The sequence below is a fragment of the Giraffa tippelskirchi genome, chromosome 8 (assembly GCF_054371585.1).
Source record: "Giraffa tippelskirchi isolate mGirTip1 chromosome 8, T2T-mGirTip1v1.2.pri, whole genome shotgun sequence".
Taxonomy (NCBI): Eukaryota; Metazoa; Chordata; class Mammalia; order Artiodactyla; family Giraffidae; genus Giraffa; species Giraffa tippelskirchi.
This window is the reverse complement of record NC_137282.1, coordinates 101554233-101842590: the sequence shown is the minus strand read 5'-3', so window position 1 is coordinate 101842590 and position 288358 is coordinate 101554233. Positions and strand designations below refer to the sequence as shown.

At 38.6% G+C, this 288358-nt stretch overlaps 1 protein-coding gene and 4 long non-coding RNA genes across 17 annotated transcripts; 3 read left to right on the top strand and 2 right to left on the bottom strand.

Moving 5' to 3' along the window:
• Positions 1-76039: 76039 nt before the first annotated feature.
• Positions 76040-277471, bottom strand: IPO11 (importin 11). Of its 13 annotated transcripts, none has more exons than XM_081519785.1 (30): positions 277262-277471; positions 252621-252787; positions 248174-248274; positions 240231-240303; positions 238360-238563; positions 231157-231289; positions 226391-226449; positions 222406-222454; positions 220932-221002; positions 217963-218155; positions 216887-217039; positions 214212-214252; positions 212474-212564; positions 210549-210596; positions 209620-209725; positions 207343-207469; positions 194682-194715; positions 194432-194472; positions 193077-193193; positions 188255-188368; positions 181546-181661; positions 174971-175047; positions 171157-171236; positions 170648-170728; positions 144816-144911; positions 144016-144129; positions 134780-134901; positions 109307-109402; positions 103739-103823; positions 76040-77432 (listed from the first exon to the last, which is right to left on the bottom strand). In XM_081519785.1, exons 2-30 carry the CDS (start codon positions 252756-252758, stop codon positions 77268-77270), a joined length of 2925 nt encoding a protein of 974 aa, XP_081375911.1. In that variant the 5' UTR covers positions 252759-252787; positions 277262-277471; the 3' UTR covers positions 76040-77267. The 13 variants fall into 13 exon arrangements, with proteins under 13 accessions (XP_081375911.1, XP_081375909.1, XP_081375910.1 ...); XM_081519783.1 differs by having other exon boundaries at positions 214212-214255; positions 252621-252764; positions 277312-277471; XM_081519784.1 differs by having other exon boundaries at positions 252621-252764; positions 277312-277471.
• Positions 106727-121702, top strand: LOC145517416 (uncharacterized). Its single transcript, XR_014062024.1, has 2 exons — positions 106727-107338; positions 120464-121702. It is a non-coding gene; the product is annotated as an uncharacterized LOC145517416 (long non-coding RNA).
• On the top strand, positions 185940-233727 carry LOC145517415 (uncharacterized). The gene is made up of 4 exons (XR_014062023.1): positions 185940-186105; positions 221517-221709; positions 226525-226650; positions 233569-233727. It is a non-coding gene; the product is annotated as an uncharacterized LOC145517415 (long non-coding RNA).
• On the bottom strand, positions 202517-204040 carry LOC145517417 (uncharacterized). The gene is made up of 2 exons (XR_014062025.1): positions 203829-204040; positions 202517-203714 (listed from the first exon to the last, which is right to left on the bottom strand). It is a non-coding gene; the product is annotated as an uncharacterized LOC145517417 (long non-coding RNA).
• Positions 277472-277518: 47 nt separating the features above from the next.
• On the top strand, positions 277519-283240 carry LOC145517414 (uncharacterized). Its single transcript, XR_014062022.1, has 3 exons — positions 277519-277992; positions 280343-280419; positions 282250-283240. It is a non-coding gene; the product is annotated as an uncharacterized LOC145517414 (long non-coding RNA).
• Positions 283241-288358: the final 5118 nt, after the last annotated feature.

Here is a 288358-nt window from a genome sequence, read left to right as displayed (position 1 = left end):
TTACAAAGCAATTTGTTACAGCAGCAAGAAGAAGCTTAATACCCAGGGGTACTATGGAAAACCTCCAGGGTTACAGGAATACTTCAAAGTAACAAGTCAGGCCTGTGCTATGAGGGAACACACACTCAGCTTTCCTTCTTAGGGCTTCAGCCCCTCTCCCCCTGCCCCTTGTGGAGACAGCCTGATGAAGGAGAATCATCAGCCAGGCCTGGGTTCAATGTTGCTCTAACAATTGATGCCTCTGGAAGAAAGCAACCTGCTCAGAGACAGGAGTGAGCCAGATCTGTTCAGAAAAACAGATACTTTAGGTGCTCCCAGAGTTAATTGACTTATCACATATCTCTAACTATTGGGGACCCCATAAGGACCTGGAAAGGGTATGTTAGGGAAAAAAATGTCTATATAGGTCTGTTATAGGCTGGCTTGTGTTCTCCTCAAATTTATATGCTGAAGTCCTAACGCCCAGGCCCTCAAAACATAACCTTATTTGGAAATAGCGTCATTGCAGATGTCATCAGTTATGATGAGATCTTACTGAAATATGGTGAACCCCTACTGCAATAAGACCAGTGTCCTCGTAAAACGGGGAAATCTGGCCACAAAGACATACAAGAGAACATCACACGAAGACTGGACTTCACTGCCATATGCAGAACAACTACCAGAAGCAGAGAGGGAGGCCTGGAGGGGTCCTTCCGGGCACCTCCAGAGGAAGCTTGGCCCTGCTGACACCAGACCTCAGACTCTGGCCACCAGAACTGTGAGAAAATAAACCCTGTTGTCTGAGCCACTCAGTCTGCAGTGCACTGTTACGGCAGCCCTGACACCCTAACACAAACTCCCAAAGGGAAGAAAAAAGAGAAGGAAGGAGTGCTCCCTGGTTTAACAGACGGCGCTGGCCTGACGCAGGGTAAAGAACAAACAGGACGGCGCTGGTTCAACCATTAAAACTCAGTTGGACCTGCTTCCAAGGGAGGCGGCAAGGAGAGAGGCCAAGGCGGGAGAAAAATGCTCCTTCCATGCTGCAGACAGAGGGGGTGTTTCTGCTACCTGAGGAGGCCAGGCCCCAAGCCTGGAAAGAATCAGAAGCTAGTAAAGGGAAGTTTGGGGGTCAGTGGGGTGTTCACGAGCCCCTGGGGTGCAAATTGCAGAAATACTAACCTTGGATTTCATCCAGGAACATGAGGGTGGTCCTCTGGCTCAGGCGACTGTGGGCGCCAAGCAGCTCCTGTGGCCCGTGCGTCCCGGGAACAAAGGAGTGGCCCCAGAGCCCTGGAGCTGTGTGTGGCTCTCCTTCCATCTCTCTGGGCAACGGGGCCACAACTAAGAAGGCGCTGGAATCTGTCCAGGATGAAGACGTTCAGGAGAGCTGGCACGGTGGAGACTGTAGGAAATCATCCACGTCCAACTTTACTAAGAAGTTCCTTGTAGAACACCTCACTTCCCATCATGGTACATCCATGGTAAAAAATGCCACCTCTGCTGAGAAACCACCCTTACAAATTGCAGGGAGCTTGCTCCTGCAAGGTAATCACAGGTTTACAACCACAGCTCTCAGAGGAGAAAAGAGCAGTTCATGTTGAGAATTAGAAAAGAACTTCATCTGAGTGGAAGAAAGCCGACTTTGCAACCACATTAGAGGCTGGTTGAAGGAGGGCGAGACCTTGATCCAATGGAACCCCTACTGTGACCCTGGGCTTTCTCCCGGATTCCTTCAGAGGTTGTGGGTGGAAGCCTGGGGGGTTGTTGAGTTGCTACCAACCCCTGTCTCCAGTTATGGCCACTCCCTCCCTCAGCTCACGGGCTCACGGGGCTAGAAGCTTCTTCTCTTGCATTTAGAACCGTTTCCAGGTGTTCCGTGTTACTTACTACCAGAAAGAGAAGCCTGGAGCCACACCAGCTGTAATCATTAACCAACAGGACCATCCTTTAGAGCATCAAATACAAGGAACAACACTTGATTGCAGTCCACTCAGGTCAGGGCTGAGGCTTTTTAACCAAAGCTTCATTAGCCCCATCCTTGATGAACTGCAGGTGAGGGAAATCAAGAACTTAGGTTTTTGCTCCAGAGAATATTCTAATATTCCGGCTTTGTTTTATGCACTGTATAATTCACATGCCAGAGATATTATCTTGTCCTTTGGTATTTAAAACACCTAATCCAGGTCTCCTCTCCCACACCACCCCCTAACAGAGGGCTGCTACCAGGTCACTACCAGCCCTCAAGTTCTGTTCCCTTCAGACTCGCCACCTCTTATGAGTCATTTTCATGGCTGTTTTCTTGGAAATTAATCATTTTCTCTTGAATTCTCCAGCAACTTTGACATTGCCTCCACCAAACCGAAATAAAACCAAAATGCCACTCACCTATCTTAAGCACGTGTACCCTGAGGTTGCAAGAGTTTAGAAGTGTTAGCAATGTGGTGAAGCTAACACATGTGAGAATCACTAACACATGTGAAAAATCAGCTAACACATGATTTTAAAGTGAATACTAAAAATCCTTGTTCTTAAAAAGGCTTGCTCACTTCTCCACTGGGAAAACCTTGGGGTTCACCTCTTCCACACGCTTCAAGCCCCCCTGCATACCAATACCAAGCTGGGTGTCCTGTGAAGGTCCTGTGAAGGTACTTCTTCCAGTCCATGCCTCCAGGCCAACCTTCCTTAAGCTACTTAACAAAGGTTTTCCTAAGACAACACCCTCCCTGAGATATTTTCTGATGCCAGTTACTAAGATGACAAGTTTTCCACCCCAATACTATTCAAATATAGTTTACACTGGCTCATTAGATTTTTTTTTTAATTCTGTCTGTTTTTCCTTATTTTAAAAAACCAATAAATGTAATTTGTTCAATATTTTAGTTTACTGCTGCATTTGGCTCAAGTTTCTGTTTATAAATAAACCTCTTCTGGTTCAACTACATCGTGCATCTTTGCCTTATATCATGTTTTGACAGATTTTCACAAAGTTTAAAGGGAATATGAAGCCACCAGCTGCCTCCACTTCAAACTTATCTTAAGGAGTTACATTTTATTCTTGCAATAACAACCCACAAAAGGGGTACTTATGAAAATCTTTCATTTGTACATAAGATTAAAATTTTTTTCACTCCCATTTGAAAGTAATTGTATTAACAGTGTGAGTACTCAGTTGCTAGGTCATGTCTGACTCTTTGTGACCTAAGGACTGTAGCCTGCCAGGTTTCTCTGTCTGTGGGATTTCCCAGGCAACAATACTGGCATAGATTGAATTTAAGAAGAATTTATATTGAGTTTTTAAATTAGTATCAAATTTATTTACTTCCAATCCAGAGTAACATCAGAGCCTATAAATGATTTTGTATATACCTGGACCCACATGGTACCCTTAAATGCATTTCATTTAGTGGTAATTTCAAAAAGCAGAGAAGAGAGGAAATATATTTTTGCTAATGGTGGACAAATTGTCCACTCTGTGTGTCCTGGGAATTCTGAACTTTTGTTCCTTTTTAAACTCTTCCCTGCTCCCACTAACCTCAGAGAAGACCAGGAATTCCTTATATAGAGCACTCTAGCCATCTCCTTCAAGAAAGAATGGTGTTTGAGGGGAGGTAACAGATATAATGAAAAGAACATGGACTATGTATATTTGAATGCTTGCTCTGCTATTTCTAGCTGTATAACTGTACATAATTTATTTAGCCTCTTTGAGATATGATTTCCCTATTCATGGCTTGGAGTTATTAGAAAATTTATCCAAAATTTCAAAATAGGCAAAGGGGATTATGGGTGTACTTCCAGTGCAGTTCTGTGTTGGCCTTCCCATTGTTGAGGGTGTTTTTCTACTCTAAAGGGGCAGACTTTGTCCAGTAGGAACTGATGGGGTTCAGCATACACTGCCCCAAATATGGCACCTTAGCATAATGAATATCTCAAGTTGAACAAGTCTGAGAAAACAGCAGAAACAGGAAGTTCACTCTGACCTTCCCTTTCTTCACTTAAACAGGTCATAAAACTCCCAGGTGAAGGTACCTCCCTGAACCAGGAGGAAGGAAGCCATTCTTATCACCAGAGGCAAAGTTCAGTCAGTTCAGTCGCTCAGTCGTGTCCGACTCTTTGCTACTCCATGAATCGCAGCACGCCAGGCCTCCCTGTCCATCACCAACTCCTGGAGTTTACCCAAACCCATATCCATCAAGTCAGTGATGCCATCCAACCATCTCATCCTCTGTTGTCCCCTTCTCCTCCTGCCCCCAATCCTTCCCAGCATTAGGGTCTTTTCCAATGAGTCAACTCTTCACATGAGGTGGCCAAAGTATTGGAGTTTCAGCTTCAACATCAGTCCTTCCAATGAACACCCATGACTGATCTCCTTTAGGATGGACTGGTTGGATCTCCTTGTGGTCCAAGGGACTCTGAAGAGGCTTCTCCAACACCACAGTTCAAAAGCATCAATTCTTTGGCACTCAGCTTTCTTTATAGTCCAACTCTCACATCCATACATGACTACTGGAAAAACCATAGCCTTGACTAGACAGATCTTTGTTGGCAAAGTAATGTCTCTGCTTTTTAATATGCTATCTAGGTTGGTCATAACCTTTCTTCCAAGGAGTAAGCATCTTTTAATTTCATGGCTGCCGTCACCATCAGCAGTGATTCTGGAGCCCAAAAAAATAAAGTCTGACACTGTTTGCACTGTTTCCCCATCTATTTCCCATGAGGTGATGGGACCAGATGCCATAATCTTAGTTTTCTGAATGTTGAGCTTTAAGCCAACTTTTTCACTCTCCACTTTCACTTTCATCAAGAGGCTCTTTAGTTCTTCTTCATTTTCTGCCATAAGGGTGGTGTCATCTGCATATCTGAGGTTATTGCTATTTCTCCCGGCAATCTTGATTTCAGCTTGTGTTTCTTCCAGCCCAGCGTTTCTCATGATGTACTCTGCATATATGTTAAATAAGCAGGGTGACAATATATAGCCTTGATGTACTCCTTTTCCTATTTGGAACCAGTCTGTTGTTCCATGTCCAGTTCTAACTGTTGCTTCCTGACCTGCATACAGGGTTCTCAAGAGACAGGTCACATGGTCTGGTATTCCCATCTCTTTCAGAATTTTCCACAGTTTATTGCGATCCACACAGTCAAAGGCTTTGGCATAGTCAATACAGCAGAAATAGATGTTCTTCTGGAACTCTTTTGCTTTTTCGATGATCCAGCAGATGTTGGCAATTTCATCTCTTGTTCCTCTGCCTTTTCTAAAACCAGCTTGGACATCTGGAAGTTCACAGTTCACATATTGTTGAAGCCTGGCTTGGAGAATTTTGAGCATTACTTTACTAGCGTGTGAGATGAGTGCAATTGTGCGGTAGTTTGAGCATTCTTTGGCATTGCCTTTCTTAGCGATTGGGATGAAAACTGACCTTTTCCAGTCCTGTGGCCACTGCTGAGTTTTCCAAATTTGCTGGCATATTGAGTGCAGCACTTTCACAGCATCATATTTCAGGATTTGAAATAGCTCAACTGGAATTTCATCACCTCCACTAGCTTTGTTCGTAGTGATGCTTTCTAAGGCCCACTTGACTTCACATTCCAGGATGTCTGGCTCTAGGTGAGTTGCTGCTGCTGCTGCTGCTAAGTCGCATCAGTCATGTCCGACTCTGTGCAACCCCATAGTCGGCAGCCCACCAGGCTCCCCGGGGCCGAGAAATCTGTACAAACATTGTTGAATCCACTCTTACCATCGTACTTACTTCTTCACCATTACTACCTCTTGCCCACATTCCACTGCCTTGTCAATTCTTCACAGATTTATTGTTTCTTTGTCTAAAATGTATATAAAAACTTCCTGTTCTGCAGTCTTGTGGACACAGTGGGGGAAGGAGAGGGTGGGACCAGTTGAGAGCGTAGCATGGAAACATATACATTACCAGTTTGAAAAATAGGCAGTGGGAATTTGCTGTATGATGCAGGGAGCTCAAACCAGTGCTCTGTGACAACCTAGAGGGATGGGATGGGGTGGGAGTTGGGTTCAAGAGGGCGGGGACATATGTATACCTATGGCTAATTCATGTTGATGTATGGCAGAAATCAACACAATATTGTAAAGCAATTATCCTCCAATTAAAAATAAATAAACTTAAATAAAAGTTTCCTGTTCTGGTCACTTTTTTGGGTCTTCATCTTCTTGTGAGGAATCCCATGTGCACATAAAACTTTAGTTAAATGTGTATGCTTTTCCCCTGCAATCTGTCTTTGACAGTTCAATTTTTCAGACCCAGCCAGGGACTACAGCGTCTTAGAAGAAGGTCAAGAAAAACTTTTCCCTCCCCTACAGGAAGCAGATAATTTCTATCCAGTGTAAGATGTAACCACAAAGATTATGAGTTTTGGCTCTGGTGGACAGTACTCAATTTTGCATCTTATCCAACAATCTTATCCTAGCATTGTCTATAGAATACTTGGCTTCTCAAATGCCCTCTGAACTAATAGTTGTAACATCTTGATGACCTTTTCATTAATTAATGAGCTAAATAAGATCTTTCATACTTTCATAAACAAGATTCATTTCATACTTGCAGAGATTCATGATTTTATCTTTGTGAAATCATGTCTTAAAAGAGGTAATCACTTCTATCTCTTTGGATTAAGAGAGGACTCAATGAAGTGAAATTAATGAGTTTATATTTTATTGATCACTTACTCTGTGCCAGTACTGTTTCTAAACATGCACTTTCCATGAGGACTAACCCATTTAGTCCTTACTACCTTGAAAAGCCAGCATAACTCCCATTTTATAGACAAAACTGTGGTATAAAAGGGCTTCCCCAGTGGCTCAGTGGTTAAGAATCCACCTGTAACGCAGGAGAAGCAGGTTTGATCCCTGGGTGGAGAAGATCTCCTGAAGGAGGGCATGACAACCCACTCCAGTATTGTTGCCTGGAGAATCCCATGGACAGAGGAGCCTGGTGGGCTATACATAGTCCATGGAGTTAGAAAGAGTCAGGCATGACTGCAGCGACTGAGCACGCACATGGCATGTTGAGAAAGTTACCCACAGTCACAGAGCTGGTATAGAAATCTTGGAAGGGAAGTAAGGGACCTCAGCATCTACTACTTGGCAGAACCCTTTCTCTTCCTTTTCTATAACCTCAGAAGCATCAGGACCCAGCTGTCCTAAACACAAGGCCTTATAAAGACAATGTGGTGGTTAACAATTCCTTGTCAGCCTAACACTTGCTAAAGAGTCAGTATATATAATTTCTGAGCAGGGCCACCTCCCCTCCAACTATTCTCATATCCAGGCTATACCTTTCCCATCTACCCTTCCTTCATTTAGCATTAGGTCACCTCCTCCAGGTATTACCCCAGTCTCCAGGGATGCTCCTTCCTCTGAACTCTGACACTAATCTTCAGAAGCTGAATAGACTGATGTACATTGTTAATTATTTTAGCCAGTGTCAGAATCCTCCTTGAAACATTCTGCTCCTTTGGGGACTACAGAAAACAAACAAAAAAAAAAGACAAGAAGTTTGGAGATTTTCTTGATGTCATGGTTCTCAGATGTGAAAAGTGATGTCAAAAGTCTCAGAGTGATGTCAAAAGTCTCACTCATAACTCAAAAACAGGTTATTCATTTTTTTTGAACTTTTTATTTTGTATTGGGGTATAGCCAATTAACAATGTTGTGACAGTTTCAGGCCAACAGCTAAGGGACAGAGTCGGACATATACATGTATCCATTCTCCCCCAAACCTCACCTCCCATCCTGGCTGCCACATAACACTGAGCAGAGTTCCATGTACTAAACTATAGGTCCTTGCTTGTTACCTGTTTTAAATATTGCAGTGTGTACATGACCATCCTGAATTCCTTAACTATCCCTTCCTCCTAGCAACCATAAGTTCGTTTTCTAAGTCTGTGAGTCTCTTTCTGTTTTGTAATTTCATTTATATCATTTCTTTTTAGATTCCACATATAAGGGATGTTATGTGGTATTTCTCCTTCTCTGACTTACTTCATTCAGTATGATGCTCTCTAGGTCCATTCACGTTGCTGCAAATGGCATTATTTCATTCTTTTTTAATGGTTGAGTAATAACCGACTCGATGGACATGAGTTTGAGTAAACTCCAGGAGTTGGTGATGGACAGGGAGGCCTGGTGTGCTGCGATTCATGGGGTCGCAAAGAGTCGGACATGACTGAGCGACTGAACTGAACTGAACTGAACTGAATATTTGATTGTATATATGTGCCACATCTTCTTTATCCCTTCCTCTGTTGCTGGGCGTTTAGGTTGCTTCCATGTCTTGGCTGCTGTAAACAGTGCTCCAGTGAACATTTGAGTGCATGTAGCCTTTCAGATCATGTTTTTCTCTGGCTATATGACCAGGAGTGGGATTCCAGTGGGAATTTTAGTTTTTTAAGGACCCTCCATACTGTTCTCCATAGTGGCTGTACCAATTTACATTCCCACCAACAGTGTAGGAGGGTTCCCTTCTCTCCACACCCTCTCCAGTATTTATTGTTTGTGGATATTTTGATGATAGCCATTCTGACCAGGGTGAGGTGATATCTCATTGTAGTTTTGATTTTCATTTCTCTAGTAATTAGCGATGAAAAACAGGTTATTCTGAACCATGCTCATATGAAGGAAATAGAGACAAAAAGGAAAGACAAAAATCCCTTTCCCACATGTAGAACATCATCATAACTGTCCACAACTAGGAAAGAAGAAAAAGAAAGCTACCCAGGGAAATCAAGAAATCAGCTGGCCCTAACAACCTTCACTTTTATCTGAGACACGGGTTCTGGGAGATCTTTCCTACCCTCCCTTTGGAACACCTAGCATCTCAAGGCCTGTTGTCCTTAAGCACTGAAGGATCCTGATTTTTCTAGATGTTTTGATAACTTGGTCCCTCCCCTGTATTCAGCATTAAAATGCTTGAGAGAGAACCATGATTACAAGACTTCTTCATATCGCTTGAAGGAAGGCAAACTCTCTAAACTGAGGGTTCTCAAAGCATGGTCCAGACACACTGGGCCTGGGTACCTGAGGCCCTGTCAGATGGTCCATAAGTTTGAAATTGTTCTCATGATAATGGTGGTGTTGCTGATGGTGGTTTAGTGGCTAAGTCATGTCTGACTTTCTATGACCCCAAGGACCATACCCCTCCAGATTCCTCTATCTATGGGATTTCCCAGGCAAGCATACTGAAGCGGGTTGCCATGCCCTCCTCCAGGGGATCTTCCTGACCCAGGGATAGAACCGCACCTGCTGTATTGCAAGCAGTCTCCTGCATTGCAGGCAGATTCTTTAGCACTGAGCCACCAGAGAAACCCCTTTCATGATAATACTAAGATATAATTTGCCTTTTTCACTATTTTTGATGTTTACAAAAGCAATGATGGGTAAAACTGATGGCGTTTTAACACAAACCAAGGCAGGGGCACCAAACTGCACTAGTGGTCCGTTTATTTTTCACCAGCATGCGCTCAGTTTTGGTTTTTTTACAATGTCAGTTCCACTTAAAAACCTCCTTGATGAATCAGTTAAAAATAGTCATTTTATTAAATCTCAAACCATCCTTTTAATAAGCTTTGCATCAAAATAGGGCACATGAAGCACTTCTATCCTAAGGTTGTCTCAAGGAAAAGTACTTGTGTGATTGAGTTTCAAGCTGAACTAGCTGCTTTCTTCAGGACAACCATCTTTACTTGAAAGAATGACAGAGAGAAACTGTTTGGTGGACATTTCTCCACAACAAATCCAGTGAGCCTGTCACTCCAAGGAAAACTGACAGTATTTGTTATTAACAATAAACATTTGAGGGCCTTCCTTGGTGGTCCAGGGGTTAAGACTCCGCACTTGGACTGCACGGGGTGCAGATTCCATCCCAGGTCTGGGAACTAAGATCCTGAATGCTGCGTGGTGCAGTCAAAAAAAAAAAGAAAGAAAATTGACCTCAAGCAAACATTGGAATTTGGGGAAACTTCTACCCACCACTATGACCTTGAAAAATTTCAAATGTATAATGACTTTTCTGAGGAGATGGACAGTGACATAAACAATAGTGTTTTTTAAAATATTGTATAACAATTTATGTCAACATTTGGAAGAGCTATGTAACTTAGTGACCCAATATTTTCCAAATGATCCATCCATGATGCTACAAAATCATGTATGGATAAAAGAGCCATTCAAGGTACAAGATGGACCAATCGATTTTGAGTTACAGAGAAAAAAACTCTTTGACATGTTCTCAGATTCTACACTGCAAGCAAACTTTAAGAAATGATGTCTTGACAGCTGACGAGAGTCCCATCTCCAGAACCTGCCCTGGCTTTGACTTCTGGAACACGGGCGGGAGTGGGGGGTTATCAGGTCCACACTAATGGGAGCGGGGTCCCCTCAGGACCCACCAGGGCTTCAATTTTGGAACATTGTGGGGTTCCATTCACTCTGACAGGAGCCCAGTCTCCTCAGGCCCTGCTGGGAAGTGGTGCTGCTGAAGGACAAGGTGAAGAAAAGCGGGGAGGAGGTGCCTGTGCGTGGCTGACTGGTGAGGAGTGTCTGTCTTCAGAGGACCAGGGAGGAAGGACTTGGTGTGGAGAACTCGGAAACAGATGTCTAACAAAAGTGAGTTAAAAGCTGAAGTCCAGCTCAAAAAGCAGCTCTGAGAGCAGCTAAGGGAAGATTGGAAAATGAAGGAAGAGGAGAGAGAAACAAAAGAGGCTGATATGCAGTAGAAGAAAGAACCAGTTCAGGATGACTCTGACCTGGATTGCAAGCAGCGAGAGACAGAGGCCCTGCTGCAAAGTATGGAATCTGCCTGGAGCCCACTCTAATCCAAATCCCTGCATCTGTATCCTTGAAATCCGTGATCACTCCCAGTGAAGCTGGAAGCCAAGACTCAAGAGACTTGGGACCATTAACATAAGAAGACTGCATAAGCTAGGCCTGTCGAAGTTTACCCAAGCAGATTTCCTGCCCAGGAAGGTAGCATCCTACTCCAAGGAGACCCAGATGCCTCTGGTCACACATCAGCCCTCAGGCCTTCGGACTCAGACTGGGGGAGACCCAGACGCCTCTGGTCACACATCAGCCCACAGGCCTTCAGACTCAGACTGGGACTGATGCTGTTGGCTCCTCTCATTCTCTGGCATCCAGGTTTGGAGAGGAATCACACGACCAGCTTCCCTGGGCCTCCAGCTTGCAGACACCAGGGTAGCTCTGGGACTTCTCAGCTTCCATCATCATAGTACATCATGTAAAATGCTGGACTGGATGAAGCACGAGCTGGAATAAAGATTGCCTGGAGAAATATCAATAAGCTCAGATATGCAGATGACACCGCCCTCATGGCAGAAAGCAAACAGGAACAAAAGAACCTCTTAATGAGGGTGAAAGAGGAAGAGTGAAAACTTAAAACTCAACATTCAAAAACCTAAGGTCATGGCAACTGGTCCCATCACTTTATGGTCAATAGATGGGGAAACAATGGAAACAGTGACAGACTTTATTTTCTTGAGCTCCAAAATCACTGTGGACAGTGACTGAAGCCATGAAATTGAAAGACACTTGCTCATTGGAAGAAAACTCATGACAACCTAGACAGTATATTAAAAGGCAGAGACATTACTCTGCCTACAAAGGTCTGTATAGTCAAAGCTATGGTATTTCTGGGAGTCATGTATGGATGTGAGAGCTGGACAATAAAAATGGCTGAGTACCGAAGAACTGATGCTTTTGAACTGTGGTGCTGGAGTAGACTCTTGAGAGTGCTTTGGACAGCAAGGAGATCAAACCAGTCAATCCTAAAGGAAATCAACCCCGAATATTCATTGGAAGGACTGAAAGCTATGGAAATAGCAAAGTGTTTCCCAGCATCAGAAATTCTGACTGGATTGGTCTAGGGTGAGGCCTGGGACTCTGTTTTCAAACATGCAGAAAACTGACAGCCACTGGGTCCCCACTGAAAAGCCTAAGGGTGATCCCAGAGGGAACTCTGAGGGGATTCATGACACTAAGATGTTTGTTGCTTGGGGCTGGTAATAATCCTAGTCAGCACTGCCTGGGAAGACATTGCTCTAGGCACTTACTCACACTTAGAATTTTAAAGTCAGCCCCAAAGTTCTTGTGAGCAAACACCACCTCCCACTGAGGGTGGCAGGCTGAAGGGGGAGTCCATCTTGCTCTCTTTGTTTCTGTTATGCTTGTCTTGGGACCTTTCAGGCTTAAAATCTGTGGTCCAACCTTTACCTATAATTTATTTCATTGGTACCTATTATTACTGATTCCAGACAGTCTACCACCACCAACTGGTTAAACTCTAAACATTCAAGCAAAAAAGAAGCACCTTTTAGGCCCCTCTCTCAAGTGAGAATTAGGTTTAGTTTGCATAAAAACAGTGTAAAGAATCTCCAATTTTTTAAATGTTTTTTAAAATTAATATTTTCTTTATTTGGCTGCACCAGGTCTTAGTGTGCAGGCTCAACAGTACGTGGGCTTAGTTGCCCCTCAGCATGTGGGATCTTAGTTCCCCAACCAAGAATTGAGCCTGCATCCCCTGCTTTGGTCGGAGAAGGCAATGGCACCCCACTCCAGTACTCTTGCCTGGAAAATCCCATGGACGGAGGAGCCTGGTAGGCTGCAGTCCATGAGGTCGCTAAGAGTCAGACACGACTGAGCGACTTCACTTTCACTTTTCCCTTTCATGCACTGGAGAAGGAAATGGCAACCCACTCCAGTGTTCTTGCCTGGAGAATCCCAGGGACGGGGGAGCCTGGTGGGCTGCCGTCTATGGGGTTGCACAGAGTCGGACACGACTGAAGCGACTTAGCAGCAGCAGCAGCCCCTGCTTTGGAAGGTGGATTCCTAACCACTGAACCACCAGGGAAGTCCCAAGTATCTCCAATTTTATTCTCTAGGCTCGTGTACAGATATCCAAGCCAGAGGGTGAGGGAGAAAGAGGCAAGGGGTAGGGGTGGGGTGGAGGGAGGACAGGGACAGCTGAAAGAACAAGAGCCTATTAGGTGAAGAGGCTTCAGACAGCCACGTTCTATAGTTTATGCCACTAGAGCCCTGGCTGGACCAGCAGTATCTGGGCAAGAAGTGAGGAATTCTAGTCGGGGGAATGTCGTGGCTTCTTGCAGGCTTTCCTTGAGGGACTCGAGTTACAGGAAAACAGCCGGTGGTAGTGACTTCTAGTGTGTTCTGCCACCTGCTGGAGAAGGCATTTATTTATTGCCACATCACTCCTCAGTAGGGGATGTATGTATGTCACTCAGTTGTGTCCAGCTCTTTGCGACCCCATGGACTGTAGCCCACCAGGCTACTCTGTCCATGGAATTCTCCAGGCAAGAATACTGGAGTGTTTTGCCATTTCCTTCTCCAGGGAATCTTTCCAACCCAGGGATCGAACCCAGGTTTCCTGCATTGGAGGCAGATTCTTTACAGTCTAAGCCACCAGGGAAGTTCCAGTAGAGGGTATATCACAACCCAACTTACAGATGAGGCAACTGAGCCTCTAAGAGGCAAGTCACTTGACCCCAAACAAGGTCAAGCTCAAATCCACGTCTTCAACTTCAGTGTCTTTTTCAGAACTCCACTCATGATTAAGATGATGCTTTTCTCCCAAAAGCACAAATATCATCCACAGCAAGATCACAGTAAAAGTACATATAAATGGCTGCTTTGAAATCACAGAAGATTAGAAAGCTGGCCCAGCACCCTTGGCTAGATTTCCAGGGTCTGGCTGATTTCTCTGAGCAGCAGACAGCCTAGCTAATCTGACTGAGCTTTAATGAACTTGCTTTCTACCTCAGTGGAAAATATTCATTGTTTATTCTCAGTCCATAGAGACTTGCTGCATGGGCTTCTTTCTCCTCCAGACCCAGGCAACATCTCTTACCATCAGACTCAAACGCCAGCTGGGTCTGGCAGCACCTAGGCCCCTCTTTCCCCAGTTTATCCTTTTTATCTCCCTCAACTGGCCTGCAGCAGTGCTCTGCTTCTGAAGATAACAGGGCAAGGTCTGGGCATGCTGTCCCTTCTCGGCAGAGATGGGGAATGCACCCAGCTCTCTCCACACCGCCCCTCAGATGTCAGACTGAGAGCTGAGAAGGCCCCAGAAGGGTCAGCCAAGCCCACAGAGCTTTCACAGAAGTCAGAGTCAGCCACAAGCACTCAGCAACGATGATGGGGAAGAGTCAAAGAAGAAAGTGTCATACTGAGTGACGTTAGCTAGACAGAGAAGGAGAAGAATGACATATGACACCTATGACACAAATGAACTAATCTACAAAACAGAAACAGATTCACAAACTTCGAGAATGAGCTTGCAGTTGCCAGAGGGGGAAGGTTAAGGGGAAGGAATACTTAGGGAGTTTGAGAGGGACACATGCATACTGTTATATTTAAATTAGATATCCAAAAAGGACATACTGTGTAGCACAGGGAACTCTGCTCAGTGTTACGCGGCAGCCTGGAAGGGAGGGGAATTGGGGGAAGAATGGATATATATATATATATATATATGTATGTATGGCTGAGTCCCTTTGCTGTTCACCTGAAACTACCACAACATTGTTCACTGGCTATACCCCAGTACAACATGAAAATTTAATACATGAAAGAAGTAGAAGACACCAGCATATCACTGCCAATGCCTGCACCTCCACAAGTCTGTAATCAGATGCGGCAGGAGGGAGGGCTGAGACCAGTAGTTCTTGGCCCTCACTGTGCCTCACCATCACTGGGCCCCAGCCTGAGAGGTTGATCCAGCTTGTCTGGGATGGGACTCAGCCGGTAGTGTCTGACATTAGAAACAGAGGTGGTTCTAATGTGAAGCCATGCTTCAGATCCACAGAGCCAGACAGAGGCAAGCACATCAAGAACAGGATATTCTCTTACAAAAAGGTGCCACTGCACTGCTGCCTCAAGAGAGGGCACTAAACCGGTGAGAGGTGTGGGATTTCAATGACAGGAGCGCTGTTGAGAGTTTCCCTGGTGGCTCAGACGGTCAAGAATCCGCCTGCAATGAGGGAGACCAGGGTTTGATCCCTGGGTTGGGAAGATCTGCTGGAGAAGGGAAAGGCTACTCGCACCAGTATTCTGGCCTGGAGAATTCCATGGACAGAGGAGCCTGGCGGGCTACAGTCCATGGGGTCGCAAAGCATCAGACACGACTGAACAACTTACAATTTCTATTTCATTTTTTCTAGAGCTGTTGAGAAGCAAGCCAGCAAAACTTGGAGAAAAGGAGCTGAGGGTGTCCCGAAGGAGGAAACGTCCCACGCGAGCCTCGGCCATGGGAGGAAGTTGTGTGGTGTGGGCAGAAAGGACACCTACCTGGGTCTGAGCACATGAGGTTTCAGGTCACCATGAAACTGCTTCTCTAGGGCTGTTATAAACAGACTCAAGATGCAATTGTGAGCTACCTATTCCAAAATGAGTCCTGTTGACCACTGTTTTACTGAGCTACGGTTTTTCTAGAGTAGCAGCCATGGTTGCTGCTGCTGCTAAGTCGCTTCAGTCATGTCCGACTCTGTGCGACCCCATAGACGGCAGCCCATCAGGCTCTGCCGTCCCTGGGATTCTCCAGGCAAGAATACTGGAGTGGATTGCCATTTCCTTCTCCAGTGCATGAAAGGGAAAAGTGAAAGTGAAGTCGCTCAGTCGTGTCCAACTCTTAGCGACCCCACGGACTGTGGCCTACCAGGCTCCTCCATCCATGGAATTTTCCAGGCAAGAGTACTGGAGTGGGATGCCATTGCCTTCTCCAAGCAGCCATGGTAACCATCCCTAAATTGTTCAAATTACAGTCAGCGGAGATGTTTTCCCACCCTCTTCCTCACACTTTGATCCAAACTTTTGTGGTATAATAGCTTGGTTTTTGTTTGGAACTCAGTATTCCTGAATTCTCAGGTGCCTTCTCCTGTGGCTTTAGCTGGAAGCTCAGTGTGGGCTCCTGGTAAACTAGGCTGAGTGGCGTATAGTTGGAACATTACAGGCAGAAGGTACCAGCGGGCTTCATAGCCGCTAGCCCTCTTTCCCTCGTCCTCACCTCAGCTACTAGATTCCATCACACGGGTGATAAAACTCAGGGAAATGCTTTCCTGGGAAAAGAAGGAGAGAGAGGGGATTTCTCCTAAAAGCCTAGGGTAGAGCTGGTCAAGTCACCCACTAGACTCTTCCAGCCCAAGAACCTCTCCGGACCCATCTGAGCACCATGCCCAGCCATGCAGAGAGGACAGAGAAACCATTCGTGATTGTCCTGAGGGAGAAGGAACAAGACGTTCCATCCTGGAGAGAAGGAACAGTGCAGCCTCTCTGCAGCTAAAGGAAAGCTCCGCCTGTGAAGTGAAGTGCTGTTGTCTCTGAGTCTTTGTGACCCCATGGACTGTAGCCCACCGGGCTCCTCTGCCCGCAGGATTTCTCAGGCAGAAATACTGGAGTGGGCGGTCATTTACTCCTCTAGGGGATCTTCCCAACCCAGGGACTGAACTTTTCTATGTCTCCTGCATTGCAGATGGATTCTTTACCCACTGAGCCACTGGGGAAGCCCCCACCTATGAAAATGGAACCTGATAAAAGTCCTGGGACCTAACACCCTGCCCCCCACTTTACAATGCTCCTCCTGGTGGGGGAAGAGGTTGCGGTGGAGGTCATAAACCTGAGAAACCCAGGATTTGCTCTTGGGGACAAGGTTGCTGACTGGCTTACTCAGGCCTCCCCCTTAAGTTGTTCAGAGGAGAAGTTCTAAAGCTCCTGTCTGGCATCTTTTTCTCAAAGAGGAAATAACCTTGAGGCAATAGTTCCTGACCCTGAATATTCATTGGAAGGATTGATGCTGAAACTGAAGCTCCAATACTTTGGCCACCTGATACAAAGAGCCAACTCATTGGAAAAGGCTCTGATGCTGGGAAAGATTGAAGAGAGGAGAAGGGGATGACAGAGGATGAGATGGTTGGATGGCATCACTGACTCAATGGGCATGAGTCTGAGCAAACTCGAGGAGTTGGTGATGGACAGGGAAGCCTGGTGTGCTGCAGTACATGGGATCACAAAGAGTTGGACACGACTGAGTGACTGAACAACAAACAGTTTCCAACATCAGGTTTTCCGTTTAGTCTATGGTTGTCCAAAGCTTCTCAACCTTTTATTTCTATCTCTGTCTCCCCCACTAGGTTGCAAATACTGTGAGGATAGAGAGCAGTTTTCTTTTTTCCTTTTCTATTTTTCTGTATCCCTACTGCCTAGTGTATAGGCCCTAACATTAAAAAAACTTTAAAAGAAAAAAGCTTAATAAATGTGGAACACAAACATAAATGAATGCTTTTGTCTGCAGTGTCCGAAGTTCCGAAGTTCCAAAGTTACCCATCCATCTTACTTCTTCAGTCTCTGAAAACACCTCTCCTTCCAGCCTCTGCAACACTGCAACCTAGGACCTACTTTCTCAGCCTCTCACTAAACACCAGTCAGATCTTGGCCTCATGGCTTAACCCCAGATATTAGTAAAGTCCTATAGGGAAATTTGCTCCTGGTCCTAAACATGAAATTGTACAAAATATTGGTCACTGACTTGTATTTAAGACAAACACACATTTAAAATATAAAAATCATGGCCTTGGTATGTGTAGTTCAGTACTTTGAATGCTTTAGAGATGAGAGTCCAGGTATATCAACAAAGCCTATGAAAGCCCAGCTAAGATCAGCAGGGCTGCACACCCAAACCAAAGCTGATCAAGGTCGCATGAGTCAGCCAAGATAAGACCAGAAGATTACCAGCTGATGCACAGACCATAAGCAATAGGAAATGCTTATTGTTTTAAGCTAAATTTGGGGTGGCTTGTTATGCAGCAATAGCCAACAGAGGCAAGTGAGTAACGGCTGTTTCTTTAGGGTCAGAATGGCTTAACTTGGTGATGGAGGCTGTTGGGAGCTTCCCTGGTGGCTCAGTGGTAAAGAATCCCCCTGCCAATGCAGGAGACTCAGGTTCGATTCTTCAGTTGGGAAGATGCCCCTGGAGAAGGAAATGGCAACCCATTCCAATATTCTTGCCTGGGAAATCACAGACAGGGGAGCCTGCCGGGTTATAGCTCGTAGGGTCGCAAAAGAGTCAGACATGACTGAGTGACTAAACAACAAGAGGTTTGCACCTACAGGCCTACAAGGTCTGTGTTTGCTGGGCTTCAAGACCTAAGAGAGAGCCCAGTGTCACCAATAGAGACAATGGTTTAATGGATGGAGGAGCTTACGTGCCTGAAGCAAGGTCTTGAAGCAACACTCCACAGCATGTAGATGGCTGATGGAGAGGGATGGAGGGCAGGACTTGGCGGCACGCTTCACTCCCAGTCGGGGTTCAGGGGGAGGCAAGATTGCCGGTAATAGAAGGAATTTATGTCAGGTGGGCTCATTAGTTACCAGGGAAACCAGCAAAGGGGCATGCCCCTCACCGCCCCTTTGATGAGAACAATCACCAGCTGGGGGCCTGAGGCAAATATCTAGATATACAGAAGGTGAGTCTGGTGAGTAAGATACGGGTGAAGCAGGCACTGGTTCAACAGGAGATGGGCAGAGAGCAAGAGAAGAACCATCTCGAGTGGCCTGAACATACACAAGCTAAGCATCATCTTCCTGGCTCCACATCAGAACAAAATCCATCTCTAAAAAAATTTGCAGTTTCTCATTTCTTCTCCTAAGAAATGTTAGTATTATGAATGCATAAATTCACTGTTTATCAGTTAATAGATATACTTTTCCCCTTATTATCCTGCCAGTTGAGCACAAAGCGATGAACAGCCAGTCTGTCTCATCACTAACCAGTCACATGTTCTATTAACTATTGAGTTGAATTAACTTAGGTGTTCTGCTCAGTTTTTAGTCAGTTGAAGAGGCCAAGCACAAAGACCCCAGCGACACCTTCACAGCGCTTTTGAAACATGCAAAGAAGTCAGCTCAGCCCAATTCATCTGCAAATAATGAGAAGGATCTCACCTACTAGACAGAGGTCATTAGCCAACAGCTCTTCCCTCAGGCAAGAAGCAGTCAGCTCCATTCCAACTCCCAGCAGAATCCTAGGGGTTCTTCCCTGGAACATTCCGTAGACCCCCAGAGCACACAGCAGCCCTCTGGTCTTTGGTAGATGCTCTTGTTTTATGAGTTGACATTATTTGCCATTTATTGAATTTCAATAATGTGCTGAGCACATTCTGGGAATAAGGATTGTGTGCAAATCCTGACCAGAAGGCTGGTCATATAACTAAGACGAGCTTCCAAGAAGTGCTATCTTTCCAAAAATTCAGAACAAATGAAGCAGACAGTAATGGCCCCAGTACTTGGTCCCTCAGGTAAACAGAGATGCAAAACATGAAACAGAAGTTTTAGTTGAAGCACTAGAACTAAAGAATGCCACATTCTAAAGTGGGCATGAGGCCATCGTGTGTGGGATTTACATTCAAGGTTAGCTGAGTTCATTCTTGTGACTGGCCCCGGATCCTTCTCACATCTCACACCCAGGCTCCTTTCACACAAGAAGACGAAGGTTGGAAATGGGAGATATTTATGAGATCCCTGTTGGTGTGCTACGTCAAGATGCCTCTTCGGGGGTTTCTCACTTCAAGCCTAAGGAAAGGGGCTACAGCAAGACCACTTGGAGAGTCTGACATGTGTCCTCTGGTGGGGCCGCTTGGGGGGCAGAGCTGAGGATAAGGGTGTGTCAGGCACTGGAAAGACCCCTGAGCACCGTGTTGAGGACTGGACACGGGTCACTCCAAGAGAGGCCCTCTAAGATGCTCTCGGATGGCTGCCAAGAGGAGCAGAACAAAGCTGGAACTACCGCCAGATGCCTTGGGCTGAGCAGGAGGAACCAACCAACCACATTGGGAGCACTGCCCTCGCTAAGAGAAAGTGCAAGCGCGAGACTGCTGGCCTTTGGGATGAGTGGAGGCAGGTGGGGCTGCGGAGGTCTCAGAAGAACTGACAGAAATGTAAATAAGGAAAAGAGGCCGCTTGGAACACCTGCCAGACATGAGGACAAAAATGCCAGCTCCTGATGGTGTTACTCAAGTTCCAACTTTCCCGGCCTCTTCTCTTCTCCTACCTCTGCTGCTACTCTGGACGGTCAGAAATCAAGGCTAGCAAGATGGACAAGGGACAAAATGTAGGGCCAGGGTGAGTGAAAGAGACCAAAGCAAGAGAAAGGCTTCAGTGGGTCCTGGTGGGGAAATAAGTGAAATTTATTTTTGCGGTCCCTGGGGGCCTAGAGTCCAAAGACAGTTTCACTGGGTCAGAACTGAGGGGTCAGTTGGCAAGGCCACACTTCCTCTGGGGGTCTATGAGAGAATCAGCTCCTGCTTCTTTCACCTTCTGGAGGCAGTCAGCACTCCTTGCCTCAAGCTGCCTCATTCCAGCCTCAGGCTCCATGGTCCCATCACCCTTTCCTCTTTTATCTGTGGAATAAAATCTCCCTCTATTTCCCTCTTATGAGGATACATGTGATCGATCTAGGGCTCACCCTGATTATCCAAGATAATTTCTCCACCCCAGTATCCTTACTTTAACCACATCTTTGATTCTATACATTAATATTCACCCTTTACCATACAGGGTAGCATTCACAGAGTCCACAGGGATTAGAATATCTTTTAAGGAAAGTGTTAAGGAAATTAAAGAAGGTTTTAAGGTGGGGTTAGCATCTGAGTAACCTGAGGCACAGAGAGGTTAAGTAACTTTCCTAAGATCACACAGCTAAATACCAGATAAGTTGGGCCTTGAAGAAGCTAAGCCTCCTGACTTCTACTCAAAAGCTTTGCTTCCTATCGCATATCACACACACTGACTAATGGCATTGGGATCCTTTGCATTCTATAATTATTTTCAAGTTTTATTCAAGCATCCTGTAATAGTTTCCTTAAAAACATCTCCATTTGGAGTCTTCTAGGAAAACATGAAAGAAAGGAGATTCCTTCAAATTCAGCTCACTGGAGTTCACATCGGTTCCTACTCCTGTATTGTGGAGAGAGCTCACAGGCCAAAAAATAAAAGATAGGATTTCTTTTTGGGAGGAGAAGAGCTGGAGGTATAATAAAACACCACCAAACGGAGTTCATAGAGTCTGTGCAGAAAGTATTCAGTGAGTGTCTATTTCCAGCAGAACCTTGTCCAGTCGTTTACCACAAAATTGCTGAGTGGAAGGGCCAGCAGGCAAATGTTTTCAGCCTCCCCTATTACATCAACGTATTGCAAGGCAGTATTGACTATGCGTCCTTTTGCCTTGGATGTGTGAGTCGTAGTTTGGATTGAAAGCCCAATGCTGGTGAAGGATGAGGACAATTATCAACGTTTGGAGAAGTCCCTAAAGCACCCCCTCACCAAACCTTTATGGGCAGAAACTTTTAACCTGTGTGTTTCCACAAGCCCTTTGTTAACTTGGAGCCATGCTCCAGGGAGGTGTAACACAGCAACTCATCAGAGGTGATGCAGGAATTCAAGAGCCCAAGAGAATGGAACAGAGACATCAGCTAGTTTGTGTCCATAGTGGGTTTGGAGTGGAAAAAAGAAGAAGGGCCTACGGGGGAGCTGTGAGGTGAGGGTTGGCTCCTGGAGGCCACCTCTTTGGAGACCAGGGGACAGTGAGGGAAGATAAATGGACTGAGGTGACATAAGATTCACAGAATGTTGCGGGTATCAGAGCACCAAAATTAAAATGGGAAGCTTCATTTCCTTGACAGTTTTACATCGGGTGATCACAAAGAAAAGCCAAAGATGGTTTAGAATGCTTGAAAAGCTCTTGTCTCAGACATCATGAGCCCAGTGGGCTTTGCAATCTGTGCTCATTTAAAAACCAGTGGCTGTCAATATGCTAAATGCTAAAAATATGTCCATTCCCCCTTCTCCATCATATAGACCTGAAAATATTGAAGCGAAAAGGGTGTTTCCACCTCTGCCTCCCACTTAGTGTCAATTCAAAGGTGAAATTGTTATAATTAGTCCTTTTCAAATGATCTTGACTTTCTTCTATCGTCTTCCAAATTCACGAGCACAAAATCTGTTGAAAGGGAACTTGGCTCTCTCAAAACTCTTGTCAGCTAATTATATCCTTGAGCAAATCTTTGTTGCTTTTCTCTTCTTGAATTCAGAAAAATTGCTCCTTCTCTTCCTGGGGTGCAGATGGGGGTAGTTACTCTTCCTGGATGTTCCACTCAATCCTGATCTCTGAGATCTCCAGACTGACTAACAAAAAAGGGAAATCTTTGCTTTCATTGATTTTGTACAGTTTCAACCCAATACTGGGGACCTGACCCTCACACACAGCCAGAAGTATTTGTTTAACAATAGCAGTAAAAAACATGTGAGCTAACTTGGACCAGTGATAGCTCTTACCTCAGTCCCGAGTTCACTCTTTTTATAGTAGCAATGAAGTCCTGCTCATTGGGGCCACTGGTTCCTTTGCTGACCTGTCCCCTATTGTCCTATTTTCCACGTCAGTTTCCAGCATAAAGTCAATGACAGCCAACCTTATAGCCTTTGCAGGTCAGACTGCAGTTACCTTTCAACAGCCACATTGGGAATTTGCTGCAGTCACTTCAGGCAGAAGACAAACCTTGTTTAGCATTTTAGCCCCACCTCTGGATCACTTTGCTGTATACCTGAAAGTAACACAATATTGTAAATCAACTATACTTCAATTTAAAAAAAAAGAATACTATATAGGCGAGATCTATCACTAAAGAGTTTGACATGCTCTGTCAACATCATCTGGTCAAACCTCTGGCATCTTGAGTAAGAGGACACAGTAATGGTGGACACAATCTTCTCAAAAACAGAGAACAGAGACTCTCTGACTTCCATCCTGTGAGGAAATTGAACCCTGGAGGCCCACTGCATGCTTCCCTGGACTGTCTTTTCTGTGCTCATCATTACTGTTTTCAGCCACTCCAGTTAACCCTCAAGAAGCAGGGTCAACGGATTCACCAAGAGTAATCCCACGGCTTAGCAGTGATCCATAGGCTCAGGGCAGCAGATACGGGGACTTCTGCTGCTGTCACCCCAGATGGGAAGCAAATGTCTGCAATGGCCTTAAACATGTGATTGTCACAGGCTTTGGAAAGAATAAGAAATGAGAACAAATCTGTCTTTAAAATGCTGGGAGACACACAGTGACAACAGTGGAAAGAGAACATATTAATGTTAATATATACTGCAGAGTGGGTTGGATAATGATGAGAACCTGGAATTAAGGAGATGAAGCCCGGGCTCTGGTCCTTGTTCTGCCCTCCTCCGGCTGGGCAGTTCGTGAATGCATCGCTTTACCTCTTCATCCCCTACTCGGTGTAAGAAGGACTTGGCCTAGATGGTCTCTAGGGTTCTTCCAGGCTGAACTTTCTGTGAATCCATGATTCTAGTTTTAGTTACTAGGCAAGGTGAGAAGCCCATGAGAACACCCTTCTGGAACCCATATGATACCTTTCTACTCCCAAGGGATCCAACCACAGTAGTTGGGCATTTCTAGGCGTGAGGGCCACCTGGGGAAGAAAGTATCAACGAAGACTCCCCCAGGGGGTTGGGGACTGTGCTGTCCTCTCTCACAACACTGGAACCAGCAGGGCAGGAGGGCAAACCCATCCAGACACAGTCAAACATGAGGCTGAGCAAGTGGGTCGATCACTGCACCTTCCGATGGGACCACAATCTGAAGAGACCCATGACACCAAGAGTTTTTACAAAGTAAAGAAATTCGGGGACTGAGTCACCAGAGCCACTTGGAGGTGAGAAGGCCCCTCTGCATACACCTTCTGTTAGTCAAAAGGAATTAAATAGTAGGAGCTCCGCTGACTACTCCCTCTGTGGACTTCCGCTATCAAGGCCTGAAAGCCTTCCTTCAGAAAGCAGGAAGGGCAGCCCCTCCTCTGTGAGTGAGCAAAGCGGCCCTTGCCCTCTGCAGGCAGGATAGTATGGGAAGGGAAAGAGATGTCACAACCCAGAGAGACCAGGGAAGATTTCATTCTGTAGCAACAATCCCCTTTGTCCCCTTTTGGGGTCAGAGGCCGGCCCCATAAGTCAGCAATAGATTTGGCATTACGCACATTCCACTCCTGATAAAGAGTAGTTTAAGAAAATTGAAATATTAATTAAGCTTCTATGTAGTACTTCAGCACAAGTGACCTCCGAAAAGTGGAACAACTGTTGTGTATAAACCCTAATAAAGGCCCGAGTCAGCAGCTCCACTTCCAACTCTAGAGAACTCTCATGGCTCGTCACCTCTCTTTCCCATTCTAGAAGCTCTCCTGAACTTTACTTTCAGTCAAGAACTGAAGCCCTGTCTAATGGCTTCGGCATATAAATTTCTTAAAATTTTAAGTGTTTTCACATCTGATTTAGAAAAAAAATGTTTCCCCATGATCTTCCAAAGGGCTTTCACCTAAAAACACGACCACACGTGGATACAATGTTTTATGTTCAACGTGTGCTTCCCAACGGGCTGTCTGAGAGGACGCTCGGAAGAGCAGACCCTCCTCCATTATCCCATATTACAAGGCAGAACCCATCTCTATGAGGCCCGGTGGCCCAGCCCAGCCCAGCTTCCTGCTTATTTTGCTCTAAGGTTGCCTTTGTAGAATTTTAACCCTCTTCCTGTCCCCTGAGGAAATCCTGGGAAGGCTTTGCCAAAACGTCCCATAACCAGCATGAATATATACTTACTTCTGGGAGCTTCAAGCCAAGAAGAAAGAGCTGTGTTCACAATCAACTTCCCTTTTGAAACTTGAAGAAAGCTGATACAAATTCATGATAATATAACAGAGACTTTTGACTGACCAAACATTACTATAATTATTTTTTTCTGAAAGGGGATTTTTAAAAAGCGAGAGTCAGCAGAACTTCTTGAAATTTCTGTGTCGCACCCTAGCTGGACCAGCTCTCCACCAAACTGCCAGGCAGCAGTGCCCCTATTCAACCTTCTGCTGTCTTTCAACTCTCATCTCTCCAAGAAGTGGGGCTCCTCCTGCCCCCTGAGCCTCCACAAAGGCTTTTCCATTTCATCAAAACCTGAAAAAGAGCTGAATTTATCAGCCGTTGGCCTTTCAGTGTGAACATCTTGCTTACTTCCTTCTCTCTTCTGTTTTTCATAAACTTTTTTCTAATATTGAATAAAAGGAAGTTTTTTTTCTGTTGTTAATAAAATTTTAGCACTGGAAGGAGTTGGAGCATTTGGAGGGGTCAGGAGAAGGGGCACAGGAGCTTCCCAGGCCCCAGGAGGTGTTCTTTGTCTGCAAAAGGAATCTCAGTACACACACTGTGCCTCTGACCCAGAGTTGAATGGCACCCAACAAAAACAACACGAAGTCACCCTAGTTATTAAGACGACTGACGTTAACATCCCATTTCAAATTTTGCTTTTGTCTGAACTGCAGGAATTCTTGGTGTGTAAATGCACGTGTACATGTGCGGAGCATCACACCTGTGTGTGCATGTTCGAATACACATGTACGTGGAGACGCAGAATTTTGCAACGTACAAAGCTTAAGCTAAATTGTTCTTGGGAATAATAATTACTTATGGGTGAAGAGGCTTCCCGGGTGGCTCAGTAAAGAATTCACCTGCAATGCAGGAGACCTGGGTTTGATCCCTGGGTTGGGAAGATCCCCTGGGGGAGGGCATGGTAACCCACTCCAGTATTCTTGCCTGGAGAATCCCCATGCACAGAGGCACCAGGAGGGCTACAGTTCATGGGATCACAAAGAGTTGGACATGACTGAGCAACTAAGCACAGCACAGCACAGGTGAAGAACCTGAGAGGAAAGGAAGGCAGTATGGTATCTCCAAGCCTTGAGAACAAGTTCCTGTGGAACAAGAGAGACAGGTCACCCATCCAGAGCCCCCAAGGCTGTTTGCAGCCTGCCAACTCCCAATCCCTGGTCCTTTTAAGCTCAGTGCTTCTCAGAGTCTCACCAACAGACTTTAGTCTTTTTCATGTGGGTCACAATTGGCATAAACTGTAATTCTATTTGCAGATTATTAGATTAGAAAATTGTTAGTTTACTGAATTAGCTTACTCTTCCTCAGTCCCTAAGGAAGGTCTGAGGAATACGTTCAGACCTTGTGAGAACATGTTCAGGCTCCTTTTCCACCCTACACCTCATTCCAGGCTCCATGCGACAGCTTTTCTAATGTGTCAACGTGGCAGGGCTACAGTCCCAGTTATTCAATCAAACATTAATCTAGGTGTTGCTGTGAAGGTATTTTGAAGATGCAGTTGAAGTCTCTATTCGATTGACTCTGGTAAGGGAGATGACCCTGAAGAATCTGGGTGGGCCTGAGCAATGAGCCATAAGACCTCCAAGGCAGAGCTGAGACTTTCCCCCAAAGAGAAGCATTTCATTCTAGGAATTCCACTTGTGATCTTGCAATCCTGGATCCTGCCCTGTGGATCGCAGACTTGTTTGCCAGCCCCAGTTATAGAAGGCAATTCCTCCTATTAAGTAAGAAGATAGATGGATAGGTAGATACATACACACACAGACATAGATACAGATATAGTTTCACAGACACATAAATATATAGGTATAGAGCTCCTACTGGTTCTGCTTCTTTAATACAGATTTTGGCTCCAGAAGTGAAGTATGAACACATGAAGACAAGGTTAAGCCCTGATGAACATATCCAGGTCTCCCTAATGTCCACAACTATGAAACTTAAAATAAAGCAAATTGTGATGACCCACAGGGGGAGGATAGGGAGAGGAATGTATACTTACAGCTGATCCCTGTTGTTGTACAGCAGAAATCAATACAGCATTGTAAAGCAATTATCCTCCAATTTAAAATAAATTAAAAAAAAATAAAGCAAAGACAAAAGTCAGAATAAAGAAGAGGAAAACAGCCTCATTATCAACCCTCCCTGGGACTTAAAGCAAGGTTGGGGATGATTTGTATAAAGGCTAAGTGACAGTGTGAAGAGAAAGCAACACAAATCCTTCAGCTATTTTTCCTAAGCCTCCAAATCCTAAAAATGTAGAGTGCTCGTCCCCTCAGGAAAAAAAGAGGATTGCCTTCCTTAAAATTCCAGTAAATTTCATAATAATAAGTTGAATCCTAACCGGTAGAATCATTCTTCAGCTGAAGGGAGAGACATGATCACTGTCTGGAAGTCTCTGCAGGTGAAAATCTGATGACGGAGTCCCCTGGCTTTGTGTGTCTGCCTTTTCCAGCATAACCACCAGGAGGGGTCTGCATATGTCTTCCTGGTTCTGCCTCTCATTCCCATCAGTTCAGGTCAGTTCAGTCACTCAGTCATGTCCAACTCTTTAAGACTCCATAGACAGCAGCACACCAGGCTTCCCTGTCCATCACCAACTTCCGAGCGTGCTATAAAGACGCCCAAATCCATGGTCCTGGAATGTCATTTGCCAACAGGTTTTTATTGACACCAACTCTCTCCAGGCTCTTCTTGGTGCTGGAGGTACGTTATTATCCTCAAGAGCTTGCTTTGTGGTTGGAGAAAACTTTTGTTGTTTATTTATATACATATATATTTACTGTACCTCTTTATTTTAATATATGAATCAGTTGGACTTCCCTGGTGGTTCAGTGGTTGGGAGTCTGTCTGCCAACACAGAGGACACAGATTCGATCCCTCATCCAGGAAGATTCCACATGCCACTGGGCAACTAAGCCTGTGTACTGCAGCTACTGAGCCCATGCACCATGCTCTGCAATAAGAGAAGTCAACACACCATAACTAGAGAGTATCCCCCACTTGCCACAACTAGAGAAAGCCTGTGTGCAGCAACAAAGACCCAGCACAGCCAAAATGTGTGTGTGTGTGTGTGTATCAGTAAGTAAGTAATTTCAGGATCTAGGAAAGAATATGATGAAATGAAGTTGGGTCTGGGGGTAGAAGTGATAGGGGTGCAGAGAGACCACAGGGTGGACTCCCTAAGGAGCTAAGACCTGGAGGATAAGGTGGAAGGAACCGAGCGGAGCTCTAGAATGTGGAAGATTGTGAAAGCAGCCACAGAAGCTAATGGGATGCTAGCAAACGAGATGCAGCAGCTTGGAAAGTGCATGTATGCTGGGCTCACTGTCTTGTGACTTCTGGAACTCTGTGACTGCCAGCATGTGAAGACAACAGGACCAGCTAAATAAAATGGTTGTCGTTTTGAACTATTAAGTTGTGGGTGTTTGTTACATAGCAAATGCTCACTGATACACGGGGGTACTCACCTACTAAACCCAAGATGGGTCTAGGGAAACTGATGAAGTCTACTGCCTCCCTCAGCAGTCAGCTGTATCTGCACCTCCAAGAGTGCCTCCTCTTGTTCCCAACTCACTCTTAGGAGGCAGTTCTCTAGGGGTGGCTGGTGTTTCTGTGTATCTTGCAAACAGAGGCACAGACTGCCTTTGTTCTAGAAGACCTTTTCAAGGATTTCTGTTTAGGGAACAGCCTTGGGAGACAGAGAGTGTGTGGCCCTTTGGCGCACAGGATTAGCATGCTTACTGCCCTCAGTAAAAGATGCGAGTTCCTTAAGCTCCGAGGTCCTCTCCTATATGTGCACATGTCACCTCATCCTGTTTGCATCGCATGATGAGAACTGAGGCTTGGAGAAAGTGTACAAGAAATCACTGATATTCTGGCCACCACTAATGCTGTGAGTAATCAAGTTCTTTGTCTCAGTCAGGAATTTCCAGCCTCTGCTGGCATCCACACAACTGTGGCCAGCTAATTCATTAAATTGCAAGAGGGCAAAATCTTAAGACTGTTTACAGTTCCTGATACCAATTAATTAAAATTCCTGTATGTAAAACTATCAGCCAAATCCATGTAGGGAATGCTTCTGAGCATCTATAAAAGTCCATTTCTCTGCAAATTTCCCTGGAAAAGCACATAATGAGCCTGCTTCCAGGAACTCCAGGGCAATAACACCTGTATACACCCTTCTTTTTCCTTAAAAGGACACAGGATAAAAGTGTGAGGCCAAATTCATTTTTTAAATCATTAAAGAAAGAAGAAACGGTGGGCTAGATACAGATACCAGGAACACAGAGTTTTAAAGGCAAAAGAAGAATATAGCTGTCTGTCCACTTCCTGCTTTCTCTTTCCACCCTGCCCCCAGCACACAGCAGAAAGGAAGCTGACCTAAGCTGTCTTATGTACAAACTCCATCACAGAGGCACATGGAGTCAGAAATCAGGGAAGACAGAAAACTTTATTATAACAACCTGAGAAAAACAACCACAGCCCTCACTCCACTGTCTACTTACACATGTATGCTAGCATCTTAACACAATTCAAATCTCCATTTTCAGAGCCAGAGAGACTTATATATTTATTCCTACCCCCAGTGCCCTCAGCTCAGTGTTTCCACCAGGAAGCTGTGTCTGTCCATTTAACACATTTTCAGGTTTGTCAGATAAGCCATTGCTCTTAGACTGGAACATTGTGAGGGGAAGCTAATGGAGGAAAGATGCTGAGGCTCTCAGGAGAATCCACTTAGGGCATCAGTTAAGTGTCTGCTGAGACATCCTATAGCGGAGCAGTTACTGAATCAGAGCAGAGCTGAGCACCTGAGCTTCCAGACAATGTCCTTGTCTCTTTGGCTCTTGTCTTTGGTAAGTGTTTGGAAGCCAACAAATTTCTCCCACGAGGTTCAGATTTTGCAAGACGTAATTCACCCACATGCTCCATCAGCCATAAGGTAGTAATTCCTCTAAGTATATGTAGAGTGGCGATTTTCAACCCTGACTGCTCAACAGAAACTCCTAGGGAGCTCTTTTAAAAATACTGATTCCCGTAGGCCCACCCCAGGACTCTTAAGTGAGAATCACAGAGGGAGCCAAGAATGAAACCCTTGTTAGAGCATGAGAGTAAAGTGGAGCTCTGGGCGTATAAATACCAAATGCCTTACTGCCCAATCTATCGGCTCTAGAGAGGGAGTTAGAGCGCGTTTTGAAATATTTATTTAGCCTGAATTAGAAAACAAACTCTCATTCACTCGCTCATTCATTAAATAAACATTTGTTGATCACCTGGTAAATGTCACACAGTCTCAAGGAGTTGCAGACCCAGGGAAGACAGACGAGAGAGGCAGCGACGTCAGTGCCTCGGAGGGGAGAGCAGGACGCTACAGAGCACAACAGCGGGGCTCCCATGGGTCCTGTGTCTTCCTTCTCCAGCCCTTCCCAGCCCTCACCTCTGCACCCCAATCCTGAAGCCCTTGTAACTGTGAGGTCCAGAGTGGAAGGGGACTGTGATCACTTGCAATCATTTACCAAACCCAGACAGCGCTTTTAATAAATCTTGTGAGCACCTGAATAGCCTTTTCCTGTCTGATTCAAAACAGAGATTTTCAGAAAGAACAGGAAAAAACAAGTGACATTCCTAAACCCCAAGGTTACAGGGAAATTCGGAAGTGACACATTCTCAGTGGGTTTCAAGCTAGAGAACAGGCTGATGAAACGGGCCCCGGGCATCCTGTGCCAGAGGAAGCCAATGCCCCGGCAGAACCTTTTATGGAGAAGTCTCTGACCAGAGCCAAGATGCCAAGGACCACAAACAAATCAGGGTTGGGGAAGACGAGTGTGTGCTTAGACCCTGTACTGCAAAATACGGGGGTGGAGGTGGTGAGGGGGTACTTGTTCTCAGCACAGGGTTAGTAATCACACCCACACTATCAGAGAATATAATCTGCCTTTTTTTTTTTTCATAGTCTTATCACCCACCCCCCACAAAATGAGCCAGACAGCCAGACTTCTTTTCTGGGAATGCTGAATAATGCAGTTCACCTTTTTTTTTTTTTTTCTGGAATAAGTACTGCTGTGTGTGCCTTTCATCCTGTGTTGTGATGAAGAGGCAAACTGGACTTGAACATCAGCTCCATGACTTGATAGCTGGATGTCTTAGGAAAGGAACTTCTCCTGACACTTACGTCCCTTACGTCTGTAAGCTGCCGACAAGGATCACAGCACTCTTGCAGAGATTGAATGGGATGATATATGGAAAGCCCTTAGTTCAGTGTCTGGCACACAGTAGGTATTCAGAAAGAGCAGCTATCAGTGTCTCCACACTTGGGAGGGAACAAATTTTAATTCCAGGCTTCTTGACAAATTTTAATTCCTGGCTTCCTACAGCAGTGTCCTACATGTTTTTCCTTATCTAATAAAGAAAAAAGAAGAAGCCTGCATTGAATAAACAATATCTCCCAGATCAGCCCCATGTGATGGGTACTGAGCAGATACGGGACAGATTCTAGAAGATGACTCACCAGAACCCCGCTCTCTCACACACTGTGAGCTCGGAAAATGTCTAATATCCTGTTGCTACATATCAACGTAGACTCTTCGATATTATCACTTTTAAGCCAAATGGAGAAAAATAAGACTCCCTCTCAAGTTAGAAAATGTTCCTTTATTTTAAAACCCTTTTCCAGAGTCAGGCCCACCAGTGTGAATTGAGGAAAAGAGCGGGGAGGTGAGTGATGAGGCTAAAGATTCCTGAGAAGCATCAGACACGAGGATAAGGGGCGGAGGTACTCACCCGAATGGGGCGCATCTGGGACCCGGGTCCTCTGGGCTCAGGGACAAGGTGAGGGGAGCTAGTGCCCAACGGCGGGAGTTTCACGTGACACGTGCTCAATCAAGGGCCAGCCTCCATTTCTTCCCATCTTTGGCATGGCTCCTTGGTGCAAAAGGATCATTCATGGACAGCAGCTTTCACAGGGCCTTCCAACAGTTCACTGAGTGGCCAGAAATGAAGCTCTTATGTCCTCGGTTCCCAAGATAAATGGAGCCATTTGTACCCATGGAGCAAGCATCATGTGGAAGCAAAACTGGATGTGGGAAGCACCCTCTCTCCATCTTTCATGTTAACCTTCTCTTCAGTACTGACTAGGGAGTGGTCATTCAGTCCCTAGTCAGTATTGAAGAGAAGGTTAACATGAAAGATGGAGAGAAGGTACTTGGCCACATCTCAAGCACTGAGCTAACTCTGCATTTTCTTTTAAAAACAAGAGGCTGCTTTAGGCAACCTACTCCAGTATTCTTGCCTGGGAAATCCCATGGATAGAGGAGCCTGGTGGGTCATAGTCCAAGGGGTTGCAAAGAGTAAGACACGACTGAGCAACTAAACAACAGCAACTTTAAAACTATATATCACTTCAAAATAACATGTAGACACTCAACTAGTCTGACATCTTCTTGACCCCACCAAAAATGCAAACAAAAGAGAGAGATTGAAGAACCAAGAGATAGAAAGAATAAAATATCCTTATCTCTATCATAAGCAGGAACATTATAACTGGAAAATTAATTTGAGGAAATTGAGGTAAGTCGTGAAAAGACACATTTTTTTCATAAATGTGTTATTTTAGTTTAAAATATAGAATTGCAGATCAATCCACCATGGTCTTCCCACTGGATATGGGTCCATTAATTCAAGCTTCCCATTGTTCTTCTTGCAAGAAACATATTTACGACACATCACTCTGCTGCAAACTGCCACCTCTGGACTGAAATTCATCCTCTCACTTTAGAGGATAAAAGGATTTTAACTCAGCATGTTTTTGCCCCAAACCCATACATTTCCCGGTCTCTCTTATAGCCGGATATGGTCATGTGACTGAGTTTTTGTCAGTGCAGAGTTGGTAGAAGTGAGGATGCATCTTGTGACTGATGCCTTTGGATACAGGTTATGCCTCTTCAAACCCTCTGTCCTCTTCTGATTCCAAAACCAGTGACATGCTTTTTTCCATTTAGGTACAAAGGCCTTGGGGGTCAGCAGAACAAAATGATGAACATTCTGGATCCTTGAATGACTGCACAGACAAACTTCTCTCTGACCTAGAATTTCCACCTTGGATTACTACATACAAAAAATAAGCAAATAAAACTCCATCTTCTTTAAGCCAACAAATTATCGTAAGCCATCTTTGTTCAGTAACCTTAGCCTTCCCCTCAAAATCTAATGATACATGATGTCCAGACTCAGTTCATCAATATGGACTAAAAATGTTTTAAAAATTATAATATATATACATATGTGAAACAATTGGTGGGTAAAATCTATCACATTCTTCATGACTTTCTCTCCATGTTTTATAGATGTCTCACCACATCTTACTTGAAATTTTTAAAGGTACTTGTTTTATCAAGTCTTTACAAAGCATTTAGTTTTCATAGAAATAATTTTTCTTCATTTTCACACTCATATTTCATCCTTTTAAAGTAGTATGTAATTAAATGTTTAGTTTGAGAACAACACAGCTGGCATATACACACACACTGCGAGCACGCTGACCCCTGGTGTGCCAGTCAGCTGTTGCTTGGTTGCAAACCATCCTGAGGTTCACACTCCCACAGTTGGCAGGGGAGGCTGGGCTCCAGGAGCTCCTTGTATGTCAGCTGGGCAGCTCTGCTCCTGGGGGTTGGCAGAACGTTGCCTGAGGTGAAGGAGACAGTAGGGCCATCACCCAGCAGATGGACCTGAGCTTGTTCAGTGAGCCTCAGCGTACCTGTCCCTGCTGCCACATTCTCTGGTTGAAAGCAAGTCCCAGCACCAGCCACGGTTCAAGGGGAGGGGAACAGATTTCACGTCTTAGAGAAACTGCAAAATCATGTGGCAAATGGGCCTGGATACCAGGATGGAGTGAGTTGTGAACATGTTTTACAAAGTTCCCACATGTGAACATACCCTGGAGGGGTGGGAACCGAAGCAAATGACACACTTTGGGAGTGACCCTCCAGCCGAGGGTGTGCCACTGGGTACCGAGAGTGTCAGTCAGTATGATTCGTGGGGAAATCAAGATCACCTGTTATTCTAGGAAAACTGTGAATTGGACACCATTCAAGAGAGTCCCTGCTACTCTCAAAACCTGAGAAGCTTTTAGAGCAAGACGACCTGCTTTCACATTCCAAGTTACAAGCATTTGAGGGTAAGAATGATGTGGCAGAGAGAGTTGGTTGGAGCTCACCAGATGCCCCATGTTCCTCTGTTTCCTCACATTTCCTCATTTGCCTGCAGTTCCACTGGGCCATGTGCTTAGTTCTAGTTAATGGACTATGTCATTCTGGGCTGAAACAGTAAAAGCTAATGCGCCTCCTCAATCCTCTTTTCCCTTTCAGCAGAAACCTTGGAATCCACCAAATAGTGTAGCGACAAGATTAAGGAGGGCCACACAATCCAGGTCAAACTTTATACGAGTGAGTATTCACTGCTGTATTACACCACTGAGATTTCAGGATTTATCTTGTACCCCAATGTACACAAGTCTGTCCTGATTTATTCAATTGGTTAATACTTGGCTGAAAATGCACAAGGACTCTGGGCAGACCAGAATGATCTGTGAAGTGCATCCATGCTCAAGAATTAAAGTCAGTAATTAGCCCACAGAGTTCTTTAAAAGATTCCCAGGAACACAGAGTTACTACAGTGTTGGGTTAGTTATATTCCCAAAAAGGAAGTAGTTTGTGTGTGTGTGTGTGTGTGTGTGTGTGTGTGTGTGTGTGTTTTAGGCGCTCTTTGATGAGCCCCAAGCCCCAAAGGAAGTAGTTTGTGTTTGTGTGTGTGTGTGTGTGTGTGTGTGTGTGTGTTTTAGGCGCTCTTTGATGAGCCCCAAGCCCCAGGAAAAGATAACATGAACGTCCGTTCTCTGTGTGCCAAAGCCACCCCCAACTCTAGTGCTTTGGTGAGGGTGGAGGCTCAGGATCTACGGTAGGTATAAGGGGTGTGGTGTGTCCATTTTTAGTTTACTCTGAATAAATCCCATTACTCAGGACCACTGGATACTGACTCAGTTTATAGACCACCCAATGGGAAATAGACTAATTGGCCTATTTTAGACTAATAGACTAAATAGGTCTAATGGGAAATAGACCACCATTTCCCCACAAGGAGGGATAGATCAATAGACTAGAAGCAGGAAAGATTCTAGAGGCACCACAAACCCTCTAACTAGCAGCCTGACCTCATTCCAGCCCCCTCCTCTCAAAGGCATGCCACTATCACAACCAGCACCCATGACTGCAGATGGGAAAGACCTTGGTTAAACCCTAAACACAAAAGCCCCAAACACAGCATTCTCAGGAGCACCTCGGTAAGGCAGACGGTGCATTTGAGTGCAAGTGGGCTTCATCCCCAAGGATGTTTTTGTCTCTTTGTGGGGGCTGGGGGGTAAGTGTCAACTTCATTAGCATGATAATCAGAACTGGAAAAAGCAGCAGATAAAAGGGTCTGTTCATACTGTGTCATCATGATATAGCAATTATAGTATTCTGAGACACTGAAATGAACCAGGCATTTAGAAACATTTATAAGTTTTCAGGGCTTTGAGTTTCTTCCTCCAACACATCACTTCAGATGACACCCCTCTAAATCTGTAATGTCACCCCAGCCTGGTAAATCTGGGGAGAATGAGGAAAAGGTCAACTATAATGTACATAGGTCAACAGAGCTCTGCAATGAAAGAAAAGGAAACAGCTGAGGAGGCTCGAGTTGGCACAGAGGAGGAATAGGCAGAGAAGACAGTAGCAGCTAAAGAGAAGATACACGTGATTCAGTTCTCACACATTTAGAATCAACAAGCCGCGACACAAGGCACTAGGATTGGCAGTACAGCCCCGGTCACCTAACCTCACAGATCACCCCTGCATTCTCCGTAGGTTACAAGAAATCCCAGCGTCCCTCCTCCCAGGGATAATGAGTGAAACACTTAACAACCAGCCCAGCACAGTCAGTAGTGAATAAAACACAAGCAGTGATCACTAAGGCAGAGGCATGGACCAGCCTGAAGGAATTTGAAGTCTGAGAGGAGAGAGAGGCATCTTTGAAAGGCAGAATGGGATAAATGTCTTAAGATTACTTCAGATAAGGGCGTCTGGGAGATCTCAGACCTTCTGGCAGAACTTCCTGCCAGTCTCGAACCCCCAGGGCAACCTGCCGCCAGCTGCCTTCCCTCCACATACCTGGGTACCACACTGGTGGCCCCTGTATTGCCTCACCCAGCTCAAGCACATTTACTTTTCAAAAAGTTTGTTTCACCCCACTAAAAAAGAAAGAATCAAAACCATTTTCTAAATTGAGAAGGGAATACACCAGGTACGTTTTCAACCCTCTGGCATGGCCCCTGGCATATTCAGCTCTCCAGGACACGTCTGTTGGTGACTGAAGCAGTAAGGATCTGGAGGGCACTGAGGATCCTGAGAAGCTGGGGGCATTGTCAGATCCACTGTCTAAATCCTTGCCATTCCTCACAACCCAGTCTCGACGCCACTTCTATAAAATCTTATCAGATTGGCCAGAAGAAACCTCCTAGGCGACCTTATCTGAAGTAATCTTATGACATTTACCCCATTCTGCCTTTTAAAAATGCCTCTCTCTCAGACTTCAAATTCTGGGAAGGCAGGGCTCACACACGTTTAATCACTGCATCCCCATGGGCTGAGGATGGTTCTGAACACCTGGCCAAACCAGTGAAGGAAGAGAGCACAAGTCCTCCCCGGGGAAGAGGTGGAGGGGAAGCTGGGGAAGAAGAGATGCCAGGGGTGGGGGCGGGCAGCAGGGGGCAGGTTCATGTCTAGGTGTCAGGGAGTAGACGTGGACAGACTCGGTGACGCCCAGGGCACCAGTGGACAGGCCTGTAACCCTGCATCTGGGGGAGATGCTCCCTGTCTGCCCTCCTGAGAAATCGGATAGTGTTTCTCCCACTTTTCCCCACCTCCCCTGCTCTTTCCCTTTGCTCTCTTCTACTGTAGGTACCATGGGATGAGGGTAGCATGACTGCTATAGGTCAGCATCTTACAGGACACAAAATTAAATCAATAACTTATCGGATACCCATTATGCAAGGCACTGTTACGGATCTAAAAGTCATGGTGCTTATAGATTTTACTAATTGAGTATGAAATGAAACAGGGGAATTATCCAGTCAGGGAAACTATCAAGCTCATTCCATATAACACTCAGCAATGGTTTGTCATCACTTCAGTGAACGTTTTCCTGGCACAAGCACACTTGTTTGTGAGGGCAAGCTCTTAGATACTCCATGTTGATAAGAGTATGGTGAAAATGGTATACTCATACACTGCTGGTGGCATTATCACCAGAAAAAATATCCAGCAATATAACTTTTTGGCTATAATAATATTTATATATTTGACCATATAACTGCAATCCTGAGACTACGTCCTTTGGCGATCAATCAACAGAAGAAAAAAGTATATATTAAAGTACCACACTCAATACATTAAAATGGAAACAATTCAAATGTCAATGATAGGGAAATTATTTTTTAACTTTATGATTAGTTTGATCATAATGTATTAGGTATCCATTAAGAGTAGATATTTATGGGAGAGAGTAACATGGAAACTTACAATACCACATGTAAAATAGATAGCCAATGGGAATTTGCTGTTTGACTCAGGGAACTCAAACAGGGGCTCTGTATTAACCCAGAGGGGTGGGATGGGAAGGGAGATGGGAAGGAGGGAACATGGGTGTATCAATGGCTGATTTTTGTTGATGCTTGACAGAAAACAACAAAATTCTGTAAAGCAATTATCTTTCAATTAAAAAATAAAGTGGTAAAAAAGAGTAGATATTTATGGGAAATGTGTGGGTATATAAAAGATTTATAAGTAATATTAGATGAGAAAAGCTTACTTCAAAGTTTTATGAGTACTACAGCTATAACTATTGAAAACTATGTACATATGGACAAGAAAAAAAGATAATACTCAAAGATAATGAAAAAGACCACCAGATGTGTTAAGGCAGTGGATTATTTTTAACTTAATGCTATTAAAAGTAGGGGTGCTATTTGGCAGCATTCCACAGAAACGGAAAGAGGAAAGCGAGAAGACTAAAGGGGGAAGAAAGAACTTAGCCCAAGACTAAATTCACTAACAACATATTGACATTATCTGAGCTGCAATTTCTGTTTGGCATTGAATGTTTCCAATAAGGATAATGATTAGATAATTTGTAATAAGAAAGCATGCTAATTAATGAAATCTACTTATTCAGAAAGAGGCTTATTCATGAATTCTCTTCTTATCAAACTACATGCTTGCTTGACTACATTAAGTACTTATGGAGGGGGAAAAGTAATTTGAACTTAATATAAAAATACATTTGGGGTGGATGCCCTGGGGGTGGCCATGCCATAAACTAGATGTGCGGAGCTGAGCAAGTGACTGACAGCCTCTGGGTCTCCATCTCCTCATGTACAAAATAAAGGGGCCAAACTGCAAGGGCAGTTTGAGGGCCCCTGGGTTGTAACATCTCCTGAAACTGGGAAATCTCCTGTCTCTGGGAACTTGCTACAGTACATGGATACAGCTTTTCATTCAGTTTAGCAATGTCCAGAGACTCCTGAGAAGAGAAGTAGGCAGGGAACCAGACTTCTGACCTCACCGAGTTAGGACTGTGTGTGTGTGTGTGTGTGTGTGTGTGTGTGTGTGTGCGCTCAGTCGTGTCCGACTCTTAGCAACTCCATGGACTGTAGCCCGCCAGGCTCCTCTGTCCATGGGATTCTCCAGGCAAGAGTACTGGAGTGGGCTGCCATGCCCTCCTCCAGGGGATCTTCCCCACCCAGGGATCGAACCCATGTCTCTTGTGTCTTCTACACTGGCAGGCAGATTCTTTACCAACTGTACCACCTGGAATCACCACTCATAGTTCTTTCTTTATCAAAATTATACTTATATGGTGTTTATGCCCTGTTAGGAGAAGGCAATGACAACCCCCTCCAGTACTCTTGCCTGGAAAATCCCGTGGATGGAGGAGCCTGGTAGGCTGCAGTCCATGGGATCGCTAGGAGTCGGACACAACTGAGCTTCACTTTCACTTTTCACTTTAATGCATTGGAGAAGGAAATGGCAACCCACTCCAGTATTTTTGCCTGGAGAATCCCAGGGATGGGGGAGCCTCGTGGGCTGCCGTCTATGGGGTCACACAGAGTCTGACACGACTTAGCAGCAGCAGCAGCAGCAGCCCCTGTTAGGCGCTATTGATGAGTACTAACTCATTTGATCTTTCCAACCACTCTAGGATATAGAAAATATTCACACTCAACAGATGAAGGAACTGAGGCATGAGAGGTTAATAATTTCCCAAGGTCCATTGACTGCTTCATTGACTATGCTAAAGCCTTTGACTGTGTGGATCACAACAAACTGTGGAAAATTCTTAAAGAGTTGGGAATACCAGACCAGCTTACTTGCCTCCTGAGAAACCTGTATGCAGGTCAAGAAGCAACAGTTAGAATCAGACATGGAACAACTGACTGGTTCAAAATTGGGAAAGGAGTACATCGAGGTTGTATATTATCACCTTGCTTATTTAACTTATATGCACAGTACATCATGTGAAATGCTGGGCTGGATGAAGCACAAGCTGGAATCAAGATTGCCAGGAGGAATATAACCTCAGACCCCCAATGGCAGAAAGCAAAGAGGAACTGAAGAGCCTCTTGATGAAGGTGAAAGCAGAGAGTGAAAAAGCTGGCTTAAAACTCGGCATTCAAAAAACTAAGATCATGGCATCCAGTCCCATCACTTCACAGAAAATAAATGGGGAAACAGTGACAGAATTTATCTTCTTGGGCTCCAAAAGTCACTGCGGTTGGTGACTGCAGCCACGAAATTAAAAGACCCTTGCTCCTTGGAAGAAAAGTTATGATAAACCTAGACAATATATAAAAAAGCAGAGACATTACTTTGCCAACACAGGTCCGTATAGCCAAAGATACGGTTTTTCCAGTAGTCACATCCAGATGTGAGACTTGGACCATAAAGAAGGCTGAACTCTGAAGAACTGATGCTTTCAAACTGTGGTGCTGGAGAAGACTCTTGAGAGTCCCTTGGACTGCAAGGAGATCCAACCAGTCCAGCCTAAAGGACATCAGTCCTGGGTGTTCACTGGAAGGACTGATGTTGAAGCTGAAACTCCAATACTTTGGCCACCTGATGCGAAGAACTGACTCATTTGAAAAGACACTGATGCTGGGAAAGATTGAAGGTGGGAGGAGAAGGGGATGACAGATGAGATGGTTGGATGGCATCACTGACTCAATGGACGTGAGTCTGGGTAAACTCAGGGAGGACAGGAAGGACAGGCGTGCTGCATGAAGCTGAAACTCCAATACTTTCGCCACCTCATGTGAAGAACTGACTCATTTGAAAAGACCCTAATGCTGGGAAGGATTGGGGGCAGGAGGAGAAGGGGACGACAGAGGATGAGATGGTTGGATGGCATCACTGACTCAATGGACATGAGTTTGAGTAGACTCTGGGAGTTGGTGATGGACAGGGAGACCTGGGCTTTATCTCACTAAAGGATGGTGAGAGGGAGGTTCAAAAGGGAGCGGGACATAAGTATACCTATGACTGATTCATGTTGAGGTTTGACAGAAAACAAAAAAATTCTCTAAAGCAATTAACTTTCAATTAAAAAATAAATACATTTTCTAAAAAACTCACCAAAACAAAATAAAATCTTCTCACAAAACTTCAGACCAAAAAAAAAGAAAGAAAGAAATTGACTATGCAGGATCTGAAATAAGAGGAACAGGCAAATAAAGATCAAGTGCGTTGCAGGTTGGGCCATCTCCGGACACACGCTTAAATAATGAAATCCAGGGTTCGAAAGCTAGCCTGGTTTCCCCAGGTTCCCTAAGTTTCCCCTACTGTTCCCATTCTTTGGGACAGCAGGATTATTCCTGCTTCTGAACCCAGAGGAAAGAGTTCAAATCTGAACCACAGAAAAATAGACTCTATGAAGACAGAATTTGGTAAAATATCTGCTTTCCTGGTTTTGCTTAATTTAGGCAATAGAACTGTCTTGAAAAATAATCTTTCTTTTTCTGTTTATAATAGTAAAACATGTTCATTACAGATATCTTTAATGATACAGAAAAATATATAAAAGAAAAAAAATATCTACAATAGAACCACTCACTGTTAACTTTATGGTGCATATCACTAGATCTTTTTTCTATGCATCTTTGTGTATTTTGGATATCATGTTGGGATACAATTTAATAGCTTGGTTTTTTTCACTTGACAATATAGCATCAGCTGTAACGGCTATATGGAATTATATGTGAGTACCAGGGTGAAAACATATGCAAAGACAAAGGTGACAGTGGTTGCTTTGACTTCTAAGTATGTGAGGTTACATAATTTCTATCAGTAGAGAAAATTACTGTGTCATTCCATTTGGAGACTGGTTGGAGACCTAGAAAGTCAAATCTAATCATCCCGATCCTTCTGTGTTACTAAAGAGCATAAACACAGGAGACAAATCTTTTGTGAATGCTTGGATCTACAAACAGAGGCTAAAGCCATGGAGGGGGAGAGAGGCAGAGTGATGACAGAATCAATTCCTAAGCAGCTTGATAAGAAGTCCGGGGTCCACGAGGAGGAGAAAGGGGTCTGGAATTCTCAAGGAGGAAGAAAGGACAAACTTTTTTTTCTACATTCCTTAGTAAGGATTCAGTTCAGCTCAGTCGTGTCCAACACTGCAACCCCATGGACTGTGGCACGCCAGGTCTCCCTGTCCATCACCAACTCCCGGAGTCTACTCAAACTCATGTCCATTGAGTCAGTGATGCCATCCAACCATCTCATCCTCTGTCGTCCCCTTCTCCTCCTGCCCCCAATCCTTCCCAGCATTAGGGTCTTTTCCAATGAGTCAGTTCTTCACATGAGGTGGCGAAAGTATTGGAGTTTCAGCTTCAACATCAGTCCTCCCAGTGAACACCCAGGACTGATGTCCTTTAGGATGGACTGGTTGGATCTCCTTGCAGTCCACGGGACTCAAGAGTCTTCTCCAACACCACAGTTCAAAAGCATCAATTCTTCGGTGCTCAGCTTTCTTTATAGTCCAACTCTCACATCCATACATGACTACTGGAAAAAACATAGCCTTGACTAGACGGACTTTTGTTGGCAAAGTAATGTCTCTGCTTTTTAATATGCTGTCTAGGTTGGTCATAACTTTCCTTCCAAGGAGTAAGCGTCTTTTAATTTCATGGCTGCAGTCACCATCTGCGGTGATTTTGGAGCCCCCCAAAATATAGTCTGCCACTGTTTCCACCGTTTCTCCGTTTGCCATGAAGTGATGGGACCGGATGCCATGATCTTTGTTTTTTGAATGCTGAGCTTTAAGCCAACTTTTTCTCTCTCCTCTTTCACTTTCATCAAGAAGCTCTTTAGTTCTTCTTTACTTTCTGCCATAAGGGTGGTGTCATCTGCTTATCTGAGGTTACTGATATTTCTTCCTGAAATCTTGATTCCAGCTTGTCCTTTATCCAGCCCAGCGTTTCTCATGATGTACTCTGCATATAAGTTAAATAAGCAGGATGACAATATACAGCCTTGACATACTCCTTTTCCTATTTGGAACAAGTCTGTTGTTCCATGTCCAGTTCTAACTGTTGTTTCCTGACCTGCACACAGATTTCTCAAGAGGCAGGTCAGGTGGTCTGGTATTCCCATCTCTTTCAGAATTTTCCACAGTTTATTGTGATCCACACAGTCAAAGGCTTTGGCATAGTCAATAAAACAGAAATAGATGTTTTTCTGGAACCCTCTAGCTTTTTTGATGATCCAGTGGATGTTGGCAATTTGATCTCTGGTTCCTGGATTATATAACAACAATGTATCCTGCTTGAGGACAGTTTCTCCTTCCAGAAAACCTTCTGACTAATCCTGATATCTTAGAATGTATATTATGGGAGTGGGACTGGTAAGATCTTTCTACTGTTAAATTCTAATCCTGTTATTTTAAAATGTAGATTGTGGGAGTGGGGCTAGTAAGATCTATGTAATCTTGAGACATTTTTTTGACTTACTGTAATAACCACTTAAAAAGTATATAACAGTATATAACTCCCTTGCTAACATTAGCAAGGGGGGCACTCTCCACCCGCCTTCTGATGTCTATGTCAGAAGCTTTCTCTGTCCCTTGTCATACTTTAATAAAACTCTGCTACACAAAAGCTCTTGGGTGATCAAGCCTGGTCCCTGGTCCCGAAACTACATCTTCTTTTTCAGTAATACAGAAGGAGCCCAGAGGAATGGGACTTTTCAAGAGTCTACAATGATGCTAAATAACAGTTAACACCCACTCCAACATTTAGTACAGGCTGCTGCTCATCCAGATGACTCCCTAGAGTGGGTTGAGGATTAACCAAGAAAAGAGGACGCGTGATGTGTCTGGGCTGGCTTGCAGTCTGGGAGATGAAAACTGAGGTTGACAGAGCCAGAACTCAGCACTGAAAATGCCTGCAAGACCTTAGCCCCTGGAAATTCATCAAAATCCTAGAGAGGATATTGAATTTTCCACAGGCTGTCAGATACAGAGCTTGAGCCAATTTCATTTCAATCTCAATAGATAGGGAAGCTCAGACGCCATGTAGTTATATTGATGTCTCATAATTTATTTACCTAATCTCCACCCATTGTTCATTTATTTAAGTTTTTTCACTCTTCCCGATGAAATGATAAACAATAGAGCAGAGACTGCTAGCCAGCCACCAAATCTTTGTCCTTTTTCTCTTCCTGAGCACAAAACTAGAACTATACTTCCTAGTCTCCTGTGCAATTTAGATGTGGCCGTTAAGACAGAGTTAGAACCAACAGAAAGTATATGGGGGCTTCCCTAGTAGCTCAGGTGGTAAAGAATCTGCCTGCAATGCAGGAGTCCCTGGTTTGATTCCTAGGTCAAGCAGATCCCCTGGAGAAGGGATAGGCTACCTACTCCAATATTCTTGGGCTTCTCTGGTGACTAAGACAGTAAAGAGTCTGTCAGCAATGTGGGAGACCTGGGTTTGATCCCTGGGTTTGGAAGATCCCCTGGAGGAGGTCATAGCAACCCACTCCACTATTCTTGCCTGGATAATCCCCATGGACAGAGGAGCCTGGCAAGCTACAGTCTATGGGGTCACAAAGAGTTGGACACGACTGATCAACTAAACACAGCACAGCACAGAAAGTATACTGAAGTGATTTGCCATCTCTAGGCCAAGGCTTTTCTTTTTTTTTTAATGGCCATACCACGTGTAGGATCTTAGCTCCTCAATCAGGGCTTGAACCTGGGGCCCCTGCAGTGGAAGAGCAGAGTCTTAACCACTGCACCATCAGGAAAGTTCTGTAGGGCTTTTAAATAGTGGCATGCTTCACTCCTTCCCTTTTACCTTCTGCCCACTAACTACAAAATAATGACAAGGCTCTAGGGAATGAGGAGTCCACAGATGCAAGGAGGTTGGATCCCTGAATTATTTCATGGAAGAGAGCTCTCTGTTAACCTGGAATCCTACTTCGAACTTTTCCATGAGTAAGAAAGAGCCCTTCTACCTTTTGGGGGCTTATCTGGAACTGCACTATTAGTTTACCTTAACTCTACAAATATCCAGAAACATCAGTGCTTGTACACCTATCTATATTACTTAGGACTATCACTAATTCATGACTGTCATGTTCAAGGTTTGGAACATTTTAAGGCATTTGATAAATGCCTTATCAAATGGCATTTATGATAAATGCTAAAGAATCCACCTGCAATGCGAGAGACCTGGATTCGATCCCTGGGTTGGGAAGATCCTCTGGAGAAGGGAACGGCTACCCACTCCAGTATTCTGGCCTGAAGAATTCTAGGGATTATACAGTCCATGGGGTCGCAAAGAGTTGGACATGACTGAGTAACTTTCACTCTCAAGGCATTTGATAAACTATGGCCAAACCAAACCCAGAATTGTGCCTCTGATAATTATTTGAGGTCATTCCAGTTTCTATAACTGTATATAAGAATGCATAAAATGGTTTTCAACTCATCCCTTTATAGAGAAGTAAAAAATATTTGTTGAGAATGACTGGACCCTCCCTCTGATTACTATACACATTGAACCACAAAGAGTGAGTTTTCCTATTAGTTTTCCTATTCGCTGAACCCAGTTCTTCATTAGAAATTTCTCAGTACCCTTAATCCATGTGGCATATCTTCATCTCATCTCCATCTTAGAGTTCTAATCCAGCCATCCTGTCTGACCCAGACCCCTGCCTCTGGCTTCACAGCCTTTGTTAAGCAGTCACAATTTTTGCTCGTTTGTGCAAAGTGATTCTCCAAGTATTTTTATGCATTTCCATAGAAACTGCTTTCCAGAAAAAGGCCTTTTAGTGAAAGCTTAAAAGTAAAATTTGTATGTTTCAATACTTAGAAATCTCATTCAATCACTTACAAAGAACACTATAAGATGTGGCATATTCAATCCTGTACTTGTAAAATACAAATGTATACTGTATATAATATCTGACATATAATAAGGACTATAAAAGTAACATCTAACTTCCCTGAAGTTTTGTGATTTTTCTCTTTTTTATGCTTAAAACTATTGAGAGCCAAGGGCTTATTTTTCAAGACCAATCCTCTGAAGGGTGACCTTCCAGAAATGGAGTTGCTCTTCTGCAAGGCTCCAAGTGAACTGGCTCAGGCCCACCCCTTGAAGCAATATATTTCTGGTTAAGCAAAAATTTAGACTCCAATTCCCCATCTTGCCACGATGGAGCTGAAATGGCTAATCTTGCCACAAGCGGGCCCAACATTCCCAAAGGCTCGGACCTCATCCCGTCTCACTACACATCAGAGAAAGAACCAGTGGTCCCCTAGTCATGGAACTTAAAAGCCCCACAGCCCAAGAGCTCCTCTCTGGAGTCCGGTACCTGGTCCTGCCAGATTGCCAGGCTCAACCAAGATGGTCAAAAGTGGACAGACACCCCTTCTGCTGTCTCTGTCTCCATGAGTTTCCCCTGTGAAGACTGCTCCAAGAGATTTACCATGTGCTGCTTGACCATTTGCTTTTGTTTGCATGAAAAGTATTTAGGATATGGCTCTAATGTAATTAACATACTTATTTCCTCTCTCACCTACTCTCCAGTTTTGTCAATGTGGTGAATGACATTAATGGATAGTATAGAGATCAATCATATTTGCATTTTCAAGATAAATCAAACTAGATCATGAAAGCTCCAGGTACAGAAGTAAATATATACACATTATACGTTGTTGGCTTTTTGTTTCTGACTGACTTTTCCAGCTCGGATCCCAAGATTAGACTAAGTTTACAAAGTCAATTGATGAACATTTGCTCTCTTCTAGTCTCCTGAAGAGTTCAAGATTAGAATTACGATCCAAAAATATTTGACTGTGCTGTTCTGTGCTTAGTTGCTCAGTCGAGTCCAACTCTTTATGACCCCATGGACTGTAGCCCGCCAGGCTCCTCTGTCCATGGGATTCTCCAGGCAAGAATACTGGAGTGGGTTGCCATACCCTCCTCCAGGGGATCTTCCCAACTCAGGGATCGAACCCAGGTCTACCACATTGCAGGTGAGTTCTTAATATTTGGTGGATTTACCTATTATATCCCCTGCATAGATCACAACCTTGTTTTGGCGAAGGGGCTTGGTTAACTCAGTGAAGCCATGAGTCATGCCATGCAGGATCACACAAGACACACAGATCGCAGTGGAGATATCTGACAAAACACGGTCCACTGGAAAAAGACATGGCAACTCACTCCAGTATTCTTGCCTGGAGAACCCCATGGATAGTACGAAAAGGCAGAAATATATAACATTGGAAGATGAAGCCCCCAGATTGGAAGGTGTCCAATATGCTACTGGGGAAAAGCAGAGGGCAATTAGTAATAGCTCTAGTAACAATGAAGCAGCTGGACCAAAGCAGGAATTTCCTTCTCATTGCTCAGCTGTGGATGTGTCTGGTAGTAAAAGTAAAGTTTGATGCTGTAAAGAACATTATATTTGAACCTAAAATACTATAGGTCCATGAATTAAGGTAAATTGCATGTGGTCAAGCAGGAGATGTCAAGATTGACCATTGACATCTTAGGAATCGGTGAACTAAGATGGACAGGAATGGGTGAATTTAATTCAAATGACCATTATATCTACTACTGTGGGCAACAATCCCTTAGAAGAAATGGAGTAGCCCTCATAGTCAACAAAAGAGTCTGAAATGCAGTACTTGGGTGCAATCTCAGAAACATCACAATGATCTCAGTTTATTTCCAAGGCAAACCATCCAGTATCACAGTAATCCAAGTCTATGCCCCAACCAATAATGTCAAAGAAGCCAAAGCTGACCAGTTCTATGAAGACCTACAACAAAACCTTCTAGAAATAACACCAAAAATGAGGTCCCTTTTATCATAGAGGGTTGGAATGCAAAAGTAGGAATTCAAGAGATACCTGGAATACCAGACAAGTTTGGCCTTGGAGAACAAAATGAAGCAGAGCAAAGGCTAACAGTCTTTTGTCAAGAGAACATGCTGCTCATAGCAAACACCCTCTTCCAACAATATAAGAGACAACTCTACACATGGACATCAACAGTAGGTCAATACCAAAGTCAGACTGATTATGTTCCTTGGAGCCAAAGATGGAGAAGCTCTGTATAGTCAGTAAAAACAAGACCTGGAGTTGACTGTGGCTCAGATCATGAGCTCCTTATTGTAAAATTCAGGCTTAAATTGAAAAAATGTAGGGAAAACCACTAGGCCATTCATGTATGACCTAAATCAAATTGCTTATGATTATACATTGGAGGTAATGAATAGATTCAAAGGATTAGATCTGGTAGACAGAGTGCCTGAAGAACTATGGACAATGTTCATAACATTGTACAGGAGGTGGTGACCAAAACCATCCCAAAGAAAAAGAAATGAAAGAAGGCAGAGTGGTTGTCTCAGGAGGCGTTAGAAAATAGTGGAGAAAAGAAGTTAAAGTGAAGGGAAAAAGGAAAAGATACACCCAACTGAATACAGAGTTCCAGAGAATAGCAAGGGAAGATAAGAAGGGCTTCTTAAACGAACAATGCAAAGAAATAGAGGAAAACTACAGAAAGGAAAAGACTAGAGATCACTTCAAGAAAATTGGGAGATACCAAGGGAACATTTCATGCAAGGATGGGCATGATAAAGGACAGAAACATTAAGGACCTAACAGAAGCAGAAGAGATTAAGAAGGGTGGAAGAATACACAGAAGAACTATACAAAAAAGGTCTTAATTACTTGGATAACCACAGTGGTGTGATAACTCACCTAGAGCTGGACATCCCAGAGTGTGAAGTCAAGTGGGACTTGGGAAGCATTACTATGAACAAAGCTAGTGGAGGTAATAGAATTTCAGTTGAGTTTCTTCAAATTCTACAAGATGATGCTGTGAAAGTGCTGGACTCAATATGTCAGCGAATTTCAAAAACTCAGCAGTGGCCACAGGACTGGAAAAGGTCAGTTTTCATTCCAATCCCAAAGAAAGGCAATGCCAAAGAATGCTCGAACTATTGTACAGTTGTGCTCCTTTCACATGCTAGCAAAGTAATCCTCAAAATCCTCCAAGTTAGGCTTCAGCAGTATGTGAACTGAGAACTTGCAGATGTACAAACTGGGTTTAGAAAAGGCAGAGGAACCAGAGATTAAATTGCCAGCTTTCATTGGATCATGGAGAAAGCAAGGGAGTTCCAAAAAACATCTATCTCTGCTTCATTTACAATGCTAAAGCCTTTGACTGTGTGGATCAAAACAAACTGGAAAATTCTTAAAGATATGAGAGTAACACCACCTTACTTTTCTCCTGAGAAACCTGTATTCAGATCAAGAAGCAATAGTTAGAACCTGACATGGAACAACTGACAGGTTCAAAATTGAGAAAGGAGTACAACAAGGCTGTATACTCTCACCCTGCTTATTTAACTTACATTTAGGGTGCATCATGTGAAGTGCTGGGCTGGATAAATCACAAACTGGAATCAAGATTGCCTGGAGAAATATCAACAACCTCAGATATGCAGATGATACCACTCTAATGGTAGAAAGTGTAGAAGAACTAAAGAGCCTCTTGATGAAGGTAAAAGAAGAGAGTGAAAAAGCTGGCTTGAAAGTTAACGTTAAAAACACTAAGATCATGGCATCCGGTTGCAGCACTTCATGGCAAATAGATGGGGAATCAATGGAAATGGTGACAGATTTTACTTTCTTAGGCTCCAAAATCATTGTGGATGGTGACTTCAGCCATTAAATTAAAAGACACTTGCTCCTTGGAAGAAAAGCTATGACATACCTAGAAAGCATATTAAAAAGCAGAAACATCACTTTGCTGACAAATGTCTGTCTAGGCAAAGCTATGGTTATTCCAGTAGTCATGTATGCATGTGAGAGTTGGACCATAAAGTAGGCTGAGGGCCAAAGAATTGATGCTTTCTAACTGTGATGCTGGAGAAGACTCTTGAGAATCCCTTGGACAGCAAGGAGATCAACCTAGTCAATCCCAAAGGAAATCAACCCCGAATATTCATTGGAAGGACTGATGCTGCAACTCCAATATTTTGGTCACCTGATGTGAAGAGCCAGTTCAGTTCAGTTCAGCTCAGTCGCTCAGTCGTGTCTGACTCTTTGTGACCCCGTGAATCCCAGCACGCCAGGCCTCCCTGTCCATCACCAACTCCCGGAGTTTACCCAAACTCATGTCCATCGAGTCAGTGATGCCACCCAACCATCTCATCCTCTGTCGTCTCCTTCTCCTCCTGCCCCCAATCCTTCCCAGCATTAGGGTCTTTTCCAATGAGTCAACTCTTCACATGAGGTGGCCAAAGTATTGGAGTTTCAGCTTCAACATCAGTCCTTCCAATGAACACCCAGGACTGATCTCCTTTAGGATGGACTGGTTGGATCTCCTTGCAGTCCAAGGGACTCTCAAGAGTCTTCTCCAACACCACAGTTCAAAAGCATCAATTCTTCGGCGCTCAGCTTTCTTCACCGTCCAACTCTCACATCCATACATGACCACTGGAAAACCCATAGCCTTGACCAGATGGACTTTTGTTGGCAATGTAATGTCTCTGCTTTTAAATATGCTATCTAGGTTGGCCATAACCTTCCTTCCAAGGAGTAAGCGTCTTTTAATTTCATGGCTGCAGTCACCATCAGCAGTGATTTTGGAGCCCCCCAAAATAAAGTCTGACACTGTTTCCACTGTTTCCCCATCTATTTCCCATGAAGTGATGGGACCAGATGCCATGATCTTAGTTTTCTGAACCTTGAGCTTTAAGCCAACTTTTTCACTCTCCTCTTTCACTTTCATCAAGAGGTTCTTTAGTTCTTCTTCACTTTCTGCCATAAGGGTGGTGTCATCTGCATATCTGAGGTTATTGATATTTCTCCCGGCAATCTTGATTCCAGCTTGTGTTTCTTCCAGCTCAGCATTTCTCATGATGTACTCTGCATATAAGTTAAATAAGCAGGGTGACAATATACAGCCTTGACGTACTTCTTTTCCTATTTGGAACCAGGCTGTTGTTCCATGTCCAGTTCTAACTGTTGCTTCCTGACCTGCATACAGGGTTCTCAAGAGACAGGTCAGATGGTCTGGTATTCCCATGTCTTTCAGAATTTTCCACAGTTTATTGTGATCCACACAGTCAAAGGCTTTGGCATAGTCAATAAGGCAGAAATAGATGTTTTTCTGGAACTCTCTTGCTTTTTCGATGATCCAGCAGATATTGGCAATTTGATCTCTGGTTCCTCTGCCTTTTTGAAAACCAGCTTGAACATCTGGAAGTTCACGGTTCATGTATTGCTGAAGCCTGGCTTGGAGAATTTTGAGCATTACTTTACTAGCATGTGAGATGAATGCAATTGTGCAGTAGTTTGAGCATTCTTTGGCATTGCTTTTCTTTGGGATTGAAATGAAAACTGACCTTTTCCAGTCCTGTGACCACTGCTGAGTTTTCCAAATTTGCTGGCATATCGAGTGCAGCACTTTCACAGCATCATCTTTCAGGATTTGAAATAGCTCAACTGGAATTTCATCACCTCCACTAACTTTGTTCATAGTGATGCTTTCTAAGGCCCACTTGACTTCACATTCCAGGATGTCTGGCTCTAGGTGAGTGATCACACCATCATGATTATATGGGTCTTGAAGATCTTTTTTGTACAGTTCTTCTGTGTATTCTTGCCACTTCTTAATATCTTCTGCTTCTGTCAGGTCCATACCATTTCTGTCCTTTATCGAGCCCATCTTTGCATGAAATGTTCCCTTGGTATCTCTAATTTTCTTGAAGAGATCTCTAGTCTTTCCCAATCTGTTGTTTTCCTCTATTTCTTTGCATTGATCGCTGAGGAAGGCTTTCTTATCTCTCCTTGCTATTCTTTGGAACTCTGCATTCAGAAGGGAATATCTTTCCCTTTCTCCTTTGCTTTTCACTTCTCTTCTCTTCTCAGCTATCTGTAAGGCCTCCTCAGACAGCCATTTTGCTTTTTTTTGTGTTTTTTGCATTTCTTTTCCATGGGGATGCTCTTGATCCCTGTCTCCTGTACAATGTCACAAAGAGCCAACTCATTGGAAAAGATTCTGATGCTGGGAAAGATTGAAAGCAGGAGGAAAAGGGGGTGACAGAGGCTGAGATTATTGGATGATATCATTGACTCAATGGACTTGAGTTCGAGCAAACTCTAGGAGATGGTGAAGGACAGGAAAGCCTGGCATGCTGTGGTCCATGGGGTCGCAAAGAATGGGACACAACTGAGCGACTGAACAACAACAACAGTCCATGGGAAGAACTGTTGCTGAAGCTGAAGTTCTGATACTTTGGCCACCTGATGTGAAGAGCTGACTCACTGGAAAAGATCCTGACCCTGGAAAAGATTGAAGGTAAAAGGAGAATGGGGTGGCAGAGCATGAGAATGATTAAATAGCATCATCAACTCAATGGACATAAATTTGAGAAAACTCCAGGAGGTAGTGGAGAGCAGAAGAGTCTTGTGTGCTGCAGTCCACGGTGTCACCAAGAGTCGAACTCAACTGAGTAACTGAGCATCCACGCACTGCCAGGACACTCCAGAAAGCTTTAGGCAACAAGTTCCACAATCATCATTACCTGTTACTGTATGTTTCTCTGTCAGAATGTAAACTCCATGGGGAAGCAACTGTCTTGGCCTCATTGATCACAGTGTTTCCATGTCATAGTACCAGCTTGAAATATAACTGTTGATTTAATTCACTGTTCAGTAAAACATCAAGAGAATCTACTGAAAAGCTATTTAAAATATTAAAACAAAATTCAGTATTTCTACTTAATAGTAAAGCCAGAAGCTACAAAGCAAGTTACAAAGTAGTTATGTATAGCCTTCTTAAACATCAGTATTGACTAGTTTGAAAAACACTGAAATCAAAATTTCCATTCACATTGCCATCAACTACAAGAGTCTAGGAACAAAATTAAGAAGAGATGTGCATAAATTATAAAAAGAAAACTAAAGACATGTGTTTTAAGTACACAGAATATTTGTATAAATGAGGAGATACATAGATTCTGAAAGTGGAAGGCTGTATCTTGTAAAGAGGTCAGTGCGTTAAAAAGTTAATTCATTGACTTAAATTCAAGTAAAGGAGAGAGAATACAAAGCCTTATGAGCTACAATGATAACAGGATAAGATCTGGTATATGAATAAATGGAAAAAAGGGAAGGCTCTGTGTCTATTTTAGGTTGGACAAAACGTTCGTTTAGATTTTTCATACGCTGTTACTGAAAAACCCGAATGAATTTTTTGGTCAACCCAATATATGCTGATAGCAGTGACAGTGATAGGAAATATTTATACACACTTACTATGTGCCAGACACTGTTCTACATGTTTTATGTTTTTATCCTTAAAACAACACTGACAGGTAAAGTTATTAACATATTCCCATTTTTACACATGGAAAAACAGAAGCCAAAAAAATGGAATGGAGCAGGGGTCAGGGTTAGTCTGTAGACTTGCACATTATCTGTTTTATACCGATGCTCAGCCCTTTCTGGTTAACATCGCCCAGTCTGCAGCCTCTTTGAGATTACGGGAGGCTTCCTGGGGCAGTGGAGGTCCTCAGGTCATTATGCAGATGTCTGTGCAATTCTGCTCCCAGTCTTCACACTCTTCTAAGACATGCGGTGCCTCCAATTCCTAAGCCCTTCAAGGTTTTTACAACTTACTGGCCTCCTCCTCTTCAGGCACCTTGGGTTTCAGTATTCTTCTCTTTGATTAATCTGTGAACGTTTGTCTTAATATTTTTCTATCTTCTAAATTTTTTATAATGATCTCATCCATGGCTGTCTGTAGGACTAAGTTTGTAGATTTTGACTACTGATTTCTTCAAATCAAAACTGAGTTTAAGAGGTAGCCCAAGAAAACTTACTTTCAATGCATCATGTTCAACCAGAAGTCCACATATTAATTTACCCTAAAGAAATTATCAATAAAGAACACGAAGATTTATGTCAAGGAATATTTATTGCTTCTTAATGTATAATGACAAAAAATGATAATGGTTAAAATAACTAACAATAGAGGGTTAATTAAAGAATTTAGGGTATGCCTGTGGTGACCAGGATGCGGTGCCATTCAGATCTCCTTCAACAGAAACTTCCACGAGGGACTGTTGACTGGAAGCTTTCGGTTGCCATCCCTTTGGCTCCACACTGTGTTCATGTCGAGGTCATGACTTCTCCCTGCTGCCCACACCCACCACTGATAGATGGATGGGAGCGTTTGAGTCAGGCCACTCTTCTCCGACATGATGTGGTGGTGTGATGGGCAACCTCTGCCAGGGGCTGACCCTCCATCAGCCTATGCAAGCCCTTCTCAGGACCATGATTCTCCTCCTGGCCAACCCTTCCTCCTCGTCTCCTCTCACAGATGTCACTCTTGCACCATCCCACCTGCCCATTCCTGCTCCCTCTCCCTCTGTCCTTCACAGAGATTTTTCCCTACATGTTCCTCGTGCAGTTAATCTTCTCCTGGCATCTTGGAGGGCCTGAACTGATGGAACACCCACCACCAAATATTAAGGCGGTTTTCAAATAGTATATTTATAAAAAATATATAATGATAGAAAAAATAGGATATAATGCTATCAAAAATGCCAGTATTCTAAATGTATATGCAAACAATCCTAGTTTTGTTTTTTTAAAAACCACATATAGTAAAAGGTGTGTGTGTATACACAAAATCCTTCACACATACACATCACAACTTTAAGAGTGGTTATTTCTGGGTGAATGGATTATGAGTTGCTGCTTCTTTATCTTTTTCTTTATTTTCCAGTGTTTCAATAAAGAACATTATTACATTTATAACCAGAAGCAAAGATAAAGTGCATGAACACACACACACAAAACACTCATAAGGATGGACCTTCAGTCCCCCTGAGGCAGGATGCTGTCTGAAGGAGCCTGTCACTGGCCTCATCTTTGGAGGTTGATGCACTGCAGGCAGGCAAGCTGAGCAGCAAGAAATACAGATTACAATGTCAGCACTCAATAGCTTCAGAAATGTGCTTGGCTGATTCCAGATGTTTTCAAAATCCAAACTGCGTTTAGGAATCTTGTTGGGGCATCAGAAGGGAACAAAACAGATGGAGTACCAATCCTACCAAGTCAGTATTTACCCAAACTACTTTATTTTTCATTTTATTACTTAACTGGTATGCAAGAACGGTCTCTTCTCCTCTTTGAAGAACAGGCGACTTTCCTTCCAAGTCTGCAAAAGTGAGTTCACGAGAACACCAAGCTGGCAATGGAGCACACACACTGTCCTTCATCCTGGTCACCCTCAAACTCACCTGTGTCCCTCCAGCATGGAGGCAGCTTTGTGTATGCTGTTCTTGAGGAACCCCTGTGAACCAACACATCAGAACAATGTGATACCAGCACCAAAACAACAGTTTGAGCTAATACTCATCCAAGGACTGCTCTGTGCAGGTAATGTTCTGAACACTTTTCACGTATTGAATAGTTCATTTAATCTTTACAGGAATCCTCCTGGGGAAATAATAACAGCATCCCCCTTGAACAGAGGGGGACACAGAGGTGCCGACAGGTAAAGCAATTCTGCAGGAACACAGAGCCAGTGTGTGGTGGAGCTGGAGTCTGAATGCAGGATATCACAAAGGAGAAATGAGATAGAGAATGCTAGTATGCAGCTCAGGGGCTGTCTTTGGCAGAAATGAAAGTTGGACAATGCTAGATAAGCGGCAAGGGAAATGCAGTTCCACTGGGGAGTAATCTGGCAAAACAGACAAGAGGATATGAGTTTAAAAGACAAGGAAGGAAGTCAATTAAGCAAAGGCGAGCAAATATGCATGGAAAGACACAGAGAAAGTGATGCAGATGAGAGCCGGGGGACAGGGTCAACAAGTCCAAGAGGCCACTCTGTGGGCAGAAAGGGCCATGAAGAAGAAGGGGAGTGAGCAAGTGGAGGTCAGATCTAAGGGGTGTGGAATTAACAGGGAAATCAATGGTGGAGAGTAGGGGCTGTCAGCCAGGAGGAAGGAATGGGGACATGGGAGTACAGACATCTCCATTCTGGAAAAGAGGCCAAGAGGAAGGAAGCACTGGTTGGGAGGGAAGTGCGTCATCTCCTTTCCACTGTTATTTTAACCCTTGTGTGACGTCTTCCTCGGTTGTCCAGACAAACAGTGAGAAGGATGAACCCTCCCCCAGCTTACATGTTATGGGATGAGAAGGGAACATGTCACTCGGCGCGTTGAGTGGGGGGGATGGTGGGTTTTCTGTACGTCCTCTGTGCTTTCAGGGATTCTTGCCAAGAACAAGGTGTAATTTCAGGTGAGTAGGTGCCATATGAAAAGAGAATTCTCCTCTTGCTGAATTACTGTGGCTGTGAAGTAAGATCACACATGTAAAGGACACGTGCCAGGCCTGACATTTAGTATGTGCTCAGTGAACACGGGTCATGAGGAGGGGCTGTCTCTCTCTACTCAGGAACATTCAATGGCTCCTCACTGTCAACAGGACACAAGTCCAGACACCCTGCCTGGCACTGAAAGCCAGTCGTTGGCGAGGCCTCTGCTTCTATTTTTATAACCTTAACCACAGAACTGATTCACTGCATTTACATCTTGGCAGCCTTAGTCCTACTCCGAAATGTCAAACAGCCTTTGTAAGAGGATTTAAGAATTAAATGACATGGGGCCCCTTCATCATGGAGCTTAGTCACGCACCCCAGGAGTTTATCAGCTAACTCAGGTCCAGGTGGGCGAAGTGAGGGAACGTCGTGAGCTGCATCCTGAGACAGTGGACAAGTTTGGATGAGATGTGATGACATGCTGGGTCCCCCACTGGAGAGCAGCTTTCTGTTTGGACAGCGGCAGAACAGGAGAGAGACTGCGAGTTCAAGATCACAGGGACGAGAGACAAGAGCACATGTCATATAATTCCACTTAGAAAAGCAAAGCTTGAATATTGTGTTCTAGGGTAGATAACCGCAAGTGGTCAGGCTTCAAGATAAGCAAACAGCAGTGAGGACAGGGCCCACTTGGCAAAGTCCAAGGAATCCGACAGCAAATAGGAAAAGAACAGCTGCAGACGTTGCTCTCCAGGACAACAAAGACTAAATGCCACTTGGATCTAAAGTCCCGACAAATCCCACATTTACCAGTCATCCTTTGGCTCAGTGCACAGAAGCTACTTTTGTTTGTTTTTTGTTGTTTCAGCCCTTTTCCTGGGAGTTTCCTCCCTGTGTTCAGTCCTCAACCTGACGATTCTGTTTCCGGTTCCAAATGCAGGCGCAGGACACAGTTTGCCGTGCCGTCAGGGCAGTGAGTTCTTTTTGCCCCAGTGATTGGTTCAGAATTAAGTCAGTGGCCCAACAAGAACCAGATACAAAAAGACCTCTGTTGGGGCAGCAGGGGAAAAAGCACTTTTTCTGCTGGAATTTCCATAAGGAAGATGACAAGAACCTGGAGTTGCCCAGGAAGCCAACACTATGCAAAACAGAGCCAAGAAATAGCCAGAAACTGGGTTGTCACAACGCCGCATCAGACAGCACTTGAAACCAATATATTCCCACAATGTCAACTAAGGGAGTCAATAAATTCCCATCTTTCTTAAGCCGGTCTGAAGTGGGTTCCATCCCCACGACAGTGGAGTCACAACTCATGGAGAAACGGAAGCTGAGACTGAAATAAACTTCTCTCTGCCAGGGAGGTGGGATGCACCCTGGACATGGAGACACACTCTATCCCAGGAACCTTCCCAGCGCACAAGAACCTTAACCAAAGGCTCTGCCTCACTGGGGAGAGAGCAGGTGTGGACTCTCAAAGACACAGCAGCTTTTTCCCCAGCCCTACAAGGAAAATAGACATCCTCCTTGGATGCAGAGAGACCTCGGGCAGGCAGCCAAGAGGGAAAGGCAGCTACAGGAGACCCTCCAGACGTCTTCTGCCCCATGATCTTCACCATGGCCAGCCCAGCCCCTCTTGCCCATGGTCCTCCAACTCCATCCATCCTCGCCGGTGGAGTGGTCTTGTTGCTGTCCCCTGACCACACCACAAGCTCTTCTGACTCCAACATGCCGGCTCCTCATCCTCCACCTCCCCTTCACCCACCTACTGTGCCCAGAGGCCACCACCTGGCGCAAATCTTTGCAATTATCTCTGGCCACAGCCATTCACATTTGAACTCAGTTTCTTTATCTATGAAGTAGAATAATCTTTCAGATATTTAGTTATTAAAATATAATAACGACAATTGTCATAATAGCCAACATTTAAGAAGCATTTTAAAATATATCAGGCACTGCCCTAAAAGTGCTTTACAGGCATTACCTTATCTAACCTTTAAGCAACTTTTGGGGAGAAAGGGCACTATTTTTACACACATTTAGGCAACAAAGGCACAGGGAAGTTAAGTAATTTGCCCGACGTCATACAACTAGAAGGAGACAAAGTCGTACCTCAAACCCAAGCAGTTGGGTGCCAGAGCCTTCATTCTTAACTGCTACATTAACTGTTCTAAACGGTATTAGGATAACGTAAGAGCGTGGGATACAGAAATGTCAGACTTGTGCACAAACCACTTCCATTCCAAACTGAAAACTCCCTCAGAGAAGTTTAATCACAAGTGACAATGGCAAGATATTTTTTTGTTGTTATACTATTTTATTCTTGATACCTTGGTATGAGGCCTAAGAAAGACTCTCTCTTCTCTTAAACTTTAATATAGGTCTGGACCCAGGGGAAAGGAGGAGTGACCCCACAAGAGACAGAGCCTATGAGCGTATGAAGGTCACCTGGGGAGGAGGTGTGGGTTGGAAGTGGCCTGCCATAGGGCAGGGGCACTGGTAGCAGCAGTCCTGGGAGGTGTGTGTGGGCATAAGTCCTTCCTGGAGGTCATCAGTAGCCCTGTAGACTCCAGGATTGGGTCGTCTCAGGCCAAACAACTAACAGGGAGGGAGCACAGCCCCATCTATCAGCAGACAACTGGATTAAAGATTTTCTGAGCAGGGCCCTGCCCACCAGAGCAAGACCCAGTTTTCCCCAGAGCCAGTCCCTCCCATCAGGAAGCTTGCACAAGCCTCTTACCCTCATCCACCAGAGGGCAGACAGAAGTAAGAACTGTAATCTCGGCCTCCAGAAAGAAAATCACATAAAGCTAACCAAATAATCACATAATCACAGAAAGCTAACCAAAATGATCACATGGATCACAGCCTCGTGTAACTCAATGAAGCTACGAGCCATGTTGTGCAGGGCCATCCAAGACGGACAGGTCATGGTGGAGAGCTCTGACAAAATGTGGTCCACTGGAGAAGGGAATGGCAAACCACTTCAGTATTCTTGCCTTGAGAATCCCATGGCCAGTATGAAAAGGCAAAAAGATATGACACCAGAAGATGAGCCCTTTAGGTCAGTAGGTATCCAACATGCTACCGGGGAAGAGCAGAGAAATAGCTCCAGAAAAAATGAAGAGGTTGAGCCAGAGCAGAAACGATGCCCAGTTGCGGATGTGCCTGGTGGTGAAAGTAAAGACCAATGATGTTAAGAACAATACTGCATAGGAACCTGGAATGTTAGGTCCATGAATCAAGGTAAATTGGATGTGGTCAAGCAGGAGATGGCAAGAGTGAATATCGACATTTTAAAAATCAGTGAACTAAAGTGGACCAGAAGGGCCAAATTTAATTCAGATGACCATTGTATCTCCTACTGTTGGCAAGAATCCCTTAGAAGAAACGGAGTAGCCCTCATAGTCAGCAAAAGAGGCCAAATGCAGAACTTGGGTGCAAGCTCAAAACAGATAGAATGATCTCGGTTCATTTCCAAGGCAAACCATTCAACATCACAGTAATTCAAGTCTATGCCTCAACCACTAATGCTGAAGAAGCTGAAGTTGAAAGGTTCTATAAAAATCCACAACACCATCTAGAACTAACACCAAAAAAGATGTCCTTTTCATCACAGGGGACTGCAATGCAAAAGTAGGAAGTAAAGAGATACCTAGAATACCAAGCAAGTTTGGCCTTGGAGTACAAAATGAAGCAGGGCAGAGGCTAACAGAGTTTTGCCAGGAGAACACACTGGTCATAGCAGATGCCCTCTTCCAACAACACAAGAGACGACTACACGTGGACATCACCAGACTGTAATATCAAAATCGGCTTGATTATGTCCTTTGCAGCCAAAGATGGAGAAGCTCTATACAGTCAGCAAAAAAGACTGGGAGCTGACTGTGGCTCAGATCATGAACTCCTTATTGCAAAATTCAGGCTTAAATTGAACAAAGTAAAGAAAACCACTAGACCATTCAGGTATGACCTAAATCAAATCCCTTATGATTATACAATGGAAGTGAGAAAAAGATTCAAGGGATTAGATCTGGTAGACCGAGTGCCCAAAGAACTATGGATGGAGGTTCATGACATTGTACAGGAGGCGGTGACCAAAATCATCCCAAAGAAAAAGAAATGCAAGAGAGAAAGTGGTTGTCTCACAAGGACTTACAAATAGCTAAGAAGAGAAGCAAAAGGAAAAGGAAAAGATATTTCCAATGGAATGCAGAGTTCCAGAGACTAGCAAGGAGAGATAAGAAAGCCTTCCTCACTGATCAATGCAAAGAAATAGAGGAAAATAATAGAATGGGAAAAAAAGACTAGAGATCTCTTCAAGAAAATTAGAGATACCAAGGGAATATTTCATGCAAAGATAAGCACAATAAAGGACAGAAATGGTAGGGACCTAACAGTAGCAAAAGAGATTAACAAGAAGTGGCAAGAATACACAGAAGAAATAAACAAAAAAGGTCTTCATTACATGGATAACTACAATGGTGTGGTCACTCACCTAGAGCCAGACATCCTGGAGTGTGAAGTCAAGTGGGTCTTAGGAAGCATTACTATGAACAAAGCTAGTGGAGGTGAAGGAATTCCAGTTGAGCTATTTCAAATCCTAAAAGATGATGCTGTTAAAGTGCTGCATGCAATATACCAGCAAATTTGGAAAATTCAGCAGTGGCCACATGACTGGAAGGTCAGTTTTCATTCCAATCCCAAAAAAGGGCAATGCCAAAGAATTTTCAAACTACGGTACAATTGTACTCATTTCACATGCTAGCAAAGTAATGCTCAGAATCCTCCAAGCTAAACTTCATAAGTACGTGAACTGAGAACTTCCAGATGTTCAAGCTCAATTTAGGAAAGGCAGAGCAACCAGAGATCAAATTGCCAACATCCTCTGGATCATAGAAAAAACAAGGGAATTCCAGAAAAACATGTACTTCTGCTTCATTGACTACGCTAAAGCCTTTGACCACATGGATGACAACAAACTGTGGAAAATTCTTAAAGAGATGAGAGAACCTGACCACCGTACCTGCCTCTTGAAAAACCTGTACGCAGGTCAAGAAGCAGTAGTTAAAACCAGATATGAAAAAACAGACTGGTTGAAAATTGGGAAAGCAATACGTCGAGGCTGTACATTGTTACCCTGTGTATTTAACTTATATGCAGAGTACATCATGCGAAATGCCCAGCTGGATGAAGCTCCAGCTGCAATCAAGACTGCCTGGAGAAATCAACTGTCTCAGGTATGCAGATGCTACCACTCTAATGGCAGAAAATGAACACAAACCAAACAGTCTCTTGAAAAAGCTGGCTTGAAACTGAACATTCAAAATCCTAAGATCATGGCATCCATTCCCATCACTTCATGGCAAATAGATAAGGAAAAAGGGGAAGCAGTGACAGATTTTATTTTCTTAGGCTCCAAAATCACTGCTGATGGTAACTATAGCCGTGAAATTAAAACACGTGCTCCTTGGAAGAAAAACTATGACAAACCTAGACAGAGTATTAAAAAACTGAGATATCACTTTGCTTCAAAAGTCAGTATAGTCAAAGCTGTAGTTTTTCCAGTAATCATGTACGGATGTGAGAGTTGGACCATAAAGAAGGCTGAGCACCAAAGAATTGATGTTTTCAAAATGTGGTACTGAGAATCCCTTGGACCACAAGGAAATCAAACCAGTCAGTCCTAAAAGAAATCAGCCAATCAATGAATATTCATTGGTAAGACTGACGCTGAAGCTGAAGCTCCAATACTTCAATCCTTCTCCTGATGTGAAGAGCCGACTCATTGGAAAAGACCCTGATGCTGCAAAAGATTGAAGGCAAAAGGAGAAGAGGGAGGCAAAGGATGAGATGGTTAGATAATATCACCAACTTAATTGACATGAATTTTAGCAAACTCTGGGAGATAGTGACGGACAGGGAAGCCTGGTGTGCTACCGTTCTTGGGGTTGCATGACTCAGTGACTGAACAACAACGAACGACCTTTGAAAATGTAGTCCCTCTTGAGTGAATATTCAAATTCAGGTATTTTGTTGTCAAGACTGACTATCCAATTTAATTCGCTCCCTCCGGTTAAACTCTAAATCACCAGAAGGTTTAGCTCTGGCTGTCACGGGGCCGCAGTGGCAGCTAGAGGACTGTCAGGGTCGGTCACAGGACCAGCAGTTTGGCCACCCCCAGCCTCACCCCACCTTCCACGAGAGGTGGACACCAGGCTTGCTGCCAGAATCATCAGAGCCTCTCAGGAGACTTCTTCAGGGTCTGACCTTGCGGGATGGTGAGAAATAGGCCAAGTGCCCCTCCCAGACCCTGGACCTCTGCTCTCTAGGCAGTCCCACTTCTCCTGCCTCCTCAGGGCCAGAGGGGAGGGGACTGGCGCCCGACTGGGCAGCTCCTCTGGTCCGCTGTCTAGTTTCCTCCACTCCTGCCCAGAGTACACCAGGTCTCACCCTGTGCCTCACCTCATGATTGATCGGGGGGGTCTTTGTTTTCTGCGATCTTAGGGGGCTGGTGATGAGTACAGGACAGCAAGCTTCACAGCTTCACCCTCCATCACAAGTACAGCCACCAAAAAAGGCTTCCTATGTACAGCTCCACTCCCCACACCCAAGTGCTCTGTAACACGCAAAGCCCCAGCCGCCCGGGAGGGAGTGTACTGCCTGGCTCCAGCCACTCCTGATTTCCTCCTGCCTTGTTTTGATAACATTTATCCTGGGGTGTTTGTCCTCTGCAGAGATGACAAGGCAGAAAGCATCCAGATCCTGATTTATCCTCCTCGGCATAGACTCTGGAGCTGAAAGCCCGGCTTCAAAGCTTTGCTCTGTCACCTGCTTGCTGTGTGATGTTGAGCAAGCCACTCAACAGCCTGAACACAATGTCTTCTCTGTGGAGAGGGTCGTATCATGAAAAGTAAAGAAGTTAGTAGATATGAAGCACTTGAGGACCATTCCTGGCATACGCTAGGTACTGAGCATAGTTGCTCAATGAACAAGACAAGGCTCTGGAGGTCGGGGCTGCTACGGAATGTACAGAGCATTCATGTGATTCGACTAAATTGCTACTTGTCTCCCAGCACCTCCTCTGCAGGCTGTCCCGGCATGCTTTAGAGGGGCGGCATTAGCAGTGCTTAGCAGGAAGAGGGGCCCGGGGATCTCAGAAAAGACGGTCTGACTTGGGTCCTGGGATGGTGGCAGAACTGCTTTTCAGAAATTTGGCCTTGCAGTTTTTAATCACTCAATCTTGGTTTTTCTGGGCCAGAGAACAGAATTCCATGCCCTCAGACTTCTCCTGAGAGAAGTCCCTGACCTTGACAAGGAAGGCTACTTCTCACCATGGGGTTTTCTTCATATACTAATATTTGCTTCCAGCAACCACAGGCAGGTCATCTGCATAAATCATGCAGACCTGGCAACTGCAAAGGGACAGCAGGGCTACCTGAACAGAATTCTTTATCTGTTTGAAGGGATCAAAGTTCTGATACTGTGCTCAACACTGCTAATCATTAGAGAAATGCAAATCAAAACAACAGTGAGGTATTACCTCGCACAGGTCAGAATGGCCATCATCAAAAAGTCTACAAACTATAAATGCTAGAGAGGGTGTGAAGAAAATGGAGCCCTCCTACACTGTTGATGGGAATGTAAACTGGTACAATCATTACAGAGAATAGTATGGAGGTTCTCTAAAAAACTAAAAATAGAGCTACCATATGACCCTGCAATCCTACTCCTGGGCATATATGCCCAGAGAAAACCATAATTCGAAAAGATACATGCACCGCTATGTTCACTGCAGCACTATTTACAATAAAGAAATGAATAAAGACGATGTGGTACATATATACAATGGAATATTAGCCACAAAACAGAACAAAGTAGGGTCATTTGCAGCAATATGGATGGATGTATAGGTTATTACACTAAGTTAAATAAGTCAGAGACAAATATCATATAATACCACTTCTATGTAGAGTTTTTAAAATGATACCAGTTTACAAAACAGAACTTATTTACAGAATAGAAACTGACTCACAGATCTCGAAATCAAACTTATGGCTACCAAAGGGGAAACATGGGGGGAGCACTAGGAGATTAACATATAACACACTACTATATATAAAAAGATAATAAGGACCTACTGTATAGCACAGGGAACTCTACTCAACACTGTAATGGCCTATATGGCAAAAGAATCTTAAAAGAGTGGATATATGTATAACTGACTCACTTTGCTATACACCTGAAACTAACACAACACTGAAGGTCAACTATACTCCAATAAAAATTAAAAAAAAAAAAAAGGCTGCCATAGTGTCTTCTGTTCAGTGAGGTGGAGACCCCAGGATGGCCTGCCCAGGCCTGCACTACCAGAGCCACAACTGATAGGCTCTGGGCCAGTGAGCTGGGTCTAGTGGGACCTCAGGAGACTATTTCTAGAGCAGGGAAAGCGTGGAGAGAGTGTGGTCATGAGCAGCCCTTGCAGGGAACGTACAGGCAGCTGAGCCCTCACCGGCTAATGTTTTCTCCAGACACCCCCTTGGTTGGGCCTATCTCCCAGTTCATTCTGCTTTTCCTGGTGGAAGCTTTGAGGGTATAGTGCTTGTCTTCGCCCTGTCCTAAAAGGCAGCCCAGAGCATCTGCCTTCACGTCCTCTCTGCCTAGTAAAGAAGGTTCCTTCAATCCATTTGTGGCTGTCCAGCAACTTCACCACTGCCTCCTAAATGGCTGCCCTTCTGCCCAGGTTTGCTCTCAGCTCCCCATTGATTTTGGCTCCTGTCTAGAGCCCTCACCCAGCTGTCTGCACTTGGAACTCCTGAATCTGAGTCTCTCAACAGACATTCTGCACTGGGTATGCTGGGAAGCCATGCTAGTTTTGCTTCGTGGAATGCAACTCTGTGCTCCAGGTCACGGGAACATGGCCAGGCTGCCTGCCCTAAGTTTCAACTGACAAAACTTCTCTTTATGCTTCTGTCTATGGAGAAAGGGGTGCAGAGGCGAAAACGTTCCAAAAACTCTTGTCTGTCTTCTGATAATTTTCTAAGTGGTAGATCTTTCTTGCTAAAGAGAAAACAGCTAAGGGTTTTTAATGCCAAGGTTCCACATTTGAGGAGCTGTCTAAGAAATACTGCTTCTAAGTGAAATGAAGCTGGATGAATCTCATGAAGTCTAATCAAGTGCATATGATAAAGCCTGAATAGGAATCAGAACAGTTAAGAACTAGTGAGAAAGTATCTCTGCTGTTCTTTGATGTTTATTCCTTTATGGATCTTTTAAAAATGCAGCACTCAGTAACACTTGCCTAGAATAGTTGCTTTCCTTAGAGAAAAAGGCATTAATTGAAAATTTTACAATTCTGATTTGAACCTCACATATTAAAGTGTATCTCTAAGGATTTATTCCAGTGATTATAGCCCTCTGTGTTAGAAATACCTAGAAAATATACTAAAACACAAATATTGAAACACCATGCTCCTAAATTCTAGATCCAGGGATTTGTTCTGTTAGCATATGTGATGTTTGAGAATCACCAGTCTAGTAGTGTCTCTGAATTCTAAAGTGCAGATGAGTCATCTGGTGATGTTGTTAAAATACACAGATTCTGACTCGGTCAGTCTGGGATATGGTTTAAGATTCAGTTATCCTAAAAAGGTCCCCATCTGAGGCTGTTGCTGCTGGTCCACACGTCACACACTGACTAGCAGGCATGGGCCACGGAACCAGGTGCAACCATTCACCTGATGGCTCGTTGTTGTTTAGTTGCTAAGTTGTGTCCGACTCTCTGGGACCTCGTGGACTTAGCCCACCAGGATCCTCTGTCCATGAGATTTCCCAGGCAAGAATACTGGAGTGGGTTGCTATTTCCTCCTCCGGGGGATCTTCCCAACCCATGGATCAAACCCGTATCTCTTGCAAGTCTCCTGCATTGCAGGTGGATTCTTTACTGCAGAGCCAACCGGGAAAGCCCCATCTGATGGCAGCTGAGCTGAAAATGGAGGCTAAGTACCTGAGAGAAAACAGTTCGACTCCTCAGGGCGGACTCCTGACACTAAGTCATGATTAATGATGGATTTTACATACATCATCTCAGTAAGTCTGCACATACACTACACAAGATCAATATTATTATTATTGATCTAGTCAGTGGCGGATGTATTGCTTCTCTACTACTATTTTAAATTACCACAAACTTAGAGGAATACAGCACAAGTTTATTATCTTTTGGCTCTAGAGGTCAGAAGCCCCCAAATCAAAGCATTGGCAGGGCTGTAGTCCTTCTGGGGGTGTGAGGACAGAATCCATTTTCTTTCCTTTGCAACTTTCGGAGGCCACCTGCATTCCTTGGTTCATGGTCCCTTCCTCCATCCTCAAAGCCAACAACTCTCTGACCTTTTTCCTTCCTCTTCAAGTAGTGCTGGCAAATCGTCTCTGCTTTTAAGGACTTACGTAATTAGATTGAGCTCCTCTGAATGATACAAGACACTCTCCCACCCCCAAAGTCTGTACCTTAACCAAACCTGCAGAGTCCTTTTCACTATCCCAGTTTCCAGGGATTCGAGTATAGATATTTTGGGGGCCTATTTATTCTGCCTACCACGGGGTTTGGGGCAGGGGTGGTTCAGTGAAGCAGGAGTCCAGAATCAAATTCAGATCTGATTCCAAGGTCCACGCTCCTTCCCGTACACAACTTAAAACAGCAGCTAAACTGAATGTCCTCATGGTTGTTTTATTTTCCAGAGGCCAAATCAAGAATGGAGCATAAATTTAGTGTAGCTATAGGCACTCTGAATTCCATTATCATTTTAAATTGATCTAAATGGTGCTGGAGTGGATTTTATTGCAATTCATTCTGCATTCTCCTTAGACAGCAAAACACAGTCCTGCTGTGCAAGAGCAGCACCTTGGAATTTGCATGGACATCTAAGTGTGGTTCCTGGTTGTTATTTAATCCAACTAAAACATGAAATGGAAACCAAGGAACATATTTAAGATTTGACAAATACTTATACTTTTAAGCAATGATTTGGAAGCAGGATTAGTAAATGAGCCTGGATTGTTCGATGGCCTTGCAGGGAGCCCATGACTACTGAGCGGGATGTCCAGCATATCACTCAGGCTCCCTTTCACTGCAGCAGCAAGGTGCTTCTGCAGACAGAGGCTCAGCCCTTAACCAGAGGCAAACCTCCACCCACTCTTCTTTTTAGAGCAGCAGGTACATCCACAGAACTGGGGTTTTAGGCATCAGACACATTATCCCTGGGACAAGGAAAACAGAGAAACAGTTAGTACGGGTTCTCCTAAACCCATCTATTAGGGGTTGAATTGTGTCCCCCCCAAAAGAATTGCTGAGGGTCTAATCCCCAGCACCTCAGAATACGGACTTATTTGGAAATGGGGTCACTGCAGATGGAGTTACTGAGATAACTGGTGTCCTCAGAAGAGGGAAGAGGCAGGTGGAGAAGGTGTCCAGGTGACAAGAGGCGGAGACTGGAGTGCTGCATCTATAAGCCAAGGAAGGTGGAAGAGTCAGCGAATGCCAGAAGGTGGGGAGGCAGCAGGGATCCTCCCTTACAGGCTGCAGAAGGGAGCAGCCCTCCTGACACCTCAGTTTTGGACTTCTAACCCCCAGAATTATGAAGGAATACAGTTCTGTTATTTTAAGTTGCCCAGTCTGTGGTAGTTTGTTACAGCAGCCCTAGGACACTTGATACACCATCTTTTAGGGTGTTGGGACAAATTATATTTCTCACTTTACAGAATGGATACATTTCTGAAAAGGTAAATGAAAATAGATCAAATAATAACTAAAACATGACTTAAGCACTGGAGATGTAGTCCCAGAGAATGATTTTGACTACAAGAGGTTACTTAAACCACACCACAGAAATCTTGCCAAAACATTATTCACTACAATGCTGAATTTAGCACAATGGGCATTTCCTAGTCCAGTTTCAGAAAATTCTAAAATGATGTAATAGGAACTTCCCTGGTGATCCAGTGGTTAAGAATCCACCTCCCATTGGAGGGGACATGGGTTCAATCCCTGGCTGGGAAACTAAGATCTCCCATTCCATTGGGCAAGTAAGCTGGGGTGCAACTCAAGACTACATGCTCCAATAAGAGAAGCCAGCGCGTCTCAACTACTCACCTGCATGCTCTAGAGCCGTGATCTACAACGAGACCCCTGCATGCCACAACGAAGACCTGGGGTACCAACCCCACCAAGCAGCCCACACAAGGAGTGTAAAATGACGTTATAGAGGATGGACACAGCTCAGCAGTGACTGTAACAGTCCAGTGAGAGCCCACTCACTTGTAAAGCACCTACTAGGCACCAGGCACTGTGCTAGGTGCTTTTCAGACATATTTGTCCAGACTGTTACTTGTCCCTTTCGTAAAACAAACAAACCTTTTCCTTAGGGCTATAACCTTTTACAGAGGGTAGAAGCAGGGGCATGACTAATACAATTGAACTCTCGGCCACGGTCCCACACTGACCCTTGTCATCACTCAAACTGCTCCTCCTTCAGTATCTCCATCTCTCACCTCCTTCAGAATCTCTGTCTCTCATTACCTCTGCCTGTCAGTCTTTCCAAGTTGCTTATCAACCACTTCTGCAACCACTGTTCTAATACCATTGGACCTACAGTCCACTGAACCTTGCATTTATTTACCCTATCCTTTGCCTGCCCCTACCTTTATTTCCTTTTCAGTCATCTTAGAATTCACTGTCCATCATCTGGCCCTAATTCCTGAATCCTCTTCTGGTGGCATCATCCGCTGAAACCCAACTCTGCAGCTACAGCTGAACAGCACAGTGCTGCCAGAGTCACACACCGCTGTTTATTACGAATACATGTCACTTTTATAGTAAGGAAAAAAATATTAGGAGAAGGCAATGGCACCCCACTCCAGTACTCTTGCCTGGAAAATTCCATGGATGGAGGAGCCTGGTAGGCTACAATCCATGGGATCGCTAAGAGTCGGACACGACAGAGTGACTTCACTTTCACTTTTCCCTTTTATGCACTGGAGAAGGAAATGGCAACCCACTCCAGTGTTCTTGCCTGGAGAATCCCAGGGACGGGGGAGCCTGGTGGGCTGCTGTCACAGAGTTGGACACAACTGAAGCAACTTAGCAGCAGCAGACCATGTAATTCCCTTGAAAGGTTTTTGCTTTTATCAGAGTTTCAAATTGCTATCTCTAAATCATTGCAGAAACAAAATTGCCAGTCCTTTGAGTTTTCCTTCTCCTAATGTTCATCCTATAGGTTACACAATGGAAGACCATATGGAGAGGTCATTGGATGGTTTCAGCTCCACATATGAAAGGTTTGGAAGTTGTTACTATCGTCCTTATGGGAAAAAAACTGGACAAATTGAAAAACAATGGCTTTTCTTGGACTCAGAACTGAGTTTGCAAGGCTGTCTCCCCAAAATGTAGAGAAAAGGTAAATTTAGACTCACAGCCAAGATACACTTAACTTGGATCGGAAGTGCGAGAGCCATAATCTAGAAGGATCACGTCTGGGGACCATAGTCTTAGGGGAAGCCGTTGCTTTGTAGAGTATTACTTATGGCTCTGGCAGGTGGAGGGGAAGGGTCATGCTTGTGAAATATGACCAGGGATTTCTCTATCATGGAGGACTACTCCCCAGGGAAAAGAATTTACCAGGCCCTTGTCCTACAACCATGGGGGGACATGCCTCTCAACCTAGCCCCTTCCAGCTTTCATGTCTTACCGCAGAGGGATGAGAGGGCCATCCAAGAGGAAACACGTGATGGTCACAGGCCATAGACTCAAGCCCACTGTGAGACTGGAGATTTAATCCTAAGACCAGAAATATTCCCCTCCCACATACTTTGCTACCTACCACACTAACAAGGCTCCAGTGAAACAGTGGACAGTCGCTGAAAGAGCTACCAGACACAGGGTCTCTCTGAGACAAAGTACTTAGGGAAGCCCAAATTCAAGAGGGGAAACAAAAACAAGACCCCTACCCTACAACAATTTGAAATCTCTGGCACCAAGAGCCAACATTAAACGCAGCCTAACTCCTGGGCAGACTAGCATACATGCTCACACTAAAAGACCATTTATCTCAATTCCTATCACTCAACACAGTTATGTCCAACTTTCAACCAAAATTGCTTGCTAAAGGCAAGCAAAACAGACAGATCAAGATCTATGATCAAGCAGGAAATCAGAGCTCTCAGGCAAGCATCAGAATGAGACTCACATATACTGTATTTTTATCTATCTACCTACCTATTTATTTATGGCTGTGCCGTGTAGCATACAGGATCTTAGTTCCCTAGTTCCCTGACCTGTGATGGAAGCTGGGTCCCTGCCTTGAGAATGTAGTCTTAACCCTTGGCCTGCCAGGGAAGTCTCTTGTATATAATATAGATGTTAGAATTCTCACGGCATTTAAAACAGCTTCCATTAGTATGTCAAGGGCTCTAATGAAAAAGACAACATGCATGAACAGATGAATATTATAAGCAGAGAGACTGAAATTCTAAGAAAGAATCAAAAGTGAATGCCAGAAGTCATAAATACTAATAAAAATAATCCAAAACTGACAACTAGGCATATCCTATTTAATCATCAGAAGAGCAAAGCCGAGGAGAAAAATCAAAAGTCAGAGGAGGAGGGGAAAACCATTTTACCTATAGAAGATCATGGATAAGAACAACAGGGGACTGTTTCTCAAAAACTGTGAAAGCAAAAAGAAATACTAGCCTAGAATCCCACTTTCAGCAAAAGTATCCTCCACAAGTGAAGAATAAAGACTTTCTCAAGCAAGCAAATACCGAGACAATTCATCCTCAGTAGGCCTGCCCTGCAAAGAAATGTTAAGGGGGGGTCGAGCTAAGTTGCAATGGTTAGGAAAATTTTATGTCAGAAATTTAGATCCACATAAATAAAGGATGATTGCTCCAGAAGAAATAAATGAAGGTAAAGTTAAACTTTTGTGTTTTTTTAAAAAAAATTCTTAATTGATCTGAAAAGTAACTGTTAAAGTAACAATGTACTGAGTGATTGGAGCACACAGATGAGTGAGGAGTGACAGCGACCTCATAAGGGTGGATGGAGAGCTGGGCACACTGCTACAGGGCACCCATCCTACACACGAACAGTGTTATTTGAAGGTGGACTTAGGTCAGTAAAAACGCAAATTGTAAACCTAGGCCACCATTAACATTCTATTTTTACTACTATTTTTTAATTTAAAAAATAAAACAAAAATTTTTTTTTTCTTTTAAATGTTTGCCACGAGCCATGAGGGATCTTAGTTACCCACCAAGGGATGGAACTCGTGCCTCCTGCACTGAAGTGTGGAGTCTTAACCACTGGACCACCAAGGAGGTCCCACCATTAACACTTTTTAAAAAGAAATATAACTGAAATTGGAAGAGGTGCTAGGAACCCAAGGCTGCAGGCCTCACCTTTCTGGGAGCATTTCCTCACCTGTGAAATGGTAAGGTTAGAATATATACCCAAAATAGATCCCCTCTCTCTGATTCCCTTCCTGCTCTGAAATTCTTTAACTAAAAACATTAAAATAAAACAAACATCAAACAAAGAAATAAAACACCTCCTTTCTCCCTTTACATATATCTCTGAGGAGCCCTTTGAAAGGTATAAAAATAATCAATTCCCTAAGGAATTACTGCAGTAAGTTGGGATTTCCATACTTCCATACTATTAGCTGCCAAAGCAAGCTTACCTAGTAAGTTTAATAAAATACTGTATTTGTTCACATGGTTCAGCACATCTCAACGCATTGTGAGTAAAGAATGCACCAGGCTGAAGGAAAGGTCATTTCATAGTATTGATTTCACTGCCAGAGACAGCACAAGACATGTGCACTGCAATCCAAAAACAAAACCGAGCCGCCTTCCTTGGCTAATAGAACTCATGATTAGTTTGTGATTACCTCCAGAACTAACAGACTTTCCTTTACTGGCTGGTTGGCTGTCGATACGCATCTGAGCTCAGTTTACGTATTTATGAGTTACAACTTCCCTGACAATCAACAAGTTTTGACCTTCTAGGTTACTGCTTAAGTTGTGTTCGACTCTCTGCGACCCCATGGACTAGTTGTGTTCGACTCTTTGCGACCCCATGGGCTATACAGTCCACAGAACTCTCCAGGCCAGAATACTTGAGTGGGCAGCCTTTCCCTCCTCCAAGGGATCTTCCCAACGCAGGGACTGAACCCAGGTCTCCCTCATTACGGACGGATTCTTTACCAGCTGAACCACTAGGGAAGAAGAATACTGAAGTGGGTAGCTTCCTTCCTTCGCCAGTGGATCTTCCCGACCCAGGAATTGAACCAGGGTCTCCTGCATTGCAGGTGGATTCTTTACCAGCTGAGCTACTAGGGAAGTCACTTAAGCTGCAACATTCATTAAAAAAGAAAGGGGGGAAAAAAGCCCCTTTGAGGCTAGCCCAAATAGCTCTGTGGAAACGAGCTGTCCCTTCGGAAATGAGATGCTGACCTTGCTTCAGGGCAGAGCTGTGGGGAAGAGAGAAAGCTCACTCACAGGCCTACTCACAGTTTGCCTCCAGACCTTCCTGCTTTGTGTGCTTAGGTGCTCAGTCCGGCTCTTTGCCACCCTTTGGACCGTAGCCCGCCAGGTTCCCTTGTCTGTGGGATTCTCCAGGCAAGAACACTGGTGTGTGCCTGCTTTAACCCCGTGTAATAAAAACCCCCAACCAGCAGACTTCCAGTCATAAGGCTAATTCCCAAATTTAAAACCATATGCCGAGTGGCAGACAGATACAAGTGCTTTAAGCCTCACTACAGACTCCTACCTGTTCTAAGTTACTTGCATTCTATTTTTGCCCTACTGGGAAATTAAAGTGGCATGAAAATCAATGTTTCACTTTGAAGGGAAAAAGGGCTGGATGACCAGACATTGATCCATTCCTTCTTGGATTAGACAGTTCTTCAAAGCACACTTGGCTAAATAAATTCCAGCAGGCCCAGATGAGCTGGATGCAGGCATTAATTGGAACAAGGAGAAAATCTTGCTTGTTAAATCTTTGGCTAATTGGAAACTCTCTACTTGTTTCAGTAAGAAAGGATTCTAGAGAAAATATAGTCAATGACTCTCAGTTCTGAATTTTATCCAAGTGCTTCAGACCAAAAGAAGTCCCCTAGGCCAGGAGTTCAACTGCACAGAAGTAACATCAGGGAAATTCAGACCAACAGCAAAGCCCTTTACAGAGTATTTGCCTCAATGGCTCGAAAGCTCAGCTTCAGACAGCTGCACAGGGCTGTCATGTCACATCAGGTTCTTTATAGTAACCTGGATGTGTTGGGGACAGAATGCAGCTTCTTCTTAAGAGGAAAAGATTAACTTTGAACTGCTGTTTCAGGTGTCACGGTTCTATGGAGATACCAAGGTCAGAGCTTCACATATAAGCAATAATTATTTTTTCTCTCCCCATTTCGTCAGCTGATAAAGTACTGCTTTTCATCCTAAGCCACACTAAAAGAAAATGCTCTAAAGTGTGGCGTGTTTCTGCCTTTTAAGCTCAGACCAAATACGATAATCAAGTATTTGTGAAGTGTTGAAAAAAGCATACTGTTGCATATTTGCCAACTGTTTACAAATCCAAAAACAAAAAACAAAAGGTAGTGCTTACCTTTATTTCTTCATTTTTAGGTGGCATGTGAATTAAGGTTACATAGATGTTCACAAAGATCTACATATTTCTTAAAAACACAAGGGGGTAGGGGAGAAAGAGAAGGAAAGAGAAAGAGGTGACACTTAGCTGATGTGTGCCATAACAAAAAGGGAGCTTACGACACTTGGGAAGGTTTGATGAAAAGTACACCAGGTTCAATATACCTTTCCCATAGCTTAGTCATTGACTCATCTAGGTTAAGATAAAACTGCAGAAGCTGCTGTAAATGAAAAGATAGGCTAGTAGAGGTTAACAGGTTTAAGGTTTAAAAAAAAAACAAACACAGAAACCAAAAGCATCACTGGAAATTTCTAGTGCTGGAAGGTCTTTGAAACACTATGGAGAGGCCTGGTGAGCACCACCTTATCCACCGCAGCAGCAAGAAACAGTCTAAGACACTCGTGCAACTCCTGATGGACACCACAACGAGGACACAGCGGAGGGAGTCTCGCTGCCAAAAATGTTACCGTGAATCCAATTACCAGGAAACAATTAGAACACTGCAGACAGATGGAGATTCTACAAAACAGCTGTCTTAGATTTTCCAAAAGAGCCAATGACATGAAAAAAAGTACTGTAGACTTAAAAACAAAAGCGCCAAATGCACTGTATTCAGATCATAAAACAAGCATGATATAAAAGATACCTTTGGGGGCATTTGTGAAAACTGAAATACGAACTATTTGATATTACTGGATTAATTTCCTTAGGTATACAGTGGGGTATTAGTGGATGTGTAGAAAAATGTCAGTCTTAACTGAGGATGAAGTATCTAACTTACAAATGATTTAGCAAAAGCATATATACTATCCATTTGTGTATGTGTATATGTATGGAGAGAGTAAATGTGTCAAAATGGAACAATTTAATGAATCCAGATGAAGGGTATACTGATGTTTGCTATACTGTGCATTCCAGGCTTCTATAGGTTAACTTTTTTTTTTCTCCCTAAAGTTGGAGGAAGAAAATACTATTTTTTGTGACATGCGTCTCTGTCTTCCCTTCATCAGCTCTCTAACAACTTTTAAATTTCTACTCACTTGGAATTTATAAGATATGAATAAACAGAACAGAAGACAATCACCCTAACAAGGTGAGCCTTATGCTTTAATTCACTGAATTAGGAATTAGTTGTGAGGCTACAGAATTCCAACGTTTTCAAAATCTCACTGATGACTTATTTTGTATGTCAAACAGCTCTAAGTCTGGAATCAGAGAGAAGCCCAATTCCAGTACAGAGCCATTTACTTTTAAATAACCTTATGGCACAATGCTATTTGAGAACAATTTTTTAAGGGATATCAAATAATAAAGTACCAACATCATTCTCTTTTGTGAAAGACCTCCTTCCCCTGCACACCCACTGCTCCTGAACACATATTTCCATTACAAACATGATTTTCACATATTATATTGGCACGTGTGTGTTCCCACTGGACTGTAAAACTTCATGAGGTAAGTAGCCTGTTCTAAACCCAGAATTTAGCATAGAAGTATGGTATAAAACAAGAACTCAACAAACATTAGTTGAATAAAGGAAAAGGGAAAATAAAGATCTAAGGTGAAGATCTTTCAAGGGAATCTGAAAACACGAATATTTTAACATCTAATGATATGGCTTCTCCAACATGACTGGTAGGAGGAGGAGGAAGCAGGAACCATTTATAATAAAAACCCTAAAACGTTTACTGTTGGCCACATGGGCCTTTGTCAGAGGGCTGGGAGAAGTCTCTGAAGTAAAAAATAAACAGAAAAGGAGTACATTTATGGAATAGAAATGATCGTTCAACCTGAGGCCTGGCTGAGTTGTCTGTCCAAAACTTAATACATTTGATATGAAGCTGCATTAATGAAGAGAATTCTGTAAATCAATAATTACATTTTATCTCTTAATTGAGCAGTTAAAGATTCAAGAATTTTTCTTTTTTTCTGAGCCTATTTTAAACATTGAGTTTAAAATAATGAACCCAACTCTTTCCCCGAGATATTTTTTACTTTTTTTGCAAGGTGGCTATTTCAGCAACATTTGCTATAACACTGGAATGAAATCTGCCAGGAAAGATGAGTATTTTACTGTAAGTGAAAAATGGGAGTATGTATGTGCATTTCTGAAAACATTAATGGAAATAGTGCCTCAAATGAAAATAATTAAATCAACAAAAGAAATTATTCTTCTTAGCCCAGTCCTGAGGACTGAGTAGTAATGATAAAGAAGGGTGGGTTGGCAGGACAGACTCCGAGTTTAGGACTAACATGTACACACTGCTATATATTTGAAACAGGCAACCAAAAAGGGCCTCCTGTATTAGCACAGGGAACTCTGCTCAATACTCTGTAATAACCTAAATGGGAAAAGAATTTGAAAAAGGTTGCACATGTACAACTGAATCACTTTGCTGTACACTGGAAACTAACAAAACACTGCTAATCAACTTCACTCCAATATAAAATAAAAAAGAAAAGAAACATCATATTAAAGAAGTGCTGGTCTTTAAATGAAAAGAGAAACTGAAAGGGTGACTAGGATTTGCTACATGAAGGACCGCCGCCTACTAAGACAGAGTCAACACCAGACTATGAAAGAAAACCTCTCTTCAAAATTCACTGGGCCATTCTTATGAACTCATTTTTTGTGAGGCAGGAAAAATAATCAGGCAAATCAAAGGTGAGGTATCTTTGGAAAATTTAATTTGGACCATATTTTTCTTTCTTTAGCTGAAAACATCAAATATTTCCATACATTTTGGGCTTCACGACTTACAAAGGGGCAGTGGGTTTCCTGCAGTTACATACTGTACCCAACTTTCTACAGAAAGATCAGACATTTTCCAACCTTGCTTTCGAATATTTTCTTTAAAACGCTTTAAAGGTTCTTTATAGTCAATGGCAAGTAGAACAAAGTAAGGCTTTTTTTTCTCCTTTTCCCCCGTTTTTGGTACTGCATGTAGGAGGAACAAGGAAGGAAGACTCGTCACATCAGTGTTGATGCCCTGGGGGACTGCTGCTAGGCCCCCCACGGGGACCCCTGCACTGAGGAACCCAAGATGGGTAAGTGCTGAACGGCCTGTCACAGCCACATCACAGCAGAGGAGGGTCTGTGGGCTGCTGGCTCCTCTCCGTGCTCACAGGGCTCCTGGCCTCCAGGAGTAACAAAGGAACTAGGACCAAACCATGACCAGGTGTCTCCCACCTGGCACTGCAGTGCCACAGGTTCACTTCTGTGGGCCTTACAATGTGCATTTAAAGACTAAATGTAATTAGTGAAAATAACACAAGGAAAAAAAAAATCTTTACTAATTCCCATATCAAATTACTAGAATGAAAATAAAAGCATCTGTCTGATAAAACATATCTTCTATGTCAGTTGAAAGCAACTCCCCTGGCAAGATCATTTCAGTAATGTATATCTGTCACTATTTGTATAGTTCTGCCTGGTGCACACATTTCTTTAATTGTATCACCTGAACATCACTTGCATCACTTTTCAAACTTGTAGTCTCATTAGCTTAAAAAAGGGATAAGGCAGCCAAATTTAACTAATTTTGGTTGCAGTAAAACATCTCAGACATTAAACCTTCTTCTTCTCAAGTGTTAAGAGCACATGATTAAAAGGTAACAAACAGTTTCTTCTCTTAACAGGAAACTAAGCAGCTATTGTTGTCAAATCTATCTCTAGTAAACACAGAGCCCCTCATAAATATAAAATTAAATTCTTTTGAGGAATAGGTTTGTGATTTTAGTTATGTAGGATTTACATTTATTAGCTGAATTTTTGCAGTAAAAAAAGGCGTGGTCTTTGCGTCTCTTTGCTTCTCACACAAGGGATTTCTCCACCGTCCCAGCAGGCTTGCACACAAAGTGGCACGCTAGCCTCCTCCGCCACGGCTCACGCTCTCAGAAGCCCTGCAGAAACTCCTGCAGCTGGGTGACGATCTCGGTGTCCACCGTCTCCATGAGGGACTGGAAGCCCTGTTCTCCCAGCAGCTCCTGCTGGGCCTTGAGCTTCTCGTAGATGAACTGCTGCAGGGACACGGTGTGCACGGGGTCCTTCAGGGCCAGCTGTGGGACAGAGAGGAGCCACACTGTGTCACAGAAGCAAAACAAGGCCCTTTTACCTGTGAGTGACTCAATTCTTTGTAATTCCTTTCACAGCATCTAAAGTGCCTCTCCCTCCCTTTTTCCAAGGGACTCGAATGCAGCCTCACTGTGAAAAGGGTTGCCAAAGAAAATTTCATTCAGTGAGTCTAACCTCAGTCCCCTGGGCCTCTGAGCACGGTCATCTGATGAGCCCAATTTCTCAACAGCTCACCCATGTAAAGAATCAAAACCTGGTGGAAAGTACCCTAAAAGGAACAGAACGTGCCAAAGAGCATTTAAACGATTATAACATGATTGTCCAGGGTGCCTCATAGGAAGAGCAGGGACTTTACTGTGGCAGCTTGGTGAGGCCCTCAGGACTGACAAAGGAGACACTGCCTTGTCCGAGATTGCTATGTTACTTAACACATGTATATTCTTCTGGTTACAAAAGAGAAAGCAAAATAATTAGTAAAAATAGATTTTAACAACCCAAATGTATGCTCCTCCTCTCCTGTTGAAGTATTTGAAAAATTAAAGAAATACAATTAAATTAAAAATAACCCATCCATCCACTTCCTAAAGATAACAATCACAGCAGAAAACATTCTGGCCTCTTTGGCCTGTGGCATTCACCTATGTACATATAAATACACAATTAATATTGCTGTTTACACTTAAAATTATCACACAAAAAACTGTACTCTAATACATTTAAGGATTCTAAATATATTTGTCTTTTTTTTGTCATAGGCGTGTTGAAGTAATTGGTCTAGTTTAAAAGAAATTTTTCTTTTTTGCAATTTTAACTATAATTTTGCTGAATGATCTTTCATGAATAATGTTCCATGTTACTATGTATACAGCTTTTCCTCTACATTTCAGATTATTTCTTGAGGATATCTATCACTATTTTAGATGAATTACTAAAGTACATACATAATTTTATGACTGTTGATACATACCGTCAAGTTGTTTTTCCTATGGTTTGTACCAACTTAAAAGGTATATGAGTTTTCAGCTTGCGACACTATTAGCACTGGTATCATCAGTATTTACATTACTTAAAATTTAAGAACTGAAAAATAACACATCTTTGCTTTAAGCTATATATTGCTCTCATTATCAATAATGCTGAACATGTACAAGGCTTTAAGTAAAATTTCTGTGTGATAAGTTCTCCTTGCTTACTGAGGCTCAATTCTCTTCTATGCAGATGAAGTAGCTGAGTCAGATCTGCTGTTTGAGCAATGTAAGTAGATTTTAAAATAATGACCACAAATAGAAAATGTAACTGAGAGGCAGAGACATAGGAGCCACGAATGTGAAACTGAATCCCTTATGTGACCATTCCAGAATTACAGAGTAAATCCATGGCAGGGGTAATTTCAATACGCATTCTTCTGGAAAATGGGTAGGAGAAAGAACAGCAAGAACTGACAAGCCTGAAGATATCATTCTACAAAATGTACAGAAATCAAACATTTAAAAATACATGCTCTTCTAAGCAACATGTAATAATGTTCAATATTATTTTACTGACTAGAAAATAGACCTCTTACTAAAGAGGGTGTGAACTTTGTTGAAATATCATGAATTATCTCTAGCTAAAGCCATCTGCTACAATATGAGTGAAAAGAAACTGAACTTCAAGCTGATGTTCAACAAGTCACACCAAATACTGAAACAAAGCTTAACAGTTTGGTTTAAATACAATTTCAGTTTGCTATATGACACTGGAAGCAGTTAGCTTATCACATCTCCACTTTAATTTCCAACAGACTAATAAAGAAAGAAAAGAAAACTCAGCAGTGGCCACAGGACTGGAAAAGGTGAGTTTTCATTCCAGTACTACAAGAATGCAATGCCAAAGAATGTTCAAACTACCGCACAATTGCACTTATTTCATATGTTAGCAGAGTAATGCTCAAAATTCTTCAAGCTAGGCTTCAACAGTATGTGTACCAAGAACTTCCAGGTGTTCAAGTTGGATTCGGAAAAGGCATAGGAACCAGAGATTGAATTGCCAACATCCGTTGGATGATAGAAAAAGCGAGAGAATTCCAGAAAAACATGTACTTCTGCTTCATTGACTACACTAAACCCTTTGAACGTGTGGATGACAACAAACTGTGGAAAATTCTTCAAGAGATGGGAATACCAGACCACCTTACCTGCCTCCTGAGAAACTTGTACGCAGGTCAAGAAGCAACAGTTAGAACCAGGCATGGAACAATGGACTGGTTCAAAATTGGGAAAGGGGAATGTCAAGGCTGTATATTGTCACCCTGCTTATTTCACTTCTATGCAGAGTACATCAAGAGAAATGCCAGGCTAGATGAAGCAGAAGCTGGAATCAAGATTGCCGGGAGAAATATCAATAACCTCAGATACACAGATAATACCACAGAGCCTCTTGATGAAGGTGAAAAAAAGAGAGTGAAAAAGCTGGCTTAAAACTCAACATTCAAAAAACTAAGATAATGCATCTTTATTTGATGGTGGGATCACCAGTCCCATCACTTCATGGCAAATAGATGGGGAAACAACAGAAACAGTGACAGACTTTATTTTCTTGGGCTCCAAAATCACCGTGGTGAGTGCAGCCACGAAATTAAATGACGCTTGTTCCTTGGAAGAAAAGCTATGACAAACATAGACAGCATATTACAAAGCAGAGACATTACTTTGCCACAAAGGTCCGTATAGTCAAAGCTATGGTTTTTCCAGTAGTCATGTATGGATGTGAGATTTGGACCTTAAAGAAGGCTGAGCACCAAAGGATTGATGGTTTTCAACTGTGGTGTTGGAGAAGACTCTTGAGAGTCCCTTCGAATACAAGGAGATCAAACCAGTCAATCCTAAAGGAAATCAGTCCTGGATGTTCACTGGAAGGACTGATGCTGAAGCTGAAGCTCCAATACTTTGGCCACCTGATGTGAAGAGCCGACTCATTAGAAAAGACCTTGATGCTGGGAAAGATCGAAGGCAGAAGGAGAAGGGGACGACAAAGGATAAGATGGCTGGATAGCATCACCGATTCAATGGGCAGGAGTTTGAGCAAGCTCCAGGAGACGGTGAAGGACAGGGAAGCCTGATCTGCTGTAGTCCATGGGGTCACAAAGAGTCAAACACAACTGATGACTGAACAATAACAAAACCCCACCAGATGTGGCAGAACACTACATCAGTATTATTTTTCAAAAGTGTATTGATCAGTCATGAGAAGATTTAAAAACATTTATCTGCTTTGTGAGGACAGTTGTGGAGGGAAGAAGGAATTAAAAAAAAAAAAATACAGAATCTCTAACTGCATACCTTGTATGTGTCATGGGTGCTCGGTAATCATGTCCAACTCTTTGAAGCCCCGTGGACTGTAGCTCACCAGGCTCTTCTGTCCAAGGGATTTTCCAGGCACGAATACTGGAGTGGGTTGCCATTTCCTCCTCCAGGGGATCTTCCTGACTCAGGGATTGAACCCAAGTCTCCTGCATTGCAGGCAGATTCTTTACCACTGAGCCACCTGGGAAGCCCTAACTGTATACCTCAAAGGATCAAAAAACAAACAAAAAAAAAACACCACTATATTTCGTTAAAAAAAATACACATTAGCCAACAAATGTCTATTTTGGCTTGTGGTAGACATTCATTAATCATGGCTATTAATATCTTATTTTGAAGAGATAAAACAGATTGACCAAATGATTCCCTAGAGAAGAATTATCACTGCACATGCACAAAAAAATCCAGATATTATTTTTTTGAATGTAATAATGCCTATGCATGTGTGCACTAAGTAGTTTCAGTAGTGTCCCATTTTTTTTGACCCTATGGACTAGAGCCCACCAGGCTCCTCTGTCCATGGTATTCTCCAGGCAAGAATACTGGAAGGGGTTGCCATGTCTTCCTCTATGGGATCTTACCGACCTAGGGATCGAACCTGCCTCTCCTGCATCCCAGGCAGATTCTTTACCATTAGAGTCACCTGGAAAGCCCAAAAATGCCACTAGTCACTAAAATTAAGAGACCCTGAAGTCACTAACAACATTTTTAAAACTATTACTTTTATACAAATAATGTCCACTTGACATAATTAATTATCTGATTTAATGTGAAAATATACAGAATGCCTACCATGTTTACCCAGTGGTATGTTCTCGAGAAAATAATTAGTTTTCTAATATAGTAAGTAAACTGTAACTAGAAAGATACTGGACATTATACATAAACAAATATAAGGAGGCTCCAAAAGGTGGAGAGAAGGCAGATCAGGGAGCCCAGCACCCAACGAACAATGCAGTGTTGAGTGCTTTCTTCTTGCCTAATAAATTCCAGATTTGGGGCTGAAGAAGCCAGCAACCGGCAACACCAATGAGCACAGAAATCTCCAACAAAATATCTATGAGATCTCTAACTAAAGGACCAGGAAAGGGACCACACAGCAAGACAAAAACACTCAGATGGTAACTGCTGTACTTCAGACAAGCACCACTGGGTAAACTGGGGCCCCCTCACTCTGTGCTATTACAAGGATTCGACCCTCTCCCACGTGTGAGGGAGCCCTTGGGGATCTTGAACTCTCTCCTTTCTCACCTCAGGAGGATCAGTGGCGCCTCTGTGGGGAACATGGCCTTCTTCCCCTACCTGGCAGTAACAAAGTGGCACATCTACTTCTCCTGCCAGAGCAGGATCAGAAGAAACTAGTTAAAACAGAAGGTTTAAATAAGACGCAGAGTCTCACAACGTAATACTAAAAATGGCCAATTTTCAATAGAAATCACTCATAACACCAAACAAAAGGAGGGGTCGTGGCCAAGAGGGAAATGTGTTTAATTATAAAAGGGTTCCAAATCAAGATTCATTAATTTCAATATTCTGGCTGTGAAGTTATAGTTTTACAAGATGTCATCACTGGAGGACATGAACAGTAACAGTTTATAAACTAGAGAGATCATTAATCTGGCAACCTCAGTAACCAAGAATGCACTGGGAGGCAAGGAGTTAACTTCTAAAGACAAATGAACAAAATAGTTTGGCCCCTATATGCCCAATTTAAACAGATTATTCATAGAAGAATCTTACAAAATCAAATTATTTATTCTTCTTTCCCACACATATTCTAACAGGCGTGATTATCTTTGCTGAGATGCACAAATTTGAGGAGATAAAAACCTGCTATAAGGAAAACAAAGGTATCAATACTGAAGTTCAACTGACAACATGGAAATATTGGGAACAATGAGAAGAAACAGAAAACTATTAAAAATCAGAAGCAGACTAGATGCAATATGTGGTATTCTGGATTGAATCCTGCAACTAAGGGCATGAGTAGAAATCTGGTGAAATTTAAATAAAGTCTGGAGTTTAGTTAATAGTAATATACCAAAGTGGGTTTCTCAACTTTGATAAATGTACAATGGTAAAGTAAGATGTTGACTTTAGGGAAAACTGGGTGAAGGGTGCATGAGAATACTCTATACTATCTTTGTTACTTTTCTGTAAACCTAAAACTATTCCAAACTAAAAAGATTATCTTTATACCAGTACCATACCATTTTAATTACTGTGGCCTTGTAATATATTTTGAAATCAGGGCATGTGATGCCTCCAGCTTTGTTCTTTTTCAAGACTGTCTTGGCTGGCTATTCAAGATCTTTTATGGTTCTATATGAATTTTAGAATTGTGTTTTTCATTTCCATAAAAACTGCCATTGACATTTTGATAAGAATTGCACCAAATCTGTAAATTGCTTCAGGTAGTACAGACCTCTTAACAATATTAAGCCTTCCAATCCATAAACATGGATATATATTTGTGTTTTTAAATTCTTTTATGAATATTTTATAGTTTTTGGCATACAAGTCTTTTATTTCTTTAGATAAGTTTATGCCTAAGTATTTTATACTTTTTGAGGCTATTGTAAATTTCTTGATTTTTTTTCTTAATTTCTAAATTTCTTTCTAAATTTCTTAGTTTTCTTAATTTCCTTTTTAGATAATTATTAGCATATAGAAAACACAATGAATTTCTGCATATTGATTTTGTATCCTGCAACTTTACTAAATTCATTTATTAGGTCTAGTATTTTTTATAACAGTGTCTTCAGGGATTTCTCTATATAAGATCATGTCATCTGTAAGTATGAACAGTTTTACTTCTATCATTTCAATTTGTATGCCTTTAATTTCTTTATCTTGCTTAATTGCTCCAGCTAGGATTTCCAGTACTATGGCGAATAGACAGAGCAATGGAAATGAATAGAGAGATCAGCAATAAATCTACACATACATAGTTACCTACTCATCTTCAATAAGGGTGCCAAGAATGCATAGTGGGGAAAGGATAGTCTCAACAAAGTGTGTTGGGAAACTGTATATCCTAAAACCTTCACCTTATACCACACACAAAAGTCAACTCAAAATTAAAGACTTAAACATAAGACCTCAAACTGCAAAATGCCTGTAATATAGGGGAAAATCTGTATGACTCTGACATTGGCAATGATTTCATGGATACGATACCAAGAAACACAGGCAACAAAATCAAAAACATGGGAAACTATGCCCAACAAAACTTTAATTCAAAGTTATTTAAAAATACAGCTTTAGACTAAAAAATACTCCCCTCTGTGGATATATGGTTTGGGGACGAACTGCTGTAGAAGCCTGAATTAGTTGACGAAAATGTTCATTATATACACATAATGTCTAATCAGTAAGACCGGCAAGTTCATTTTCAAAATGACAAAAACTGACAACCTTAGTCTTTGACTCACATCCAAAGCTGATTCTGCTCAAGCTAATGGCATCACTAGATGCCACTAGACTACAGACTCTCAATTTTTTGGTTTTGTTCTTTCTGTTGCTTCCATATGCCTAACCCCCATTCTTGCCCTTCAAGAAAGCACATGATAATTTAAGAAATATTTCCATTAAAATGGTTATAAGATTAGGAAACTTATAACATTTTTCAGTTATTAGCAGAAGATAACTAGCCAGAATTTCCTGACTCCAAGGTAATGCCTTAAAAATGAAGTGTTAATAACCTGACTCACTTCAAAAGTACACTCACTGGACTTTAGTAAGCAAGTAGTTCAATTCCCTGGTATTGAAATTATTACTCTAAGACAGAATGGTTCTGGTTGAACTATATAAAGGTCCTTCTGTTGGTTAAAAAAAAAAAAATAAGGTCCTTTCGTTGGTAATGATAGCTTTCTGATATAACAACAACTGACCCGTAAGGTGTTTAGTCTCTAAAGCTGGTACAAGATTTTTAGCTCCTGTGGTGCTACTTACCAAGATGTATGTATATTTCATGAGACTTTTATTCCTTAAAACTAAAAAACATTGCATTGCATTAATCTTCAATTTCACCCAGCATGAATTCGGTAAAGGTGAATCTTCTATTTTTCTTGGGTTATATGGCACATTGGGTTACTGTTCACTTTTCTCCATACACCTTATGATAATGTTTCAGAAATTATTCACAGTTACATTTTTTCATATAATATTTTGCTAAAGAGAAAAAGTTTCCTACCTTAGAGAAAAATAGAGAAGATCTTCTTACAGAATAATATACTTTCTATAAAATCTCACAGATTATGTATAAACACACTGGCTATGCCATAGGAACCCCACTCTAGTACTCTTGCCTAGAAAATGCCATGGACGGAGGAGCCTGGTAGGCTACAGTCCATGGGGTCGCTAAGAGTCGGACACGACTGAGCGACTTCACTTTCACTTTTCCCTTTCATACACTGGAGAAGGAAATGGCAACCCACTCCAGTATTCTTGCCTGGAGAATCCCGGGGACAGCGGAGCCTGGTGGGCTGCCGTCTGTGGGGTTGCACAGAGTCGGACGTGACTGAAGCGACTTAGCAGCAGCAGCAGCAGCATGCCATAGGACAAAAATCTTAAAAGAAAAATTTGCCTACAAGGTATTTAACCATGTGGCCTTTAAAAATTCTTTAGTTTGATCCTTTGTTTAAAATTATCTTCTTTTCTGACCTTTGATTGTTTCACTAAAAGGGAACTCAATTTCTAAAATATATCTAAATAATTTAAAATTTCTAAAAACTCTTAGGATATAAATTCTCCTCATTCTGTGGCTTAACAAAGAGTTTGAGGCCTGTAGATAAGGCCTGCAGGTACCAGCCAGAACCCACTTCATTAATGATGCTTGGCAATGCAAATTTAATCACTAATTACACCCAGTGTGAAGCCCAAATTCCAAGGGAGTCACCTGAGAGTTTTACTTTATTGTATTTTTCAATTTATTTTTATTTTAATCACTGTTATGTTATGGTTGCAGAGTACATCATGAGAAACGCTGGGCTGGAAGAAACACAAGCTGGAATCAAGATTGCCAGGAGGAATATCAATAACCTCAGATATGCGGATGACACCACCCTTATGGCAGAAAGTGAAGAACTAAAGAGCCTCTTGATGAAGGTGAAAGAGGAGAGTGAAAAACTTGGCTTAAAGCTCAACGTTCAGAAAACTAAGATCATGGCATCTGGTCCCATCACTTCATGGGAAATAGATGGGGAAACAGTGGAAACAGTGTCAGACTTTACTTTTTTGGGCTCCAAAATCACTGCTGATGGTGACTGCACCCATGAAATTAAAAGACGCTTACTCCTTGGAAGGAAGGTTATGGCGAACCTAGATAGCACATTTAAAAGCAGAGACATTACTTTGCCAACAAAAGTACGTCTAGTCAAGGCTATGGTTTTTCCAGTGGTCATGTATGGATGTGAGAGTTGGACGGTGAAGAAAGCTGAGCGCCGAAGAATTGATGCTTTTGAACTGTGGTGTTGGAGAAGACTCTTGAGAGTCCCTTGGACTGCAAGGAGATCCAATCAATCCATCCTAAAAGAGATCAATCCTGGGTGTTCATTGGAAGGTCTGATGTTGAAGCTGAAACTCCAATACTTTGGGCACCTCATGCGAAGGGTTAACTCATTGGAAAAGACCCTAATGCTGGGTAGGATTGGGGGCGGGAGGAGAAGGGGACGACAGAGGATGAGATGGTTGGATGGCATCACTGACTCGATGGACATGGGTTTGGGTAGACTCCGGGAGTTGGTGATGGACAGAGAGGCCTGGCGTGCTGCAATTCATGGGGTCGCAAAGCGTCGGACACGACTGAGTGACTGAACTGAACTGATGGTTGCTCCTTGAGGAACTTAGTTTACAATTTTTATCTGATGAGCCTGTAAGTAAAGGAACTATCTTACACTGCTATGTCTAGAAAGAATGGGACGGAGACTTGTTTGATTCTAGTATACCTTTCCTTATACTGCTGCTACTGCTACTGCTAAGTCGCTTCAGTCGTGTCCAACTCTGTGCGACCCCACAGACGGCAGCCCACCAGGCTCCGCCATCCCTGGGATTCTCCAGGCAAGAATACTGGAGTGGGTTGCCATTTCCTTCTCCAGTGCATGAAAGGGAAAAGTGAAAGTGAAGTCGCTCAGTCGTGTCCGACTCTTAGCGACCCCATGGACTGTAGCCTACCAGGCTCCTCCGTCCATGGGATTTTCCAGGCAAGAGTATTGGAGTGGGGTGCCATTGCCTTCTCCGACCTTTCCTTATAAGGTACATCAAATCTTTTGCAAAGTAAGTTTGAGAGAAATGCACAGTTTAAACAATGAGCCAAGTATTTATTTCAAGCCCGGCTCTGAAGAACAGAACATCTGCTTATTTCTTTACTTCTGTCTTAGTATGGAATGTTCTCCATCAGAGCAATTAAATAGAAATCAAAATATTCTATTTATATTACTAAACTCCAACCACAAGCAAGATGTGTGCTAGGCACAGGCTAGGCCCTTCACTCACAATAAAGAATCCTAGGAAGCAAGGGAATCTTCAGCAATATAACCAAAAATCCTGAAAGAATGGTGGTTCAATGTGCTTGGCAACACAGGGAACAGTCTGAGAAACTTTTTAAAATGCTGATGTCTAAGTCTTACTGCTAGAAATTCTGATTTAACTCGTTTCAGGCACCAGGATTTTTTTAAAAGCTCTCCAGGTGATTCTGATGTACATCTAAAAGTGAAAAACCCTGTTACAGAAAAATTTTGAGGATTAAGATCTTAGAAACTGAAAGTCTTAGTCACTCAGTCACATCTGACTCTTTGCAACCCCGTGGACCATGCCCTCTGTCCATGTAATTTTCCAGGCAAGGATAGTGGATGGAGTGGGCTGCCATTCCCTTCTCCAGGGGCCCTTCCTGACCCAGGGATTGAGCCCAGGTCCCCCACATTGCAGCTTAGCCGTAAAGCATCTGATTGCAACGCAGGAGCTGCAGGAGACCGGGGTTCGATCCCTGGATTGGGAAGATCCCTTGCAGGAGGGCATGGAAACCCACTCCAGTATTCTTGTCTGGAAAATCCCATGGACAAAGGAGCCCCGAGGGCTACAGTCCATAGGGTTGCAAAGAGTCAGACACAACTGAAGTGACTTAGCAAGCAAGCAAGTCAAGTTCCCATATTGCAGGCAGATTCTTAACCATCTGAGCCATCTAAGATCTCAAGTGAACCTTAAAAAAAGAAAAAAACTTTGTATTTTTACATTCATTCAAATAAAAAGAATATAGGTAACAGACTGAATAAAACACATGAAACATTCCCATTTACTACCATCTATTTCTAGAAACTCTTCAGGGTTTCCTATTCTTTAGTTTCAGTGAAACATTTTTAAGTTCCTTTTGTTTACTGTATGCATAAGGAGCCAGTCAGTGTCCTTAATCTATTTCAAAAAGTAGGATTATCATCCATCAAACTGTAAACCATTAATAATTTACAAAAATGACAGAATATGATGGCAGTGAAGACTTTTCAACCTGACCATTGGCTGGTATAGCAAAATTGTTAGAGAATTTGCAATATTTTAAGACTTGTTTCTGGGAAGGGAAATACTGTTCTATGGCTGATTAACCTAAATTTGCTGGAATACTTGAGATGATACCATGCACGATTTAAATTACACTGTGTGTTTATTTTAGTAGGCGGACTTGGCGCTAAACAAAGGAATACACAGCATGCCTCCAAGACTGAGTTAGCTGTGGAAGTCAAATGGAAAACTCAAAAAACAACAGCATTCTGATTAACAAAGATGGGACAGTACGACAAGGTTTTAGAAAACAGCACAATTCAAGCATTTCAAAATATCTGCCCCACTATTATCTTTCAATGTTGGAGTTTATTTAAATCTAGCCTACCAACATTTATTTCATTTCCATAAAAACAGACTAACCACAATCAGAATATCTACAATAGCCAATGGATCTAAGACCATAAATGAGCTTGTACCAGTCTCTGAGAATTACTCTCGTTTTATATTCAAGGAATAAATTCATAGTGAAATAGAACAAGTAGTTTCAGAAGCAATCCATCAACACCAAAGGCCAGATCTCTCCTGAACAAAGGTCACCCAAATTGCCAGTAAATAGTTCATGTTAACTGCTGACTTACATGTTTAAAGAAATTTGCTACCACTAGCATCTAATTCAGTGAAAGGTTATTGAGAATCCATTTTGTACCATTCTGTATACGTGTGTGTGTGTGTGTGTGTTGTGTGCTAAGTCGTTTCAGTCATGTCTGACTTTGCAACCCTATGGACAGTAGCCCATAGCCAGGCTCCCCTGTCTGTAGTCAAGCTCTTCTGTCCATGGGATTCTCCAGACAAGAGTGGGTTGCTGTGCCCTCCAGGGTATCCTCCTGACCCAGGGACTGAACCCCTGTCTCTTCAGTCTCCTGCATTGGGAGGCAGATTCTTCACTAGCACCACCTGGGAAGCCCTCAACATATATAATCTGTATATAAAATGTGTTGGGAGGGCAGGGTAACATGAAAATTAGTGGTGTAGTAGAATTTTTTATATTAAATGGTAAAAAGCTGCTGCATCATTTGTTCTTTGGAATGAGACAGCTACTGTGTATGTGCGATAAAAGAGAAGATAGAGAAGGTGGGGAGAGGTAAAGAGGGTGCCAGGAGAGACAACGAAGAGAAGATACGTCTCTCAGTTACCCAGGTCAGAAGAAAGCTAGCTGGTGATGTGGCATATCGAACAGCATCAGTATTCAATGGGTGGAAGCAGTTAATTTGTAGTTGAATGAGTGGAGTAGGAAAACGCTATCAAGTGCTCTCGGCAAGTATAATACTGGAAGCCTCTTTCCCATTGTATGGCTAAATACAATCTCAAACCTTTCTTGCCAAAAGTTTTATGCTCTACTTTTTCTTTTATTGAGAACAATTTTAAAAAGTCATCAAAAGATAGAATTTCTTTTTAAATACATATACATCTGGTCTGCAATGAAAAAATGAGAAAAGGATTTCTCATTAGAAACATTGGCTTTATAACCAAACTTAGTTAGAACATATAGGTATTCTGTAAAATAACCAGGAAGTGACTTTAAAAAAAATAATTGAGGTTTAAAACAAACCAAAAAACTGACAAAGTCAAAAGATTCTCTTTTATTTAGAGAAAGTCTGACAGGGTGCAGTATCTTTTTTTTTTTTTTTTGAGTAGAACACAATTTTGTTTATAAAAGACAAAACCATCTATAACATCTACTTACAGTTTTTCAATTAAAAGAAAATCTATGTGTATTTTTGGTGCAGCTGGCCACATAAGTAGCAGTCTGTCAGGGAAGATAGGGTTAATAATTCTGGAGTCTGTGGAAATGTACAAAGGTAAAAAAATGTACAAAAGAAGAGAGCCTATAGTTTAATAGTCACATTAGATAACGCCATTTTCTTAAAGAAAAAAATGAACATCTACAAAATTCAAATGTAAAGTACGCTAAGGAATTATGAGTCAAAGATCTACACAGATAATTTTAGTTCAAAGGAAAGAGAAAAACAGTTATTAATAATAAAGCCTCAAAAAATGTGGATATAACAATGAAAATGTGGAGACCCTATCTGTGGCATTTAGGGTTTACACCCCAATTTACAAAAGTCAATTGGTATCTGAAGTTTCATGGCCTTCAGTCATTTATGCAGTTACAGTATATGAGTTAGCAAATTCATGGTAGAGTAAGGTTGTACAACAATCTTCTACAATACAAATCTGACCAGGTCACTCTTTTGATGACACCTTTTTAATGCCCCCCTGTTCCTACCAAATAAAATCCAAATTCCCAGATTTCTACGGATACTGTAACAACCACAACTTACTATCTCTGCTCGTACAGGTGAGAAGACCAGAAGAGTCTCACTGGGTGTGAGACTCACCCAAGGTGAGGCGGCAGGGCTGCTTTCCTTTCTGAAGGTTTTAGGTGAGAATCTGTCTGCTTGGCTTTTACAGATGCTAGCAGCCACAGAAGAACTGTACAAAAAAGATCTTCACGACCCAGAAAATCACGATGGTGTGATCACTCACCTAGAGCCAGACATCCTGGAATGTGAAGTCAAGTGGGCCTTAGAAAGCATCACTACGAACAAAGCTAGTGGAGGTGATGGAATTCCAGTTAAGCTATTTCAAATCCTAAAAGATGATGCTGTGAAAGTGCTGCACTCGATATGCCAGCAAATCTGGAAAACTCAGCAGTGGCCACAGGACTGAAAAAGGTGTTTTCATTCCAATCCCAAAGAAAGGCAATGCCGAAGAATGCTCAAACTACCGCACAATTGTACTCATCTCACACACTAGTAAAGTAATGTTCAAAATTCTCCAAGTCAGGCTTCAGCAATACGTGAACCGTGAACTTCCAGATGTTCAAGCTGGTTTTAGAAAAGGCAAAGGAACCAGAGATCAAATTGCCAACATCTGCTGGATCATCGAAAAAGCAAGAGAGTTTCAGAAAAACATCTATTTCTGCTTTATTGACTATGCCAAAGCCTTTGACTGTGTGGATCACAATAAACTGTGGAAAATTCTGAAAGAGATGGGAATACCAGACCATGTGACCTGTCTCTTGAGAACCCTGTATGCAGGTCAGGAAGCAACAGTTAGAACTGGACATGGAACAACAGACTGGTTCCAAATAGGAAAAGGAGTCCGTCAAGGCTGTATATTGTCACCCTGCTTATTTAACTTGTATGCACAGTACATCATGAGAAACGCTGGGCTGGTTGAAGCACAAGCTGGAATCAAGATTGCCGGGAGAAATATCAATAACCTCAGACATGCAGATGACACCAGCCTTATGGCAGAAAGTGAAGAAGAACTAAAGAGCCTCTTGATGAAAGTGAAAGAGGAGAGTGAAAAACTTGGCTTAAAGCTCAATGTTCAGAAAACTAAGATCATGGCATCTGGTCCCATCACTTCATGGGAAATAGATGGGGAAACAGTGGAAACAGTGTCAGACTTTATTTTTTGGGGCTCCAAAATCACTGCTGATGGTGATTGCAGCCATGAAATTAAAAGACACTTCCTCCTTGGAAGGAAGGTTTTGACCAACCTAGATAGCTTATTTAACAGCAGAGATATTACTTTGCCAACAAAGGTCCATCTAGTCAAGGCTATGGTTTTTCCAGTGGTCATGTATGGATGTGAGAGTTGGACTATAAAGAAAGCTGAGTGCCGAAGAATTGATGCTTTTGAACTGTGGTGTTGGAGAAGACTCTTGAGAGTCCCTCGGACTGCAAGGAGATCCAATCAATCCATCCTAAAGGAGATCAGTCCTGGGTGTTCATTGGAAGGACTGATGTTGAAGCTGAAACTCCAATACTTTCGCCACCTCATGTGAAGAGTTGACTCATTGGAAAAGACCCTAATGCTGGGAAGGATTGGGGGCAGGAGGAGAAGGGGATGACAGAGGATGAGATGGTTGGATGGCATCACTAACTTGATGGACATGGGTTTGGGTAAACTCCAAGAGCTGGTGATGGACAGGGAGGCCTGGCGTGCTGCGATTCATGGGGTCGCAAAGAGTAGGACACGACTGAGCGACTGAACTGGACTGAGCAGCATTCTCACTTCATCTTTAAAGCAACAGCTGATGGAGTCTTTTTGACACTGCATCATTCTGACCCTCTCTGCCTGCCTCCCTCTTCGCTTCTATGGACTTGTGATTACACTTGACCCACTTGAATAATCTCCTTTGTGATCAGCCGATTAGTAACCTGAATTCCACTTTGCTGTGCAACAAAACATGGTCATGGAGGACACAACATATTCATAGTTCCAGGGACTAGGACACAGATGTCCCTGAAGATGAAAGGGATTATTCTGCCTACCACACTTAGCGTAGAGTATACCAGGCCCTCTACAACCCAGCTTCTTTTCTGATACACAGCAGGCACCTAAAAAATGTCTGAGTGCCATTCCTCCCACAGCCCACTGTTCAGTGAAATAAGACAAAGAACTACTTCTCCTGAGTACTGCAGCATGTTTAGCAGCATCATTGGCTCCCACCCACTAAACACCCGTAGCACTTCTCTGGCCTTGTGACAATAGAAATGTCTTTCAGACAATGTTGTAAGTCCTGGGGTTGGTGGGGGGGTTACACTCAGTTGGGAACACTATTAAACAAGGATCCATTGTTTGTGTCTAACATAATGTAAACCTACTTAATGACACACACAATGACATAAAGCCATTTTGACTAGGGTTAAGAAAGTCGTCAGTTTCTTCATTTCTTCCAGCTCAGTAAGAAAATGGTAGGAAAGAAGTTAACTCCAGTTTAAGTTAAAAGAAAGTTAAAAATAACACTTGGCTACTTTCTATAACAAAAGCTTTCTTCTTTTATATCTGTTTTAAAGTAATTTATTTCAAAGGGACAGTTTCAAAAAAAATCAGATGACCTATTAATATGATCTTCACATACACTATCACGTCAGATATAAAAAAAAGCATAAAATTGTGAAAGCTCTTTTAAATCATTTTACTTTGCTGTGGTTTATGTAAAAATGAATTCGAGTAGCTAAGATACAACGAAATCCTATGAAATAATTAATTTGTTAATTCTTTAGTTAACAAATCCTCTTTCATCAGAAAGGATATTTTATTTGTATCCCTTTATACAGAATTAAATCATTTTAATTGTTTTAAATTAATACAAATGGACATGTTCTTTCTCATATTTTCTTCACTCGATTCTGAACCACAATAGCACTCCTTAGCTATTGATAAAACTATGTCTTTGTATCACACAGGGTGAGACAACAAAGAAGCAATTACCTTCAATGCACTGCTCAAAAGAATTAGCTGGAATATAATGTGTATGTATGTATGTATTAGAAAGATTTAAGAAATATTCTAAAAGGAAAATAAATCTGCAATTCTTAGCATCAAAACAGCAGAAGTCTTATGCCTCTGACTTTCAAACAGTCCTACTTTTGCTGTTTTCCAGTAACCGTACCTCTTTCCCACTTTAGACTGAGATAATTAACAATTCTTTAGTAAGTGTTCAGTTTATCTTAAAAATTATATTATGATGAATTTTCAAGTAAAATATCCTCAGAAATCATTAATGAGTATTAAAATACACTGTTAGGTTATAGTAATTAAAATAGGCAGGGATATAGACTATAATGTGGACTTCTCAAATTCACACAAGTCTGGCCAGGTAGTACCTAACAAAGGTAGCATTTCAAAATAGTAAAGAAAAGGTATGCTATGGATTAATCTTGTGACAGAAGCCATATACACGTGTGTGTGTGTGTGTATAAATACATATATAAAATTGATGCTCAATTTACTCTTATCAAAAAATTTCCAGTTAAAGATTTAAATGGAGTAAGCCCATAAAAACATGAGAAATTATTTCTTGAGAGTGGGGGTAGCCATTCCAATCATGCCATAAAATGAGACACAACAAAAGAAGAGCTCAAAAAAAAAAAAGGTTAAAATTAACAAATCACTAACAATTAAAAAGGTGAAAACAACTACCACTGAAAACAACACATGGTGATGATCTCTCAAACAGCCGTGCAGATCTGGATCGACAGGTGCTCGGAAGACAATGCTTCATCTTTCAGAAAGCAAGTCAAAGGAAGTGAAAAGGAAAAATAAAGCCTCACTACCAGCTGTAAGGGGGAATATGAGAATTGAAGCAGAGACCACTATTTGCACAACTGTACCAGGACTTACAAACAGAAAAGCTATCCTAAATCATGGCATGCAAGACAAACACTCTAAGCTCAAACTTTTTCAACACAGCTCATTGAGGTCCATGTGCTCCAAGACAAGAAAACTGATGACTGGGCTAATGGTAACTGCATGAACTTGTGTTAAAGGTAAGACCAATGACTGTCCCAGCAAAATGACAAATTCTGACCAGTCTTTGACAAAACCATCCTAGACTAAACTTTAGCTCTCTAAGCCCTATCAAACTCTTCCTTGATTTGCTCACTGTGACACATCCCATGTTCCCCAATGTGTGCATTCTCCCTCATTTTAACAACCTAATAAGCCTAACTCTGGTTCCTAGTTTTAGATAGACAGACAGACTGAGAGAGAGATAGATGAATAAGTGGAAACAAAGGTGAGAATTAAGGGCTGATTTCTTTAATCTATAAAGAGTTTGTTCAGTTTTCTGACAGTAGCTTAATGAACTACTTCAAACTATGTGTCATAAAACAACTGTTTTTTTAATGTTAATGGAGTCAGTGGATCTGGAATTCATAAGAGTAGACTGACAATGGATTGTCTCTGCTCCATGGTCTCTGGGGCTTCATTTGAGAAGACATGAAGGCCAGAAGTGACTCAAGTCATCTTGGGAGTTGGAACCATCTGAAGAGTCACTCACTTATGTGTCTAGTAATTAATGCTGGCTGTTATCTGTGACTTCAGTTGGGGAAAATAAGACCTATGTTCTTGTAGATGCTTGGGTTCCCTTACAGCATGGCAGCTGGGGTCCAAGAATAAGTGTTCCTAGAGAATAAAGTAGCATCTATACCTAATGATCTAGACTGAGAAGTTATAAAGCATCAGCAAGCCTGACCAGTTTCAACAAAAGGAAATACAGATGTATCCTTTTAAGGAGGAAGAATGTCAAAGTCACACTTTAAGAACAGCATGTGGAATGGGAGATATTATTATGACCATTCCTGGGAAATAATCTGTCACTCTTATTTAAAATCAAAGGAAAAAAAAACAAATATAATTTCTAATAAAAAAATATAAACAAGTCATTCATCAGCCTCACTTATAATTAGGGAAAGTATAATAAACAACAAATTATTGCTTTCTAATTATCCTATTGCCCAGGGTACAGAATAATTCATACACCACCACTGGGCATACAAATTTAAATCGTTAGTTGTTTTCCTTGAAGTGATGTGCTTGTTTTCAAGAAAATGCATGCCAAATACTCAAGTCTGAATAATCATTTTTATCTTTCAAATGCTCTTCCACATCCACATCCAAGTGGTATTCATGAACAAGGTTTAATTCAGCTCACAACCCAATCAAAAAGTAGTTTTCCTCAAGACCAACCATTGTCAGAAGACATTACCATTTTGACAGAAAATATTTAAAAGATGTACACTCAAGAGTGGAGATTTAGGAAACTTAATAATTTGTACTGTGTCATCAAAAACAATAAAATGAAACTGGCTTTAAAAAACAAAAACTAAGAGTACAGTAGTGGAGAATATGATGACTACTAGTATAGTTGTATAGTTAGCTGCCACTGACCTTATCAATGCTGAAGTGCCAGCAGTTATACCCACCACTGGGTACTCCACATGGTTTTAGCACCACCAGTAAAAATGTTCACACGATGAAAAGGGAAAGAATATCTTAGTATTATTATAAATGTTGCCTTGGAAAAGGGTATTCCACATCAGACAAAGATTTCATGACTTTTAAATTAGTATAGGTTACTTTCATAATTAAAAAAAAAAGTCTTCAAAATAGGAACTTCCTGATGTAGAAAAATTCTTTGAAAAGGTTTCCTAAATTTCCGTTTCTTCAAAAGATAGGCTCCTTATAAAAACACAACTAGCATTACTGATAATTTACTGAGAAAAAGAAAGAAGCAATAGAGGAATACAGTAGGAAAAACCATCAAGAAGACAGTCTAAAGGTCACTGGAATGTTACCTAAGTACTCCTAAACGAGGCCATATTCTTCATCTAGAATATGAAGACTTTACTTGCATGGAGGTGTGGGGGTGTGCATGCTCAGTTATGTCTGACTCTGTGTGACCCCATGGACTATGGTCTGCCAGGCTCCTGTGTTCATGGGATTATCCAGGCAAGAATATCACAGTGGGTTGCTATTTCCTCCTCCAGGGGATTTTCCCAACTTAGGGATCGAACCCACAACTCTTGTATCTTCTTTATACACCCTGAGTCAATACCAAATCGCCAAAGGTTCCCAGTGAAGAGAGGCAAGTTACCGAACTCTTTCTAAGGTTTCTAGTAGCAATTCAAGTTGTTGTTCAGTCGCTCAGTCATGTCAGACTCTTTGCAAGTAAATAATGAATAATGAGGCTGCCTCATTAAGATTAAAAAACTCACTACAAATGAGTTTTTTTATTTTTTTAAATTTTTTTAAAATAAATTTATTTATTTTAGTTGGGGGCTAATTACTTTACAATATTGTAGTGGTTTTTGCCATACATTGACATGAATCAGCCATGGGTTTACATGTGTTCCCCATGAGTTTTTTTAATACTCAAGAATAATACTGATGTCAGCAGGCAATTAATATGAAATCTTAACTAAAAACAAAAACTTAGAAGGATCATTTTATTTACTTCCAAGGGCATTTTCAATAGAATTGTCTTTTCCAGTGTCTTTTGATTACTATTATGTAGCCTACTGTGAAAGATCTTAACCTCTGGATCTCAGACTACTTTTTGATTAACATTTTAGCTCCATCAAGGGAAAAATGCTATCTCAGGAGGATGTCTGGTTATTAATTTGTGATTTTATTACATCTCAGTTGGATTATATCAAGTCATTATTTCCTATCCTCCTGTATTTTTTAATGTCACATGCAACTCTACAGTTTGTGAGAGTTGAATTAACCACTGCAATAGTGTATTTCAAGATTTCGGGTAAATTTAACATTGACTTGAGCTTTCACTGGTTAAAGAAAGTTTTGTTCAATCCAACTTTGAAATACTTAGTATTTTTATATAGCTGGCCTTAGGTAAAGTTATATGTCCTAGGACACTTTTGGTTACATCTTAACATCACCTAAAAATCAAGATTATATATTAATAATTAATAATATATTAATAATAATTATATATTAATAGCAGTATACCAGTCAAATGTAAAAAACAAATGCAAAAGAAAAATAGTTCATTTTGAAGATGCTACTTTATTGCCATTGTGTGTAGGTATACAGAGACAATTGTATAACAACTGAAATCAGATTGATTATATTCTTTGCAGCCGAAAATGGAGAAGCTCTATGCTCAGCAAAAACAAGACCGGGAGCTGACTGTGGCTCTAATCATGAACTCCTTATTGCAAAATTTAGGCCTAAATTGAAGAAAGTAGGGGAAAAAACTATTTTAGGCCACTATTTAGGCCATACAGGTATGACCTAAATCAAATCCCTTATGATTATACAGTGGAAGTGACAAATAGATTCAAGAGATTAGATCTGATAGACATGATGCCTGAAGATATATGGACGGAGGTTCGTAACACTGTACAGGAGGCAGTGATCAAAACCATTCCCAAGAAAAAGAAATGCAAAAAGGCAAAATGGTTGTCTGAGGAGGCCTTACAAATAGCTGAGAAAAGAAGAGAAGTGAAAGGCAAAGGAGAAAAGGAAAGATACACCCATCTGAATGCAGTTCCAAAGAATAGCAAGCAGAGATAAGAAAGCTTTCCTAGGTAAACAATGCAAAGAAATAGAGGAAAACAATAAAATGGGAAAGACTAGAGATCTCTTCAAGAAAATCAGAGATATCAAGGGAACATTTCATGCAAAGACGGCCACAATAAAGGACAGAAATGGTATGGACCTAACAGAAGCAGAAGATATTAAGACGAGGTGGCAAGAATACACAGAAGAACTATACAAAAGAGATCTTGTTGAATAAAGAAAAAGTAGAAGACAGGATATCCTCCATTGTCATCAAAATAAAATTCCAAAAAGACTTCACAAGAATTCTATGGGCAGAGGAGCCTGGCAGGCTACAGTCTATGGGGTCACAAAGAGTTGGACACAACTGAGTGACCAACACTTACAAATAAAGTAGAGATTAAACAAAACAATTTTTATTTTCAGTAGTAAAAAGTTATATCAAAAGATTATTTTAGTGGGACTTCCCTGGCAGTCAAGTGGTTAAGACACCATGCTCCCAATACAGGGGGCATGGGTTTGATCCCTAGTCGGGTAATTAAGATTCTACATGCAGCATGGCATAGCCAAAAAAAAAAAAAAAGATTATTTTAGTAATGTGAGAATAAGAGAAATGCTTTTTTTCTTTTATTACTTTAAAAATGCTGCACTGCTACTGGCTCGCTTATACTGTTTCCAATGACAAGTTTGCCATCGTCCTTATCTCTTTCCTTCTCTATACAACGTGTCTTTAAAAACCACAGAAAAACAAGGAAATCTAGGTTAAAAGCTGGGAACATACATACATATATGTTCAGTCGCTAAGCTGTGTCCAACTCCGCAATCCCATGGGTCACAGCCTACCAGGGTCCTCTGTCCATGGGATTTCATAAGCAAGAATACTGGATCAGGTTGCCATTTCCCTTTTCAGAGGATCTTCCTGATCCAGGGATTGAACCTCACATTTCTTGCATTGGCAGGCGGATTCTTTACCACCTAAGCCACCAGGAAAGCCCAAAAGCTGGGAAAGTGATTGCAAAAGCAAGGATGAATTATGGGGCTTTAGTTAAAGGAACAAAGCAGATTTGCCAGGAGAAAAGGAATAGTTAGCAAGGAAGAAGAAAAGGTTGGGATGAGAGAGAAATGTCAGAGTTCAGGATTTTGGATGAGATCAGTTCCAAGTTAAGATAAAGTCAAGATGTAGAACGAGAAGTAAAGGTGAAAAATGAATCTGGGCATGTTGAGAAAAGGCAGAAAGCTCCAAATTCATAATCAGCGTGCCGTTTCATGCAAGTTGAACATTAAAGAGTATTTCCAGCAATTGTATGTTACCTCAATTACTAAATGTGACAGGGTAAGGATTCACAAAGGCAGTTTAAAAACCACGAATAACAAGATAATGAATTAATCTCATATTATTTGTAAAATACAAATGTCTCTTTACCAGGCATTTCAGGGTGCTGGGCTTGTGCTTAGTCGCTCAGTCGTGTCCAACTCTTCACAGCCCCAAGGACTACAGCCCGCCAGGCTTCTCTGTCCATGGAATCTTCCAGGCAAGAATACTGGAGTGGATTGTCATGCCCTCCTCCAGGGGATCTTCCCAACCCAGGAATCAAACCAGGGTCTCCTGCGTTGCAGGCAGATTCTTTACCGTCTGAGCCACCAGGGAAGCTCAAGAATACTGGAATGGGTAGCCTATCCCTTCTCCAGGGGATCTTCCCGACCCAGGAATTGAACCAGGGTCTCCCGCATTGCAGGCGGATTCTTTACCAGCTGAGCTACCCAGGAAGCCCACATTTCAAGGTACTGATATTTAATTAAGAAGATAGTACCAAAATAGTGACAATCAAATATAATTCTGTCTTTATACTAGTTCTGTTGAGTTTTTCTAGAGGCAAACGGGACAGCCAAAAGAAGGATCCTTATGGTTCTCAGGATCCTATGGTTCTCAGTGATCAAAATAATTCAGGGAGATTTTACAACATCCCACAACAAACCATCACTATAGTGCACCTAACTGACGTTATATTTGGACTAAAGATTTACAAAATAACATTGTGGAACTGAAACGGGTAACATTCCCTCCAACAATATATTCTACACATGTAAGTAAAAGTCTGAGGAAAACTGCTAGATTTTATAGGTAGGCAAATAAATTTTCAGGGAGAGCTGATGAGAGGAAGAAAGTTGAGGGGAGAAGGAGAAGAGGGTGGGAGGCAGAGGCAAAGGTGGAGGAAGAGGCAGTCTGCTCTCAGAAAGGGAAATATCAGCTACCTGTAGGCTACGATTTTCAGACAAATTCCATTCCCACAACACAGCACTTCTGCCCCTCCCTGAACCAGCAGTAGCAGCAAAGTAGACAATACTCACTCAAAGGCAATATGCAAGGTGTGCTCAGGATTTATTATAGTCACCATAAGACCTAGGATATGGTCATGAACTTATCAAATAAGATGCAACACAACCTAACATACCATCAATTTGCTTAGCTGGGCTATAGCAAAAGCAGAAGACATAGGAATGATGCTTGGACAGAGTTTTATTTGTGCTACTACTTCTACTAGCACGAGTGAGTGAGAAGTTAGCATAGTTTTAATAACATTCAACTTATTTACACCTCATTATCAATTAAAGTATCAATTAAGTATACATAAAACTAGGTTATTTTTATAGAAACTGATTATAAAAATATTTCTAGGGCTTAAACTGAGAAATATTTAACAGGAAAGAATGATCAAAACAGCTCTACTTACTGTATCACATGTTACATTAACAATGCTTTCTTAGGTACCATAAAGTTGCCAGAAAGCATTAATATGCTCAAAACTTAAATTTGAGAAGTTTCAACTTATAAGTGGCTTGTATGTCACATTTCACAAAAAAGAAATCACAAACAACTTAAAATGTTAATGTGTTAGCTAAATTCCTTATAGAAGAGAGATCATGAAACCATTGTCCTACTATTGAAGCACACAGGACAAAGAGGAAACTTAGAAATGAAATGAAACGCTTGAGCCACATTCAATCTTCTCAGAATTAGTTCCCCCAAAACAGAAAGTACAGAGGGAGCTGGATTAAAAAAGCACATAATCAAAAGTCTGGAAAGCTTAATAGCTTTTCTGAACGGAAATTTCATCCTTATTTAAGATGAAATATAGAGAATCTTCATAAACTTATGGAAAATCATTTGGCACATTTGATATAATACTAATTATCCATCTTTCTGAATTACAGTCACCATTGCTCTGCTCTACCACAGCAGCTACTGAAATGAAGACACCACATTTTAGGGACCACTTTAAGACAACAATGACAGCAAATCAAACATTCAATTATGTAATCTTGGAATCGAGCAGCTACACTTTTTCTTCTGAGTAAATAAAAAATTCCATTTTAAAATGAAGATAATCTTTGATGCTAGACTGGTTTTTCTTTTGACCAGTAATTCCTAATTATATACTAGCAAATACTACCCTTTCAAATTACAACCAAGATACATCTAGTTAGTTCTCAAAAAATTTCTAATGTTAAAAACATCACAATACAAGAAAGATGATATAATTATGGGAAAAAATACATACTTTATCCTTGTAACCTTGAAGATACACTGAAACTAATTTTGTTTGTTACTGAAAAGTTATTAAAAAATTAGCCCTGTATTCATAATTATATTTATTCAAGGCTAAGATACATAAATCCCACACTGATCATAAATGCTATGATATTAACAGCATAAGACTAAGCTTTAAGTCTAAGGCACTAGAAATCTTAATAGAGATGACAATGTAAACCTACATTCCATAGCTATTGTAAAGACTAATTTCAAATAAAATCAGTCACTTTAAAAATAAAAGTTGTTCTATAAATCAACACTATCTAAAATAAAACAACAATGATAAAATAATGAGCTCTCAAATAAAATTTAGGATATAACAAAACTGAATCAAAAAACTTTAAGGGTCATTTCTAAAACTATGTTCTTATACTGCTCTTTGAGATAATATTTCATTTACATTCAAAATAAAGTTAGATTTGAGATGACTACCCTATGATGTCATGAAGCACTCTATATGTAATAAAAAACAGAACTGAGCAGATCAATATGCAAAAAGTAGATCTAACCAGACTAAGCATGTTACTAAAGTATACAAAAAGCTGATGACTAAAAGGAAACAGGATACTTATCATTCATTTATAAGTATAGAATCTTATTAAGAAAAATGCTATCATATTTTTCTACAACATCAATGATACATTCAAAGTTCAAAAAAGCAAGAGGAAAGATAAAGTAGTATGTTACACCAAAAGGCTGTCATCATTCTAAAGGCAGAAAATACATTATTCATGTATTTAGGATACCACTTAGCAGTCTCATTTCACAGGAGAATTATTTCCAGAGGTACACTCACAACTGAAAACTTCACTGGGATTCTATATATTGGGGAAGGAAAGGAACAGTATTAAGAGCTAAAAAAAAAAAAACCACACAAATAATTTTTTAGCTCACTGCCCTTGGAATTTGTTAATCCAATTTCCCCCTCATTTCTCAGAAGAGAAAACAGTTCTCAAGAGACAGTGTGACTTGCTCAAGGTCACAATTAACAACACAAACAGGACCAGCATTCAGGTTTTACAAATTCTTGAATATTGTCCTTTCTTCTACACTAGTGCTAGGGAGATGACACCTAGCATAAAAACAAAATAAAATGGATTAAACTCAAACACAGTTTCAAAGAAGGCTGTCAGAACAGTGCAGTATCAGCTATACAATGAGGATGAAACCCTTGAGGGTTACTGTGGGATAATTCAGGAGGTGAATATCACGAGTAGACTAAAATAATGATACCCAACATTAACTATTAGGTGCTCAGCATTATCTCATGACCATTTTATACATTAATTTATTTATTCTACTTTTGAGGTAGATAGTGGTGGTGTTCTCAATGGCAAATGAGGACAGAAGGCACAATGAAGTTATTATCTGGTAAGGTCAGGAGACTAGAGCAGATTCCAAGAGAAAAAGGAGAAAAAACTTATTTATGTACCTATTTTATATTCATGTGTCAAAGTATTTACAAATTTATGACTATAAATAACTCTTTTCTTATCAGATTCTTCTAGTAAGAGTTATGGTTTTCAAAACAATCTAGCAATTAATTTAAAGGCATGTTTATAAAAACTTATATTTCAAAAAACAATTCATTACAAGATCCATGAACTAACAGGGAAAAAGGAAATGTTAATAAATCTCAAAGCAGAAGAATGAGCATTACAATTTAAGTAAGGTTTGAGGGTCACATGGTTCTTACAAGTAAAGGAGTAAGTCCTTCACTAAGACAAGAAACAATTATTTCAGATCAAGAGTTAAACTCAACTTCCTGTGCTAGGAATACAATTTATCTGTTTTAGAAGTACACCCAAAACTTCAAAATCAGTTATTTTACATTGATTCTGCAACAAGGGGCGGACTAATGGATGGACGGATGGATTGACAGATGGAGAATGGACCACCAGGTATCTTCAAACCTCCAGAATATAATGATGATATATGATTTTCCCAGATTTTAGAAGCTACTATTGTAACTTACCATCTTTTTCCTCTTATCCTGTTCTGTGGGTGGTTCTTCATCTTCTGTTACTTTTGGTTCTTCAAGATGAGACATTAACATACAGCTGCAATTTTTTTAAAAAAAAGTTTTAAATAAATAAAATAGGTCTATAACATACATTTTGCATTGAGCATTTTGCTTGAATATTTAGGTAATAAATCATAAGAAACTTATTTATCGGAAACTTTTGAACCACAAACCACTTGACAAAAGCAAGGTGTACCTTTTATAATCTTTCTAAAAATGATACTTACAAACACTTAAAATTAAAATTAATACTTCTTCTTTTACCATTAATCTTCATATGTCTAGATTATTATATATGTTTCATAATAGCAACAATAATTTAAACAGTAACATCTTTAAAACACTATTAATTATGTAACAATCTACTTTGTGCTCCAAATGACATTACTATGCTATGAAGAACTTGTCTCTGATAGCACTGCAGGACAGTTACAGACCATTTTATTTTGATTATCTGCATCACTGCTCTTTACATTAGCAGAGATAAGATAGCTTCCTATTCAGTCAACACTGGTTCCAGGGAGACAAGATGAATACTGCCTAGTGAATCAAGTTAAAAGAACAAACTTTACTATTCCTAATTTAGAACAGAATTCAGTAATTTATCAGTCATTAAGTTCTTAACCAATAAAAAACTGTGGCAAAGAAAGCTTGCTTTCTGTTATGTTTTGTAGCAAGTATACATGAAGGGCATTTCTTGACTTAGCTATATAAATAACCTTCGATTCAGGGTTAAAGACAAGTGCTGAAACCAGAAACTTGATCACACTCACTCTTGTAGGGCACATGAATGTCCTTTTCTTCTTATCCCCCATCATTAGAAAATTAATTTTTGAAACAACTGTCTCTGACCCAGTCAGTCCACCTGATAGAATCAAATACTAAGAACCTTAAACTGGAATCGGAAACCCTGAAAAACAGCAAGAGCTCAATCTCTAACTCACTTCATGGCTTTAGTCTTTTGGAGCTGCAATGCTTTTTTCCCCCACGATGTACAATTGACTCTTCAGCAACACGAGTTTGAACTGCAGGGGTCCACTTATACATGGATTTTTTTCCTATAATCAATACTATCAGGGACTTCCCTGGTGGTCCAGTGATTAGGAATCTGCCTGCAAATGCAGGGGACACAGGTTCGATCCCTGATCTGGAAGGATCCCACATGCCGCAGAGCAACTAAGGCCATGCCCCACAACTGAACCCGTACTCTAGGGCCTGCAAGCTGCAACTACAGAGCCCATATGCTGCAACTACTGAAGCCCAGGCACTCAAGAGCCCATGCTCCACAGCAAGAGAAGCCACTGCAATGAGAAGCCCACACACAGCAATGAAGAGTAGCCCCCTTTCACTACAACTAAAGAAAGCCTGCATGCACCAATAAAGACCCAGCACAGCCAAAAGTAATTAATTAAAAAAATACTACAGTATTACACAATCCATGGTTGGTTGAATCTGAGGACATGGAACCAGATGACTGTCGGTAAAGATGGCTAACTATAAGGTTTACTCGGGTTTTCACATTCACAGAGGGTGGATGCCCCTAACCTCTGCATTGTTCAATGGTCAACCAGTTGGCCAAATAACTCTAGCACAAAGTTGGAAAATTATGACATTATCTCAAGTCAAAAGGTATTTAATAAAGTGAAAAGTTTAGGGAAAGTTTTGATTCTATTTTGTATCAGAACTGAATAATAAGATGGAGTTCCTTCACATTAGCTCTCTGAAGTCTGCTTCAGACTTGAATTATAATCGTGATGACTCTGGATCTCCATGGAAGTAAGTTTCATACTGTATCAAATTCTTTCACTACATTTCAAAATCTGTTAACTTACTTGTACAGTGAAAAGCTCTCTGTTCTCCCTTCCCTAAATATTTACTAATAATAAAGTATACTCTGGATATAAATATACACATTTTTGTCAGAAGGCGGGATATTTGTACTTTGCAATTCTGAAAATTGCATTCATTTGGGTCTCTGAAAGGTGGAAAGTGAAAAAAATTCTGAAAAGCCCAAAGCTGAAATTTTCTCCTGCAGGAAAATCTTCAAGTAAAAGTCAAATCTAATTTTGTTGACAAAGATTAAAGATAGGGAATCATGTTTTACACAAAAAGCAAGGTGAAAATTAATAGAATTTTACTAAGCTAAAAGATGTGGGCTGTGAGTACAATAAAAGTAATTGTAACAAAATTATAATAACAACAGCTTAAAATAGGGAGAACTAACATGTAAGCATAGGCAGCCACCCCTCACATTCTATACTCATTCACTAAATACATCTAGGCACTCTAGCTGGCTAACTCAGAATCTTTCCCAACAAGAAACTCCAACCAGCCAAACACAACCAACAGCATTAGCATGCAGTATGAAATTATTACTTCTGGCTTAAAGGTACGACTTTTATTTAATCTATAGAAACCCACTTCTTAAGGAGATAAGAAAACTAGAACTGATGTTATTCCATTGGTCTCTGCAGTGGACACTTAGGTTGCCTGTATAATTGTCCTCCTTCCTAACAGAGCCCTGAACTTGTCAGTTATCCTCCTGTTCCATGTCCACCATATGCTTCAGAAAAAGCTGATCTGAGCCCCAAAGTCGGTGGCTCAGTAAGCAATCAAGGAAATCCTATTCCCCTGGTTGATGACTGCTTTCAACATGAGTATGTTTAAGAAATTCTAGCCAATTATTCATGGAGGGAAATCTGATGAAATGACTTCTAGAACAGTGTCCTATGATGTTAAAATGACATGAGGAAAAAGATGACTACTTGGATGGCACTGGCAGTGTCATGAACTGTAATGTTTAAAACTACTTTTTGACAATGAGGGTAAGTAGCCTGCATGTGAAGTTAATGTGTTTAGGGGATGGGGTAGGAAGAACTGGGTCTTTAAGGTATTGTGAGGTCACTAATAGCTAATCCAAGAGCCTCCCACTCACATCCATGTGTGCTAAGTCACTCAGCCGTGTCAGACTCTTTGTGATCCTATGGACTATAGCCTGCCAGACTCCTCTGTCCATGGGATTCTCCAGTCATGAATACTGGAGTGGGTTGCCATGCCCTCCTACAGGGGATCTTTCCAACGCAGGGATCAAACCCAGGTCTCCTACACTGCAGGCAGATTCTTTACCATCTGAGCCACCGAGCAGCCGAGAAGGAAGCAATGAATTTTTACTGAGATCATGGAAAGGAGTCTAGAAGTAGGTATTTGCTACACAGAGCAATGCTGAGGGCATGACCTGCCAAGGAGAAGAAATGTTATGAGTCAAAGGAACTGGCACATTTGGGAAAGGAAAAAGAATTTAGAGAGGAAGAGAAAAGACCAATAATGTAAACTGAAGATCAGCAAAGAACAGTGTCCCATCAACTTCATGCTACACAAACCTGGGCTTCTAATTTTAAATGAAGCAGAATGGATCAGAGGGATTAACTGGAGAGAGGCATCAAGGAGGCCACTGAGACCAACACAAGTCAGGACAACACAGAGGGGATAAGTTAAAGTCCAGGAGCCAAGGCTGCTTTGGGTATTCTCTATTCCATTATGAAAAGCCATCTGGTGAGTCAATGTATCAATAAGAGGGGGGAAAATGCTTATAAAAGCCTACATTTTATTTTTGTTTCTAAAAAAACTACATCCTTGATGGCTGGTATGTTTTGTACTCTCTAACTATAAAACCACAACTTATGAGTCTCCTTTCTTCCTTATTCCCAAATTTGGCAACAGGTTTGTTGTCAACCTCATTTGTCAATGTGCCTAAAAACAATGTATTATTTAAGGAAAAAAAGGGAATCTAGTCTAAACAAAGACAAGCAGAAGGCAAATTATAAGCATCATTGATATATTTTCCTGGTTTAATAAAGAACTCTATTAACTAAAAAGAAACTCATGCAAAAAAGATGAAATTAAAAGATACACTAAACACAAAAATTAACTCAAAATGAATCAAAGACTTGAACTTAAGACCCGAAACAACAAAACTCCTACAAGAAAACACAGTGGTTAGCTCCTTCACACTGGTCTTGGTGATGATTTTTTATATCTGCTCTGAAAACAAAGTCAACAAGTGGGACTACATCAAACCAAAAACTTCTGTACAGCAAAGGAAACCATCAACAGAATGAAAAGGCAACTTAATCAAAGAAAATACTTACAAATCATCCATTTGATAAGGGGTTAATGTCCAAAATATATCAAGAACTGATTCAACCCAACACCAAAAATTCAAACAATCTGATTAAAAAACAAGCAGAGGGTCTGCATAGACATTTTTCCAAATTAGACATACAGATGGCCAACAGACACAGGAAAGATCTCAACATCATCGATCATCAGGGAGATGGAAACCCAAACCACAATATCATATCACACCTGTTAGAATGGCCATCCTCAAGCCAGAAAAACAGGCTAAATACGTTACTGAGGAGAAGCCAAGCAGTCTGGAATCTCATGAAGCCTTCCTTATCATTATATGAAATATTCCCTTTACTAATATCAGCATTAAGAGAAAAGGTTTGATAATTCTACTAAATATGAAAGGATACGATGATTAAAAATTTTATTCAAATTAACATGTAAATGTGAGAATATCAGAATTCCTGATAACACGATTTTAACTAAGCTCATGAAGAATACAGTTGACCTTTGAACAACACAGATTTGAATTGTGTAGATTTTTTTCAATAAACTCATGTAACAGTGCTACACATATTACAGTACTACATGATCTGTGCTTGGTTGAATCCACAGAAACAGAATTTCAGACATTGAGGGTCAACTGTAAAGTTATATTTGGAGTTTCAACTGTGAAGAGGGTTGGCGCCCCAAACCCCTGTCCACCCTGTACAAGAATCAACTGAAATTTTACTACTCTCTTTTGGAACTAGTCAAGTACCATGTGACCCTCTGCTATCTTAGAGGTGCCAGCGATGCTTCAACCAGTCAAATACAAATATATGATGCTAACCCATTCCCCTTTTGCTCTGTAACTTGCCTGAAGGGCAAGGGAACACTGTTAGTGGAAAAAAAGAACATATTCAAAATATTTTAAAAGACAAGATCAGGCGTATTCAGGGTGGTATGCCTAGTGTTATGGGGCGGGAGGTGGGAGGGGGGTTCAAGGACAGGACATACGTATACCTATGGCTGATTCATGTTGATATATGTAGAAACCAACACAATATTGTAAGCAATTATCCTTCAATTAAAAATAAATTAATTTAAAAATCTTAAAAAGGGAATTTATATGACAAATTACACTTGCAATATTTTTTTAAAACCTAATGTCAAGACATAAAATGATTTACTAGACCAAAGAACCCCAATTCAAAACTTCACTATAAGAAAATTTAGCTTATCTCAAGATGAAACAATATTACAAGCAAAATAACAAAAAAATGTTTTCTTTTATAAAGACAAAATTTAAAAGCTGCCATACGATGCTTATATGGTTATGATAAACAAAAATAACGTAGGGTATAATTAATTACCGAAGTTCAAGTGCAATTAATTAAATGATACACCTACTCTTTATAAGTTCCCGTTTCAGGATCTTCGGTCATGACATCATGTAGGCCCTCCACTGAGATGTTTATAATACCACAGAATTTATCCTGGATAACACTAGAATACAAGAAGAGCAAAACATGTTGAAATGGATTATTTCAACAGACAATTGCTTTTTTCCCTAACTATCCTCTTGAACATGAAGATAAAATTTTAGTGTGAAAGTATAAATGAAACTTTCAAAATATATTTCTTAAAGCAGAAATTGTACTTTGCATATCACATTAAAATTTTCTTTCACTAGATTACCAGTAAGCTTAAATACTTACGTGGGTAGATTAGATGGGAAAGAAATACTTTAACATTCTTTATTATAATAGTCTTATGTTAAATGTTATAATTAAAAAGATAAAGGTACAAAATGTTGAAGTCATAGACTGTGAAAAAATGTCTGTAAAGCAAACATCTGATGAAGATCCTGGCTCTGAAAACTCAGACAACAAATAACTCAATTTAAAAACGGGGCAAAAATTTGATCAGATACTTCCCCAAGTAAGACATACAGATGGCATATGAGGACTTGAAAAAATGCTCAATATCATTTATTAGTCATCAAAGAAACGCAAATTAAAACTGTCATGAGATTGTAATGAAAAGTAAAATGATGAAGACTGACAATACCAAGTGCTGGCGAGAGAAAGAAACAACAGGACCTTTCATACAGCACCAGTAGGAAAAAACATCCATTTTGGAAAAAACATTCGCAATTTTTATAAAGTTAAACATTCCATACATGTAAGCAATCTCGTTCTTAGGTATTTACCCAAGACCAAAACAAGTATTCTCAGAACTGTATGTGAATATTCACAGTAGCTTTATTCATAATCCCAAACTACAAATGATCTGAATGTCCACCAACTAACAAATGGATAAACTGTGGGTCACTTATCCAACAGAACAATCAGCAATAAAAGGAAACAAACTAGAGATACATGCAACAAGTTGGAAAAATATCTCAAAAATAATTATGCTAAGGAAAACAGATTTGAAAGGCTATATACTACAGGACTTCATTTATGTATGTGACTTTCTGGAAAGGCACAATTACTTAATCAGTGGTTGTCAGGCAAAGGGACCACAAGGGAACTTTTGGGATGATGGTTACATACTGTACCTTGAGTGTAGTACTGTTACATACTGTGTGTATCTGTCAAAACTGTATGCTTATAAGAGGTTTTACTCTATGTAAACTACACCTTAACATGCCTGACTTTAAAAGAGGAGAAGTATATAACCATCCACTGGTACACAAAATTATGCTATTTGAATTTTAAAATAATTAAAAAATTTAAGTTATTTAACTCTTTCCTCCAGAGAACTCATAGTTATCATACCTGCATGGGACATATCATGTTTCTCATACTGCATTAAAAAGCATAATTAAGTTTTAAAATATTCAGTAAAGTAGTTCCCAAAGTCAACACAGTTTGGGTAATGTTCCTACCTCTGTAAAGTCAAATCATTTGTCTGTACTCTCAAGTGTGATCAGATTTTAGAGAACTAAATTAACAGATCAGCAAAATAATAAAAACTTGATATTACTGTTACATTTTAATGTGTATATAACAGCCTATTGAAATAGTATATATTTTTGATATCACTATATATCCATCACACAAGAACTAAAAAACTTCTCTCCACTCCCCCATGCCACCCCTCTAGGTCATAAAGCTGATTCACACTGTCGTACAGCACACACTAACACAACACTGTTACAGTTATGGGCAGTTATGGGCTCCCCAGGTGGTGCTAGTGGTAAAGAACCTGCCTGCTAGTGCAGGAGACGTAAGAAACGTGGGTTCGATCCCTGGGTATGGAAGATCCCTTGGAGAAGGAAATGGCAACCCACTGCAGTATTCTTGCCTGGAGAATTCCATGGACAGAGGAGCCTGGCAGGCTACAGCCCACGGGGTCACAAAGAGTCGGACACAACTGAAGCGACTTACCATACAGCACAAAGCAGTTACACGCCAATTTAAAAAAAATAATAAAGTGGAAAAAAAAAAAAACCGAACTAAAAAAAAAGTCTAAAGAAATACACAGCTTGCCTTACGTGGTTCAGTGAGAAACATTTTAGAAAAAGGTACTGGAGCCAGCAGGCACATGAAAAGATGCTCAACACCGCTAATTATTAGAGAAATGCAAATCAAAACTACAATGAGGTATCCCCTTATACCAGTCAGAACGGCTATCATCCAAAAGTGTACAAATAAGAAATGCTGGAGAGGATGTGGAGGAAAAGGAATCCTCCTACACCGTTGGTGGGAATGTAACCTGGTGCATCCACTATAGAGGACAGTATGAATGTTCCTTAAAAAACGGAAAATGGAGTTACCACTATGATCCAGCAATCCCACTCTAGGCATAAATCCGGAAAAGATGAAAACTCTAATTCAAAAATACAAGCTCCACAAAGTTCAAAGCAACATAATTTACAATAGCCAAGACAAGGAAACAACTAAATGTCCATCTACAGACGAATGGATAAAGAAGACGAGGTTTATATACACACGTACACATACACACACATTGGGATACTACTCAGGCATAAAAAAGAATGAAATGATACCATTTGCAGCATCGTGGACAGACTGAGAAATTATCATATTAAGTGAAGTAAGCTAAACAGAGAAAGACAAATATTATTTGATATCACTTAATAAGGGCTGCCGGCTATGAGGTCGCACAGAGTCGGACATGACTGAAGTGACTTAGCAGCAGCAGCAGCAATATGTGAAATCTAAAAAAAATGATACAAAGTAACTTATTCATGAAACAAATAGACTCAAAGACATAGAAAACAAACTTATAGATACCTAAGAGGGAAGGTGAGGGAGGATAAATTAGGAATTTTGGATTAAGAGATACATATTAGTATATATAAAGTAGATTATCAACAAGGACCTACTGTATAGCATAGGAAACTATATTCAGTATCTTGTCAAAATCTACAAATAGAGAAGAATCTGAAAAATACACACACACACGTATGGGCTTCCTAGGTGGCTCAGTGGTAAAGAATCTGCCTGTCAATGCAGGAGACTGGGGTTCTATTTCTGGGTTGGGAAGATCCCTTGGAGAAGGAAACGACGACCCACTCCAGTATTACTGCCTGTAAAATCCCATGGGCAGAGGAGCCTGGCGGGCTGCAGTCCATGCTGCTGCTAAGTCGCGTCAGTCGTGTCTGACTCTGTGCAACCAGCATGGGCACATGTTTCTGAGGAGAGGGTAAGAAGACATATCTTTGCCATAATTAGAAAATAACACAGTTCTACATAATCAGGCCTCAACTCAGATATGCACATTTATGGAATGAGCTGAGAACAGATTACGATAAACTGAAACATAGACAAGATAAACTTTTGACTGCACAGTTATTGCCAAAAGCAGTAACTTCACCCCTTTCTCATAAGTGAGGAGACTGTTTAGCTGACACTGCTGGAACCAGAATAAAGCTTGAACAGTTCTGACAGAAATCTAACGGGTTTAGGAACCCGAGGTTTATAGAAAGCCAAAAAATAGACTTAGTGAATGATTGACAAAAGGAAGTGTCAAAATCTGACAGAAGATGGGATAAGGATATTCCCAGAAGCAGACTGGACACAGGCCAGAGGACACAGGTCCAACCTCTACTCTGCCTGCACACACTAGTCAGAAAAAAGACTTGTTCTGGCCCATGGCTTACTCAGGCTTAGAGAAGTCAGTCAAGTGACCGTTGGGATTCACTCCCTTTCTTCCCTCCCCTGCCAGCAGATGAATTTCCAGCAATACCAAGAGAAGTTTGGACGGACACCTGTCTTGTAGGGGTGAAGAACTGAGGTGAGGCAACCTCAGTCTGTCATTTTTTTCACTAAAATGTGACCCATGCTGCACAGAAAAGGACACAACAGGCAGAGATCTAGCTGGGAGAAAGTGAAAAGTGAAAGTGAAGTCACTCAGTCATGTCTGACTCTGCGACTCCATGGACAGTAGCCTACCAGGTTTCTCTGTCCATGGGATTTTCCAGGCAAGAGTACCAGAGTGTGTTGCCATTTCCTTCTCCAGGGGATATTCCCAACCCAGGGATCGAACCTGGGTCTCCCGCATTGCAGGCAGACGCTTTACCCTCTGAGCCACCAGGGCAGGGGCGGGTTAATCCCAGTAGACGAAGGGAAACCATGCTCACTCTGGAGTATCTATTAGGTACCAGAGGGAGTGAGGCTTGGATTTCAAGAGAGAAAATGACTATGGCCCAGAGTAGAAAGGTATGTAATTTGGCTTTGAATGAAAAGAGTCGATTCTAAAAAAGGAGAGGTACTGAAGAAAAAGATTCTATGCAATATTTGTATGTGTGAGTGTGCTCAGTCGTGTCCAATTCTTTGTGACCCCATGGACTGCAGCCTGACAGGCACCTCTGTCCATGGGATTTCCAGGCAAGAATACTGAAGTGGCTTGTCATTGCCCTCCCCTCCAGGGGATCTTCCCAACCCAGGGATCAAATCCTCATCTTTTGCATTGGCAGGCAGATTCTTTATCACTAGCGCCACCTGGGAAGCCCATATTTAGGGATCAGTAAAAAGGAGACGTTATGTATATTCAGAGCATTCAAATTCAAAAAAGTACTCAGAAAGATGCAACTCAATGATCATTCATTAAGCAGTTTGGGAAAAGAACCCCAGAATAATAGGGTAACAAAAAAGCTAGATGAGGCTTGTACTTTCCTGGCATACAGAACAGATATTTAAAGAAAAGAAGCACTATGAAGTTATAATTTCTTATTCTCCTTTTTGAAGTATTACAGAAATGTTCCCTCCAAATGTGTAAAATGTGACACTTTAAAAAGAAGCATTTAAAGTAAAAATTTTATACAGTATTCTATACTAAGTTTTGATTAGGCATTTGCTTTCCTTTTTATTCACACAATTCTCTCTCAATGCTGTATTTTATAAATTAAGAATCTTGTTTCCTGTAATATACAATCTTTCTGAATTACATGCTTTAAAATGTAATTGGACATCTAAAATGGAAACAATCAAATGAGAGCTGTAAACCAGGAATCAAACAGCAATGGGTTTGGTGGAAGAGAGAGAAGGAGAAAAGTCACTGTACTTAGATAATCTTATATACATTATTTCTTTAAACACAACAAGCCAAGAACTAGGTATTATACTGTTTTTGTTTATGAAAAAAGCTCAGTTTTTTCTTTTATATGTGCTACATACTGGACTTATGAGTAACACATTATTGGAATTCTCAGTGTATCATCTCCTAGTAGTAGTCTTCTCGTGTAAATCCATTCGAATCTAGTGTCAGGTATAATGTGGAGAAGTAAAAAGTAGAGGAGACCATGTACTTTTAGAAATTTTAATTTTCTGAAAGCGGTGCATACCACAAGTGGCAGTTCACAGCCATCTAGTGCCCCTGAAAGAATTAGCCAAACTCCATGCTAGTCTATACAACTCTGCTTGGATATTCATGGATGCTCAAGTCCCTTATACTCTAAAATGATATAGTATATGAGGTCTTCTGTATCCATGGATATGGAAACTGAGGTTTTCTACAGCACAGTAGAAAAAACAACATTCAAGAGTTTACAAACAAACAAAAAAACCTGGTAGCTGATTTTTAAAGCCAAAACTTTATCTTAATCTAGTTCCATGAGCAGACTTCAGAAGACTGGCTTACTGAGTATTAAAGGCAGGTGGGGGGCTTCCCCTGGTGGCTCAGTGGTAAAGAGCCCGCCTGCCAATGCAGGAGACACGGGTTCAATCCCTGATCTGGGGAGATCCCACATGCCATGGAACAACTAAGTCTGTGCACCACAACTATTGAACCTGTGCCCTAGAGCCCACGCTCCACAACAAAAGAAGCGAGTACAATGAGAAGCCCATGCATGAGAACTAGAGAGTAGCCCCTGATCACAACTAGAGAAAACCTGCATGCAACAATAAAGAGCCAGCACAGCCAAAAGTAAAAAATAAATAAATGAATAAATAAAAATTAAAAAAAAAAAAAAGGCAGGTGGATTTATACCAGGATATCAATTAATTTGGGCTTCCCAAGTGGAAAGTGAAAAGTGAAAATGTTAGTCATTCAGTCATGTCCGACTCTGCGACCCCACGGACTGTAGCCCACGGCTTCTCTGTCCATGGAATTCTCCAAGCAAGAATACTGGAATCAGTAGCCACTCCCTTCTCCAAGGGATCTTCCCAACCCAGGGATTGAACCTGGGCCTCTCATACTGAAGACAGATTCTTTACCATCTGAGTCACCAGGGAAGAATCCACCTGCCAATGCAGGAGACACAGGAGACGTGAGTCTGAGCCCTGGGCCAGGAAGATCCCCTGGAGTCCCTTAGGGTAACATTATGCATCATGTGAATACATAATAAATAATCATGGGAATTTAAGATCCCCAGAGCTCAAAAACTGCCCCCCTTTGTTTTATAAACAATATTATTTTTACTTATTTCTTTTTTAAATTACAAGTATGGGTAACTAAGTTGTAGATAACATATTACAACTGATTCATCTACACCAGATATGAGGCAGAAAATAGAACAGAAAGTCGCTGTATTGAAACTATGTCTGAAACATTCATCTTAGATAATGCAAGGAATGTTTAACATCAAGGATGAAAAAAGACAATAAAATTAAAACTGAAGGGCAAGAAGTATTAGTAATCTTCCTTTTTACTTATCACATTTTTCTTATTGTACATATGTGGTTGATACATTAATTTACTTGCACAGACCAGAGTTACACCTTCACTACAGAAAGAAAGCAGGCCTTTTTAAACATCTGCTTGTTTTGTATATATGTGTGTATATACATATCATATATATATATATATATACACACACATACACAAACATTAAATAAATAGGTGAGAGCATGAAAAATTTTACTCAGTAGGTAAAGATCACCTGATCATTGAAAACAATTCCACTTTTTAGTAAACTTTCTTTTTTTAGTCAAATGCACAGGAGTGAAACTACAGCTCTTAATCTTAGTACTTCCTAGAGGTATGACATTTTGAGGTTACTTTCCAGGTATATAAAAGTACCTGCAGAATATGTGAATTGCAGAAATTTCATGGAAAGTGATTTTTTTTCCTTACTTTTGAAAACTATGCACAATACTAAAGAAAACAAAATCCTTCTTTCTTGTGCTTTTCACCCAACTTAAAAAAATCATGGTGGCTTAAAACTATTTCTGTCCTTTTGTATCATTACACACTCAACAACAGATGTTCAGAAAACAAAATGCCCCTAGAAAGATAATGCAAAATTCTTAATACCAAAGGCACAAATAAAAAAAAAATTGTAATATTCGTCTGGTTACCCAAACAATAAGTAATAGATTAAATGTGAACAGGACTCTAGTTTCTTTTCACTTTTCCAACTTTTATTAGTAATTTTCTAGTGAGCACTTCACACTTCTAGTTTTCAAATTAACTGATTCATTATCATAGACCATGTGTCTTAAATAATTTCTTGATGTGATGAATTTACATACTTAACATCACATCTTCATCCCCTTGGGCCCTGGAGAAAAACAGGTATTCAGGAACACAACATTTACAAGAACACAAAATGTTAAATTACCTGTTCTGAACAGTTTTATAACCTAAAGTTGATGATTTAAGTTTTTCATAGTAGCAAGCCCAAGAAAGAAACCAGAACTTTAGTCACTTTAAAATTTTCTCTGCTCTAACTAGATCACAACTTGTACACTGCACCTAATAATATTTGAACTCAATTAAATCCTAAGTTAGAGGGTGGATGAACTTAGGGTAATTTAAGAAAATAAATACATTTTTAAGCACTAAAAGCCACAACCAAATAAAATATTCTCTAAAGTATACTTTTCTGCTTATATTAACAAGTCCAAGAACAGTTTATTGAAAAAAAAAAAAAAAGGAAAAGTCCTGATATATCGGTCTTACTCCAGAATTCCTACCACACCAGAAGCTATACATTTACACTAAAATCAGGTCCCCCCTCTGCTACTTTCCAGGACCTAGGCTGAAAATATTTCTGTCACTTAAATGGAAACACATCTTTCTACACAGTTAATTCTCTTCATGGTCATGTGAAAAGTATATGAATTAATAAACTTAGTCCCATTGACAAATGTCAGCAAGGAAATAGGATAAAAAAATTCATGTGGAAATTCATTAAGTTATTTAAAAATAAAAGTTTATATCCAACAATTATCCTTACAAAGTCTTTCATATTATAAATCATTCTCCCGCTGTATGTGTGTACATACAGTAGTGTACATGTCAGTAGTGTCTGACTCTATGTGACCCCACGGACTGTAGCCCTCCAGGCTCCTCTGTCCACGGAATTTTCCAGGCAAGAATATTTCCTACTCCAGGGGATCTTCCCAACCCAGTGATCAAACCCACGTCTCTTGCATCTCCTGTAGCAGGCCGATTTTTTTTACCACTAGTGCCACCTGGGAAGCTCATATTGTAAACCATTCTCTCAATTAACTTTTTTTTAATGAGTGCAGAGAGGTGGGGAGAAAAAAGTCTTCTCTTTAAGACAATAAGAAATAACTACAATGATTTGTGTGTAGTGGGATGAGAAGAAACTGCCATTTTACATGATTTTCAACAGGAAGACTATGCTTTAAAAAATACTGTTCAATGAAGTTCCATAAAAAGGAGATGATCAATGACTGGTACAGAAAAGACATTAGGGTGAAAAAACCTAACCAATTCTTGTTTTCAATGCTTATAGGAATCACTTGACAAACTATTTCGCGTGCTTTTCTTATCAAACTATTTCGCGTGCTTTTCTTATTTTTTTAAGTAATATAAAAAGATTGAATAGATTTGATAATTATGGGGTTGGACCCATGACCTCACCATTATAAATGTTTTTAAAAACTATACTTGAGATGGTGTAATATTGAAAAAAGTGGGCTCATTATCCTGTTAATAGTGCTCCCTAACTGTGAAACCATTAACAATCTAGATAATAATGATACAACTGATTCATATCCCTCCCCACCCACCTAAGGCCCCATCAGTAAGTCCAGTAACAGAAAAGAAAAATACAAGTTTTAATGAGAAATGAAACAGGCCATCTAAGGAGAAAAAAAATTACTATTATTCAGTGGGTGATGCATATAAACAAAGACTAACTGGTAAAGAGAACAACCTGGTTTCACCCACCCCATTCTCTTTACTCTTAGTCCAGAGCAGCCCACAACACATGAGCAGTCCATGCATATGTGTTTCAGTCTGGCACAGTAACAGAGGACACGCAAAGAAGTGGGAAGAACAAGAAGTGCAACAGGATGTGGGGAAGCACACGCGCAGCCAGCTTGGTGGGCAGGAAGACCTAACATCAAAGCTGATTTTCAGAGCCTTGGCAAAGGTTTCCAGGCTTCCCCCCACCCCTGCCCCCTCCCCCTGCCATTTTCACAACCCTTAAAACAAACATGACAAATTTTGCTGTTTTTATTGTGGTGTGGGTAAGATAATGGAGTAAAAATGTCCTAATTACATATGGGTCCCCCTCCACCTTAAAGCTTGAACACTTGGCTATCTCAATAATCCTCAAGTTTAAGAATAGTCCACGTATATGTTATATTTGAATGTTCTACTTCTTGACCTAAGTGGTCACTCAAACAAGTCTATTTCATTCTGTATGTGGTTTATAAATGAACAAAGTTTTCTAAAATGTTACCTGTAATCTTAAGGCAAATATTTTCCAAAAACCTAACATACGATTTCTCCCTCATCTGCCACTCATCAGCCAATCACCAAGGCACCTTGCAAAGTAGCTCTAGAATCCATCCATCCTCTCTGCCAATACCCTGGTCTAGGCCTCCAGCATCTCTCCCTTGGATTAATGATTCAGATTAATCCTGGTCTAGTCTTGTTACTTCCAGAAACAGTGCACTTTCAGTTTGTATTTGCCAAATGTTAAATGTTTAAAAGAAGCACTGAATGTGTCACCAAACAATAGCATTTGCTACTCTTACCATCGCTTAAGATCCTTCCATGGCCCCCTGTTGCCCCAGGGAAAAACATGAAATTACAACATCCTTCATCATCTGATTTTTCTCTCTAGCTGCAGATCTCAGTACCATTCACAACTCCAGATGGAGTGAATTTTAGTTTCTGAAAGCAGTCTTCTGTTTCTTCAGCCCTTCTGATACAATGTTATCTCTACCTACTACTCAGCTCTCTTCACTAGGCTAATGTCTATTTATTCTTTGCAAGCCAGTTTCAATGCCCCTCTTCTTATAAAGCCTTCTCTCATCTCCATATATGTTATACAAAACAGTACCTTCAAGTGCAGTACTTACCATACTGTACGATAACCCTATGTGTCCTCCTCAACATTTCAAGCTCTACCAAAAATAGGAACCATGTCCACGTTGTTCACGATTATAACCCTAGCACCCAGGCAGCAGGATAGCAGAAAATTAAAAGCATGCGCTCTGGAATTTGGGACAGTTTCTTAACTCACTCTGCCTAGGTTTCCCTATCTGTAAAGTGAAGATGTTATTACCTTATAGGCTTTTTAAGGATTCAGTGTTATATGTAAAATATTTAACATAGTGCTTGGTACACAGAAATGTTAGCTATTATTATTACTTAATACAGTGCCTTTCAAAGATAATATTTACAGAATGAATACAGTATTCACAAATTATTAAAAACCTGTATTTATTAATACTAAGCTCACAGAAATCATTATATACCCAAATAAAGTCTATAATTCTATAAGGATGTTTCAGTTTTATTCATGTCCATGACACTGAGGTTTTCTTACAGCCCATTATTTAACTGAATTATAAGGCAGAATGTTCAAAGAGAATGACCTGTGCCTCACTTTCAGGAACAATTTGTTTCTGAAGTTGAATCTGCTCCAAACCAGGGCTTTCTACAGTATTTGGGGAAGTGTTACAAATTGAAGCTGTTACATTATACCTTGCTGACTGATAAAAGCTGTAGTATTCAAGTCTGTTTTCCCCTGAGTTTTCTGGTGCCTTTAGTTTTTGTTTAAACTGAACAACTTTGTAGATCAAAAAAACAATTAAAACACAGGCTAAAATAAAAAAAGCTAGCAAAATGTCAAAAGCCTCATTCAGCTTTTCAACTTCCTGTGTACAGATCGGAGATGTTTTCCCAGATACTGAAGCAGCATCAATCGGTAGAGCACTGTTTTTTTCCAAGTTCAAGTTAACAGGAGAAGTACGCTGTATTTGCACAGGTAATATCTCAGTAGTCTGTAATGGATTACCAAAGGTATTCTCTTGAAAAAATCTAGTGGCAGGTGAAGTACGAATTCGTTCCCCGAAAGTAACGCTCTCAGTGTTTTCCAAATGTTTCCCGTTTGTGCTTATTTTATGCCAGGCCATCATTAACGTAGTGGTCTTGTGGTAAATATGAAGAGATGTTATAGCCCAAGTTCTGGATACATTTGTTGAAGATGTAACACAATTTGTAAAGTCAGTCCATTTAACATAATGCAACGCTCTGCCACGCATGGATGGGGGATTCTGACAATAGATGTTTAGAGTAACGGCTGAAGATGCTAACCAGTCGCGAAGACCCAATAGTTTGCAGTTACATTCCCAAGGATTAGAATTTGCCTGAAGATGAATCAATGAAGACAATGGCTTAAGGACCCTTGGATGTAAGTCTGTAAGATTATTAAATGACAGGTTAAGAATCTTCAAAGATGCTCCCATGTTTTCAAATGTATTATTATCAATGCTGATTATTCTGTTTCTATCTAACCTAAGGTAAATTAAATTCTTTAACAAGCTAAATGTGTCAGAATTTAAATTTTCTAAATCATTATGACTTAAGATCAAATGTTTAAGGTTACTAATTCCACTAAATCCATCCCTAGTAACATTTTTAATTCTTGAATTTTTCAGGAGGAGATACTCCAAATTGACAAGCCCTTTAAATGCAAAGGGCTGTATTGTTTCAATATGGTTATGAGACAAAGAAAGTCTTTTAAGACTCTTAAGTACTTCAAAAGAATTTGATGGTACTTTTGTTAAATTATTACCTTCTAGATACAAACAATCCAGATTTCCAAGGTGTTGAAAGCCTGAGTCTGATACTCTCAAAATTTTATTGTTTGACAAATCAAGTATCCGAAGAGCAATCATACCAACAAAGGTACCACTCCCGAGGACAGTGAGGCGATTTCTTTGCAGATTTAAGTACTGAACTGAAACTAGATCATGAAACACTCCTCTTGGAACAAAAGATACTTGATTAGACTGTAGATATAAATTACGAAGATTGGAAAGTCCCTCAAATATTCCAGGATCCAAGCGTTTTATAAAATTATTATTCAGATACAGAAAATACAGATGCCTCAAATGAACAAAAGCTTTTGGATATACATACACAATGCTAGAATTATCTAAATGCAACGCTACAAGAGAATGAAGTCCAGTTAATTCACTTTCATTTATATGAGATATATTATTTCCAGTCAGATACAGAAAAACTGTACTTTCAGGGAAATTCTTAGGAATACTTGAAAGGCCTAAGTTACGGCAGTTAATTTGTCTCCCAGTGCAGAGCTGGCAAACAGACGAACATCCAAGAATCTCTTTATGGAATAATAATACAAGATAACAGGTAACAAGTAGAAACAGTCGTAGACAAGGCAGAGAAAAACGTACTCCACACATAGCCCTGTTCTTGGTTTCTCTGTTCATATCAAAATTGGCTACAAAAAGAAAAGGTAAAACTTTAAATCATCAAAAAGTTCTTTAACTGAAAGCTTTATAGTACTAGAAATTCTATACCCTATTTTATTAGGATTAGCCATAACACTAAATATCATAAATCATACTACAGTGACAGCATAAAATAATAAGTTTGAAATATGTTCTAGAATTATTAGCACCTCTAGGCCATTAACTCACTGTTTAACAAAATGATAATCAAATTTAATGAACTGCAAAATAAAATGTTTGCTAAGTTAACCTAAAATATTACAATTGACTATAACAAAATTGACAAATGATGATGCGGAGATAAAGATCTTGGATATAAATATGCCCTTCATCAACTTTAAGTCTACTATCAATTAAACAACATAATTTTCGAAAACACAAATTCAGTACAGAACAATTAAACTCTCTTTAAACTATGGATTTTTACAAATCAAATTATTTCTTGTTTCAGCTAAAAGTTCATATTTAAATAAATAATCTTACCAAGAACAGGAAATTCATATTATTAACACTCGGCTGATTCAAGCAAAGGTTTTCTTTCTAAATCTGAAGAACGACATTTCTAGGCTGCATTTCTTTTGTGGCACTGTTGACCTCCACCCCTCCACCTTTTTTTTTTTTTTTTAAAGTCACAATTTGCTCAGGAAACACCACTCTTCACATTAGTTCCTCCACACTCAGTGTGTAAAACACAGGTTGCCATGGATACAGGAAACTGAGAGACAGGAAGTCATGTTATCTGTGTTTCAAAAGTTTGCTAAAAGGAAATCTCAGGAACTTATTTTTTCAGAATGCAGTTAATCTGAGTTTTCCCAATGCACAAACCTAAATATTTCATCTTTAAAATAAGTATTTTTTAAAATATGTATTATTTAAGTATTCAGAATGAACAAACTCTGTATACATCAACTACAAATAGCTATCAAATGGAAAAAACAAGTTGAAACAAGATATAAATAGAGTAATGTAACTTCTGTGAATTTTTTAAATGCATAGAATATTTATATTTCTATTATTCTGAGTATAGACACTTTAATTTTGTTTTATTCCTTAAAAAAAATAGGTAGCAAAACAAGTAATTTAGAATGATGAACATAAAAGCTGTTCCTCTGTGCTCTTCTTTTTTGATTAAAAAAAAAACTGCCACGTAAAAGGTACTGAATACCACCAATAAGTACCTTAATACATTAAGGTATATGCCTTGAGCTGGAAAATGATCATTTGTATACCAAATCACTGGCAAAGGTAATCTTTGATGAGAGACCCTTTAATGACTTTTCATTATATATACATCTAAATTAATCAGAATTTTTTACAAAACACATCTGTGCATAATGTAATTCTTTAAAGTAAGGATTTAAAGCACTGACAATATACCGTATATATTATGTACTGTTCAGTCATTAATTTTCCAAAAATCTGACTGCTTAGGCTTTCTAATTCTGACTTATTAATATTACTAATACCCTGACAGTGTGATTAAAATATCAGTAGTAATATGTATAATTGTATACTATAACTCCCTTTTGATACTAAAGCAGCTTTATTTCACATCAAGACAATTACTTCAGATAATAATATGAATTATTTCCATATTAATATTTTGTATAACCCAGCATTTTTTTACAACAAAAAATCAGAAGTGCACACAAGAGACAATCTTTATCAAAATGATTTACAAATCTCACAACTACCTTTTGTAGCCTCTATTGTTATTACTATTTTATCATTACAGAAATTAGAAAACAGCAGCCAAAAAACTAGATGACAAGGAAATGACATGAATTAGAGGTAAAGATGAAACAAGAGCTAGGTTTTTCAAGTTCATTTTTTTCATATTTTGAATAACATATAGGATTTTTTTCAATTATGTCACATAACTTAAAGAACTATGATGGGGTTTAGGAACACAAGATATAGCACCCTGGCATACTGACTACTTTAAGCTGAAGGACACTGAGCATACAGCATAAGCAGGAAGTTCTCTTTCTGATCTCTTTCACCCCCAGCCACAGCCCCATACTCCTTGCCCTTGTCCCCTGAAAAAAGTCATTAAACCCTCGAGTGAGAAATGCCCTCCCTATAATGGGAGGAAGGGAGCACCCTTATCTCCAAAGATAAGAGGACTCAGAAGAACCCAAACAAATAAGACTTGCAAATTTTCCCATTTTATTATACATACTTATCTCATACCCTTTACCCTACGTATCTTCCCATGACTCTGCACCAAACTTGGTGTAAAAATACACTGGTTTAATGGTTTCTTTGGGTCTTCATTTCCTTATGAAGATTCTCATGACATGTAAAAGTGAAAAGAGTTAGTCTCTCAGTCGTGTCCAATTCTTTGCAACCCACGGACTGTAGCACACCAGGCTCCTTTGTCCATAAGGACTCTCCAGGCATGAATACTGGGTGGGTTGTCATTCCCTTCTCCAGGGGATCTTCCCGACTCAGGGATCAAACCCGGGTCTCCCGGTTCTTCTGCATTGCAGGCAGATTTCTTTCCAGTCTGAGGGGTTTGTCTGTATTTCCTCATGGTTAGATCCAGGTTAATCTTCCCTGGTTGGAATATTACCTAAGTGATATGTTCATGAAATATTACATCTAGCAGTACATGGTGTCCACCTGCTTCTCATTCATGATGTTAATTCTGAAGGTCGCTAAGAGTCACACATGACTTAGCAACTGAACAACCACCACCCACTTCCTTGGCAGTCCAGTGGTTAAAACTCTGTGCTTCCACTGCAGGAGGTGTGGGTTCGATCCCTGGTAGGGGAACTAAGATCCTGCATGCCACATGGTATGCCCCACCATAAACTGAAAAACCATTCAGTCAATCAGTGTTGTATGGTTTTTTTTTTTTAAAGTGTCATTTCAAAGTCACAAGCATTCAGGAACTTCCCTAAGCAGTTAGGACAGGAGATAGAAGACAGAAGTAGTTGTTTTTCTAAGAAGCCAGGTTGAACTGAACGGTAATGTGTAAACTCAATGCACAGCATGGTGCCCTAACACATGAAAGAAACTTCAAAAATATTGCTGAATGTCTGTTGTATCAGCATCACAGGCTTGACATTAGATAGGAAGGTAGGGGCACTTTAGTTCTGCTATATGTTTCAATGGTACAATGAATTTGTATTGGAAATGAAAACCAAAATGGACTATTTTCATTCAAATTCTAAGGTGGAAGGACAGAAACACTTCAAAATACCTCCAAATGTGCCAAACTTCTGGGTGGGGAAAGACACTGGGTTTTCAAAGGACTGGTCAGAAGAACAAGTTGACATTCAGCTTTGAACAGTTTTATAAATGATAATAAATTTTTTTTAAATCACCAAGCCCAGGTATTAAAAATCTACCTCTTTTTTCCACAAAACTACTCAGTAAACATGCAATTATGGCACCAACTGTTCATCTTCCTAAACCATCTTGTCTACACCTCCCAGCTTCTGTTACTGAAAGATACATGTGGCACAGTCTAATCAAAACATAAAAACATGAAAAGCTGCACCACAGAGGGATTGTACCTCATAGACTGAAATGATCTGAACCAAGCTAACGTAACCTAATATCTTCCTCTTTCTGTCACTGTATCTTTGTTCGTTCTTATCTCTATAGAGAAGCATGCCTCTAATAACCTCAAACTCTTGCAGGATATCCACATCAAGATCTAGCCTCTTCATACACAGGTCAGATGCCAAGTACAAAGCTTCTGCTGCCACAAAGTACACAAAATTTACCTTTCAAACTCTGCTGGCATGTGATGTTAACACTCACCTCGTGCTTTTCAAATATCCTGGTATCAGCTACCATCCCTTCAAGTTTACCACTCTTTTACATACTCCCCAAACTAGAACTGTCATCTTCCCTCAAAGCTCAGTTGGTAAAGAATCTGCATGAAAGGCAGGAGACCCAGGTTCAATTCCTGGGTCGGGAAGATCCCCTGCAGAAGGAAATGGCAACCCATTCCAGTATTCTCGCCTGGAGAATCCCATGGACAGAGGAGCCTGGAAGGCTAGAGTCCACGGGGTCACAAGAGTCTGACATGACATAGTGACTAAACCACCACCTAATTAGAACTATGAATTTCTCAATGGTAATGTCTATGCCTAAAAGTCCTCTGTATTCACATGATACTTAGTTAATACAGTTTTTTATATACAGATTTTCAATACATATTTTTAATACAATAACATAATTCAAGCCAAATTCACCAACTGCATATTTTTTAGAAGCTGATATAACTGTGATTACAATAACATGAATGCCTCTGCTATTTCCCAAACCCATATAATCACTGCAATTATCTGCATAAAACTCACTCTTTGACCACTCCCAAGACCTAACCAAACAAATATATTAACACAAAGGGAAAATGCCATAAGCAGTAGGTAACATATTTCTGTGATTCTCTTAAGACCCTGCAGCATTGTACTATATTTTAATCACAGGGAAATTTAGACGAGTTATTTCAAATTAAAACAAACTAGGCTGATTATTGGAGAAGGCAATGGCACTCCACTCCAGTACTCTTGCCTGGAGAATCCCATGGACAGAGGAGCCTGGTGGGCTGCAGTCCATGGGGTCGCTAAGAGTCGGATACGACTGAGTGACTTCACTTTCACTTTTCACGCATTGGACAAGGAAATGGCAACCCACTCCAGTGTTCTTGCCTGGAGAATCCCAGGGACGGGGGAGCCTGGTGGGCTGCCACCTATGGGGTCGCACAGAGTCGGACATGACTGAAGCGACTTAGCAGCAGCAGCAGCAGCAGCAGGCTGATTACAACAATCATAAAGGTAAAAAGAAATATGTCTATTAAGGAGTAAAATTCCCAAAGACACTAGTGATTACTGTAATTTCCTGCTCTCCATTTTTTCCCCGTAGTTCTTTAGACAATCAAAAGCAACTGCAAAGGAACTACACTGACATTAAAGTCACTCTGATAAGTATAAAGTAAAACCAAACGAAGAGTTTTAAAAGTAGGCATTCTGTTCAAAACAAGGACCGAAATCTGTTGGTCTTAGCCTATGTGAATATCAACCACACGAGATTTCCTTTTCTGTCTGGGCATAGCAAACTTGTCCGCTTTCTCTTCCTCTCTGCCCATGGAAATGGAGCAGAGGAAAAGGCTGCATTTCTTGGACCTAAAGTGTTAGGGATCCAGAATTCACAAAGCCGGCTTTTTGTAGTGTAGTATTACCAAATTTCCTTTGATTTCTCTAAATTATCAACATGCAACATTCCTTATAAATAATACTCTTAATAGACGAAAACGTCAAACAAAACCACCAGTGGAGAAAAACAATTCAGTCAAGTGTCTATGCACTGACTGACACTTTAAATTCAGCTGGAATAACAGAAAGACTGGCAACATACCAGAAATTCAACTCCCAAAGAACAACACATTACTTACTCCTTTTATAACAGCTAAATCCCAGGAGAGTAATTTTGTCAGTACATGGACAGAATATTTCAGTGCCTCTATGAAAATGGCAATACTATGCAGCAGCACCAGTCTGATAATGAAAAAATGATACTAATTGAAGAACAAGCTGCCTTTGGTAGAATATATCAGTTTTTCTAAACATAAAACGTATGTTTTTTTTCCATACAGAATGAAATGTAATTTAGTAATAACCATAGCAGCTACTGTAGCAATAATAACAGCAAGTAATATCTATTGAGTTCTTTATATCTAAAATATAGAAGCAAGTAGCATTATACAAAAAAACCTAATAATAATAAATGAGTTTTGAATTATCTCACTTAACCTTTAAACCTGTATGCAGGTCAGGAAGCAACAGTTAGAAATGGACATGGAACAACAGACTGTTTCTAAACAGGAAAAGGAGTACATCAAGGCTGTATATTGTCACCCTGCTTATTTAACTTATATGCAGAGTACATCATGAGAAACGCTGGGCTGGAAGAAACACAAGCTGGAATCAAGATTGCCGGGAGAAATATCAATAACCTCAGATATGCAGATGACACCAGCCTTATGGCAGAAAGTGAAAAAGAACTAAAAAGCCTCTTGATGAAAGTGAAAGTGGAGAGTGAAAAAGTTGACTTAAAGCTCAACATTCAGAAAACTAAGATCATGGCATGTGGTCCCATCACTTCATGGCAAATAGATGGGGAAACAGTGGAAACAATGTCAGACTTTATTTTTTTGGGCTCCAAAATCACTGCAGATGGTGATTGCAGCCATGAAATTAAAAGACACTTACTCCTTGGAAGGAAAGTTATGGTCAACCTAGATAGCATATTTAAAAGCAGAGACATTACTTTGTCAACAAAGGTCCATCTAGTCAAGGCTATGGTTTTTCCAGTGGTCATGTATGGATGTGAGAGTTGGAAGGTGAAGAAAGCTGAGCACCGAAGAATTGATGCTTTTGAACTGTGGTGTTGGAGAAGACTCTTGAGAGTCCCTCGGACTGCAAGGAGATCCAACCAGTCCATCCTAAAGGAGATCAGTCCTGGTTATTGATTGGAAGGACTGATATTGAAGCTGAAACTCCAATACTTTGGCCACCTCATGCGAAGAGTTGACTCATCGGAAAAGACCCTGATGCTGGGAAAGATTGGGGGCAGGAGGAGAAGGGGATGACAGAGGATGAGATGGCTGGATGGCATCACCGACTCGATGGACATGAGTTTGCGTAAACTCCAGGAGTTGGTGATGGACAGGGAGGCCTGGCGTGCTGCAATTCATGGAGTCGCAAAGAGTCGGACACAACTGAGCGACTGAACTGAACTGAACCTTTACCAAAGGATGTTTACAAAAGAGATACGATTAACCTCATTTTAAAAATGAAGAAACAAATGTAAAGAATTTAAATAGCTTGCCCAGAATCACAATTAAAAGGTAACAGAAACTGGGGAGTAAGATTCTCAAAACACTAAGGTATATGTTTGATGATGATTTTCAGGAACCCACTAATTAGCACATAGTAATCAATCGTCAAAAGATGTTGTGTCACGCAAGCTTTCCAAAGGTGAGTAATGGTATAGCAGAACTATTTAAAAAAGGTTCCTACCACAATTAGATACCACTTCATACCAACCAGTATAGCTATAATCAAAAATAAAAGAATAATATGTGCTGCTCAGGGTATGCAGAAACTAGAATCCTTATACAATGCTGGTGGGAATATAAAATGATATAGACTTGAAAACAGCCTGACAGTTCCTTAAAAAGTTAAACAGAATCACTATACAACCCAGGAATACCTAAGAGAAATGGTAAGTATCTACACAAAAACTTGTATGCAAGTAATAGCAGTATTATTCACAATAGCCAAAAGGTAGAAACAGCTCACAAGTCCATCATTTGATGACTGGAGAAACAAAATGTGGTATATTCATACAGAAGAATATTATTTAGCATCAAAAAGAAAATACTGATACCTGTCACAACATGTAAACTTTGAAAATATGCTAATTTAAATAAGTCAGTCACAAAAGACCACATATTGTCTGATTCCATTTGTAGGAAATGCCCAGAATAGGCAAAACTCTATAGAGACAGAAAGTAGATTAGTGGTTGGCTGGGGAAAGGAATGAGTGATAAGGACTGCTGAAGAGTACGTGGCTCCTGAAACCTTTGCAACTTGTTTTAAGTTGCTGGGTATGTTCCAGTGTCTCCTAGTTTATAGTCTATGGGAACTTGACTAGAATTTGTATCCTACTACTATGTGAAAATTGTATAAATTTAATTATGTTGAATTGGTTCATGGTGATTTTCAGGTCTACTATATCCCTGTACTTCTCTGTATATTCATTCTATTAATTTTTGAGAGTCTGATATTGAAATTTCAACTATAAATTTTAATTTATCAAAAAAATAATTATATAATGGAACTATCTGTAACTTTGGTATTTTCCAAGTCTCCTGTATATGTGTTATCATACTTTCATAATTTAAAAAATAAAGAGAAAAATATTAAAAAGAGTACATGGTTCCTTTGGAAATGACAAAATGTTCTAAAATTGATTGTGGTGATGGATGCACAATTCCATGGATATACTAAAAACTACTGAATTGTACACTTTAAATGGGTGAACTGAATGGTCTCTGAATTATATCCTAATCAAGCTGTTATCACACACACACAGATGCTTCTAAGACATTTTCCTTGTGAAAGATGTAAAAAAAAAAAATTGAGAACTAATTTTTACTACAGAAAACCCACTAAACTATTAGGTTAAGAATTTACTGAGAAAAGAAAATACTATAAGATGTTAAATAAGAATGCATGACCTAGAAGTTAAAATGCATCCTATTTTAAAGGAAGAAAATAAAATTTTGTCACATTAAATACTCACTTAGGAATGGTCAGTTTAAACCAAACACAATTCTGGTAAAACAATACATCCACAATTTCAAAAATTTTAAACTGCCTTTTATTTAACTATATTTAAACTATACCAAAGTATTACTCTTTGGAACCTGTCATCTTGATTCTACTATCTTGTTTTAAAAGTTGTAAACTAGTTTAGAAAATTATACTAGAAAATTTGTACAGAATAATAAATTTCCAAATATTGATATTTTATATATACTATTCTTGAGATAAAAGAGAACTATGGAGGGATACTAAGTGACCGATCCAAGCATGAATGGTTGAGAGAGAAGAAAAAAGGGATAAAACAAAAACAGCTAACTTCATTTATCTAGACTGTGTGACCTTAATATGTAAACTCATTCAATCTTTATAACACTCTCATCAGGAAGATACTATTACTATCCTCATTTCGGGTAACTTAGGCACAGGAAGCTATTTGGCCATGGTCATAGTGATCAGAGGCACTAGAATTTGAGTGTGGTCCTAAAGCCTACAGTCTGCCAGATTTCTGAATCAGAAGTAGTAGATCATGGTAAAAGATAGCTTAAATAGCTTCCGAAATAGTCATTCTTCAGATCAGTGGTTCTACCAGCATCTAGTGGGTAGAGGCCACAGATGCTGCTAAATAGCCTAAAATGCACAGTACAGCCCCAGTATCAAATAATGGTCAAAAGTACTGTGGTCGAGAAATCCTGCTTTTGAATAGTGTTATTTCTTGCATGTGGAAATCCACTATAATAAAGAAGAAAATAACATTTCCCAATGTAGCCTGATTCAAAATATCATCATCAACACATTATTCTCTAGATCTGCTTATATCAGGCAAAGGAAATGTTACACTGAAAAGTCTAAAAGAAACACAGGAAGAAGAAATTACTATTATATGGGAGATTAACCAGAAAATATCACTGGGGACATGAAAGGGGGAAAATTTTCCTCAAACTCCATCAACTATGTAGTTTTAAATACTGAGTTGGCCAAAGAATTCTTCCATACAGAAAAACTCAAAAGGAACTTTTTGCCCAAACTAATAGAATAAAGGTTATAACGGGAAATGATAAAACTGCTGACAGTTTGTCAACATTCCCTTCCACTAAAGCACTTGAACCTAAATTTTCCAAAGTTATATAATGGGCCAATGATAATTTGGCAAATTTTTAGAGCAGTTAAGTTCTTTTGTTTTTCAAATGGACACATTTCCTGTATCTATCAATGCTTCTTTAGTCTCTAATCCATCAAGGACTATAAAATTTAATCTTTATTCTTTAAAATTCTATTACCACATTATTTAAGACTTTCTCAGTTCAGTTCAGTCGCTCAGTCGTGTCCAACTCTTTGCGACCCCATGAACCGCAGCACGCCAGGCCTCCCTGTCCATCACCAACTCCCGGAGTCTACCCAAACCCATGTCCATCGAGTTGGTGATGCCATCCAGCCATCTCATCCTCTGTCGTCCCCTTCTCCTCCTGCCCCCAATCCTTCCCAGCATTAGGGTCTTTTCCAATGAGTCAACTCTTCGCATGAGGTGGCCAAAGTATTGGAGTTTCAGCTTCAACATCAGTCCTTCCAATGAACACCCAGGACTGATTTCCTTTAGGTACCCTTAAAATGATATGAATTCACAACCATTCAATAGACTTTTCAATACTTCATTTTAAAAACAAAAATAAGATCTGATTTTTCTATTTACAAAGCTATTTCCTCACAATTTTTAATTTCTTTTTTATATTTTTAAAATTTATTTTTTCTATTGAAGTATAGTTAATTTATAATGTTGTGTTAGTTTCTGGTGTATAACGAAGTGATTATATATTCTTTTTCCGTTTCTTTTCCATTACAGATTACTGTGCCGTGTTCAGCCGCTAAGTAGTGTCTGACTCTTTGTGACCCCATGGACTATATAGACTGCCAGGCTCCTCTATCCATGGGATTTTCCAGGCAAGAATACTGGAGTGGGTTGCCATTTCCTTCTCCAGGGGATCCTCCTGACCCAGGGACTGAACCTGTGTCTCCTGCATTAGCAGGCGGGTTCTTCACCACTGAGCCATCGGGAAACTCGATATCATATTTTTAAATTAAAAAAATTAATGTTTAAGAGAAATTCAAGCCTTAATAAAATCTTGTCCTTAATTTATGTAAACTGACATAGGCCCTAGTCTAAGGATTCTTTAACCTTAACAGAAGCCTTTTTTATTTTCTTTAGAGAAGTCAACTAATTTCACAACTTACATATCAAAAATATTTTTGAACCACACACTTAAAAAAAATTAAATATTGAAGTCAACCATAATATCAAAAAGGGTAAAACAAATATGCTTTAAATACAATTAGATCTCTTTCTCATCTTTTAACCTGTGTCATTTCAAGTTTTCTCTTAATCTCAGTACTTTATGTGAGAGAACACTCTAACATGCTCTATTAACCTTAGTTTTTTTTTCCATTCATTAATTTACTGAGCAAATGTTTACTGAGTGTTGACTACTGCCAAAGAACAGGTTCTTTAACATTTCCACTTTAAACGCCTTTTAAATCTCTAGTCACTGTTTTTCTACTAAAAAGAAGGGAAAGACCAGTAAGTTAAAATGTTGGTATCTTCAATTTGGCTTCCAAAAATAAATAAGACGCCACTCAGTTTCACAGAGAGGAAATTATATTGCCCTTGTGTACATCCACTTGGGAGCTAAAAGAGCAAGCTCTGGCATCAAGCTGCCCAAGGTCAAAATCTGCCCTATGACATGCCACTTACCAGACCCTAAACAAGTTATTTAACATTTTTAAGTTATTTCTTTGCTCTATAAAAACAAGACAATTATGTCTCTAACTCAGGACTGTTTAAAAATTAAATGAGACATAAATGTAAAGTACTTAGCGAAATATAAGGCAAATGGTAATGTAAGCATATAAGGTAGGGGGTCCCTAGAGAAACAGAATGAGGCATGGCTTTCTTGACATAAGAGAAGCCATTTTTGGCCTATGCCATTTTGTAATCTAAGCCTGGCTACAATGCTTAACACTGAGAAGGATTTAATAATAATGATTTTAAGGGAATAAAAGAACAAACTGCTATCAAGCAAGAGAAGTAGCAAACATAATAATAGCAAAACATAACAATAGCAAACATAATAAATCAGCTGTAAAAACTCACAGGTCTGTTTCAAGAGTAAAGAAGAGTATGAAGCACTTTCCTGAGCAGTTTTGCAGAATTTAAACTTCCCAGGCATTCAACCTCCTGATCAACTGGAACCTAAGAGATGATGATGTTACCTCTACTGATCCTCGTGACTTCAATCAACCAAAGCTTGGACTCTGTGGACTACCCACGTCCCTTCATAATTATGCATGTACCGGTAGCTTCAAGCTTCCCAAATGTTGCTGTTCATGGAGACACTGCCTTGGGAAAGATCCCTGGTACTCTCCTTACTGGTTGCAAGTACTAAATCCTTCACTCTCCCAGTCTTTGACTTGGTTGTATCTTTTGGCTGGACACTCACCAAGAGGTAAATCCAGTTTTCGGGTAACAGTAAAGGCTCAAAAATTATTATCTATTTTTATAATAACGTACAATAGAATATGATACTATTATGATGTGAGGACTAAATAATTACCTGTGTTCTTAATCCAAACTACTACACTAGAAATAATAATAAATTTTTAAAAAGAATTTCTGAAGCTAACTGCACTTATTTCACTAATTTATCACTAGGGTAGAGGTGCTGTAAAAATTCCCTAAGACAAAAAAATCTAATATATTATTCTTCTCATACAATATGAAGTCTTAAGGCCTGCTTTTACACTTTTAAAATTGAAAATACCCCAAAAAGAAACATAATGCCAAAGAAAGACAGGGATAAAGTCAAAAAAAAAAAAAAAATTTACTCTTCTTTAAATGCCCAAAATCAAAGCATTTTGTATTTGCTTTACGGAAATGAGAATTTTAATAAAGTTTGTAAAATATAATATAATGACTTCACCTATATGAGGAGAAAAAAATAACTTGTAAGCTTCTTTAGAGATAATCTAAAATAAATAACAATTATGTAACAAACTATTGACTTACTAGGAGGATAATACACTTTATGAAGTGTTACTGACATTGAAATATTATTTAATAAAATCTGCTTATTTTTAAAAATGGGAATTCAGACCAAAATGAAATAAATTGGTAAAATGAACACCAACAAATTAAACTGCAATGCCCACCATTCCCACCTTTTTAGATCGAGATCAACACTTGGTCGGTTATCAACTAACAAAATTAGCATACATATGCATAAAACAGCACTCCCCAGCACTCCCCAGCAATACCAATAGCCAAAAGAGTGCTAATATTTTGATGCTTTAACAAAACAAATTTTAAGTAAACATTTCCTCACCTATTATCAGATGGCAGAAGAGAAAGCAAAGCCAAAGCTGAAAGTTTTCTTCTTTCAGGCTGGGTAATATTGTCCATGCGATCAACCCACATTTCAATCATATTTCCCAAAAGCTGGTCCATCTGAAAAAAAGACCAGGAGGCATCTCAAAATACTTGAAATACTCTTTACTTATAAGTACTGTTAAAGCCAAAAATCTCATAAAAAAGGTTAAAGTACAATTCCAACAAACCACAGAATTGGAACACAAGAATGTGGGGCAAGCTGTGAGCTGGAGAAAAATAAAATGAGCAAAATCAGAAAAGGAATCTAATTAATCTTGAGAGCCAATAAATTGAGTGTCAAATAGACTTATTCAACTCATCTAGGCTAAGGGTCCACTTGTTTGGTCAAATGCTAGTCTAGATGCTGCCATGAAGTATTTTGCAGATATGATTAACATTTGCAACGAGCTGACATTAAGTAGATTACCCTAAATAATGTGAGTACAGTGTCATTCAATCAGATGAAAGCCTTAAGAAAAAACTAAGGTTTCCTATAAATAGAAGAAACCCGGTCTCAAGAATGCAACACAGAAATCCTGCCTGAGTTTTTATTTTCAGCCTGCCCTATAAAATTAGAAATTGCTAGTCCCTGCACTCAATCATATGAGCCAATTCCTTTAATATCCATGTCCGCTCCTCATGTGTGTGCACCTGTATGTGTGTCTATTCTCCCAATCTCTCTTTCTACATACACACAGAACTGGCTCTGTTTTTCTGAAGCACCCTAACTAATGCATAGGTAGAATCTATGTAATAAAACACGACCAAGTATACTCATCCTGTAGATTGGAAGTGAGTCTCAGGTTTGCTTATAAACATTTGTTCACTTCTCACACCTTTTAAAAAGTACATTTAATACCAAAATCTGTACTTCACAGATTTTAGTAACATAAGATCAACCTTGAGTTCCCATACTTTCCTACTTTTGTGCTTCTACATTTTTTCCAAGACACGCTTCAATACATTTTTTTCCAACACAGTTTAAAAGATAATAAACAGTCAAGTGAACACTTACTAGTTCAACACAATCATTTATACTTGAGCTCCCCAAACTGTGTGCTGTGTCCTAAGATGCCACAGTGAACTCACAAAGTATTTAAAATTATTCAGAGAAACACAGTGACATCTGTCAGATACTGCAAGAACTACTAGTTCAATATAGTTCCCAGTTTTAACATTACATTCCTTTTGATGACTTCCTATCTTTGCACAGTACTACCAAAAAGTCAAGGTAGAACAGAAGATGAAAGTGGAGGTGTTCAACCTGGAGCTAACATTTAAGAATCTTGGTAGTGCCCAATGGCCATTCATATTCCACTAATCAGTAACTGTGGCTATTTCAGTTCAGTTGAGCCGCTCAGTCGTGTCCGACTCTTTGCGACCCCATGCACTGCAGCACGCCAGGCCTCTCTGTCCATCGCCAACTCCCGGAGTCTACCCAAACCCATGTCCATCGAGTCGGTGATGCCATCCAACCATCTCATCCTGTTGTCCCCTTCTCCTCCTGCCCCCAATCCTACCCAGCATTAGGGTCTTTTCCAATGAGTCAACTCTTCGCATGAGGCGGCCAAACTATTGGAGTTTCAGCGTCAACACCAGTCCCTCCAATGAACACCCAAGACTGATCTCTTTTAGGATGGATTGATTGGATCTCCTTGCAGTCCAAGGGACTCTCAAGAGTCTTCTCCAACACCACAGTTCAAAAGCATCAATTCTTCGGTGCTCAGCTTTCTTTATAGTCCAACTCTCACATCCATACATGACCACTGGAAAAATCATAGCCTTGACTAGACGGACTTTTGTTGGCAAAGTAATGTCTCTGCTTTTAAATATGCTATCTAGGTTGGCCATAACCTTCCTTCCAAGGAGTAAGTGTCTTTTAATTTCATGGCTGCAATCACCATCAGCAGTGATTTTGGAGCCCAAAAAAATAAAGTCTGACACTGTTTCCACTGTTTCCCCATCTATTTCCCATGAAGTGATGGGACCAGATGCCATGATCTTAGTTTTCTGAACGTTGAGCTTTAAGCCAAATTTTTCACTCTCCTCTTTCACTTTCATCAAGAGGCTCTTTAGTTCTTCTTCACTTTCTGCCATAAGGCTGGTGTCATCTGCATATCTGAGGTTATTGATATTTCTCCTGGCAATCTTGATTCCAGCTTGTGTTTCTTCCAGCCCAGCGTTTCTCATGATGTACTCTGCATGTAAGTTAAATAAGCAGGGTGACAATATAGAGCCTTGACGTACTCCTTTTCCTATTTGGAACCAGTCTGTTGTTCCATGTCCATTTCTAACTGTTGCTTCCTGACCTGCATACAGGTTTCTCAATAGACAGGTCAGATGGTCTGGTATTCCCATCTCGATTTTTGTGTATAATTTTCAATAGATACGAAGTTATAAGGACATGAATACAAATTAAGTTGTTTGGATTATGTAATCAAAAGAACAGTTAGATATTTACTCTAGAGGCATTATGAAAATGTTACTAACACATTAAGGGCACCATGAAACAATACAATCTAGTAACTGCTGATTTATACCATGTATCTTCAATGTTCACTTAATTTGGAAACAAATGGCTCAGATGCTTTACAGTTTTACTGCAATTAATATCAAGTAAGCAAGATTTTAAAAACAAAGCATAGCCATACAAAAGAATCAAGTTACTAAAATGTAATATATACAACTAAAGCTAGAGTAACGTGGTTGAAATGAAGATGTAATCAGCAGAGACAGACATCTCTATGGTCTAATGCTATTTATAATTTACATTTATTTGCTCTATTATAAAAGTAACAACAGCACATAACAAAAACAGAAATAAAACAATTGTAACAAATGTTGATGACCAGTTATAGTGAATCATGAAGCAAAAAAATTCTGCAGTATTTCAGAGAACTATTAATTTCTAAAATTAAAGTATTTCTTAAGCAGCAGATGAGAGCCTGGTGGGCTGCCGTCTATGGGGTCGCACAGAGTTGGACACAACTGACGCAACTTAGTAGCAGCAGCAGCACTGTTAACTAGGGAATCAATTTAATCTCTGAAGGAAGACAATGTACAGTCAAATCTAGGTACGTTTTAAATATTTTAACTGCTTAATACGTTTGCATAAGCAATGCAGTCCGCTTTTATGTTAGGCCAATAGTATACTGAAACAATTTCTTGACTGGAAACAACAGCAGAGTGTTTTCAAAACCTATTTCTCTTCAAAACCAAAAAAAAAAAAGAAATTACAGAGCAAACGGACTGATTTTCTTCCAGTCACACAGATTTGGAGAAGGCGATGACACCCCACTCCAGTACTCTTGCCTGGAAAATCCCATGGACGGAGGTGCCTGGTAGGCTGCAGTCCATGGGGTCGCAAAGAGTCGGACACAACTGAGCGACTTCACTTTCACTTTAAGCAGCATAATAAAAAGATGATGAGATTTCTCTACCTTGATAATATATGCCCAAATCTACCCTGGCAGGTCATGCTAAAGATACCACTATTAAATAAATAGCCATTGTAGAAACAAAAAATTTTATTTCTGACTGGTTCTATCACTTTTATAACTTTAAAGAATATGAGTTATGCTTTCTGTAAGAATTAAGTAGTTTTATATAATTATATTCCCTGTAGAACAGAATAAAATGTTTATGCAAATAGCGATCTTTTTTTCTCTCTCCAAATGTTATCTTCAGCTGCTATTCAAGCAATAAAATGTCATTTTTACATAAGATTTCATGAAACATCATTCATCTCGTGGATACCTTCAATCTCTCCAGTATCAGTAACATATGTGCTATTTCAAGTCAAACACTTAAAACAGATTAAGGGGAAAATAACCTAAGTGGCAGGTATTGAAGAAAGTCATCTCCTTAAGATGAAAAATTTGTAGAATTGAAGTATGTTATCAAAATGTTTCACTCCTCCCCCAAAATTTACAAAGTCTAAATTAAAGGGTATTGCCAGGAAGAGTAAGATGATAATGTTTCTAGAAAACAAAGAAATACTTAAGGTATAGTTCAGTCTTAGTTTTGCAGAAAGGCAAACAGATATTATTCGAATTATTCAGCTACAAACAACTTACTGAATCTTTAAAAAAAAGTTATTTACCCTAGAAGCATACTGACATTGTGAAAACAATTTTAGTTTAGCATTGAACATTTGCTCACTCCCTCTGAAACTCCCCTAAAATGAGAGCAAATAAATACAAAAAGAAAACAAATAACCTCACAGGGTCTATAAAAGAGAAGAAACTACAATTGGTAAAGATGGTTAGAAGACGGCAAGTGGATGAAAGAGTGCTTAGTAAGTGACTTAGCAGAACAAAAAAGCCTGGAAACAAACTACCTGCCAGGGGAATAATAGTCTAATGCAAACAGACTTGTTTCTCAGAATCTTGCAATTATCAGGCCACAAAGAAGACAGAGGCATAGAGCTCAAAATAGGAAAACTAGCTGAGAATCTGCATAAGGAACCCTTAGAACCTTCCAGATCACCATCCCCACTCCTACAGGAGTACAAAGATTCAGTATTTGCAAAAATAAATTCTGAAAAGTTTCAACTCAAGGCATCAAAAACAGGGGGAAGACAAGGTGAGAAACAAATTAAAATCAAATGATCAAAATGAAAACCAAGATGCTGAGTGGTGAAAAACCATAATCCCCAAAGCCCTTCCCCCAATCCTGAATTCCACAACACATGTTTACAAGAAGCAAGATGCTATCGCTTGGAAGAAAAAGGAATTCTAAAGAGAAAAGGGGCCTACAAATACTGTCATTTTCTAGCAAATTTCCCTACAGCAAAAGCACCATTCTTCAATACTCTAGGCTCTAAACTGAATTAGGTTTTCGTATAAAAAGTGTTCTTCATTCACGATAGAAAACGACCCTGAAAGACTTTGATTAGCAAATGCTTAGAGAAGGACTAAGCAGGTGCACTGTTCTAACAGTGGCTTTTACAATGAACCCAACTTCTTTTCTAAAAATATAAAATCACTCATAATTAACTTGGTTTTCTCTACTATCTGACAACTGTTTTCAAATGTTTAGAAGAGACAAACCCTTCTGCAAAATCTTTGCTTTTTCAAAGCTGGCTGATTTACTGGAACTCATTTTCCTAGTCCTATTTAATTCTGATGTCCTTTAAGACTGTGCTCACAGTCAACAGTAGCCATTTGAACTACAGCAATATTTCCTTCTCTTTCATTCATAGTCTCTAGACTCAAACACGATGGCTTGACAATTTTTGGCCAATTCTTTTGAAAAACATTTTTTCTTCACATTGAGAAGTGAAACAAATAAGTGTTCCATGAAAAGCCAGTGCTCTTGCTACAGTGACAGAAATAAGTCTGACCCTATGACATCTCCCCAATCCTTCATACTCTCCACAGGTTGAAGCAGCACTAGCACCTGCCACAGGTCATTATTTCTATTTTGCCAGGACAAGGCAAGGATGCCAAATTTTACCACTTCTATTCAAAACAGTATTGGAAGGTCTAGCGAGAACAATTAGACAAGCAAAAGAAATAAAAGGCATCAAAACTGGAAAGGAAGAAGCAAAATTATTATGTTTGTGAATGATATGTTCTTATATATAGCAAGTCCCAAAGATGTCACCAAAAAAACTGTGAGAATATATAAATTCAGCAAAGTAGCAAAATATAAAGTCAACAAACAAAATTCAGTTGCATTTCTATACATAAGCAATGAACAAACTAAAAAAGAAAGTACAAAAACAACTCCATTTATATTATCATCAAAAAGAATAAAATGCTTAGGGATTAACTTAACCAACGAGGTGAAAGACATATAACAAAAAATACTAAACACTTCTTATTAAGACATTAATAAATAAAAACATATCCCATATTCATGGATTGCAAGACAATATTAAGATGTCAATACATCTACTGGATCATACAAAAAGCAAGAGAATTCCAGAAAAACATCTACTTCTGCTTCATTGACTAAGCTAAAGCCTTTGACTGTGTAGGTCACAACAAATTGGAAAATTCTTAAAGAGATGGGAATACCAGACCACCTTACTTGCTTCCTGAGAAACCCATATGCAAGTCAAGAAGCAACAGTTAGGCCAGACATGGAACAACGGACTGGTTCAAAATTGGGAAAGGAGTACATCGAGGCTGTATATTGTCACCCTGCTTGTTTAACTTATATGCAGAGTACATCATGCAAAATGCTGGGCTGGATGAAGCTCAAGCTGGAATCAAGATAGCCAGGAGAAATATCAATAACCTCAGACATGCAGATGAAAGTGAGGAGGAACTAAAGAGCCTCTTGAGGAGAGTGAAAAAGCTGGCTTAAAACTCGACATTCAAAACACGAAGATCATGGCCTCTTGTCCATCACTTCATGGCAGACAGATAATGGAAACAGTGGCAGATTTTATTTTCTTGGGCTCCAAAATCACTGTGGATGGTGACTGCAGCCATGAAATAAAAAGACGTTTGCTCCTTAGAAAAAAGCTACAACAAACCTAGACAGCATATTAAGAAGCAGAGAGATTACTTTGTCAACAAAGGTCCCTCTAGTCAAAGCTATGGTTTTCCCAGTAGTCATGTATGGATGTGAGAGTTGGATCATAAAGAAAGCTGAATGCCAACAAATTGATGCTTTTGAACTGTGGTATTAGAGAAGACTCTTGAGAGTTCCTTGGACTACAAGGAGATCACACCAGTCAATCCTAAAGGAAATCAGTCCTGAATATTCACTGAAAGGACTGATGCTGAAGTTGAAGCTCAAATACATTGGCCACCTGATGCAAAGAGCCGACTCATTGGAAAAGACCCTGATGCTGGGAAAGATTGAAGGTAGGAGAAGGGGGCATCAGAGGACAAGATGGTTGGATGGCATCACTGACTCAAAGGACATGAGTCTGATCAAACTCCAAGAGACAGTGAAGGACAGGGAAGCTTGGTATGCTGTAGTCCATTGAGTCGCGAATAGTCGGGCAAGACTGCGTGACTGAAAAACAGCTATTCAAAGCAATCTACAGTTTTAATGCAATCTCTATCAAAATCTCAATGACATTTTTTCTTTGCATAAATAGAAAAAGCCATCCTAAAGTTCATCGAGAATCTCAAAGGATCCTGAATAGACAAAATCATCTCCAAAAAGATGAAAAAAGCCACAGGACTCACACTTTTGAATTTCAACATGCATTACAAAGCTTTAGTAATCAAAATAGCACAGGGAAGAATAGCCATTATCTTATAATAACATTATACACACACACACACACACACACACACACACACACACACCATGGAATATTATTCAGTCTTAAAAAGAAAGGAAATTCCGACATATTCTACAATACTATGAACATTCAGACCCCTGGAGAAGGAAATGGCAACCCACTCCAGTATTCTTGCCTGGAGAATCCCACAAACAGAGGAGCCTGGCAGGCTACAGTCCATGGGGTCACAAAGAGTCAGACATGACTAAGCACGCACACAACATGAACATTCAGAATATCATGCTAAGTGATATGTTAGTCACAAAAAGACAAATACTGTATGATTCCACCTATATGAGGAATGTAGAGCAGTCAAAAGTCATAGACATAAAAAGTAGCATGGTGTTTCCAGGGGCTACAGGGAGAGGGTAATGAGAAGTTATTGTTTAATGAGTACAGAGGTTCAAGTTTTGTAAGTCTGAAAGAGTTATAGAGATGGATGGTGGTGAAGATTGTACATTACTATGTTTAATACCACTCACCTGCATACTTGAAAATAGGTAAGATGGTAAATTTTATGCTATGTATATCTTACCACAAGGAAAAAAAAAAAAAAACAGTAACTTTTCACTTCCCACAGCATACTGGACATAATTCTAACATAGGACTTATAACAACATTACAAAATGGCCTGTTAAGTACTCTCTCCCTTTAAAAAGCAAGCTTGTCAAAACAAGTGTCTCCAGTATACAGTGGAGAAGTGCCTATTTCAGGATGTACAGGAGGCAGCAGAATGTGTTCACTGAGATAAAGTGAGGTAACCAGGGTGTGCATATCAATTCCATCACTTACTAGCTTTGCAAACTTGACCAAGTCACTAAATCTCTCCAAGTCTCAACTTTCTCAGGTGTGAGATAGATATAAAAATATTATTATCTCATTGGGTTGTTATGAGGATTTAAATTAATACATAAAATTTATAAATGTATTGTTATTACTAAGCTCACTCAACAAATTTTGCTGAACTCAACTGAATACATCCTTTAAACTTTTAACATTATTCCCTCACAGCTAAATCTAATGAAGGTAATGAAAAATCTCTCCTGTCTATTCATCAAAATTAAGTCTAGGTTCTCTAATTAGGTTAGTCTAATTCTGTAAAAACTAACATACATTCTACAATTTGTACTTCCTTACTCTGGATTTTCATTAAAAGTGGAAATGGTAATATCTGTTTCAGCCACAATCCTAAATTTTTCACAAATTGCCCCTCCATTCTGGAAATATCAGTCAAGTACAGTCTACCTTCTACTTTTTATAAACCTTAACAGATTAATCACTTAAGACATAAAAACCATATTTTACTATAATGTATGCAGTCTCAAGTAACCAACTCATTGAAGAACCTATCCCAAACTTACTCAGGTGATTGGTTTCAGTTTAGTATGTTTTTAATAAACTTCTGCTGAAAAGGTCATTTCCTACAGTAATGATGATAGAAACATTGCATGACATTAAAAACAAGTTCATTAAAGAAATGAAACAAAGGTAGCACATGATTGTATGTAAAGTATTCCTATTTCATTTTATGTATGAGTTAACAAAAACTACAACCATAAATAAAATTCTATCCTATATTTAAGTAGAATAACATTGTCTATTTTGAGAGAGAACAAAATTTAAGTTTCAACTGCCTCTCACAGATTCCTCTTTCTTCTTTTTCCCAAATTATCGTACAGCACAGGTTATTAAAGATTTAAAATAACAAAAATACTTATTTCAAGATCATGCTTGTTGAAAGTAATTCCATGAACGATTCAACTATGTACGACTTCATTTTGTATTCTTGAACATAATAATAAAATTTTATTCAGGCAATAAATAAATAAAGTTTAAATACTTTCAAGGTTTTTTTTATAGACTCATTATTTCACCATATTTTTTCCAAACTTTATTTGGATAAGGATAAAGATTTTCTTCAATTTAAGTACACAGATTCTTACCTCTTGATTAAATTTATGTGCCATCTCATTAAGAAGTGAAGAAAAAAAACTAGTGTTTTGTAGCAGGATTCGACCCATAACTCCGAGATATGTTGACATTACTACAGGATACCTCTGGGCAATTAAAATACAGCACATTTAAAACTGTGTTATGGTACAAGTATAAACAATAATAAACAATCATTGATAAAGTAACAGTCAACAGGGATATGAAATAATATTCTTCTTTATACTGCTTCTTTAGAATGAACTGCCAATATTGTCGAGTTCTAACTAACTTACTAAATATATGTGTCCCACAAGGTAATATATATGTATTATGCACATATTTATATGGATTATATATGTATATATATAATAAAGAGAGGAACAAAGAAAGAATACTTATCAATGGCATACTTACACATTCGTATTATTTTAAAAGCTCCTAACATACATATTTAGAGTCTATTAAAGAGCTCGAATTACAAGAAAACCAGTGTTTTCATATATTCTGTATGTAACAAAACTAGCACTATTTTTCCCATTCCTATGCTTAACATGTTTGTATATGAACACACATGCATACGAGTGAAAGACATGAGACAGCAAAGGAAATTCATACTTTGCTATATACAGACAGAAATAGCAAAGCTGTATAAACACCCTGAAATTGAGTAATTTATTTTAAAATAATCAAACAGTAAGTCCTTTTTATATCTAACAATGAATAAGAAGTCATTTTCCAAAGAATAAGGAAAATAAGTAAAATAGAACCCTAGAATCTAGTATTAACATTAGAAGCTTAAGAAAAATCTTACCTCCCCTTCTATAATACCTCTGAAAATACAGGGTAGAATTGGGTGAAACATTTGCGGGCCTAATACTGGGTTCACTTTAAGGGCATTTTCCACAACCTAAAAACCAAAATGACACAATGATAATGCTTAGTAATGCAAGTCAATGCTTTATGCAAAACACAGTATATAATATATTATTTATAAATTTCTTTCAACAGTAATATTCAGATTGCTATTGAAATACAGGGTCTTGTAGGTTACAGTAATCCTAATTTTAAATGCTATTTTATTTGGTTTTGCAGAATTTTAAAAAGAGAGAGAGAGGATTTGTGTTAAATAAAGTAGCATGCATTGCTTTCCTGATGGCCAAATAATAGTTACACAAATAGGAATTATATCTACAATATATGCTTATTAATAAAGACCAAATTAAAGATAAGATGAAATAGTAAAAAAAATATATATATATATATATTAAATACACATACGTACAAACACATGAAATATTCATTATCCTGACACTAGTCACACTTCTATAAGATAGCCCATTAAAAATTACAATTCAATTTTAAGGATATAATATTTAGACACAGCTATATATTTCACATAGAATTATAATTAATCACATTCTGATAACACAAGTTTCATGATGTCAATGTACTTCTTATCTTTGCATTTTAAACAAACAACTCTCACAGAATGTTTAATGATGCTTGCTTAGTGTTTGGTATTTGTTTAATATTTATGGCCTTATAGAGGCAGAAGGCATTTCAAAAGTATTCTAATAGTGAAAAGCAAAATTAGTAACAACTATACTCACTATACAAAACTAAGGCTACATTTAAATTTTTTATTTACTTATTTTAATTGGAGGAAAATTACTTTACAATATTGTGATGGTTTTTGCCATACATCAGTATAAATCGGCCATAGGTAAACTGTCCCCTCCATCCTGAACCCTCCCTCACCTCCCTCCCCACCCTATCCCTCCAGGTTATCACAGAGCACCAGCATTGGGTGCCCTGAAGCCTGCACTTTTAATTTATCAGTCAACTGGATGGAAAACGAATGCATATAAACCGTGTATTTATTAAATGAGAAATAATCTTATTGTATTTATAATACAATCATACAGATTATTAACCATGCACACTGATTGTGACATGTGAAAATTTGAAACATAAAGTACTTATATGAGTGAGATGGGTTCCTTCTAAAACAAATACAGCATGAAATTCAAACTGGACTGGGATTTTTGTTTTGGAGGGCAGGGCTCGGGGTGCAGGGAGTGAGGAAGGCAGTGGTTAGAAAGCAGCAGTGAGGATCAAGAAGAAATGCCCATACTTCTAGTCTCACTGCCTGAAGGGTAAGAATGAATACAGACACCATCTGAGAGGGTTGTGGGCAAGTACCATCTCAAGGCAGAGGCAGGCTTCCCTGAAAAGCATCCAGCAATGGTTCTTAGGACTGACTATTGGCATTCCCAGTGGGACAAGGGTTTACGGGGCAGGACTATTCCACCTATCAAGGGGTGTGAAGCATCTCTGATCTCTGCTCATTATGTTCCAATTGCATGCTCCCGATACAATGACAACCAAATACACCTTGTGCATTTTAAAACATTCTCAAGGTAAGTGAATAGTACAATGAATGAAAAGATTCTTTTTTTTTGTCCAAGAGACAAAAGGAATGTCCAAAACAAAGTTTAAAAATACAAAAACTTTTACTGTGGGCCAAACACTATGCTATCTACTAAGAGATACAGGGGGAAAAAAAAGATATCACAGTTTATGATTAAAAGCCACAGGAAATGATGAGATTCAGAACATAATTAAATCTGACCTCAGTAAGGTTTGTCAAAAAAATCAGACTCAGAATAAAGAGAGGGGGAAGGTGTAAATAAGCTACCCAGAGGTAGATGTCACTAGAAATTTTATCTATGAATGGAAAGCAAGGCCATTTGCTGATTGTTGGACCCACTTTAACTTCCTAAAACTCCACTAAAATTAGAGTAAGAAGATTTTAAGGGATAGGGAATAATTTTAAAAGGACAAAAGGAATGAGAGATGAATACTGGAAGGTACAAAAAAGAAATTCAAGAGGTAACTGACTTATCAGATGAGAGAAAGCTGAAACCTAAGGCTGCAATACAGAAGCCAAGAGCAACTCGATGTGTATCAAATTTATCTTCTCCCTACAAATTCTTCAAGAGATGGGAATACCAGACCACCTTACCTGCCTCCTGAGAAACCTGTATGCAGGTCAAGAAGCAACAGTTAGAACTGGACATGGAACAATGGACTGGTTCAAAATTGGGAAAGGAGTACATCGAGGCTGTATATTGTCACCCTGCTTGTTTAACTTATATGCAGAGTACATCATGCAAAATGCTGGGCTGGATGAAGTTCAAGCTGGAATCAAGATTGCCAGGAGAAATATCAATAACCTCAGACATGCAGATGAAAGTGAGGAGGAACTAAAGAGCCTCTTGACGAGAGTGAAAAAGCTGGCTTAAAACTCAACATTCAAAACACGAAGATCAAGGCATGCCATCCCATCACTTCATGGCAAATAGATGGGGAAACAATGGAAACAGTGACAGACTTTATTTTCTTGGGCTCCAAAATCTCTTCAGATGGTGAGTGCAGCCATGAAATTAAAAGACACTTGCTCCTTGGAAGAAAAGCTACAACAAACCTAGAGAGCATATTAAAAAGCAGAGACATTACTTTGCTGACAAAGGTCCATCGAGTCAAAGCTATGTTTTTTCCAGTAGTCATGTATGGATGTGAGAAAAGGAAAGTGAAGACCTTCAGTCATGTCTGACTCCTTGCGACCCTGTGGACTGTAGCCTACGAGGTTCCTCCATCTGTGAGATTCTCCAGGCAAGAATACTAGAGTGAGTTGCCATTTCCTTCTCCAGGGCATCTTCCCGACCCAGGGATTGAACCCACGTCTTCTGCATTGCAGGCAGATGCTTTACCCTCTGAGCCACCAGGGAAGCCTGATGTCGATGTGAGAGTTGGACCATAAAGAAAGCTGAGCGCCAAAGAATTGATGCTTTTGAACTGCAGTGTTGGAGAAGATTCTTGAGAATCCCTTTGGACTGCAAAAAGGTCAAACCAGTCAATCCTAAAGGAAATCAGTCCTGAATATTCATTGGAAGGACTGATGCTGAAGCTGAAGCTTCAATACTTTGGCCACTTGATGTGAAGAACTGACTCACTGGAAAAGACTCTGATGCTGGGAAAGATTGAAGGCAGGAGGAAAAGGGGACGATAGAGGATGAGGTGGTTGGATGGCATCAACGACTCAATGGACATGAGTTTGAGTAAGCTCCAGGAGTTGGTGATGGACAGGGAAAACTGGAGGGCTTCAGTTCATGGGGTCGCAAAGAATCGGACACAACTGAGTGACTGAGCTGAACTGAACTGAACTACCTCTTCTCATCAAAAACCACAGGAATTAGCAGAGCCATAAATCTCTGGAAAGGAGGGTAAAAGAAAAGCTAAAAATAAGACTAGTTGTAATTCTACTTAAGAAAAAATTGCCAGATATTCCCAAGTCTGCATATTTGGGCAACTGACCTTCCCCCACCCCAGGAGAAGACAATGTATTTTCTTTAAAGGGTCTAAAAGAGAGACATTTCAAACTAAAAGGGCCCAGCAGTGCCTGGTATTATTAATTAAAATAAACCTACATCAAGGCACATCATTGTAAAATTTCAGAACACTAGGAACAAGAAAAAGAAGCTACAAGCTTGGGGAGGGGAAACAGGGAGAAGGAGTCTGAAAGAGACGTCTTCAAGAAAATTGAAGTACAATAATGAAACCCCTATGGGTCAATGTGTCTGAATATGTGGAACAGAGAAGTTGCAGACAATTTAGTGCGTTTAAAAAATTACACCAAAAAATATATTAGTTCCAAACATTATAGAAGTTTGTGCAGAAAAGGAAGAGCAACCACATGCTAAAGATTAAAACTTTTAATATATAAATTCATTGAAATGTACCATTCAATACAATCCAGCTCTCCGCCATTAGGCATCTTCTTTATATACAGAGGTAAAGTTACTATTGTGTAAAGGATTCACTTATTTCAGAACTAAAATGGAGGAGTCTTTGTAATCAAAAAGGTTAGGAACCACAGAAACTATGAGATCCTTTCTGAAGAATTATACAGGAAAATGCCGTTACCAGACTTGGAGGCAAGTACTGTGGATCAGAATTAAGAGAAAATTCAGAAAGTATAACTGATTAGATATCGAAAAGAACCTGAACAGCTGATCAAAGGTGAAGTCTGAGAATACTCATTTTCACATATGGTCAATGGGTACAATTGTGATGCCATTAATAATAGTGAGGCTTTATTTTAGACACGGTGAACCTGAGATAATTTTTCCTGTGGGAAAATCCATTTGAGAATGGTCTTATATTATTTCCACACTCATGACACTCTATACGGTCCACTTTTCAGGGAAGGTATTGCAGCTGTGACTGAAAAATCGCAAAGTTCAAATTATGACTATTTTCAAAGTGAAAAAAGAAGGTTCTTGCATAATGATCAAAATCCTATCAAACATTTTGATCAGCAGCACTGCTTTTGCTTCTAAACAAGATTTTTGAAAAATGCATCTAGTGGTTTCAGTGGTAATAAACAACTTCTAAGCAAAATGCATGTATACCTAGATGGCCAAACATCTCCAAGAGGAAATAATACTAAAGACAACTACAATAATAACAGGTAGTTTTATTAAAAGATAATTTACAGATATTAAGAGAATTTATATCGTAACCTACTCCTCTTGGGGCGTGGGGAGCAGAATCATTATGTCCTCAGAGATTTTAGCATGTTCTATGTGTTTTAATCTACTTATTTTAGTTTCCATGTTCAAACTGTACCTTTACTAGTCAGTGGGAACTCCTTCAAGTTGACTCTTGCATTCTTTGGACAGAATCCTTCTCTTCCTTCTGGCATAAGGAGGTCTTCCTGGTTTATCTTGTGTCCCTCCCACCTGAGCTCTGGAGTCAACCAACAGCAGGACACAGTATTCACAGACCACAGTAATTAACCTAGGTTCTGAGGTGCTTATTGCCACTGGACTGACACTGCTTCTAGGTCTTGGCTTACATGAATTAGGAAATCTATATTTCTCTTCCTGAGAAGCATATACCAATAATTCATCAAATCCAATTTAAGATTATAGCATTTTATGTTGTTATTGTTCAGTCGCTAAGTTGTGTCTGACTCTTTGCAACCCCATGGACTGCAGCATGCCAGACTTGTCTGTCCTTCATTATTATCCTGAATTTGCTTGAAGTCACGTCCACTGAGTTGGTGATGCCATCCAACCATCTCATCTTCTGTCACCTCCTTCTCCAACTGCCCTCAATCTTTCCCAGCATCACAGTCTTTTCCAAGTTGGCTCTTTGCATCAGGTGGCCAAAGTATTGGCACTTCAGCTTCAGTGTCAAGTCCTTTCAGTGAATATTCAGGGTTGATTTCCTTTAGGATTGACTGGTTTGATCTCCTTGCTACTCAAGGAACTCTCAAGAGTCTTCTCCAGCATCACAGTTTAAGCATCAATTCTTCAGCACTCAACCTTCTTTATGGTCCAACTCTCACATCCCTACATGCCTAGTGTAAAAACTACAGCTTTGACTATATGGACCTCTATTGGCAAAGTGATGTCTCTGCTTTTTAATACGCTGTCTTGGGTTGGGAAGATCCCCTGGAGGAGGGCATGGCAACCCACTCCAGTATTCTTGCCTGGAGAATCCCATGGACAGAGGAGCCTGGCGGGCTACAGTCCATGGGGTCACAAAGAATCAGACACGACTGAGTGACTAAGCACAGCACAGCACAGGTTTGTCATAGCTTTTCTTTCAAGGAGTAAGTGTCTTTTAATTTCATGGCTGCAGTCACCGTCCACATTTTATGCAACTTCTTTGATTTTATCGTTCCAATCTTCTTCCCTTGTATTGAAAAATATCATATTCAAACAACCTTAACTTACTTGCTTCTTACTGCTATGTACAAAATATCCACATATGGGTTTCAAAATAACAATACCATTACTGATAACAATACTGAAAGCAATTTATAATTTCCTTATGTTTCTTTCTGCTTTAACGTTATATCTCACGAGGAACGTACATATAAAATACTGAGTATTAAAACTACTTGAAATATTCTCAGGTGACTTATGCACCAACACAGTGGTAGATTCAAATGTTTCCTTTTTTAAAAAAAATCTTTAGAACTGCTTTTACTTTATTATTTTAAGTCATGTAAAATGTCTCTATGGCTCTAACCCCTCAAGTACAAAATGTACTTTCTGAAAGACTTAGTTTGCATTCTCAGTTTGCATTCTCTGCCTCTCTTTCGCCTACTTAACCACTTTTAATTTGGTTTATTTTTCCATCACTATCTATGTGCACTCTTTAAATATAGGAAAACCTGGACTCTGTTCTTTGCTTATAGTCTCAAATCACTCTGAAACTGTATATAGATGTTGTCTTCATTTCTTCCTAAGGTTGTATAGTATTCCTCTGTGGCTGAATAAGCTATAGTACTTCCTATCCTATCATCCAATCCTCTATTACTATTTTTATCAGCATTTGGCTATTACATACATAACTTCTGAATTTTAGTTTCAATCCACCCCCTTTCTGATTATACAGTTTAGAAACAGACTATTTTTATAGTTCCTGTGAAAAATGTAGGCTTTTAGTTTGTGCCTTACACTCAAATCATTTTCTGGATTTAGGCTTACACAGCATACAAAGTGATTAAGAGCACAGATTATGAAGTCAGAAAGCCTATGTTTATGTCACAGTTCTAATACTTACTAGCTGTGTGACCCTGGACAAGGTATTTATTTCTTTGTGATGTAATTTCTCATCTGTTAAAATGGGGGAGGGAACAGTACTACCATCCCAGGTTTATGTGAAGATTAGAAATGTGCAGTAAACAGTAAATGCTAGTATTAGCTATAGTTATTACAGAATAAATTATACCTTAAAGATACGTGTGCCATCTTAAATAAGGTTTATAACGGTGAATAAAACCAACGTGGCTCACTGCTGCTTGATAAGACCATGATAAAAAAGAGAATTTCTAAATTCAAACTGGTGTATACAATAGAGATAAATTTCAAATTTAAAAAAATGTTAATTTAAATTTGTGTATTTTTAGAATATAATTGTATTCATCTAGATAATTTGTCCCAACTCATAGAATACAATAAAGCCTATTTTTGCTCCTAAAGCAGGCATACTTGTCTCTCTATCCAGTTTTCATAACATTTATAATTTTCTGCTTCAGAGAACAAAGAAGCTACTTCCAGATACTGTCAGAAGTAGTATAACAGTGACATTTAGTAAAAAATATATTAAAAATGTTATATAGCATACTCTACCAAGAAACAGTATCTGAGAGTTATTAAAAAATGAAAAAAATGAGCTAATATTAAAAACTATTATAGCTTTATTGGAACTCTGAGAATAGGAAAATGCCAAAAATTTTGAGTGTTATCTCAACTTTCAAGTGCAAGCATAACAGTACCATTATCCTAAAATATTTTGTATAAAAAATGCAAATAATTCATGATAATGAGTATATGTCTAGTATTTAACATCCATTTAATAAATAATTAAATTCAGTTTCTGGGATTTCAAATCAAATATAGAGGTTTAGCTATAGCAATGCTATATAAAAATAGTCTTAAACACAGGTTATTAGACTGCCAATTTTTAATTCAAGTATTTATATACTATTAATGACTCCCTGCTGGCATACTAACCTTGTTTAATGTGTAACATATGTTAAATGTTACAAGTATTTCAGTGTTTATTTGGATGGTAACTGATTTGTGCTGAATCATTCAATCAAAATTAGGCACAACTGGGGAACAAATAATGACATTATCTTCTTTCAGTTCAAGGAAAAAGAAGAAGCAAATAGATCTCTTTCCAGTGAAACTATAAAGGCAGTGTTGTACATTATGTAAATTTGAAATTTTCCATAATAAAAAGTTTTAAAAGATTGTGTTATTCTGAAAAGGAAGAATTTGAAACAACTATTTTTTAAAAGCCAGCTGAGATACATGGCTTTGGAAAAAGAGTAAAGCTCTATCACTGTGTAAATTGCCTACTTAAGTCATAAAAAATTTAACTAATGTATTATTTTAAACAAACATTTATTTATCAGTAGAAGAAATGTTCAAAGGAGGAGTTCCTTAGTGGACTGTTTTCCCCAAAGGGAGATTATATAATTAGATAAAAACAGCCAACACTCTACTGGCTGATTATATGTTAGGCAATGTTTTAAGTGCACTATACATATAAGGGTATGCAATCCTTACCTCAACCCTAGGAAGTAGGTAACGTTTTTATCCTTATTTGACAGATCAAAAGTGAGGATTAGAGATTAACTTGCCCACCTCATCCAGCTGTGAGGTAGCAGAGACACTATTCTAATTGTATCAGTTTTGCTTAAGTCACCTGCTAAGTTACACTACATCAAGAATATAACTTAAATACTAAGAGAAAATATTCTCCTCAGGACATATCCTAAAAACTTGCCTCATTTTTCAAATAAATTTCACAGTCTCATTCTGCATGACAGAACAAGCTGTCTTTCAACAATTACTTTACTAATAATATCACAAAAAAGCAGAAGGAAAAATCTCTCCATTTAAATTTTTTCTGGTAGGTGTTAAAACGTAAGAAAAATTCTAAGTTTTTCATCACTTAGAATTTATATATTATAATTTAACACAAGAATTTCAGATAATGGTAGTTACATATTATTAAAATCATACACTATAACACCTTATATAATAAATAAGAGAATTTAAGTCCAGAATGTACTCAGGAATGTGTAAGTAGCAGAGCTGGGTGTACAAAACCAAGACATAGGTCATGGAGAAAATAACATTCCACATGCAGTTATTATTCATTAAACTTAGGCTCATGGAAAAGCTCACAGTCAAGAGAAAGAAAGATAAAACACACACACTGAAAAATCTACAAAGGCAACATCAAAATGACAAGGCAACTTTCTCTCAAATTTCTGTCCCTCCCACATTGCCAATCAGTTAATTCTCGAACAGAATTAAGTTCAAAGCATCAATTCCTTGTATCTCTACTTTCAGAGAAGAAATTATCACTGAGGCAAAAGATGAAGCTGAGATTCTGTAAGACAGATGGAAGTTCCTCAGCATAATTATATATTATCAGTTTGGTAAGAGCGTAAATGCAATAAAAATTGACAAGAACATTTTAGCAAACAACAGGACAAATGTTACTTGGCTTGTAAACTTTAGGGATAGAATACCTTGAAATTAGTAGAGGTGAGGTTTTTATAGACACATGGTGGCAAACAGGCCTGAAGTATCTGGGGTCAAGACAAGTCACACACAGCTATTACTCCTTCAGGGCCCACAAGCTTCTCAGAAACAAGGGCCTATACTCCCACCCTTTATCCCCTACTCTAAACAAGAAACCAAAGAACCTATGAAATTAAAACCAAAGAGTTCTGCTGTATTTTCACTCTATATTTACCCACTTCCTAGCTCACAATATTATGATTTTGGATTTAAGTTTCCATTGTGATTTCAAATATAATATGTCAAATCAGAGAGTGTGCTAGAGAATGTAATGGGTTAGATAAATAATCTTTCTGGGAAAAATTAGAATTAACCAAAGAACTTTTTATTTCAAGCCTTGTTAAAAGCCTTTCTGCAAGAAATCTCTCAGAAGTCTATGATGACACTTTAACTGAATCATTCTTAAATATCAACCTAAACATCAATAAGATAGAATTCATTTAAGAATGAATACTGAGGGGCCTCCCTGGTGGCTTGGTGGGGGAGAGGGGGATCAGCCTCCCAGTGCAGGAGAGCCGGGAAGATCTTTGCAGGTATAATTAAGATGGAGTAATTAGGGTAGGCCCCATCCCTGGTGGCTCAGAGGGTGAAGAATCTGCCTGCAATGGCGGACACCCAGGTTCGATCCCTGCATCAGGAAGACCCCTGGAGAAGGAACTGGAAACCCACTACAGTATTCTTGCCTGGGAAATGCTATGGACAGAGGAGCCTGGCAGGCTACAGTCCATGGGGTCACAAGAGTCAGACATGACTGAGCAAGTAACACACACTTAACTCATTATGACTAGTGCCCTTATAAGAAGAGAAGACAGAGATATAAGGAGAAAGTTATACGACAACCGAGGCAAAGACTGGAGTGACGCATGTATAAGTGAAGGAAGTCAGAAACTGCTAACTACCAGAAGCTAAGAAAAAGGCAAGGAACAGATTTTCCTCTAGAGTGTGGTTCTACTGACACCTTGATTTCAGACTTCTAGTTTCTAGAATTCTGTGAGAGAGATAATCACTATAAATATTATTGATTAGTTCCTGTTGTTATAAGCCACTCAGGTTTCGGTACTTTGTTATGCTAGCACTAGGAAACAAATATCATTCTTAATGATATCATCATTTTCTCATTGCTTTATAATTTAACACTTCAGTAATTTGGCATAAGAACCTCTCCAATTTACAGATACTAAAGGTTTTAAATAACACCATTATCCCCACCCTCAACAGATAATTCTCACAACAGTCTCTCTGTTCTTGTTCACTTCTCTGCAGTATTTAACACTGTATTAATCTAATTCATCCTGCTAGGATTGCAAGATTTAGCAAATTAAAATACTATGTTTTATCAGCAACCCTAACCGTACCAAACAGTTAAGACTCAGCTCCCATCTCCACTCCCTCTCTCTGAAAAATGATATCTCCAAAATGCTGGGTTGGGAGATCACTTCTATACTCAAAGAGGAACATAAAGCAAATAAATAGCAACGTCTTATAGCAGAAAGTGCTCATGAAAATCACCTGGGGAACTTTTTAAAAAGAAATCCTAACATCTTATGTCATCGGAGAAGGCAATGGCACCCCACTCCAGTACTCTCGCCTGGAAAATCCCATGGATGGAAGAGCCTGGTAGGCTGCAGTCCATGGTGTCGCTAAGAGTTGGACACAACTGAGCGACTTCACTTTCACTTTTCACTTTCATGCACTGGAGAAGGAAATGGCAACCCACTCCAGTATTCTTGCCTGGAGAATCCCAGGGATGGCGGAGCCTGGTGGGCTGCCATCTATGGGGTCGCACAGAGTCGGACACGACTGAAGCGACTTAGCAGCAGCAGCAACATCTTATGTCATACTCAAATTTTCAAAAAGTTCACTAGGTAATCTGAGATACCTCTAATCCAAAACTATGTAACACACTAAATATGGGCTAACTGATTACCAGATTCCAACCCCCAAAAGAATGACTACTCAAGAGTAGAAACTGTGGTTTTCTTATCACATGGGCCTAGAAGAATGCACTGAAGACCAACACCAGGGGTTGGCAGACAATGCTGCTGGGCCAGATCCAAACAACTGCATGATTTTGTTGGATACATGTACTCTCTGCCTGCTTTGAATACACAACAACAGATATAAACAGTGGAGACAAAAACTCTATGGCCCACAAAACCTAAAACATGTACTATACAAAAAGTTTGCTGACACTTGACTCACACGGTCAGGTGAAGCTGAAGCTGAATGGTTCTATGAAGACCTACAAGACCTTCTAGAACTAACACCCAAAAAGATGTCCTTTTCATTACAGGGGACTGGATACAAAAGTAGGAAGTAAAGAAACAGCTGGAGTAACAGGCAAATTAGGCGTTGGAGTACAGAATGAAGCAGGGCAAAGGCTAATAGAGTTTTGCCAAGAGAACTCACTGGTCATAGCAAACACCCTCTTCCAACAACACAAGAGAAGACTCTACACATGGACATCACCAGATGGTCAATAATGAAATCAGATTGATTATATTCTTTGCAGCCAAAGATGGAGAAGTTCTATACAGTCAGCAAAAACAAGACGAAGAGCTGACTGTGGCTCAGATCATGAGCTCTTTTTTGGTTTTTTTGTTTGTTTCTTTTTTAAAAAATTTTAATTGGAGGCTAATTATTTTACAATATTGTAGTGGCTTAGCCATACATTGACATGAATCAGCCATGGATATACATGTGTTCCCCATCCTGAACCCCCCTCCCACCTCCCTCCCCATCCCATTTCTCTGGGTCATCCCAGTGCACCAGCCCTGAGCACTCTGTCTCATGCATTGAACCTGGACTAGCGATCTGTTTCACATATGATAATATACATGTTTCAATGCTATTCTCTCAAATCATCCCACCCTCACCTTCTCCCACAGAGTCCAAAAGACTGTTCTATACATCAGTGTCTCTTTTGCTGTCTCACATATAGGGTCATCGTTACCATCTTTCTAAATTCCATATATATGCATTAGTATACTCTATTGGTGTTTCTGGCTTACTTCACTCTGTAAAATAGGCTCGTTTCATCCACCTCATTAGAACTGATTCAAAAGAGAAGCGAAAAGCAAAGGAGAAAAGGAAAGATATTTCCATCTGAATGCAGAGTTCCAAAGAATAGCAAGGAGAGATAAGAAAGCCTTCCTCAGCGATCAGTGCAAACAAATAGAGGAAAACAACAGATTGGGAAAGACTAGACACCTCTTCAAGAAAATTAGAGATACCAAAGGAACATTTCATGCAAAGATAGGCTCGATAAAGGACAGAAATGGTATGGACCTAACAGAAGCAGAAGATATTAAGAAGAGGTGGCAAGAATACACAGAAGAACTGTACAAAAAAGATCTTCACGACCCAGATAATCACGATGGTGTGATCACTCACCTACAGCCAGACATCCTGGAATGTGAAGTCAAGTGGACCTTAGAAAGAATCACTATGAACAAAGCTAGGGGAGGTGATGGAATTCCACGTGAGCTATTTCAAATCCTCAGAGGTGATGCTGTGAAAGTGCTGCACTCGATATGCCAGCAAATCTGGAAAACTCAGCAGTGGCCACAGGACTGGAAAAGGTCAGTTTTTGTTCCAAGCCCAAAGAAAGGCAATGCCAAAGAATGTTCAAACTACTGCACAATTGCACTCATCTCACATGCTAGTAAAGTAATGCTCAAAATTCTCCAAGCCAGGCTTCAGTAATACATGAACTGTGAACTTCCAGATGTTCAAGCTGGTTTTAGAAAAGGCAGAGGAACCAGAGATCAAATTGCCAATATCCGCTGGATCATCGAAAAAGCAAGAGAGTTCCAGAAAAACATCTATTTCTGCCTTATTGACTATGCCAAAGCCTTTGACTGTGTGGATCACAATAAACTGTGGAAAATTCTGAAAGAGATGGGAATACCAGACCATCTGACCTGTCTCTTGAGAAACCTGTATGCAGGTCAGGAAGCAACAGCTAGAACTGGACATGGAACAACAGACTGGTTCCAAATAGGAAAAGGAGTCCGTCAAGGTTGTATATTGTCACCCTGCTTATTTAACTTATATTCAGAGTACATCATGAGAAACGCTGGGCTGGAAGAAACACAAGCTGGAATCAAGATTGCCAAGAGAAATATCAATAACCTCAGATATGCAGACGACACCACCCTTACGGCAGAAAGTGAAGAAGAACTAAAGAGCCTCTTGATGAAGGTGAAGGAGGAGAGTGAAAAAGTTGGCTTAAAGCTCAACGTTCAGAAAACTAAGATCATGGCATGTGGTCCCATCACTCCATGGGAAATAGATGGGGAAACAGTGGAAACAGTGTCAGACTTTACTTTTTTGGGCTCCAGAATCACTGCTGATGGTGACTGCAGCCATGAAATTAAAAGACGCTTACTCCTTGGAAGGAAGGTTATGGCCAACCTAGATAGCATGTTTAAAAGCAGAGACAATACTTTGCCAACAAAAGTCCGTCTAGTCAAGGCTATGGTTTTTCCAGTGGTCATGTATGGATGTGAGAGTTGGACGGTGAAGAAAGCTGAGTACCGCAGAATTGATGCTTTTGAACTGTGGTGTTGGAGAAGACTGTTGAGAGTCTCCTGGACTGCAAGGAGACCCAACCAGTCCATCCTAGAGGAGATCAGTCCTGGGTGTCCGTTGGAAGGACTGATGTTGAAGCTGAAGCTCCAATACTTTGGCCACCTCATGCGAAGGGTTGACTCATTGGAAAAGACCCTAATGCTGGGTAGGATTGGGGGCGGGAGGAGAAGGGGACGACAGAGGATGAGATGGTTGGATGGCATCACCGACTCGATGAACATGGGTTTGGGTAGACTCCGGGAGTTGGTGATGGACAGAGAGGCCTGGCGTGCTGCAATTCATGGGGTCGCAGAGAGTCGGACACGACTGAGCGACTGAAATGAACTGAACTGAACTAATATTCCATTTTGTATATATACCACAGCTTTCTTATCCATTTGTCTGTGGATGGACATCTAGGCTGCTTCCATGTACTAGCTATTGTAAACAGTGCTGCGATGAACACTGGAGTACACGTGTCTCTTTCAGTTCTGGTTTCCTCGGTGTGTATGCCCAGCAGTGGTATTGCTGGGTCATATAGCAGTTCTATTTCCAGGTTTTGAGTAATCTCCACACTGTTCTCCATAGTGGCTGTACTAGTTAGCATTTCCACCAACAGCGTAAGAGGGTTCCCTTTTCTCCACACCCTCTCCAGCATTTATTGTTTGTAGACTTTTCAATAGCAGCCATTCTGACCTGCATGAGATGGTACCTCATTGTGGTTTTGATTTCCATTTCTCTGATAATGAGTGATGTTGAGCATCATTTCATGTGTTTGTTAGCCACCTGTATGTCTTATTTGGAGAAATGTCTGTTTAGTTCTTTGGCCCACTTTTTGATTGGGTCGTTTAATTTTCTGGAATTGAGCTGCATGAGCTGCCTGTATATTTCTGAGATTAATTCTCTGTCCGCTGCTTCATTTGCTATTATTTTCTCCCATTCTGAAGGCTGTCCTTTCACCTTGCTTATAGTTTCCTTCGTTGTGCAAAAGCTTTTAAGTTTAATTAGGTCCCATTTGTTTATTTTTGCTTTTATTTCCATTACTCTGGGAAGTGGGTCATAGAGGATCCTGCTGTGATTTATGTCAGAGAGTGTTTTGCCTATGTTTTCCTCTAGGAGTTTTATAGTTTCTGGTCTTACGTTTAGATCTTTAATCCATTTTGAGTTTATTTTTGTGTATGGTGTTAGAAAGTGTTCTAGTTTCATTCTTTTACAAGTGGTTGGCCAGTTTTCCCAGCACCACTTGTTGAAGAGACTGTCATTTCTCCATTGTATATTCTTGCCTCCTTTGTCGACGATAAGGTGTTCATAGGTGCGTGGATTTATCTCTGGGCTTTCTATTTTGTTCCATTGATCTATATTTCTGTCTTTGTGCCAGTACCATACTGTCTTGATCACTGAAGCTTTGTAGTATAGGCTGAAGTCAGGCAGGTTGATTCCTCCAGTTCCATTCTTCTTTCTCAGGACTGCTTGGGCTGTTCGAGGTTTTTTGTATTTCCATACAAATTGTGACATTATTTGTTCTAGTTCTGTGAAAAATACTGTTGGTAGCTTGATAGGGATTGCACTGAATCTATAGATTGCTTTGGATAGTATACTCATTTTCACTATATTGATTCTTCTGATCCATGAACATGGTATATTTCTCCATCTATTTGTATCCTCTTTGATTTCTTTCATCAGTGTTGGTCTTTTGTTTCTTTAGGTAGATATATTCTTAAGTATTTCATTCTTTTCATTGCAATGGTGAATGAAATTGTTTCTTTAATTTCTGTTTTCTCATTGGTAATGTATAGGAATGCAAGGGATTTCTGTGTGTTAATTTTATATCCTGCAACTTTACTACATTCATTGATTAGCTCTAGTAATTTTCTGGTAGAGTCTATAGGGTTTTCTATGTAGAGGATCATGTCATCTGCAAACAGTGAAGTTTTACTTCTTTTCCAATCTGGATTCCTTTTATTTCTTTTTCTGCTCTGATTGCTACGGCCAAAACTTCCACAACTATGTTGAATACTAGAGGTGAAAGTGGGCACCCATGTCTTGTTCCTGACTTTAGGGGAAATGCTTTCAATTTTTCACCATTGAGGATAATGTTTGCTGTGGGTTTGTCATACATAGCTTTTCTTATGTTGAGATATGTTCCTTCTATTCCTGCTTTCTGGAGCGATTTTATCATAAATGGATGTTGAATTTTGTCAAAGGCTCTCTCTGCCATCTATTGAGATAATCATATGGCTTTTATCTTTCAATTTGTTAATATGGTGTATTACATGGATTCATTTGCAGATATTGAAGAATCCTTGCATCCCTGGGATAAAACCCACTTGGTCATGATGTATGATCTTTTTAACATGTTGCTGGATTCTGTTTGCTAGAATTTTGTTAAGGATTTTTGCATCTATGTTCATCAGTGATATTGGTCTGTAGTTTTCTTTCTTTGTGGCATCTTCGTCTGGTTTTGGTTATTAGGGTAATGGTGGCCTCATAGAATGAGTTTGGAAGTTTACCTTCCTCTGCAGTTTTCTGGAAAAGTTTTAGTAGGATAGGTGTTAGCTCTTCTCTAAATTTTTGGTAGAATTCAGGTATGAAGCCGTCTGGTCCTGGGCTTTTGTTTGCTGAAAGACTTCTGATTACACTTTCGATTTCCATGCTTGTGATGGGTCTGTTAAGATTTTCTATTTCTTCCTGGTTCAGTTTTAGAAAATTCTACTTTTCTAAGAATTTGTCCATTTCTTCCAAGTTGTCCATTTTATTTGCATATAGTTGCTGAGAGTGGTCTCTTATGATCCTTTGTATTTCTGTGTTGTCTGTTGTGATTTCTCCATTTTCTTTTCTAGTTTTGTTGATTTGATTCTTCTCTCTTTCTTTCTTGATGAGTCTGGCTAGTGGTTTGTCAATTTTATTTATCTTCTCAAAGAACCAGCTTTTAGCTTTGTTGATTTTTGCTATAGTTTCTTTTGCATTTATTTCTGCCCTAATTTTTAAGATGTCTTTCCTTCTACTAACCCTGGGGTTCTTCATTTCTTCCTTTTCTAGTTGCTTTAGGTGTAGAGTTAGGCTATTTATTTTACTTTTTTCCTGTTTCTTGAGGTAAACCTGTACTGCTATGAACCTTCACCTTAGCACTGCTTTTACATTGTTCCATAGGTTTTGGGTTGCTGTGTTTTCATTTTCATTCATTTCTATGCATGTTTTGATTTCAATTTGTTGGTTATTCAGAAGCATGTTGTTCAGCCTCCATATGTCAGAATTTTTAATAGTTTTCCTCCTGTGATTGACATCTAATCTTACAGCATTGTGGTCAGAAAAGTCAATTTTTTTGAATTTACCAAGATTAGATTTATGGCCCAGGATGTGATCTATCCTGGAGAAGGTTCCATGTGCACTTGAGAAAAAGGTGAAATTCATTGTTTTGGGGTGAAAGGACCTATAGATATCAATTAGGTCTAACTGGTCCACTGCATCATTTAAAGTTTGTGTTTCCTTGTTAATTTTCTGTTTTGTTGATCTATCAATAGGTGTGAGTAGGTTATTAAAGTCTCCCACTATTATTGTGTTATTGTTAGTTTCCCCTTTCATACTTGTTAGCATTTGCCTTACATATTGCGGTGCACCTCTGTTGGGTGCATATATATTTATAATTGTTATATCTTCTTCTTGGATTGATCCTTTGATCATTATGTAGTATCTTTCTTTGTCTCTTTTCACATCCATTATTTTAAAGTCTATTTTATCTGATATGAGCATTGCTACTCCTGCTTTCTTTTGGTCTCTATTTGCATGGAATATCTTTTTCCAGCCCTTCACTTTCAGTCTGTATGTGTCCCTTGTTTTGAGGTGGGTCTCTTGTAGACAACATATATAGGGGTCTTGTTTTTGTATCCATTCAGCCAGTCTTTGTCTTTTGGTTGGGGCATTCAACCCATTTACATTTAAGGTAATTATTGATAAGTAAGCTTAATTTTATGCTGTATATTTTTTTAAGAATAATTGTCTTCACTCACATCAGTGATAAGTATTTTCCCTCCGCTTTAAAAAAGTAAAATAGGCTTTTTAGACTATTGAGGATATTTCTACTTTAAAAATCATTATTTCAAGGGTAAAAAAAGCTTCTGGAATCTACTTAAGAAGGATAAATAGGAAATACAATTTGCTAATGATCAGAGAAGGCAATGGCACCCCACTCCAGTACTCTTACCTGGAAAATCCCATGGACAGAGGAGCCTGGTGGGCTGCAGTCCATGAGGTCGCTAAGAGTCAGACACGACTGAGCGACTTCACTTTCACTTTTCACTTTCACGCATTGGAGAAGGAAATGACAACCCACTCCAGTGTTCTTGCCTGGAGAATCCCAGGGACGGGGGAGCCTGGTGGGCTGCCGTCTATGGGGTCGCACAGAGTCAGACACGACTGAAGCGACTTAGCACATTGATAAGTATGATCCCATTGCCATTCACTTTGTTGTTTTGGGTTTGAGTTTATACACTCTTTCTGTGTTTCCTATCTAGAGAAGATCCTTTAGCATTTGTTGAAGAGCTGGTTCGGTGGTGCTGAATTCTCTCAGCTTTTGCCTGTCTGTAAAGCTTTTGATTTCTCCTTCATATCTGAATGAGATCCTTACTGGGTACAGTAATCTGGATTGTAGGTTTTTCTCTTTGATCACTTTAAGTATGTCCTGCCATTCCCTCTGGCCTGAAGAGTTTCTATTGAAAGATCAGCTGTTATCCTTATGGGAATCCCCTTGTGTGTTATTTGTTGTTTTTCCCTTGCTGATTTTAATATTTGTTCTTTGTGTTTGATCTTTGTTAATTTGATTAATATGTGTCTTGGGGTGTTTTGCCTTAGGTTTATCCTGTTTGGGACTCTCTGGGTTTCTTGGACTTGGATGACTATTTCCTTTCCCATTTTAAGGAAGTTTTCAGCTCTTATCTCCTCGAGTATTTTCTTATGGCCTTTCTTTTTGTCTTCTTCTTCTGGGACTCCTATGATTCGAATGTTGGGGCGTTTAACATTGTCCCAGAGGTCTCTGAGGTTGTCCTCTTTTAATTCTTTTTTCTTTTATCCTCTCTGCTCCATTTATTTCTCCCATTCTATCTTCTACCTCACTTATCCTATCGTCTGCCTCCGTTATTCTACTGTTGGTTCCCTCCAGAGTGTTTCTGATCTCATTTATTCCATTTTTCATTATTGATTGACTCTTTTTTATTTCTTCTAGGTCCTTGTTAAACATTTCTTGCATCTTCTCAATCCTTGTCTCCAGGCTATTTATCTGTAACTCCATTTTGTTTTCAAGATTTGGGATCATTTTTACTATCATTATTCTGAATTCTTTCTCAGGTAGACTCCCTATTTCCTCCTCTTTCGTTTGGTTTGGTGGGCATTTATCATGTTCCTTTACCTGCTGAGTATTTCTCTGCCTTTTCATCTTGTTTAGATTGCTGTGTTTGGGGTGGCCTTTCTGTATTCTGGCAGTTTGTGATTCCTCCCTGTGGGTGGGGTTGGACGGGTGGCTTGTCAAGGTTTCCTGGTTAGGGAAGCTTGTGTCAGTGTTCTGGTGGGTGGAGCTGGATTTCTTCTCTCTGGAGTGCAATGAATTGTCCAGTACTGAGTTTTGAGATGTCTATGGGTTTGGTGTGACTTTGGGCAACCTGTATATTGAAATTCAGGGCTATGTTCCCGTGTTGCTGGAGAATTTGCATGGTATGTTTTGCTCTGGAACTTGTTGGCTCTTGGGTGATCCCTGGTTTCAGTGTAGGTATGGAGGCTTTTGGATGAGCTCTTATCGATTAATGTTCCCTGGAGTCAGGAGTTCTCTGGTGTTCTCAGGTTTTGGACTTAAGCCTCCTGCCTCTGGTTTTCAGTCTTATTCTTACAGTAGCCTCAAGACTTATCCATCTATACAGCAACTATGATAAAACATCTAGGTTAATGATGAAAAGCTTCTCCACAGTGAAGGACACCCAGAAAAGTTCACAGAGTTACATGGAGAAGAGAAGAGGGAGGAGGGAGATAAAGGTGACCAGGAGGAGAAGAGAGGGAATCAAAAGGGGCGAGAGCAAGCTAGCCAGTAATCAATTCCCTATGTGCTCTCCACAGTCTGGACCCCTCAGAGAGGTTCACGGAGTTACACAGAGAAAAGAAAAGGGAGGAAGGAGACAGAGGTGACCAGGAAGAGAAAAGGGGGAATCAAAAGGAGAGAGACAGATCCAGCCAGTAATCAGTTCCCTAAATGTTCTCCACAGCCTGGAACACACAAAGAGATTCACAGAGTTGGGTAGAGAAGGGAAGGGGGAGAGAGGAGATAGAGGCTATCTGGTGGACAAAAAGGAGAGTCAAAAGGAGGAGAGAGCAATCAAGCCAGTAATCACACTCCCAAGTAAAAATGGGTACTGAAGATTGGGTTCTTAAAGGTAACAAACTTGATAACAAATACCAAAAAGCAAAGATTAAAAATCTAGAGTAGAGGCCACACTCTCAAAAATACAATATTAAAAAAAAAAACAAAGTCACAGAAAATTATAAAATATATACATGAGGTTTGTTTTTAAAATAGGGTCTTTTTTTTTTTTCAAGGTATCAGAAGGTTATTGAAATGAAAATTAAAGGAGTAATAGTGGAATTAAAAATTTTTTTAAATTTAATTTAAAAAATGATAATAGTAAAAATACATCTAGGAATTTCTCTAGAGCTATTGTGGGCAGTGTGGGGTCAGTTTAGTTTCAGATAGTTCCTTGATCCAGCTTATACTTCTCAAGATCTACAGGCCCCTTCCAATGTAGTCGGTGCTAACTACAGGGTTTTAATCTGTTGCACCTGTCACTTCCAAAGCAGTTCCCTCTGTTTATTTTAGCTTCTTCTGTTTTCTGGTCTCTTCAGTGTCTAATTTCTGCCCTGACACAAGGGGGAGAAAGTGGTCATTTATTTAGTCTCACTTGTTCAGTTGTGCTGTGGGGAGGGAGGAACACTGCAAACAAGTATCATTGGCATGTGTGGGGAGTGCTTGCAGTGTATCGGCTGCACTGGGTTTGCCCCCGCTCAGGGGACATGCACTTTACCAGTCTACACTTCTCAGGCTCTAGGTAGCTCTGCTAGGGAACTGTCTGACGGGGGTCCCGGGTTGTGTGCACTTCACAGGTCTAAGCTGCTCAGGTTCAGGTTCTCGGGTACTCCACAAAGGCACAGACTCAGTTGGGCCTGCGTTTTGTGCCCTTCCCAGGTCCAAGAAGCTTTGGCGACATGGTGCTTGGCGAATACAGTCTCCCCAGGGCAGGAGTGTGTCTTACCACCTCCCTGGTCCCAGCCGCTCGGATTCCTGGGTGGCAGCAGGCGTGCCCGTCTCAGATGTGCCATATGTCTCTTCTGGGGAGATGATCTCTGGCTGTGACCCTCCTGGTGTAAGTCAACCGTCCAGAATCCCAAGAAGTCTTGGTTAGCAACTGGGAGCCTGCTTGCAGTTTGGTAGAGGATACCTCTCTGAGGGCGAGATTGCACCTTTCCGGCTCTGGCTGCCCCCTGCTTGCCTCCCTCTCTCTGGCGGGGGATGCGCCAGTCCGCAGACAGCTAGCTCTCCTCTGATATTCACTCAGTCCTTTGTTCTGTGAGAGGGCCTGGCAGTGCCTTAGGTTAGGGCTTTTCACAGGATAGTTCTCTCTCTCTTTTTTTTTCTCTCTCTCTGGCTATCCCACAGTTTGGGTTGTTATCTCATGTTATTTCCCTCAGATTGCCCTCAGGGCATTCAGACCTGGTCCTTACACTAAGTAATGCAGCCCGCACCTCCCTGTTCAGCCCCCACTTGCTAGTAGCAGATACGAGCACTGAGAGTTGCCATTAGGCACGTAATCTGTGGGTTCTATTTATTTATTTGTTTATTTTTCCTCCCAGTTATGTTACCCTCTGAGATTCCAAAACTCCCTGCAGACCTGGTGGTGAGAGCATTTCCTGGTGTTTGGAAACTTCTCCTCTTTTAAGACTCCTTTCCAGGGACAGATCTCCATCCCTACCTCTTTTGTCTCTCTTTTTATCTTTTATATTTTGCGCTACCTCCTTTCAAAGACAGTGGGCTGCCTTTCTGGGTGCCTGATGTCCTCTGCCAGGATTCAGAAGCTGTTTTGTGGAATTTGCTCAGTGTTCAAATGTTCTTTCGATGAATTTGTGGGCGAGAAACTGGTCTCCCTGTCCTATTCCTCTGGCATCTTAGGACCACCAGATCATGAACTCCTTATTGCCAAATTTAGACTTAAATTGAAGTAAGTAGGGAAAACCACTAGACCTCTCAGGTATGACCTAAATCAAATCCCTTATGATTATACAGTGGAAGTGACAAATAGATTGAAGGGATTAGATCTGATAGATAGAGTGCCTGAAGAACTATGGACAGAGATTTGTGACATTTTACAGGAGACAGTGATCAAGACCATCCTCAAGAAAAAGGTAAAATGGTTGTCTGAGGAGGCCTTACAAATAGCTGTGAAAAGAAGAGAAGCGAAAGGAAAAGGAGAAAAGGAAAAATATACCCATTTGAACACAGAGTTTCAAAGAATAGAAAGGAGAGATAAGAACGCCTTCCTATGTGATCAATGCAAAGAAATAGAGGAAAACAATAGAATGGGAAAAACTAGAGATCTCTTCAAGAAAATCAGAGATACCAAGGGAACTTTTCATGCAAAGATGGGCACAATGAAGGACAGAAATGGTATGAACCTAACAAACGCAGAAGGTATTAAGAAGAGGTGGCAAGAATACATAGAAGAACTATACAAAAAAGATGTTTATGACCCAGATAATCACAATCTAGTGTGATCACTCACCTAGAGCCTGGCATCCTGGAATGTGAAGTCAAGTGGCCCTTAGGAAGCAGCATCACTAAGAACAAAGCTAGTGGAGGTGATGGAATTCCAGTTGAGCTATTTCAAATCCTAAAAGACGATGCTGTGAAAGTGCTGCATTCAATATGCCAGCAAATTTGGAAAACTCAGCAGTGCCACAGGACGGGAAAAGGTCAGTTTTCACTCCAATCCCAAAGAAAGACAATGCTAAAGAATGCTCAAACTACTGCACTCATCTCATACGCTAGCAAAGTACTGCTCAAAATTCTCCAAGTCACGCTTCAACAGTACATGAACTGTGAATTTCCAGATGTTCAAGCTGGATTTAGAAAAGGCAGAGGAACCAGAGATCAAGGTGCCAACATCTGCTGGATCATCGAAAAACCAAGACAGTTCCAGAAAAACATCTACTTCTGCTTTATTGACTATGCCAAAGCCTTTGACTTTGTGGACCACAACAAACTGTGGAAAATTCTTCAAGAGATGAGAATACTAGACCACCTGACCTGCCTCTTGAGAAATCTGTACGCAGGTCAAGAAGCAACAGTTAGAACTGGACATGGAACAACAGACTGGTCTCAAATCAAGAAAGGAGTACATCAAGGCTATATATTGTTACCCTGCTTATTTAACTTATATGCAGAGTACATCATGGGAAATGCTGGATTGGATGAAGCACAAGCTGGAATCAAGATTGACAGGAGAAATATCAATAACCTCAGATATGCAGATGACACTACCCTTATGGCAGAAAGCAAAGAAGAACTAAAGAGTCTCTTGATGAAAATGAAAGAGGAGAGTGAAAAAGGTGGCTTAAAACTCAACATTCAGAAAACTAAGATCATGGCATCTGGTCCCATCACTTCATGATAAATAGATGGGGAAACAGTAGAAAAAGTGTCAGACTTTATTTCTAGGGGCTCCAAAATCACTGCAGATGGAGACTGCAGCCATGAAATTAAAAGATGCTTGCGGTTTGGAAGAAAAGTTATGACCAGCCTAGACAGCATATTAAAAAGCAGAGACATTACTTTGCCAACAGAGGTTCGTCTAGTCAAAGCTATGGTTTTTCCAGTAGTCTTGTACGGATGTGAGCTGCTGCTGCTGCTAAGTCACTTCAGTCGTGTCCAACTCTGTGTGATCCCATAGATGGCAGCCCACCAGGCTCCTCTGTCCCTGGGATTCTCCAGGCAAGAATACTGGAGTGAGTTGCCATTTCCTTCTCCAATGCATGCATGCATGCAAAGTCGCTTCTGTTGTGTCCAACTCTGTGTGACCCCATGGACAGCAGTCCACCAGGCCCCTCTGTCCACAGGATTCTCCAGACAAGAATACTGGAGTGGGTTGCCATTTCCTTCTCCAATGGATGTTAGAGTTGGACTATAAAGAAAGCGAGCACCAAAGAACTGATGCTTTTGAACTGTGGTGTTGGGGAAGACTCTTGAGTGTCCCTTAGACAGCAAGGAGATCTAACCAGTCCATCCTAAAGGAAATCAGTCCTGAATATTCATTGGAAGGACTGCTCCCAAAGCTGAAGCTCCAAAACTTTGGTCACCTGATGTGAAGATCTGACTCACTGGAAAATACCCTGATAGTGGGAACGGTTGAGGACAGAAGGAGAAGGGGACAACAGAGGATGAGATGGTTGGATGGCATCACCGATTCAATGGACATGAGTTTGAGCAAACTCTGGGAGACAGTGAAGGAGAAGAAAGCCTGGCATGCTGCAGGCATGACTGCAGAATCAGACATGACTGAGCGACTGAGCTGAACTGACCCATGTGGTGAAACTGAATAATCAGCAATGATAGTAAATGCAGCCATTTGAAAATCAAATTAACATGCATATTAACACAGATGTCTGCAGCTTTATACGTGTATTTAAGTGTATAATAATTGTCTGAAGAACAGCACATTAAATAGTGTGATCCTTGAATAAGTTCCAATGGTTGGTTAATATGAAAGAAGATTTTACTATCTATACAAACTTATACCCACTTAGTTTCCCAAAATATACTATGCATTGCTGCTTTGATTACTGTGGTTAACGCATTTCTAACAATGAACCTTTTTGGGAAAACACATTTTCATTTCACTGGGAGGAAATCAAACAGCTTTTAGGATCTAAAGCCAGGTCTTTCTCCCAAAAATTGCTACTTGGCTATATTATAGTAACACTTCACCTAACCAGCTCTCATATCTGACTTAAAACATAGCTAAGAAATAAGAAACAAAAAATAGACGCTTTTAACAAGTACACCTTCTCAGAAAGTTCCATACAAAGTAAGTGTGTGTGACACAAACATATACATGTAAAGATATATTAACATATATTTAAAATGTTTATATTTAAGTATATATATTTGATACGATTCATATCTTTAATATATAGATGTATAGAGTAACTCAGAGCCTGTTCTTAATTATACACAATTATATACAATATATAGAGATATAGTGATTCCATAAAGATATAATGCATAAAAATTAACTCATAGCCTATCAGTTGTTTTTTTTTCAGTGGGGATATATCTGACATATAACACTATATTGGCTTCAGGTATACAATGTAATGTTGCGACATTGGTTCTTTGTTATACACAATTCATACAAACTTGGTACTCTAAATTCGATAGCCAATCCAATTTAAAAGTACCAAATTATAGTGGGATACTGTGTCCCAAAAGCAGGTGAACAAACTGGACAAGTGAGAAGTATCAGACGTCACCACCCCTTGGGTAATTTATAAGTTTTTAAAGCCTTATTACACAAAGTGAAGTCTCAGGATAGGGGTGGGGGAGACTTGGGGACTCATCAGCAGACACTTTGTTAGAAATGTGAAATCTGCATTTTAACAACATTTTCAGGTGACTTATATGCACAATCAGATTTCAGATCTCTAGTTCAGAAGTATTATACCAATTTAATATTGCTAAAAGAAAATATTCTGTCTAGAATTACCCTTCCCCTTCTTGTCAATCAGCCAAACCCAAATGAAGGTCCAGTTTCACAAAATACAGATGGAAAACTTACAACAATATTCATTAGAAGGATGACAGTACCTTCAGCACTTGAACTTGACCATCTGTAGTAATTTCCTTTAGCAGTTCACAAAAGGACTGACACAGACCTACTGCATAGGTCTGAAATGCAATGAAAAGTCAAATTATACATATGAATATATCTGCAATATCAAAAAAGGCATAATATTGAATTCAGGCCTCATAATCTATTTGAGTATTAGATACTAAAGCTCTAAGTACATAAAATTTCGATTAGAACTCTGTAGGAAAAGTTTAAGAAATAAAAATACAGTTTACTGCTATTCTGATTTTTGTAGCAGTGTAAGGATATATTTATATGTAGTGCATATTTTTTCTGTGTTAAATAATGTAATTCATGGACCTGCATCACATTTGCAGTGGGCAATGCTTATGACGCTCCCCCAACCAAAGCAATAAATCAATCTTTTAAACTATGAAAAAGTTTCAAAATAAGATTTCTGATTTAAAAGAGGAAACAATCAAATAATAACTATAGAAATTCTAACAATGCAAAAACTACAACATACCTGTAAAAATTCTGTTGATGATAAAAAGATATAACCATTGATGATCTTAAAGCAGGTTCTGAGACTTTCTGAACTTAGTTCTGCCAAAATAATAACAATAATAAAGAACAAATTAATTGTTCAATATCAGTTTAAATGAAGCGATTCATTTAAAGCTAAGCTACATGCCCTTCTTTACAAATCTTCTCTGAATGCTATTCTGACTGCTAGTATATCAATATCTATCTAAAAACTGGCATTTAACCTGTAACTTACTGCTTTCCATATACCTCCCACTAGTTAAAAAAACTTAGAAAATGCTAAGCTCCCTTTTCTTTCCTTTCAGAAAATAACTACATGGTCCAACCTTTCATTTCAAATTAAATTTCTAGTACCAGCATGACAAACTACATGCAACTGAATCATTTTACCATCATATTTTGACATCTGCTTAAATGGGTTCATTCAATAAGCATTTACTGAGTGTCTACTGTGCTGGCATTGAACATGTAACCCTACTTAAAAGAGTGCCTGTTATACTTTGAAAATTGTAATTCTTAATTCTTGGGCTTTGTTATTCAAACCCACTCCTCCGTGAAAAACCTACACATAGAAAATGTTCTTAAAAGTATTATTACTAGAATAGTATAGGAAAATAATATTGTTTTTAGATATTCTTTTCAAAGTGCAAAGCAAAACACCATTTTGTTAAAACTGAATATGATCAAATGTTTATGCAGTGCTATTTTACATGTCTTATCACAAACAATAATGATAAAACAGAATATAGATTATATGTATTAATTATACAAATCACAACATGATCCCCAAATATCATCTATATCTAAAACTTTTCATTTTGTATTGCTACTATTTTAGAAATCATATGCACTTCCAATAGGACAGACTAAAAAATGTTTCCTGGCAAAAGTGTAGGCTCTGGGTTCTCATCTAATTCATATCCTAGCAAAGTGAGAAGATATTCTATTTAGATGAGAATGACCCATAGAAGACACTTGCTCCTTGGAAGAAAAGCTATGACCAATCTAAAGAGCATATTAAAAAGCAGAGATGTATCTTTGCCAACAAAGATCCATCTAGTCAAAGCTATGGTTTTTCCAGTACTCATGTAGAGATGTAAGAGTTGGACTATAAAGAAAGCTGAACACCGAAGAATTGATGCTTATGAACTGTGGTGTTGGAGAAGACTCCTGAGAGTCCCTTGGACTGCAAGGAGATCCAACCAGTCAATCTTAAAGGAAATCAGTCATGAACATACACTGGAAGGACTGATGCTAAAGCTGAAACTACAATACTTGGCTACCTGATGTGAAGAACTGACTCACTGGGAAAGATCGTGATGCTGGGAAAGATTGAAGGCAGGAGAAGAAGGGGACAACAGAGGATGAGATGGTTGGATGGCATCACCGACTCCTTGGACATGAGTTTAAGCAAGCTCTGGGAGTTGGTGATGGACAGGGAAGCCTGGCATGCTACAGTCCATGGGATTTCAAAAAGTCAGATACAACTGAGGGACTGAACTGAGCCCACCCATATATTTTCACCAGTAGATGAAAAACATACCCCAAACTCAAAATGTTTCAAAGGAATTATTTTGTATATTTTAGGATTTAACACATCAGTTAAAATGAGAATGTAGAGGGGACAGAGACTAACCAACTCGTTACCATGCTAATCAAAGACAGAAATGACAAAGGCTGTCACTTAAATAGATGAAAGTATTAGTATCTCAATCGTGGGCTCTTTGCAAGCCCATGAACTATAGCCTGCCAGGCTCCTCAGTCCATGGGCAAGAATACTGGAGTGGGTTGCCACTCCCTTTTCCAGGGATCTACAGGCCCAGGAATCAAACTTGGGTCTCCTGCATTGCAGGCAGATTCTTTACCATCTGAGCCACCAGGGAAGCTGTTTCCCAATAGAAGTAAGACAAAATGTCAGGATAAAAGGATATACAATTATATTGGATAAAGTTATCCTTATGAAAACTTCACACTGTCCTTTTCTCCTTAAGGAGCAAGTCCAGTCAAGTCTGAACTTGGGCACACTGTTTAACAGACCAACAATGAACAGCAAACTACTTGGCAACCACTGTGATAAATAAAGCAGAAGGGTTTACATTTAACTAAGAAATCAGAATGGTTGCATTCTGGGTATGTCACCGAATGTAATTTCTAAATCACTGCCATCTAAAATTTTACCAAGGTCTATGAAGAAGAAAACAGTATTTAAGAAAGATTTGATTTTGAAAACCATAGTTCCATCTCTTCTCACAGATATTTTAAAAGCCATTTCTAGATTAATGTATATAAGCAAATAACAATTAGGTCACTTTATACTGTTTTCCATGCCTCCATCATGCTAAGTACAGCTTATACTAAGGAATGCTATCTTCAACAAATACTACATATTAATAGTAAAAAAAAAAACCCTAAATTAATAAATTTATCTTAAAGTATATTGAACACTGTTCATTGTATCTATGAGTTCCTAGTAAAACTCTGATAAAAAAGTTATTGTCTGGTACAAGTATCAAGAGGAGCTGACCATGCAATAGATCTGTATTTATTTTCAGACTGTGAATAATTTAATTCAAATGTTCTCAACCATGGGCAATTTTGCCCTCTAGGGGACACGTGGCCATGTCTGGAAACTTTGGCTGTTAAAACTAGCATCCAGTGGGTTGTAAAGATGCCATTAAATATCTTACAATGCACTAGATTCCTCAAAAGAAAGGAATTAAAAGACGTTTCATGGGTAAGTACTAAAGATTGGGAACTCTGAATGGAATAAACGTAAACAATTTTTACATTTTGTAAATAAACAATGTTTTTAAATGGCAGTAGTTTGCAGACTGAAAAAGAAGCAAAAGGCCAGTAAATAGCACTGTATACAACTCTTAAATAGTCTATACAGTTTAAATGTGAATCTGCACTGGTAAAAATTACACACAAAATAACTCTATAGACAGTATTTTTTGTAAATTTAAGATATCACATACTTGTGAATGGTAGCCAATATGTAGCAGACAAGCATTGGCTTTCTATGGTTAAGTATCATCAGAATACATGTTCACGTTCAGAAAGGAATCAAACTACATATCATCCATGGTAGCTAACAGAGACTAAAGAGCCTAATCCTAGCACAGTGTCTGGTTCTCTGGTGTCACATGTCAAAAGTGTTGCATCAAAACATTAAGCTTCCTGGGACTTCCCTGGTGGTCCAGTGGTTAAGAATCCGCCTTGCAATGCAGAGGCAGAGAGTTCAATCCCTGGTTCGGGAACTAAGATCCCATATGCCTCAGAGCAACTAAGCCAACATGCCACAACTAGTGAATCCATGCACTGTAACAAAAGATCCCACAAGACACAACGAAAATCACACAATGAAGACCCTGTGTGCCGCATCTAAGACCCAACAACTAACCCTGACACAGCTGAATGAATAAAGAACTTTTTAAAGAGAAAATTAAGCTTCCTTATTTCAAGCTCATACATAAATAATACCTCAACAAACAATAAATACTTTTCTAATATTTAATAATCTTTATTCTGGTGGTTCCTTAGCTAAATCAGAAATATGTATAGAGCTCATTTATGCACAACTGATAGCAAGAAATGACTTTTCAATTAAGTAAATTTAGTGTTTGCTCTTTAACACAAAGAAATAGTTCTAAAAAGTTATACTGTAGGAAAAAGATTCAGAAACTATTAGAATACTACCCAACTTATTCTTAAAATCAAGGGTTTATTAAAAATGGAAGGTATAATTTACAGCTGCCTGTAAAACAGTAGTAATTTTATGCTTTAAAACTTACCTAGAAGTGGTGACATATTTTGAAATATACGAAGCAACTCTGGTGTAATACATGGGCTGTTTTCCAAAGTCACTAACCTAGGAGGGCGGGGGGAAAGATGATTAAATCACCTGCCACAGCCTTTAAAGCTATTAACAACACAACTTCAGTATTTCAAAAACTGTCCCATTTAAAGGAGGAAAGCAAAATAGACAACACAGGAAATTATTAAAGAAAAAAATGGACTACTCAGTCTTTTGTGGTGAGACACCATACCTCTCCTCCATACAAAATACAGAATTCCAGGATTTATATGAGAAATGTAAGGTTTTACAAGAGGTCAGAAGATTTTTATGGCATTAGATTAGAAAAAGTCTAGAAAAAGACTGATAACTATAACTACAGTAGTAGTTACAACCACTATATACCAAAAGCTGTCTCAAAAAAAGTTAAAACATAAAAGTTACATACTGGGAGAAGATTGTTTTCAATACATATGTTTGACAAAGGAATGATATTTTTTTTAAAAAGTCAAGAGAAAAATGGACAGAACACATGAACAAATATTTCACACAAGATACAATGGTTGACAATAAACCTATGAAATATATAAAGATATCTAACTAGTAATCAAGAAAATGTAAATTATAACCAAAACAAGGTACAATTTTACCCCAGCAATCAGCAAAATATTAAGTGTGACATACCGTGTACTGTCAAAGCTATAGAACAGTAACTTGCACACTGCTGACAGCAGCGCAAGTTGATATAATCACTTCCAGAAACAGCTATTTATCCAGTAATACTGACCATGTATATGTGTATACAGCTATGACCTGGAACTATTTCTAGGCAGAAATGTATACAGGGCATATGGTCTTATACATTTGCTCTAGGAGTCATGCACAAGAATGTTCAGAGTTGGATTATTTGAACATCAAACAAAGTGCCAAATGAGTAAGTGAATCGTTACAGTCACACCATTAAGCTCATCATTATGGATCAATCTCAAAGCAGGAAGCAAAAGAAGCAAGTTAGAACATACATGATACAACTCATAAAAAGTTCAAATATACTGTTTAGAGACACACACACGTATGTGATTTTAAAACTATAAAAACACAAGAAAGAAAATCAAGAAATGGAAACAAAAAAATTGGTACAGTGGGTTATCCCAGCATGGAACAAATTTGCCATACCATGGGCTTCACAGATATTCTCACTGTTCTATTTCTTACCCGGAGTATGGAAAATGAGTTTTCATTTTATGTAAGTTATAAATAATTATAAACAACATGACCTCCATATTATTTTGTGTATACAAAATACTTCACAAATGTTAAATGACAAAATCAGGTAATGTAGGTAGGGGATTACACAGGGAAAACCAGGTACCCCCAGATGAAGTACTTCTCAACAGCACAAGGAATTATATCTTTAGACACCTTAACTTGATCAACAGTAATAGGATTTCAAAGAGAAAGACAAACACCATATGATATCATTTACACATGGAATCTAACATATGGCACAAATAAACCTACTACAAACAGAAACAGACTCAGACACAGAGAACAGGCTTATGGTTCCCAAGGGGGAGGGAGAGAGGAAGGAGATGGACTGGGAATCTGGGGTTAGTACATGCAAGCTATTACACACGGAACGGATAAACAAGGTCCTACTGTATAGCACAGGGAACTATATTCAACATCCTGGGATAAACCATAATGGAAAAGAATATAAACAGAACACCATTCCATGTTCGATGCATGAGACAAGGGCTCAGGGCCGGGGCAATGGGATGACCCAGAGGGATGGGATGGGGAGGGAGGTGGGTGGGGGGTCCAGGAAGGGGAACACATGTAAACCCATGGCTGATTCATGTCAATGTATGGCAAAAACTATTACAATATTGTAAAGTAATTAGCCCCCAACTAAAATAAATAAATTTATTAAAAAAAAAAAAAAAAAGACTGCATGTGTGTGTATAACTGAGTCACTCTAGTGTTATGGAAGATATTAACACAACATTGTAAATCAACTATATGTTAATTAAAAAAAAGTTTAAAAAAACAATAATAGGATTTCATTTTTAAAGACTAAAATTTCAAGGTTAAAAAAAAATCCTATTCATCTTTAAAATAACCATGAAACCAAAAGAAAAACTCCACTCCAGTCCTGAGGTTTCACTGAGAAAAACACTGGAGGGCATATTCTAAATGCTAGAAGTTGTTTAAAACCACTCTTTTACTCAACAGATCCAGCAAAGATTCTATCTGAAGCATGTTTTTTCCCTTCCACTATCATTACTTTAATAAAAACGCCACTCAAGTCACTGTCACTCTCACTTCCTATGGTAGTTTCCATAGTATAAACTATGCTATTCCAAAGAGGGAAAAGATTTGAAGAATTGAAAATACTTAAAAATAAAATTACATGATTTATAATTTCATATTAAAAAATAAAGACTTGGAAAGGAGAGAAAGTGAGAAAAAGTCAAAACATCTAAATTCTTTACCATCAAGGAAAAGGAAAAGTTAACTACTTTGATGAATAATTAGACAAAAATGTACGTACCTATATCTTTGAATAGAGAAAAAAAAATTTAATGTTAACCTTCCACAAAAATGTAGAAAAGAGAGGGCATAAAGTAAAAAAGATATATCAATTCAACAAATAAACATACGACTATAAAAATTCTTTTCAAGTAAAGCATCCCTGGTTAGGTTAAAATATAAAATTAAAAAATTTGCTCTGTATAGGAACATAACTAAATTTCAAATAAAAAAGCTAAAATGTAAAAGATGAACATAGATAGTTAAGTCAAATCTAAACAAAACAGGGCTTCCCTGGTGGCTCAGTGGTAAAGAATCTGCCTGCCAATGCAGGAGACATGGATTTGATCCCTGATGTGGGATGACCTCCCATGCCATAGAACAACTAAGCCCTTGCTCCACAACTACTGAGCCTGTGCTCTAGAGCCTAGGAGCTGCAACTACTGAAGCCTGTGTGCCCCAGAGCCTGTGCTCCGCAACAAGAGAAGCCACCTTCAGTGAGAAGCCTGCCTACTCTAACTACACAGTAGCCCCAACTCACCTCAACTAGAAAAAAGCCCATGCAGCAACCAAGATTCAGCAAGCCAAAAATAAAATAAAAATTTTTTTTAATCTAAATGAAACAAACCATACAATATTAATATAAGATTAAATTTAAATGCAAAAGAATTTAAACACTGTATATGTGTATTACATCATGTTACTTCATAAAAAATTTTAAATATATTTTATTTCTTAAATCTTATAACACTATACAAAAGTATTAAAATTTTGTGCAGTGAATATCTTGTTTAACTTACAGTTCAAAAATGCTAGAAATAAGAAGGGGCACTCACATGAAGAAAACTGAATGGGATATTTTAATAGATCAGTGTCAGGATGAAAAACCAAAATAATGTGAACAAACAATCTACAAGTTAAAAAGAACAGATATCATAGATATTCATGAAAGTCTGCATCTTCAATACTATCATTACTATTTATGCGAATATATTACTATAATAAGTTATTAAAATTCAAATTAAGTTTAAAAAAGTTGTACAAGTGGTATGTTGTATTTACAATGCAATAAATCCAGGCCTAAATCATTTACTTTAACATCAGCAAAAAAAATAACAATGTTGGGTCAAAGAAGTCATGGGGGAAAAAGAATTACATAATCAATCTGAAGAATTTCACTTTGTATACAACAAATAACAACTTGTACCTCCCTATCAGTTCAAATTTCCATTCCCCAAGGTAACCGTTTTATACTTTTGTCCCCACAAATCTTTTTCATCTTATTTAATACTCCCATTCCAGCCCGTAACACTCAGTTGATGACTATCCTTCGTATTTTGCTGAGAAAATAGAAGTTATGAGATGGAATATCCTCCCATCTTATTCTACTACAATACAGAAATCTCTCTGTCACCAGTTAAAATAGATGAAATATCGCTACTATCTAAAGGAGAAAGAAAAAAAAATCAACCCCTCCACTTATGCTGAATCCCATCCCTTCTCGTCTCCCTCAATTATCTCACTCTCTGGAGCCTCATCATACTTCCAGATCTTCTTTCCTACACTGGCCAACTGTTGCCCAACTTCAACATCCTCTTCGTAACAGAAGCTCTCAAACAACTTGTCAATGCTCATAGGCTATGCTGCTGCTGCTGCTAAGTCGCTTCAGTCGTGTCCGACTCTGTGCGACCCCATAGACGGCAGCCCACCAGGCTCCGCCATCCCTGGGATTCTCCAGGCAAGAGTACTGGAGTGGGGTGCCATTGCCTTCTCCGATTGGCTATACTTAACTCCAATTTATTTTTCAGGCTACCCTCTGCTTCCTTCTGTTCTCACTACTCCACTGAGACCCCTCCTATCATCTCCCTTCACTCCTTACTATGGACTACTCTTACTATAACAATTAGCAACATTTGACGTAATTAACTATTCCCTCTTTTAAGAAATATTCTCTCTTGGCTTGGTTTTCCTCCTCTGATAGCTTCTTATGTGACCTCAAAATTTTTTCTTCACGATTCCACCCAGAACACTATGTTCTCTATCTGCCCTTTTCTTCCTAGGCCATCTCACCAATTCTCAGACTTTATAAATCATATATATCATGTGCTAACCACTTTACAAACAGCATCTCATGCTCACACAACCAAGTCAGGTAGAAATTATTTTTCCTCATTTCACAGATAAAAAAAAGATGTAATCATCAGAATATGATTGCAAACCTAATGCAGTGGTATATACATGGGACTGCCTACCTATGTTCCAAATAGAGGAGTTTGGAATACCGATTCCAAATAGGAGTTCTAGCCCCCTAAGAAAATTTTATTAAGAAATACGTACTCTGAGTCTTTAAAGTATCTCAGCATTAGTAAATCTGATAAACTTTTAAAATGCATCCTACATGATTTAATTTTGTTTATATATAATGAAAGGCTAGGAAAAAGGGAATTATCATTAGTAGAGCAATGCATTCCTATTATGTTTATATAATCCTTAAAAACTGTGTACACCTTTCATTAACACATTAATATACTAAATCTGTAATTACATTGATAAACATGAGTCTACCTCTTTAATATTTTTCATTTTATGATAAATTATATATATATATATACATATATATATATACATGTTTATAAACATGAGTCTACCTCTTTAATATTTTTCATTTTATGATAAATTATATATATATATACATGTTTACAGAAAAGAATCTATTTGCCAGAGATTACTGCTTAATTTGTAATCTAGAGTAGAAGTTGGCAAACTATAGCTCATGGGCCAAATCCAGTCCACACCCTATTTTTATAAATGAAGTCTTATTGGAGCACAGCTGCAACCATTTGTATAAATATTGTCTATGACCGCTTTGACACTGCAACAGCAGAGGTGAATCTCTGGGACAGAAAGTACAGAGCTTGGGAAGCCTACCATCTGCTTCTTTACAGGAAAAGTTTGCCAACCTCTGATCTAGAGTAACCCACACTGTACAAATAAAAATATACGAATATAAAAGGCTCCAACACAATCAAACCATCCAGAAGTCATATAAACTCAAACAATATAACCTAGAAAATATGAGAAAAACAAATTGCAAATTAGTAAGTATCTACTTAGTTATGTTTTTAAATTGTTCACCTAGTATTCTGATTTGTTGTTGCTGTTGTTTACAGACCATTCATTCAGCATTTGCACCAAAAACGATTTCTAAGAATCAAAAACCTGTTCACTCCTAAACATCCAAGGAAAACTGAAGGAAGCAAGAGAAGGAGAGGGGAAGGAGTGACAGAAGGAGATACCACAAATGTTTACTTTTTTCTGTGTTTACTTTCTTCAGTTTGCTTTTTTAAATTCCAATACTAGGTTTTTTACATTGGAGTTTTAAAAGCTTTCCTGTATTATTAACTACATCTTAAGTAGATATGCCCCAAAGAAAACTGCTGCCATCAGTAAGATGAAGCAACAAGATTTCTAGTCAATGCTCAGTCTGTTTACTTAACTCCAGTTCATTCATTACATAATTTGTGACTCTGAGATGCCACAGAAACAGGGTTCAATTGTTTTTCACTGCTTAACACTATATACTACTATACTCAGTAAAATACTAAGTGGAGACCAAGTAGCATTAACATTTGGGGCTGAGGTATTTTATCCCAGTATTTACTGGGTAAAGCAGTAAGAAGCTGAAAATAACTCAATAACCCCCAAAACAACCTGTTTAACAGCGTGGAGGTTTTTATGTCAATTTTTAGTTTTGGTCAAGATTCCTCATTTCACATTCCAAATTCCAAAAGATGAAATGCAGCTGAGTTCTTACTGAAACTTCCTCTCTAACTTTTACTATTACAAGCCTACAATGAGTGACAGATGCCAAGAAAAGTGGGAGTTATTATGTTACCCAGTTCAGGAAAACTGACTTTATGTTTTTGTTTTTAAATGCTGAGCTTTTAAACCCTATTACATGACCTTTGCTTTATTGGCATGAGTAGGGAAGGCCAGGAAAATAAATAAATAAGATTCACAGTATCAGGTTTTTCCTCTTACCATAATTCTAAACCATCTTCCAGAAGATAAACATGTGGAGGCTGGGAAACATCTGTACTCAGTTGAATAACTGGGAGCAGGAAAGGGTACAGGTTCTTGCTGTCTGCTCCTAATCCCTATGGGAAGTATAAATAAAACTTAACATAGATAATCTAAGGTCCCACCTCCCACCAAAAAATCACCTATCATATTAAAAAGCCCTAAAACCAATTTATAAAAAAATCAATCAGATTTTAAAAGGATGATTCTAATTATAAGCATTATTAAAACAAAATTAGTTCTGTTTACAATTGGAAAAGTAGTAAAAAAAATATATTATTCAATTGCCTAATGGTAGTAAAACCATATACATCAAGGTTACAAATATATGTTCATTTTAAGAGATTTCTCATATACATATTTATTTTCCCTTCCATGATGACTGAAGATGTGTAAACAGTGATGTGTTAAATTCTACAAATTATCTGAACTAAATAACTAAGCTAAAAAGAACCTAATCTAAATGTTCATCAGTTAAGATAACTACATTATAATACCTTCATATTCTAGAATACTCAGTAGCCATGAAAAAGGATTAGGCATGGAATGAAAACAATCTCAAAAATAATGACAAATTGGGATTAAAAAGAAGGGTGTATAACAATTCCACTCTCTCAGTTAAAGCTTCAAGAAATTTAGCTTTGTAATTCGGTGGGTTGAAGAATGTGTCCAATCCCACATATGCAGCTGTAAGTAAATTTGAACACTTTCGATCCACAACTGTAACTATAAAACAGTGTCTACAATTCTGTGAAGTAGTTACAGTTATAGTTAAGTTAAGCAGGGAGAAAAGAACAACGCTCTTAAGAAGCGGTATTTCTCAGGGTACTGTCTTTGGCTCTCTTCTCATGTGCTTTGTACTTGCTGATAATCTCCAAATCTATTATCTCCAACCCAAACCTTTGAACTCCAGACACTCCTTATGACACAGGAAATCATCAACCAGAAGACATCTCAAACTCTCAAGTAAATCACTGAACCAACCCACTATCTTCCTAAAAAGTAGCTCCTGTTCCTGCCTTTCCTAACTCAAGTGACATGAACCACTGTCTACGGAGCAAAAAATTATACCACAACTACCTCCTGTGCTTCTTCCTCGTCACCTCAAATCTAAGCAATACTTAATTCTATCTCAAATTTTTCCCCTTCTTCCCATGGCTTTACTTCACATCATTGTCTCTTTCATGGTTAACGGAAGAGCTTCCCAACTATTTCTTTGACCTTAGTTTTACTCCATTCCAAACCAGTGTCCCCAGTAGTGCACTGATTACCTTTCTAAAATACAAATGATAACACTCCTTCCTCTGAACTTCAAGACACATTCTTTATACCTTCCTAACCAGGCCCCAGGCTTCCCTGGTGGCTCAGTGGTGAAGAACCTTCCTGCCAATGCAGAAGACTTGGGTTCAATCCCTGGGTCAGGAAGATCCTCTGGAGGAGAAAGTGGCAATCCACTCCAGTATTCTTGCCGGGGAAATCCCAAGAACAGAGGAACCTGGCAGGCTACAGTCCATGGGGTTGCAAAAGAATCAGACATGACTTAGCAACTAAGCAACAACAACAAGAACTGGCCCTTAAGCCCAACTGTGATACTAAATGCTGCAGCTATACAAAATGACTCTGTATTAGAAATCACTATGTTAGCATCTGGAGAAAGCCGATGGATTTAACACATGCATTTACTACTGTGCTCTCACTAGATCCACTAAAAGGATATATGAGTATGTGTTTTAAAAAACCTAGAACTCTAAGTACAAAGACAGCTTAAGAAGAGATAAATGCAACTTATTTTTGGAAGCGGGAAAGAAAGACTGATTTAGCAGACTCAGAAAACCAAAGCTCAAAGCCAGCAGTGAAAAAAGGCAAGAAACCACTTGATTTACACTAAAGAAACTCCAAAAGACTTGGGAACTGATAGCACAAGGTATTTTGGAAAGGGAAGGTGAAAGGAAGTATTAAAAATAATAGGACCTGTAGAAGGTATTTTAAAAGACATTTGATGACAAGATCTCATCCTTGTGCATAGTCAAACAACGGGCCCTCTTGAATCAGTACAGATATGGCCACTTATTCTCCTAAGGTAAAACAAAGCATCTGAAGACAAGGAGACATCAGGTAATCAAGACTAGGGATACTATATAAGACTGATGGGCAAAAGACTGATGGATCTTTCACTAAGGAAAGATCTCAAAATCACAGAACCAAAACATTTGTCCCATACAAAAAAAAAAGTTTCCAGCTAGACTATTCTAAAGAAAAAACCCACAGTCAGCAAGTTTCCAATATATATTCAATCCTTTTAACTTTTTAGTGCCCACTCTATAAAATTTATACAGACAAAACATTGATACAGCTCTTGAAGTTGGGAAATGGTTACCTAAGGATTTATTATACTGTTCTTCCTTCTTTTGTGCATGCTTGAAAGTTTACAAGAAAAAAAAAAAGCAGGCAACCAATCACATCAACAGATATGACTGAAGGAAACAGAGACCACATATAGAGATAAAAGCTTAGAAAAACATTAATATCCTTATTAGGATAAAACACTGTATTCATCAAACAAAAATGAAATTTTTCAACAATACAATGATTGTATTTGTACACAAATATAAAATGATTATTCAACAATACAAAAAAGAACTCATCTAGTGGAGAGGGACAAAACAGGGTCATGGGATTAAGAGTCACAAACTAACAAGTATAAAATAATCAACAAGGATACATGACACAGCACAGAGAAATATAGCCATTATTTTGCAATGACTTCAAATGGAGTATAATCTATAAAAATATTGAATTGACTATGTTGTACACCTGAAATTAACACTATAAATCCACTATATGTCAATTAAAAATAAATAAAATTTTAATTTTAAAAAAAAGTACTTATAGAAACAATATGACAGCAGGAAAGAAAAACTCAATAGAAAGACTGAAAGATAAAGCTCAAAAAGTTCCCCAAAAAGTAGAGCAAAAGGACAAGGAGAAGGAAAAGCAGACACAAACAGTAAGAAAAATATAAGGCTGGGTCATTCATCTATCATCTAAGTAATAAGAAGTTCAGAAAGAGACAAAAGAAAAACATGAAGGTGTGGAAATAATCAACAGAATGTGATGGAGTTATCTAGAATCCAAGACCATGAGTTTCCAGTTTGCAATATGCACAAAGTGTCCAGAAGAGTGGAATGAAAATATACCCACATCATCATGAAACTAAGAATAGAAACACAGAGATCATATAAGTTGCCAAAGGGAAAGAAGAGATGACACATTCAAGAAACAAGAATTAAAATGGCTAAGGATTCCTAAGAGCAACTCCAGAAGCTAGAAGACACAGGAAAAATGCCTCTAAAGGGGTGAATTTAGAATTTTACACCCACCCAAACTACTAGTCAACAAGAAAACTATAAGGCATTTTCACACATGCAAAATCTTGACAAAATTTACCCAAGTACCTTTTGCAGAATGCCACAGACATTCGTGGGCTCCAGCAGAAAGAGGAAGTCATAACAAGGAAGAAGACAGGTACAGAAAACAGGCATCCTACAGAAAGGATAGGCAAGAAGAACCCTTCTGATGACACTGAAAGGGGATCCAGTTATAACAGCCATGAACAAGCATAGAGTAAAAACCAGTGCATACTAAAGCTCATATGAATTTTCCAGATTCCAAGATGATGAAAGTAATAAAATACCTGATGTGTGTGAACATACTGAGGGAATGTTTAGATAACAGGTGGACAGAATGGATTCAGTTACACAGAAAGCTAAATGTAGCAGGCAGAATTCTAAGATGACCACATATGATTCTTAACTTCAGTGTACAGACCATTCCCTAGTTATTTGATCAAATGCTAATTTAGATATTACTTTTCAGATGTGATTAAGGTCTCAAATTGAATGATCTTATAACAAGAAAGTTATACAGATTAGTCTGACCTAAGCACGTGAACCCTTTAAATGAGTTTTCTTTAGCTAGTTGCATAAAAGAAAGTTAGAGATTCAAAACCTGAGGGGATTTGACAACCAAGAACTTGCCCACTGCTGACGATAATGATGGAAGGGGTCATGATCAAGGAATGTGGCTGGACTCTAGGGACTTGGAGGGCCCCCAAGGCTTCCCTGGTAGCTCAGTTGGTAAAGAATCTGCCTGCAATCCAGGAGACCCCAGGTAGATTCCTGGGTCAGGAAGATCCCCTGGAGAAGGGAATGGCTACCTACTCCAGTATTCTGGCCTGGAGAATTCCAAGGTAGCCTGGCAGGCTACAGTCCATGGAGTCACAAAGAGTCAGGCATGACTGAGCAACTTTCACTTTCAGCTGACAGCCAGCAAGTAAACTGGGACTTCAGTCCTACAGACCAAGGAACTGAATTCTGCCAACAAGCTGACTGAATGTAAAGACCAATTTTCCTCGAAGCCTCCAGGGGAGAACTTAGTCTGGCAGCATGTCAATTTCAGCCTATCAGACTGATCAAAGAGTACAAAATGGTGTGCTGGATCTCTGACCTACAGAACTATGAGGTATTTTGAATGCCATTTTAAGCCTTTACATCTGTGGTAATTTGCTACACAGTAATGGGAAACTTATAATAAACTAAGCAAACAAAATTATTAATACAGGAGTGGAGATTAGGAGGATGGTTATACAGGATAGAAAATTAGCCATAATATAATGATATATGACTTCAACATTCTTTATATATGAACTCCATGTATGTAGTCATACAAACACTAAATAGTGACCTAATTTAAATTATAATCTAACTATATTGGGAGGCTTGAAGGACAGGAGTCATACATAGGAAAATGAAAATTAAATCTTCACCTTCTATACAGGGAGGTCAAGAGATAATGATATACTATTTGGGTATCACCTCTGAAGGAAGACTTCTCTGATGACCTGTGTGAGGTCTTCAAGTCTGAGACAAGTAACCCACCAAGTGCCCCAGAGCACCCTGTCCTTACTACTAAAAGAACACTTAGCTGTTCAGTCTTCCCCTAGACAACCACATCTGCAGAAAGCTTGTCCTATTCATTTCTGCTTCCCAGTGCCTAGTACCATGTATTGCATATTGCTGGTGTTCAAAAACATGTTTATCAAATAAATGAATGCCTACTTCCAGTGAGGCCAAACTACTGCAGGCGAGAAAGTTTATTTTCATTCATTATTACACTCCACAGTCAGAAAGACTATCAGCCTAGGTTCCTAGAATTTTAAAAAGGAAAACAAAAATAAAAACAAACGAATAGTTATACTAATATCTGTCTACTAAATTTCATAAGTAAATAAATAAAAATGATAGTTGAAAGATGCAATGATTTCCATGAAAGGAAACTTACCAATAACCCTAATAATTATATAATTTTCTCAAATGACTGAAAAACTTATTTTAAGGTAGTCTCATTCTTAATGTTAAACATCATATGCTTTCTCCAAGGACAGATGATTACTTAGCTGAAAACTTACACCACTGGCCTATACACACCCAGGGTGTCACAATTAAAGGAAGAGGTCCTACAGAATCCAAACATTTCCTGCAAGTTACTACAGCTTCCTAAGATTTCCTGAGGTAACACTGCTTGAAGAGCATACCTCCTTTATAAAAATCTCAAGTTGAGTCTAAAAACACATTTGGCAGAGATATAAGGCAAAAGACATGAGGATCACTCTCTGTTCTGACGCTTACACGAGCAATCTCAGACTAATTGCTAACCTTCTATTAGCCTTTGTATCCTCATCTATTAAAGGGATATAATTTTCAGGATAATCACAAGAATTAAAGGATAGACAAAAGTGCTTAAAAAAATTTTTTTTGTATCACTATCCATGTATCTAAAACTGTCTCCGATAGAAATTTATAACTATAAAAGTCAACCATAAATATTTGGTGAAAGAATAAGTTTATGTTTCAAGGTGACTGAAAAAGGTTTTTTTTTTTAAAAAAGAAACTAATTAGTTTAACTTATTGGAACATTTTAGAGTTGTAATTTTTAATTTTGAAAGAGATCTCCCCATTGGAAAAAATCTATCAATTTTTGCAGCAAGGGCAATAAAAGTCACTTGTGGATCCTTGTAGACAGATATTCTCACTAACTGCTTCCCTCTCCATTCTCTTACCATCAGACCATAATCCACCCTGACAGTTCAAATGAGAATTGCAGCTCCATCTCTCTCTCTCTGAAACTTTAGGGTTCTCTCAACCTTCGGCACATCCCCATACCTCAAAGTCAAGATATCCAATATCAAATTAACTCCTTCCCTCAAAGGCAACTCATCTGTTTTTCTGTCTTCCCAACATATGAAAGGGAAAATTTTTACTTTAAATTAAGTGAAAATGGAGAGTAAGTTTATGCAGAAGAGCCCTGAATACCAAGGAAACTACATGCAAAAAACAACTGCTTGTAAAAATCACAAGTCTACCTTCTCTGGGGACAACCACCTCTAATGAAAGAAATTGTCTTTTAAACATAGAGAGTATTTTTTTAAATGTCCAAAAATGCTCATAGTAAACATAAAAAAAAGTGTTTTTAAATTGTATAGATCACACATGAACAAGAAAAATGTGAGGTCTGTTACTGCCACTAACATCAATCACATGAAAACAGTAAAAAAAATTTAAAGAAGGAGAAAAAAAAAAACTAAACTAGAAACTGTGAAAAAGAAACTTACCTGAACAAGATGAATAAGTGTTGTCAGAATAGCACATCTCAACATATTGTGCTCTTCACTCTGCTTCCAAAGAAGAGGCAAATATTGTACCAAACATCCTACATATGGTCGTATCTGTCACAATAGAAGCAGAGGAAGCAACAGAACTGTATTAGTAAAGAAGGCGACTTATTTCAGAAACACTGACAGACCTATTAGGTCACAGGTAGCAAATGGTTAATATTTACTGGAGGTAATGTATTAAGTATATATCCTTTAAAAGATAAATTCGACAGTACAAAGAGACACAGAGCTCCAGGGTAAATATTTTTAAATAATTTTAAACAAGCAGCAAATTTATTGCAAGAAGTAAAATTTAGGAATATAAAACAACATACTGAGGCCAGTTATTTCTTTAACAGAAATAAAATAAAAGAAATAACTTAATAGAAAATGCTGTTATATCCTGGTTCTTTTTAATGAAACAACTTACATAACTGGGAATTATAATGTTTTTAAAAGAGTCAGCATTTCCTCGTTCATTCAACCATTACCAAATGGCATCTTTCAAGTATCAGGCCCTGAAGACTAGGCACCAAAAAGAAGAGGATATAAAGGTAAACATAAGAACCCTTAATCCTTTTCAAAGGATAAAACTGTTAACCCCAACATGGATTCACTTCACCGGTTTTAAAAAGTATCCCCTACATCACACACAGCACGGCTTGATAGTGAGATTTTTGGAAAATAAAATGGAAGCTGATTCCACACAGAACCTGGAAACAGCGCTCCAGGTTTAGGCCTACAGTCACCCAGTATTTGGAACTGATCTGATGAGCGTACACTTGGTGATAAAACAAAACACTAGAGTTTCACAGTGTCAGTACTATCCATCCCAAGGATTAAAAATTAAAAATTTCTCCCATACATATGGCTGATTCACTTAGTTATACAGCAGAAACACAACATTGTAAAGCATTATACTCCAATAATTAAAACAAAAAAATTGCTCCCAGAAACAGTAAGAGTTTCTTTATTCTACTTATAAAACATCATACACTAAAAGTATAGCAAAAAAAAAAAAAATCTCTAAAATTTGTTTCCTCCAGGTTTAGGAGAGGAGATGCAGAAAGATAAGAAGTTAAATATTTGCCCAAATATTTCAGTGAGATAAAACTGAATAAATATTAAGAGACTCTTCATGTATCCAACCCTGAATATTATTTTAACAGATATTTATCGAGCACTTAATTTTGCTAAGTGCTCTATCTCAAAGATCCCTCCAATTAACTTGTAAAGGCAGACCAGTTAATACATAAAAATAGGTTTCAGAGTAACTAACGCATTCATATTCAACTAAAAACAGCATGTTTTACTGATAAGGAAAGTTTTGATTTTGAACAAATTAAACAGAATATCTTCCAAGGCATGGAAGAAAGGAAATATGTGCTATGAATTATAGACAGGGTGAGTAATAGAACCAACACCCAATTACATTCGAAAGTCATGAAATATTTATATCCCAGTCTCAGTTTTTCATTAGAGTATGCTCTAAGTTAAAATTAATGCTTCAAAGACACTATTTTAAAAATCACTCATAGATTCAGTGTTGTAAAAGATTTAAAAAAGAAGGTGGCAATTAGAAAACCAAGTGATGACATGAGAGCCAAACACATTTCCTTAGGTTAGGAGGAGGGAGGCAAAAAAATAAATCATTGGGGCGACTGAGAAAACCTGAATATGGACTTGGTATCAGAAAACAGTACTACATCAGTGTTAAGTTCTCTGAATCTAATGATGATTATGATTAAGAAGGAGAGGTCTAATATACTAGGGTAAAGTGTTGTGATGAAATGAAGTGAAGAATATATGGGTAGTGATTTACTACATCATGTCTGCATATTTAAAATTTTTCAACAAAAAGATGCAAAAGGAAAAAAATACTATAAACATTTCTTAAAGTGATTATGCAGTTTTGGTGGACCAATGGTCAGTTATTTAAATAACATTTAAAAAACACATGGAATTAAGAATGTTTTATAGATATCAGGCTAAATATCCCACAACAGAAACTGATCCATCAGCATAACACAACTGAGATGAGAGTACTCATCTTTTGGCACTTCTACTCCAAAAAATAGAATGGGGTGGGGCTCTACTATGAGCATTATGGTCTTATGAGTTCATTCGACACAGGAAGATACCCACTTTCATTCATAACACATTAGAAAAACAAGTGAAACTCAAATATGCGACAGACTAACAAATGTTTTAACAAAGGCTCCATTCACAAAGGAATTTAAAAAGTAAGTCTCTATTAACATCTCATTTTAGCTAACACTTTCAAGAGAATATTTAACACTTCACACTGGCTCTTTAATTTTTAATTTTGTTCTTTTCCTTCAGAAATGCTTAAGTCCAAAGACCGCTTACCTGACATCTTACCTGATGATTAACACATTTTTTCCTGACTGTGTATTTACAGAATCCCTGAACTGGAATAATTTACTTACAGGTTTTCAATTACTTTTTTTTAAAAAAAGAAGAAATAAAATCTTCAAAAAATTTCAAGCTATGGTATAAAGACGGTGACGTCCCTAAAACTTCAAAAACTATTATGTGTCAGAAACTACTGCTGTAAGATGGCTCAATATGTTTGCAATCTAGTAGACAAAAATCATATTTATATACAAATGATACCTGAAGGATATCTAAGTGATGGTGCTGTTCAAAGGTTAACACAAGAAAATGTTTTTCCTGAAAACATCATTTATAACCCTTTCCTACTCATGTTCTAAAAACAAAAAGTACTAATGGATAACTATATCTTATTAACTAATGGTATAGTCTTATGAGCTGCTTAGGTTATTTGTGCTGTGAAAGATAACCATGGATAGAAACAAAAGCATTTTTAAATTTAGTAAGTAAGAGTAATGTTAAACTTGTGTGGGAAAAGGTTTAGCGGTTTGGGGAGATAGGGGTAAGAAAATTCATTTCTACAAAAAGAAAAAAAAATCCTTCTTTAAGAAATTCCCATTAGCCAGATGATATCTAAATAAGATTTAAAAAACTGCCAAATCTTGCTTCTACAATATAATCAATTTTTAAATAATTTATTGCAATTGTATAGCAATCTGCATATTGAACATTTAATATTAAATATCTGTGATAATTTTATACTCAGGAATCCTTGCGAGTTATCTTTATCATTTTATACATGAGGACTGAAGGTTCAAGACCATGTCCAAGCCAAAGAGCAGAGACAGGAACTTGAAATAAGTTTAAAACACAGTCTCAATGACCAAATTCTCTCAATGTTATTTACAAACCAGTATCAAAATGAAATAATGTAATTAATGTAATAAGAAACACAAGTGTTAAAAAAGTTTAAGATATTACTACTTTTAGACACCAGGACTCAAATCTGCTCAAAATGATTAATGGTCACTCAAAACTGCAACTGGTATTACATCAATATAACATTGAGTTCAGTTAGTCTGTTAGTGTTAGTTGCTCAGTCATGTCCAAGTCTTTGTGACCCTATGGATTATAGCCTGCCAGACTCCTCTGCTCACGGGATTCTCCAGGAAAGAATACTGGAATGGGTTGCCATTCCCTTCTCCAGGGGAGCTTCCCGACCCAGAGATTGAACCTGGGTCTCCTGAATTGCAGGCAGATTCTTTACCAGCTGAACTACCAGTGAGAAGGTTAACGCTGAGTTTGAAGTTTGAATATTATCAATGCCACTAACCTCCCTGGTGGCTCAGACAGTAAAGCATCTGCCTACAATGCAGGAGACCCGGGTTCAATCCCTGGGTCGGGAAGATCTCCTGGAGAAGGAAATGGCAACCCACTCCAGTATTCTTGCCTGGAAAATCCCATGAACAGAGGAGCCTGGTAGGCTATGGTCCATGGGGTCACAAAAGAGTTGGACACGACTGAGTGACTTCACTTTCACTTTCAATGCCACTAAAATGTCTGAACTTTGGCAAATTTCTTGAAGCCTCAAATTGTTCGAGATAATGAATTCTAATTCCCACCCAAAGGTTTTTTTAAGGATTAAATGAGAAATATATGCAAATCACCTGGCACAGAAGTTGGAAACCTGTCATTACTCAATAATTGATAGCAATTCTCATCAACTGCTTTAGAATTAATAAGCAGGTTCAAGGTGTCAGAATTCACTAATAGATTCAGGAGCAGACTCCAGAACTGTGGACTTAAACTCAGTTATCTTTTCCTAATTAATACCTCACAGATTTACTCAGAACTTTTCAAATAAAAATATGCAGTGTAAACTTGGATATAAGAAATTACAGGATAATTACAGTGTGGTTCCTGGATTATCAATTTTTCACTCCTAATAGTGATAAGGGAAGCTGAATACAATTAAATAATAATTTACTGTTAAAAACTTTACATATTATTTTTCCATTAAACCAGTGATGGATATAACATGGCCTAGACTGCAAAACACACTCAGTTTTTAAGGTACAAACAACAGATTTCTGAGAATATTTGTAGTATGCACTTAAACGTATTAAATTTTAAAAAATATTATTCAATATAAACTGAGTTTTTTAAAGATATATAATTTTGCTTTATAACACACAACACTACATTGTTGATCCAATTTTTTATTTTTTCGTTTTCTTAGGTCATTTGTTAAAAACACAAGCATAAAAGTCAATTTTGATAAAGAATTGAAATCACAACCTAATAGAACCATTTTAATGAATGTTTTAACACTTAAACAATGTGTACAAAGCAAAGATATTAATGAATTCTACATATACTCTACACATTTCTCTAACATTTATTTTCATGTTTACAACAAAATTACCTGCACGTTGACTCTTTCAATCACACAAGAAAGGACATGCAAAACATGCATCTTTGTGTCACATTCTGTAACTTGCTGAAGTAACTGAAAGAGTAGTGTGAACATGGTTTCCAAATACTGTTAGGTAAAAAGAAAAAATAAAAGTTTGGTACAGAAATGCAAAAAACCTTCACATAAAGACAGAAAAAAGAAGTAAAATCAAGTCATAATATCCAAGAAATAAAAGACAAATAGACAAAACCTTAGCATTACCTATATAACTTCAAAATGGTTAAGTTGTCAATATTTAGGGCAGTGATCTTATTCTTTATTGCTGTTAAATGTGCCCATTTTTGAATTTAATTCATCCACAAATGTTTTCAGAGAAAAAGTGTGTCTGAACTTTCTGTGTTTAAAGTTTATACAGCTAATTCAACTTTTAAAAGTGCTTTATCACTTCTTTTCCACATATGCCTATTGTTTTGCAAAGTCTACTCATAGCAAGGGGAACGCCATTACAGCACTCACATACCAGCTTTCTGATATAAATCTTTGTAGACAAATACTTGTAATTATAAGTACAACAGAATGTTTCTGATTAGGAAATAGAAAACGAAAAACCTATGTCTGGCTTTTAACTTCTACATCACGAAAATTATAGTAGAAATTAACAAATCACAGGATGTCAGATACAGAAACGTTTGCTCTTTCAGATACTTGGTTCACTTTTAAACAGATTGGTAAAACATCTTTCTTTCATCCAAAAGCATTTGGTGATTCATCTAGTAAAGAAAATTTCTGCTGTGTAAGTTTACCCATTTATGACCCCATAAGAAATATAGGCAGATATTTTATCCTCAAGTTTTCTTGTCTAGCCTTCTCAAGAAAACCAAACACTAAGGCCCCAAACACACTGACATATTTAACAAGTGTTTACTGAGTGACAACTATGTGGAAACAAAATAGGTGCTGAGGGTTGAGTGAAGAAGAAAAAAAAAAAAGAGTAAGACTAGGTATTGTGCTTTTCAGGTAATTTGTACTCTCATGTAGGATAGACATATATACACAGACAACAGAGGGGATAACCTAAGGATGAAAAGTAACAGACAAATATGAAATGAGTAGATCTCTTACACTAGCGAGAACAAAAAGTGCAGCAGTCAACTCTAAAATGGATAACAAGATAACCAAACAAAAACAAACAATTATTGAAATTAAAGTTACCAACAAAAGCAATCACTTCCAAAATAATCTAAATATACTTTTGAAAGCAGCTTTACTAAATAATAGATATGTACAATTTCAGCTGTAAAATAACACAATATTCAAAAGACATAAGCAGAAATTGTTATAAAACCTGAAATAAATATTCTTACCGGCAGAAACTGATCTGTTCTAAACTCAAAATCATCAACAGGTGAAAAGTGGTTAAGGAATACTGAGAATACATGAAATTGAGAATACATAAAATTTATCAGGATAAAATATATGTAAAAACCAAACACAACAAACCAGTCAAAAAGTACATTTTAAACTATCTCATAAATTACTTTTTAAAAATAATTAAATTTAAAGTGTTGCTAAAATCCCTTGCAGTGAAGTATTTTTAAAATATTTAAAGGATATTTAACTTCAGAGTTGTAGCTGTTTCAATACGGACCTAAAAAGAAAGTATATTGTGAAATCTGAATCATTCTGGAATTAGTAAATATCGTTAATAACGAATGAGAAAAAAATGTATCACATATCACTTTCTCTATCCTTTTTGTTAATATTAAAGTCACAAGGTACATTAACATCTAGAAATAAAAAGACATTCTCCTTCACAATCAAGGGCTAAAAAGAAAAAGTAAAATTGTATCATTTCTCACCCTTCTCAGTTAATCATGATTTGCTTAATCCAGTGGGTACTCCAGGAAGAAAAATAATTTGCCATAAATCTGCAGAGACTATGAGACTGAGAGAAAAGATTGTGAAGATGATGCCAGAGGGAAAGGGCAAGTTGAGAAGCAGAGAAGAGAAGCAGGAACACAGGGCGGGCCTAGGGAAGCTGGAGGATAAGAGAAGAGGCAGCAGGGAGAAGAGAAAGAAGGGGCAGGAGGAAAAAGAACACAAACTGCCACTTGTAACCTCAATTACAGGAAGTTCTTGAAACAACCAAAAGATAAAGTCTGCGATTTTCTACATCTCAAAGTTCACAAGAGCTTTGTACAAGCTCTTGACCTTGCCAAGTCGCATTTTTTTGTGTGTATCAGCATGGTACCTGGGAAAATCGTATCATGACAGCATATTCTACATTTCCTTTCAGGTTTTACCTGTGACTTAGCCAGCTAAATGGCACAGGCTACCACACTCCACTTCCACACCAAGTAACACAAACTCAAGCCATCATTAAATTCTATATGCTACTCTGCAAAATAATGTATCTAAAACTTTAATCTCCTGACCAACAGCTTTTACTTTTTTAGATGCTGTTACACTTTCCACGCCTGTAATAGCAATTGGTTTTTCCTTTGCAGTCATTTTCTACAAAGAAACAATTTTGATCATTTTACAGGAGCTTCTGAGGACTTGAAGTGCTTATTGGTCATGTTCATCAAATTAGTTAAGCACTCTAGTGCTGTATCTACAGATTCCAAGAACCTAGTGTGCAGGTGCTTTCTCATCTGCTTTTTCTTTTTTTCATTGTTTCTAAAGGTAACATGAACATTTCTAGATTTTTAAATGATTTAACCAATATGCTGATTATCCAATATACATAAAGCACTGTGCCAAGTGTTCTACTATGAAATGACCTAATGAAAAGATGACATACTCATGCAATTAAAAATATTCAACAAGGAACTATTTCTCTCAGGCATCGTGTTGGGTGTTGTAGAAAAAGAGTTGAGTAAGACACACCTCCTCTTCATGGATCACAACCCTGTCGTGACAAAGGGGATTGCCTAACAATGTAGCTGTGAGCCATGCGGTGCAGGGTCACCCAAGACGCACAAGTCATAGTGAAGAGTTCTGACAAAACATGGTTTGCTGGAGAAAGGAATGGCAAACCACTCCAGTATTCTTACCACAAGAACCCCATGAACAGTATGAAAAGGCAAAAAGATATGACACCAGAAAATGAGTCCCCAAGGTCGGAAGGTGTCCAATATGCTACTGGGGAAAAGTGGAGGGCAATTACGAACAGCTCCAGAAAAAATGAAGCAGCAGGGCCAAAGCAGAAACAATGTTCAACTGTGGATGTGTCTGATGATGGAAGTAAAGTATGATGCTGTAAAAAACAATACTGCATAGGAATCTGGAATGTCAGGTCCATGAATCAAGGTAAATTCGGATGTAAGCAAGAGATGGCAAGAGTGAACATTGACATCTTAGTCCATCAATCAGTGAAATAAATTAGTGAACTAAAATGGATAGGAATGGATGAATTTAATTCAGATGACCATTATATCTATTACTGTGGGCAAGAATCCCTTAGAAGACATGGAGTAGCCCTCACAGTCAACAGAAGAGTCAGAAATGAAGTACTTGGGTGCAGTCTCAAAATGGACAGAATGATCTCATTTCATCTCCAAGGCAAGCCATTCAACATCACAGTAATCCAAGCCTATGCCCCTACCACTGATGTCAAAGAAGCTGAAGTTAACCAGTTCTACAAAGACCTGTGAGACCTTCTAGAACTAATACCAAAAAAAGATGTCCTTATCATCACAGGAGTTTGAAATGCAAAAGCAGGAAGTCAAGAGATATCTGGAATACCACGCAAGTTTGGCCATGGAGTACAAAATGAAGCAGGGCAAAGGCTAACAGAATTCTACCAAGAGAATGCACTGGTCATAGCAAACACCATTTTCCAACAACACAAGAGACAACTCTACACATGGACATCACCAAGTGGTCAATACTGAAATCAGATTGATTTATATTCTTTGCAGCAGAAGACAGAGAAGCTCTACACAGTCAGCAAAAACAAGACTGGGAGCTGACTGTGGCTCAAATCATGAGCTCCGTATTGAAAATTCAGGCTTAAACTGAAGAAAGTAGGAAAAACCACTAGGCTATTCAGGTATGACCTGTATCAAATCCCTTAAGATTATACAGTGGAGGTTACGAACAGATTCAAGGGATTAGACCTGGTAGACAGAGTGCCTGAAGAACTATAGAAGGAGGTTCGTAACAATGTACAGGAGGCAGTGACCAAAACTATCCCCAAGAAAAAGAAATGCAAGAAGGCAAAATAGTTGTCTGAGGGGCTGAGGAAAGAAGACAAGCGAAAAGCAAGAGAGAAAGGAAAAGATATACCCAACTGAATGCAGAGTTCCAGAGAACAGCAAGGAGAGACAAGAAGGCCTTCTTAAATGAACAATGCAAAGAAATAGAGGAAAACAAGAGATTGGGGAAGACTAGAGATCTCTTCAAAAAAACTGGAGATATCAAGGGACCATTTTATGCAAGGGTGGGCATGATAAAGGACAGAAATGGTAAGGACCTAACAGAAACAGAAGAGATTAAGGTAGTAAGAACACACAGAAGAACTATACAAAAAAGGTCTTAGTGACCCAGATAACTATGATGTGGTCACTCACCGAGAGCCAGGCATTCTGGAAGGTGAAGTCAAATGAGTCTTAGGAAGCATTACTACAAACAAAGCTAATAGAGATGGTGGAATTCCAGCTGAGCTATTTCAAATGCTAAAAGATGTTGCTGTTCAAGTACTGCACTCAATATGTCTGCAAATTTGTCAAACTCAGCAGGGACCACAGGACTGGAAATGGTCAGTTTTCATTCCAATCCCAAAGAGGGGCAATGCCAAAGAATGTTCAAACTACTATAGAATTGTGCTTGTTTCACATGCTAGTAAGGTTATGCTCAACATCTTTCAAACTAAGCTTCAGCAGTATATGAACCAAGAACTTCCAGATGTACAAGCTGGGCTTAGAAAAGGAACAGGAATCAGAGATCAAGCTGCCAACATTCAATGGATTATAGAGGATGCAAAGGAATTCCAGAAAAACATCTACTCTTGCTTCATTGATTACCCTAAAGCCTTTGATTGTGCAGATCACAACAAACTGTGGAACTTTCTTAAAGATATGGGAGTACCAGACCACCTAACCTGTCTCCTGAGAAACCTGTATGCAGGTCAAGAAGCAACAGCTAGAACCAAATATGGAACAACAGACTGGTTCAAAATTGGGAAAGGAGTATTAAGAAGCAGAGATATCACTCTGCTGACCAAAACACATATAGTCAAAGATGTGGTTTTTCAGTAGTTACGTACAGATGTGACAGCTGGACTATAAAGAAAGCTGAGTGCCAAAGAATTGATGCTTCTGAATTGTGCTGCTGCAGAAGACTTGAGAGTCCCTTGGACTGCAAGACTGTATATTGTCACTCTGCTTACTTACATGCAGAATACATCATGAGAAATGCTGGGCTAGATGAATCACAGGCTGGAATTAAGAATGCCAGGAGAAACAGTAACAAATTCAGATATGCAGATGATACCATTCTAATGGCAGAAAGCAAAGAGGAACTAAAGAGCCTTGCTTGAGGAGAGCGAAAGGGGGAGGGGGAGTGAAAAAGCTGGCTTAAAAGTCAACATTCAAAAAATGAAGTTCGTGGCATCTGGTCCCATCACTTCATGGAAAATAGAAGGGGTAAAAGTGGAAGCAGTGACAGATTTTATTTTCTTGGACTCCAAAATCCCTGCTGATGGTGACTGCAGCCATGAAATTAAAAGATGTTTGCTCCTCGGAAGGAAAGCTATGACAGGCCTAGACAACATACTAGGAAGCAGAGACGTCACTCTGCCGACAAAAGCCCATATAGTCAAAGCTATAGCTTTTCAGTAGTCACGTACAGATGCGAGAGTTGGACCATAAAGAAGGCTGAGTGCCAAAGAATTGATGCTTCTGAATTGTGATGCTGTAGAGGATTCGAGAGTCCCTTGGACTGCAAGGAGATCAATCCAGTCAATCCGAAAGGAAATCAACCCTAAATATTCATTGGAAGGACTGATGTTAAAGCTCCAATATTTTGGCCACCTGATGCAAAAGGCCAACTCACTGGAAAAGACCCTGATGCTAGGAAAGACTGAAGGCAAAAGGAAAAGAGGGCAGCAGAGGATGACATGGTTAGATTCCATCACTGACTCAATGGACATGAATTTGAGAAAACTCCGGGAGATAGTGAAAGACAGGGAAGCCTGCTGTGCTGCAGAACATGGGGTTGCAAAGAGCCCGACACGACTAAGCAACTGAACAGGAACAAGATACACTTAGTACTTGTTATCAAAAAAGCTTACAATCCAGCAGGGGGAAAAAACATCCAGATATTAAATAATTATTAATAACAATGGCTAATATGAAGAGCTTAAGAACAGGATAACTCCCTTGAGAACATGAACTATTTCTAGGGTCTTCAAATTGTCAGTATTTGGTACATGGTGAGGCATACAACTAGCACTGTGGGAGTAATTTAATTCAAACAAGAGGACATGAAACATGCCCCCCCTCCAAAGGAAATTAAACTGCCAGCAGCAACTTATCCTTAAATCTTCATTCATCTTCCTCCACAAAAGGACCAGAGATGCACATTACCCACAACAATGACATTTACACAAATAAGTATAGGAAAGAGACACCTGAATGAAAACTAAATGTTTTCTCCCTCCTTTCAAAGGCAAGTCAGTGCGGTATTTCATACAGACAAAAAGATAAAACGAGTCATGATGACTTGCCTGCACTTTAACTACAAGAATAGGAAGTCAGGTCATAAAGGGGAAGAAAACAGCACACAGCTTTAAAAAAAAGAGAGGAGCACTTAAAATGACAAACACAAAAACAAAATTAGCTCTTCCTGAGCTATAGAAGAAACAGGAAGCACTTACTGCATCGGGACAATGAATTTTGCAGCAATTCACAAGGGAAGAGAAAGTCAGAACCCGAATTTCTAGATTGAAGAGTAGGGGAATCTGATAGAAGATGGGCAGAGGCGAGTCTAAGACAATTTCTAACACACAACTCAATAAATAACAAATAAATGCAGGAACATGAAACAAAACAAAATTTTCTCTTAACCAGACTCTAAACATGACTTTTCACACAACAGACATAGACCTCTGAAGGAGAGAACCAAATCCAGACTGTGAACTCAGCCTGAGTCTACCCTACACCTTCACCTGAGACATCAAAAAACTTCTAAAAAGATAACAAACTAATTCCATACGGGAGCAAACAAGAGCCACCAAGCCATCAGAATCATTGGAAGAATTCCAGAGAAGCATGACAGCAACAGAGAAATGAACAAGAAGGAACCACAAGTTAACACTACTTCCAAAGACGACTGGTTGGTACATAAAGGCAAGAGTAACTAGACACTGCCATGGCCAGCATGAGGATGAGCCTTCACGTAACCATCACGGTGGCTGAGCTGAGGTCCAGGCTTGGAGGAACCTAGTGCTTGACCACTACCACTGCCTGTCCTTAGCAGTGGAGGGAATTTCACACACTAAAGCAGTGAGCATGGTGCTGGGACCGAAAGACATGGCAGTGCCTCAGGGACTTAAATCATCAGGAAAATGTAAGACAGACATGAGAGAATAATTTTGAAACAGATTCTATTTCTCTGCTGAAGAGAAACAGAGTAATAACTTTATAATCTTTTATCCTTATCTCAACTGTTTCATTAAATATTTCTATTTTTCTGACTCAATGCTAGGCATAAGAGATACATTAATATGAATAAAATTATCTTACTCACTGGCTCTTTTACTACTTGGTACTACTATGGTACTCTTTTTATTCTATTCTGCAATAAAGTCAAATCACTGAATTACATATTTTAATGTATTTATTCTGAAATATGCATGTAAATAAGTTTCCTAAAAGGATTAAAAAAACCAAAACCTTCCATTTATTCACTTCCTTTTAAGAAAACAATTCTAAAGCTCATTTTCATGTAATATGGATACCAGACATACCAATACAAAGCCAAAACGGACTATAAGAAACACTAGATTAAGGCTGCCTTTCCTCTTGGTTTTAGAGTGTCCTAGGAATTTATGGCTCAAACACAGATGTTTTTTCTTCTTATGTTTTCTTTGGAAATTATATTTGCTGAATATAAGTGAATTCAGAATTCATTTTGTGAAAGACAGACTAACACAAAGTTTACAATAGTGCTTTGAGACACGAAGAAGGGACAAGTGGGAAAAACTCTGTAAAAGTGTTTTTGAGACATGAAGGGTGGACAAGTGGGAAAACAAAATCAAAACTGTAAGACAGAAAGTCTGATAGAATTGGGAGACCCATAAAAGACACAAAAGTGAGAAGATGGGAGAATTTTAATGCACCTTGTTAAAAATTACCTCTGCCCAGATCCCAGCTGCAACTCCCAGTGTATCCAGGATCTGCTGCAGTCATGTACATACCACTCAAAGTGCCTTCTTAAACTCCATCTAGAAAACTCACTCTTTCTATGCTGGCAGTCAATCTGTCCATGTGGATGGCCTTTTCTTTGCTTGACAGACAATAACCCCCAAACATCCATCCCCAAACTATAGATCTTATGGTTGTACCACAACATACATTATATACTGCCTCTTATACGAGTGAAAGTGAAAAGTGAAAGTGAAGTTGCAGACTCTGTCGGACTCTTTCTGAGTCCATGGACTGTACCTTCCAGGCTCCTCCATCCATGGGATTCTCCAGGCAAGAATACTGGAGTGGGTTGCCATTTCCCTCTCCACAAGATCTTCTCGATCCAGGGATTGAACCCAGGTCTCCCACATTGTAGGCAGACACTTTACCTGAGCCACCAGGGAATTCCTTATAAGAGTACCCTAACACTAATTTTCAAGCAACTACTGCTTGTTTTATTGAAGCCTGTATAAATAACGTAAGTAAAAATGAGTTTTTTTAATTACTTATAATTTACAAAATTGAAAGATATTAATGGGTCAGAAACCTTACAACTAAAGCAGCCCCATATGTAAATCAAATATTCTGCTTAGAGAATCATCTAGAGTCCTAGGAAACAAAACTTCCTCTCATCAAAAATTTAATCATTCTATTTACACTGTGGTAATAACATTCTAAAATCTGAAACTTGGCATAAGCATTGCATCTACTAAGTAACATGTTCTAAGAGGAATGGAAGAAAACATGCAGAAGATATTTTTTAAATGGATTTTTCAATAAAACACTGTAGCATTGTTATCCTTATTAAAAAAGTAATAAAAATGGAAGCTTACTTGATATGATGTTGATAAATAAATCCCAGATGGAATAAAGAAACAAGTATGAAGAAAACCAGCTTTTTAAACAAGAAACAAAAACAACAAAAGACAAAAAAGAAATCAATAAATCTGATTACACTAAAATTAAAAAACTGCTCAACAAAAAGACAACAGAATGAGCACAGAAACAAACAGGCGGGAGAAAAGAAAGACACAGAGATTTCACTGCATTTGTAATGTTTTATTTCTTACATACTTGAAATTTTACAATGAAAATATGGAAAACCAGGTAGATCTAATGTTAGCCAATGAATTTTTCTCTTTACTTGATATAATTCTTAACTTTTAAAAAGTATAAAGTTAAAAGCATCTACTTTTTAAAGATGAGTCAGGAATAAGCTCAGAAGTACAAATTTTCAAAGTAGCATTAGCATTACCCTAAATCTAATAAAAATTCCCAACATTACAAAAAAAGTTTCCAAATACTGCAGTATCATCAATGATTACTGATTATGCCTATACCAAGTTTTAATTACTAAATACTGATGAAAAGTTTTAATACTATTTCAAATAAACAAAAAATTTTCACTCAACTTGCATTATAATCCCCTGGATCAAACAACATTATCGTGCAACTAACAGGGATAGAGATTCACTCTACACAATAGTTTCCCATATTATAAAATTTTAAAGAATCCTGAGTTTGAGGTTTTTCAGCATAAGCTCCCTGTGCTCCTTGCTTGCAAGGCCCTTGCAATAAACCTTCCCTTGCTCATAAAAAAAAAAAAAAAAAATTGTTTTTTTAATAGTCCTATTTCCCCTTCTATTTGCCATGAAGTGATGGGACCGGATGACATGATCTTAGTTTTCTGAATGTTGAGTTTTAAGCCAGCTTTTTCACTCTCCTCTCTCACTTTCATCAAGAGGCTCTTTAGTTCTTCTTCGCTTTCTGCCATAAGGGTGGTGTTATCTGCATATCTGAGATTATTTATATTTCTCCCGGCAATCTTGATTCCAGTTTGTGCTTCATCCAGCCCGGCACTTCCCATGATGTACTCTGCATATAAGTTAAATAAGCAAGGTGATGATATTCAGCCTTGACGTACTTCTTTCCAATTTTGAACCAGTCTGTTGTTCCATGTCCACTTCTAACTGTTGCTTCTTGACCTGCCTACAGATTTCTCAGGAAGCAGGTCAGGTGGTCTGGTATTCCCATCTCTTTCACAATTTTCCACAGTTTGCTGTGATCCACACAGTCAAAGGTTATGGCGTAGTCAATAAAGCAGTAGATGCTTTTCTGGAACTCTCTTGCTTTCTCAGTGATCCAATGGATGTTGGCAATTTGATCTCTGGATCCTCTGACTTTTCTAAATACAGCTTGAACATCTGGAAGTTCATGGTTCAAGTACTGTTGAAGCCTGGTTTGGAGAATTTTGAGCATTACTTTACTAGCATGTGAGATGAGTACAATTGTGCAGTAGTTTGGACATTCTTTGGCCTTGCCTTTCTTTGGGATTATAGCGAAAACTGACCTTTTCCAGTCCTGTGGAACTGCTGAGTTTTCCAAACTTGCTGGCATATTGAGTGCAGCACTTTCACAGCATCATCTTTTAGGATTTGAAATAGTTCAACTGGAATTCTGTCACCTCCACTTGCTTTGTTCATAGTGATGCTTCCTAAGGTCCACTTGATTTCCCATTCCAGGATGTCTGGCTTGCTCCTTGGAAGAAAAGCTATGACCAACCTAGACAGCATATTAAAAAGCAGAGACATTACTTTGCCAACAAAGTTCTGTCTAGTCAAAGTTATGGTTTTTCCAGTAGTCATGTATGGATGTGAGAGTTGGACTATAAAGAAAGCTGAACACCAAAGAATTGATGCTTTTGAACTGTTGTGTTGGAAAAGACTCTTGAGAGTCCCTTGAACTGCAAGGAGATCAAACCAGTCAATCCTAAAGGAAATCAGTCCTGAATATTCACTGGAAGGACTAATGCTGAAGCTGAATACTTCAGCCACCTGATATGAAGAACTAACTCATTGGAAAAGACCCTGATGCTAGGAAAGATTGAAGGCAGGAGGAGAAGGGGACGACAGAGGATGAGATATATGGATGGTATCTCCGACTTGATGGACATGAGTTTGAGTAAGCTTCGGGAGTTAGTGATAGAAATGGAAGCCTGGTGTGCTGCAGTCCATGGGGTCACAAAGAGTCGGACACAACTGAGCAACTGAACTGACTGACTGAACTGATACCAGCTGGAGAAGCTGGTTTTCCCAGCTGCTGTACTATTTCTATTCTGCCACAGCCAGCCTTGTAAAAACATGTCTATAAGACTAGGAAGCCACACAGACAACTACAATTATATGTATCCCATCTATGTAACAGCAGCAATCAAGCAAGAGAATATGGGCTCTGAAAGCCAAAGAAGATTTAGATTCATGAGAATCCATGTGCTTTGTGTGTGTGTATATGTGTAAATGTGCACATACACCCAAAAAGTATATGGGCTTCCCTGGTGGCTCAGATGGTAAAAACATCTGCCTGCAATGCAGGAGACCTGGGTTCGATCCCTCAGTAGGGAAGATCCCCTGGAGAAGGGATGGCTACCCACTGCAGTATTCTTGCCTGGAGAATTCCATGGACAAAGCAGCCTGGCGGGAGACAGTCCATGGAGTTGCAAAGAGACTGAGCATAGCACTTACATTTTTTTCATATGTGAATATACATACAAATGCAGTTGTATGTATGTCTGTACATATATGTCTAAACATTTGTACATTGTTGCATATGTCTATATGTATATGGTATCTTCCTACATTTCATTAGCCAGCATTTCTCACACGTTGAAATTAGAACAGTATATCTTACATACTATTGATCTTAAAGGTACTTAAAAGAAAAAGGAGAGGGGTAAACTATGCAATGTTAACTTAGTGCCTTACAAAACATTGTTTTCTTAAAAAGTTATAACAAACAAATGAGACATAGCCACCAAAAGACATACAGCAAAGGGGCAAAAGCTGTATTTACAACAGCATTTCCTCCAAGTGCATTCCTTGGATATTAATGTATTTGTCATCCTGGATAGTCACAATACAATCAATGTACATTTTTAATGTTCTGATTGATGCTATAGAAAAGAGGATTATTGGAATATGTAGTTCAGTGTTTTCCAAACTTAACTGGTCATGAAACCCTTTTGCCCAATAATGTTTGTTAATGTTATAGAATTAATGTTCTGCTTTTAAAGTGCTGACCAAAATGACTTATTTTTCTCTTCATTTCTTTACCAAAAGACTCAATAAAGAAAGAAAAAAGAAAATCCAAGAAATTTCTCTTTACCAAAGAAAATTTACTGAAATTTATATCTTTTGTAACACTGTCACATAAAGCATTTAATGTCTTCTCTCTGACACCATTGACAGAATAGCAAATAATATTTCCAAGAAGGAAAACAAAACTTAAATCTTATAAATGCTTTATTCTAAATAAATAGAACTTATTCTATTTACAAAAGTAAATTAATTCCAGCAAACAGTATTCTTAGAAAGAGCTTAAATATTATCAGTAAACTTCTAAGAATTTAAACATGATAAAATAAATAAATAAAAAATAAAAAAATAAAAATAAATAAGCATGGGATACTTAAACTATTTAATAATTATAGAATGATATTTAGAGTAAATTCTCAATTATTTATACAAAGTAAGTAACATTTCAGCAGAAAATCCAAAGATCAGTTCTATTTGCTTTTAGAATGCATCATGCTTCTGCAATTATGATTTTTTCTTAATTTTGTAATTTTCTTAATTATGCTTTCTTTTGTTGAACATTAAAAATAGTTTATATTATCACGTACACATGTGAAAATGAGAAAAATGACCCAAACCTTTGCTGGAAGACAGGGTAATCAGGTAGGTTTAAAAAAATTTTTTAAGGTGGAATACTGAGAAATGATTAAATAAGATCTTATCATAATTTGGGGGGTAAAAATCATATAATTTTACCTATAAATAATATGAAACTCAGAAAAAGACAACCATATTCACTTTTTAAAGACTATGCTGGAGTCAAATCTAAGTACAAGACAAAGTACAGTAAGTCATGAATATATTCTCACTCAGGCATAAAATAAAGCACTGAGGGAAAACCTCTTTAAAAAAAAAAGTTCTTTGAGTAATCAACATAAAATAAAGCAACAAACCTAATGAAGTGGAACAAAAAGCAATGAAGAAGTCATTATCAAGTTTTCAGTAACACAAAATCAAGAATATCATGTGAAACGCTGCTGCTGCTGCTAAGTCGCTTCGGTCATGTCCGACTCTGTGCGACCGCATAGACGGCAGCCCACCAGGGTCCCCCGTCCTTGGGATTCTCCAGGCAAGAACACTTGAGTAGGTTGCCATTTCCTTCTCCAGTGCATGAAAGGGAAAAGTGAAAGTGAAGTCGCTCAGTCATGTCTGACTTGTAGCGACCCCATGGATTGTGGCCTACCAGGCTCCTCCATCCACGGGATTTTCCAGGCAAGAGTACTGGAGTGGGATGCCATTGCCTTCTCCGTGTGAAACGCTACACATGAAGAAAAAGTTCTAAAAGAAACAATTCCAAAGTCTAAAACAAAACTAAAAAAAACTTTGTCTCAAAACTGAGAGACAAAGAAAGAATCAACAGTAAGGATAAAACAGATTATGTGTTAGCTCAAATGTAAAAATTACAAATTCTATCATGACTAAGAAAAAGGATATTTAAGCTATAAAGTGAATTGTTTTTTTAAAGAAAACTGCCTTCTTTTATTCGTACTAAAAAATTACAAATAATTATAGATTAGTAGACTTTGGTTAATTTTTTTTTCATTGACTAGTGATGAGAAGGACAAATGGTGTTAAAAAGACTTTCTTCCCTCAAATCAAACTTCTCACCAAGGAATAGCTACAGCATTGAAAGACCATCAGCATTCTAAAGAAAGATATAAACCATTTCTGAATTTGAACTTTGACATATGTTAAACTTATAAAGAACTCTTTTAAGACATTTAAGCAACATACCACTAAGTCTTGATCCTGAAGCAAGTTACATATTGCTTCATATAACATGGGTCTTAAGTCAGACTTGAATTTCACAGAAATCCACTGACCGATGAGCCAAATCACCCTGCGCCGCAATGGCTTATACCTAGATGGGAAAACCATGCAATTAAAACGTTAAATATTTTAAGAAGCCTATTTCACTAAGCATATTTCATCATTTAAATCTAAAATGTAATAAGAAAGCAATATGCATTTTATATAAAAATCTAAAAGCTACTTTTAAATGTACCACAGTACAAATACTAACAACAAAGTTCTGATCTAATTGGCTCAGATGGTAAAGAATCTGCCTGCAACGCAGGAGACCTGGATTCGATTCCTGGGTTGGGAAGATCAGCCGGAGAAGGGAACAGCTACACACCTAGTATTCTTGCCTGGAGAATCCCATGGACAGAAGAGTCTGGCAGTCTACAGTCCATGGGGTCACAGAGAGTCGGCACGACTGAGCGACTTGCACTCACTTCACTAAGATAAATAGTATTGGGGGCAGAAAACTGAAAAAATGCCCTTTCAAGGGATAGGGATGATTTGAACAGTCACAGAGGTAGAAGTAAACAAGACTTGTATAGAGTAAATGAAGGAACCACAGCGTCTTCAATGTTGGACTGAGATCTCTGGGATTACCACATTCAACATTCGAGACAAAGAGAATGAAGCTCAGAAAGGTTCGGATTCTAAGCTGACAGTCACTTCTAGGCAAAGTTAATAGTAGGGGTCAGTTTGTTCCTCAAAGTGTGATTCCCGGGCCCACAGATCATTACCTGGAAGGATGACAGAACCACACAATCTGACCAAGACCCTGACCCATAACCTAAACCTTAGAACCTGCATTTTAACAAGCTCATCAGGTGATTCATATGCACATTAAAGTTTGAAAAATACTGGTCTAGACCAGTTTTGTCCAAAAGAAACACAATGTAAGCCAAATATGCAATTTTCAACTTGTCAGTACCCACATTAAACTAAAAGATACATGTGAAAATTTAACATTTTGACTTATTGCAATATATTCAAAATATTATCACTCCAATATGTCATCAATGTATATTTTACACTGCTTTAGTTTTTAAATTCAAATTTTAGTTAAAATCATTTCCTCACTTGCACAAAGTATGTTTCAAGTACTCAGTAACCATATATACTAGCTGCTGACTGGATAGCATGGGTCTAGACTAAATAGGCTCTAGGATTTAAGGACAATCACACTGCAAATCTGTCTCCCTACTGAAGGCTTTCTCTCCATCAAAGGCCCATTAGCAACCAGAGGACAGAGTTGAAAAACATTTTATTCACCACTGCCCCTACAGGACACAGCAAATCCCAGTGCTGAAAACATTTAGTGATTGAATAAATGACTGAAATACTGAACGGATAGCCACTTAACGGTGAAAATTACCTTTAAAGCATCTCTAGTTCACAATTCTGTCGCTCTAAGTATTTATAAAATGATCTATACATGAATGGTTCTCAATTCATTTATTAAGGTAGCCATGTTAACTGTTCTATGCCTGTATGCTAAGCATTCTGATAAGTACCACATTTACAGAAATAAATCCCTAGAACTCCCCAATTCAAAACAAGAAAAAAGGCTCTTGAAAATTTTTAAGTGTCTAATTTTAAATGAAGAAAAATTTATACAAATTATGAAATGCCTTTTCCCCTTCCATTTTACTCATTCATTACCTAAAATTAAAATCAGGCAAAAGTCGTACTTACTAAGTGTGAGATAGAGCTTTACTACTGAATTAGACACCTTAATACAAGCCTCGAGTGTGTCCAAATGCTTTCTGCCATGGTGCCACTGCAATTCCTTTTCCCCAATGCCCTGTAATCCTCAGACAGCCACCTTTTAAGGATGTTACTTGGTTAGGCTCCTTTTGACATCAGCCCTAGTCTCCGCTAAGTCTCAACTGGCTTCCTTTTGTACATAATCTTCATCTAGAATTCAGAGATCCCTATCTTTCATTATCTTTGCATAAAATTTCATTCTGCAAACTATCTTATCAAATACTTCATACATGTCACAATTCACATTCAAAGTAAAATAACATAATAACAAATGATTTTGCTTATTTTTCAGTTATAAGATTCAAGTCTTATTCCTTTCTACATTAGACACTATTGGCTAAGTCATACTATGATTTTTAAAAAATTTTAGGCAATTTTAACACCTTCTAGTCTTCATTAGAAAATCAGTAAGGTAAGTGTATAACAAACACAAGGTTTTATACTTGCCTATTGTGAATGACTTGCAATTCTGGAAGAAGCTGGTTTTTAAACCACTGATCAAAATCAACACTGTCAAACAACTCATAAGCCGCTAATCCAACAGCGTTATACACTAAGAAGATTTAAAAAAAAAAATTAATTTCAAATACTGGGCCAAATACTAATTGTCCTTATGTAAGAAAATAAGTCGTAAAGACTACTTTGAAATATGTAATAAATTAATAAAGGGAAATCTACAACACGTTAAACCAGGAAATTATTTAAACAAACATTTTAGAGATTTAAATTACATCACTCTATGTTTTTCTTAAATATTCAGTGTTTTCAAAGAGAAAGTTACATTCGTTTAAAAATATTCAAGTCAAATTATAAAAATAACATCCGCTTCCAAATGGATGCAAGATTTTATGCTATGGTCCCTGATAACCCTCTTTCCAATCTCTTCTCTCACCACAACCTCTTAAACACTATGTTCCAATTAAATCAAATACTCCCAATTCAGAATTTAACTGTGCTTATCCCTCTTTCCTTCAAGCTTCTGTCCATACTGCTCCTTTTATCCGGAACCACCCGTCGCCACTTACTAACTCTCACTCATCCTGTGTCCTCACAGAATACTTCTTTAGGAAACACTCCCTGGGTACACCAAAACTATTAATACCTTGTAGTTTTCCATGGCACTACCTGATTACCATCTATCTTAGCATTAATCAACTGATATTATGTTATAATCAATAGTACCTGATTACCATCTATTTTAGCATTAATCAACTGGTACTATGTTATAATCAACTGTCTGCTCACTCTCCATCACCAGATAATTCCTAAATTTTAGATATCCTTGTAATCCAAATCTCCCAGCATAACACCTGCCACAAAACAGACACACCCTACTGAAGAAATAAATGTTTCTAAATCATTTTCATTTAACATACCAGCATCTTTGATTAATAGTGCATTCATATCTTCCACATTAGTGGGACCTGAAAAAACAAGTATCAGCAAAGGTAAATTAAAACTAGTTTTTAAAAAATACTTAAACTCAATTTGTTAGTTTCTCAATTCAGCTAACTACAATGTTTTTTGTGGATATTAAATATATAAGAGAAAGTTTAAGTTTTGTTATCATCATCATTAGAGAAGACAGTTAACAACATGTAAAGCCATACTACAGCTTTAAAAAACCATTATAACATATTTGGAAAATGTTACATCAAGCAACATTCTAGAAAAATATACGTAAAATTGCTAACTACTGTATTATACCCTGATTATAAGAGAAAATTTTTAAAAAGAATAAAAAGATGAATCTCACAATAAGAAAAAAAAAAGAACAAGAAAAGGCAAGTCATACAAAAAGTTTTATTTTTCTAAACATAAAAAATAAGCCAGGTTATGACAATACATTAAAGATTTGACAACAAAATGAAAAATGTAAATAAGAACCATTATATAATGTGGAAACCAGAATAAAGAGCTGGCAGTCCCTGCGTGACTATCCAGAAGGAGACGACCACAGTTAAGACACAAAGAACACAGTTTAGTTTACTCAGTAAGCATATTTCTTTAGGACAGAAAGATTCCTAGCAAGTTTATCAAGGCACTTTTCTGCTGTTAAATATGATTTCTTAAGCATACAGCCCTAAATAAGTAAATCACTCCAGAACTGGAAAGAAAATAACTAAACTCTGATATCACTGTAAACCTTACCATCATAGAGCAACTTACCAGAGGGTAACCTAATTAGCTTAACCACTTTCCTAAAGTGGTTTAATAAAAATAAATGGATGGGAGAAAATGGAAATAATGTTCTAAACACAACAACAAAAAAGGTAACTTCAGCAGTATATTACCAAATTTAAGAATCTATAATGTTGCATTAAGAAATTAGTAAGTAACTGTTCATCAGAAATCAATCCAAAAAATAATAATAATAAAAATTAAAAAAATAAAAAAATAAATCAATCCATATGAAACTATAATGAATGCTCACATTATCTTTTAAATGCACACAAAAAACTTGATGGATAGTTCATTTACTCCCTTGGTTTATAATTTAAGCAGGAACACTCTATTAGATTTTTGAGAAAACAAAAGCCTAAAAAGTAGGCTTTGTACCTCTGGTGGTACAAACAAGATCAAGACTCTCCTTCTCTACAGGAGATTCTCGTACCTTTATTTCCTTCCATTACCACCTACTCAACACTTGATCCCTTACAATGCAACTCCTGCCCAAACCAATCAAATAATCTGTGTAAGATTCCCTTGCCCAGCAGTGTCAGTTAATTGCCAAAAGTCAATCAATCAACAGTTACTGTGTGTACCGGACACTGGGAACAAGGTGAGAAAAAAAGATGCATTCATGGCCTCCTCCCTGAAATTTACACTGTATCAGAATAGTCAGAAATGACAAGTGACTTTTAATAGTTAAATAATTACTTGTGTACAAAGATCAAGTGCCACCCATTTCACTTCATAATTCTCTCTTAAATCCATTATATTCTTTCCACTCCCACTGCCACCATCATGAAGCTAACATTTATTATTTTAACTTTTTCACCCAGTACTTCTCACACCATGCTCCAAATAGATTCTTTCCCCCAAGCAATATACATGACTGCCCACTATTTCAGTATGCTTACCAGAGCAAAATCTAACTATCACAATCAAGGCCTATCTCACTTGTAACTGCCCATTCTTGTTTCTATTTTGAAGGCTACCCTTTCAGAAAAGCACGCACTCAGTCTTTCTCGATTTATGACTGGTATATGATCTAGGAAACACGTCATAGCACTAACTCAAAATATTTTTTTGAACACTGATTAATAGATATATCAAAATATCACAAAATATACCTCACCTTGAAGTGTTTGCATCATTTCTAAAAGTACAGGAGTAAGAGTCTGATTATATTCATGGAATATATCTATAAATAATACTTCAGTGCACGGCTGTTGGGAAAAAAATAAGTTTCTAATGAAAACAATGGTATATTGCAATGATTAATTCTACATTAAAGCAAAGAATACTCATTCTTAAAACTCTGAATATGCTTCCAATTCTTGTGGTTTTTTGAAAAAAGTTTATTACTGTTTTTCGTAAACCCAATGGGAAATAAAATCAAATTATAATAATTTCATTCATAAAGTGGAAAAGTTATTTCACTATTTCAATCATTTGCCATTATACATTCAAAAATGCAAAACTATAGAGAGGAAAATGTTCCATTTACATTTTACTTAATTCTTTAAATTTAAAAAGCAATCTGCAACCACATTTATCTATAGATTCAGAACTATAAATGACTGTCTTAAGAATTAGTATGTTAAAAATTATTTCTTTTTCCTGGCAGTGACATAAGTAACAACAGCAATTAATGAATTCAATTCACCACAGAGTTGTATTTTCTTTAACAGACCAAAGTGTAAAAGAAATCCCAGTGTTACCACCTGTAGAATAGACAGCTAATGGCACGTTGCTACACAGCACAGGGCGCTCAGCCTGGTGCTCTGTGACCACTTAGAGCAGTGGGATGGGGAAGGAGGTGGGAGGGAGGTTCGAGAGGGAGGAGACATGTGTACACCTATGGCTGATTCATGCTAATGTATGGCAGAAAACCAATATAACATTGTAAAGCAACTATCCTCCAGTTAAAAATAAATTTTAAAAACAGAAATCACAATGTTAATTACATAAAAGAATGACTCATTTTCATTCTTAAAAGTACTAAATCACTAGATGTTTCAGAAAATAGAATACAATTAAATTTTGAAAGTATTGTGATTTATGTTTAAAACCAATTACAGATGTACATACTTCAATGTGTACAGATGAAATGATACATCATCTCAGATATTTGCTTAAGTGGGTGAAGGAGTACTTATACAAAACAAGACTAGCCACAAGTTGATAACTGATAAAACAGGTTTTGGATATAGAAGAATTCATGATATTATTCTACTTTTCAATATGTTTAACAGTTTCCATAAGAGAAGGTTTTAAAAACTTAGAGCAGTAAAAAAATTTTTTATAAAACTTTTAAGTTCTATAGAAGTTTATGAAACAGATAATGCAAACTATATAAACAAAAGTCTTCAAAAAAGAATAGTTCAAAGTCCACATTTGATAAACCTTCCTCAATGTTAGCCATATCAATAAAGTATATTTAAAAAGAATGCTATAACTGAAAGCAATGGCTGGTCTCTGAGAATCATACTAGGTAGTAAGAGAAATAATGTACCAGAAGAAGCTTTATAATTACTGAAATATTTAGGAGGAAAAAAATGTTTCTAGCTAAAAAAGGTAACTTTTAAAAACATTTCCTATTTCTGCAATGACAATTATTTCCAATCAATTTGTAAAATGAAGAAAAATTCAGTATGCAAACCTTCAACTTAACAAAAAAATTTCAGATTCAAGTTCATAATTTAATTAGTTGCTTTCTTCTCAAATATGGACTCTTGCAATAATAAATATGTTTCCTACCTGACAATGCTTGAAATCCTCAATATAGTATCATTCTCTACTAAGAGTTACAGAAGCAAAAAAGAAAAAAGTTATCCTTTTTCCTATGAATTTTTCTTTCAATCAATACTCACCCTCAAACTGTACTTCCAAGAATCTCCCCCCGTTTCTTCCGCTGCTGCAATTAAAAATATGACAAATGATGCTCTCCACAAATGCAATAATGATGTTTCTAAAATCTCAGTTTGGAAAACCAAGATTTCAGTAATATCAATATAATACAGCTGCGAATTATTATAAAATAACACAGAGCAAACAGCTAGGAACACAAGGCCTTAAAAAGATCTCTTTACCGTAAGTTACAGGTGATATCTGTGTACATCAAAATTGCCTATCAAGTGCTCGTAACCACAAGCATTTTCACTTTTGTTAAAAACTCTGTACGAAGACTTTGTTGGCAGTCCAGTGGTGAAAATCCCAGGCTTCCAAGGCAGGGGGCATGGGCTCAATCTCTGGTTGGGGAACTAGGATCCAACATGCCACATCCAAAACACACACACACACACACACACACACACACACACACACACACACACTATGGAGAAAAGCTCAAAGTATTTGTCACCCTCTGAGTCTGTGACATTACCTGATACACTGTCATTACAATCCTGAGAATCATTTCATACGACAGTGATGTTTTACAAGTTTAAATGATTAGTCACATTCTCCATAAATTTTCTATATTTAAAGTAAAATACTTCCGAAACTCTTAAAACTCTGGGAATTCAGTGTTTCATGTTATATATGGTATTACTACATTAAAAAGGAAATATGAAGCATAAGAGTTTAGCTACAAGAAAAAGCAAAAACAAAAAATATGCATTATACAATGTAGTGCTGTATTTTCTAAATGGATTAAGATATTTCTAAACAAAAAAGAAGGTAAGTCATACAAAAATATTTATGGTGTTTTTAAAATACTGGAAACGTATGTGTAAAACTACACAAAGGCATCCAGTCAAAGGGATGCTGCTGTTGCTGCTGCTGAGTCACTTCAGTTGTGTCAGACTCTGTGCGACCCCAAAGACAGCAGCCCACCAGGCTCCGCCGTCCCTGGGATTCTCCAGGCAAGAATACTGGAGTGGGTTGCCATTTCCTTCATAGAGGCTAAAACCTAGCCTATGTCTGACCACGGCAGAATTATTAGGTTGGTGTAAAAGTAATTGTGCTTTTCCACTGTTGAACTTTGCCTAATAATGGAATGCAATCTTAAATAAATGTGGTTATGCTATCCATCACCTTAATGTACATTTTTCATTCTATGTTTTCTTGCTAATGACTCATTACTTGCTGTTTATATTTATTTTACACTAGGGAAATGATGCTAGACAAAAAGCAAATCTGAGCGATTTTCTTATTTGAGTTCAAAATGGGTCATAAATCAGTGGAGATAATTTGTAACATCAACAATGCATTTGGCCCAGGAACTGCTAATGAACATACAGTGTACCGGTGGTTCAAGAAATTTTGCAAAGGAAACAAGAGTGTTGAAGATGAGGAGCCAGCCATCAGAAGTTGACAGCAACCAACTGAGAGGACCATCGAAGCCATATTTACCTGACCTCTCTCTCACCAAATGACTACCACTACTCAAGCATCTCAACAACTTTTTGCAAGGAAAATGCTTCCACAACCAGCAGGAGGCAGAATATGCTTTCCTTAGGAGTTTTTCAAATCCCAAAGCATGGGTTTTTATGTTACAGGAATAAACAAACTTATTTCTCATAAGCAAAAATGTGTTGATTGTAATGGTTCCTATTTTGATTAATAAAGGTGTGTTTGAGCCTATTTATAATGATTTAAAATTCATGGTTGGAAACTGCCATTATGTTTGCACCAACCTAATAAATGACACACACACTGTATTCACACCCAAGTACTTTATCAAGCCCACAACTCCTTGATTTTCTGTAGTAAAGGCACTGATAGTCTACCTACTACTAAAGTATGACTAGATTAAACAGACCTCCTACAGGGCTTCCATGGTGGCTCAGTGGTAAAGAATCCACTGGCCAAAGCAGGAGACACCCGTCCAAACCCTGGTCCAGGAAGATCCAGGAGGATGCTCCAGAGCAACTAAGGACATGATCCACAACTACTGAGCCTGCGCTCTAGAGCCCAGGAGCTACAATTACTGAGCCCTCATGCTACAACTACTGAAGTCCATATGCCCTAGAGCCCATGCTCCACAACAAGAGAAGTCACCCCAGTGAGAAGCCCACGCACCACAACTAGAGAAAAGCCCACCAAAAATAAAATAAATAAATAAATAAATTTATATTTAAAAAAAGATCTCCTATAGAAATATTTTAATCATCTAAAAATTAATTTTAAATTAAAATATCTTAAATAGATAATCCATTCAGCAATTCAGAAATTTTCATCTCCAATCTACTTTCTGAAGTAAAAATTTCTACAAATAAAAAATAATAAAGAATGAACCACAAAGTAGAAAGTGATCTGATAACAGAGAAAGACAGTTAATTTTATATTTTTGTTTTAAACTATATAACTCTAAAAAATTTTATCTTTCTGGAAAAAATTCTATATAGTTGAACAAGTCATTCATTTTCTGCTTCTCAATTTGTACTAATGGCTAATAGAGAATAAACTAACTTTTGAAAGTTATATTCTCAGAACAAAAGCACTACATTAAAATGCAATGTTATTACACCCATCATCAAATGAATGATATCTATTGATGAAAGGGAGGAAAAATTCATGCAAAAACTGAAAAACTGATACTTACTAAAGCCTTCTGGGTCTTCTTCCCACATTGTCAGTTCTTCTTCAGTTAACAGAAAATAATGAGAGACTAATCTTCTACATATCTCTGTCAAAGTAGGATATGTGAAGAATGCCATCTTAATCTTATGAGCTTCCAGAGTTTCAGGACTGCTATCTATAAAAATAAAATTTCCAAGTTAATTATACAGACAAGCAGTCTACCCATGCTGGACAGTGAAACAAACAAATTTAAGAATACCTTCTAAATAGTAGTATATAAATTTTCATTTGTATTATGGACATATCTCAAAGATGCTCTTGCTTTTATTTATACCACACACACATCAGTCTTGGTTCTGTCTTACCACTATGGCTGGTACATTTCCATCCTATATTATCACATCATATTGAAGTGACTTACCTATATGTCTCTCTCTCTTTCTCTTCTACAAGACATTCTCATTCATCGTGATAATCATACACATGGATGAATTTCAAACAGAGTTGACCCCTGAACTTTGTGAGTCCATTTACACTCAGATGTTTTTCAACAGTAAATACTAAACCTCAGTATACATGGTCCAGGGTTGGCTGAATCCCCAGATGCACAGGAACAGTGAATACGGATGGCCAGCTATAAGTTATACTCATTAACCACTGCGTTGTTCAAGGGTCAACTGCAATATAACAGTTTAACCTATTCTAGAAGCAACTTTAACCCACCTAGAATCACTTTCTATAAGGTCAAAAGAAAATTTTTAATTGTACAAATAAATACAGTCTACAAATGAGCTATAGCGGTTACTGGAGTACTTAATTCTTAAAAGACCCTAGGCTTCAACTGATGTTCTATTGTGTTACAAAAGACAGTATTTTACTAAATGCACTGTATGGTTTTTAAAAGCTGGCATTTATATACCAAAAGCTCTAATCCTTATCTCTGTTTCATGTCCCAGCAATAGTTTATTTCTCAGACTTAAATGAACTTCAAAAAACTTACATAAAAATAGCAATCACTTCACTAAGCAATAGCAAAATAGCAATTACTAAGATTAAAATAAGGAAATGAAAAAAATAAAACTACCAGTAAAGCATTACCTTCAAAATTTTTGGATGGCTTATAAGCATAATTTTTGACAATCATCTTAATAAGATTCATGCACTGGACAATGAATCGTTCAAATGTAACACCTTCACCAACTTCTGTAAACACATAGCTTACAGAAAATTCCAGTGATCTCTGAATTAGAGGGGTAAATGAAAAGGGATGCTGATCCAAGAAGTCCAAAAGCTATAAAGAAAAAAAATTTTAATATATTTTCTTCAAATTCACATAGGAACATAATCATTCATAGGTACATCTAATAACTGGTCATAAACAGCAAGTTTGGAACCTTGGTGGGGAGTCCAGTTTCACATGTAATATACTTCCTGGGGTATATTATACAATGTGAAATATATCAGATTGTATCTCATCACCTGAACTTTCTATTATTTCTAGTACAAGATTCAAAATAAACTTACTTCATACTTAATTCAATATCAATCAGCAAATGTGATACCAAAAGTACAAGAAAGGCCTTTAAAAAACAATAAAGGCAAATAATCAAAAACATATACTGCATCAACTGCATCTCAATGTATCACATAGTTGATGAGAGAGATTTCCTCTATATAGAAGAATTCCAGCTAGTAAATGTAAAAGGAATAATATTAATAGAATTAGAATGCCATCATTTTGTAACCCCTATTCAAACAAAAGATCTAAGCTATAATCATCAATGGCTGCTAGAATCAAGGGAAAGGCTGTTAAAGAATTTAATAATGGATAACTCAATAAACTACAAGACAAAATAAATAAATACAATAAAATAAAAAAATTAAAATATCTGTTTTATTGACTACGCCAAAGGCTTTGACTGTATTGATCATAATAAACTGTGGAAAATTCTGAAAGAGTTGGGAATACCAGACTACCTGACCGGCCTCTTGAAAAACCTATATGCAGGTCAGGAAGCAACAGTTAGAACTGGACATGGAACAACAGACTGGTTCCAAATAGGAAAAGCAGTACGTCAAGGCTTTTTATTGTCACCCTACTTATTTAATTTATATGTAGAGTACATCATGAGAAACACTGGGCTGGAAGAAGCACAAGCTGGAATCAAGATTGCCGGGAGAAATATCAATAACCTCAGATATGCAGATGACACCACCCTTACGGCAGAAAGTGAAGAAGAACTAAAGCGCCTCTTGATGAAAGTGAAAGAGGAGAGTGAAAAAGTTGGCTTAAAGCTCAACATTCAGAAAAATAAGATCATGTCATCTGGTCCCATCACTTCATGGCAAATAGATGGGTAAACAGTGGAAACAGTGAGAGACTTTATTTTTGGGGGCTCCAAAATCACTGCTGGTGGTGATTGCAGCCATGAAATTAAAAGACACTTACTCCTTGGAAGGAAAGATATGACCAACCTTGACAGCATAATAAAAAGCAGAGACATTATTTTGCCAACAAAGGTCCATCTAGTCAAGGCTATGGTTTTTCCAGTAGTCATGTATGGATGTGAGAGTTGGACTATAAAGAAAGCTGAGCACAGAAGAATTGATGCTTTTGAATTGTGGTGTGGAGAAGACTCTTGCGAGTCCCTTAGACTGCAAGGAGATCCAACCAGTCCATCCTAAAGGAGATCAGTCCTGGGTGTTCATTGGAAGGTCTGATGTTGAAGCTGAAACTCCAATACTTTGGCCACCTGATGCAAAGAGCTGACTCATTTGAAAAGACCCTGATGCTGGGAAAGATTGAGGGCAGAAGGAGAAGGGGACGATAGAGGATGAGAGGGTTGGATGGCATCACTGACTCAATGGACATGAGTTTGAGCGGGCTCTGGGAGGTGGTGTTGGACAGGGAGGCCTGGCATGCTGCAGCTCATGGGGTCGCAAAGAGTTGGACACGACTGAGTGACTGAACTGAACTGAACTGAACTCAATAAACAATTTTAAGCAATCAGACATTGTGCATCTCCTGATGTGATGCAATAGGAAATACACAGCATCACCTGTAAAATATTCTTGTCATTGTCACCCTACTCCATTCCCCCATCATTAAAAAAAAAACAACAAAGGCCTGAATGTGACCAAGTTTCTCATCTAACTAGAAATTTCTAAGAAATATGGGAGGAGAAGAGGTATACAAACAAAGGAATACATTAATACATTCTATTTGGAGGCACATGTAAAATGTTCCAATTTTAAAAGCTTTAATAAAGTCATGAGATCTTAAACATGAATTTCATAAATTATTACTTTTTTATTTGGCCATGTCCTGTGGCATATGGGATCTTAGTTCTCCAACCAGGGATTGAATCCCCATCCTCTGCATTGGAAGGGATTTTTAACCACTGAACCACCAGGAAAGTTCCCTCACAAATTTTTTTGCAGTTGGTTTTTTGAATACGGATTCAATAGTGTTGGTTCTCTTTTTTTTTTCTTGTTACTTATTTGTTGTGGTAACAGATCATTTCCTGTAGAGTTTTCCATGTTGTGGATTTGGCTGTCTATATCCATTAATTTTTTTATAAAATAATTTTATCTGAAATATATACATATTGCCTCAGGCAGTGCACCCATATGATTCTATTCAAAAGATATGTGATATTAATGATGATAAACTGTCATTATGAATATACTGATTTTTTGGTATTATCTACTGTAACATCTTACCTACTTTATGCTGTGCTGCACTATCTTTTTTATCTTTGCTTTTTCCAGTGGGTTTGAAAATAATGAGACTTAGAGGAATCAACTTCTCCTTTATTAGGATTGATTTTTTTACATCCAGGTGACTTATACACTATGATACATGGTATATATAAATTTAATTATTATATGCATTCTAAAGGCTTTAAGATATAAAGGGTTTTTTAGCTTTCCTGCACACAGTAAGAAAATAAGTTACTTTAACACTAAATTGAAAATGTATGCTTAAAAAATATCACTTTCTTTACTAAATTTGAGTATCTATATTTCATTTCAGAAAACATAATTAAGATCAAAAACAAACTTACCACTTTAGTGAAAAGAATGATGGTCTTTTCCAGTCTATCTCTACATACATTATCTGTACCTATACTTCTACCTATTAAAAATACATTTCACACATTAGTACAAGTTTATAATATTCTATAAATTTACAACCAAGACAATGACAAGACTTCTTACAAAAATACCGTCAGATATGTTTTTACACATTTTGCATTATGAATTCATGAGTGTGCACCCCTACTCTAAACAAATAAATAAGTAAACCAGAAAAATTAAGTTTTTAGAAAGCAATACCAAGGCTTACACTTGACATAGAAATGCTCAGTGCCATATTTCACAAAATTAATCCTAAAATACTAACTGAGCCCATTTCATAGTAAAAACGTAGCAATTTTATCTGTAACATCATGTTGTCATAGTTAAAATACTTTCCAAGTGACATAAATAAAAACAAAGAATTCAAAGATTAACATACTTATTTTTCCTTCTAACAATTTTCTTCTGATCATTCCCTTGGTGTAATTAATTTTTGTACATTCAGAATAATGTCCATCAGCTCATTAACTATCCTGCTCCCTAATCATACACCTCATATTCTGTCTCATCAGTTATGTCATTCTCCTCTCCTGGATGGACTTCTATTCTTCCATTTTATACCCCCATGGGGAAAACCAGAGAAAAATGACTACTTTTAAGGAAAAAAAAAAACATATGAGCTTTCTTACAGTACCTGGCAACAGACGCAATAATGATTCTACTACACTGAAAATGACTGACAAAACGATCAGCAAGTCCCTAAAAGTGAGTACACTAAGGTATATTCTCAGGGTACTAAGTCTCCAAATACACTTGTACATAAAAAACACACACATACATGTTATACATGTGTGTGCAAGAATGTACATATATGTGTGTATCCTGTGTGGTGTGTGTGTGCATTCTGAGAAAAGGTGCGTATAATCTTCGGGAAGAGAAAAGGATAACAGATCACCAGCATAATACAACACAAATGTAAATAGTAAATTCTTCCATATGGGGTAGTAGATTAGAAAGGGTCCTACAGGTAGGTCACTAATGGTTAGCAGACCAGGGATTTACGCAGTGAAAGTACCATTTAAGGATATTTATATCAAACAGATATACTAAATGTACTAAAAGAAGCAGAATCAACAAAATGTCTAAACAGCATTTGGTATAGGGTCTATAGTCTATGATTATTTGCTAAACATACTACTGTTGTGGGTATCTGCATGGAACAGAGTAGCAGCAGTAGAAATAGGGAAGAAGGAATTGATACAAAATATATATTTTTAGAAAAAGGCTTCTTCAATACTTAGGACAAGACAGGTATATGAAGACAAAGCTGAGCTTCCAATTTAATTTTAGATAATTAATTATCAAGATATAAGATTTTAGCCCCTCCAGATTTGCATGTGCCAAACAGAAGCTACTAATGAATAAGGATTCTATAGTAAAAACTATCATGGAAGTACTTACTGCATTCCAAAAATTGTTTTAAACGTTCAAATATTCCATGTAAAAAACCCTAGAAAAGAAAAACATTTTTGAAGGGTTTCAATTTATTGTTATAAGAATTTACCATACACTTTCTCAGGGAAACTAAAATATACCTATCATATATTAAAAAGTTAAAATTAGAGAAAGTAAAAATCATTCCATTACTATAATAATGCCTTCAATCTTCCACAAGAAAATAATAGTATTTCATCTCCTCAGTGTCTCATTTCAATAACCTAAATCACTTTGCAATAAAAAATTATTAAGTATTCTATTTCACTAAATATCCTCTATTCCTCTTACTGTTTATTTTTTTTCCATAGGCCTTATAACCCCCTGACATAATCAGTCTCCCCCACCTAAAATGTCAGATCCTTAAGATTCAAGAACTTTGCCTGTTTGCTTTGCTCTATCCCTGAATCCAGGAATAGTATTTAGCAATAATTAAGTATTCCTAATGTGAATAAATGGTACCAACTATTTGTGGCAGAGGTTTTCAATCTCAAGTATTAAATTACATTAGCTTTCAGGGACCAGAGAAGGGAAGAATCACCATTTACCATGTGGGTCCAAAACATCTCTTACTATAGTTTTTTAAGACATGTTATGAAAACTTTGCAGAAATAAATATAAAGGGGTACTGAAAAAAAAACTTTATTAAAATTTTTAAGAATTTAAATATCACAGACTTTTTTGTATCAGTAAATTTTGGTGTATAAACATCATAAAAGATGTCATATGTCCTTTTAGCAAATGAGATGGTCCAGGTTTTTGTCACAAAATACTATACACTTCCCTGATGAATGACTCACTAGAACAGAATGTTATTTCTTCTTTGAAATACAGAGATATATTGCTCACTCATCAATTCTTGAGTTTGAGACAATTCATCTAGGATGTCATCACCTGAAGTCACAGAGGCTAAAACTCCACTTAGACAATTTCACTATCACCATTGGGATCTAGAGGGCTGCTACCAGTCTCTTAAACAGTATCCATCTTCGGATTCATGAAACATTTTCCTCTGTCAATTTTCATCTCTCAGCTATTTTGAGCAGAAAATGAAAAACTGAATTATCAGCTGTGTTAAATGAAAGCTAATAGCAAAGATATAGTGTTTGTGGTCTTCTTTTATACCTTCCTGAAAGATGATGCACCACACTAGATAACTTAGTAAGAAAACCTCAGGACAACAACCAATTTCACTACTGCTTCATCCTCTGGCTATCTCACCATTCTCTTATTTTCATACTACTTCAGTCTTTTTAAACACAGTTGAGAATAAATTATAAGCAATGATAATAAACAATAAAGTAATTTCTTAGGATGATGAAATGGCAGAATTTTCAATATAGGAAAAATAAAATCACCAAGATCTCATACGCATGTTCAATTTATACAGAAGCTCTATGCAATGGTCCCATACAGTAGCTACAAGACGGAAGGAATTTTATTCTGTTTTCTTTTAAACAAAATTTGTGCATCAGTCAGGGTTCTCTAAAGAGAGCAGAAACTTATGAAGGACATCAATTTTAGTAAGTTCATCAAGAGGATCAGGAATTTAAAGAATTGGACAACTGACTAATCCAAATAAACCAAGTAACTTGACTAATGTTATATAAGAAGAATCACCTCTTAAAATAATCATCAAAGGGCAATTTACAGAAGAGTTTAATTAGTTGCTAAACTCATTTCAAAAATCATTTTCTCTCATAATCCTCACAACATCCAATGGGATATGTACTATTATTTCATCACCATATTGCAAAAGAAGGAAACTCAGTACCAACGAAGATACTCTGAGGCCATGTTATCATGAAAAGACCAAGCCAAGATTCAAAGCCAAATTTGTCAGCCTCCAGAAACCCAAATCTCACCACTAGTATATAATGCTTCTTAAGCATCATTTACACTCCATGTTATTTTTAACATCTTTAGGCTATTTAAAATGTTGTCCATAATTTGTTAAAATTCTATTCTTATTTACAACTAATCAATAATACCACAATACAGCAGGTATAACTGAACAGGAGCTGACATACAGCTTCTGGACAAAAGAAAGACCCAAGGAAAAGCCAAAGGCTCACAAAATATGGAAAGTATCCACTGACAATTATTATTCTATAGAAATGTGATTCATATCAGTTCATTTACACTGAAAAAAACTGACATTCAATATTTTAATTTTATGATACTCAGAATATTATACATAATTACTGAGCCTTCTGATATATTTCTACCATATCACACAGTCATTCACTTAAATAACTACTGAGCATTTTTATATTGCAGATATTATCCCAAGCTCTGGAGTGAAGACTGAACAAAAGTCTCTGCATTCATGGAACTTACATTTCTCGTGAGGGCAACTGAGGGAGTTGTCAAGCTGGTTTCTAGAAAATGTTTTTTGATAGCATGGCAATAAACATAAATATTGGGTTGGCCAAAAGCTGTTATGGAAAAATAGGAACGAACTTTCTGGCCAACCAAAATATTTAAATGTATCAGTATTGAAAACTGGGGTTGGTTTTCATATATCTTCAGGTAATTTGGTAATATATATCAGCATCATAAATGTGGATATACTTTAACCCAACATTTCCATTTCTAGGAAATTATCCTAGAGATCACTAGAAAAGTACACAATGACATATGCACCCAAATGTTCATTTTAATATCATTTATCAACAATTAAAAACTGGAAACAAACTTCACGTCATCAAGAGATCACTGGGCAACTAAATTACAGAAAATCTATGGTTAATTTTATTTTTTTTAAAATTGCATACTGATAGTAATAGTATGTATTTAGCATAAAATCATTAAAAACATGATATATAACAATATTACTGACATGTGAAAAATATCCACAATGCACTGAGTGTAAGAAAAAGCAAGGAAGGAAACAGCATGCAGGTCTCATTCATATAAAACTGAGGAAGACAGAAAGTATATCTGAAATAATATGTTTACGACATTGTAAAGGAAACTTAGAACTGTTAGCATAGTAAGTTTTTAAATGATTTATTATTTTCCACTTTCTTTAACTTTAAAAAAACATGCAATATTTTTATAGAAAAAACTATTCACTTTATAATGATGTATATTAGCAATTTTTAATTCTTTTAATAATAGAACCATTATTTCAATCAAAATCTTACAGAAACACAAACTATACTAAAGATCAAAAAAAAAAAAAGTGTGACTCTGATCAAATGTAGTAGGACAAACCCAAAGAACCAATTAAATATACTTTTTCCAAGCTTCCTGTGCCACCCCCAAGGCAATTCACAGAGTAACATTCTAGCTGACCTAAACTCACTGTGAAAGCTAATATAGATCTGAAAAAGTATGATACAATTCCATTTTATTCAGGAATAAAATATACGCAGCTATACATTTTTGCATGTAGAAAAAGTAGACGACGTGATACAAAACTGTGTATACTTCAAAACTTATTGGGTTTATCAATGGAGCTTTCCTCTCATATATATTTTTTTATAACTTGATTACAAAGAACAAATATAAATGTTATGATTCAAGAGAAAAATACCTCATTTTAAGTATACAAAAACAGACAAAGGAAAATACCAAGAACATAAATCAGTCTACACTGACTAATAATATGTTATCGTAGCATTCAAATTCCTAAGAGTTCACTTGATTTCAAATTCAAATAAACACTCTCAATGTACCATGGCATCTTGAGAACCATCCTAGTTCTATTTCCTCCCTTTCACATAATAGTTGCTTTGATGTATTTTCAGTATGTCTGGAAACAGACCACAAGTCTAAAAGTATAGTATGATATATACAGAATGGTAAAAAGAAAAAAAGAAACTAGGTGGTCACTTAATAAAAAAACTTAAATGAATGCCAAGTAAAAAGAATAAGCTTTATAACATGCAGGAAATACCAAGCACTTTTCCAAAGTTACAAAAAATAAATGACTTCTTTTACTTACCATCACCTCCATATTCTTATGAGGTTCCACAAATCCATTAACAGTTAACTTACGCAGCACTGAAAAGTAAAATCAAGCTTTACTCATATCTTATTTTTTCATATTTTTCCCTATGAAAATCATAATCACAAAAGACTCAGAATCCCAAAGCCTCATCAAGCTTGGATAAAGGTAACTCCTAGTCACTGGCTGGTTCGCAAGTGGGAAAGATGGAACTAAAGCCAAGTTATTGTGTCTCTGAACCAGTGTTCTTCTCACTTGTAAGTATTCATGTTTCTAAAGCCATATTGCAAATTTTAGTTCAATTGACATAATTGTTAGTACTTCTCACTTGCAATAATACCTATAGGTTGAAGTTGAAAAGGTTATTTCTATTTCATCAAGTATGACTCAACGATGATGAAAAAGCTTCATTCAGTTTTAAAGTACATTAATGAACATACAGTATCTCCAAAAGGGATATAAAGATTAAACTCTATTCCAAATCTGGAATTACAAGCATCACATTTTACGAGTAAACTGATACACATGGGAAGATAAGCAAGATAACAGATCTGAAGTCAGACCTAGACTTAGAAATCCTAGCTCCAGTGTCTAAAACTGTATTATTTTGGGCAACTTCTCTTATCTTACATTCCTCATTTATAAAATGTGGTTACACAGATAATAAAGAAGATGTGATATATATGGAATACTATTCAGACATGAAGAATACTGACATTTAGCCATTTTCAGCAATATGGATAGACCTGGAGGGTATTATGCTTAGTGAAATAAGTCAGACAGAAAAAGACAAATACTGTACATTATCACTTATACGTAGAATCTGAAGAATAAAACAAATCAGGGAAGGCAAGAAAAAAGAAACTCAGAAATACAGAACAATCTAATGATTGCCAGTGGGGAAAGAAAAGGGGGTAGGGACAATAGGGTTAGGGAATTAACAGGAACTAACCATTATATATAAAATAAGTTACAAGAATATATTATACAGAATGGGAAATACAGCCCATATTGCATAACATCCCCAAACGGAATATAAACTATAAAAATTTTGAATCACTATGTTGAATACCTGAAACAAATATAATATTGTAAATCAACTATAAAAAAAATTAAGGTGGTTATAAATCCTATTTCATGGGTTAACAAAGGATTCAATAGTACAATACCGAGCAGAATTTAGTAATAACCAGCATGATAGCAGCATCAGACTATCACTTTATATTATCAAATAAAGTCACTTCACTTTAAGAAAACAGTTTTATAAACCACATTGCTTTCTATATAACTCAAGAGTTAGTGTTCATGAGGTGAAGTGTAAAGGCAGTGTAACCCACACACCTACAGTCAATCAATCTTCAAAGGAGGCAAGAATATACACTGAGAAAAGACAGTCTCTCTAACAAGCGGTGTTGGGAAAGCTGGACAGCTGCAAGTAAATCAATGAGGCTAGAATACTCTCTTACACCATACACAAAAATAAACTCAAAATAGCTTAGAGACTTAAACATACAACACCATAAAACTCCCAGAAGAGAACATAGGCAAAATATTCTTTGACATAAACGATACCAATGTTTTCTTAGGTCAATCTCCCAAGGCAACAGAAATAAAAGCAAAAATCAATTAATGGGACCTAATCAAACTTACAAGCTTTTGCACAGCAAAGGAAACCATAAACAAGATAAAAAGGCAACCTACAGACAAGGAGAAAATGTTTGCAAATGGTGCAACTAGCGCTTAATTTCCAAAATATACAAACAACTCTATAACTCATATATCCTATAACTCAATAACAAAAAACACAAACAACCCCATCAAAAAATGCTCAGAAGACCTAAATAGACAGATGGCCAATAGGCACATGAAAAGATGCTCAACATCCCTAATTATCAGCCAAATGAAAATCATAACTACAGTAAGGTACCACAGCAGTCAGAATGGCCATGATTAAAAAGTCTACACATAATAAATGCTAGAGAAGGTGTGGAGAAGAGGGAACCCTCACACACTGTTGGTGGGAATATAAACTGGTACGGTCACTATGGAGAACAATAAAGAGGTTCCTTAAAAAACAAAGAATTGCCATATGATCCAGTAATCCCATTCCTGGGCATATAGCTAGAGAAAACTCTAATTCAAAAAGATACATGTGCCACAATGTTCACAGCAGCATTATTTACAATAGCCCAAGACATGGAATCAACCTTCAGGATAGATTATAGTTAGGGTTACATCCATTTATGTCCACCAATAGGAAAATGGATAAAGATGTGTGTGTGTGTGTATACATACATACATACACACACACATACCACATACACACATACACACACACACACACAAACACATATATAATGGAATACCACTCAGCCATAAAAAAGAATGAAATAATGCCATTTGCAGCAACATGGATGAACCTAGAGTTTATCAAACTAAGTGAAGTAAGTCAGAAAGACAAATATCATGTGATATCACTTTGTATGCAGAATCTAAAATATGACACAAATGAACTTATTTACAAAACAGAAACAGACTCAGAGATACAGAAAACAAACTTATAGTTACCAAGGGAAAAGGACTTGGAGGAAGGATAAATTAGGAGTTTGGGATTAGCAGATAAAAACTACTATATATAAAACAGATAAACAATAAGGTTCTACTATATAAAACAGGGAACTATAATCAATATAATAAACCATAACGGAAAATATATAAAAATAATACACATGTATAACTGAGTCACTTTGCTGTACACAAGAAACTAAAACATTATAAATCTACACTCTAATAAAAAAAATAATGAAAGCAGCATATTAAAATTAAATTTATAATGCAAATGTCTAAATATCTTTTTTTTCATACTATCAATTACCTACAACTCAAGTTACTGTATCACAACAGGAGAGAATAGGGTTTAAGTTGAATCCCTTATTCTGGACAAGATCTTTTCCATCATAAGACCTTGGTCTACACTATCTGCAACAGTCTTTTCTTTCTCCTTTTATTACCCAGTCAACTTCCATTTATCCTTTATGATTTTGGTTCAAACATCACTTTCTCAAGGAAGTCTTTTCTGACCATATTATCAATCATCATAACATTGTAAAGCCCCATCACAGATGTCATTTTACATGTATTTGCACAATCATTTTATTATGTCTGTCTCCTTGGTGTCAAGCACCTACCTATAAATACAGTGAATGAAATATTGAACACATGCATGTCTAAAAGATACTAACCATGCACAGGTATACAAGCAGAGATGACATGGGGCAAAAGCTCTAGTCCTAAGCACATTTAAGTCATGAAAGGATAGACATTTATACCTGGACAGATGAGTATTTTGAAGTAAAATGCTATGAGATTTCTCCAGGTCAGGATGCCTTAGAAATGCAAATGAATATCTAAAACCTTGAGATGCTGAGGTGCTGAAAAGCTTAAAGCATGCTAACATAGATTAGTATGGCAACATTTGTGTCAGGAGCTAGGCTTTGAAGTCAGACAAGAAAAGTCTACAATCAAAAGGATTCATGAAAAATTCCTTAATCATCAAACACACTACTTATATACCACTTTCTGTATCTTTGGAGTTCTCTTGTGGCTCAGCTGGTAAAGAATACGCCTGCAATGCGGGAGACCTGGGTTCGATCCCTGGGTTGGGAAGATCCCCTGGAGAAGGGGAAGGCTACCCATTCCAGTATTCTGGCTTGGAGAACTCCATGAACTGCATGGGGTCACAAAGAGTCGGATACGACTGAGCGACTTTCACTTTCACTTGTGTATCTAATCTTATATGTCAATTTCTCTAATTCTGAGTTAACATTTCTAAGGCCTTTAAATTGTTTCCTCCCCGATTTTGACAAAACCATCTCATTCACTTGTAAAACAACCTGTACAATGGATTGGATTTTACATGTCAACAGTCCTTTAAAATGATTCACGTTTGTCCACAAGGTTCATCAAAAGGTGTTGACAGTTTGGGGTTTGTGCATCCACTGTCTGCTTAATACAAGTGAGGCACTAAAGTAATGCCACTGTAAGGTACTAGGGTGAGTATGATAAAAGAGCTTACAAATAAAACAGAGAATGCAAAATGAGCTGTAGTAAGAAAAATAAAGGCCGCTTGAGTTTAAACTAAGAAACACAAAAGAGCCTCAAGCAACCAGAACAGAAGGAAGGCAAAGAATGAAATGACGGTGAATGTTAGAAAGGAAAGGGACCTGAGAATACATGCATCGAGATAAGCTCAGCTCAGGGAAGTGAAAGAGATTTATGTGAGGCGGATGCCCAAAGCAAAGCATCAGAAAACACAGGCCAACAAAGCACCCCCACAAGCAGCTTCTAAAATCTAAGTACAAACAAGAAAGATGAGTTCTCAGGGAAGAAAGTGGAGACAGAGCTCAACTAAGCCTCGAGGACAGAAGTTGAGGAAAGTTGGCATGAACGGCAGTAGCCCAGAATGAGAAAAGAAGCAAAAAAGAAGTGCGAGTGTCTGAAAGGTGTGTATTCAGAACCAGGGCCAGTAATGTGAATGTAACTTAAAACTAACCATTTGTGAACTGTGTGTACTCTCATGGATTAGACAGAGTAGAAGAGCTACTCTTACAAAAGAAAAACACAAGAGCCCTTGTCTCTGAGGGAAACATTAACCCTTTATTCTTCTAGTGCAACTGGAAACAGAAAATCCATAGAGAGGAACTGTTTGGCCACTATTCTGAGGTTTGCTGTTTCAAAAATAAACATGTCAAGCTTAATAGTACCTTTCAAGGATAGTAGAGTTCGTTCAAGTGAACTTAGAACTGCAGCTTCATTGCCAGAAGAAACTTGCTGAAGGAATGTGTCTGTGTGGTGATTCCACAGAGAGCAGGCAAAACTATAAATTCCAGAAGCTAACTGCAAAGATATCAACAAATTTGTTCACAATATTATTACAGATTCCACTAATCATTAGGCCTACATAGTAATACATTTTCAATGAAATTCAAAATAGTCAAGAATCACTTATAGCAACACGTCTATCTTTTTTAGTCACAACGCACACGTCTAATTTTTAGTCACAATGCCCAGCAGTAAGTAGTTTACATTTGCTGTCATTATAAACACACATACGCCACTCCCCGCCAATATTATTAGTTTCTTAAAATATTACTTAGCCTAATGCCTGCACTGCAGTTTGATATTTCCAATCTTTACTCTTTTTATTTTCTTCCACTATTATTAACAGTTTAACACTTGGCTTTAAAAACACTTGACTTACGGACTATCACTGAGTTTACCAGATAAATCAATATACTAAGAAATACAAAGGAGTTTAATTTCTGTGTTCTGCCAATTCTACCCACCTGGTTTGGAGTATTTAAAGCCAAGAACATATTAATATGTACCAGTATTTAAAATCCTGACTCAAAATGAGAACCACACTCCAGTGGTATTTTCAAGTTTTTTCTAGAAAGTCTAAGAACAATCCACCTCAGCCTACAAGGCCATTTGCTTTAAATAAAAATTTAGTGAAAGTACATCTGACTAGTGATCATTAGCACACTTCAGAATGATTTTTTTCTTATTTGAGATATGTCATTTCAACTAATGAAACTATTTATAATAAGATTAGGCATCAGAAACCAGTCAGAAACGCAATCCTGTAAATATGACATTTCTGTGATAAAGTCAAATTCCACTTCTATTATTTTAATGCAGTAATTTTAAAGGCCTAGGCTTCCCGATACAGAGAAACACCTTCACCATACCCCTTGAAACTTTGCACATATCTACACATGCAAAGGCTTAAATTTCAGCTAATGAGTACTGGCAGAACATCCTGTAACCCTCCTGGAACACTAGAGGATGAAAGGCTTATAAGCAACTGCTAGAACACCATCTCCTGCTCACCCCCCTATCTCCTCTGTTAGACAGTTTCTCATGGCTTCCTGGGTTCTGATAAGGTATAAGGTATCCTATCCCACCTTATCCTATCCCACCCCAGAACAGAACTGCAGATACAAAACCACTTAGTTACAGTCTAGAATTGGCTTTTCAGCAAAGCGGCATCCCACAACTTGAACTGGAGTCATCCAACCCCTATTGCTTTCGTCACTGTTTTTAGTGTGAAGGCACCCAGCATTTGTGACAGAAATCAAGAAAGAAACAGCAGTATGAAAAAACTTTAATATTTCTCCTTTGTTTCACGTTCCAGTTCTGGAGCTAAGCACCTACTTTAAGCATTAGTCAGCTGTTACAGTCCCAATTCCTAATTCTTTTTAGCTAGCCTACAAAAGGGCTCTGCACAAACAGGGATGATTAGAATGAAGAAGCAATATAGCACTATGCTCTCAGCCCAAGGGTGAAAGGAGGTAGAAAGACAAAGAAAGAAGAAACCACAAGAATTTGGGAAGAAATACTATTAACTATCTTGTAAACACAAGTCTTTCACAGGCTTCTATCTGCTCCAGAAAACACAAACTGATATATGCTCACAGAAGGCTTATCTGGAAAAGAGAAAATAATAGAGGACAAATAGAAAGGATTAAAATATTTCTACATTTTCTCCAAGAAAATATAGAGGGGTGGGGGATATTCAGTTAGACAATAAAAAAATAAGCTATTTAATAAAACATTTTAGGTGTTGCTTCATGCAAATCCCAAATACTTGCATTTTTCTTTTTCTAAACCAAAAGAAACAGTGCCACCCGCTGACTGCTTAGTAGCTTCTTAAGTCTGTAAGAAACACACAGACTTGATTCCTTGAGTATCAAAAACAAAACATTATGGGAAATTTTTTTTTAGTATTTTAGATATTCTTAACCTTTTTAGCTTCAGGACCAATTTTCCCCATGAGCAACCAAAAAATGTTTAAATCAAAGTCTTGTAATTCATCACTAATAGTGGGGCAATAAAAATTATCCACCAACTGTAGCTCTCAAAGCTTGCTTAACCTACTCTACTCAACAAGATAATTAACATGTCAATGGTGTGCACATGCGTGCATGCGTACACACACACACACAAAGAATGAACACTATTCTAACTTTAAAGACACTTAAGAAACATGACCAAATGTGATGTATCAACCATATTCATTTTTCTGGCTCAAACACACCACTTGTAATAATGTATTTAAGAACAATGTAGAAAATTGGCTAGAAATATTTAATCATATTATATCATCTCGACAGGACGAAATGGCTGCGTGGCATCACTGACTCAACGGACTTGAGTTTGAGCAAGCTCTGGGAGATGGTGAGGGACAGGGAAGCCTGGTGTGCTGCAGTCCATGGGGTCGCAGAGTTGGACACAATTGAGCAACTGAACAATATTAAATCATATTAAATTACTATTTCTATGTGTGTTATATGATAAAAGTTAAATGATTATGTATGCTAAGGTAACCAGATTAGGCCCAAGATGAAGTCACTCATGCTAAGTCCCAAGGCAGCAAACCAAAACTTAGAACTAGGTTCTGGGCTCAGCTCTCCCAGAAAAGGCAGGTCTAGGTCAACCAATCAGTGCCCGCCTGCTCAACACAAGTTACCTGACCCATCTCTAAGATTCCTCAAGATCTCTAAACCTAGTAACAGCCATAAGGCTGTCCTTAGTTACTGATGCCTAGACAATGCTCTCAGGTATACAGAGTATGAACTCAATGTGAAGGAGGAGGAGGTGAAAACACCCTCCTCTCTATTTGTGATCCTACCTTTGTTCACAGCTGCAGTTCAGGTATCCAATAGAGTGACTAGCAGAGTAGCAACTCACATATTTGTCAGATGGATACAGAGATGGGTAAAAAACAAAGTATAACTCAGCAATGCTTTGAGTCCCCTTTCCTAGGACCCAGACAAGAGTCCTTGTGAATCAAACAGAAAGGATAAACAACATCCTATACTCAAAATCTCCTGTTTGTTTAGTGCATAACTCTTTTTTTTTTTTTTGACTCAAACTAGTCATCTTGAGTCTTTCCTTGATTAAAGCTTCCACCAAAAGGTTCCTCTTCCCCTCGTATTTATATAAGCCTAGACACAGACACACACACTCTCTCTCTCAAATCCCCACAAAGGTTCATAGCAGAAATGACTCTATGGATTATAGGAATCATTCTTTAAACAATGTGTTTAAAAGGCAATCTGAAATTAGACAAAGCAAGAGACAAGACCTAGAAACAGCATTTAGAATCAGCCAAAACTGAAAATGATGAATTTAACCTACCTGATGATTTGCTTATAAACATACATTTATGTTTTAAATAAATTTCACTATTCTGTAAATTTCCCGAAGGTTTGAGCTATACAGTATAAGTGGCACCTTGGCATTCTCAAATTTAACACTCAAAACTTCAACTATTTGGGAAATTTCCTTCAGAACCAAACATGAAATTATAAATTTATAAGGAATAAGGATGAAAATTTCTTTTATGAGGCTGAGTTAGCTATCTTATGCCCATCAGCCCATCTCAAAGTACCTATGTGGATCTCTTTGGTTAGTTTATTCATAAAGCAGTAACTCATCAGGAAGACTATTCAGTAGTATTGTAATCTGACTTCACCCTGCCGCACAGTTTTCTCTTTACCCTCATCATGCAAATATATATGCTATTAGTGGGAACATTATTCATCATAAATCCTTCAGTTTTTTAATTTTTGCTGAATTTTAGCTTTGACTATAACAACAATGTAATACAGTATGGCAGATTTTAAAAAGTTACTAAGTGACCTTTGAAGATTTGTGTCTTATGATTTTTCCCATGAAAATCAAGAGATGACTGTTTGTGTCTTTCATCTTCTTCAGTACCATACATACCTCAGTAGGCAATCTGTTGACTCACTCTCGAGGGGAAGTAAGAATTTAAGATTAATTCCTAATATCCAAACTTAAAAAATTCAAAATAAAAACTAGTTATGGAATTTGTCCTTTTTAGAGATTCATACTCTAAATAGAATTGGGTAAAAGGACATATCAAGATTTGCTCCAACAAAGAGGAAAAGTAAATGTGGCAACACTTTAAGAACTGGTAAATATGAGTGACAAATATATGGAGGTTGTTGAATTGTTTTCGTAAATAGAGTTTATTTGAAATGTTCTTAAGTAAGAAAACTATTTCACTGGTTATATGCCAAAATTACACAGCAAAGTATCTAATAAAGTCAGTAGGTCAAGAACCTAACTGCCAAGAAAATAGTGAAAAAGAAAAAATAAAACTAAATGTACAATGGTCTTGGCTTCTAGGAAAAAAGCAATCAAAAACACAAAATCAATATTTAAATTACACTATAACTAAAATTTCCATCTCAAACTTTAATGGTGTTTATAAAGATTTACTTGGAATAATAAAGATTATAAATTCATAGAATCACACAACTTTATCATTAAAAGACAATTTTAAAGAATCATAAAGTATAAATACCTTGCTCAAAATTCCAAAACTGCTCAGTACAAAGAAACATTCTTAACTAGAAGCCAGGTCTTCTCATAATTGTTAACCCATATTGGTAAACACAAGTGAAATACACTTGCTTTCAAAATTTCAAAAATTTTTTTCTTCGTTTTTTTAGATTTGGATTACTTCACTTACCATAGCATGTACCTTTGTGGGTTACATATCATATCTACAAGATATTATTTAGTTAATACAGTTACAATTATATTAGAATTACTATCTGTAACCTAAATTTCCTGGCTTTCATAGACTATATTTAGATTTTAACTGTACGTAATGTCAACTTTTTTATATTCAGGTTTGTATGAAAAGCATATAATTGTCTAGAAAATGAATCCCCTTTGTGTCAAATCAAGCTCAATTTTGTTACTGCAAACAGCTACTACTGTTGATTTTGTTATCTGTCACCCATGAAAAGAACTTAATTTATTTTAACATGGAAGGAAAACACGCTGGGAAAAAAAAATTGCTGCGACAGGTGAAGCAGTAGGGAGGGGTATTAAATGCACCATGAACTACTTTGTCATACCAAGTAGCTCAACTATGACCTCACACTTCTTTACGTGGGAAACTAATTTAGTATATAAAGACCATCTTAGCACTAAAGTAACCACATTATTAAAAAGAAGATTTTCCCACACTTCAGATTACCAAAATAATTGGGCTGTTTAATTAACTAGCAAACTTGCTCTTTATAATAATATCTTCCTACATATGCTACCTTCGATAAACTACACTTCTTGTTTCCCAAGCCCATCGGACAAGATTTCCATCCTAGCCCCTACTGTGTTCCACGTTTTCAGGTTCAGCTCCTCCATTCCAAAATAAAAGGTGCTAAGCTGAATTATTTTTTCCACGTATCTTGAGTTTTGTATATACTCCCCAACTCCCGCTTTTTGAAGTTCTATTCCACACCATTTTGAAATCTAGAATGTTTCTAAGAACAAATCTCTTCCTCTACGTTTATTCACTTAACAGGCATCGTGCACCATCCACTCATGTGCATTCTTCTGGGCCAGACAGCAGGACTATAATAATAACTGTAATCAAAAGAGCCACAGTGCTCCCTCATAAAATGCAGTGTGGTGGATCTCAGACAGGGTGAGTCAACAATTACAATGTAATTATAATGTAATGTACAATGTAATAAATACTATGCTGGATGTAAGTACAAGATGCTAGGTAGACCTATATTTCATTCTATATGGAGAGGAAAGAGCCTCACACTACAAGAAAACCAAGCAAGAAAGTTGAAGTGGACAGGAAGCTAACCCAAACAAGCTACACAAAATAAGGCTAATTTAGATATACTTTGTAGAGACAGAGTAGGCTAAATACACATTGTATCTGAAAACCAAGGCAATACATTAGGAGAGTACAACTTGAGAAAGCCAAACCAAGAAGTGAGACTTCTACAGAAGAGGATCCTTCAATAAAGAGTAATTGTAACCCAGAATCTTACACACATTAAAACTTCTACCTAAAAGTCAAGGGGACTAAGATGGGAATAAAAGTGAGAAAAGTCAACAAGAAATTCACAGAAAGACTTGAGAAGATAAAATGTCCATTTCTTTAGTCCTTGTTAGATATCAAGTAAAAGTGACAAGGATTTAAAACGCAACCTTTAACAAGAAGAATTTCTCTTTCACTCAGTATCCTCAGATAAACAGAAAATTGGCTATTTAAACCTACTGGGTTAAAAGTAAAGAGGACATAATATGGTTCTGGTTTAAACTTTGGTGTCTTAAGAATCACCTGGGGAGCCTATAAAAAATTCAAATTCCTAAGCCATATCCTCAAAAGTGAGGATTCCAAAGGTTAGCGAGAACACTGTTAAAAATACCTGGAGGGAGAAAAAAAAAAAAAATACCTGGAGGGAATTCCTGTTGGTCCAGCGGTTAGGACTCCACACTCTCACTGCCAAGGGCCCACGTTCAATCCCTAGGTAAGAAACTAAAATCCCACAAGCCACAGTGTGGCCAAAAACAAAACCTGTAGACTCCCACTGTTATCTGGTACAGATTAAACTGTTATGTTGAAAAATGCGAAAATCGCTGTTCCAGTAGTTCAAAACAATGAAATACAAAAGCACCGAAGCAACTGAATGAAGGAAAGAGTTTTTTCAATGAATAGTAGTAAAACACCAACAGACACCACCAGTTGTGTCAGACTGCTCCCTATATCCACCAATTACCCAGGCATGAACTTCCTAAATGTTCTCTTTATCACTTCTTCATTTGAGAGCTTTATCATTGCATCTGAACACTATTTCAATAGCCTCAAACCAGTCTTTCTGCCTTCAGACTGTTCTCCACCAACTAATCCCCCTCATTGGCAACATATCACAATCCAGCTTAAAACCTTTCAGATGTTACCTATTATTATGAACCTTTTGAGGTCAATTAGAAAGAATAATCCATCAGTGAGATATCCAGAGGTAAAATTACATTTTAATACAAGTAGCACAGTTTTCATTATGATTTCAAAACAAGTAGCACAGTTTTCAGTATCAGTTTAATTCCATTAAATCACTTACATCATAAAACAGTTTTCTATCAGCAGCCAGTCGTTTAGACGCCAAAGTCTTGGTAACATGATAGAAGGTAAGTAATGCTCTGTGTTGTCGAAGATCATCTTGGACTTTCACCGATTCTATAAGGGTGGGAATCAGTTCAGGCCACTGTCGAGGACAATCCAATCGAGCAACTTTTGCAATCAGCACTGCAATCTGAGTTGCAATCTAAAGGAAAAAAATTAACTTTCAGAAATAAACATGAAATTAAAGCAATAGGTAAGGAATATGTTCACAGCTGAAAATTACCTTTTTAGTTAATCATACTTAGATTTCACTGAACAAATGTTTAAGACAGTAGCTCTCAACGTGTGGACTATGGAACCCTAGGGGGCCTAGGATCTCTTCTGTGAGGTCTGCCCTTTCCCAATAATATACCACTGTGGAGCTAGATTTTCATCATATAACTTCTAAAATAACATCACAACATAGTAAATGCTAGATATATTTGAAATTCTAGACATTTTTTAAAGTAGCCAGACAGTAAAAAGATATGCAAAAATGCAGAACAATGTTACTCTCTTCGTTAAATATTTATTGTATGGGGAAACAGCCACCATTCACTTTTTAAAATTCAATCCATACTAATAAATAATATATTTTAGGTTTATCAATTTTAATTTCTAATACAATAAACATCAACATATATAACTCTTCCATGTTTTATTTCAGCAGTATAAGGAAGTTCTAAGGATGGAAACTTTGAGAACCACTGATCTAAGACTGGAAATGAATATCAGTATTAGGTATTCACATAATGATATTTGTTCAGATCAGAGTTTCACAAATACTGGTTGACAGAACATCTAAGCAATGGTTTACCCCTCAATCACCCAAGCCCCTCCCTGACAACCACCTCCTTCCCCACAGAGAGTAACTCTGTTCCTCTCCAACTTCCATCAAATCTCCTTTGCTGAGAAACTGCAAGAAAAAAAGAGAACTCAGATCATATAAGTAGGTTTGGATAAAACTACATTGGATACACCTCCTAATAGAGTATGCTTTAATAGTCAAATTAAAAGACTCAAATGTAAGAAATAGTAACTTGGAAAATATAATTTTTGTATCATAAGCAAACTTATTTCATTCTTAAAAGAAAAATCTCACTAAAAGGGAAAGAAAAAATAAAACTATATAATCCACTATCTATCCCCCACAGAGTAGTAAGAAGTGAAAATGTGATGAAGGAAACAGACAAAAATCAGAAGTCTGGGCTTCCCTGGTGGTCTAGTGGTGGGAATCCGCCTGCCAATGCAGGGGAAATGGGTTCGATAACCAGCCCGGGAAGATCCCACATGCCGTGGAGCAACAAAGTCCATGCACCACAACTACTGAGCCAGTGCTCTAGAGCTCACGAGCCACAACTACTGAGTCCTGTGTGCCTAAAGCCCGGGCTCTGCAACAAGAGAAGCCACCTCACTGAGAAGCCTGTGCACTGCAAAGAAGACCTAGCACAGCCAAAAATAAAAAAACAAATCTTTAAAAAAAAATCAGAAGCCATCCTGCAGTTGTAGGGGGTGGAATTATTTCAATAATTAATATGTAGAGAGATACTTTCAATATTGGCTCAAAAACTGAGAAGTTAAAAAATATACAGGTGTATCTTCAAATGATTCTGAGTTTTAAATCAGTAAGAGCTAAATCTAATCAAAATTCTTCACAGTTAGAATTGGATCTCAAAATTTAAAAACCATCAGAGAAGTGTATATAAACATCACAAATGAGCATTATTTAATAAAATTTTATTTTTAAAGCAAAGAACCAAAGTTAGTTTGGAAAAGGAGCAAAAAACCAAGGGAAAGGAAAAAACAGTTGGCACTCATGTTCTCACTAACCTGGTTTATCGGTTCATTGAAGTTGGTGATTAGCCCTGCACGCAAGGTAGATTTCTCCTCCTCTGAGAGAGCACTGTAAAAAGACATGTTTATTATGCAAGAGAATGCTGCGAAATAATGAATGCAGGTAAGCATGACTGAGAATTCTAACAACAAAAAGTCTTTCAAACAATGTGTCCCTGATTGTTCGGGTAATTAAACAATTATTTCCATTACTTGTATACTGACACATCAGGTAACTCAAACTTCCTTCACAGCTGAATAAATAGGAAGCACAAAACAGTGCAAAAACTATTAGGAAATAAGGCAAATCTAGACTAAAGAACGTGATATTCTGATGTCTGCTTCTACTGATATAAAAACACCTGCTGACCAAAACATTTAATGTCTGGCTTTAAAAAAAAAAATCTATGAGTAAATGCTAGTCTTACACTGACTTCTTTACAAAATTCTATGTGGAAGAGAGGATCAGAAATAGGAGAATATTTGGTACGGAAAACTTGTTAAATCAAGTAGTTTAAAATCTTTCAGGGACTTCCTGGTAGTCCAGTAGATAAGGCTCTGGGCTCCCAAAGCAGGGGGCCTGAGATCGATCCTTGGTGGAACTAAGATACCAGAGTCCGCAACTGAGTCCACGTGCTCTAGAGCCTGCAGTCCGCAACTAGAGAAGCCATGTCTTAAAAGGCTGAACGTAACACTAATAATTTTGACTGCAAATTAGGAAGGCAACTAGACAGCAAAAGGACAGATATGGCAGAGATCCACTGTATAAGACTGTACATATTTTGAACTATATGAATGTATTATTTTAAAATTAAATTTTAAATCCTTCATTTTAAGGTTTTCTATTCTGGCTATGCTAAAAGTAGCTGGTATTAAATGAATCACACCCCAAAAATCAGCTATAAAAGTTGCATACAATTTTTTTTAAAGTTTTAAGGCATCTGTTGAGTTGAAAGGTGCCCCCCACCCCATCAAAAGATACATTCCAGTTCTAACCCCAAATACCTGTGAATGTGACCTTATTTGGAAGAAAGGGCTTTGCAGATGCAATCACGCTAAAATGAGGCCACGCTGGATTAGAGGAGGCCCTAATCCAGTGATTGGTGCCATTTACAGGAAGAGAAAGCTCTGAACAGAGACACAGGAGAGACACCTGAAAATGAGGCCCCGTGACAGTGAAGACCAAGACTAGACCTACATCTGAAAATGAGTGTGCCTCTCTTGGTAACTGATGGAAAAGTAGCACCAAGTCAGTAATAATACAAAGGATTTGAATAACATAATTAACAAATTTGACCTAACTGATAAATGTAATAAAACATTACAATCCACAACAGCAAACATACATGCTTTACAAATGCATATAGAACATTTACCAACATACATATGTTGGGATCATAAAATAAGACAGCATAGTCCAAAGAATGAAATCATTAACAGGAAACAAAAAAAGTCCCACATGTTTGGAAATTACATGATATACTTCTAATTAACCCATGGGTCTAAAAAGAAATCAAAATTTTAAAATATTTTTGACTAAATGGTAATGAAAACACTATATATCGAGGCTTATGAAACTGAACTAAAGTCATGATTATAAAAAAAGCCTTCATGTTTTAAATGCATATAGAAGAAAAACTGAAAATTACCTAAGCTTCCATTTAAAAAAGCTAGAAAAAGAACAGTCAAATTAAATTCAAAAAAAGTAATTAAAAGTACATTAAGCCTGATAAAGTACAATACCTAAAGCAATGATAGACAAATAGACCAACAGGTCAAAGTAGAGAAATCCAAAAACAGACCCTCACGTGTGAAGTGCCTGTTAAGTTATAAGGGAATCACTGAAATGTGATAGGGAAAAAACATATGGTGCTGCCCTACTTCACATCTTTACCTTATGCAGAAATGACAGACAGATCATACACCAAAACCTGAAAGGTAAAACAAAGCTTCTAGCAGAAAACATATTTTCATGACTTTGTGTTGAGCAAAAACTTTGTAAACAGATCCCAAAAGAATGAATTACAAAAAGAAAGGTAGCTAAACTGAACTTAAATTAAAACTGAGTTTCATCAAAAGATACCAGTAAGAAAGTGAAAAGGTAAGTCATAAAACAGGAGAAGATATTTTCAATATGTATCTTCAACAAAGGACTTCTACCCAAATATATATATATGTGTATATATATATGTGTGTGTGTATATATATATATATACACACATATATATATACATATATATATATAAAGTACCATAAATCAATAAGATAGCTCCATTTTTCAGATGTGCAAATGGCAGGTCCTTCACAAAAGAGGAGCTCCAAATGACTAATAAGTACCAGTCCAGTCAGTTTAGTGGCTCAATCGTGTTTGACTCTTTCTGACCCCATCCATGGACTATAGCATGCCAGGTTTCCCTGTCTATCACCAACTCTAGGAGCTTGCTCAAACTCATTTCCATTGAGTCGGTGATGCCACCCAACCATCTCATCCTCTGTCGTCCCCTTCTCCTCCCGCCTTCAATCTTTCCCAGCAGCAGGGTCTTTTCCAATCAGTCAGTTCTTCACAACAGATGGCCAAAGTATTGGAGCTTCAGCTTCAGCATCAGTCCTTCCAATGAACACCCAGGACTGATCTCCTTTAGGATGGACTGGTAGGATCTCCTTGCAGTCCAAGAGACTCTCAAGAGTCTTCTCCAACACCACAGTTCAAAAGCATCAATTCTTCTGCGCTCAGCTTTCTATATAGTCCAATTCTCACATCCATACATGACCACTGGAAAAACCATAGCCTTGACTAGACGGACCTTTGTTAGCAAAGTAATGACTCTGCTTTTTATAATGCTATGTTGATCTGTTGTAGCTTTTCTTCCAAGGAGTAAGCATCTTTTAATTTCATGGCTGCACTCACCATCTGCAGTGATTATGGAACCCAAGAAAATAAAGTCTGTCACTGTTTCCATTGTTTCCTCATCCGTTTGCCATGAAGTGATGGGACCAGATGCCATATCTTTGTTTTTTGAATGTTGAGTTTTAAGCCAGCTTTTTCACTCTCTTTTTCACTTTCATCAAGAGGCTCTTTAGTTCCTCTCTGCTTTCTGCCATAAGGGTGATGTCGTCTCCATATCTGAGGTTACTGATATTTCTCCTTGCAATCTTGATTCCAGTTTGTGCTTCATCCAGCCCAGCATTTCGCATGATGTACTCTGCATATAAGTTAAATAAGTAGGGTGACAGTATACAGCCTTGACATACTCCTTTCCCAATTTAGAACCAGTCCATTGTTCCATGTCCAGTTCTAACTGTTGCTTCTCGACCTGCATATAGGTTTCTCAGGAGGCAGGTAAGGTGGTCTGGTATTCCCATCTCTTTAAGGATTTTTCAGTTTGTTGTGATCCACAGAGTAAAAGGCTTTGGCGTAGTCAATAAAGCACAGGTAGATGTTTTTTTGGAACTCTCTTGAGACTAATAAGTATATGAAAAAAGTACTCATTGTCTATAAGGAAAATGCAAAAATTTCCAAGCACATCAGCATGACTAAAATGAAACAAACCAGACCAATTATGGTGAGAATGTGGAGCAAATGTCAACACTCATGCTACTGGTGGAAGGGCAAACGGGTAAAAATAGCTTACAAAACTAACTGATAGTATCTACTAATGTTGAAAGCAAGAGAGTTCAAGAAAAATATCTACTTCTGCTTCATTGAATATACTAAAGCCTTTGACTGTGTGGATCACAGCAAATTGTGGAAAATTCTTAAAGAGATGGGAATACCAGATGAGTGTACGTGTCTTCCAAGAAATCTGTATGCAGTTCAAGAAGCAACAGTTAGAACTGGACATGGAACAATGGACTGGTTCAAAACTGGGAAAAGGAGTACATCAAGGCTGTATATTGTCACCCTGCTTATTTAACTTAAAATTCGGAGTACATTATGCAAAATGCCAGGCTGGATGAATCACAAGTTGGAATCAAGATTGCTGGGAGAAAAATCAATAATCTCAGATATGCAGATGATACCATTGCAAATTAAACGACATCTGCTCCTTGGAAGAAAAGCTATAACAAACTTAGACAGTGTATTAAAAAGAAGAGACATTACTTTGGCGACAAAGGTCTGTATAGTCAAAACTAGGGTTTTTCCAGCAGATGTGTATGGACGTGCAAGTTGCACCACAAAGAAGGCTGAGCACCAAAGAATTGGTGCTTTTGAATTATGGTGCTGGAAAAGACTCTTGAGAGTTCCTTGGACTGCAAGGAGATCACACCAGTCAATCCTAAAGGAAATCAACCCTGAATATTCATTGGAAGGACTGATGCTGATGCTGAAGCTCCAATACTTTGGTCACCTGATGCAAAGAGCCAACTCATTGAAAAAGACCCCGATGCTGAGAAAGAATGAAGGCAGGAGAAGAAGGAGGCAGTGGAGGATGAAGCAGTTAGATAGCATCACTGACTCAATGGACACGAATTCCAGGAAATAATGGAGGAGAGAGGAGCCTGGTGTGCTGCAGTCCCTGGGGTCGCAAATAGTCAGACATGACTTAGTGACTGAACAACAACAACTAAAGTTGAACATAGACCTGATCATCGTAAATAACAGTAAAATTCAAACTTCTATGCAACAGGACATGTAAAAGGTTTTTCAAAGAAGCATTATCTTTGACAGTCAAAAACTACAAACAACCTTCATACCCATCAAGAGCAGAATGGACAGACAATGGTAGTACATTCCTAAAATGGGGTGCTATACTTCTACAGAAAAGAGCAAATTACTGCCACTTGCAACTACATGGATAAATCTCAAAATTATAATACTGGATACAAGTCAGACACAAGAGAACATACTATGACTCCCATTTGTGTGAAGTTAAGAAACAGGTAAAAACTAATCTAGGGTGAGAGACGGCAGATCTTTGAGGAGGGTGTATAGGTGACTGTGAAGGGGCAAAAGGGAAGTTTCTGAGGTGCTAGTTCTACCTAGTTCTAAGTGGTAGTTAAAAAGGTGTGTTACATTATAAACATTCAAAGTGTACCCTTCATGTGTGCACTTTTTAAGCACATTTTTACTACACTTCAATAAAAGTGTTTTTAATCTTAACAGTGACTTCTGTAAGATTAGTAAATGAGAAAACAAAGATTAAAATAAACATTTGGGGGGGATGTGGAACAGGTAAAGGGAGTAAAAAAAAAGTAGAAACTTCCAGTTATAATGTAAAATAAGTCATGGGGATATAACGTACAGCTTGGCAACTACAGTTAATAATACTGCACTGCGTATTTGAAAGTTGCTAAAAGAGTAAATCTTAAAATTCATCACAAGAAAAAAAAAAACTCTCTACGTGTGGTGACTTCCTGATGGCTCAGCAGGTAAAGAATCTGCCCCCAATGCAGGAGACACAGGCTCCATTCCTGGGTCGGGAAGATCCCCAGGAGAAGGAAATGGCAACCCATGGCAGTACTCTTGCCTGGAAAATCCCATGGACGGAGGAGGCTTGTGAGCAACAGTTCAAAGAGTCTGGTACAACTGACCCAAGAGCACAGCAGCACACATTTGGGGACAGAAGGAAACTACTTATGGTGGTGATCATTCCACAATACAGACACACTTTGAATCATTACATAATATATTGGAAGCTCATATGTTATACATCAAGTGAATCTCAATTTAAAATAATAAATATCTAGGCAAAAGGAGTCAAAGCCCAATACAAGTCTATGCTTTTCCATTAAAAATTATCCCCCTAATCTTTTTATAATTCTGCTGAACTTTCCAATTTTAATAGCTTCCTTCTGTCAATCAAATCCCTGAAAGAATGCTTTTTCTTAAAATGTTTTGATTCAAGCTTGAAATTCAAGTTTACTTCTATGCCAAGAAGCCAAGTTCAACGGTTTTCATGGCTCTCATAATTTAAATTGAGAGTATAATATAACAATTAGTTACCAAAGCAGAGAAGAGACATGTAAAAAAATACATAGACCTGTATGTATTACAGGTGTATGTTAAAGAAAGCAAGCCATTAACCTGAGAAATCTCATGACTTCAGCAATTTCCCAATAATAGTTAGCATACACCTTCAACTTTCTGCATGTTTTCATTAGTGAATTCAGACTGTATTCCAACCAGAAACTGGACAGTATCTAATTAATTAGGACCCAGCAAAAGTTGCATTTTATGTAGTAATGATAAAGCTTAATCATTCTGTGAAAATACTAGTAAGAATAGAAACTAGATAATGGCACATTGATGAGAACACAGATTTTTTTTTTTTAAGTGTCTTAAGTTCAAATATGAGTTCAATAACAAATCTTTGCTCCTTTGTTTTACATTTTTGCCATCTTTACTGCCTAAGTACATTCATCTCCCTTCCAGTTTGGATCTCAATATTATCACTAAAAGAGACAGCTTGGGGTTTAACTACCTAATTAAAATTTAAACTAAATTCCAGTTTCTAATTCTTTACATGAAAGTACAATCTGAAATATTTAATCATAATTTACTCTCCCATCCAAGACAGTCATTTATTCTTCATATAACTTGTAAAACAAAATTAATTTTAGGAGACACATAAAATTTAATTGGACAGAGCAACAGAAACATGTCTTGCTGCGTTGTTTCCTACAACTCAACAAAATATACTTTCTCATCACTAAACATTCCATTTCTCTCAAAATAATGAATTAATTTTAAAATAAAAGAAAGATTTGATTAATATTACAGCATCCTAACTGAAGCCTTAAAAATTCTAGTTACTTCCAGTATTATCCAAGAGCATATTTTACAGCCCACTTTGAGGCACTCTATTTTTTTAAAAAGGGCCTATGAACATAAAAACTACAGAGCTGCAGTACCATCTACTGGAGAATACAGACTATGTTACTTCTTTGGCAAAGTTTTCTATTTTTTTTAATTGGAGGATAATTGCTTTACAATATTGTAGTGGTCTCTGCTGTAAGTCAATGCGAATCAGTCATAATTTTATATATATATATCCCCCTCCTCTTGGGGCTTCCCCAGTAGCTCAGCAGTGAAGAATACACTTGCAATGCAGGAGATGCAGGTTCGATCCCTGGGTCAGGGAAGATCCCCTGAAGAAGAAAATAGCAACCCACTCTAATATTCTTGCCTGGAAAACCCCATGGAAAGAGGAGCCTTGCAAGCTACAGCCCATGGGGTCACAAAGAGTGAGACATGACTTAGTGACTAAACAACAACAAACTTCCTCTTGAGCCTCTCTCTCCCAAACCAAAGTTTACTATTTTCTATCAAATTCCTGGGTCCTGTCTATCCTGTCTTTCCATCAATCATATAACATGCAATTAACTATTACAATAAATTTTTTCACTTAACCACCTACCGAGTAGTTACAACTGAAATTGATTGATACAAATGTATACTACTCCATTTCTACCACAGGGGCAATTATGCATAAGACTAGACAATTAACACCAGCTGACTCAGAGATGACCTGGAAGTTCCTTCTCAATGACATTTTCCAGAATTCTAGCCTTGTACTTTCTTAAAAAAAAAATAGGCATTTTTTCAAACATGCTTCAGCATTTATTTTGTGCCCATAAAATTAAAGATCCTTGAAAACAGAAGGCCAACAAGAAGTCCACATATCCTATGCCCAAAGGGGGGAAAAAACTCACAGAGAAAAGCAGCAAGACAACTAGTGATCTGTAATTAACATGTAGAACACATTTCTTCTTCAGTCATTAACACACCTTTTTTTCTTTTAAATATCAAACAAATCACAAATGTGCATAGCTCAGGAAGCATATAAGTCTCTGTATTGTTCCCATTTTAGTATATGTGCTACTGAAGAAAGCACAAATAAATTCTTTTATATATAGAGTGAAGATTAATGGATGACTGCCTTAGACCTCCTTGAATGTGAAAAGGACAAGCCTGAGAGGGGAAAAGAGATGGAACTTACTGAGGTGCTACACGTCTCCAGTAGCGATCAATTCCATTTTTAAAATACAACACAGCAAGCCACCTTACATTTATATCCAGAGTGTGGTTTGTGAAAATATTCTGTAAATAAAAAACAAAGCATCAGAATGAACATGTAATAAGTTAAATGTATAGTTAATATATCACAATAAAGTACAGATAGATTTTTCAGACACAGAAAGACAAATATCATATAATATAGCTTATGTGTGGGAGCTCAGTCATGTCCAACTCTTTGTGACTCCTGGACTATAGCCCATCAGGCTCCTCTGTCCATGGAATTTTCCAGGCAAGAATGCTGGAGTGGGTTGCCATTTCCTTCTCCATGATATAGCTTACATGTAGAATCTAACAAGAGGGTATAAATAAACCTATTTACAAAAGTGGAGTCACAGATGTAGAAAACAAACTTATGGTTACCAGGGGAAGGATAAATTGGGAGGTTGGGGCTGACATATACACACGACTACACATAAAATAGATAGTAAGAACCTATATAGCACAGCAAACTCTACCCAATATTCTGTAATGGCCTATATGAGAAAAGACTATTAAAAAAGAAAGAGTGGATATATATACATGAATAACATTCACTTTGCAGTAGTGAAACTATAACAACGTAAATCAACGATGCTACTGTTGTTTGTTGTTTAGTCACTAACTCATCGCCGTTTCCTACTCCAGGGGATCTTCCCAACCCAGGGATAGAACCCTCGTCTCTTACATCTCCTGCACTGGCAGATGGATTCTTTACCACTGTGCCACCATCAACTATACATCAATAAAATTAAAAAAAAAAAAAGTTTTAAGTATGGACAGATTTTTAATTAAATGCCTCACTTAAATTTTATCATTACACATTTATTGTTATTTTCTAAGTATCTATAGCTCTACAATTCACGTAAGAAAGTATATCTGCTTAGGAGTATGTTAATTATGTAAGCTGAGTAATGGCTATGTTCCGAGTCATTTCACTATTCTACTTTTAGGTATATTTTAAAATTTTCCTAATAAAAAATTAAACTTGAAAGAACAAATCTAATTATACAGTAAAATCTACCCACATGAAACTAAAATAAAAAACACCTCTAGGACTTCCATGGTGCTACAGTGGATAAGAATCTACCTCCCAATGCAGGAGACCTGGGTTTGATCCCTCGTTCAGGAAGATCTCACATCCACATACCACAGAGTAACTAAGCCCATGCACCAAAACTATTGAAGTCCATATGCCCTACAGCCCTCAAGCCTGTGTGCTGCAACTACTGAAATCCCATGTGCATAGAGCAACAAGAAAAGCCACCGCAATGAGAAGCCCCAAAACTGGAGAGTAGCCCCTGCTCTCCACAACTAGAGTAAGCCTTCGGGCAGCAACAAAGACCCAGCACAACCAAAAAATAAATACATAATTTTTTTAATTATATAAATAAACACAGCTAAATTTAGAAAGAAAAAGTAGATCCAACAAAATGAACTAAATAATTTCAAAGTATCCTCCTTATCAAAGCAATTATGCTTACAAACAAGTTAGATAACAAAATGTTTTCAAATATTATAAAAGCAGAAGTGCTATGAATAATTTCAAATCAAAGTTAACCATTACTCAAAAAATTTATTTACTGTGTTAATCCAAATACAGGCAATTCCTGCCTTCCACCGTCATGAGACAGTGTAAAAATGACTGTGCAAGCTAAACCATGCAACATGACCTTGAAATCATAATTATAACTGTTATGTGACCTCTAATATTTATTAAAACTGTTACCAAAAATTTATAATAGTTATAAAGATATATGAAATAAGAAGAGTAAAACTAATATTTACAGTATAATTTAAAATATCACAAACAGTGAGAATTACAGTGTATTTTATTGCTTTCTAGGAAAATCCCTGGAGGTCCAGTGCTTAGGACTCCATGCTTCCACTGCAGGGAGCATAGGTTTGACCCCTGGTTGGGGAATTAAGACCCAGCATGCATAATAATAAAACTTCTAGTGTTTCTAGAATAGTGGGTAGGTGGGACAAAGAGGAATTGTAGGGATATGGTAACTAAAACTGTACTACAATTCAGACCTAAAACAACTCAAATCCCTAGAACTGACCTCTTAAACACAACTTAAACCTCAAAGTCAAAAATAATAATGCAGAAGTATGTCTTTTACTGTATAAAAAAATTTATGTTAAGTATTAAAAATAGGTATGATACCATAATCCTATTTTTAAAAAATCATGTGCATACCAAAAAAAAGTTACAGAGACAGTTGTGTAATGCCTATTTATTCCTTAAGATCTGTGACAACTGAGGCAGAGTCCCTCTTTGGGTGTCCTTTTAAAAGAAAGCATAGGTTCTCTCACCACATTAACTGTAAGACTAATTAATTAATTGCATTAGGTCTTAGCCCTTTACATGCCTACCTTCCACACTAGACTGAGTTTTGTCTTATGAGTGGAGTCCAGCACAGAGCTTGACAAAGCAGAAACTTCATAAATATGTATTGAGCAAATGAGTGAATGAATGAAAGTAATGTGGGAATACTGTGGAAGCCGGTAGATCTCAACCTAACTCAGCGAAACCAAGGAACCAAGAAAAGTCAAGCTGCAGGTATCAATACAAGTAAATATATATTAAATAAATATATTGAATAACCAGGTTGGAACACACACCTGAGATCAGGTACACAAATTTAAGAATCTCCAGACTAAATTGGATGGCTAAGGCTCACACAGAACCCATGTACCATAACAGTGAGAACAGGGAAAAAGAAAGAAATAACTTATATTTGCAGTTTTTAAATATATTATTATCTATACTCCATCTCAAAGAAACTTTACTATCCCTCTAAGAAGAAAAGTAAACCTAATAAAAAAAAAAACCAAACAGGTCTAGGCACTTAATATTTATAATTCATAATTACACAGAAAGTATCAAGCAAGTCTATTGGTTCTCCCAAAGTCAAGCAATAACTAAAATAAGAAATTCCAGAAGTCTTTTATATTTTGGCCTGAAAAAACACAAGGCTAATTACAAAGCATATTTATTTAAATAAGCATACAAAGAGTAAAGATACACGATTTTCTAAAGATTTACATACTATGCCCCAAATTTACAAACACAATGCTGGGATGATCTATGAGAAGAAGACATTTTCTTCAGTCTCTCTAGAAATTAATCTGTTTTTTTATCTCTGTGTTACTGTGCCAGAGACAATTTTCTCATGTTATATTCAGAATATCCAGTATGACTTCAGATACTTAATTTCCCTTCCAAGCATGATTAGTATATCTTCTCAAATGTAACAACTCAAAACTTTTCACTCATGAAGTCAAAATATGTTATGTAATGCCACAGTTTTCTATTTTACAAGATACAGTAAACTGCTCTGCTCTGAATTTTTGACCCAGTCACAAATACTGAATCAGTTTTTGATTCAATTCGTAGCCTCCTTGCCTTGGTCAGAAACTAAATCTCAAACACCAATCAGAGTTCTCAAATTTTCAGAAGAAAATGAATAAGAAAGGCCTTCAATACAAAAAGACATCTTTTCATTCTGGCAATGAGAAAACAATTTTGATTAATTATCCAAACGCTTTAAACTCCCAGAAAGATTTAAAGCACTGTTAATTATTATACTATTTCCCATAATATCCAGGGGAAAAAAATCAGATATGTTAAGAAAATAATTTTTAGATGGGGGAAAAGAAAATGTTTTAAAGTGAGCAAGGTAGCCCTGACTCATGCAGCAGCGGGGAGACTTCCGACAAAGAATTCTGACAATGTAGACTAACTTGGGCAAGGATAAGGATGAAGACAAAACATCAAAGTGTACCATGTACAGTGGTCATTCAGGTCAGCATTAACACATTAAAATAGACTGCCAGCACAGTACTGCCTGCTGAGCAGATTCCACCAGGAAGTCCCCTACATACAGACCAGTTCTGTTCCGGGAGAGCGTTCTTAAGCCCAATTTGTTCCTGAGTTCAACAAAGTTAGCCAAGGTACCAACTAACGGAATCAGCTAATTGGTAATAGAGTACTTTACTATAATAGGTTTATAATAGTTCTCACACAAATAATATGTACATAATCTTTTTTAATCTTACAGTCAAGTCCCTTGAAAAGTACAGTAGTAAGTACAACAGCTGACATACAGACAGGGCTGGCACACACATTCACATCGTTGAAAGTTTGCAACTTGAAGGTTCATATGTAGGAGACTTACTGTACCCTGAGGGGGGTTATTTATTCAACCATCAACAAACATTTCTTAAACATCCTCAAGAGCCACACCCTGAATTAATATGTGGCAGGAGGGATGGCAGCCAAACATCTGGATCAGTTTCACTAAAGTAAATTTAATTTAGAACAATTAAAATAATAGTACCTCATCCTATTAAAAATAATAGTAAACTCTTTTAGAACAACTTACCAGCAACACTGAATAGAAACCTGGCTGCGTCTCCCACTGTTTCAGCTGCTCTTCAGCGGGTTTTAACACGGCGGTATCCTGACTGGTGGCCTGCGTTAAGACCTGAAGAACAACAGTGCTGGCACTATTGAGATCCATGGAAACCTGAAAACGACAAGTGTACACACCTGAATGCACAGTATACTTAAAAAATTAACAGTAACAAAAATGGAGAAAAGGCCTGTGTTCTGAATTACTCCTGTACTTCAATCATTTACCTACACTTTCAAGTTTCTGCTGGATTTCTCTTTCAGGTACCACCCACACTCTTACTTAAAACCCCCATAATTCAAATTGCCTTTGCTTAAACCAATTTATTTCTGAAAGAAAATGCCCATTTTATTACCCCATAAATACACAGCAGGAAGTTGGAGGGGGGAGGGGCAATGACAAACAAAAACAAAGTTACTAAATTCTGGTTAAATAACACCGCCTGCTCAAGACTCTAATTATTTTGTCTCTTTTTCAAGATAAGCATTATAAAAACTATAAAAGTATTAACCATTTTATCCTTAAGAAGACCAGAAGGAAGAGAACTGAAAAAGGAATGCTTTTGACTGATTGATTGCTAAGTACCTCATGTTATCATCTTAGGTGCCTCCAATAATATGTATCTGAAACTTTTTTTTTAATATAAAAGACAAATGCATACCCAAGAAATATTGTGGGCGGCGGGGGGGGGGAGGCAAGAGAACCTAAACCAACAAACAAAATATAAACCTTAAGTTAAAAAGGATCTTAAAGGCTGGATGATTAAAAGCTTTTGCACAACAAAGGAAACTATAAGCAAAGTGAAAAGACAGCCTTCAGAATGGGAGAAAATAATAGCAAATGAAGCAACAAACAATTAATCTCAAAAATATACAAGCAACTCCTGCAGCTGAATTCCAGAAAAATAAACGACCCAATCAAAAAATGGGCCAAAGAGCTAAACAGACATTTCTCCAAAGAAGACATACAGATGGCTAACAAACACATGAAAAGATGCTCAACACGACTCATTACTAGAGAAATGCAAATCAAAACCACAATGAGGTACCATTTCACACCAGTCAGAATGGCTGCTATCCAAAAGTCTACAAGCAATAAATGCTGGAGAGGGTGTGATGGAGAAAAGGGAACCCTCTTACACTGTTGGTGAGAATGCAAACTAGTACAGCCACTATGGAGAACAGTGTGGAGATTCCTTAAAAAACTGGGAATAGAACTGCCATATGACCCAGCAATCCCACTGCTGGGCATACACACCGAGGAAACCAGAATTGAAAGAGACGCGTGTACCCCAATGTTCATCGCAGCACTGTTTACAATAGCCAGGACATGGAAGCAACCTAGATGTCCATCAGCAGACGAACGGATAAGGAAGCTGTGGTACATATGCACAATGGAATATTACTCAGCCCTTAAAAAAAAATACATTTGAATCGGTTCTATTGAGACGGATGAAACTGGAGCCCATTATACAGAGTGAAGTAAGCCAGAAAGAAAAACACCAATACAGTATACTAATGCATATATATGGAATTTGAAAGATGGTAACGATAACCCTATATGCGAGACAGAATAAGAGACACAGATGCATAGAACAGTCTTATGGACTCTGAGGGAGAAGGTGAGGGTGGGACGTTCTGGGAGAATAGCATTGAAACATGTATATTATCATATGTGAAACATAACACCATTCCATGTTCGATGCATGAGACAAATGCTCAGGGCAGGGGCAATGGGATGACCCAGAGGGATGGGATGAGGAGGGAGGTGGGAGGGGGGTCCAGGAAGGGGAACACATGTAAACCCATGGCTGATTCATGTCAATGTACGGCAAAAACTACTACAATATTGTAAAGTAATTAGCCCCCAACTAAAATAAATAAATTTATAAAAACAAAAAAAGGCTGGATGACCTAATCCTTCAATAAACTTTTTTATAGAAGTTTAGTTAATGTACAGTGTTGTGTTAGTTTTAAGTACACACCAGATTGATTCTGTTATTATAGTGTCTGAAACCATCCTAAAAACACATAAGGAATTTATTGAATTCTCTACGATTCTGTTTCTAATCATCCCCAAAATTGTGTACGATTGTTTGTTGGGAAAGTATATGTAACTGTCCACGATACACATATACAAAGTATGCAAAAGCAAAACTGAAAACTAGGACTTCTTGGTGGTCCAGTGGTTAAGACTTCGTGACTGACTCTGTGCTTCCACTAGAGGAAACTCGTGTTTGACCCCTGGTTGGGTAACTAAGACCCCACATGCTACACAGCATGGCCAAAAAACCTTTTTAAAAACTTTTTTTTTTTAAAAACTGAAAACTAAAAGTTGATAGAAAATAGTTCTTGGTACAGAGGTAACTGGGAATTAGCTTTGTGACAGCAATTGCCTAAAACTGAAGAATGTTCCAGATAGTAAAAGTCTAAGTCATTAACCCATAGTCAAAAGCAAATTACTTCCTTTGTTAAGAGTTGTAATTAAATTGCAATGACTCAAGAAAAGGGAAGGTCCCAAAAATTGATTCTACAAGAAATCTGACCCAAAGTATTATAACTTTTAAGGAAATTAATCGTTTTGAAGCCTTTGTGAATAAAGAAGGGCCAGGGTATAATAACTGAAATCAGACAAATACTACCAATTAGCGATGGAGTTGGACTAAGGTTATAATTAGTAGTCTGTTCTTGTCTCTATCTTAGAACTGACTAGGGTGGTTCCTTGTAAACATATATTACCTCCCTCGCTAATTAGGAGTTTTTTGGTTTCTTTTTTTAACTTTCTTGGTAAATTTTTTATTGAAGTTTAGCTAATGTACAGTGTTGTTAGTTTTAAGTCAATCACACATCAAAGTGACTCAGTTATTTTATATATATATGTGTATATATATATATATATAAATAAAAGTCATATATACTTTTTCAGATTCTTTTCCATCATAGGAGCTTCTTGAATAAGTTTCTGTGATTTTCATTCAATTTACAGGGTTTCTTGGTAATGTATGATTTCAAAAATAGGCTATAAAAGAGAGACTATGGAGGCCCAAGAAGATACTTTAAAGAGATAGGCAGGACCTCCCTGGTGGTGCAGTGGATAAGAATCCACCTGCCAATGCAGGGGACATGGGTTCGATCCCTAGTCCAGGAAGATTCCAGCTGAACAACTGGTGAGCCTGTGCTCTAGAGCCCATGCCCCACAACTACTGAGTCCTCATGTCATGACTGAGCCCATATGCTGCCCACATGCTGCAGCTACTGAACCCCAAGCACCTAGAGCCTGTGCGTCACAAGAGAAGCCACCGCAGTGAGAAGCCGGGGCACCACACCTAGAGAAAGCCCACGCAAAGCAATGAAGATTCTGTGCAGCCAAAAATAAATTAATTAATTAGTTAAAATGTTTAAAAAAATAAAATAAAGGCAATGGCAATATACTTTTCTACCTAGTTGAAATACAATGCAAGTCACAAAAGCAAGCCATGTATCTAATTTTTACCTTTTCCAGTAGACACATTAAGAAACAGAAACACATGAAACTAGTTTTATTATATCATATTTAACTCAACATATCCAAAATGTTATCCTTTCAATATTTTGAAAATACTGAGATATTTTACATCTTTTATACTAAATCTTCAAAATCCTGTGTATATAATATACTTAAGGTACATCTCATTTCAAACTAACCCAATTTCAAGTACTCAATAGCCACATGTGGCTAGTGGCTACCATATTAACACAACTCTAGAAAAACCCACTCAAAGTGGCACCAATCAAGGACTGGCAACACCAGCATCACCACACAGAAACACAAATTCTCAATCCTCTCTCCAAACCTAGCAAATGAAAACAGGGCTGACAGCAGGAGGCACTGGGGCAAAGAGCTGTGCTTTAATAAGCCCTCTAGGTAAATTGTCAAAGTTTGAGAAGCACAACTTTTAGAACATCTAAAACTGAGATACATCTGAAAGTCCAGCTCTACTGCTAATGCAGTGGATGACAAAACATACGGGAGCTTCCATTATACATTCCTGAAAAAGAAGCTAGACCAGCACTGATTTGCAGTTCTCACAAGGGAACTGTCTAAAGTATGAAGAGCAGGAATTCACTGATTCTCCCACAAGCAAAATATAATAATGAAGGTTTTTTAAAAAAGCCAGTATCTGCGTATATATTACATGCCAAGCATTGCAGTAAGTGCTTTACTTATTTATTCCTAATAATTATTCTATGTGGTAGATACTATTATCACCATATGTTAGGTAGGAAACTAAAGGATCAGAGACCCTAGCTTGCCAAGGTCACAGTCTACTAGGTGGCAGTCCCTGGACTTGAATACCAAAGCCACTACTCTTAATCAGTACCTAATACTGCCTTTCATTAGTGACAGAACAGACACCTAAGCCATCTGTGGTTCAAATATATAGTTAATAGATATTTAATGAATTAACAAAAGTGATCAATTCTGAACAATAAAGGACTTCACACTGAACCACCTAGAAGCTAATTAACTGATTTATTCAACGACATTACGGAAAGCCTTTTGTGTACCAGGCACTGTTCCAGGTGCTGAGAATACAGCCGTGAACAACATGGTGTCCCTGACTTCACGCAGTTTACATTCTAGTGGAAGAAGATAGTGTTAGGAGGTGATAGGAGGTAGTGATTAAAGAAAATAAGATAATGTTAAAGATGGACTCTGACTGTGTTACTAGATTGAGGATTCTGAGAAGTCTTCTCTAGTGACATTTACAAGAGACATGAGAATGACAAGGGAGACCCAGCCAGGCAAAAATCTGAAAGCAGAGACCTGGATACGGAAAACAACTGAAAACAAGGTTTTAATACTATAAACAAACCTAAGAAAGCCAGTATAATTGACATTTAATGAGAAGAGGAGAAAGTAGTACTAGATAAGGTTAGAGAAATAGGCAGGAACAGATCATGTGAAGACTTTGTCGGGGAAAAACTAAAGTATCTGGACTTTAGTACATGCACCAAAAAAAAAAAGCCCCTGAAAGACAGGAAGAACATGGAATATAATAATGGAGAAAGGCTCCACCAGAACTCATCCTTACTCCAACCCTAAAAAGAAAGAAAAATACCATGTCTCTGTTTTGGGCTACTACTAGAAAAATAAAATCATTGACCACTGCCAACCCCCAGAGCAATTTATACCTAGAACGAAGATTATGCAGAGCACTCATACACACTTTCACACTTCTCTGGACATTCATGACAAAGCAATCCTTAAGTCTATGTACTCTAATCTTTATGCCCCACTTACCCTCACCTTCCCTGGTGGATCAGTGGTAAAAGGAATCCTCCTGCCAATGCAGGAGACATGGGTTCTATCCCTGGGTTGGGAAGATCCCCTGGAGAAGGAAACAGCTACCCACTCCAGTATCCTTGCCTGGGAAATCCCGTGGACAGAGGATCCTGCTGGGCTATAGTCCATGGAGTTGCAAAAGAGTTGGACACACCTCAGCAACTCAACAACAACAACTCTCACGATTCACCTGGTCTAATGGAAACAACAGAATCCCTGCCCCCCTCCAGCATCCTGCTCCATCCGGGACCTCCCCAGAAGCATATGCCCTGTCCTCGCCTCCTCTTGCTTTTGATCCCTGCTTCCAAGAGGCCCATTTCAGTCTGAGAGGGAGAGCTCAGCTTACATATATTTGGAGAACCAATGCTGTGCCAAGTAGTGAAATAGTTGTTAAGAACTGAAAAGGGTCTTTTTTCCCAAAATACGGAGAATAATGAGGTGGGAGGAAGAGAGAATTATTATTAAAACAAACTATGAAAAGTAAGTTTCTAGAATACCAGTTGGAATCCAGAGTACATATCTCCCACAAAAACAATATTATGAGTGGTTTATCTAATGGGTAAAAAGGTTTTTTGGTCTGAGAAACAAATCATCATTTGTAACTTCTACTGGAATTATTTCCAAGTACTAATTAACTTACAAGGGAAGCTTTAGGCAGCAATCAGTTCCTGAATTGCAGATTAAGTGTATCCTCAAAAATTAACAATCCATCATAATGGATTATTTAAAATGCCACATTACTAAAGCAGATTAAATTTTTTAAAGATCCCATAACAAATCAATAAAAGCAAATATGGCATATGTATTAGTATCATTGTTTTATAGAGGAAGAATTTACAGCTATCAAGAGAGTTGCCCAGGATCACTGCAGAAAACTAGTACATGGCAAAACGAGGCCTAATATCAAGGTGTCTGGAAACTCAGCTCTTCCTACTGAAGCATCAAATGGCCTCACCGTACCACCCTGCTCCCGAACACCTAGAAACACACCACGCACTCCCATAACAGGTTCCTGGAGAAAAGCATTCCTGAATCCATCAGAAATCTGAAAGGACTACATTTTCTATGGATTAAATATTCTGGCGGTACTCAGTTGTGGAGTTCCTTGAAAGGACAACAATGGCAACAAAGAACAGAGAGAGAAATGTACCGAGTCATTCAACTGGAACAGTGTGGAAGTAAACTTCATTTAGGATAAAAGGCAGATGACCACTGACTACTAGCAGTCAGTTTGAAGGACAGCTCACCTGGAAACTAACCTTCAACATCTTCCTTTTGGAGTTAGCATGCAGAAATATAATAGGGCTGCCACTGTCTTCTGCACATGGCAGTTGAGGCAGACATAAAACTAGTCTCCAAAAAAACCTGAGACTGACAAAGAAAGAGATGGAAGAAGAAAAGGAGAAGGGGTAAGGAATGAGAAAAGAAGGGAAGTGGGGTAGAAGGTAGGAGGAGAGGCAGAGACAGACTAACTGATAGGACTAGCCAGAGGTACACTTCCCAAAGGACCTGACAGGATCCTCATGGCATGACAGGATCATAACAAGGCAGGCCTGAAGGCCAGAGAAGCTAGCCTCTCAGTGCAAGCGCTGTTACAGGTCTGTGTGTGGTGAGAGAAATCCCACACCTATGTTAAAACCATGTATCCTTTGCCTTTCAGTGTTCCTATTAATTATCAAGACCCTGAGGACAACCAAGCAAACAGAAAGATTAAATTTGCCTAGGTTTTCTAATTAATCATGCATACACCAAGGTTGTTTTGATTTTCATTATTTTGAATAGTTTCAAAATTATAAGCAAGAGGAAACACTCCTTATGAGCATTTTATAAGCTCTTCACTATACTATCGAAGAGAATTATTCAAAATCTAAATGCATACTCCTTTTTTCCCCTAAGAACAATACGAGGAAAGGAGAAGGTGAAAATTAAAAGGGCAAATTGCCTCTCTCACTATCTCACAAGTCGGTCAGCTCAATTTATTCATTACTGGACCTACTATAGTCTTCGATTCTATTATAGTCTAAGTAATCTAGTGATATGTGACCAAGAGCCTAAAACACTCAGACCTTCTAAGTGCACTTTCTAGTCTGGATTCTGTAAGATATCTTCCCAATTCTGGAAAAATCCAAAGTCCAAAGATAATACAGATGTGCCTACAGTTGAAAACAAACTAATTTTCATTAAAAGAAATAAATAAAGAAAACCCAATACCTCTGCCTGTCACTGAAAAACAGACTTCTCAGGCCTGCATCAACTTTAATTCCAGTCATGACAATTTTTTAGTCTACTACATTACCTGTGTTTATCCTTAGTTTTAGGACAGTCCACGCAAACAATAACCTCACCCCACTATTAAAAGTTAAAGCCGTGAGTAAGTAAACTGAGAAAAAGAAGGTGTAAGATTATAAGAGACGTTGAAGGAAAAAGAATTTCAAAATCAAAAAACGTTCCCTCAGTGATATAATTAATTCAGGCATGGATCAATATGGCTGCTAAAACCATTAAGTGAAAGAAGAGCTGTTGGGGAACAGGATATTCCCAGTGTGTCATCCCACAGATTACTTGCTAAATACAATGAAGAAATAAACCTTTAAAATGAAGGGATCTGTCAGTCACCAGGTCAACCAAGAAAGCAAATTTATTATAGTATCACCAACAGTCGCTGACTTTATTTTTCTGGGCTCCAAAATCACTGCAGATGGTGACTGCAGCCATGAAATTAAAAGACACTTACTCCTTGGAAGGAAAGTTATGACCAACCTAGACAGCATATTAAAAAGCAGAGACGAAAAAAAATAAAAAATAAAAAAATAAAAAGCAGAGGTGTTACTTTGCCAACAAAGGTCCGTCTAGTCAAGGCTATGGTTTTTCCAGTGGTCATGTATGGATGTGAGAGTTGGACTATAAAGAAAGCTGAGCACCGAAGAATTGATGTTTTTGAACTATGGTGTTGGAGAAGACTTGAGAGTCCCTTGGACTGCAAGGAGATCCAACCAGTCCATCCTAAAGGAGATCAGTCCTGCGTGTTCATTGGAAGGACTGATGTTGAAGCTGAAACTCCAATACTTTGGCCACCTTATGCAAAGAGTTGACTCATTGGAAAAGACCCTGATACTGGGAAAGATTGAGGGCAGGAGGAGAAGGGGACGACAGAGGATGAGATGGCTGGATGGCATCACCAACTCAACAGACACGGGTTTGGGTGGACTCAGAGAGTTGGTGATGGAGAGGGAGGCCTGGTGTGCTGCGGTTCATGGGGTCGCAAAGAGTCGGACACGACTGAGCGACTGAACTGAACTGAAGAGCTGTACAACTTGAGCTAAGTGCCTTCTGAGGTGATACAAAAAGAAGTATACAACCTCATCTCTGAAATACCAAAAATGATCAGCAACAATCTAATCAGCACTCTATCTTCCATGTCCAGTTTGAAAGAAAGAAAGGAGAACTTCCTTGATGGTCTAAGTGGTTAAGAATCCGCCTGCCAAAGCAGGGGACATGGGTTCGATCCCTTGTCCAGGAAGGTCCCACAAACTGCAGGGCAACTAAGCCTGTGCACAGCGATTACTGAGCCCGCGTGCTTCAACTACTGAAGTCTGTGCGCCTAAGCTGGTGCTCCTTAAGAGAAGCCAGCACCACACTGAGAAGCCTGTGCACTGCAATGAAGTGTAGCCCCTGCTTGCTGCAACTAGAGAGAGCCCATGTGTAGCTATGAAGACCCAGCACAGCCAAAAATAAATAAATAAATAATTTTTAAACAAGAAAGAAAGAAAAGAGACTACTTCAGGAACAATGGCATGAAGAGCTCCATAGATCCTCTCCTCAGTTAAACAACCATAACTGATAAAAGTTACAAAAAGGAACCATTTACAGTCTCTGGAAAGTATGTTTAAGGACACATAGCAAACGGAGAAACACGTAAGAAATACTGCTAAATTTTGGTAATAATAGCAAGAATCTGTGGCACTTGAGCTACAAGCTCACTGCTGCTCCACAGAATGACAGAGGCTATACTCCAGGCAGAATGAGCCAAGAACAGGCGGCTCCCTCTGACCCTAGAATCGAGGGCTGCAGTTTCTCCCCACCAGGGGCAGGCGGCCAGCATTTCTCATCTGCCCCAGCTACATACTGCAGCTCTGCTCCAGACAAGCACAGCCAAAAGGTCTCGGTCATCTTCTTCCAGCCAGACAGCACTCACAGGGCAGAAGCTCTACCCCAGGACTATCAGGCCAAGCACAGTGAGCCTCAATCACGCCCACCCCAGGATGCTCAACCAGAAACAATAACAGCTGGAGATTTTAATACTCCACTTTTAAAAATGAACAGAACATCTAGAAAGAAGATGAACAAGGAAATATGTCTTGAACAACATGATACACAAACCAGACCTAACAAACATTCCACTCAACAACAGTAGAATGCCAGCAACCATTCATCTCAAGCGTACATCAAACATTCTCCAGGAGAGACCATATGTTAGACCAAAAAACAAGTCTCGACACATTTAAAAGAACTGAAACCATACAAATAAGTTACCAGATTGGAATCAGTAACAGAAATATGGAAATAATACTCACACTTTCAGATTTCAAAGCTTACAATGGAGCTACAGTAATCAAGACAGTGTTGGTACTGGCAAGAGGCCAGATACACATATTAATGAAACAGATTTTAAAGTCCAGATAGACCCTTACATCTAAAGGCAAGTGATTTTCAACAAGGGTACCAAGACAATTCTATAGAGAAGGAATAGTCTTTTCAACAAATAGTGAGGGAACCACTGAATATCAACATACAAAGAATAGATGGACCTCTTCCTTATGCCATAAACAAAAATTAACTCCAAATGAATCACAGAGCTAAGCATGAAGAGTCAACTCTATAAAACTCTTAGAAGGTCTAGCAGTAAATCTTCATGACTTTGGACCAGGTAAAGCATTCTCAAATACGATACCAAAGCACATGCAATTAAACTAAGAACAATTATATTCATCAAAATTTAAAACTTTACCAAGCAATACCATCAAGAAAGTAAAGACAATTCACAGAATGGGAGAAAATATTTGCAAAATGACTAAAGCATTTTACTGTGTGGATCACAAAAAACTGTGGAAAATTCTTAAAAAGATGGGAATACCAGACCACATTACCTGCCTTCTGAGAAACCTGTATGCAGGACAAGAAGCAACAATTAGAAACAGACAAAGAACAATGCACTGGCTCAAAATCGGGAAAGGAGTACATCAAGGCTGTATATTGTCACCCTGCTTATTTAACTTACATGCAGAGTGCATCATGCAAAATGCCAGGCTGAATGAATCACAAGCTGGAATTAAGATTGCCAGAAGTATCAACAACGTCAGATATGCAGATGAAATGTGAAGTCGCTCAGTCGTGTCCGACTCTTTGCGACCCCATGTACTGTAACCTACCAGGCTTCTCTGTCCATGGGATTTTCCAGGCAAGAGTACTGGAGTGGGTTGCCATTTCCTTCTCCAGGGGATCTTCCTGACCCAGGGATCGAACCCAGGTCTCCCGCATTGCAAGCGGACGCTTTATCCTCTGAGCCACCAGGGAAGCCCAGATATGCAGATGATACCACCCTAATCAGTTCAGTTCAGTTCAGTCGCTCAGTCGTGTCCGACTCTTTGTGACCCCATGAATCGCAGCACGCCAGGCCTCCCTGTCCATCACCAACTCTCAGAGTTTATCCAAACCCATGTCCATCAAGTTAGTGATGCCATCCAACCATCTCATCCTTTGTCATCCCCTTCTCCTCCTGCCCCCAATCCTTCCCAGCATTAGGGTCTTTTCCAATGAGTCAACTCTTCACATGAGGTGGCCAAAGTATTGGAGTTTCAGCTTCAACATCAGTCCTTCCAATGAACACCCAGGACTGATCTCCTTTAGGATGGACTGGTTGGATCTCCTTGCAGTCCAAGGGACTCTCAAGAGTCTTCTCCAACACCACAGTTCAAAAGCATCAATTCTTCGGTGCTCAGCTTTCTTCATCGTCCAACTCTCACATCCATACATGACCACTGGAAAAACCACAGCCTTGACTAGATGGACCTTTGTTGGCAAAGTAATGTCTCTGCTTTTAAATATGCTGTCTAGGTTGGTCATAACCTTCCTTCCAAGGAGTAAGCGTCTTTTAATTTCATGGGTGCAATCACCATCAGCAGTGACTTTGGAGCCCAAAAAAATAAAGTCTGACACTGTTTCCACTGTTTCCCCATCTATTTCCCATGAAGTGATGGGACCAGATGCCATGATCTTAGTTTTCTGAACATTGAGCTTTAATGGTAGAAAGCAAAGAGGAACTAAGAGCCTCTTGATGAAGGTGAAAGAGGAGACTGAAAAAGCTGGCTTAAAACTCAACATTCAAAAAATTAAGTTCATGGCATCCAGTTTCATCAGTTCATGGCAAACGAGTTCAGTTCAGATGCTCAGTCATGTCCGACTCTTTGTGACCCCATGGACTGCAGCATGCCAGGCTTCCCTGTCCCTCACCAACTCCCAGAGCTTGCTCAAACTCATGTCCATCGAGTCAGTGATGCCATCCAACCACCTCATCCTCTGTCATCCCATTCTTCTCCTGTTTTCTATCTTTCCCAGCATCAGGGTCTTTTCAAATGAGTCAGTTCTTTGCAACAGGTGACCAAAGTATTGGAGTTTCAGCTTTAGCATCAGTCCTTCCAATGAATATTCAAGACTGATTTCCTTTAGGATTGACTGGTTTGATCTCTTTGCTGTCCAAGGGATTCTCAAGAGTCTTCTCCAACACCACAGTTCAAAAGCATCAACTCTTCAGCGCTCAGCTTTCTTTATGGTCCAAGTTCCAGTCTCTGGCTACTTGATGCAAAGAGCTGACTCATTGCAAAAGACCCTGATGCTGGGAAAGATTGAAAGCAGGAGGAGAAGAGGTCGACAGAGGATGAGATGGTTGGATGGCATCACCGACTCAATGAACATGAATTCGTGCAGACTCCAGGAGATGGTGAAGGACAGGGGAGCCTGGTGCGCTGCAGTCCATGGGGTCTCAGAGTCAGACACAACTTAGCAACTGAACAAGAACAATATCTGATATGTGACTTATATGCAAAATATATAAAGAATTTTTACAATTCAATAAAGATAATCTAATTAAAAGGCAAAAGATGAGGGGAGGTTTCTCAACCTGATAAACACTATCTACAGAAAACCCACAGAAAACACAATACTTAATGGTGAGAAACAAAGCTTTCCCACTAACATGAGGCACAAAGGAAGGATATTCCCTCTTACCACTCCTTTTCAACATGGAACTGGAAGTCCTTGATAATACAATAAAGGTAAGAAAAGAAAAGGTATATAGATCAGAAAGGAAGACCAAATCTGGTCTGTCTGAAGATGGCATGAGCATCTATGTAGAAATCTGAAAGAATCAACCAAGACCTCCTGGAATAGGCAATTTATAGCAATGTTGTGGGGTACAAGGTGAATATACAAAAGTCAAATGCTTTCCTGTATACCAACAATGAACAAGTGGAAGTGAAAATTAAAAACACAGTATCATTTACATTAGCACCCCCCAAAACTAAATACTTAGATATAAATCAAACAAAATATATACATGATTTCTATGAGGAAAACAACAAAATACCAATGAACAAAATCAAAGAACAACTAAGTAAATAGATATTCCATGTTCATGGATAGGAAGACTCAACACTGTCAACATGTTACTTCTTCTCAACCTGATCTATGGATTTTGGTTGGAACCAAAACCCCAAAAAATCTTACAAACAGTCTGATTCTAATCTTTACACGGAGAAACAAAAGCCCTGGAATGGCCGATACAATACTGAGGAACAAACTGGGAGGACTGACGCTATCCGCTTCAAGACCTACTGTAAAGCTACAGGAATCAAGAGAGTGAGTCTGGTGAAAGAGTAGACAAACAGATCAATGAAACAGATTGGAAAGCCCAGACATACACACCCATAAATTTGATCTTTGACAAAGGAGCAAAGGCAATACAATGGAGGAAAGACAGTCTCTTCAATAAATGGTACAGGAACAACTGAACCTCCATATGCAAAACAAAATGAATCTAAACACAGGCTTTACATCTTTCATAAAAATTAACTCAACATGGATTACAGACCTAAATTTAAATATAAAACTCCAGGAAAATAATCTAGGAGAAAACCTAGATGACCTTGGGTTTGGTGATTTGTTTTTAGACACAACACCAAAGACACAATCCATGAAAGAAATAATTGATAAGCTGGACTTCACTAAAATTAGAAACTTCTGTTCTGCAAAAGATAGTATCAAGAATGAGAAGATAAACCACATACAGGGATAAAATATGTACAAAAGACATATCTGATAATGAATTGTTATCCAAAATATAAAAAGAACTCTCAGGACTACCTGGCATTCCATGGGGTCACAGAGTTGGACACGACTGAGTGACTGAACTGAACAGGACTAGCTGGCAGTCCAGTGGATAAGACTCCGTGCTTCCACTGCAGGGGACTCAGGTTCAGTCCCTGGTCAGGGAACGAAGATCCTGCTTGCTGTGCAGCATGGCCAAAAAAAAAGAAGAAAAGGCAAAATGCATGCTGCAGTCCATAGGGTCACAAAGAGTTGGACATGACTGAGTGACTGAACCGAACTGAAGACTCAACAACAACAAAAATCAAACAGTCTGATTAAAAAATGGGCCAAAGACCTTAACAAACACCTTACCAAAGAAGATATATAGATGTGAAAATAATCATATGAGAAGACGCTCCACATCATATGTTATCAGGGAAATATAAATTAAAATGTCAACGAGATACACTACACACCTATTAGAATGGCCAAATGGTAGCAAGATTGTGGACAGGAACTCTCAGACATTGCTGGAGGAAGTACAAAAATGTATAACCACTTTAGATGAAAAAATTGTAAACCACTGTTTGGTGGTTTCTTAAATATACTCTTACTATACAATCCAGCCATTGTATTACATGGTATTTACCCAAAACAGCTGAAAACTTTATGTCTACACAAAACCCTACACATACATGTTTATAGCAGCTTTATTCCTAACTGCCAAAACTTGGAAGTAATCAAGATATTCTTTAGTAGGTGACTGGATAAACTGTGGTGCATCAAGACAATGGAATATTATTCAGTGCTACAAAGACATGACCTACCAAGCCATAAATAAAAAAGGATTGAGAAACATGTGGAGTGACTTCAGTTTGAGGTGATGAAATGTTCTAAAGTTGTTTGTAGTGATGATCACACAACTCTGTGAATATACTAAAATTCACTGAACTGTATACTTGCAGTGAGTGAATTATATGGTCTGTGCATTATATCTTAATTAAGCTGTTATTTTCTTTTAAGTGCTCTAACTATGTAAATGCCAAAGTTAGCAAGAGACCAAGAAAAGTAATTGAAGAAATGAAAAACATGTGGCTTAAGTATTAGTAAGTAATGTTAATAAGAGCAAGAAAGAGTAATAGTTTAAGAAATTAAAGCAAGATTAAAGGACATAAGACTTCTGAAATAATCTGGAAGGTTCCAGAGATGCCAGTCCCATTCAAATCCACACTGCACCATTTGAATTCATTTCAGTTTCTCAACAGGAAAACTCTTTTCCATACGTGCATTATAGGTTGTTTAGCATCCTTGCACAGTATATGTAAATAACACTTCCTAAAGATGGTTTCGACTCAAAATGCTTCCATATATCTCCAAATACCTTTACGTTAAAGAACCATCAGAGCTACTGAAAAATTCGCTACAAGATGTCATGCAGTCAAACACTGATCTACTTTGGGATAAAAAATACACAATAAAACATATATAACAACAAGAAAGGGAGGAGATAGTCCCTTGCTTTCTCATCTCTACTCCTAAAATATTCTATCTGTTCAAGAGTTTCAAAGGACCTACACACTACTTAGTGGTAGAAATCCAAGTTTAAATCCTAAACCAGTCAGAATTTTTAAAATGATCTTTTTTAGTCTGTTGTGTAATTAGAGGAATATCTATAACATCAAATAAAAAATACTACATAAAATATATGCAGCAAACCTATACAAATAAAAAATGTCAAATAATAAAGACAAGCGAGAAACAGAATTATAAACAGTACTGTCCTAAACTAGCCCCAAAAGGTAGAGGGATTTTAACAGTCTACACATTTTATTTTTATGACGAAAAACGATTTTTTTTTTTTAAGGCCAAGAATTTTCACTTTATATCTATTCTAAATTTGCATGGGAATATTTGCTTGATTTCTCTCCTGTAATCCTAAAACATTCCAACTCAAGAGCTTCAAATCATGATGTATTTCTCTTGACAAGCACATACCAAGAGATCATGGCGATATATTAAATATGCACATTTAAGTAGATAATGTGGTTAATAAGTGCACTCTCATCAAAACATTCAGGAGAAAGCTTATAAACTTGGTTTTCAGTAGCAAGAGTTGATAAGCAATAGTTCTGCCATATTTACCTAGATCTGTGATAGCAATGTTTACCAAAGACAATCCTCCTCATGCAGGGGACTTTCAGCCTTACAATTCAGTTTTAACTACAAATATTCATCTCTGAAAATTCTTATGAAGTGAAGTCAAGAGTTTAAAATATTTAACAGTCTGATAAAAATGAAACTAACAAAAAAAATTTTTTGATTCATTACTTTCCTTTTACATAATGCTTCACATAAATATAGTGTACACTTTCATCGCATAAAAGGAAAATAAATTTGTGTTTGTTAGCAATAGTGTGTTTATCTTTAATTCCACTTTGAAGTCTTTTCATGTTCCATGAAAGCTTCCACATCAACATACTCCTTCACCAGACAATGTCCTACTAGGATGTAAAAATAAACTGATTAATCTGCAGTGCCACCTGATGGAGAGAAGTAAGCAGCACATCCCAAACAGTATGTTTCAAGCATCCTCTTCCCTCAATGACCCGGGAAGAGAAGGACACCGCAATTCTCTTTAGTGACCACCTGGCCAGGACAACCATCTGCAGGAAAACCTCCTGACACCACCGTCTCTACTTCTTTACTTGAACGCTGCATCATGAAAAATACTCTCATCTCTAGCAAAAGAAAATGTGAGATGAAGATGTGTTTTTGAGCTTCATACAAAATAAATATGATAGAACTTAAGAAAATGTAATATTCATAAGCAACGTTTTAGCACAAGGAGACTGAGAAATTGTGGAGCAGGAAAAGGCCGAGTGATGAGAGGAGCAGGATGAAAACACCCAAAGAGAAAAACATCGCAGTAGTCCACACTTGACAGGACAATGCTCAGAAAGAGGAAGAATGGCCAGATATACAAGCCCCGAGAGGGACAGAACAACTCGAAAGCTCCAATCTTCCTCCTGGAAGAATAGGCACTAGGCAAATAAAAACTTGAATGAAGAGTAGCCTTTTTGGTGAAATGTATAAGCAATGCAGTATTTACCATAAATTACTGGAACATCCCCTACAGAGAGATGAGGGGAAGATGTTATTTTTTCAAAGACAGTTAAATTCCTGTAAGTCAAATCATGATCTACAGTTCAAGTCTATGAAGAGAAGAACAGACGGCAGAGAACATATTCTGGAGGAACTATGGAGAGGAAAAACTACAAAATTGCTAAACTGCCTGCGGTCAAAAGCAAACTAGTGAAAGATGTGTCAAAGAAAAGGAAGAAATGAATTTCTGTGAAAACTATGGGAAGAGTTCCGACATAATGAAAATAGAAAAGTTATCATACTAAAAAGCTTAAAGAAAGGGATATTTTATTACTGTGAGAAACCAAAATCTTAAAGTAGTTTGCCCAAAAAATAACAGTTAAATTTGAATCTGACCAAGCTTCTAGACAGCACGACCAACACAGTTAGAGAGAAGTAGGTGGAGGTAAGATGAAGACTGACCGTGAGCTGATAACTGTTAAACCTGGGTGGTGAGTAAGTAAGGTTCTTCATACAATTCCACCTTTTATGTATGTTTTTTTTTAATGGCAGCTAATGGACCACAATACAGAGAATATGAAACCTACTGCTCACTCCTGACAACACCCACTCTGGGAATCTTGAACTGCATTAGATGTAAAGTGCTCCTTCATCCACACCATTCTTGCCTACAGAACATACTTCTATTACTACATCTATTTCCTTGTTAATTTGAGTCCCACCTACAAAAGTAGGAGCTGCATAAAGGCAAGAACTGTGTCTTATTCATCTATACCTGCCTGCACCTAATATAATGTGTCAAAGATGTAGTAAATGCTCAGTAAATGTTTGAGGAACTTAAAGCAATAATGTGATTGCAGTTTCTAAGAGTGGAAGGCAGGCTTTCAGAAAAGGTGAAAAAGAGGTGAAAGAAACAACATTTCTGGAAGTACAGGAATTACATCACAGTAGAGAGAAAAATATCTATTAAAGATACTATGAAGGTAAACAGTCTGCTGAAGGGTTAAAAATCAAATGAAGGAATAAACGAACGAACAGTTCACTCATTCAGCTACTGAAATGGGACACATTGAGCCAATACAAGTTAACAGTGCTTTTCACTGGGAATATCTAACATCCTTTGTTCTAATCCTGTGCTCTTTATCAGGTTTCTCATACTTACTGGCTTATCATTAGACTTTTCCACATTCATTCATTTAAATATTTATTGAATACCTGCAAATGCCAGACATTATTCTAGGCACTTAGGATACACCAATGTACTAAAAAGGCCAAAAAAAAAAAAAAACTCTTGTTCTCATGAGGAGTATATTCTAGTGGGTAGAGACACGGGAATAAATGTGTAACCTATATAATATGTAAAAAGGCAGTATACAGTGCCAGGATGCAGCTGTGAGAGAAGTCCTATCCAATAAACCCAAGTATTTGTGTTATACTGGGATTTTTTAGTAAAATAGCATTGAAAAACTTCAGTAAGTCTTTTGCCTGTTTGGTATACATGGGAGTCCCCATGACTAACACATCCTCATAAGAAAAGTTAAGCAACTTTTCCTAAACAACAGTGACGCCCACCAAGGTAATGCTAAGCAGGGAGGCCCCAACTAGTGTCACCACCACCTTCTTTGACATCTCTCTAGGTGAAAGAAAAAAAATACACATTGGTATAAAAACTACTAAAGAACAGCAATTATGCTTACTGGTTTTAAAAGTTCCTTGTCCAATGCCAAAGAAATGGGAAGGTAAAACTGTGCCTCTGGACAAGATACTGTTCTTTGGGAGTAACAGCACAGCCCAAACTTAATAGACCATGACTGATCAAATTTTAGTCAAAACTTTTTGCTAACTGTTAAGGGATCATCAGTCCTCTGCAAATGTATGTATCTTTGACTAGTGGTTTCCAATTACTGGTCCAGGATATCATATGATTCGTCTTAGAAGAATCTCATTCTTGTTGTGACAGTTTAGCCTGAAGAGTCATTTGTATTTATAAAAATTCACTCATTAAAACATGTATAGGCTGTATGCCCAGGAACATCTTCAGAATTAACAACTGTTCTACATTTCATCACTAACATAATATTTTGAATCATTAAAATAATTTTCTATCACCTTCAAGCCATCCATGCCAGTTCTCTCAACAGTAAATATATAGAATTGAAGCATTCTGTTTTACTGGCCAAGAAACTGCATCCATAAGGTAAAAGAGATAAATTGTGAATCCAGTATGGTCACAGGCAAATTAGTGACATTTCTGGTAATCTAGAATTCAAGCCTCCCATCACAACCCCATACTCTCTATCGATTACCCAATTTTTTCTTTTATTCAGAGTGTTGTCAAATTCCAAGTGAAATTAACTGTTTTTTAAAAATCTTTAGGCTTGAGAACCAAAATATAATAAAGACTATGGCTTATCTTCCTGATAAATATTACAGCAAAACTGAAAACCAAAATTAACAGTCAATGAAAACACAAGTTAAAAAGCTTAATATTAGAAGAAGAAATTGTAAATGACTAAAAAGATAAAGGATTACTATATAGAATATGTATGGAATGTCTGTAAATCAACAAAACAAGAAATAAAAAACAGGATGAAGGATATATAGAGACAATTCACAGATGGGAAAAGTCAAATGGTCAATAAATATCAAGACAGAGAGCGAGCCTCACTGGCTATGAGGAATTTTTTTTTAATTGAGATATTACTTTATAATCATCAGACTGGCAAAAATTACAAAGTCTGAAAATAATCAGTGCTTGCAAGAATGTATGTAAACAGAAAGCTTTAAGCACTGCTGCTAGGAGTATACATTAGTACAGATACTTTAGAGGGCAATCTTGCCATCAGGAGTGAAATGTGTTTGTGTGCAGGGTGTGGGTATTTGTGTGTTTAGGTATCCTATGATCAGGTAATATCCTATGCCCAGCAGTTGCACACTTGATACTGTAACTAAAGAAACTCCTGCATAGACATACAAGGAAGAGAAAAGGATAAGGGTGTCTGTCTTGGCATTGTCTACAGTCAGAGCTAGAGACAATACACTACCCATCTTTAATGGAATGGATACATAAAATATTTCTTATCTTCCCCCTGTAGTGTGTATTCCCTCTGGCTGAAAAATTGTTGCCTCTAGCTATCAGCATGTCTTGCTGTTTAGCTTCAATCCAGTTTCTGCTCAAACTGTCAACTAATCAAATAAGTCTCCCCTGACTGCCTAATATAAAATATAAAATAGCTTTCCCTTCAATCAAGAAACTCTCTAGTCTGAATATCCTTCCTTCTATTTTCTAGTCTTCTATTTTAATTTTTTTAACTGTCTGATATTCTAATATATATGTTTTTATTGTCCAGAATCCCGGTGATAACCTAAGATCTAGAGATCAGGGACTTCAACTTGTTCAAACATATGTCACCAGAATCTAGAAGTAGTGCCTGGCACACAAGAAAATGATGAGTAAATATTTGTTAAATAAATGAATCCAATGACTAAATCCCAATCTCTGCTTACAGCTGTGTAAAGTCACAAAAACTAACCTAAGTCTTTGACATTTCAAACTCACTCAGTCTAACCTCCAGAATATGTAACGTTCACATTTTTTTCAACTTTCTGGTTATTCAAATTCCATTAACAGTATTCAGCAATAAAGCAGGAACTACTCTGAGAAATAAATAAGAGAGTCGTTGCATTCAAGTCTACAGAGGAAAAAAGACAATTACAAAACAAGACATTATAAAAGCTATACTAAGCTGCTATGGAAGAACACCCAGAAGACCTAACTCACCCTCGGAATGCTGGGGAAGGCTTCCCAGAGAGCAAGGCCTCGTTTGTGCTGAGCAGAAGTTATCCAGATGAGCACATACAGGTATTTGTCAGACAGGGGGATGGGTATGCTTGAGGCAGAAAACACACAACATACAAACATCTCAACTTTAAAAAAACATCCAAACACTTCTGAAGAACTGTAAACAATTCAGCATGACAAAAGAATGTGAGGCAGGAAATAGCAGAAGGTGAAAGCAAAAAGCAAGCAAGACCCAAATCATTAATGTCTCTATTTCCTAAGCCTGGTAGTTTGGATTTTTATCTGAATGCCTGCATAAAAGGACTGCAGAATAACAGTACAATCAACCTACAGAAAAAGAAAGGGTACAGAGGGGTGGTGCATTGTCAGAAGCAAAGAAATTTTTTAGAAGGTTTACACAGAAATCCAGATAATACTGATAATCTGAACCAAGGTAGTAGCCAGAGAGAAAAAGTAGATGAAAAGGTAAAACAAGATTTGGTTAATTATTATATAGAAAAGTGAGGGAAGGTCAGCACATCAACGTAATAACAGGGAAGAGTTAAGATTCTGGGTGTCTCCAACTGAGTGATGAGTTATACACAAGAATCACAGGAGGAAGGGAAGCAACTTCAGAAAGGGTGAAGTACATAGTTTTTTTGACATGAGTTTAAGGTGTCTTACGACAACCACAGCGTGTCAGTGGTTAGGAGTGATGTATGCTAAACATAGATTTGGGAGTCATCAAAATAAAGACAGAAGTTGAAGTCATAACAGATGAAATCCTTCAAATAGAGTAGGAAGAGAGGCAGAAGATAGTACCCCAGAGTGAAATGAATATTTAAAGTGGCCAGAGAAGAGAGAAAATATACCAAGGAAAGGCTGACCAAGATACCGAAGGGACATAAGGAGACTACAGTGGCACAGAAACGTAAGAGAATTTCAAGGGGGACAATCAGTCAAAATGTCAAAATATTTACAAGATTCCTTCAGATTTCAGACCAAAGAGATCAATAGTGACCATCACCCCATCAAATTCAGTGACTGCAACGGATGGCAGCCTTCAACACATTGAAAAATAAACAAATAAATAAGTAACAGGAAGGTGGAGAAAATGAATACAGACAGCTTTTTCAAGAAACTTAAGAAAAATTATTACAGATAAAACTGAAGAGGAATCTAGAGTGAATACGGTGTATTAAGATGAGAGCAGTGAGTTTAAATCCTAGTAAGTTAGAACCAGTTGAGAGCAAAATGGATAACCAAGTGTTATGGACTGTATTCCCCAAAATTCACATGTTGAAGCCCTAACCCTCAGTATCCCTGATATTGAAGGTAAGATTTTTGAAGATGTGATTAAGTTAAAATGAGGCTATCAACGTGGCCTCTCATCCAGTGTGACTGGTGTTAGAGAAAAAGAGACAACCAGAGGTTCTAGTGCACAAAGGTTCAGCCATGAAAAGAGGCAAAAAGAGTGTGGTCGTATGTAATGCAAAGAGAGAGGCCCCAGAAGAAATCAATTCTCCACTAACCTTGGTCTTGGGCTTCCAGCCTCCAGAACTGTGAGAAAATAAATTTCTGTTGTTTAAGCCACCCAGTCTCTGCTTTTTGTTATGTCAGCCCTAGTAAACTAATACATCAAGTAAACACTATCCCTAAGGAAAAAAAAAAAAATCCAGAGCACAATTAGAAATGAACAGATAAAGGTGGACGAGTACGAGGATGAAAGAGGGCAAAAGCAAAGATGTTCCCAGCATTTCCTCTGGGAAGCAGAGGCCAACATTATCCAGGAAAGAGTAAGCAAGGAAGGAGGTGGTGGGCTAAAACCACCATGGGAGACAAGAGTAATTACTAAAGACATCCAAGATTAGTAGGCTGCCTTTCCATTAGTCAATAAATGTTTGTTATTGAATGAATACCTAGCTGTCATTCATGAATGCTTTAGTTCAGTTTTGATAAGGTGAACTCTAGCAATAACTAGCAAAAGAAATGCATTATAGTAAATCAGAACCTGAGTTAAAAATTTAGATAATATGTGACCTTATGCAAGTCACTTAGCACTGCTGGGCCTTTAGCTGCTTCAACCAGACAAACCAGACTTGATATCCAGCGTAAGATCACCTCAGATTAAAAATAAAAAGTGCTATGCAGGTTTCTGCATGACCTTGGTCTTCAGCTTTTACCAACCAGTGTAGTGTGCCTCAGGCTATAATGTACATTCATGTCATCTGGAAAGCTTGTTAAAATGCAGATTCTGATTCAATAGGTCTGGGTTAAGCTGGAGAGTGTGCACTTCTAACAAACTTTCAGGTCATGCCATACATCACATTTTGAGCAGCAAGGGTACAACACTGTTCCAGCTCAAGTTCTACAAAGCTTTTAACTGTCGACTTATCTGTAATCAGCCTGATATTAAGAAAACCAAGCAAAAACACTCCAGATTCACACCTGCCCAAAATGTGTCTTGCTGTTTCCTAAAACACTCTAAAATTAAGTGACAGTCCCCATTTGGTGCAAACAGGAAAAGAAAGGAATGACAGGAAAAGAAAGGAACTGTCATCAATAACACTAAACTAGGAAAAGCCCAAGATTAAATACAAACACACATACATATATCCAACACAAAGGTTAAAATCTATCTAATCAAACATATTTTCTTTCTCAAACTATGAACATTTCTGGAAAAACACACGTAGTTACCTCTAGAAAGATTTTCAGTACACTTTAACTGCCAAATGTCTACAAGGATTCTTTTGCATTCAGGTTTGATCCTGAATGCAAACATATTCCACAATGTCACAAAACCTAAAGATGTTTATATTAATTCCCAAATAATCTTCACCTATTTATTCAGAACCTACAATCATTATTATCACAACTAAATTCATTTGTGTTGAGTATTTCCTTCTGCTTTAGGAAGTGTAACTAGGGCAGAGACAGTCCAGCTGCCCTAAGGCTGTAATATATTGCCACCGTTCACTGCTATAATTAAACTGTTTCTTCTATTCCCTGTCTTAGGAGTTACAGGGGGAAAATTCCACAATCCTATTACACCAATAGGGAGAGATATTCAGTCCAATTTCACAGAAATCTTCTTTAGTGACAAAAGATGTAAGGAAATGTCATGAAAGGGATATCATAGTACACCGCCTTTAACCTGAAGCCTCAGTACTGAATAGAGAAATCTGAAATAACGTGAAAATGAAGGAATGAACTCCCAACCCGTGAAAAAAATAAAAAGCATTACGGTTGTAAACTGCTCTTCCTTATTCCCTTCTGAAGAATAGACAAACTGCAAGGGCACTACCGCACTACAACTGAGCTCGTTCAAATGGGGTGGGGAGGAGAGATGTCAATTGCAATCTTGGCTCCAGGAGGCAATACAGCAATCCTACCTATGTAGTCAAGTTAATCTGAAAAGATAATACTGCCCTCTTTCACCACCACGTTCACAAAAGGATAAAGAAAAATGACAGATGCAATGGGCCTCAATATAGTATTGCTGAATCACAAATACCCTCAAATTATAAACTGCAGAAGCTGGGCTCAAGCATTGGCGGCCATACCTTAGCAAGTAGGTCCTCTATGAAAATATATAACTTTCTTCACTTTTTCTCTAAAAGCAAGCAAGGATCTAATAGTCAATTAAAGCTTTCACAGCATTGCTATTAGCAGCAATGTCGTGGATGCAATATGCAAAAACATACGGGGATTTTATACTAAAGATGACCACGATCTCTGCAAATTAGCACCACCTATCCCCCAAGGGCAAATGCACCACCCTAACCCGCAACTGCAGCCACAATGAGCACCCTACGTCCTCATTTTGACACCCAGTCCCTGCTTCCCCGGACCCTGATTCCTCCGCGATCATGCTTCCCGCTGCCAGGATGACTGGGGCAACCTCGAGCTCCCAGGGGTCCTTAAAGTAACAGAGAGCCAAGCCTGCAGGCCGCCCTCTTCTCGCTACTACTATGCCTGGCCTCCCAACAGCCACCCGTTCTTCCCTCGCCTCTCAGGTCTCCGCTGCCCAGCCCACTCCTCCCTTCCACAGGCGCGCGCTCTGAGGCTCTCAAGCCGGGGCCTCACTGTTTGGTTCGGTCCGGAATAGCCAGTCTCTCCCGCTTCCACGCCCCAACACGAAGCGGCGTCGGCTGCTTCTGCGCCCCACGCTTCCAGTCCACACGCCGCCGCCTACTGATGCCGAAAGCGGCTTCTAGGAACGCGCCATGTTCAGCGTCGCGGCTCTAAACGACACAGGCGCGTGAATACTGCGTCACGGACACCGGAGCGCGTGGACTAGGCAAAGGGAGAAGATGATAGGAGAACGGCGAAAGAAGAGGGAGGAGCTTTCTCTTCGAAACCAAAGGCGCCGGGTAGCTAAGGCAGCTCTGTGCGCTTGCGCAGTATAGGGAGCGGGGACCCCAGAAGCACAGCGATCTGTAACCATGGAAACCATAGGTTCGCTTTGCCCTGCTCCCAGGAATTTTCCTGGGTTGATTGAAGCTTAAATCAAAATAATTTCCCCATTCTTATTATGGATATCAGCTGCCAAACTGCACTGTTTTACAGATCTGTCTAAAGAGAAAAGAATTATTTAAAATAATCCTACTCTCAGCGGTCAACCCTCCCATGTATATTTATTTTTTAAGGTCATACATACACTTGCTTATGTGGGCACTCTAGTCCAGAACGATGAGGAGGGGGGGAGGAGATTAAAATGAGATAAATCCAGTTATCTTTGCCTCTGCTATTAACTAGCTTACTGACGTAAGTATTCTTACATTTAGAAAAAAAATTGTTGTAAGGAAATAGTCCCGTGTTCATAAGGATTAATAATAATAATTTCTTTTAAAAGATGAATAACAATCATTTAGAATGTGCCAGATACAGTTCTAAGATCTTCAGGTGAATCATGTATTTAAATCCTTAAAACAACCGCATGAGATGCTTTTTACTGTGCCCACTTTACAAATGAATAAGCTGAAGCAAGGAGAGGTCAAGTAACCTGTACAAGTTCACACAGCTAGTAAGTAGCAGTGTTACGATTTGAATCAGACAATCATGAACCTTGCATTACAAGGATGTTCATCACCCAAGAGCTGTTTTTCAAAGTAAAAGTATAAAAAATTACCTAAATGACCACCAAGAAAGGAATGATTAAATCATGACAGGTGCATGTATAATACAGATTGGCAATACAATGCAAACATTAAAAATTATGTTGCAAGATAATCTGAAAAAGAATGGTATATGTAGAGGTACAGGCTTTCCTGTGGCTCAGTGGTAAAGCGCCCAGGCAATGCAGGTTCAATCCCAGGGGCGGGAAGATGCCCTGAAGAAGGAAATGGCTACCCACTCCAGTATTCTTGCCTGTGTTGACTTAAAAAATAGTCACAGTCTGAAAGTTGAGAGTCATGTTTTATTGGGCGGAAATTTTTAGGACTTAAGGCTGGGAGGGAGCATCTCAATTAGCCCTGAAAGAACTGCTTCCAGGAGATGGGGTGGGGGAGTGGTAGAAGTTTGCAACAAAGTGCAGGTAGTCTGAACATCAGAAGTATTTTTGTGAATTAAAGAAAACCAGATATCCCACGTTAAGGAATTTAGCGTTTTTCTGTGTTTGGGAAGATGCAAGAGTCTGGGCTCACTGAAACCATTGCTTTCATATGCATCTTAGGTATCCTGAGGCCAGTATTCTGTGTTTTTTCATATCCTGAGTTCCTCAGTGCTCACTGTAGGGCCTGGCTGCAGCCTAATGGCTGCCAGATGGTGCAGGTCTTCTCCTGCTGGAGTGCCCTGGAGGGCTGAATCGCTGATGACTGTAACATCCTTGTTCACTGATGTGGCAGGAAATACTCTATTTTTCACATGGGAAATCCCATGGACAGAAGAACCTGACGGGCTACAGTCAATGGAGTTGCAGAAGAGTCGGACACAACTCAGCAGCTAAATAGCAGCAGCATGTATTTAAATAACTGAGTCACTTTGCTGTACACCAGAAACTAACAAAGCACTGTAAATTAACTATACTTCAATGCAAAATTAAATTTAAAAAATTTTTAATTATGTTAACATGTTCACAACGCAATAGAGAAAGAGTGGGTCACAAACAATATGCTTGGCATGGATTTTTTGGAAATAAGTATATGCCAAAATGTTAACAAGGTTTTCCATTAGTTAGATGGTATTGTTGGCAGATTTTATGCTTTAATTTATTTTGCATGATTGTATCTTCTGATTTTACTGGAAGGTAATAGTTCTCAAATGTTAAATTTGCATAGAATCACATGGGGATCTTGTTAGGAAAAAAACAGATCCTGATTCAGCTGGTCTGAGATGGGGCCTGAGAGTCTTCATTTCTAATGAGTTTCCAGTTAGTGCTGCTTATCCATAGATCACACATTGCATAACAAGGCTGTAAGGAATATGCAACAAAGTGGAGAAAAAATTACCTAATTTTAATTAAGATGAAAAAATCAGCTTAGGAGGCTGTTTTCTCTTTGGAATAATGGGTTCTTCAGATATTGAACGAAAGCTGTAACTGAAAAATGCACATACATACATTTTCTCTATAATTTCAGGGCACCAAAGTAATATGCACTTGGAGGTCCTAGCTTCAGCTACTATGAATGTAAAATCTAGTAGGAAAAAAGTGTGTACAGCTGGATTAATAATTTCATATAACTGCATTTTGTTGCTATATTCTCATATTATCACATTCTTTGGAGGAAAAAGACAAATACTAATTTAAATAATCACTGGCCTGTTCATAATATATTTAAAATATAAATATATATTCAGTGCCTTTCCCCCAAAACAGTTGAAAACTAAAAGAGAAAACCGAAAGTTGATGAAACAAATGCTAAATTAAAGATACATCAGAGCTTTCCTCACCCATCAGTCTCAAGTAGGTTCCAAGATACAGATAAAGATATTAATAATGCAACTCATTGGTCTCAGTAATTGTATTATGATTACTAAGTTCTAGATTTTTCCTGTGCGCCAGTTACTATTCTAAGTGTTCTTGTAAGTGTTTGGCATTAAACTGAAGACATTACATATGATTTAATTATCCTCATCACCACCCTAGATGGAAAATATTCTTTGCTTTATTTTACAGGTTAAAGATGACACAGGACTTCCCAGGTGGTGGCAGTGATAAAGATCCCACCTGTCAATGAAGGAGACAAAAGAGATGTGGGTTTGATCCCTGCATTGGGAAGATCCCCTAGAGGAGGGCGTGGCAAACCACTCTAATATTCTTGCCTGGAAAATCCAATGGACAGAGTAGCCTGGCATGTTACAGTCCTTGGGATTGCAAAGACTTATTTTCCTAACCTGGTAAACTTCAAATGAGTTAGTTTATAAGCAGCTAAAAAAAAACTATATTATAGAGTTGCCTAAGACTCAGTTTTACCCCAGTCCACTGAAGCAACTTGGCAGGTTCATATAAATTAAGTAATTCCAAATTCTTAAGTGAAGGAGGACAGACTCAAATTTAGATAAATGCTTTGTGTAGATAGAATAAAAGAGCCAAACCCCAGTCCCTGAAACCTGTGAATATATTACTTTTCATTGGAAGGATTGATGCTGAAACTGAAACTCCAGTACTTTGGCCACCTGATGCAAAGAGCTGACTCATTTGAAAAGACCCTGATGCTTGGAAAGATTGAAGGTGGGAGGAGAAGGGGACAACAGAAGATGAGATGGTTGGATGGCATCACTGACTCAATGGGCATGAGTTTGAGTAAACTAGGGAGGCCTGGCATGCTGCAGTCCATGGGGTCGCAAAGAGTCAGACACGACTGAGCAACCAAACTGAACTGAACTGATACTACTTTTCATGGACAAGGGACTTTGCTAATATGGTTAAATTAAAAATCTTGAGATGGTTATGTTATCTACTGGACCCAAAGTATTCACAGGGGTCTTCATAAGAGGGAGACGGGGGTATCAGCGAGAGAGAAATGAGACTCCAGGAGCAGAGGTCACAGCGACGTGGGCCATGAGTCAAGGAATGCAGGCAGCATATGGAAGCTGGGAAAGTCACAGGAATTGATTCTCCCCTACAGCCTCTGTAAGAAACTCAGTCCTGCAGATGACTTTAGACAGGTGACCTTCAGAACTCTCAGACAATAAATCTGTTTTTGTGGCACCAATGGTAAAGAACCTGTCTGCAAATGTAGGAGATGTAAGAGTCACAGGTTCAACCCCAGGTTTTTGGGAAGATCCCCTGCAGGAGGGTACAGCATATCCAGTATTCTTGCCTGGATAATCTCATGGACAGAGGAGCCTGGTGGGCTATGGTCCCTAGGGTCACAAAGAGTCGGACACGACTGAAGCAACTTAGCACAGCACTATTTGTGGTCATTTTTTATAGCAGCAATAGAAAACTAATATGTACTCCCAAGTCATAGGATTTCCAATTTGCTACACACCATTTAATATTGCAACTGGGGTAAAATCGGGTCTTGGGCAGCCCTATAATATAGTTTATTTTAGCTGCTTATACATTAACTCATTTGAAGCTTACCAGGATAAGACTTTGAGAAACGAATCGATATACCCTTGGTGATATAATTTTGCAGCAGATTCAGTCTTGTTTATAATTTTTTAAAAACTTGAAACAGTATGTCTTTCACTAAGGACTGATTACATAAATTATGGTATGTCAATACAATGGAATACTCTCTACCTATCAAAAATGGTGACATAGATTTATGCCAGTTAACATTAATGACTTCCCTGGTGGTCCAGTGCTTAATATTCTGTGCTTCCAATGCAGAGGGTACAGGTTCAATGCATGGCTGGCAGGCAGGGAGGTACTAAGATCCCTGTATGTCATGCAGTGCAGCCAAAATTTTTAAAAAATGTTTATCGTGTTTAATTAGATAAGGACAGTAGGTTAGATGTAGATTTCACTTTCTAAAACCTTTTTGTATAATCTAAAATTTTTTGCAATGTTTGAGTATTACTTTAATAATCAAATAAAAATAATAAATAAAATATTTCTCCTTTGGAAAAAAGAATATAAGAATACCATGGGTACTCTGTTCGGCTGGGGCATCACGACACCCTCATCAAGCATGAGCTGAAGCAGCTGATCACAAAGGAACTTCCCAACACCCTCAAGAACACCAAAGATCAACCTCCCATTGACAAACTATCCCAAGAGCTGGATGACGATAAAGACGGACAGGTCAGCTTTGAGGAATTCGTAGTCCTGGTGTCCAGGGTGCTGAAGACAGCCCACGAGGATATCCACAAAGAGTAGGAAGCTCTTTCCAGCAATGTCCCCAAGAAGACTTTCCCTTCTCCTCCCTGAGGCTGCCTTACCTGAGGGAAGAAAGATTTAATAAGTGTACTTTGGCAAAGTTCTTAGCAGAAAAAAAAAAAAAAAAGAATACCATGGACCTATGTATTTTTTAAGGTGAAATGACATTTTTTCGTATTCTACTGGTAAGAATGAAAATTGTTTTAGAAAATAATCTATTAGTATATCTTCAGAGACTAAAATGTTCATGTATTTTGATTAAATAACTCCATTCTTGGGTATCTCTACTAGGGAAATAATTCAAAGTTTAGAAATTATTTTTCATAAATGCAGTAAAATGTGTATGAATCTTTTTTAACAATAATGGTATAGGAAAGATTTAGTGAACTCTTACACATTCACAAAATGAAATCATCCACAGCAGCTTTCAATATTGATTATCAAGATTGTATAACTGGGAAGTGTACTTTTTATGTTACTATCTTTTATGGAAAAAAATATAAATTATATGACCTCAACTATGTAAAAATATGTATTGGTAAAACAATAGGAGAAAAGCCTATGTAAAAATGTTCACAGAAGTTATCCCAGAATAGTGAAATTAGAGTAACTTCTTCTTTTTTCACCTTCTGTATTTTTCAGGATTTTTGCAAGTTAAGCTTTTGGTTTTGTTATTTTTACAATGTAGTTGTCTTATCTTTGGGGCCCAGGAAACAGAAGGGGAAAATAAATCAGTTTTCCTTACTTCATCTCTGTCATTAATTGTTACTTTGCACACTATTCTTCAATTCATGGTAATCAAAGATTTAATTTTGTAACTCCATACTTTAGAATTCACTTAAATCTCCTATTGTTGTTGTTTAGTGGCTAAATCCTATGGACCATAACCCGCCAGGCTCCTCTGTCCCTGAGATTCTCCAGGCAAGAATTCTGGAGTTGGTTGCCATTTCCTTCTCCTGGATCAGGGGATCTTCCTGACCCAGGGATTGAACCTACATCTCTTGCATTGGCAGGCGGATTCTTTACCATGGAGCCACCATGGAAGCCTGAATCTTATATTAGTCTGTCATTAAAGAGGGACATTAACTTGACTTGTATCTAGATTGACTCAGTATCCTTTGCTTTCCTGCCATTCCACCACAGTTGTTCCAGGAAACTTCCTGGATAACAAAATCTGCAAATGACTAAGTTCCTTACAGAAGATGGCTTAGTACACTGAGTCTTTGGTATCCACGGATGTTTAATCAGCGAATTGACTGTAATGGCAACATTCATCACAGAGAACAAGGGAGGCAACAAAAGGCAGGCTGGTATGGCAAGGGTACAGACTTCCACCCTGACCTTTGCTGCCAACTACATGAAAGACCTTGCACAAGTGCCTTTAATCTCTGTGAGAGTCAGCTTTTTCATATGTAAATAGGATAAGTATGCTTGCCCTAACAACTTTCCAAAGTTTCACTGAAAATCTAATGGAGTGAAAAGTACTTTGAAACCCATAAAATGCAATATGAAAACATAATATATAAATACAAATATAAAAATATAAAATAGGTTCTGTTACAATCCATGAATAGAATTCTCAGTGAAATAATTTTTCTGTTATATTTGGAAAGCTTCAAAGTGCTTCATTTTGCAACAGAATATATATTATTTTATAGTAAGGATAGGAAAACATTTATCCCATAGATGCTTTTGGAAGGTATCAATGATTACATATTAGGTTTTCACTAATAATTATTAGATATTTACTAACAATGCTTAGACTCATCATGCTAGTATTAAACAGAGACCAACATCATCTTTCTTCATTAGTTATATTAATTTAAATAGCATTTTAGTAATCTGAAAAAATTAGAACATTTGTAATAGAAGAATACTAAGAATCTCATAGCATTCACGGGAAGATCCCCTGGAGAAGGAAATGGCAACCCACGCCAGTACTCTTGCCTGGAAACTTCCATGGACGGAGGAGTCTGGTAGGTTACAGTTCAGTTCAGTTCAGTCGCTCAGTCATGTCCGACTCTTTGCGACCCCATGAATCGCAGCACGCCAGGCCTCCCTGTCCATCACCAACTCCCAGAGTTTACCCAAACCCATGTCCATCAAGTCGATGATGGCATCCAACCATCTCATCCTCTGTCGTCCCCTTCTCTTCCTGCCCCCAATCCTTCCCAGCATCAGGGTCTTTTCCAGTTGGTCAACTCTTCACATGAGGTGGCCAAAGTATTGGAGTTTCAGCTTCAACATCAGTCCTTCCAATGAACATCCAGGACTGATCTCTTTTAGGATGGATTGATTGGATCTCCTTGCAGTCCAAGGGACTCTCAAGAGTCTTCTCCAACACCACAGTTCAAAAGCATCAATTCTTCGGCGCTCAGCTTTCTTCACCGTCCAACTCTCACATCCATACATGACTACTGGAAAAACCATAGCCTTGACTAGACAGACCTTTGTTGGCAAAGTAATGTCTCTGCTTTTAAATATGCTATCTAGGTTGGTCGTAACCTTCCTTCCAAGTAGTAAGCGTCTTTTAATTTCATGGCTGCAATCACCATCAGCAGTGATTATGGAGCCCCAAAAAATAAAGTCTGACACTGTTTCCACTGTTTCCCCATCTATTTCCCATGAAGTGATGGGACCAGATGCCATCATCTTAGTTTTCTGAACGCTGAGCTTTAAGCCAACTTTTTCACTCTCCTCTTTCACTTTCATCAAGAGGCTCTTTAGTTCTTCGCTTACAGTTCATGAGGTTGCAAAGAGTCAGATACGACATGAGCGACTTCACTTTCTTTTCTCTTTTTAATGGTATTCAAGGTACGTTACTTCTTTTAGCCAAATTTCACCTTATTTTTCTGTTACGATATAGACAGCATAGTAGAAATTAAGTCTACTTATAAGTTAAATCCTACTTTGTAAGGCAGCACTTCATTTTAGTGTTTAGATTTGGATATTGTCACAATATTTTTTTTGTTTTAATAAAATTTAACAGCTTGATAGTAAGTAGAGTTAAATTTAATTGTGTTTTATCTTGGGCAGGTGAATTACATACCTTTTTTTCAAAGAAATACCATATTTCAGTTAATAAATCTGTTAAAGTGGGAAACTCAAACATTCTTAATGTCTTTATGACTTTTAACTACATTAAAAGTCTGTAAAGAAATATAATTTATAGAAGAAAATGCTCACAATGTTTTATTTTTATTATTATATTTCATGGCACCTTAAAAATTTTATCATTTCAAGCATGCTGTGAATTTAATAACCATCTTCTACCAAAGCAAACACTGTTGTAATTCTTTTTCAAGTTTACTATACATTTTGTTAACCTAAAAAACACTATAAGAATGGCAATGATTCAATTGTGCACTCCCAAACTGAAAAATAATTATTTTTAATTAACAGAGGATATAAATATGAGGCAGAGAAGCATAAAATTATTATTTATAATTGCAAAGCCATTCATAGCTGCAAAGATAACTTCATGCTGATTTCTTTAATGCAGCTCATGTCTCAGCATCATCCACTCCCTAGTACTCATGGATCCACACTGGTCCCAATATTGTCTCACTTTTGAATGCTACCTTGGTACTAATAGAAAAAAACTGGAGAACAATTTCCCCGTATTGATGAGGGCAGCCCTTCCCATTCTTTTTCACTTCTATAGGAATTCCTCAACCAGTTATGTTATCTTAGTGCAGAAAGCAGTAAATGCCTTCCATCACTGTGCATCAGAATCTCCTAGAGGGTCTTTTAAAGATTCATTTGCCAAGGCCAAATCCTATTCTGATCCATAATGTTTACAGATGGGCTTGGGAACGTGAACTTTCATTACATGTGGTATTAGTATGCTATGGTTGCCATAATAAAATACCACAGACTGGGTGGCTTAAATAACAGAAATTTATTTTCTGTCAATTCTGGAGGCTAGAAGCCCAAGATTGAGGTGTCAGCAGGGTTGGTTCCTCCTGAGGCCCTCTTGTTAACTTGCAGATGCCTGCCTTCTGGCTATGTCCTCATATGGTTTTTCCTCTGTGCGCACACACCCCTGGTGTGTCTATGTGTATCCAAATTTCCTCCTTTCATAAGGACACCATTCAGACTGGATTAGATCACACTCTAAAGGTTTCACTGGAACACATTATTGACTGGGGGAATTTTTGCAGAAACTAACCTCCGTGGCCAGCAGTTTGTTATGTAAGTGAATACTGAAACATGCCAGTCAAAAACATTTGTGTTACAAAAGACATAATACGACTCTGGTCAATCAGTTGTTAACTTAGTCACCTCTTTTAAAGTCCTATGTCCAAATACAGTCCAATTCTGAGGTACTAGAAGCATGAATTTGGGGGCAACACAGGTCAGCTCATAACGTATGCCCCAGTGTTCCAGATACAGGTGACTCAAGGTTCATACCTAAGCAAACACCAATTTAGGCTGTAGGTCACCTAAACGTGCACACTCACCTCAGTCATTTAGCTTTGTGTGACTTACTATGTGACCTCTATTCAGGAGGGTCTTGCTACTTCATTCCTAAAGAAAAGTGTCATTTGGTTTCCATTCTTACTGTCCATCATGCTACATAAAATAGTGTCTCCCGCTCATCCTCTCAATCCCTGTCTCCTCTCCTCTTTTCGTCACACTTATCGTCACTGACATTCCTCACTAGAATGTAAGCTCCACTTTGCTTTGCTCACCACTGTACTCTCCCTTCCCACCCCATGGGTAGAACAGTGACCCAGGAAGATGAGAGTGTGCTGCAGGCGATCTTGTGTTCCTTCTGTCAAGTAGAAAGCAAGGTCTTCTGCTGAGAAGGAGCTAAGGAGGTGGTAAGGCAGGAGGCCTGAGAAGAATTAAGATTTGAAGATCCCTATGGAGAATGGGAGAGGAAGATTGGAGCAGTTCAGCAAGAGCTGGCTAGGCAGGCCTCAGAATTCAGCATCTATAGGGAGCCCATTTATGTTTCGAATACATTCTATTGTATGATCTCCAGCAGTTCTCACAGCTGGAGAGGAGCAGAGAGGGCAAAATGGTTATTTTGATTTCTCAATGATTACCATTGCTCCTTGGCATAACATTCAAGGCCCTTCACCATAAGTTCCTATTTACATTACCTGTTTACTTCTCAGTTATACCAAGTTTCTTTTTCTTCCTCTCCTGTCTTTTTTAGTGCTTTCCCTTTGAATTCTGAAACTTTCCCTGGCTAACTTTCGGTTGGCCTTTAATGATTCAGCTCAAATATTCTATTTTGAAAATGCTCCCCAGTCACCTCAAGTATTAGCCAGAGTGCTAAGATCATTCTTCATTTAGAGCACAGTCTTCAGAATACAGAACTAGTTTCAAGATGCAGTTGTTATTTACTGTGTGATCTTGAGCAAGATATCTAACATTTTTGTTCTTCAGTTTCCTCATCTGTAATATGAACCCAATGATAAGCCCCTATTTTAGAGAACTGTTTGAAATGGTGAAAAGATATATCATCAAATGGTGTTATTATTGTAATTATTTGCATGTCTTCCTCTCTTGAGAGTTCTTTAAAAGCAGGAATTGTCATTCATGTTAATATTTTTAATTCCTAACATTTGACACAGTGCCTGGCACACTGTAGATGTTCCAGAATTGTGGAATAAATTAATGATCAATGGAATTGAAGAGATAGTTGAAACTGCTACCAGGGTATACACATTTTTTCCTAAATTAGAATTACAGCAAAGAAAGAGCAAGGCTAGGGAATGCACACAATAAATTGTGCAGGGAAGAGAAGTCAGCTTTGGTAAAAACAGATTGCTTCTTCAGGTAAATAAGGTACACACAGAAACATTACACTGACAGCTAAACCAGACATGGACATTGTGTTCATGTAAC

Bases quoted from the DNA above. Each gene is read 5' to 3' on its own strand.
- IPO11 (XM_081519781.1), bottom strand. The intron at 188,369-193,076 runs GTAATTTTGTTG...CTATTGTGACAG, and splicing joins TTGAAAGAGTCAACGTGCAG to ATACGACCATATGTAGGATG. The intron at 109,403-134,779 runs GTGAGGAAATGT...CTTGTATTCTAG, and splicing joins CTTCTGCCATCTGATAATAG to TGTTATCCAGGATAAATTCT.